At 39.8% G+C, this 288,358-nt stretch overlaps 1 protein-coding gene across 1 annotated transcript; it reads right to left on the reverse strand.

Annotated features, from left to right (window-relative positions):
- Positions 1–23,575: 23,575 nt before the first annotated feature.
- Positions 23,576–124,297, reverse strand: Ppargc1a (PPARG coactivator 1 alpha). The gene is made up of 13 exons (XM_042674731.1): positions 124,113–124,297; positions 118,071–118,250; positions 63,990–64,184; positions 61,806–61,928; positions 60,732–60,936; positions 55,999–56,044; positions 55,816–55,889; positions 41,200–42,115; positions 40,571–40,675; positions 40,294–40,414; positions 32,670–32,791; positions 32,189–32,340; positions 23,576–23,993 (listed from the first exon to the last, which is right to left on the reverse strand). Exons 1-13 carry the CDS (start codon positions 124,158–124,160, stop codon positions 23,890–23,892), a joined length of 2,391 nt encoding a protein of 796 aa, XP_042530665.1. The 5' UTR covers positions 124,161–124,297; the 3' UTR covers positions 23,576–23,889.
- Between the last annotated feature and the right edge of the window lie 164,061 nt (positions 124,298–288,358).

The following is a 288,358-nucleotide window of genomic DNA, read 5'->3' on the forward strand; positions in this document are numbered from 1 at the left end:
CATTCTCTTGCCCATGTAATTGTAACCCCTCTATATGGTATTTTCACAATACAAAAAAAGATTCAACACAACTATGTTTATTGCTGCATTATTTATCATAGCTAATATATGGAACCAACCCAGATGCCCCTCAGTAGATGAATGGATCAAGAAAATGTAGTATATATACACAGTGGAATTCTATGTCTCCATCAGAAAGAATGGCATTGCCCCATTTGTTAGGAAATGGAAAGACTTGGAAAATATTATATTAAGCAAAGTAAGCCAGGCCCAAAGAAACATAGGTCCCATGGTTTCCCTTATTTGCAATAACTAGTATATGTCTGAGACAAGCAGAAAAGGTCAGATAAGTTGATGTTAGGTGAAATGAATCCCAAGATAAGGACACAAGTGGTTTTTTTCTTCCTTGCTATTGTTTCTATTGTATTTATGATTTTTTTTGTTGCTTTGTATGTCCCTCCCCCACAGTATAACCCTTATTTTCACTGTATTTAATGTTGGTATAATTTGGGAAGGGGTGGGGAAAATAGGGATACAGGTGGACCCATCACAACAATGAGATGTACAAGACGCTATGTCGAAAAATGAACTTTTGGTGGGGGGGAGGGGGGTATGGGGAGGCGAGGGGGGAGTGTAGTCGTGGGGATGGGAGGGCAGGGATGGTAGGGGGAAAGCAACAAAGCTTAATAAGAAATGTACTCATTACCTTGTTCATGTAATTGTAACCCCTCTATACTGTATTTTCACAATAAAAAAAAACATTTAAAAAAAGATTCAATGCACAGCAACTATGTATTTCCTTTTGTACTGCCTGGTCCAGGGAAAGGAAACAAGGACTCCTGGGACAATTTGAAAAGCAATTAATTCTCTGATTCATTACCGTTAAGCTCCTCACTTACTTCCTGGTCTTCCCTCCCACTTAGACTATGATCAACAACTGGGACTCTTCTCAACAGCCACATACCTAACACACAGTAGGTGCTCAAAAATGTTCTTCATAGGCGGCCTATCATTTAAAAGATTTTGCCTTTTAAGTCAGGGATCAGGTGAAGACAACAAAGTATTTATCTCTCTTAAGCCTTTCTCAGGTAGCACCATTAGAAGCTAGCTTTATTGCCGTCATAATCTGCTACAAAAACAACTGGACTTAACTAGCTGTGGCTAAATGCACAGAGGTTTGTTATTTCTTCCCACAGCCTTGCTCTCTCAGTCCAAGTCACCTCTCAAAAGAACAGAAAAACTACAGGACCAAATTATGTCCCTACAAAGAGGTTCATAAGTGAGCTTGGGAGTTTCTTTTGCAGGGCCTGTGTGGACAAAAGTCATGGTAAAGGCCATTAGGAGACTTTATTGAATTGTAACCCAGGAGAAATGTGGCTGGACATATATAGTTCTGGTTAGGGGACCTACAAGCAAATTTTACTGACTGACCTTAAGTAAAATATTGATTTTTTGTTCTTCCTCACAGATGCAATAATAAGAATGGGATAGGGAAAAGGCTAGAGGCCCGAGAATGGAGAAAAGAGAGAGTGCTTATACTGGGACCAAGCAGAGGGACCGCTTCCCCTACTTCTTCATGAAGATCATGCTTTTTCAGATGCTAGTGGTTCGTGCGTGTAATCAGGCATGCACCCTTTCAAAGCAATGTCTGTCGCATGCACTTGTCATCCCATTTATATAAGAGCTTGAGATCAAGGTTCTAGGACAGCCAGGGCAGAAAAAAAGTTTATAAGATTAACTCAATGGAAGATGCTGGAAATGGTGTATGCCTGTCATCCCAGCTCTGGTGAGAACAGATGAACCATGGTCTAAGTGTATGCCCAGGGAATAAGAAACACCCTATTTCAAAACTAAACAGTGCTTCTACTGACAGGAAGTGTATAGCTCAAGAGTAGAGTATCTGCCTAGCAAGCGTAAGGTCCTGAGTTCAAACCCCAGAGCCACAAAGGACAAGGAGGATGAAGGACAGGAGGAGGAAGAAAAGGAGGAGGAGGAGGAGGAGGAGGAGGAGGAGGAGGAAGAAAAGGACAAGGAGGAGGAAGAAAAGGATGAGGAGGAGGAAGAAAAGGACGAGGAGGAGGAGGAGGAGGAGGAGGAGGAGGAGGAGGAGGAGGAGGAGGAGGAGGAGGAGGAGGAGGAGGAGGAGGAGGAGGAGGAGTATGCTTTGAAAGCCTGAGGTCTTCTTGCAGGCAGATTCTGCCAGGACTCTACTCAAGATAAATGTTGTGTTAACTGAGAAATTTCCAGGCCATCATAGAATTAAGGTCACAGGAGATTACCCTGCAGTTTCCTGATGTATTTGCAAGGAAATGGAAACCTCTCTCGTTCAATAGGGAATATACCTTTTTAAATAGGAATTCACTGTGGTTTGGATATAGTTTGTCTCCCCAAATCTCATGTGCTGGGGTCTGGGTCACCAAAATAATGGTCTGGAAGTGGAGGATCATTTAAATATGATTCATCCAGATACCAGTGGCTCATGCCTATAATCCTAGCTACTCAGGAGTCTGAGAAAAAGAAAGAAGGAAAGAAAGAAAGAGGGAGAGAGAGAGAGAAAGTGAGAGAAGGAAGGAAGGAAGGAAGGAAGGAAGGAAGGAAGGAAGGAAGGAAGGGAGGGAGGGAGGGAGGGAGAGGGAAGGAAGGAGGGAGGGAGGAAAGAAGGAAGGAAGAAAGGAAGGGAGAAAGGAAGGAAGGGAGGAAAGAAAGGAGGAAGGGAGGAAGGATGTAAGGAAAGAAGGAAGGAAGGGAAAAACCTTATCATGGAAATGGCACCTTCATGTAGGAATTAATGCTGGTCTTGGAATGGATAAACTTGCTTCAAGAGCAAGTGTGATTCAGTGAGCATGCCAGCATAATGCTCTGGGGCCTGTAGAAGTGTGAGCTAAGTAATGTTTATCTTTATGAAGTACCCAACCTCAGGTATGATGTTAAAACAACACAAAATGGGCTAAGACAGTACCCCACCTTTTTAGTCAATTAAATGTTGAGTCAATTAAATAATGTCATAATTCAGATCCTGAATATCTTGCAGAGGCCCTATGTTAAAGGTATAGTCACCAGATCTGTGAAGTGGTTAAAAAACAAAAACAAAACAAAACAAAAACCCCCAACAACTTCAGGACATAAGTCCTACTGGGGGAGAAAGTGTAGGACACTGGGGGCATGACCTAACATGGAATTATGGGATGCTGGTGTCTTCCTCCTTTGTTTTTGCTTCCTGGGTCATAAAGGGATCCATTTGCCGCCATGTGTACCCACCATACCACGATGTGCTGCTGCCCTACTCAGAGGCACAGTGTTGGAACCACTCCATCTTCTATTGGAACCTTCAAAGCAATGATCCGAAACCAACCTCTTTCTCTTTGTATGCTAATTACATTATGTAATTTATTGTACATATTATATAACAGGAAGTTGACTAATGTATCTTATTATCCTTCTGTCCTCAGAGGACTCAGTGGGAGTTGGAGGCAGCAGAACTAGCTGCCTGTTGGGCACAGAAGTACTTCTAAAGACTGCCATCTATTAAATAATGGACATTCCTCTCAGGGAAATGATCATCCATGTTGAACAACCATTTGTACTTTTACAGAGACAGCATGCACATATAAATATATATATATATATATATATAAAGTAACCTCTAGTAATTTTTAAGTTGCAACCATAATAGCTCACAGGGATGATGAGCATCCAGTGTGTCAATGAATCCAAGATGGCTGTGCTTTATTGGAAAGACAGTCACGTTACCTATATTGGCTACTATGGATAACCTTATTACCATGAATTCCCCATTCACCATGCAAGGAAACTGAGGGTTTGATGAGCTGCAAAGTTTAAAATTGATGCTATTATTTGGTTCCACTTGGTCCATAACAGAGTCCATTCTATCCTTGATAGATGTGAGTGTTAAGATGCAGAAGGCTTATGTGGTCACCTCCGCCTCTACTTTTACTCACAGGAAAATATCAAGAGGTATTTTCCACCTTTTTTTGAAGGTGTCTTAGGACTGTTTTGAAGGTAGATGTTCCCTGAGCCATCTCCAACAGAGCTATCCCTGACCATCAGCTCAGTACAAGGCTGTTCACACTGTCTCTGGAGAGTGCACCGTAACTTCCTGGAACTCAGTTGCCCTCTGATATCCTATTAAACTCCCAGTTTAGTGCTCATCACTGACCCAAACTTCTTAGGAAAACCCTGGGGATTTTCAGTAATGGTACCTTTTCTCTTCTGTGACAAGTTACTCTAGTGTGCATTTCATATCTCACAATTGTCATTGATTGAAATTAGTTATTCTAAATGAGTTTAAAAATAGTACCCCTCTTCAAAAAATCTATTCCTTAATCATTTTTCTCCCTAGCTATATACTGGCTCTTTTCAAAGATAACTTTCTAAGTGGTCAACAAGTATAAAATTGTCCAAGGAGAGAGGAAAATGGAGTGGAAATTTCTAGTAGTACTGGACTCCCAGGGGCTTAAGTTGTTTGCACTAAATCTCCTGTCCAGAATTGAGGCAACCATAGGGTAGATGTTGAAGACAAATATTTAAGAAATCCAAAAATGTCATTCTTAACTGGAACTTATGAAGAAAATTAGAGGCTTGGCTCTCTGCAATTGATTTTTCTGTGGGACTTTTGTGAGTAACGGCAAGGATGATTGCTACTTGGTGAGCACTGAGCACTGATGATGTTTTTATCTACTTTAAAAGTTTCTCCCAGCAACCTCCTACCATCTGAAATCCCTATATTTGATTCTGCATTTAGTAAAGAAGAGCTATCACCCCACATCAGTTTATTAATGAGTTAATTGAGAACCTTCAGCCCCAGAGAGTATAACGAAGAATGAGTGGTGAGCTTCAGGGGCCTCCCCAATTCCCTTGAAAAGTCTGCTTCCACCAAGGATCACAACCCACAGGTGGTTGGCATATAGGCCAGCATGACTGAGTACTGTTTGAATACTGGAATAGAAAAAATGCCAAAGGAAAAGCCTTCTAATTCATCCAAGTAACCAGCTCTGGCCTTAATGCAAAATGGGTGACTTACATTTTACCTGAGAAGCCATTTTTATACGTACGGGGTGAGGGGGAGGGGGGATGAGTACAGGCTCAAGCTACTTTTTAAGGGACTTACTCTGTGTTAGCCCAATTTGCTCATCAGTAAAGTGGGTGCATTTTCTTCTGCTATTCTAAGTTGTAATAGAGCATGACTGATGCAAGAAAATGCCTAACCAGGGAAGGAAAGATAAAGGAGGCTCTAAGTAAATAGTGGCTATTGACATTGACTGACATTCTTTCCAAAAAGGAAGGAAGAAAGAAAGAAAGGCCACGGAGGAGAAAACTGGCAAGAGAGAAGGAGATGCAAGGAGAGGAGCATTTGAGAAGCATTCCGTGTAGGAAGCATATTCACTCAGTTACTCCTCATAGACAGACTCTCGAAGTGTGCAAGATTCATTTAAGTGATTTGGACCTCTCTCACTTTTCTCCCCTTTTTATCACCATGATTCTCAGACTCAAATGCTTTGGCATCCTTTAGGACCCTGTACGGAATGAAGAAATGGTTTTGACTACAAAGAGACACAATAAGAGAAGAAGAAGGAAGTTATATGGAAACTGACCTGCTGAAGGGCCACACCATGCCTCCAATCCTGAGCAGCCCTTCAAGGGGAAGAGGGAGAATGCATACTGAAGTCAGGAAACCATGCCTTTGAATAAAGTCCTCCTGCCAGGTGTAGTGGCAACACCAGTAATCAAAGCTTCCCAAGAGGCTGAGGTAGGAGGATCCACTATGAAGATCAGCCTGAGCACATTTAGTAAGTCCTATTCTCAGAAACAACACCTTTCAAAAATGGCTGGAGGCATGGCCCGGAAGCTGGAGAGTGCTTGTGCACCCGGCATGTCCAAAGCCCTGGGCTCAAATCCTCAGTTCCTAAACAGAGATCTCCTATCAAATGTACTCTTGGTGTGCAGTGGTCCTAACACACACTCCAGAGGAAGTGTCTGAAAGGAAAAGGAATGGTCCCTCTCTATCCGAGATGAGAAGAATCAGGGACTCTTACTTTATAGTCTTGGGAATATTTCAGAACAGAAGCAGCTTCATCCCTCCTGCTATTGTTTGCTTCCTCTCTTCAGAAGTATTCAAATGAGTTGAGACAACGGCTTCACTTGGCATTTGGATCTGTCTCTTAGCGACTCCCGTGCTTAGTCACTTCTTAGCTCCTGCCGCTGATACTGTTCTTGCATTTGACACTGACTCCAGTAACCTTGTAGCATCTGCCCTCCCAATTCCCTTGAAAACCCCAAGCAGCTTGCTTCCATGAATGCTCATTTGAATGTCCATTCTCCTTTCCCCCTCTCCCTTTTTCCTTTTGACAAGGAAAAGAGCTATCAGATGTCTGGAACATTCTTGAATAGCTAATTCCTAGAGTCCTTGTCCTCACTCCTTCCCCACTGTGTCTCCCTGGCATTTGCTCCTCGATCTGCTTCTTTTCAAACAACAACCTGGCACTGAAATGAGGTTTCCAAATGTTAATTCCTTGGCACTGATCCTGTAGGTGCTGAAAGAACTTTTCCCTGATTTGCACACAAACCCTGGCATTTCATTGTGTACGGGGTACTGGGGTCAGCTCAGTGCTTTGTCTTACCTGCAAGTGGTATGGGGGCTATAGCCCACAAAACAGGGTAGAGAAGTCTGCTTTCTCTTTTTCCCACCAACTCTCAAGCCACACTCACCTGGGCCTTTGGAAACAGAGTACTTCCAGACTCTTCCATGGACAGAGTCCCAGGGTGGACATTTGCCCACACACCAGCTTTTCAGTCTCTTCAGGGAAGTTGCAGACTTCCGCAGTAGCTTGTCTGAGCGGTTCTCATGCTGTTCCTCAGGACAAAAGCTTGTCTACAGCTCCTTTCATGGAAGGGTCTGCTTTTCTTCATCAGGTGCCGGTTTTAGCATTATGATTTCATCAGAGCTCGGGGACTGACTGTGATGTCTACTTAGGATGAAAGAGCCCTCTTACTGGCCTCCAATTTATTGGTGTCCACATTTCTTGGTTTGATTCTTAGAAATCAGAAATCAAATGTAATGTGGTAAGAGGAAGCATGGTAGAAAGAAACACAGATGAACACTCACTCATCTATCACTCCTCCATGCACTTACTCATGGGTTCCCAAAGGGCTTTCTTGAGCATTAGGGTACAGGCTAGGCAGAGGTTTAAGGATTTATTTTTTATTTACCTGTTTTTATTTTTTATTTTGTCAATTATGGGGTTTGCACTCTGGGCCTGGGTGCTGTCCCTATGCTCTTCGGTTCAAGGCTAGTGGTCTACCTCGTGAACCACAACAGGTTTAAGGATTTAAAGAGGCAAATTAATGCAATTTACTGATTTCAGAAGCTTAGGAGTCTAAAAGAAGAGAGAGAAACAACTCCAAATGAATCCAATTAAAGCCATTGTTTAGTACATTCTTATAGAAGTACTTGACAATGCCAGGGCAAGTTTAGGGTTCAACAAAAGCTTCATAGAAGAAACCAAGTCTTTATAGTACCATCTACTCTATGACAGGTCTTCTATGCATCAGATACAGTTGTAAGTGCTAAGCAAATATGTGTGTGCAAAATAGACTGTGATATTGTAGAGTTTAACTTCCAGAGTGAGCTATGAGAGGTGTGGCCAGAAGAAAAAGTAAGCTTTGAGTTCAGTTAAAAAGGACAATTATTAGTTACCAATTATTAAGTCTCCATGTACCAAATTACACTAAATATGTCATATTTAATATTGAGAGCACCACTACGTAGTAGGTGTTGGTATTTTCATTTGAAAAATAAAGTGAAATGTGTATGATAAGCTAACTTACTATCTTCATGGGTCCTAACTCTCAGATCAGGAATTTAATCACAGCTATGTTTTACTCCAGCCCACAGACAATTAACTGTAGAAAACCCCACAGCCTCTCTTACAGAGGAGACTACGAGGCATTCCAAGGAGAAGGACTAATATTTGGTTAGTAAATGTGATAGAGTAGGATTTATTCCAGAAGCCACAAAGGATGCAGTGAGGGAAGCTGTAGTATAAGGAACAAAGAGAGTGACATAGTATACCTAAAGTCAGGCCCGGAGTGAGGTTGTGATTCTGTTTGTCATATTCTAGGGATTCAATATCGATTCCATGTGTGTGGTGGTTTGCCTTTGAAATGTTCCCCCCATGCCCATGTTTTAAAGCACAGGTCCCATGTTGGTACCCCATGGTACCTTGGGGGTGATTCTGGGTATGTTAGGAAGAGGAGCCTAGCTTGAGGAAGTAGGACAAGGAGAGTAGATCGTTGGAGGCATCTTATCCTTGGCCCTTTCCTTTTCCATTTCTGCCACTTCCTATCTGTCTGGAGGTGAAGAAACTCCTTAAAACACAATCCCAGGGCCATGATATTCTAAGTGCTTGGAACCATCCAATCATGCAACTGAATGCTCTTAAACCATGAGACAAAATAAATTCTTCCTCCCTTCAGATTTTTATTTTACATATTTTGGTCCTACTGATGCAAAGTACTAACACAACGTCTACTCTATAAGAGATCTTTTTTAGGGAGGTGGGACATCTTAATAATACCTAGTAGAGAATACATTGGTGAAAAAGTTTTGTTCTCTGTCTTGGGGGACTGAGACACATTCTAAACTGGGAAACACAGCATTTGGAAAATTAGCAATATCTTCCACAAAATGCCAGTGTAATTGAGAGTTTGTTCCGTAATTATTAAATAGAGTTTGTGCTTGCTACTTTCAGAGCAAGTCTATCATTTTGTGTGGGTTACAGCCTCCTGTGCTGGAAAGAAGTTAATGTAGTCACAATATGACATGCTATTTTTATTTCTTACCCAGATCAGACTTACTCTAACAATGCCTTTCAAAGTACTGCTGAGGGAAGCTCCACCTGAAACCTGTTCTCCCAGATAAGTATCTTCATTCCATTCATCGTTTATAAAAAAAAAAAAAAAATCTGCCTGCACGGCAGCACTTTCTTCTGCTTTGGTTTTAGCCAAAGATAAACCATGCCTGCTGCAAACTAATTAATATCAGTCACCTGGAAAGCAGAAATTGGGAGACAACAGGCTTTCTTTCTTGATAAACAGATTTCTGGGTAAGGGATGCACAGGCATGTGACAATTCATTTGGCCATAGAAATAGTAGAAATGAGAGCTTTTTAGACAGATATTTGGAAGGTGTGCACAAATACTCTGAAAGCTTCATTTATTTGAGGTCATCTAAATCTTTTGGACTAAGTTTCAAGCTTTCTCTATATCTCTAGGGTCAGCAGAAATCTATAAGTACAGTGATTGGCAACTCCTGGCAAGTTTGACTGTGCAAATTAGTCCTCATCTTCCCTCCATGTCTGACTCAAGTCTCTACAGGAGTGAAGAATCTAAAATCTCATCTTTGGTAATGACTGGTCCAAGAAATCCAATCAGAATCATGTGGATAAGAAAAAAAAAGATGTATGGAATCCAGAAGAAGAGAACTTTCTTCCCTACAGATGTTCTGGACTGGGGAGATCAGAAGGCTCTAAAGAAAGACATTCCACCTCTTTCAGAGACCAGATAGGAAAACTCACTGTGACTGGACCCCTAATTGAAGAAATCACGTTTCTTTTGTAGAGCATTCTTATGTCCTAGGTTATTCTATGAAGGATCCATCAAAAGGAAACTACCACCATAGACGCACTATTTACTCTCAATTTCTCTGAGAATCCTTGAGAGATTCTTTTTTCAAATCAAAACCATACATTTTTAGAAGAGCTAGAACAGAACATTCCAGAAGTGATTCAGAGCCAAGATATTTAGGGATTAGTTTAGCTAAACATGAACATTCTCTTCATTTGTATTCATTCTTCCATGTAGTTAGCCAGCACCCTGACAAATTCAATGGGCAAAAAGAAGGTGTTCTAATAATGTAGAATATTATATGATCAGTGCTGTTGCAGATGCGTGTGCAGAAGACACATAAGAAAAGGAGCGAATTCTAAAATCTGGGCACAGACAATGGGGAGAGATGGGTTAGGAAGGGATTTTATAAAATAACTAGTACTTGTATTTATATATATAACAATGGTGAGTTCTCATGATCAGGCAGAGAGACATCGTGTGTCATCTCACCTAGAGGACTGGTGTGAAAATACAAGGCTTTGCTACTGATGTTCACCATTGCTCACATATCTACATATCAAAGATCCTGAAGAAGGCTGTCTGCCTTCCTTCTTGAGTGGAGGATTTGCTACCATAGACTTAAGAGACATTGTTTCCTCACTCATTACATTGTGTATATTGATTGGATTTCAAATTGCTTGAAGACAGAGCAGCACAATTCCTCTCTGATGCCAAGATATAGAAGCAGTGTCTGGAATGCACTAAGTATATTATTTTTTTAATTTGCTGAGTAGCGCCCAAAGTCAATGGTCAATAAATGTTTATTGAAGAAGGAACCCACTTAACCTTGAGGGTGATTGTGAAGTTGATTATGCACCTGCTTTGCATTCTTCCTCTGAGCACCCAGTGTCACTGTCCTTTCTACCTTCATCCAGGCAGTGAAGATTTGGGTGTCATATTTTTCTCATCCCTCCCTCCCCATAGAACTATTTCTTATCTTTAAATTAATTCAACACAGGGGTGCTAGAACTGGTGCTAGCTATAGTTTATCTATTTCAGCTTAGGTTAAAAATGCATGAGTCTCCAAAGATTGAATATCCAGTCTTATCTATAAGCCATAGGGGAGGTATTTTGGAGAAAAAGATTCACTGTAAACATTTAAGCTCATTCCACAGATGCACCCACATCAGCTTCAATAAGCCTGGATCTTGCCTTCTCCTTTGGCCACAACTCACTAGTCAGCCAATAATCCCACTGTCCTTATAGAATTGGCGTGAGTTGCTGGTTCACATTCAGGGGTTACGTGGTACTACCTTGCTTGTGCTCTAATTGAGTCAACTGACAGCCTATACTGTCATTCAGACTCTCCCACTGTGTGACCCGAATCCATGATCTTACTATCTGTGACCCTGGCCATCTTCTTTTGTAGCCTCTAAGAGCCATATCCCGAGGTTGAATGGAACGCTTTGAATTTATTTCTCTTTTCAAATAGAGTAGTCAACCGATCCATATCGCTTTCATTGGTTTCATCATTTCCTTAGGTTTCCGAGCAGGAAAGCGGTCTTGGGAGCATGATCTTAAGTCATGGATCTTAGGCAACTTGTTACTCAAGGTGATCCAGTAAATCACCAACCATTTCCCCACCCACCAGGCTTCTCAAACAACCACTTCAATCAATAGCCCTTGACCTGGACTATGCTGGAGGTTGGGGATTCATAGCAATAGAAAGCCACAGAAGGGGTTTGTTGTCTGTGTAGGTCTTGGGTCATTGGGAAGATGGTAAAGAAGAAAAGTAAAAAGAAAGAAAGAAGACTGGGAGGACTGGGCAATAGTTTCCATTTCTATCCAGCTTGCCTTCTCTCAAGGCCATCCTGTACTTGAATTTAAGCATCAACTTATTTTGTTCAGTGGTGCTAGGTACTGATAACTGTGAGCTTCAAACAGCTTCATGAACCAAATTCTAAACAGATTCTCCCAGAATAAAATCCTTCTCTTCCCTTATTAAGCTCAACCTCCTTTTAACAATTCTCTTCTTACTTGATCCCTGAAATGTATCACCAAGAGATTCTTTTCTGAGTAAATTGGTAGAAAACCCTGATTCAGACAGTTCTCTTTCTGATGATAGCCTGACTTGTGCTTCTGGAATATCACTTCCAGGAATGGTTCAGGGGTTTCAAAGGAGAGTTCTGCAAGAGAAAAATGAACTAAAGAAATACACACAAAAATGTTCCACAGTACCTACTGCAGTTATCAGGTTGTAGATCTAAATGTCAGCACTGTAGACCTCATTTGCACATTCCAAACTGATTTGGGTTTTTTCTTTTCCATTTTTATCTGCATGCATGGAGTACTTTGGAATACTGACACAATTTAGTATTATACTTAGTTTGCAACAGTTCAATTAACTTAAGTGTGGAAACATGTGCTCCAGCTGGTAAGTGGTTTAATTAGTTACTCTTACCAGAAATAATTTCTTCAGCACAGGAGATCTCCAATGTCCTCTCTGCAGAGGGCATGGCTGTACACAGGTATGTGGTAACGAGAAGGGGAAGAAAATGGTAAAACTCCAATTTCTCCAATTTAAAAAAAAAGAAAGAAAGAAAGAAAAAGGAAGAAGGAAAACCAAAGAACTCGTTTTCTTGCGATACAAAATTATTAGCTACCTAGGTATGGATTTACCTCTTCTGTGATGATTTTATGATTTCTTCATCTCTTGGAACATTATTAAAACCACCCAATGAGCAAGATGAGGGTACAGGTCAAAGGTCAAAATTTTTAAAGGCTATTGCCTAAATGCACTTAACCATGAGCCAAAAAGGATAACTAGGAAACAAAGATAAATATCAGGAATGTTGTGAAGAACGATTTGCTGAGACAGAGCAGCTGCAAAGGTAACAGCCGAACACCTGAAAGAGAGTTCCTTCTGCCTTCCACCTAGGCTCAATTGTCTTAATTGTATTTGCCTTAAACGACACAATTGGCAAATTGCAGAAAGTAGAAAAAACATTATGCAAATTTTCAAAAGATACACAAGATAATTCTGCAACTGACTGGGAAATATAGGAATGTAAAGAAGTAAATGAATGGGAATCACACCTACGTGAACCCCCAGGGAGAGATCACTAGTCAGGTAGAATAGAGGTAGGTAGTGACGTGTTAATATCTCACAGATCTGAGTCACAGATACATGGAACTCAGTAATATTGTTATGTACTTGGATGTTTCGTTTAACTGCTTTCTCACAAAAAATGTAAAATATTTCTTAAAGAGTCTCTGATTACGTCTGTTTATAGTCATTGTTAAAACAGTCACTTAAAGCTGGGTGTTGTTAATCCTAGCTACTCAGGAGGCTCAGAGCTGAGGATTGAGGTTCAAAGCCAGCCCAGGCAGGAAAGTCTGTGAGACTCTTATCTCCAATAAAAACACCAGAAAACCAGTGGTAGAGCTCTAGCCTTGAGCTGAGAGAGCTCAGGGACAGTGCCTAGGCCCAGAGTTCAAGCCCCATGACTGACAAATCCAAACCAAACCAAAAAGCCCAAAAACCAGTAGCTTAAACATTCTTCACCTGCTTTGGACACCAACAAGCCCTAAATTATTTTTATTCAGGGTTATAGACTCCCAAAGATGAAAACTCATGATCACTCTCTCCTTTATTGCTTCATAATTTTAACAGACCTGACTAAGTGCAGCGTGGGGCTTGAGGGTGGTTTTCAGCTATGGCAATGTTAGAACCAAAGCCCCTTTTTCCTATGACTGGTGCCCAGTGTCACAAGTACACTGCCCCCACAAAGGCTATCCATAAACTCGGACCATGAGCACTGAGCGGCCAATGTGCACAGTAATCCTCAGGTTTAATTGTAGCGAGGTTAGTATAAATACTCAACCTGGCTGTGTATCCTGACAATGAATGACACCATGGGAATGAGGAAGCATTCAGTCAAAAATTGGCATGTCAGTGTGCCCACTGCTTATCACATATGCAAGCCTTCATCTAGATGCTTTTGGAAACTGCTTGGGAAATCATAAAAGGTGTTTCTTAATGGGATTCTTTATCAGTAAAGGTGTATCATTACAAACTTTCCAATCTGTTCTAAAGTAGGGAAGAGGCCTATCCTTTAGGCTGTGGCCATCAGTCCCTTCAAGGACAATTATATGCCATGAGTTCACTTAGCATCCCTGCTTAAAGACTCTTTGGTCTTAATCTTTATAGAGATTGTTCATACAGATGGGTCACGATTTAAGGATAGGCAAGTTAAGTTTGTTTGTTTTCTATTGCAATAGCATGAAAACAAAACACATTGACAGGAACTGTACTTTGAGTTTTGGTCTTTTCCTGGGCTAGTGACAGGAAGTACAATACTTTCTTGTGATGCTGTGCAGAAGCAGTGAACTAGGGTACCAATCAGCCATCTGAAGTTCTGATACCTGGTGTATAGTGTTCCTATGCAATGAAAATCAACAGCTTAGGTGGATTCAATATATTTTTGACTTGCAACATTTTCAACTGATGCTATTTTTCAGTCATCCTCCATTACTGTAAAATAGTATACTTTCATATAGAGACAGAGATGGGGGGAGGGGAAGTGAAGAGGGAGAAGACAGAAGCTCACAAGAAGGGTCTTATCCAGCATTCTACTATTTAAGGAAATACACATTTTAACTTTCTCTTACACTGCCAGCTAGATAGTGTCTATCTTGTCTATCTATTGCCTTTCCCCTCTAGTGCAGACTTCCTGTACTTTAAGTTCAATGAATGTAGGGTGAAAGAAGGTGAAATATAAGAGGTTTGGCTTCAACCCAAAGCAAACAACAAAACTACACCAACTTCAATAACCAAAATCCTTTCCCAACAGATTTTTGTTTTCGTTTGAACACTAATATTTCATTCCAGGAGTCATTTTACATATTGCAGAGTAGTTGTGAAAGTCAGTTTTGAGGTCAACTGATCTTTGTCCCCAAGGATAATGATGTCCTTAAACATCCATCTCCTTATCTATAAAATGAAAAGGTTGTATTTTTTCCTTCCATTCCCTGGGTTAGAAGGATGAGTTTTAAAAAAATGCTCTGTGAACAGCCAAGTACAATGACAGAAAATTCGTTAGCTGATACCCCCATCATGACTATCATTACCTTCATTTTCTTCATAACTATGAATCTAATAGATTTCCAACAAAAGGGTAGCTTTTTGTGCTTGCTTTTTGTGCTTCTACAATGGGAAGAGTCTTTTTAAATGGGAATATTCGAGGAAAAGGGTCAGATCAAGCACCACTATTATCTGAGTTAAGAGTTTCTGAGAAACAGGATGTTGAAGTATGTCTAAAGGCTGATTGTAAGAAAGAAAATCTCTAACATGTTCAGTTATAAATGAAGTTGACAAAACCAAGTTTAGAGGGGGAAAACAACACAGCTACCACTAATGGTTTTGAAACACCCTATGTCAAAAATCCACATCTCCATCACAATGACGTCTAAGGGGATATAAGTTTGACCTTCAAAATGTGAGAGTGAGATCTCTTGCCACAAGGGACTATTCTGAATTGGCAAAGCTAAACCAACTGGTAACAAAAAGAAGCCATCTTTACAACTTTGGGGTGGGGGGAGGATCGGGTGAGGGGAGGGGGGAGTATAGGAAGGGATGGGAAGGGGAAACAAAGAGGAGGTAACCATGCCTGATGAGAAATGTACTCATTATCTTGCCCATGTAATTGTAACTCCTCTGTACAATATTCTCACAATAAAAAAAATTTTTAAAAAAGCTATCCTTCAAGCATTATGGCACGCAAAGAGTCCTTTTTCTTGGACGCATGGAGAGTCATATCTTTTTATCATCCCACAAACTTAAAACTTGAAAAGTTCTACCCGAAATCTTGTCTATGGAAATCCCTGAGGCCTCCCACCGGTGTAGTAGCCAAAATGCAAACCGGATTTGAATCAGCAACTCTGAGCAAATGCAAATGGAACTAGCCTTATAAGGTCTATCCTCTTCACAGCTCTACAATTGCCTCCTTTGTTTATGTAATCCTGTGGAATGTGTCCACATAAAAGCTGAATAAGAAGCCATAGGAAATCCTTGTCCAAACCTAGCTGTGTATCTGAAGTTTGACTGTATTTGGTTAACCTTCTATTTATTCTCTTTCCTTCAGGCAACCTTTCTAGTCTTAAGTCCATTCCACAGTGTGCCATAGCAGACAGTGTTTAATGACACACTGGTACCATGTGACAAAGGAGCTCTTATGAACCTCCGATGAATGGTTTCATTCATTGGGAGCATGCTCTGGCACTCCCTTTCTGTGCCACCATACAAGTCACCCTAACACGCTGGTACATCCCTTACTAGATGCTAAAGCCAAGCAATGGGAAGGGCACTCCAACTTCTGCCTTCCCTCCAGTTTTCTCCTGTTGGATTAAGATAGTCCATTCTGAGAAAGATAGCTCCTTAAAGGGCAGTAGCTTGCTTTCCCCATGCTACTGTCCAGGTAAGTGTAGTAGAAGTGGATCATGCATCACTCTTGACCAAGGAGTTACCTGGCATGAAATTCTTAAGGCCACACAATACAGTATGTGACCCATTTACTCACTCCCCTTTGTCTAGAATATATAGGAACTGAACATCCTTCTGGGATAGTGAGCATCATATCCTTGCCAACAAATGAGGAAGCACTGAGCCAGGGCAATATCTCTAAAGCACTATGAGATTTTAGCTATGAATTTAAATAGAGGGTACATATGAAACTAAAGTTCTGCTGAGTGGTTAAACTGGGAGCAAGTATGACTTCACTTTAAGAATTAAGTAAGTCCTTCAGGGCTGGGAAGGCGGCTCAGTGGTAGAGTGCTTACCTCACATGCATGAGGCCCTAGGTTCAATTCCTCAGCACCACATAAACAGAAAAAGCCAGAAGTGGTGCTGTGGCTCAAGTAGTAGAGAGCTAGCCTTGAGCTGAAAAGCTGAGGGACAGCGCCTAGGCCCAGAGTTCAGGCCCCATGACCAACCAAAAAAAAAAAAAAAGTAAGTCCTTTAAATGTGCTGTGAAGCTAGGATCAGAACAAGCAAGGGGCCTGTTTGGAAATGAAGAGAGAAAGCAATGAAACAGATGAAACCAGAAATGGATCTTCAAATCTACCCAAGTCAGTCAACAGAAAGTACCTGTGAATTTCCTTCAATGACTTGCCAGAGGATATTGTATATGGTAACAATACTACCATAACTACTCTCCACCATACTCCACCTGCCCCCCACCAACTTGTACTGTAAAAGAGAAGCTTGACTATAGACTTCCTAACAGCAGCAAAAATAAATTCCCTCCAATTAAGTAGTCTAATAAGCTATCTAGGATTTTACCACTTAACATTCACTCCTTCCCACTTAATGTCAGCTTTCACTTCGATGTCATCTTGTTGAAAATCCATCACAGAAAACTATGTGAGTAAAAAAATAATGTTGCTAAGTGCCCCTGATAGTCAAGAAACCAACAGAAGCACAATTTCTTTTTTCTAAATCACCCCAGGATTTTTTTCCCTAAAAATTGAGATTCTTCTTACTAGAAATTAATATATGAAAATGGTCAATATGCAGATTCAAACATCATACTAGCTACTTGCTTTCAGTAAATGGCATAGGCATAAATTTCAAACAATACAATATTTCAAGGCTCTTGATTATAATAATGCCTTGGTGTGCATATGTGCATGTATAATTATGCTCATTTAATTTAATCACGAAAATATGATGGGATCATTTGGTCTTTCTCCTCTAAAAGTTCTCTCACTTTTTTTTCAACTAATTAATTCCACTTTGCCCCTTCCATAAGTCAGCTGGTGGGAACCAGCACATGTTCAGCTCAAAGGGATATGGTCACCTGAAGGTAGACTTAGGAGCAGAAAGACGGCATGTGGGAAGCTGGCAGCCTCTTGGCCCTGGATGTGGAACAATACCTGACTTCTCTGTAGAACCTGCTCCTCAAAATACCTGGATTTTATGTTCATTTCTTCTGGCAAGTTCTTAGTGTCCTCCCACACTGAGAATTTGCCCTTGGGCTGTCACCTGATTATACAGGAAGGATCTGGAAAGCAGCCCATGTGACCCACACATTCCACATGCTTGACTGGAGTGCCACTTTGGGGACTCTGAACAACTCCTGTGGTCACATGGGATACTTTGAGGGGGACAAGAAGGTGAAGGGTATTTACCTTCACCATGCACTTGAAGAACAGACAATGCTACAGTAAGCAGAATAAAACAAGCCATGGAAGAAAAGAATTATGACACAGATATTGACATTATTAAAGGTATTGGACATTTTCCTTCCCTCACCAAGGAAGCCATGTTTTTTACCATAAACAATCAAATAAACAACAAAAGGAAGCCTCTAAATTTTTTTTCCGAACATGTTCAGAGACCAGTACAAAGAAAAAAGCTACTCTGTACCCATCAATGGAGCCTATACAGCATCATTTCCTCCAAGGATTAATTCAGCTTTTGATTAAATCTTTGTTGAGATTTAAATCATGATATTACAAACCTCGAAGGAACTCTTCGATGAGTTGTGACCTTCTTTATTACTCTGTGCCATTTGATAAAATGCAAAGATTGATTTATAATAATATATTGTATGTTCAACAAGGAATACCAAGGAGAATAACAAAGTATATAAGTAAATATTGCCAAAAAAGTACACTTCGGTCAAAGTATTCTGTAATCAATACTGAGTTATAACTTTGTAGCTTGGAACACTAGTGTCAAATGAATATAATAATACTGTTAACACTGTAAATTACAACCATGATTAGCTAAATAACCTTACAAAGGAGAGAAAACAGGTAATGCTATAAACAAAATTTTAATTCCTTATCCCTGCTTAGTTAGTTCAAATAGATTTAGTTTTGAAGGTTTTTTAAAAAATGAAACAGGCTCTTTTTAAATTATCTATGTCAACTCTGTTTTTAGTTTGGGGTTCAATAACTGTTTTGGCATTAGTATCATCAAAGATAGAAGTGGTTCAATGTTTTGAGAATATTATGAAATGAATCCTTTTGTCTCTGATCAGAACCAAACTAGTGGTTATGGTTCCTTGTGAGTCTTAAAAATGCCTCATTTTCTTTCTGCCCTCAAAGAGTTTAACAGGGGGAAAAGTGACTTGTTTAAGGAAGACTTGCAATATTTTAATTTCCTGGTTGTTTCTAGCCAGATGATGAGGAATATTCTAGACAATTTAAGCCAGAAGACAAAACAGGGTCTAGCTTATTCAGCTGGAATCTAGAACTCCTGAGTATTCACAGTTGTAGATGAATGTAACAAGTTTTATTTTCTATGTTCACAAAAATGACTGACAAATTTCACTACTGGTATAAAATAATAGAAGCGTGCTGCTAATTAGAAGATTTTAAAGCACTGTTGATGGTTCTATTATATTTCCAATATTAACAAACTTTCTGGTCTTTCTAAGAGATATTGAGACAAGGACAGGAATATATATATATATGTACACACACATATTTGGATATATGTATATATATATATATATATATATATGAGTGAGAGAGAGAGAGAGAGAAAGAGGGAGGGAAAGGGAGAAAAAGAGAGTCACTGTTCCCCAATGCTATGTTCATGCTCCATCTTGCAACTTTAAGTGGTTGAGGAGAAATAACCATCTGAAATCAGAAAGGTGAAGTACTAGTATTTCAGTCTTTCATTAGGACCATCATCAAATACCAGGCAGGATGGGCATCCTGTTGGCACTGCAGGCCAGCAGGTACCAACTCATCTCATACATAGCAGCTCATCCTATTTGCCACCTGGTGACTTGACCATAATGAGGACTAGATCTTGATTCCAGTCTTTGAAAATAAAAATACCCAAATCCAAGTAGCATAGGATCACTTTCTACACTGAATATGTGGCTGCCTTCTCCTTACAGGAAATAGCTCATAATTTAAAAATACATACTTTCCAGGGTGAAATGCAAAAATGAGCTAATCCATTTGGTAAAATCTCAGGTCACTTTCTACCTCTCAAAGTACATTACAGAAATCATCACGTCTATCTACCCCTATGGTTTGAAAGAAGACAAGGTAAAACATAAGAGGTGCCTGGTTCCTCGGAGCTGAAATGCGTCCATGAATATGGAAATGAAGGGAGGAAGGGAGAAGCAGCCAGAGAGGAACGAGAATAATTATAAGCGAGTAATGTGTACTGATCTGAGAAACGTGACCAGCAGTTTGGTTCCGATAAATAAGAAAAGCAGAAGTAGGTTTGAAACATTCGTTTCCCTTTATTAGCTCAGTGAGGCTGATGTGTACTGCACATTTAAAAAAAAATCACAGGAATTTTCATACAATGAATAAAACCACAACAATACATGTAGAATTGGCAGGTGGAAAAGGAGCCCAGTCAGGGCTCAACTCATCGCTCACTTTCCCTTCAGCGTTAAGTTCAACCGACAGTGTTACACTTTCACCTACAAACCTTAAAGTAGCTCCATCAAATCAGCAGTTCACATTATTGAAAATGTCTGTCACATAGGTACAAATTTAGAATCATCACATTATATCACATGGCTATTCTAGGTCATCTATAGATCAGGTCTTAGACTACAGTGATTGAAGTTCTCGTTACAGCCATCAGAAAAAAAGGACACATAATCATTACCTACTGTAAGCTCACATCTAAAGGCATGAAAAGGCTTCTTTTTTTTTTCCAGCTGACCTAAGCATCATACCCCCAATAGTGCAAAGTTTCCTCTCTGCTGCTTGAATGTTGACAGCTCAACTGCTGTTCACAGAGTTGTTTAGCAAGAAAAGAAAAAAAAAAGGATTGTGTTGCACTGGAAGAATTATTTTCTGCTTCACCTCTTTAGTGAAAACCCCCACATTTCAAAAGCACCAGTTCAGTCACCGAAATTGTTGACGTAGTACTTAACCACACAGTACGAAGGCAATGGCCCACGGTCATCTAAAAAATCTCCTATAGATCTATGCCAAAATTTGCTTCCAATGATAATGGGGTGCATGTGCCCTATTGAAATATTCTTTTCCCCCCTCAAAAAGATTTTTTAAAAATTCAAAAGAACACAGCTTACAGTTTGATGGGTTACCCACAGTGTCTGCGTAAGATATGAGAGCTCCACTCATTTTTAGATATAATTTGAGGTCACAGAGGAAAACTCTCTTCATGGGAACAATATTCGTCAGGCCCAAAGTCGGGGGGATAAATTAATCCTCACCATGACATCTATAGTGTTACCTCTCGATAAGTAAAGAAAGAAACCAAGTAGCTCACTCATGTCAACAATTCAGGGGAAAAAAAATAAAGAGAGAATGTATTTAAAATTGGATCACATATATTGAAAGGCAAAATAGAGAACGCATCTGGTCCTTGGACACATAATAGGATTTACTAAATATCGATTTCTTAAAAATAATTTATTGCTCTTAATAGTCTTTTTATTATTATTCTACAACAGAAGATACTCAAAATTCAGAAAGAAAGACTGTAAACTTGAGTTTGGCGTTCACAAAGAGTTAAAATACCTGCATTTAACCTACAGAACAGCAAGAATTAGGCGGATTAAAGATGTGTTACTATTGTAACGCAGAACCTGTGAACAAAGTTCTTTTATTTCATAGTATTTTTTTTATTGCTTTCTATCTACTTAGAAATAAGAAGCCAAAAAACTCGAGCAAGCATCCGACAGGACAGACGGTGGATCCACTCAGAACACAATATGCTGGTGATAAATGAACGCAGCTATCAAATTAGCTGCATCGGCCTGGGGGTGAAACCCATCTCATAAGATCGTGTTGGGTGAGAGAAAGGAAAAAAAAGTACCATTAAGTAGTAGGTATCACACATCTTCCAGAAAAGTCATGTCAGCCGAACAGCAACCGAATCTCAATTTGGAAACTTGAATACACAATTCCAAACTTTAGTGAATTCCATAGCCGAGACTCCAGACTGAGACGAAATCCGGATGGTCGGAATGAAGGTTGTTTTCTGAAGGTATTTTTTTTTATTATTGAATTTAGCAGAAGCAATGTCATCAAGAAACAACATGATGGTCACGTCAGAGGCCATGCTAGTGCAATTAAGCACACTGCTTCTGCAAAAGCCGAGTTTTTTTTTTTTTCCCAAAAGAACAACTTACACTCCAACCTGACAACTGCCATGCATCCTAGGTAGAAAATTTCCACTGGCTTTATTATTTTCATCAGCTCATAATTTATAATAAATAGGCTATCTGCAACTGATAAATATGTCTCTTTAGTAAACAAAGGAATGAAATATCAGTATTTATACAGGATGCATAACTATAAAAAATACAGATAGATACCATCATCATACTCTGCCAAGGGAAAGAGATACTGGCTTCAAAGATAGTCTTCAGACACACATTAATTATTGTAAAAATCATACTGTAATTATTACTTCAGCATTTTTGTATCAAATTAAAATCACAAAAAATTAAAACAGAACAGCATTTTAAAAAGATTTTTGACCTCTAGTTTCAAAACTACTGTTGATAGAGAAAATAAAAACATTTTGTAATGGTTACCCATTGAGAGACTTTACATAAAATCATGGTATCTTCTAGAAAAATTTTAGATGAGAAAATTTCATTCCCCTAACAAATCCAGTGTATAAAACTTCAAAGAAAAACAAGCAACAAGAAAATGTGGAAAAATATCGCAGAAGTAGTTAATACCTTTAGGGAACTAGGATATTTTTTCTTTTTGACAAGATGTTTAGATCGAAGCGTACCTAGGAAGGGATGAAGTACGTAAAGCATCATTGGTTGTGGTTGCACTCAATGGACATACACACTGTCTTTTGTGTTGTTTGGTTGTTTTTGTTTTTACAATCAAATATATATATAAGCAGTAAGTTCAGCTTCTAAATAGGTTAGTGTACAATAATTGTTTCACCTCATAATTACATTTGAATATTCTTGATTAAGAAAAATTGAGCAGTTTTTGAAAAGAAGGCTGCATTTACAGTGCATAGCTGTAACAAAAGAAGAACATCGTTGTATAGTATATACATAAAATAAAAATACTCCATTTAACATCTGTAAATACTTAACTACATCAGAGAATGCAGCAGTGACACTATCGGAACACACCCAGAGAGTTCTGATCGACTCTCATCAATTTTATAACATCGTGTCCGCTCCTCAGAGGGAGCTGCTGAACACGCTGCCTGCTTGACCATTGACAAGGCTTTTAAAATCTGCAGTGGAAGAGATCAACATTTTGGACATTTTACATGGGTGTCAGGACAAGGATGAACTACAGAAACTTCAAAATGTTAGGAAAGTGTAGCATTCTGGTGCCTGCAGTTACCTCTCCCACCAAGATTCCATGGCAAAAGGAAAAAAAAGAAGAAAGGGAGGGAAAGAGGGAGAGACGGAGAGATAGAGAGGGGTGGAGTGAAGGAGGGAGAGAGAGAAGGAGGGATATAGGGAGGGAGACATGGAGGGAGAGAGACAGAGAGAGAGGATATTAGTTCGGTGGGACCTGTGGTTTCCTTCAGGATTGTCAGAGTCATTGTGTTATGAGAGAAAGCTTGCTTCAAGTTGGTTTTGCACTTTCTTAAAAAATCAGTACAGAGGCTGATGCCGGACATCAGCAGTGTCGTTTTAGGGTGGTTTGTGGTTTGATGGTTAGTTTTCTTTCCTTTTTAAGTTTATAGATATATCTATCTATCTATATCTATCTATATATAATATCTCCTTTTGTATAGAATATGAACATTTTGAAGTTCTAGGTTTTAAGTGTGTCTTCATGGAACTGCTGCCATTTGAAGTGGTTTGCCCTTGCACGTTCCACTCAGGTGTCCCCAATGCTCGCATGTACACACACACCACACACACACACATACACACACACACACACACACACACATTTTCCCAAGCCACATATGCATGTGCACGTGCATGTGTGCATGCACGCGTGCACACACACACATACATACACACACAGTCACTGAGAGACTTCAGGGAAAGCAAAGCTGACACCCATGAATACACATGTGCTTACTGGATATTTTTTTTTTCTGTCTCTTGCCTCTTCAGCAGCTGTGTTCATGTAAACCATTGTTGTTGTTGCTGTGGTTGTTCTTGTTGTATTGTTGTTGTTTTGTTTTGCTTTTGTACAGAGTGTGTAAAGTAGGAGAGATTTCTAAGTGTGACTTGCAATAGTCTGTCAGGGAAGGACGCGCTGTCCGTGAGGTATTCCCCGTCTCTCTCTCTCATCCTCAGCCAGGGGGACACGTTACCTGCGCAAGCTTCTCTGAGCTTCTTTCAATAAACTATCAAAATCCAGAGAGTCATACTTGCTCTTGGTGGAAGCAGGGTCAAAGTCATCTGAGTTTGAATCTGAAAGAGACCCAAACTAGGGGTTAGATGGACCCTTTTCTTGACCACCATCAACATGATGTTTGATTTAAGATTAAAGGAGGTCACTGCAATTTAGCTACTCAATGTACTTCATGCCCAGATTTGCATGTAGATTAACAGAGGACGCAGTGGAGAGCACTCAGAAACATGACAGAATGAGGTAAGGGGTGACGCTGATCAAGATGCAGTAGACTCACACTCTGACATGTCGAATTGAAACCACGTTACACAACTACTTAAGGGTAATAAGATAAATAAAGAACTGTTAAATGAATGAATGGAATGAATGCACCCTTGTTGACTTGTTTTAGATATGAATACTCCCAGGATATAGGCAGAGCATACTTCAATATCTCTGCTTCACAGATGGCCACCCCATCTGTATCTTCATCCTGACAGGCCAAGTTGTTCCTCAATAATGTAGACACAGAGGAACAAGTAGAAGCTGGAAATGATTTCCCTTTACAATGGGATTTGTTGTATGGAGTATAAAAGCCATGTGAATGAGAGGGAGGAGCATCATCTCATCATGTCCCTGAATTTCCAGCCTGCTAGTCCGTTTGTGATATGAAAGGCAACACAATCTGGTCAACTGGTCAACACAATCTGGTACAAACTTTCCCCCATGAAAAGCCTAGGAAAGTGCTTCCTACTCCAGGAGGGTAGATTCCACCTCTTCACTGTTAAAAGGGAGAAGGAAAGTATGCTGGTATATATAAAACCACATTCTTTGTTAGATCTCTGAACTAGTTTAAGTCAGGTTTTATGAAAATGTGCACAAGCTAGTTCAAGTACTCCTTAACCAAAAAAAGTGATTTTTTTCAGCAATGATGAAAGTTCAATGGCATTAAATATTTCTGATGTTTCTCCACTGGTATCTGAGAACGTCAGATATTTCTTGCTAGTCTTACAAGTAAGAAAGGATGGCTTGGGAGTATCCACAAGTCTTTTGAAATTATATTCCTTCTTTGTAAAACAATTATTAGAAAAGGAGGCAAAACCTTTCTGGAATATATTAACAATTATACAAAATATATGAACATTGTCTACTTTTTCCTAAGTTACAATAGAAATGCTTCAAGTGAGGGAAAAGTATAATTATAAAAAAATTGAAGCTGAATTATTGATATAAATATTTTGCACCAGGCACAATGGCTCAAGCCTGTAATTCTAGGTACTTGGGAGACAGAGATAGGGAGACAGGAGTTTAAGCAAAGTGAGGAAAACCAAATATGAGGATCGCAATCTAGGTCAGCATGGGTATAAAGCAATACCCTACCTTTAACAGAACAACCACCAGAAGATCTGGTAGAGGGGCTCAAGTGGTAGCATACCTGCCTCACAAGCATGAGGCCCTAAGTTCAAACCAGATATGCTCCCAAAAAGAAAACAGAAAATGTTTTGCAGAGACAAGGAGTTTAGCTAGGTGAAAGTACATTTGATTTTAATTCCCAGGACCATAAAAGGGAAGAAATCATAAGGCTCCAAGTGCTTTAGCTCAGCCTGATTTCTGTTCCCACCATGTTTCAGTCAATTTTCAATATTTCGACAAGGTATTCTTCCACTTAAAAAACAAACAAAAAATTCATTCTGGGAAGGTGGCTCAGTGGTAGAGTGCTTGCATTGCATGCATGAGGCCCTGGGTTCAATTCCTCAGCACCACATAAGCAGAAAAAGCCATAAGTGGTGCTGTGGCTCAAGTGGTAAAGCACTAGCCTTGAACTGCAGAGCTGAGGGACAATGTCCAGGCCCAGAGTTCAGGCTCATGACTGACTGAAAAAAGAAATCATTCTACCATCCTTGATTATTGATTTTTTCCAAGAAGTTTTTTTGGTTTCTTTTTCTTCTTCTTTTGGCCATGTAGGAACAACAACAATGACAAGCTTCCTCAGACATAAAAGCAAGGCAGGGGAAAAGGACAGTCTTCCTCAACAGCATCTTAAATCGTCAATTCTTTTTTTTTTTTTTTTTGTGGGGGGGGGGGGGGGGTCCAGTCATGGGCCTGAACTCTGGGCCTAGGCACTGTCCCTCAGCTCTTCAGCTCAAGGCTAGCGCTCTACCACTTGAGCCACAGCACCACTTCTGGCTTTTTTCCTTTTTGCTTATGTGGTGCTGGGGAATTGAACCCAGGGCCTCATGCATGCAAAGCAAGCGCTCTACCACTGAGCCACCTTCCCAGCCCAAATCATCAATTCTTTTTTTTTTTTTTTAATTTAATTTAATTTTATTTGTGAACATACTGTACAGAGGAGTTACAGTTACATGGGCAGGATAATGCGTACATTTCTTACCAAGCATTGCAGCCTCCTCCTTTGTTTACCCTTCACATCCCTTCCCAGCCTCCCCCCCCCCCCCCCCCCCCGCACCAACGTTGTAGAGCTCGTTTCCAAATCATCAATTCTTAAACCACACAAGCTTCTACCTTTTCTCCTCATGGTCACCTACTAAATGGTGTTTACTTGTATTACAGAGGTTTTCATGACCAGCTTGTTTTCAATTCAAAAATCTTTTGTGCAGAGACAAAACAAGGAAATTCTAGCTCTGTACAGGGATTGGTTTGAAGTCAGAACACCATTGTGGCTCAGGATGGAAGATTCAGGAGGGTAGTCTATGGGATAAGCGTGCATCAGGAAACCTTTCCTGGGAAGGATTTTTTAAATGATTTAATTTTTATTTACTTATTTAGTTTTAGCTGGTCCTGTGGCTTTAACTCAGAGCCTGGGTGCTGCCCCTGAGCCTCTTTGTGCTCAAGGCTAGCATATCACTTGAGCCACCACACAGCACCACTTCTGGCTATTTTTCTGGTGGTTAATTGGAGATAAGAGTCTCACAGACTTTCCTGCCCCGGCTGGCTTCAAACTGTGATCCTCAGATCTCAGCCTCCTGAGTAGCTAGGAGCCATTGGCGCACAGCTTAATTTACTTTTTAAATTATCTTTAATTAGTTGTATTAAGAAGGTGCCAGATAAAAAATCAGTTTATGGGCACAATGCATCTTGATCAGTGGTACCCCTTTCAACATTTTCATTTCACTTGGACCCACCCTTTCCCTTACTTTTTTTGTTTTTTTGTGATAGACACAATGAATATGCTCTACTGCATGCTCCTCCCCTTACTCCCTTCCTTCCTCTTCCTCTCTCCTCCTGGCTCCACTCCCTCTTAGATGTACCCATTTCCTGGTATCGATTTTGTTGGGCTTGGATGTGATCTTTCCAAAAAGGTTATACTATTGGAGCTCTTCATAGAGGTTTTCATACTTCTGTTAATTTATTTGTAATCACATGCATATCATCCGGTATATTTGCTTATAGATTTCTAGGCACATTCTATCTGCCACACATGAGAGAAACCTTTCAACCTTTGTCTCTCTGTGTCTGGCTTACTTCCCCTAATATAGTCTTTTCTGGTCTTTGCACTTCCACACAAATGGAACAATCTCAATCTTTCTAATAGATGATTATAATTCCATTGTGGAAATTTGAGAGGAAGCAGAAAAGCCTACCTCTGTATTATTCTAAGTGAAGCCTAGAGTTTTCACATTTCTGTATTTTCTTGGGCAAATATTACAACCCCTATGGAAGCGCAGCCTTGAGAGATCCTTGACTGTAAAATAGTGTACACATGTATATACCCACTTATAAGAACCTTTTGTGTTGAGATATAATGTGGTTGCGTTCAATTCCTGAGGCAACAACAGCATCCTCTCTCCCATGTTCTACTGCACTAACAGGAGGATGTCAGAACACAGTTAGATATACTAACCTGAAAGCTACTCTAATTATTTTTCCAGAGAAATTGTTATAAATAATGATCCCGTATTAATAGAAACAAATCACATCACATTTGTATTCCTAGCACCTGGAAAACCTTTAGCACAAGGTAAGGGACTCAAATTAATGTTTGTTGAAAGAATATATTAATCTCAAACACCTGCCTATTATTAAAAGACATGGCTGAAAATATTTGTATTGGGATCTGAGAATGATTTATCAATCAGTTGCAAGGTATATGTAAAATTATGTATGCATTCCAGATGCTGATTATGCAGTACATTGTTTAGAGTTAATAAATGGTCTGTGATGAATTTTTATGTTACTTTTTCTTCTATGCTTAAATGTAAGTTCTGCACTACATCTTTGTCCTGATCAAGCCTGTTGTAATATTAACCCATCTTTTTATTCCAATCCTGTCTTCTTTAATATTTTGATCAAGGTGTTTTAGAAAGATTCATTTGCTTAAGATATAAACAAACAAACAAACAAAAGAAACACAGATTAGAGATTCATATAAATCAGGTCTCACACCTTGACTTCATCATCATAGCCTTGATCAAGTCACATTAAACTTACAGTCTCAAAAGTAGAAGCTGGATCGTTATGCTTTGCTGTAATAATAATGTATGCATCCTTAACTGGTTTCAATGGCTGAGAAATAGAATGTGTGAGCTATCTTTATTTAGAGGATCAAATAAATATAGCAAAAAGATATTGCTTGAATGTGTCTAAAATGATGTCACATTACTGACTTAGTAAATTTAACATGTATCACATCCTTTTCAATATACCCCTGAGCATACATATGTTTCTAATTTCTCTGAGTAGCTATATTTTCTGTTTATCTATTTATCATCTATCTATATTTTTCTGGGTACCAGGGCTGAACTCTGCATCTGTGAGCTGTCGCTTAGTTTTTGGCCCAGGAATAGCACTCTACTACTTGAGCCAAAGCTTCATTTCTAACCTTTTGCTAGTGAATTAGAGACAAGAGTTTCATGGATTTTTCTGCCTCGGCTGGCTTTGAACCTGGACCCTCAGATTTCAGTCTCCTTAGTGGCTAGGATTACAAGTGTGAGGCACTAGAACCTGGTGTTCTTTATATGCTTATGCTCATGAAAGTTTGTGCTCACACATGTTTGAATCATTCAACTTGAGCCCTTTAGGGAATAAAGACAAGACATCAAAATGTCCCTTGATTTCATAACTACCACTATTGTTGACTCTCCCCTTTTAAAAGAATTCTAAATGTCTAACTTCTCACAACTAACATTTTAAATTATAGGCATACCCACTATTTTTTGAGCACTTATATTATGCCAGCCACTGTGTTAACATCTTCAGATGTAATTAATATTTCTCCATAACACCACTAAGATAGTTTACAAGGAAAGAAGCAGAAGCTAATGGAGTTAAAATGCTTCAAGTCAGGGATGACAGGTCTCTACAGCCAATGTTCTTTTGAATGCATGCTCAGAAAGTCTATCGCTCATGCCACTGAAGTGCTTGAGGCGATTGGAAAATCCCTTGCTACTACAATGCACATCCAATACACTTTTCAGAAAATGTGGAACAAGCTTAGAAATGGTGAAGTCTCTATGGCTGCTGGCTAGGCAGGGAGATAACGAGAAAGGAAGCATTCTTCTTCGAAATATTTCAGGGAGGTGCCAGTTCAATTTGGAAATACCATCCAATCCTCCTCGACCATGATGAATCATGATCTGAAGGCCCCTCTAGGTAGCTTATTTTAAACTCAAGATGTTTTGGGAGGCCAGAATCACCTAGCCTTCATCACTAAAAAAATAAATAAATAAAATAAGTCAAATCAACTCAAGGCTCCAATCTGTCTTGACTGTTTTTATCAGCCAACATTTGAACAAATGACTTGCCACATTTTATATTTTCATCCCTAGGCCTCTATCTCGCTAACAGTCAGCTGCCTCTCCCCTGTCTCCACTATCTATTTAGCCTGAGAAGTGAATTATAGCATATTTCCTCTGAACAATGCACAGCACCTAGATCAATTACTCTGGGAAGACATCACTTTGTTGCAAGGGAAAAAAGAAACCCCAGTACTCACTCGGTGTTCATTTCTTTATCTCCAGCCAGAACAATTGCAGGTAGATTTCTAATAATACCGAGGAATACATGTACAGGCTAATTTCCCTCATATTATAAATTAACTTCAAATAATTACGTCCCATTTGCCACTTTCCTTCCTTCATTCCCTCCTCATGAAAATTTAAAGGCTTCTAATATACACATTGGGAATGGTATTTGATAGAACAAAATTAAAGCTACAAAGGAAATTAAGATGTCAAGTGTGACATTATTTATAATATCAAAAATTACATATATCTATACATATATATCTTGGAAGGGGTGGGTAGAAGGATAGTTAGCAGATTGAAGTGATGAGACAAATCAAGATGCATTGTATAAGCCAGGAGCTGGTGGCTCTCGCCTGTAATCTTAGCTACTTAGGAGGCTAAGATCTGAGGATCACAGTTCAAAGCCAGCCCAGGCAGAAAAGTCCATGAGACTCTTATCTCCAATAAACCACCAGAAAACTGGAAGTGGTGCTTTGGTTCAAGTGGTAGAGCATTAGCCTTGAGCCCAGGCCTAGAGTTCAAGCCCCATGACCGACCAAAAAAAAAAAAAAAAAGCATTGTAAACATGAAACTGCTTTGTTAAATGGCAAAAACATTGAAAGAGGTGACATTGATCAAGATACACTATATTCATAAACTGCTTTGGTGAATGGCAACTCCTCTGTACCACTACTTAAAGATAATAAATACGTTAAAAAATTTAAAATTAGGTCTGGGAAGGTGGCTCAGTGGTAGAGCGCTTGCCTTGCATGCCTGAGGCCCTGAGTTCAATTCCTGAGCACCATATAAGCAAAAAGAAAAAAGCCGAAAGTAGTGCTGTGGCTCAAGTGGTAGAGCGCTAGCCTTGAGCTGAAGAGCTGAGGGACAGCACCCGGGCCCAGAGTTCAGGCCCCACGACTGGACCCCCAAAAAAAATTAAAATTGCATTGTACACATGTGGCTGTTATAAAATAATTGAGTCTAATGATAAAATTTGTTCAACAAAATACTAGGAGATCACTATGATGTATTAATGAAATATGACTCTGTGACTCACAGGAAGTGAACTTACAGTGTTAAGAAACAGCAGAACATATGTGTGTGTATGCATGTGTATGTGTATAAAATATATGTATAAAGTGGCCTGGAAATAAGGTAGTAGGCTTTACAAGGCAAAATAGTGTAAGCTAGCTCATTCATTTATTAGTTGTGGTTACTGCTTGAGAATGGGCTGATGGGTGATTTTACTTTTCTTCTTAACTATTTTTATCCAGCTTTCATAACAGGAAAAACAAATATTTACTTATGTCTCCCTTTCATTATTTGAAAATGGGGATGATAACAGTAATGTCCACCTCTTAGAATAATCGTGTGAAGCAAATGAGAAAATGTTTTCAGAACTCCTGGCCTTCTGTTCTAGCACAGGGAAGCACTCACCAAATAATAGGGTTTGTGTCTTCTGTTCTAAAGAAAGTGAGCACAGGATCATTTACCATATGAAATTTTACTTTCTCCTCTCATTGTAATTCATGGAAAATGACAGTTTTCCTAAGAGCTTGTGAAATAATGAGGAGAAAAGAGGCACCAGTGCCTGGCTCAGATTTTTTTTTTAACCTATGAAGTAACTTCAGAAGCAAGGGGCTTACACTGAGCATATTCTCTTCCCTAAGCCCACTGTGGCCATACTGTGGTTTGTACTAAAGAATTGAGAATAGTCATGGAAAGCAAAAGCAAATTACAAACACACACACATAAACAACACATAAAACATACAAATTTTACTACATACAAAGCACAATACCTTCTATAAATATATACACAGATGGTGCAGACAACACAAGCAGTATCTGCCCTGTGTTGCTAGGAGTAGGCCCCTTGCTTCTAAAATTAAGTCACATGTGTAAAAACAGTATTATCTGAGATAGGTGCTATTGACTCATGCCTGTAATCTTAGCTACTCGGGAGGCTGGGATAAGAAGATCATGGCACAAAGACAGTCCAGGCAAATGCCAGAGATTCTTATCTCCAAATATCCAACCAAAAGCCAGAAATGGAAGTTTGGTGCAAGTGGTAGAGCAAAAGAATCCTAATCAAGAGCACAAAGGCCCTGAGTTCAAACTCTAGTACCTTCACAACCAAAATAAATAAATGAAAAAATTTAAAAAATATTGGTATTCAAACATCTCCCCTACCACCTCCGGTAAAGTAAGAGTGACACTCACACCCAAGGGGCCCGCTCAGTGTGTGGCTTCCATTTCTGAGTGTTTTTTTCTCAAATGGGTTTTTCATTCCATGTGCAATAAAAGCCATACCTAGATCTGCATAGTTAGACTTGACAAATTGCTTGCGTCCACAAAAGTACAGCTCAAAGTCGCTTTCGTTCGACCTGCGCAGAGTGTATCCATTCTCAAGAGCGGCAAAAGCATCACAGGTGTAACGGTAGGTGATGAAGCCGTAGCTGTCTCTGGAATGGACAGAGAAGACACATTCAGTGCAGGGAAGACTGTAAGCCCTTCCGCTTTGGGAGACGTCACAGGCGCCCAAGCCTCAGCCACTGCAGCCATTTATCAGTGTGATTGTCCTGTCAAGCTGCTAAATACTTATTTCTGAGACAGGAAAAATCTCAACTAGAAAGATTAATAAATAGGGATGAAAGAAAATAAATAAGGTTCTGAACTCAACATGTCATCTGTCAAAGCACTTACATTGGCAACTCCCATCCCAGTCATCTTAGAGCCATAATTTTTAACATACGTCAGCCTCTAAACAAGAAATAATCTTGAAGATCCTCACCCATCATCCCGCAGATTTACAGTGCACTCCTCAATTTCACCAAAAACTTCAAAGCGGTCCCTCAGTTCTGTCCGTGTTGTGTCAGGTCTGATTTTGCCAACATAAATCACACGGCGTTCTTCCTATAGTGAGGAGGGGGAACGGGAGGCAGAGGAAAGGAGAGACTTTAGTGAGGTCTGGACCCCAGAAAGAAAGTAAGCCTGGAGAAGCCCGTAATTCACTAGAGCAAACCAGACTCCATTTCCATGGAAAGACTACATTGGATCCAAGTTCCACTCTCCGTTCCTTCAGTTTCAGTCTTTCCCTTCACATTTCCACATTTTTCTTAAATCCTCATTATCAATGTCATTGCGACTCTCTCGCCTGGGATTCGGAACAAAAATATTGAGTCTTGTCTTCTCTGCTCTCTTTGTCCTGTCCACCTATTCAGACACTCATTAGGTGGTGTCATGTTTTGCTTCCAAAATCCTGATCTCTGTCTCTTATTCCCTCTCCTTTAAGCCATAATCCATAAGCACATCCTTTCTTAGATCCTCAACTTTGTATTTTCTTTCTTCCCATTTCTCCTTTCACTGCAGACAGAACACTCTTTGCTAACCCAACATGAATGCAAGTCCTGTTAATAGCACCTAGAACTCTTAATAAAATATCAAAATCACTAATAAGACCTACCAGGCAGACCCTGCATTATGCATCCCCCCTTTTTTGCTTCATAATCTTTTTCCCCTTTGCTCCTTTCTTTACTTAATGGTAGCTTCCAGTCTCAGTGAGCCCCATGTCCCCCAGAGCCGAATGTGGTCCTTCATCGCACAGCTCTTCTGCTGCTACCTCGGAACATCCTTTCCATAGTTACATCTTCAGCTCAAGCATTCATTTCCCACCTGAGGTCTGAGATGAAGTCTGGCTTCCTATAAATACTGCTCATGTGGAAAATTTTATTTTCCCTTTGTATTTCTCTGGACAATTATAAATTAACTGTTAACTTAAAAAATAGGGTTGGGATGTAGTGCAATGGCAAAGCGCTTGCCCAGCAAGTGCAATGTCCAGGACTAAAAAAGAAAAGACAACAAAAGGAAAAAGAAAAAAAAAAAAAAGACAGCAGAGCTGGGAGGGGCTCAGTGGTAGAGTGCTTGCCTTGCATGCATGAGGCCCTGGCTTCGATTCCTCAGGACCACATAAGCAGAAAAGGCCAGAAGTGGCACTGTGGCTCAAATGGTAGAGTGTTAGCCTTGACCTGAATTGCTGAGGGACATTGTTGTTCAATGTTGGCCTCCTTGAGCCAAGGACAGCTTCATAAAAGTAGCAGCCATAACTCCATCTTTCTTTTCACTCCTTTATATGAAGTACAGTTGAAACATAATATAAACCCAATGGATATTTGTAGTAAAACTCATCAATCACTAATTACTTCATTTTCAAAACACTATCCTTTCAACCTTCATTGCATCAAAGATGCCTAACTCTTTGAGATGCTCCAACACAAAGGCAAATGAAAGTTTGTTTGTCCTAGGAAAGGTGAATTTGAGGCTCAAATAGAAGTATAGAGGAGTTACATGTTTGCATGCCTTCACTCATAAAAATTACCTCTGGAAATCAGAGGTGGACACCACTGGAAAAGCTGATAAAACACAAACTCCTCAGATTACAAACTGACCAGAGGAACACAGCAGACAGACCAGGTGACCAATGGGACTTGCATGTAGATTGTATGTGTCAATCAAAGTCTGTAACTGGGATGTTTCAGAACCCTGTGCGGCCTGCCAGGCAGGAGATAGAAATGGATGGGTGAGGCTCCGGCTGGAGCAGTACTGCACACGTTAGCAAGGGAATCATAACACCGCATTCCATTCTGTTTACGCACCCAGCTTTGGCCCAACTGCCAAATGTGATGGCACTGTTATCTAAACTTAAACTTCCTGGCGCCTGCTTGCACGGGTGTTCTGGCTTTATTTTTTAAATGAGCCTTTTAGGAAAGTTACTACTGTATAGAGTGAAAGGAGAGGGAATCGTAGATGAGAAGAAAAGAAATTGAGCTGTAGAAAAGAAATTGCTCAGCTGCCATTATGGGAATACACACAGCCTATGTATTCAAGGAAATTTGAAGTTAAAGCTAAAATCAACCATATGTACACCCATATGCAGACATATCGGGACAGTTTCTGAATTGCCGCTTTATACCATGTTGAGTGCAACAATAATCCCACAAAAAGGAGATAAACCACAAGACCTTTGATAATGGATACTGATATGTTCTTTACTAAAAAGAAGATGTAACCTAGAAGGAAGAAATGGGGAATCAAAAGCCTGCTCCATAATTGCTTAAATTACTTTTTATTCTACCATCTCCTTTTATGAAATACAGCAATGGGTCATGTCTTGCTCCCTTACAAAGGGCGAGGATTGAACACATGGGCAATTCTCAATGGAGAAAACCATTGAAGTGCTTTGTTTTCCAAATGCTAAAAATGAAAATAGAAAATATCTGAGGGTCTAGAAGCAAAGACAAAACTTTCCAAGATTACCCATGATGTCTGGCAAAGAAACAGTTCTTTTTAACATATTAGACAGATGAATAGATTTCATCTCTCTTAAAAAAAACCCTTAACACTTGTAGCCAATTTTTCAAGACATTAATTTCTAAACAGGAGATGAAAGGAAAAGAAATCAAAATGCTTAATAACATTTCCAACTTCTTAAAGGCTTGAAGGAACTTGAAACCTTTGGAAGAAAAGCTCCTTGAAAAATGATTTTTCAGACCAGTTTTCACTATTGAGGAGGACGGAACATTTATCAAATAACTTTTAGCTTCAATTTTCACAAAAGCTCAGTTACTGATGGGGTAGATAATAAAATTGAAGAGTTATGTCACATTAATGGCCACAGTAAATCCTCGTTATATCAAAACACAGAACATAAATAAAGGAAAATAAACCTGACTGAATTAACTGACTTTGTATTACCAAGTCTTTATCAAAAGATTATATGCTCCCAGTTAGCTGGGGAAAAGGAAACTATGGTTGGGTCTTACCAAATCATAAACTATACTCGATAAGAGAGCCTTGACTAAGAAATCACAGAAAGCTGCAGGGGAAGTAACACTGAACTCTAGGCAGGTCTACTCCTGTGTTTGATGATCTTATGGAGTATCTCACTAAAATGTCTTAGATTTGTAGATATTAAGAAGAAAGAGCCTGGTATAATGCAGATTTGGGTTTCAAGAACATTTAATCTATTATCCCAAGTCAGAGTAATATACAAGTTCTTTCTTAGTTTCTAAGAAAACAATATACCAACCTTGCCAATGATATACTTGATCTCATTTCTAGAATAGGTTCAATATGACTTTTTTCAAAATTTCCCAAGTTAAGGCTTAGGGTATAGATCAGTGGTAGAGCATATATTAGACCGTAGGTTCAATCCCCAGCAATGTTGCAGGTGTGGGTACATGCCCCGTGCCCGTACACACACACACACTTTTGAAGATACTATAAATACCAAGGATGAGTTAATGCTGTTACAAGGGTTTTTCTAAAAGTAAAAGCATATAGAGGGGCATGGAAAGATATGGATGGGCTGAAAGACCAAAATTTTCTTTGAAAGTCTTTTCCTTCTGCTCTTAATATTAAATATACTCATATCTAATTCAGCAGTCATTTACTAAGTGCCTGCTAGAGGAGGATGTTCTTTTTATTTTTGTGCCAGTCCTGGGGTTTGAACTCAGGGCTGGGGCACTGTTCCTGAGATTTTATTTTTTTTATACTCAAAGCTGGTGCTCTACCACTTGGAGCCAGAGCTCCACTTCTCGTTTTTTATTTTGGAGAGAGAAAGAGAGGGGGGGGGAATACTCAATGTGAAATCTATCATATTAACATTTATCAAGGTACACATTCCCATGTTCTCAAACATAGGAAGACTGTTGTGCAGCAGATCTCTAGAATTTGTTCATCTTGCCATGAAATTAATATTTCTAAATACTGAACTTAAAAGTCAATCACACAACCTCTCTTCAATCACCTGAAATAACTGCTTTAAAGGACTAAATACTCCAGCAGCACAAGAAAAGGCTTGAATGAGAAATGCATTTATTTTCTCAAAAAAGAAAGAAAGAGAGAGAAAGAGAGCAAGGAAGCAAGGAAGGAGGGAAGGAGAAAGAAAAGGAAGAAAGAAAGAAGGCAAGAAAGAAAGAAAAGAAAGAAGGAAAGAAAGAAAGAAAGAAAGGAAGGAAGGCAGGCAGGCAGGCAGGCAGGCAGGCAGAAAGAAAGAAAGAAAGAAAGAAAGAAAGAAAGAAAGAAAGAAAGAAAGAAAGAAAGAAAGAAAGAAAGAAAGAAAGAAAGAAAGAAAGAAAGAAAGAAAGAAAGAAAGAAAGAAAGAAAGAGAAAGAAAGAAAAAGTGAGCAACTGACAAATCAGACAACTTTTGTTTTCCTTTGGAAGAACTCTCTAGTCATGGGTGATGATTTACTGTTTCTGGCTCCTGGGCTTTGTGCTGACCAACAGGGAAGAGGAAGGAAATGATATAGTCATTGCCCAAACACATCTGGGTTTGGTTCTAAGCACTAAGCCATATCATAATGTCTACATTTGTCCTTTAAATGTACACCCCATTATCATGTGGTCTGGCAGGAAACTACAGAATGCGAATGGAGGTGGGTATCAAATTCCACCAGATATTAAAGCAGTCTGTTTAGACACCAAGTATGAAACGCTGCCTGCCAGGGTCCCAATGTACCCTGCACTATCTCAGGCTCAGGAGATAGACAAAGGCAGAAGGTGGCTTGGTTTGGGGAGAACAGTTTAGCTGGGGAGTCATGTGAAAGCAGCTACTGAAATGATGGTGAGAGTAAACCACAATCCATGATTCTGTGTTAGGAATTGCTTGTCAGTAGTACTCTTTAACTTTCTGATTCAGGACATATATTCAAATTGGACTCGACTGAGACTTTTAGAGAAGGCACAGGCTATGAGAAGTTTATACATTTCCTTAACTCTCTCCATGGAACTCAAAATCAGTGTTTTGCAGCCCACAAGACAAAGACGAAAGACAGTAATTCTGTAAAAATATCCAAAGATCATGGTTCAAAGCTAACCCTAGCAGAAAAGTTCGAGACTCTTATTTGTAATTAACCAGCAAAAGGCCAGAAGTGGAGGTATGGCTTAAATAGTAGGGTGCCAACCTTGAAAGAAAACCAGTGGAGTCATGAGACACTGAGTTCAAAACCTAACAAAAGTCTATCATATGCTTTATCATACTGCATCACCTGTTTATACACCATTACCTGCCTAGAACCTCTCTGGAGAAAGAGACAAGTCTTCCTTAAATTTACATCCTAAGCACCAGGCAAATGATTGTCAGAGTCATGAAATTTCATTTAGTTAGCATATAACTCCACAAGTGAGAAATGCTTCAACATAAAGTCCAATATCTGTATTTAGCATTTATTACCTATAGTCATTATGTAAACAATTTCTCTGTCCTAATTTGCTTTGTGAAATCTCTTTTTCAAAACGAAAGACAAAACAAACCCTCAAGCCAAACTTCACATCAGTATCTAGTTAATGTATAATGATTTCATATAAGCCAATTTGACACTGGTACTATGACAAATCCTCTTTCAAAGAGAACTGATATTGTCTTAGTTAAAGAATTAACTAAGATCTGCCAGTCCTGTCCACTGTGTTCTTGCTGTCCTGTCTTGACATCTTGTGTTGTACAGACACCATTAAGGCATTTTCATAGTAAAAAAAAAAGAATTAACTAAGAAACTAGTCAACATTTGAGTCACACAAAAGGAAGGCAGGGTAGTAGCAATTTACAAGCTGAAAATGGTATTGCAAAGAATACTTTTTACATATCTAGACCAATTAAACACTCTATTCAGAAATACCCCAAGTAGTAAAAGAGATCTCTCCCTCCCTTTCCTTTCCTGAAGTAAACACATACCATTTATCTACACATTTTAATTAAAATAATAATTTGTTTTGCTTAGAACTAGATTGTTTTTTTGCTCAAAATGAGAAAAATATATGATGAAACTATTAGTCTCTCTCTCTTTAGGCCCTATTTTTGAGAGAAACATCAAGAATTTCATATGAATTTGTGAATGCTATTTTCCTACTATATACTTGCCCAACATGGTTCTCTTATGTAATCATTAACACTAATGTGTCATGTTAAAAGGCTTTGTAAACTATATGGCATTATATAAATGTGCATTATTAGTATTATCAAGTAGCCCATTAATTAAATACAGCAAAATTAGAAAAATGGAAATTTTCATTTTCATTAGTCTTCCTAAGTATTAACTAATTATACTCTGGTAAATGTTAATATTATAGTCCATTTAAAAGTTGAATAAAATTAGGAAAAGAGTTGTTATTTGTACAAGGCCTTTGATTCAGCTGTAGGTACATTCAGAATTAAATGGGAGCAAATGCCCCAGAACTTTAACCTGACCAATTACTTCTCATTTCCTTTGCCTCAAGTGACTGTGATTAACAAACTTCTCATTTAGCATTTTCCCCCAAGTTGGTAACTGTTGGTTAATGCTTCATTTTTGACTCTAAGCTCTTTTATAATGGTTTCTTAAAAATGCATTGATAATCCTGGATTTTCTTAAAGGTACCATAGAAACCCAAACTTTATAGTTAAAACTCATTTCCCTAAGCTTTCGTTAACTTAAATGAAAGATATGTGAAATAGTGATGTTTTTGAAGCCCCCTGAGCTGATAGCACAGACAGGCAGCAGGTGCAATAAGCCAAAGCAATGTTATAGCTTATTGATTAGCCATGGCTTCCCTGGAGGACCATATTGGGTAAGACCCAAGGCTCTGTGGGAGTTCAGAGGAAGAATTCTGAGATCAATTAGGAATGTCTGTCTTGGGCATGTCCTGGATGTGGACAACTGGAGTGTTGTATTTTTACTGTCCCAGGTCTAGGTTGATAAACAGCAGCAGGGAGCTGGGGTAAAGTCTACTTATTAGCCACTGCTGAGAAAGCATATCGACATTCTGAGAACAAGCAAGTTTAAGGAAGCCCGGGTCTTCACACAGAAGACTCGGCTTTATATAAATGTCAAGTGAACATATCACCCTATTATAAGTGGTTATGTAACCACTAACGGCTTACTGAGAAGTCATTCATAAGAAAGGTATATGAATCCCCTACTCCCTTAAGTGTTGGACCACTACAAGAAAGAAATGACCACTTTCTTAACAAGTTTTCCTCCACATTCACCTTTAAATCCAACACAAATCCAGTTACTTTATGGTCAACCTGATCTTCAGATCTGCCCCCTCCAGATGAAATCTGGACTCAACCAGCCATACCTCCTCCTCACTCTCATAGAGAAAAGAAGCAACAGGCAGCACCAAGAAAAACCCATTCCTCCAACTAGTTTTCCCAAGAAAAACTTGGAAACCACAATGAACCTAAAAATAACCACTATCATGAGAAATGAATGGACTTTAGCTGTGTTAACAGGGACTAAACACCCCCTGATATGTTCACAAAACCTTAGCTTTAGCTGATTTTCTAATCTACCCCCAAAATAAATAAAAAAAAAAAAAAAGCACATTAGGGAGTGAGGTGGGTGGGGGAGGGAGAAAATTCGTTCCAAGCTGCTTACGATTGCCTTCTGCCTCTGCCTCTCTCTCTGTTTGGACCTTTCTGATTCCCGCTTCTCATGTTCTTTGCGATATTCCTCCCGCTTCAGCCGTTCATGTTGATACGCCTCGTAACTGTCATATCTGGAAAACATAACTTCATCATCAAACCAGCCACCTCCCTTGACATGACAACATGAATCATAATTTGGGGAGGGGAGAAAGGCTTTGGATAATCTCTTGTCATTGAAAGGAGGGGGAGAAGAAAAGCAGCTATAAGTAAAGGACATGCTTCATTACCTGGGTCTCCGGCTGTAGGGCGATCTTGAACGTGATCTCACATACAAGGGAGAATTTCGGTGTGTGCGGTATCTGCAGTGGCTTGACTCATAATAGTAGCAGGACCTGAGAGAGAGGAGGAAAATAAAAGGGACATTTGCAACTGTCACCCCCCAGTTTATTGGCATTAGTGAACATTCTCCAGAACACTGTCCTACATAAACTGGCTTTTCCTTCCTACCTACTAGTGAGACATTCCAATGGCAGTTTGGATCAGCTGATCAGCTCTAAAGGCCTGCAGCCATGTCTCCTTCTCTGGGCCTCTTAATGGTACTAACCCTGAGCAACCAGGCCCAGCCCGTTGTCAGCTGTATCTGGGATGGAGTTCAAGTTTCCTGGCACAGGACAGCTCTCCCAATAATGAGAAATATTTGATGAGCAAGTCTTTTACCAATTGCTGTCTCTATTCTTATGGCTCAAAGTGAGAGATGTAAGAGAAAATAGGAAGGAAGAAATGGATAAGAACATTACTAATTCTAGCAACCCTGGGAATGGTGAGGGTAAGGGGCTGAATGGGTTGTGGGGTCAGAAGGATTCTTTGACTTCCTGGGAAACACCGAAGGCGTTGGCTGGGTTTGGACAAGGTTTACCTGGAAGAGGATCTACTGCCTGGGGACCTTGATCTTGACCTGGAATACGGTGATCGTGAACACGATCTGTGTCGAGAAAAGGACCTTGAACGAGAGCGCATCCTTTGGGGTCTCTGAGAAAATAAGGATTTGGGTGGTGATACTGAATCTCTACACGGAGAGTTAAAAGAAGAGCAAGAAGGCGACACATCGAACAACGAGTAGGATCGCGTGCCATCCCACGGGTAGCTCAGTTTATCACTTTCATCTTCACTGTCATCAAACAGGCCGTCCATGGCTAGTCCTGAATTTATAAACATAGGTAGTTTGGAGAATTGTTCATTACTGAAGTCACTGTCCCTCAGTTCACTGGTCTTGTCTGCTTCGTCGTCAAAAACAGCTTGACTGGGATGGCCGAAGTGCTTGTTCAGCTCGGCCCGAATTTCCTGGTCTTGGAGCTGTTTTCTGGTACTGCAGGGTGAGACCTGCTTGCTGGCCTCCAAAGTCTCTCTCAGGTAGCACTGGTCTGAATCCGTGGAAGAACAAATGTGCCTCTGCCAGTCAGAGGAGGCATCTTTGTAGGTTAGTTGTCTGGAGTCTTGGAGCTCCTGCGATATATTGATGAGTATTTCCGTTTTGGAATTAATGGACTGACAATAGTCATGGTCACCAAACAGCCGTAGGCTGGGTCGTTTGGGCTTCCTTTCCTCGTGTCCACTGCTGAGCGCAGAGGACTTACTGAGCTGTGCGTACAGCTCAGATTGCTCCGGCCCTTTCTTGGTGGAGTGATTGCTTTGGGTAGCAGAAGACTCACTGTACCGGGGTTTCTTTGATGGTGGTGGCACTGCAGTCTTGCAAGAGGACTTCAGCTTGGGAGAAGCCCTGAAAGGGCTATCTTGGTTGGCTTTATGAGGAGGAGTGGTAGGTGGAGTTAGGCCTAAGGTTAAACACAAAACAAAACAAAAACAAAAACAGAAAAAGAAAGAAAAATAATAATAGAGAGAGATGAAGGAAAGAGATGGAGAGATAATGTTCTTAAATGATAAGACTCATTTCTTTTTAAACTTGCCAAGATTTCAGACCAGGTTTAAAACTCAGTTAAAGAAGAAGAAAGAAATTCACACGATCTGAAAAACTATGTCTTCTCCTAAGCCTCTGTCACCCAGAAAAGATGGATGGACAAGGCCAAACAGCACAGTAAGGGCTGTGATATTTTGTATCTCAAGACACCAATCAACGTTAAGACATCTGGCTTCTCAGAAAACACGGACGAACGTGCCACTGCTGCCCGGATGGTGCCAGGCATTACCCAGGCTCACATTCTCAAAGGTTCAACATAGGCTGACTAATGGAAAATCAACAAGAATCAGAAGAGAGAGAGAAGCCTTGCAGGCATTGGTCAGCAAACAACATTTCAGAGGATGTCTTGGTTCAAAGGTCTTTGCCCAATCCAGAAAAATCTATCCTTGGAGCCAAGGAATTTAGCATTAAAAAAAAAATGGAGTGGCAGTGAGCATCACTTGAGATGGGAATGACCTAGACAAGTTTGAAGTTACGTTCAGTCCAACAGACGAGACAACCACAGACGAATTCGGGGAAATGGCTTGACGGTAATGATTCTTTGCCTCCACAGTTCATTAACTTAGTAAACCATGGCTAATGTAGGTATAATACATTCTTGTAAGCATAACTAATACATGCTGTCGAAAATATGGTCCTGCGACAGAAACCAAAGTGCCCGGTGGTGTAAATACCACTATGCCGGGGACCATTTTATATAGTGCACACGTCACACAGAGTGATGAGACAGAGAGACTGAAACAAATTCAGACTTCAGCAACTAATTAAATTAGGAAGAAGTAAAAGGAGCAAAGGAGTCACTTCTCAGCGGTGGCCATTCCATTTTGTCTCAAAAGGGCAGAGCCTTCTGCCAGACACTATGGTCAAGAAGTCAGAGGCAAAGTAGTTGCCTCTAAGTTTCACCCCTGAGTAAATATGACTCATGCCTGCATGCTGAAGAAGTACTGTGAACTGGCTGGTTCCAGAGTCCAGGGAACTTTGAAGAAGAGCAGGCTGGAGTTCAAATGACTTTTTGCTTACAAGGGAACATTTTAGTTTACAACACACTTTCTATTTAGGAGGAATGGAGGATTGGCGAACGCCACTCAGCAAAAAGAACTTGAAGTCTGTTAACAAGCCTGGGGTTAGACTTAAGGCAACTGCACATTTCAAGGGAAAAAAAGTTCTACCTTGCTGTATGTATGTATATGTATATAATATATATATATATATATATATATATATATATATATATATATATATATATAAAACCAAGTAGGTCACAGTAATCCACATGAAATTTTGATATAAAGCAGAAAGATGCTGCTGCCTTACTCTCTTATTTTCCAATAAAGAAGTGGAAGAAATAAATTGTTTTCCCCCCTCAAAATAAAATATCTGACACCAATATTTGGGAACTTTTAACATTCCTAGCTAATTCTCTCTGTGTAAGGAAAGGTATAGCAATGTCAAGGGTTTGGACTTTGGAATTCCAGCCCAGAAAAGTTGATGTCACACCAGTGCGAATATGAGAGCCTCACAAGTGCTTTTGTGTCGCAGAAAGTCGTGTGTCCTTTTCCCAAATGAAAGTCTGCATCATTCCTCTTATGTTTCCCTTTTCACAGATGAATGTGTCTTCTAGTCCATATAAAACCTTCTACTGCATTCCATTTTCTCCTCTCTCTGTTTCTCTCTCTCTCTCTCTCTTTTCCCACAACATGCTCCCTCTTGTCTGGTTTATCATCTCCACGGCCCTCATTCATACCACAGGCTACATTCAATTTACCAACATAATACATTAAAAAGTATTAAAGCCCAGGAAAGAAATGGCAAGTTCTCAACCACTGTTCACAAGAACCAGAGGAGAACTAATGAGTTGGCTGAGTAAATACCAGTCAAATATACAAAAAGCTACAACCCTAAATTAGAGAACATGACATTCAACTTCCAAAAATCCAGCTTCATAATTTGTTTATGATCACTTTATTTTAGATCACTGTATTTTCTTGTTACCATCTTCAACTTCAAATTATTGTCTTGTCTCTCCAAAGACAAGCAAGTACTTTGTGAAATAATGCTTGGATTAATTAATTGCAACATTTGTGTGTGTGTGTGTGTGTGTGTGTGTGTGTGTGTGTGTGTGTGTATGCGCGCGCGCACGTGCGTGCATGTGCACGTGCACACTGGTTCTGGGAGTTATTCTTAGCACCTGGGCACTATATCTGAGTTTTTTGTGCTCAAAGCTGGTACTCTACTGCTTGAACCACACCTCTACTTCAGTTTTTGCTGATTACTTGGAGATAAGAGTTTCACAGACTTTTCTGACCAGGCTGGCATTGAACTGTGATAATCAGATCTCAGCCTCCTGATCATTGTAACATTTGAACACTTATTTTTATTTTCCTTTTAGATGACTCAGAATGAGAGTACTTCTCATTTCATATGAAATCCAGGCTTTACACATCTCCGTAACCCAGTACCTTCTACTCCCAAATGTATGTGTTTTGACAGATATTCTAGATGTATAAAAAGAAACCTAAATTTCAGAAATGCCAAATTAGGCCACTGTTAAAGAGAGACAAATTCTAAAATTAGCTCAGCTATCTAGGGATTTTAAATATAGAAATTCTTTTCCATCTAGAAAATCTGAAACCTTTGTCCTAGTACCTAAGCTCATTATTGCTTAAATAACTGGTTCTCAAGTTGCTCCTGGGAGTGATGACATACTAATTGTATTTTCTTTGAATTAAAAGAACAACAACAAATTTTCCTAACTTGTTCACGTGTGAGTCACTTCTGGCTACTGAGCAGACATTTACTGTGAACTTGCTATGTGGCATCTGCTTCTGGAACTTCAAAGACTCAGTTCCCAAGAACTTCATCCTTCATTTTAATAAAGAGGTAATTCTTTCAAATTTGAAATATTTATATTTTTTCTGACCAATGTATGCAGAAAAACTAGAAACACTGAGATGCTACCAAATGCATCCTATGGAGGAAAACCCCAGGAGAATAAAATTTTGTTGCCCTCACTTGTTCAACTAAATCAACAACACTTGATTATTGAATGAGAAATTCATACATTTAGGGGTAGCAGAAAACAATTTCAATAGTTCCCTAAACTTTTCACACTTTTTCTATCTTGGATCAGAAAAATACCTCGGCCTGAGTCGCAAGTCTCCGGGATGGTAAGATGTTGTATAATCAAGTGCCTAATTATCGATCTAGTTTCAGATATATAGATGGGACCCACGGCAAAGCAAAATAAAATACAAGTGCAAGGATCACTTTAAAAATTCCTTTGAATATAGTAGCAAACTTTGAAGAGCTGTTGATGGGACAGACCACCCCTGTAACTGGCCCTTCATCGGTTAGATTTTTTTAACCTTCCCTCCAGTAGGAAGAAGGTCACTACTCAATTCCTTATTGCTGCTACCTTTACTCATCTTCCTACTAATTGCCAGACTCTCAATTTCATGCCCCACGACTAAATCAACAGTGTCAATGTCTGCTATAACCTCTGGATTATTTCCTGTGTGTTGATTTTTCTGGGGAATGTGTACATTTTTGGTGTTGACAGTACAAGGTATATTCCATGCTCTCTCTTGAACTTAGCAGGTTTTGACAGATTTATGTGAGGACAGATGGCCATTACAGGCTGAAGGCTGACAAGAGGCAGTTCAGAGCATTGTTAACACACTTGCACCAACTCTCAGCAGTGCAGCTCTGTGCAGAATGTAATTCAGACTATAGCTTTTTTATTGCTGCCTATTTTCTTTTGTCAGAAGAGCCTGCTGTGCAGAGCAACAAATGGCTGCTATTACCCAGAATGTAATGGGTGTCAGACAAATCACGTAACACAAACAATCAAGAGTATGTAGGTCATATTTCAACAGAGCACAACCTTAGCAATATTTATGATTACTGCATTGAAATGTGCTCTATAATAAACAAGTACCTCTACATCACTCACACTTATGCACTTTGGCATGGCAAATCTCGAAAAAGTGGCACACAATCTTTTTAAGCAGTCCTTTTATTTAATATATATATATATACATATATATTAAAGTCAGACAAGTTTGGTTTGGTTTGGTTTTTCATTATGTGCTGGGGGGGAGATTTCCTTGGAGGACTTCTCTTTGGGGTTTGTTTGTTTAATTGAATGACTCTGATAAATGAGAAAGCAGGCCTCAACTCTGTTTCTTGTGCTCCAGTATCCATTCAACAACTTCAGCAGGACTTTCCTCCCTTTGTGTAGCTTAGGTTTTACTATTGTACAGAACAGACTGCTAACTCTATAACAAACTTCTGGATACATTTTACAGTAAGATTGTGCTTGGGTTGCATGCCAAGCCAGGCATTTAAAGAAAAGCATGTATGGTACTGGCACCTCATGCCTGCAATCCTAGCTAGTTAGGAGGCTGAGATCTGAGGATTGAGGTTCAAAGCTAGCCCATGCAGAAAAGCCTAGGAGGAGACCATATAGCCAATTACCCAGTCAAAAGCCAGAAGTGGAGATATAGCTCAAGTAATAGAGTATCAACCTTGAATAGAAAAGCCAGAGAGTGCTTGGGGACCTGAGTTTAAGCCCCAATGTGGCATAAAACACACACAAAAGCAGGTAAGACAACACATAATTAAAGAAAAGCAGTAAGTTTCTAATTTGCTTAAACAATTACTAAGAGAGGAAAACTGGGCAAAGGAAAGGGTGTCACTTGTTCTCACTAACTCTAGGCCTCTAGAACTTGGAGTAAGTGTGGAGAGAAAACAGGGGAGACTCATATTCTGTGGGTCCTCCCGGCTACTCCAGTGGTTTACAAGATTTGGCCAATAGAAGCTTCTCTAATGCCCCTGTTCCCACTTTCCCAGCCTTTTTCTGAGCTCCATGAAATATATTCACACAGCATAGGAGAGCTTTCGTCTCCCTACTCAGGTACTGTGTCTATGCTGATTTGGAGAGTGTGTGTGTGTGTGTGTGTGTGTACTGGGACTTGGACTCAAGGCTTCACACTCTTAACTTGGCTTTTTTTTTGCTCAAGTCTGTCTCTTACCACTTGGGCAACCTCACCAGTTCTGGCTTTTTTGCTGGTTCATTGGAGATAAGAGGTGCATAGAATACAAACTTTTCTACCCAGGCTGGCTTTGAACCATGATCCTCAAATCCTGAATAGCTAGGATTACAGACATGAGCCACCAACACCTGGCGGCATAAAGATGTTTTAAAAATAGCATCTTGCTTATTAGAGAACAAACTGGCCATACAAAAACACTTTAGAACATTCCTAAGAAAGGGGCCTAATTCCTCAATTGCTCATGGGAGACAAGGAGGAAACCAGGCTCCTACAGATATCTACCATTAAGGCCAAAGCTGGTGCAGGGGAGGAAACTTCTGTGTTACCCCTGTCTTAAAGAAAACAGGGGAATACCACTTCCAGAAAACTGAAGAAGAAAGAAATGAGCATTATAGACACTGGGTCAAGAAGAATGAGATTGACAATGAAAAAGGAAGCTCTGGTTGAAATATGGAAGACCTTCCCAACAGAGACAGTTGCCAAACCTTGTAGTAAAAAGAATTTGTTGGGTCTCCCCCCCCACCCCCCGCTTTTTTTGGATTTTTTGCTTGAGAGGAATGGATTATATAACCTGTCAAAATAACTTTCCAGTTTTCTGTCACTGTGCTTTTCCTTTTAAAAGTACTCAAGACTGCCCATATTTTGCTGTACTTTGATTTGCTTGAGATGTATTACATATAAAGAAACAGAAATAAAAAAGATTCTCCAAATACATACTACTGTCAATATTTGTTCCAGATAAAATGAACTTTCAAATGGAGAGTCTAAGCGGATATTATAATAATCCTTATTTTAAAAAGTTTGAAGCTAATTGGTAAATGAGTTCCATGATTTTTGTTGGTTTGTTTGTTTGGGACCCATGTATAGTCTGATTTCAAGAATGAAATAAATAAATGTACCACCCTAGGTGCTGGTTGCTCATGCCTTCAATCCTAGCTAATCAGGTTGAGATCTGAGTAGCTAGTTTTGTGGTTCAAAGACAGCCCAGGAAGAAAAGTCTATGAGCCTCTCACCTGCAATTAACCAGCAAAAAAAGCCAGAAGTAGAGGTGTGGCTCAAGTGGTATAGCACCACTTGTGATCAAAAAATCCAAGTGAGAGAGTCAGACTCTAAGTTCAAGCCCTAGTACCAGCCCATAAACAAAAATGAAACAAAAAACACTGACCAACAGAGAAAACAAATTGCCAAGATCCAGTAGTATTAATGTAATTAGACTGCTGATTATCTTGTCTACATTTTCTTAATTAATTGTATAATAGCATCAGTGTCTGTACAATGTTTTTAGTAATGACAAACATGAACATGAAATTTTGGTGCAAGTCATTTTGGTCCCTAACCAAATTCCTTTATATCTCCTGGTTAAAACCACCACCTTGGGCAGCTGACATTGCCTTGTCATTTCCATTTCAGAAACAAACAACACAAAAAAGATGGTAGCAGCCTGAAAATCTCCATATGCAATAGATTTAAATGCCTTCTGCCAAAAGAGCATTCTCTTTTCTCTCAGCTTGCTTTACTAACAGCTATTTTGAAATCAAATTAGTTTCTACACCTGTAAAAGAGAAGAGTTGTTGTTGTTTTTTTATCAGCCAAAATGAGCTAGTTTAGGACAATCACGAAGAAGTCAGACCAGCTGGCAATACCTAATAAAGCAAACTTCCTATCTTATCCCTCCTGCCTCCCAAAGACACTGCAGATGGGGCGCAGACATTATTCTAGAGGTCTTAGAATTTTGTTGACTCTTTACATTTTTTTTTAAATGTTTGGAAAAATTCACTAAAATTTGCGAGAGTGAAAACAAAAAGAAAGAAAAGACACCAGAAAACCTAGGTAACAGCTTGTTTACTTTCAGTGCCTCAACCAAAAACAGATGAAGCATATAGAACTAGAATGAACAAATCAACAGTATGAAATGCCATTTCCATTCTCTCTACCCACTGTGCCTCTATGGCAGACATCACTAATTGATCAGGACATTCCCACTGAGTAGAGAGTTGGCCTTAGAATCTTCTACAATACAATGCTCCTGGTAGCCAACCCGTATCAGTGATACTTGGCACAGGCAATGAAACCTATTTAACATAACACATGTCAACTACAATCTTTAAGATTCAAGATTTTGGGAAGGAGACACACTCTCTAGTGAGCTGGATCTACTTCGAATCCCAAGTCCAGCATATAACTGATGTCCACATACAACATTTTTCTCAATGATGAAATACACAGGGTATCAAAAACAGCAGAAGTGGGTGGTGGTGGTTCATGCCTGGAGTCCTAGCGAATCCATAAGCAAGATATGAAGACTGCAGTTTGAAGCCAGTTCAGTTAGGTAAGTCTGGGAGACCCTTCTCTCCAATGCACCACAACAAAGCAGAAATAGGACTATGGCTTAAGTGATAGAGCACTAGCTTTAGGTAAAAAGAAAATTAGGGAGAGTGTCCAAGCCCCAAGTTCAAATCCAGTACCAGTACACACACACACACACACACACACACACACACACACACACACACACACACATACACTCACTCACACGTGCGCCAAAAGAAGTTATACTATGTAGTGACAAATATTCCTGATTAATCATGAGAATTTCTGGTAATAGAAATAGATGTTGAGAGACTATGAAAGAGCTGTTTCGGTCTTGATGGCTAAGTCACACACACACACACACACACACACACACACACACACACACACACACACACACAGCCCTTAAGAGTAGTATCTGTTCAGTGTTTAGAGACGTAGGTGTGGATGTGCCACAAAACAGAATAAGGAAATTCACATATGATGGTTCTAAAGAAGCTAGCAGCAGGATTGAGGATGTTGGTGAGCAGAAAACATTAAAATATTAGACGAGACAGTCGTACTAGTCAAGAAGAAATAACGTCCACTGGACTCAGCAGATTAAGTGAACTGAGAATTAGTTAATGGAGAAGCAGCTAATATTTATTGGATATTTGTATAATATGCTAGGATTTGTGATTAATCTTATTTAATCCTCATAGTGACTCATGAGGCAGGTAATGTTATGGTCTTCATCTGATGGATCAGGACCCTGAATTTTATGAATATTGAGTACATTGATCCGGGTCATATTCTAGATGAGGGTAGATCCACATTTTGAACGTGGGTTTGTCTAACAGCAAAGCAAAGTTTCTTCCTAACTTCACTAAGACATATCATTTTCCCTTAAAAAAATCATTCTACCCTATGGAACATTTTCATTTAAAAACATGTTGAACTCCACGCCATTGTCATGTATGTAAGTTGAGAATGGTTGAATATTGATAATAGAGCTCAAGCTATATTTTTGTTATTTTGAAACTAATAGTATTTGAATTTAGTTGTTATGAATATGACTTTAAAATTGAAGGAACTGAGGCCAAGAAAATATCAAGGAGAGAGAAAAGGAGTCTTAGCAACCGGATATGATGTAGGAGAGAAGTGAGCGCTCCAACTAATCTTCCCTGACTATTTTCAATTCCACGTCAAGCTCATGTCATCTGAGCATCTGCCTCTTTTTCCATCCTTATGTCAATATCTCCTCTCCACTTCACGCAGTACTTTAAGCTCAGATGCAAATACGTTTCTTCCTTAAGACTCCCCAAGTCAGTTTCACCTGTTGAGAGTTCAATTTCCCTCAGACTCCTTCCATCATGCATCACTACGTCATTCACTGAGATAATGGGCCTTAACATTACTTTCTGTTCCTTCAACTGTCCTCAAGGTTCTTGTAAATCTTTCCCATAATCATGGTCTTTAACTTTGAAGCTATGTTATTATAGTATTCCCCTTGGACAGTCCCTTTTATCCCTGCCTGATTCTCTTGAGGTGTAGTCAATGTTTGTCTCCTCCAAACACAAGTAATACATTTTCCTGATGAGTTTTAAAGGAGATAGTGACCCAAAGACATCATATGCTCCGTCTCTTCCTTCTACCACCAGACTTCACCTTTCAGACCCCTACTACATCGTTTGCATTCTTCCTCATGTCTGTGTTTTCCCATAGCTCTAAATTCCTTCTCTGCCATCACCACAAACTGGCTGTACCTCAGCTTTCCAGCCTTCTATCTTCCTATTATTGCCATCATGCTCAACAAACTAAAAGTCATTCTCTGGGCCCACCTTTTTCTAGAAAGTAACAAAACATTATATATCACAAATATTCTTCCTTTCCTGCTGCTTATCTGTAGGTAGTATATTCTGGAGATTAACCCCGTGGGTGAAGCCTGAGAATATTTATTTAATGTACATTATGGCCAAGCATTATGTTTCATACTTCTCATACATGTGTCTCCAAGTCTTACATTTGCTACATACCAACCAGGACCTGAAATGTATAGAGCAAGTATTAAAAATATGTAGATAAACCAGACTCATGCCTGTAAATTTAGCCACTCAGGAGACTGAAGTCTGAGGATTGTGATTCAAACTACCCAGCGAAAACAAGTCTGTGATAAGGTGAAAAGTCTGATCTCTAATCAACCACCACAAAGGCAGAAATGTGGCACAAGTGATAGAATGCCAGACTTGATCAAAAATGTTAAGGAATAGTACTTAGGCCCTGAGTTCAAGCATCAGTATTAACACACACACATACACACACACACACACACACACACACACACACACACACAGAGTCAGAAAATTAGTTTGCATTGCTCCCAATAACTTTTCAACAGTGCCAGAATAAAGTATTAAAATAACATGATAGTGAATCATTAAGTAGACTATATAAAAATTTTTATGGATTTCTAGTATTAAAAAACTTTTTTTAATATAAATCTCTACCTGAAGCCAGGCACCGGTGGCTCACGCCTGTAATCCTAGCAACTCAGGAGGCTGAGATCTGAGGATCATGGTTCCAAGCCAGCCTGGGTAGGAAAGTCCTTGAGATTCTTATCTCCAATAAACCACACAGAAAACTGGAAGTGGCGGAGTGGCTCAAGTGGTAGAGTGCTAGCCTTGGGCTGAAGAGCTGAGGGACAGCGTTCAGGCCCAGAGTTCAAGTCCCATGTGTAACAAAAAAAAATCTCTACCTGTCATTCAATTGAGTGGGTTATAGAGTTCTCAAAGTATAAATAAACTGCTTAAAATTGCATTCCTGGGCTACTGATATAGCCCAGTGGTAGAGTGAACATCAAACATATATAAGACACTGAGCTTCATTCTTAGCACCACAAACATAAAGAAATCTATCAATAAGAATAAATATTCAAATTTCTTTGTAAATACTACTGTCTTACTCACAGTTGAGATATAAGTAAATAATATGTTTACAAATTAGAAAAATACTTTAACAATGAGAATAACCAATGTCAGTAAAGATACAGCACAGCAAGGATGTTTATTCAATACGAATAGGGCTACATGTAGAAACATCCTTTTGGAAAACAGGTGATAGTGTATACATCAGATTTTTTTCAGATATTTATGAGCTTATTTTTGGCATTAATAACTGTTAGAAACCTATTTAAGAAAAATAAGATAAAAAAAATTTATGAACAAGTTGGGTGCCAGTATTTTATGCCTGTATTCCTAGCTACTCAAGAAGGCTGAGATCTGAGGATTGCAGTTTGAAGCCAGCCCAGGCAGGAAAGCCTGTGAGACTCTCATCTCAAATTAACTGCACAAGTAGTTGGACACACAGCTGTAGCTCAAGTGGTAGAGCATTAGCCTAGAGCAAAAAGCTCAGGGACAGCACCTGGGCCTCAGGGCCCCAGACCTGGTATGCATACACTACACCACACACACACACTCACACACACACACACACACACACACACACACACACACATGCAATATATATATATATATATATATATATATATATACATGTATATACATACACTTTTTCTCTGTCATTCCCTCTCTCTATATATAATATTCCACTGCAGTGCTAGTTCAAAAAGATACATTATAAAGCAATCTAAATATATGATAATAGAAATATGCTTAAATAAATCTTGATCTGCCTAATCAAACTAATATAACCAAACAGTAAAGAGTTTAGGATGATTAAAAAAATTATTAAAATGGTCATCGAAAAATCAGTATATACATGCACTTACAGATATAAAAAATTATTACAAGCAAATGAGAAAAGCCATAAAAAACATTGCTATGGATGTTTCTATGTTTTAAGACTGTAAAGAATTTTTCAACGTTTATTTTTTTACATTTTTTCACAGTAAGCTTACATTTGTAATGATAGAATTAACAAGTGTTTCTTTAATGAAAAGTTTGGAATTAGTACACATACGGAAGCTCTTTTACCCTTCTCTAAAAGCGAGTAACTGACTAACTCCAGGAATAACAATAAAAAGATTCTTTTGAGCTGAATTATCACTCAGAGCCATAGCAGTATATTTTCCCAAATGTGTTCATGTTCATGATACCAGTGACTGGCGTTACATTAGTTGACAAAAATATTACATAAATGAAATAGGAGTTGACAAATTGTTTCTCTAAGAGGATACAGTAAAGGTAAGTTGCTAAAAGAAAAATACTATAAATTTGTTTGGAGTTGGTGTTATCATTCAGCAATGGGGGGAAATCATTAAAAAAATATAGAAAAACTTCACACTCAAATTGCTGTTATAAATGTATTCAATTCTTGCCAAAAACTGGTGGCTCATGGCTGTAATCCTAGCTACTCAGGAGACTGAGATGTGAGGATCGTGGTTTGAAGTCCATGAGACTATTTTCTCTAATAAACTACAAAGAAAACAGCTGGGAATGGTACTGTGGCCCAAGTGGTACAGCACTAGCCTAAGCAAAAGAAGCTCAGAGACAGTGCCCAGGTCCTGACTTTAGCCCTAGAACTGGTGTGCACAGGAATGTGCACATGACTTCAGCCCTAGAACTGCAGTGTGCAGGAGGGTACACGTGAGTGCAAGCACGCACACACACATGCACACACACGTGCTCCACATGTATTTAATTATTTTCCTTCAAAGAACAGAAAAAATAGGGCATACTATCTAGGACATGGCACATGGTATTCATGTGATTGAAGGCAGAAAGACAAATGGATCCCTAGTTGCTACATTTAAGTCCAAAATATCAATTTGATATTTTAATGTGTGTTTAAATGTTTCAAGCAAAAGCACACCGATATGCTAAAAGTTCAGAGTTGCTTGAATCAACTTTATAGAGGAACCTGCCAACTCCTTGTCCTCTCTGGTCATTGTATATAATACGTACTAAAAAAAGTTACTTCTAACCATATCTGTGTTATAATTTTTTAAAAAAATAATGTTATGCATATGCTTAAAGAAGTGAATTTATGTGTGCAATATAAAACAGATATAAAACTAATGCATATATATATGCCTGTATATACATATATATACATATGTATCTATACATATATATATGTATACATCTATATATATGCCTGTATATACATACTATTCATATACCATGAAATTAACTACTCTACTGCTTGACCAAATCATGCAATCATGCAGTGGACCTTTCATAAGGAGGTAATTTAGCAAATTCAAAGTGTGAAATTAAACTTAGTGACAATGACTGTGGTGCATGTAGGCACCATAGTTCTGGTTGAAAGCATCGTGTTTAACTTACTGTTTCTTTATCCTTATCAGCAATGGCCAGAGCCAAAGAACTTTTTGTTCTGACATCCTAAGATTCACTTTCTGGTAGAATTCAAGTACCTAAACCTAAAGCACTTAGCAAGCAGAGAAGCACCATTGACAACCAACTCAGAAGTTTGCCTAGGAACTCTTCAGCGAGTCCAACGGTTCAAGCTCTTTTCTCTTCACATGAAGCAAAGACTGGCTAAAGAAGTTCAGAGATCCCAAAGGTCCAAGGAAATTACTCTTGTTGGAAAACACATAAGAACATTTTGTTTTGATGAATGGATATATTTTCAGTTTTCTCTTTTGCTGGAAAGATACAAAAATAGTGACATACTTTGGATAGCATTACGCTGCTAAATATAGGAGAGTGTGAAAATATTCCAAGTGAAGTATTGATCTCAGAAAAAGAAATGGAATTCAAGGATTTGTCCTTTGTTCTTTAGCTCAACAATCCTCCGCAAGTTCCTAAATATCTCTAAATCTCATTTCCTCAAATTAGAACTAAGAAACAACAACAACAAAACCTTACCAATATCCTCCTGAGGTCACTGTGAAATTTAGTAGAACCATTTCTATACCTGCTATAGTTATTGGATAGGCAATCCAATATGTTAACTTCTCCTCCTACTCAAGTTTCTACATCTTTATCTGGAATAGGATTCTTCAGAATCCAAAACAAAAATATACAGCAGAAGGTTCTGAATACAATAAATGTCTTCTGTGTAAAACACTTTTCAACTCCACTTGTCAGCATAAGCAACTGAAGGTAATTTGTTGATGACTTTGCTAACTTTGTTGGCACTCTTTCATTAATTGCATAGAGAATATATGTTGTAGGAACTAATAACATCTTTCCCATACACACAACATTTTCAGGTGGAATAGGAGGCTTACCTGCAGTTCCAGAGAGTTCCACACTTAAGGTTCGTTCAATAGTCTTGTTCTCAAATGGGGAACTCTTGGGGTCACTGGAAGATATGGCACATTTATAAAAACAAACTGAAATGGAGTTGCTGTAGCCAAACGTATTAGAATCCCCTTCCCTTTCTGAAAATGGTTGCATTTCTTAATACTTACTTTGGTGACTCTGGGGTCAGAGGAAGAGATAAAGTTGTTGGTTTGGCTAAAGGGAGGGGGAGAGAAAGAAACTAGTTATAAAATATTGAGTGTTCTGCAGATTTATTTTCTGTCTACTGCACTCAAGTTGGAAAAAGAGCCAGGAAACTGGGAATCTAAACTAAGGAAATCCTTGAATGTTGGATCAAAGTCAGACAACAGTCCATTATGCTAAAACAAATTCCAAACAACATTTGCATCAGTAAACTACCATTTGAAAACACGTACCCAAACAGAATTTTCCCCCAAAACGTATCATCCTGTTAAGGATACAAAATTTGCAGCATACCATCAGAGAAAAATAATGTTTTCTGTTTTAATTTGGAATATAGTGCACAGTTTGTTCAGACAAGAAAACAGCAGAGTAACTACAAGGCGACAGAACGTTATGAATATTCAGTTGATTTTACTCCTAAAATGTATAATTGTATATCTAGCCTTGAGAATAGGTTATGTCTATGAGGCCAAAGCTCAAGCAATAACCATTCCATTCACTGGAAATTAATTGAGAGATGATAGCAAATGGTGGACATTGACCCAGATGGCTTGAATGGAGTTCACATTGACAAATCCAACAGACAATTGAAATAAGAGACTATGTCAATCAGTTAAGAGTTGCATAGACATGCAATAAAGAGCTTATTACTTCCTTTCAACCTTTCCTAAATCTAACTTTCTACAGGAAGCAGTTCCTAGTAATAAAGGACAGGGATGATTAAAAAAAAAATCTTTCACCAATGTTTTAGCTACATCTTCATGTGAGTATTTCATTCTGAACAGAAAGAAGGGACTAGATGATAAGAAATATACTTAAGGCAGACATCCTTATCATGTGTACATCTCCATAAGCATATATGTGTGTCTGTGGAGATGTATGTATGTAGGTGTATGTCAAATTTTTCTCATTAAATAACCACTTTAAGAAGGTCAAGAGATAGTTATTTATGTAATAAAACTGATGGAGTGGAAACCAAAAGGGTCTTTGGAATAAATTTCTTTATGGATGAAAAGATAGAGACCTAAAGGAGCCAAATGATCTTTGCAGAGCTATAAAACTGGTTATTGGGGGCTGGGAAGGTGGCTCAGTGGTAGAGCGCTTGCCTTGCATGCCTGAGGCCCTGGGTTCGATTCCCCAGCACCACATAAGCAAAAAGAAAAAAAGCCAGAAGTGGCACTGTGGCTCAAGTGGTAGAGCGCTAACCTTGAGCTGAAGAGCTGAGGGACAGCGTCCAGGCTCAGAGTTCAGGCCTCACAACTGGACCCAAAAAACAAAAACAAAAACAAAACAGAACAAAAAACTGGTTATTGACAGAATTGGCCAAAATGGTGTTTTCTTTCTCCCATTATCAAAAGGAATTTTATTCAACAGATTTTAATGTAAATTAATCAATCCTACTAATTAAGGTGTTTTAAAATATGAAAATACTATTTATGTCCAATTAGCCTGAGATTAGGTACTTTACTTGGATATATAGTGTTTATATATTTAGTTTGTAGATTTAGATTTGGTTTTTAAACAGTTGAGTGCTATATGATCTATCTAATGTGCAACCAGAAATATGAAAAACATGCTAGCTTCTACATATTAGGTACATTAATTGTTTTTCATATGTATACAGATAAATTAGCTGATTGTACATTAATTTTTGAGTTTGTCTAATTTAATGAGCCTTCCAAAAGAATGAGTTTCTCCTCAGAAACTTTAGTCACTTTTATGTTCAGTGAATAATTAGGATAATATGTACAAGTTCTATAGAAAATACAACCTGAGATGTAATTATGTTCTATATCATACAATAAATGTACATTAAAAAGCAGAATCTGAAAATCCAGGTTTTGAGATGTAGAGAAGGCATTTGAAATGGTCAAAGGAAGGCCCTTAAAATTTTGGTATCTGGATGCAAGTAAAGCCAAAGCCAATGGAGGAAGAAGAATTGGCAGCTGCCATATTTAAATGGTACCAAAGGCAAACAGGAAGTGTAACCACAGGGAGAGTGCAATACCCAAAGCAGAAAGTCACTAGAGGATGCTGACTTGGTTTAAGGAAAGGTGCATCCACCTTGTTCCGAGGACCAGCAGACCAGAGAGTATGAAGGTGGTCTCTGTGGGGCTGAAATTTCTTTGTCATGCAGACTATATTGATTTTAGTTAAATGCACTTGTGAATGAATGAATGAGTAGATGAATAAATGTGCTACCCATATACAACAAGTCTAGACCATCATCCTAAGGAAACAAAATGAGCACAAAAGCACGATACCACAGAACAACTCAGGCAAAGTTTGTTGAGAACAAAATTCCAATGCATGAAGAAAGGTGACATCACAACATCTGCTGTCATTGCCTCTAACTGTTCATGTACTTCCTCCTTTCTCATTCTGAATATGAATGTCAGTAATCTCTGAGACGGCTTTGATTATTAATAGCCAGCCATGTTTCATTTCTTTTAGGCCTTTAATAGTGACAGGATTTATTTATTTATTTTTTATTTTTCCTTAATCAGCAAGCTTTGTTCTGGGATAAGCCTTTCATGCCTTACCAGAGATATATACCTTAAAATAATGCATATGTAGCTGGTCTCATCTAGAAAATGTATCCTCCAGAGGGCTCTTTAATTTTTCACTGCCAGGATTTGTAAAAGTTTACAGCAAAAACGAAAGATAAGTGCTTAAAAACACACTCAAAATTCAAAAGGGGTGAGAGCGAGAGAGAGAGAGACAGAGAGAGACAGAGACAGAGAGACAGAGAGAGAAAGAGAGAGAGAGAGAGAGAGAGAGAGAGAGAGAGAGAGAGAGAGAGAGAGAGAGAGAGAGAGAGGATGGGGGAGAGAGTGTTGCCATGTGTACCTGGTCTGGGTTTCTGTTCACAGAGTTTCACCAAGCTCAAAACAAAACTTCAGCTCCAGGATCAATATCTATGAGCACAGTAAGGCTGAGGGGAGCACAGTGAACGTTCTCTGCCCTCACATGAGCCAGCCCAACCAGCTTCCTTGTACCAGGCCTCAGCCCAGGCACCCCCTCAGAATGGGGGTCCTTGGTTTCTTAAAATACTATGACACATGGGGCTGGGAAGGTGATCCGTGGTAGAGTGCTTGCCTTGCATACATAGGGCCCTGGGTTTGATTCCTCAGTACCACATAAGCAGAAAAAGCCAGAAGTGGTGCTGTGGCTCAAGTGATAGGGCACTCACCTTGAGCTGAAGAGCTGAGGGACAGCGCCCAACCCAAAGTTCAAGCCCCATGACTGACCCTCTCCCCCCCCCAATAAAAAACATACTATGACACATTTGGCAATAGGTAGTCAACGGGGGCAAAGGGAGCTATTGAAGGGAATTTGGGCTCATTAAATACAACTTCCCAAACTGACACAGAGAGGTGGGCAGTAAATTTGCCTCTCTAACAGGGAAACCAATTGAGAGCCAATTTGAATATTAAAGGAAGCCAGGCACCAGTGACTGATGCCTGTAATCCTAGCTGGTTAGGAGGCTGAGATTTGCAGACCAAGGATCAAGGTTCAGTCAGCTCAGGCAAGAAAGACTATGAGCCGCTTGTCTCCAATTAACCAGCAGAAAGCTGGACACTATGGAGGGCATATCCTGATTTGTCTCAGAAACATCAGCCTCCTCATGATATATAACCCTAGATGTTGTAATATAGGCAATAATTTTTGAAAAAAAATTTGAAAAATGTCTGAATCCTTACCTACAAAATAAAATCTGTGGCTGGGCACTTGAAGCTCATAGTTGTAATTCTAGCTATTCAACAGTTTGACATCTAAGGATCCTGGTTCAAAGCCAGCCAGAGCAGTGGAGTCCGTATCACTCTTATCTCCAAGTAACTACCAAAAGGCTAGAAGTAGAGGTGTGGCTCAAGTGGTAGAGCAAAAAAAAAGTAAGAACACAAGGCTCTGAGTTCAAGCCCTAGTCCCAGCACAGAAAATAAATTAATTAATCTGTGAGCATACCAGGTATCCAAGAGAAGAAGAAGGAGGAAGGGGAGGAGGGAAAAAGGGGGAAGAGGAGGAGACAGAGGGGGCATGGGGAGGAGGAGAAGAAAGAGGAAAAACAGAAAGGAAGGAAGGGAAGAAGAAAGGAAGGAAGGAAGGAAGGAAGGAAGGAAGGAAGGAAGGAAGGAAGGAAGGAAGGAAGGAAGGAAGGAAGGAGGGAAGGAGGGAAGGAGGGAGGAAGAGGGAAAGGACGGAAGGAAGGAAGCAAGCAAGTAAGCAAGCAAGGAAAAGAAGGAAGCAAAAGAAGGAGGAAGAGGAGGAGGAGGAAGAGAGTGCACCCTATAATCAGAGTGTACATAAATATTTACTACTTCTAAAGGTAAAGAGAGCAAACACACTGTCTCATTTTCTCCATTAGTTAGAAGGCCGGAGGGGTGGGAATAATGCTATGTAATAATGGCTTGACTAGTGAAGCTTGCACCTAACTCCAGTGATCTCAGCCACCCAAAATTGTATACTAATCTCACAGCTGTGTGGTGTAATCTCCTCTCCTTCTAAGCTAACATTTCAGGTGTCCGTTGGCGGTTGTGACTTATGCTGCCTCCCAGCTGTCCAGCACCCATTCAGTCTGTCTTCACTGTGATAAAGTGCTAGATTCTTTTTCCACAGAGACTTGCCATTGGAATGTAGAACGAGGTTCCTGCACTGGGACCTACGCATGCCCTGCCTTCCCCCGGAGGCCTCCTCCTACCTTGTACATGTTGCGACTGTGTCTGTGTGTGAGACTTCTTTTTGGAGGTGCATTTGTCTCTGCTGCTGTTTCTGTTTTCTGTGGGTTTGGTGTGCGGAGGGTCATCATTTGTGGTCAGATACTTGAGAAGTTCTGAGCAGGGACGTCTCTGTGGCTTTTGCTGTTGACAAATGCTCTTCGCTTTATTGCTCCATGAATTCTCGGTCTTAAACACAAGGCATAAAAGAAGCTAAAATTAGTCAACTGAACCTTATGTGAATGGATATAGGTTTTCTGAAGAGATGAGATTTGCAGTGAAGTGTTCGGTCTAAGTATACTAGATCTATGAGCTGTGAATAATTGTTTGCAGAACAAGGAAAGAAAATTGCATTGAAAATTCCTAAATGACATTTATGCAGCTTTTTTATTTCATTTCTTCACCATCTCAATGTTTCTACTCAGCAACATGTAACTAACAAGACCCTACAGCTTTTACTGTGAATCAAAAAAAAAAAAAAAGAAGAAGAAGAAGAAGAAGAAAGAAAGAAAGAAAGCTGGTTTAAACCTTAATTTGCCGCTGATTGTTGAAGCCCAGTATTCACAACTCTCTTAAGTACCCCTTAACGCTCCGTTTTTCCTCACAGTGAACGGCAAGACAAACATTGTTTAATACAGACCACTAACCGGATTATGCCATTGCCAGCATTCTTCCCAATTAATGGCAGAGACAGATCTTTTGCAGTGATTCTAGAGCCATCTTTCTCAGGCTAGGCAGCTGGCAAAAAACCCATTCTGTATCTTAAAGTCCCTGGTAGCTAACATGAGCCCATCGGTACGTGTTGTTACAGCTCAACCTGCTGCATATATTACTAAACGAAGCAATGGGATTCATACATTTGTACTTTTTTTTTCTCAATGACCCAAACACAAAACACAAATTCTTTCTGGTTCCAATAGTTCAAGTGCTTCATTGCCATGCTGAGCTAACTGTGGACCCTGAGTTGAATCCATACAAAGTTAACAGTCCGTTTTATGAATCCACGCAGAAACCCCTTTGTTACCTTCCCTCTTGTATTAAGACATTTACATGTGTACCTTAACAACAGCAGGGTTTGTCCTGATCCTGGGATTGTGATTTGCATGGTTCTGGGTGCTGAGACCACTGCATTCATTATAACTCAGCTGAGTATTGGCAGGTGCCAGTAAGAGCTTCTTAAGCTAGAAATGTATCAGGGAAGGGAAAGCAAGAAAAGTTATGCATTGTTTCAGCTTCGATTAAGTCAACTAGAATTATTAACTTAAAATCAACTAACTAGAAATACAAATAAAAGTCTATCATCCTCTAATTATTATATCATGTCTTAGCACAATAGTGCTAAGTGAAATATTTTATGATAAGAAAGAAATGATAAAAGTATATCCTTTTCCTGTATTTGAGACCTAACATTGATAACCTTCTTTTAAATTTAAAAATTATGTTTATATATAATAAAGTATTTTTTCCTAAGCCAATTTTCATATCATTACTCCATGAGGGGAAATACATTATCTTGCTTATTTAGACCTTGGGAGCAAAGAAGAGTGTATATACATTTTCTTCTGCTAAGACCCCAATACAAATAACTAGGCACTGAAGATCATGCCTGTAATCCCAGCTACTCAGAAGGCTGAGATCTGAGGGTTATAGCTCAAAGCCAACCTGGGCAGGAAAGTCCATGAGACTCTTATCTGCAATTAACCAACAAAAAGCTGGAAATAGAGCTATGGCTTAAATAGTAGACTGTTAGACTTGAGCTTTTCGAAAAAGCCAAAGGACAATGTCCCAGCCCTGATTTCATGTCCCAGTACTAGGGAAAAAAAGTGACAATAAATGAAAGATTCTTTGATGCCTTGAACTACATTCCACAACAAAGCCTACAAATAGACTGACTGAGAGAATATGTGTGGGATAAAAGAGTGGTTTCAGAATGGTAAGGAAGGAGCTGTAAGTTGAATTTTGGTCAGTAGACTAGGCAAGGTAGATTCTGATACAGGCCAGACACTTATTGTTCCTTGACCTCTGTTTCTTCACTCAACTAGATAATGCTCAAGGACCTCCCTGCCCTGATGTACAGGTGATTTTGTTCAGCAACCCCTCCTGGCTGAATAAACTGTGTACATGAATATCATCTAGAATATCATCTAGTATCACATGCTAGATCCTAAAGCTAATAACAGATGAAAAATAAATAAGAAACCAGGGATATCACACAGGGGATATTCTCCCCAAGAGTAGAAATCTCTAAACACAAAGAAATATAAGCAAGTTCTCCATCTCTTATAGGGTGTTCTTTTAACACTAAAAAATTAAGAAATGCTTTTAGAGACATAAGAAAAACAACCTCCAAACAGCATACAGGAGCACATTATTAGAGTTTGGTCGAAGGCATTCCATAATTTATACAGCATATTATACTTCAGATTTATGGTAAATGACAAATGGCTACCGTACATGGTAAGGTAAACTGTCTCAGATCTAATAAAATTCTGGTGAAGCAATGCATGGAGAAGAAAAATCCACTCTTCATTGCCATCAAATTTGCTCTTCATTGCCTAACATAAATTTCGGTAAGTTAAGTTGCAAATGTACCATTATTTTTCAACCTTCATAAGAAATATGGATCCAAACTTTGAAAATATTACATATTCATATCTACCAATTCTCTTTCTAGATTTGAATGCATGCAATAAAAATGAGAGCATGTCCATTATTCTAACATTCATAATCATGACAAATGGGAGCAAAGTCACCCCCAAACATCTAACCAGAAGGTAATACTTAATTAATCACAATAAAGTATTATGCAACAGCTAAAAATTATGATGAATACACTTGATATTTACTGCCATGTTGAACATGTTCAAGATATATTTAAAATCAGAAGGCCATTTTCATCCTTTTTTTAATATTAGAAGGCTTTTTTTTAGTCACAGACAAGTTGTCTCTTCTTCCTAGGTGTCTACTTTTCTTATGGTTTTCCTTTGAATATAAATGATGCTAAGAAATAAAAATATATTCACATACAAACCAAGAAAGAGTTTAAAAAAAACCAGAAGAACTGTGTATCCTTAACACTTTTAACAGAGAATCACAGGAATTGCAACTATGAGCTCATTTGGGGATTGTTTGGTTATTAGACTAAATTAAAAAGCCCGACCTTATTGTTACTACATCATACCCATGGAGCAGGTAGCCACGGGCAACTCCGATTGCTGTTAAACAGTAGGAAGGGTTCTTACTAGAGACGGCTCTTCTGCCTCCTGAGGCGGAGGGGTGCCGTCAGGCATGGAGGAAGGACTGGCTTCGTGGTCAGTGGTCACGTCTCCATCTGTCAGTGCATCAAATGAAGGCAATCCGTCTTCATCCACAGGGAGACTGTCCAGTGTCTCTGTGAGGACTGCAAGCAAGTTCGCCTCATTCTCTTCATCTATCTTCTGCACAAACAGAAAAAAAAAGAACCCAGAAGACACCAGTGAGTTGACACTGACAAGTGGATCACTCTGTTAATCTGTTAATCAGCATAGTCTGAAACTTGTTGAGCCGAATGAATGAACTCTTATGTGAAATCTTCCATGTTCACACCAGAATAAGATGCTCATTTCTTCCACAACCTCTTAACTTTGTATGGATGGATGGTATGTAATTGTGTTTTGGACAGTTATTTTCTTGTGTCTTCTTAACTAAAAGAGAAGACTCAGGGAAAGTCTCAGAACTTGACAAAACTGTAGCCATCATCTATTTGATCTTCCAACATACTGCTTCGTTTCCTCTACAGCATAACTTCTGCCCCTCCCCCTGAAAAAAATTAGAAAACTTTCCATTTGAATGGTACCCAAAGAATCTATACACTTTCATGGTTTCAATTATAATCTCATCACTGAACACTAGAAAATCATTTATTTTTTTCTCTCACTCTGACATCTCTCCCAACTTGAGTCATAAATCTCTCACTGGGTATTTCTTCCTTCTAACAAACAGCTCCCTCATCTCTAAAGCCCCAACTTTGAACTTGTCACAGCAAAACTGCTTTTTTTTCTTGACTTCTTCAGTTTGGAAAACAATTCTTCAGAACTTAGTCTCTGGAACTACTTGGACTCCTCTTTATCTTACCCTTAACTGTGTAATGCCTTTTAAGAGCATTCATTCCTTGTAGCCACAAGTAGAATTCTAGCACTTGTATCATGGTGGTTTGTACAAATACATCCTAACTTGTCCTACCACCTTTTAGATTCATTCTCATCAGCACATCCTTGAAAAGCTAACTTTTCCATCACACATTCCATAAGCAGGTTTGAACCCTTAAACAATTCCAATAGCATGCTATGAATTGGAGATGCAGAGAGAAAGAAAGCAAAATGCCATCTCTTCAAGAATCCCTGCTAGCAGAAAGCAAGAGTCCATTTACAATTTTTGAAAGAGAGAGTATCAGTGTTAAGCCTCTGTACAAGAACACCGAAGGGCTACCATACTAGAGCTTACAGGCTTGCTAACAAGACAATGTGTTGTAGTCTGTATACCTGGACAGTAAGTCTTAGATCTGGGCCTTCAATAGAAATGGATTGTTAATGATCACTTGCTGAATAATTCATTGATATGAATTTATTTCTGACAATATATAATGCGGAGATAACTTTCTTTTCCTTCTCGTGACACTTCATATTGTTTGTCCAATTTGACCTGCTTTCAATGTCTTTTTTTTGTCAAGTTCTCTATTCTATGACATTAACAATATGGGCTAAATTATCCCACACAGATTCTATTACAAAATGCACCTAAGCTGCTGACACCTAATGAAGCCAGCAGAGCCCACACTTCCTCTCTCTCTCTAGCACTGAACTCCAGTTAATTGACCTGACAAAATTACAAGAATCACAGAATAAGACAGCTAATCAGAAAATCAAATTGTATTACTAGAGAAATTAGGCAGAGCTTTATCACGTATACATTCTATTTTCACATAAAAATTGTTTTCCCTCATTACTGACCACTCCATCTAGGAGTAAAACTAGACTTTTTTTTTTGCATTCAAGAGGCCAAGAAGAGCCATTTCTTCTCATAGTGGGCTTTAATTGGCTTTATTTTATATTATATTCATGTGGCATCTTGCATTCACTGTCCTGTGTTGGAGATTATAAGTAAAGTAACTTGGACATAAGTGATAGATGGATAGAGTTTTAAACCCTCACAAAGAAGCTAAAACCTAACTAAAAGTGGTAAATTTTTAACTTCAAAATGGCATACTTAACTTCTTCAAAGTGACCAATTGATTAAAATCTGAAGTATACAATTCAATAACAAAACCTTATCGACCTCTCCCCAGCTCTACTTCTCTTGGGCCATGTAGATACAAATGATCTAAATAAGAAAGTAAGAATATTTCCCTTAATTTCTGCCTACGATCATAATCTGGTAGGCACAACTTCTAAATACATCCTTTTATGTTCCCCAAGAAAGCAAATTCTCAACAAATTATGTCTAAATAAAATACACAGCATATGAAATCATCTCAGAATAATGAGATTTCCATGATTGTATATCTATATTATCTAACAAGATAACCTTTGCGCATGCAGACATATACACAGACCTTTAAGAAACTGGATATTTTTCACAAGTAACCCATTCTTAAAAGTTAAAAGCTTATTTCATGGAAGTCAAAGAACAACTCAGGAAAAATAGTTAAGAATGTTTACCAATAAATGAGTAATTTTGTTTACCTTGATTTAAATTTTGTGTTTGGCTTTCCAGCTCTAAGACAAGCTGCTATTTGCTTTCAATTATATAATACAATAGCGCCTTAGCTCTATCCCTTGTGTACACAAACTTCTATAATTCCAATCAAGTCAAAATGACAAAGACACTTAAATTAACTAGTTTTTTCCAATTTCTTTAATAAGACTGAGTTGAATGTATATCAAATACAATGGCAGAAATATGGGCCCTTGATAATGTCATAATAATTTACATGATTTGACTAAACCTCCTACTATTTTAATTCTCTACTCTCCTGGAACCACATGGTGTGTGTGTGTGTGTGTGCATGTGTGTGTGTGTGTGTTCATGTTGGAAATTTACTTAGGGGGCTTATATTCAACTAGACTGAACCACTAGGGTTATTGTATTCATGATATGTTCCACCTTCATTCAGAATGACCATTAATTATTGTTATGATATTATTATTATCCTCCCTCTATGTGAGTAGCTCAAAAAGGTACTCCAAGACCATTTATTTTAGTAAATTTCTGCTTTAATTACAGAAGAATAAAATAAATGCTAGGATCTCAACTTTTCTGTGTTTTCTTTAATTACAGAAGGCTGTGGAGAAAGCTTGATATTTATTGATGATACTTTCGTGTAGAAGCTCATCGCATATTCCTCCTCCACATAACATTGAGTGGACACAGCCGGCCCCTCACTGTGGCAATTTCAATTAGTTCTGTATAAGTTTTAACAATCATATGTCCCAGAGAAGGCAACGGATGTGACAAAGAGGACTCCGTTAAACAATTAATGTCACTCTCCATTATTGCTGCGGTCCCAATTTACAGAGCAAATAAATCAACGTCATTGCAGATGAAGCACAATGGCCTACGAACACGTCTGTTCACAAGTGACAAGGTGTGGAAACACATTAGTCAGTAAAATGACATTGCAAGATAACCTTTCAAAGACGTGGCCCTGATACCACTCTCCAATTGTTTGAAATTGCTTTTTTACAAAAATATACGTCTCAGCTCCTTCTGAGTTTAAAAAAAAAATAGTGACGCGGAGGGAAAACACAAAAAAAGACAAAAACCAGATCTCCAGTTGGGCAGGCATCTACAGCTCGTTCATGGCTCTGTCAGTTGAGATAGAAGGTAAAAGACAAAACCAGGCTAACAGGCATTTCCACAGTTGAGCTCTGTAACTATCAAGAATTATTTCCTATGGGGGGTTTCAACCTTGGCTTCTCCTTATACAATGTGATTCTCTTGCTCTTCTTCTGACCTAAATAAAGGTCTGTGTGCCTGTAAAACAGCTCTCTCCAAGGAATCGCCAGGAAGTAAGAAGGCACGGCAACAAAACCTCACTCTAGGTGTAAAGAATTTCCAATGACAGATGATATAGGAAGTCACTTACTCTAACCAATCACAACTTAGAATCAAATTTTAAAGGCTCTTCTCTGCTTTCTGGGACTACTGTCATGTCCCTAGATGACCTGTCCTAATTCTGACATAATCCAAAAGGCACAGTTGAAGAGCATGCCTATTCAAGTGTTTGTGGTCACATCAAGAATGAAAGTTTGGAGTTGGTGTGTGTTCTTGGCTTTCTTCCTTTGTGATCAGAGGCAAAGGATCCTTCAGCAGGTGTTATGTAGTGGGGCAAATGGTCCACTTGGTTCAGCCAACTGTATATACTACAGAATCCTACCTCCTCACAATGTAGGAAGAGATGTGGGACTCTGGGATGGGAACGGACACCTGAAGGAAGAAAGGCAGAGGGAAAACTGCATGTGGTATCCCAAAGATCCTAAATGGAGGCTATTATGGAAGGACCATGTCCTGCTTATGGTAGTAATTTTTTCTGCATCTTGTAGAATTGCAATTACACTCTGCGTCCCCAGATTCTCACACTCACTTGATCTCTGTTTGATAAAAATAGTTTAATAGCCATTTAATCACAGCTTCATTATCTTAGCTCTCTTAATGTGAATTAGGGCCACAAGAATTCTTGCTTCCTCATTATTCAAATCATCAATAAGAAGGAAACAGGGGGGTTGTCTTATCACTCATTAATCAGTTTCTGCTTCACAGGTACTGTTTATCCAGAGATCAATCTGTGTGAGATGTCACTTAACCTCTCTGAGCCTCTCTGGTTTTCAGTACAAAATTTGAGTTTATTTTTCATAACCTCTTTCTAATTATGGAATTTTTTGCACTCATGATTAATAGGATAAAAAATAGTTAATAAAGCCCAAGAATTCATCAAGATGGTACTTATGAACATTTACCAGTGTATATGCCCATCATCTTGATTATCCATATTTGAATTTCATTCTTCACTCACAATCTACTGTGACTTTCTGCTCTGGGCCAACTTTCCCCAAATACCCAGCATGCTTTGGGCTTCGTTCTTGCCCCATCCTGCTGATTTGGAAACAGCTAATGAAGACAAAATTAACTTCTACTTTAAGTGAGGCCTAATTAGGAAGGGAAATCTGCTCGAGTAACATCTGGTAGTGTATTCCAGAGCCAAATATAAATGACATTTTTGGATTATCCACTAGTTTGGATTACTTGTTCCACTAGGCCTCACCAGGAGTTCAAATAACTAAATAGAGAAGCAACTTTTGTGGTAGATTTAGGAGTTCAAATGATCAGAGGTCCCCTGGCCCGAATCTCCAGACTTAAAATCCGACACCTTGATTTCATGTAGAAACTGACAAAAAACCTGCTTATACACTCAAATTTTGGTTCTGTTGTCCACATGTGATCCAACATTTGGAAGAAACTGAATTCAAAGTAAAGGAAATCTAAGTTTTTTATGAAATAAAATTACTAGATAACAATGTGAACAAAATCTCTGAACTACGACATGAGCTGTTTTTCAGCTTCTTTTTTCCTTGTTAAACCATTATAGTCAGGATGAACACTACTTCATGTATTGTTTATTACACCTGCCCATTCTGAATAGTCTGAACCTTTGTGGTAGAAGTTAAGTGTTTTAAATAACTACCTTTACACAACTCTCTTTCTTCTCTTTCTCTCCTCACACTCTCTGCTACCTATCATTGCTGTTGTTACTTCTTTGAGTATGGGCACTAACTACAGGCCTGCTCCTTCTCATATACCCAACAGGATGTAAGGGAAAATCACCTCTTAGCTCTTTTTTATAGGTTCCTCCCTCCCACCCCAATAGGGAGAGCCTCCAAAAAAAAAATAATCCACTGGTTCTTTTGTATAGCAGTTGGAATCTAGGACTTGGAATAAGGTATGGGCACTTGAATGCCTAAAAACGTGACTTAAGGAATCTCAAGTCTAAGTATGTAATAGAAAGTAATCAAGACAAGAAAGACCTCCTAACCTCATAACACACATGATAAAATACCTCCGTTTTTATTTTGTTCAAATGCCTTGAGGGTTTTCTTATTGCAGGTTCATTCTCAAGTCCTGCTAGCCACTAAAAATGCTGGAATTTGAGGGTCAGTTGAAAACATATACATGTTAGTTTGTTCTGGGAATTCTGACTACTGGAAATATCATGCTTGGGTATAGGTTGTTACATAGCCCCGCAGCACCCACAGTCTACAAATCAAGCACACATATTTGGCAGAATATATGCACACGTACACGTCAAACCTCCCATCTGCCCTCATGTACTCATTTGTAGCTGACTACATAGAAGGGCCTCATCAGCACGTAAACTCTTCCCTCAGCCACTCTGACCCAGACAAGCAATACAAATAACTAAGGATAGTGCCTGCACAAAGAAAATAGAAATCAAGTGGACATAAGATTTAGCCCAGTGCTGATGACCCATGCTTGTGGTTTGAGCTACTCAGGAGGCTGAGAGGTGAGAATCCTGTCTTGAAGCCATCCAGGGCAAGAAAATCCAAGAGATTCTTATCTCCAGTTAACCACCAAAAAGCCAAAAATGGAGGTGTGGTTCAACTGGTAGAGAACCTTGAATAAAATGTCAAGCAAGAGTATAAGGCCCTGCATTCCAGTACTACCCCCACCCCCCCAAAAAATTTAAAAAAATAAAATAAAACCAAGCAAGTCTAAACAATTCTCTCCACAAATATATTTAGGTCTTTGGAAATTCAATTCTCATGAATGTATGTGTATGTTCCTATTTCAGAAGGCATCAACAGATACTTAGTCTCCATTATAACTTGCTAGTTTTTATCACAACATTCATGATTAAGAAGCTTGTACTGGATAGGTAGAATTCAAAACTGGAAAAACTGCATGAGCCAAAAGTATAAATACAGAGGTTCAATGGAAAGACCTAAAGTAGTGTAGGCAAAATGAGCCCTTGGAGTGCAAAAACAGAACAAGGAACTGTTTTGTGTCTATTTGTCTATTTCTCACAATGGGAAGAGGAAGGAACTGAGTTGTGCCATTGAACAGGAGGCTTAAAAGACCTGAAAACAGCCAGCAAGGCATTCCATTCATCCTCAAGTTTAAACCAAGAGAAACAGGGCACTGCAGAAAGAACGGAAGGCGGCAACTTAGGATATTCAGTCCTAGTTCCATTTCCACTGCTAGCCAGCTGCATGTCCTCAGCCGGAACAACTCAATTCTGACTGAATTACACTACAGTGACAACCCTATATAGGCTCCCAACCTTCTCTCCTGTTTTCACCCCTGCCCCCTTGCCAGTCTGACTCCATATTTCATTCTCAGCATAGGAGACTAACGTGACTTGTCTTAGTTTTCTGTAGCTGCGATCAACCTGACAGATGCAACCTTAGGGAAGCAGGATTCATTTTGGCTCAGAGGCATTGGGAGGACATGGTAGAACAAAGCAGCTCACTGATTGACAGTCAGAGAAGAAGGAATAGGGGAATGCAGGAAGAAAGCAGGGTAAGACAGAGCCATAAGGTTCTGCCTCCAGTGACCCCTCCAAAGACCCCACCATCTACTTTCTACCCTTCCCAATAATGCTATCATTCTTTGACACCATCAAGGGATTCATCTATCCACTAGGTAGAAGCCCTCAGGATCTCATTGTCTCTGGAAACACTCAGACATCTTCAGGTATGCTTCAGTAATCCAGACAATTCCTCAATCAACTAGACAAACAAGAATAACCCTCCTAGTGATCCTGATAACCTCTTTCCTGTTGGTTCCATTCCAGGCCAACTCCAACTCATGGTTTCCAATATCTCTGAAGAAAATCCCAAACCCTGAGTGACCTAGTAGCTGAGGATGATGATATAATTTATCATCCAAACCAGGACCCTTTGAAGAATGGAACCAACCACTCAGGGGTTAACCCAGAATGACTCAGGCTAGCTGGGGGGCATGTTTGCCCAGCTGAACCTGCCACCAATACTTTCAGTTACCTCCTGAGTCCTCACCAACTCTGACCTCATACAGCAGGCGTTGCTCTGTCTCAGAGGCTCTTGCATTTGCCTAGCTGTGTTCTCTATCTAGATGGGCCTCCTGTCAGATGACCACAAAATGGTTCCCCTCCATTCCTTCCTTCATGCCAAGGTCACCTTCTCAGCAAAACCTTCATAACTTCTCCATACATTCTATCCATCTTCTCTAGTTTATTATTCTCTTTGGAACCTTATCTCTGTAGCTCAATATACACCTTAATCTCAGTCTATATCTCTTGTCCATGTAACAGGCTAAAATAGACATTCTGAGGGCTGGAAGGGATGGTGTGTGTGTGTGTGTGGTCCTAGCTGAGCTGGAGGCACAGGTAAGAGGATCCAAGTCTGAAGCCCGTCCTAGACAAACAGCAAGAGACCCATATCTGATAAAAAAATAAATCAAAATCAAAATTTTTAAAGAAGTTTGAGGTTGTGCCTCAAGCGGTAGAGCACCTGCCTAACAAGGACAAGTCCCCAACTTCAAACCACCAAAACAAATTTAAAAAATGACAGAAGCTCTCTGAAGCCTATTAGCTTGTGATCGTGATGATGGGCATAGGAGGCTAGTGTGTGGCTCAGTGATTGAGACCCTGGGATCAATCTGAAGAAGAAAGCAATACCTGGCATGTAGTAGATAGCTAATTACAATAAATAAGAATATTTTTGAACCCAGCATATTATAGGACTTTCCATTCATCTTTGGTTGTTCTTTGTTCTGTAGTTTTACTCCTCCTATCCCAAGTATATTTATCTTCTTAATAATATCTATTTTGTACTATAATTTAAAATTATCTTTCATTCATTTCACATATAGAAGATGATAGGCCAGGCAAGCAGCCAACGTATTAGTAGTAAAGAAGGAAACATGAACAGTTACAACTAGAGGGTATAATTCTGAAATTAGCCCCTCAGCTCTGATTCTGCAGAAGTAAACTTAACTAATGCCCATCTTTGACCAGGAGGAACTTTAGAGGGATCTGGCAAAGGCAGAGATTAATCTATCCCAACTCCTATTCTCTGGAAGAGTGCTGGAATGTAGCACCAAGCAGCCAATTTGCAGCCTTCTTGGAAGAATCAACATGGTCTTATGAAAAGAATATCATGTCAGATAAGTGTACTATCTGTGAATGGAAGGGTCTCTGGCTCACTCATCAAGGGAAGACAATTGGTCAGACTACCAAGACCAGAAGGATCAGTATATTTAACACTATAATTATATAATAAGCATCATATATATTATATATTAATACTATCTATTACTTGTATTATAAAAGATATATATAGATAGATACATACATATGTACATATACACATACATACATATCTTAATCAGAAGGCTTTGTTCTCTGAAACACTGGCCATTAGTACAGTGGCTGTAAGATATTGTACTATTTCATGAATTTGTATAATAATATAGATGGGTTAAAACACCAACATAACTATTAATTCTAGAAAGCCTGATGCATACTCAAATATGTTGTTTATCTGATTATAAACACAGTGGAGACCATTGCTACATCATCCAAAAATCAGAACATTTGGTGTAAGTCTCAAGATAAAGACTACCTCAAAAAAGTGAGTGTGAGCCATTTAAATCTTGATCCATTTATAAATACTCACTTGTTTGAAAAAGGGTTTTCTGAATCTTCTTTGATTAAAATAAATTGTTAACTAAGATTGATTGAGATACTCATCGTTATCACGCTTATTCTGTTGATTTTAAATTCTAAGTCATATTCCCTTAGATAAATATTATTTTAGTAAGTCTAAACAATAGTGAATAGCAGCTGATTTTTACTGAAAGTTCCCAATGTCTTTGATGCCGAATTAATTTCTACACAAGCATTACTGCATTTAAATTATCCATTTAACAGCATGAATAGTTCTAAAATCATGTGGCTAAAAAGATGCAAGTTGGACACTAAGCTCCATATATCTGCTCAAATATGATCCTTACTCTGTTCCTTGGTTGGAATTTTATGAAGAGATTATTAGAAGAAAAATGGGAGTTGAAGCTATTGTAGAATATCTTCATATTGCGATGTATGAGATGGGCCGAAAGGCATATCAATCATTTACCAACAGAAACCAAGATGCCAAGACAGATTCTAGTGACAGAGATGGCTTCTTCCTAATAGAAGGAAGAGATTGCTTTGATTACTTTTCACTCTTTGCCACCTGTTCATGCTACCGTCAGAACCTTCTTTCTTCTTTCATTTGTGTATCACGATCTCTATCCCAAGGCCTTCTTCAATGTGTGTCTTCTACATTTTTCCATAAGTCTAGTTTATACTAATGCCCTCAAGCTCTTAAATCCGAAGGAAGAGTATCCTGAGTCCTGGACATCAAACAAAGATTTCTTGACTTCATTATGGGCCTCTACATCAAAATCTCTAGGTCTGGAGTTGATAACTTCAACACTATTGAGATTTTGAGCTGGAGCATTCTTTGTTATCAGTTCTTTCCAGTTCCTTGGCAGATGCCTAAATACATCCCCAGCCTCCACCAATTAGATGGCAGAGATGGCCATCTACACTGCCTCCACAAACATTCAAAGGTCCCTAGAAGAAAGACTCCTATACTTTCAAACATCTTTCTGAGTCCATGCTTCCCATGACATTCTGATAATTCTGATAGTCACATCCAGGCCACAGGAAGGGATTATCTATTTTATGGCTGTTAAATAGAACATGCTTTTTCCCCTAAATGTATCAATTTTAACATGCAATTCTGCATACTAGTAGTCATTAAGATTTTGACTTAGTATATGTGATTTCTTATTCCCAATATCTTATAGCAATGTGCTTGCCTTCTGAAGGATTCTTTTAAAGTCCTGATTATTAAGGATTATCTTCTACATACTTCGAGTAGGGTTCAAGGGTTAGAAGCTTAGAGTCTATATGGTGATGTTAAGAAGTGGTAGAATCTCTCGGCGATGGGGCCCTAGTAGAAAGTTTTTCAATCATTGGGGCATTCTCAGATGGGGTTTATGTTAGTTGTGAAGATTGTTATAAAAGACTCAACATGACTCCGGAATCCCTCTCTGACTTCCTGTCTCACAAGGGGATCTGTCCTTTGTATAAACATTCTTATCACGATCTATCTACTATGTGTGACGGGCAATGAAGGCCTCACTGGAGCTTAAACAAGGTAGGTAGCATGCCCTGAATGTCCAAACCTGTGAGTTAAATAAATCTGTTTTCTCCATACTTTATTCAGCTTCTGGTATTTTATTACAGCAATGGAAAAAATACTTACATGCAAGATTTCTTGATGTTTTTTAAAGCTCAAAAATAGGATCAAAGCTATATAATATCTTTATATTCACTTGAAACAGGGACTCACAAGTTAGACTTCCTGATTTTGAATCTTCAGTCCATTACTCACATAAGTGTGTGACCATCAACAAGTCATTCAACATCTCTGTCTCGGATTTCGTATTTGAGGAATGTATTGTAGTAAAAACACACATACCATGAGATGATTTTTGAGAATTAACTACGATATTCCATGTAAATTATATAGCATCTCACATATAGTAAGGAATTGTTATTGTTGATATTAATATTATTATCACCTCATGCACTAGACTGAGTTCCAAATATGTGAAATAAAGTATACATTTGTTGAAAACATTTCATGATTGTAGAAATACTTCAAGGTTACAAAAATGAAAGCATAAAAGGATGATCATTAGACATAACACACCTGCATAATACAGAACAGTACATGTGATGGGAAAACCATTCGAATCAGTGGCAGTATGTGTAACTTCAATGCCCAGCAGCTAATTTTCAAGGTTGACAAACTAGAATTAACAAGCAGGATTTAACCGGATCCAGTTTACTGAATGGAGCAACCATTTGAAATCCACACCATCACTGAGCTGTGCTAGCTACACCTGACACACCCTGGACTTGTGCAGAAACAAGAGACGTATGTCAGAGACACACAGATTTACGAATACATGCATAAATAATCACACGCAGCTTTGCATGTCTACCACTTTCTGGAAACTTATTTTTTTAGTGAAGAGAGAATCAGCAATAATAAATAACAAAAATAAATAATAAATTCTCTTCTAATTATAGATAGATGATAGGTAAAGTAAGTAGAGACATATCTATAGTGAAACATGTGCTCAGTATATAGTTGCTATACTATATATATATATGCACAGAGAATACATTCAAGATGCATTAGTAACTCTATATAGATGTATAGACACACATATACATATGTATGTACATATATACATGTGTATGTATGTGTATATGTGTGTATGTATATACATATATACATAAATAGAGAGAGAGAGACCCAGAGAGATAGAGATGTCAGAATGGCTATAAAAACTGCTCCAGGCAAAGAAGAGTATCATCAAGTTTGAAGGCCATAAAATGAAACCTTACAATTAGTGAAATATTCATTTTTCTTTTTTTTATTTTACTTTTTTTTATTGTGAGAATACCATACAGAGGAGTTACAATTACATGGACAAGATAATGAGTACATTTCTTATCAAAAATATTAATTTTTCATAGCTTACTTTGAAGAGTAATTGGGAAGGGGTATAGAGTAAAGATATTTAGCCAGCATTACACATGAGCTTTCGTGACACCAAGGCATCAGCACCAGGACTACAGGAAGGAAGGAAGGAAGGAAGGAAGGAAGCCACCTTCAGCATCAATCCCTCATAGGCTTTATTGTTGCAGTTGGCACATTGTACTAACTATGGACGTAGCATTCTCTCTGACTAGATAAGCAATTTTTACAATAATTTGCTATTGTGACTAACAAACCCTCTCTCAGGTGGTTTCTGTCTAAAAGAAGTGCTTAGAAAGCACCATCATGAAGGTCATGGCTACTTGTTCATGGACTTAGCACCACGAGGCACACGTAAAATAGTGCAGCTGTGGCGCCCTGACACCCGGACCAGCACAGGGCTTTCAGGTTGGTCACACTAAGATGCAGGCAATGTCAAATGATCCGATGACTGCAGTATCCTGGCAATCATATCAGAATGAGAGAAAAGTATCTCAAGGTGGCTGGCAACTATTCAGAAGCCAGGCTGTCCTTTCCGTGGGGCCATCCAAGGCAAAGGAAATCAAAGTGTGTTTCCTGGTAATCCTCTGTGCCTTCCCTGGCCCTTCCCCAAGAGAGCAAAAATCATTTAGAGCCTGAGATTGGATCTCAGACATCTTGAACAACTTTCATATTCAACTAGAGTGTTCTGCACAGAGTAGTGGGTTGTCAGTAAATACTTGCCAAATAAATCAAATCTGAGAGGTTCATTTTCTCAATGACTTTGCATCTAAGGATTCTTCACGGGCTTAGGTTCTTCCAGGCATCTGAGTAAATTTGAAATCTCTTAGGATTTAGAAACTAAGATTCTTTTAATGCCAGGATAAGTGTGCCCTTTGTGAGAGACTTTAACTACTTTCCACCGATACAGTTCTACATGCAGACTCATTCATGATTAGTGGTGATTTGTACGCATATGTGGTAAGCGGGCAAGGTAAGGTAGCATGTGATACCCAGGTACAAAGTACTGATAACGTCAATAGGGTGCTGTTGTAAGTGGATTTGATAACGAGATTTAAAAAGTACACACTCCTGAAACAACATAGGTAAGAACAAGAAAAGAGCCAATCAGCCTGGGTAAAAATTCAAGTTAGAGAACAACAGAAAGAGAAAACAAGCAATGACATCATTTATGCTTTCCACAATGACAGGATACAGTGTTAGAACAAGAGATTCATAGAAATAACACATCCAGCAGTAATATTCAGGGCATGAGAAAGCAGATACCCAAAGGGTTAAACAGATTTTTTCAAGCTCTACCAGTAACTGGTTTAAATCTGGTTTTTTTCTAGACTAACGGATTCTTTACTTTTGTCAATATCCCATGTCACTTTATAAAAGAAAAAAAAAGTAATCGTATAATATCTTTTTTTAAAAAAAAGAATGTTATTGGCTTTTTGTTTCCAAGCTTCAGTGTGATATAAAATATTGTAAACAGGTCTAGGCTAACACATGTAATCCTACCTCCTCAGTAGACAGAGAGCTGAAGAATCTTGGTTTGAGGTAGCTTAGAGAAAAAATCTGAGTGAGATCTCAATTTAGCCAAGAAAATACTGCTATATTGGTAAATAGGTATAGCAGGATCACTGTCCAGGATAGCACAGGAGAAAAGTGAGATCCTATTTGAAAAATAATGGAAATAAGAAGGACTTGGAGGCATATGTTTAATTATATAGTTTCTATCTAGGTCGTATAAAACTCCAGTACTGATTCCTCGCAAATACTACAAATGAGAAATTCCAACATACCAAAAATCTAGAGAAAAAAAATGAACTGTAATTATTAATTTTCAGACCAGATCATATGTTTCTTGGGAATGGGAGTCGTGATATGAGCATGAAAATGAGTGTCAAAAATATTAGGTTGGGGGCTGGGAATGTGGCTCAGTGGTAGAGCGCTTGCCTCGCATGCATGAGGCCCTGGGTCTGATTCCTCAGCACCACATAAGCAGAAAAAGCCAGAAGTGGTGCTGTGGCTCAAGTGGTAGAGTGCTAGCCTTGAGCTGAAAAGCTGAGGGACAGTGCCCAGGTCCAGAGTTCAGCCCCCACGACTGACAAAAAAAAAAAAAAGTTAGGTACTATTTACTGAGTACTTACTAAGTAGCAGCATTCTTGACACTAGGGCTATAGTGATGGGAAAAATAATTAAAACTTTCTGCTTTGGACAGATGATTGACAAAAAAAATTACCAAAACACAATAAATAACTGGGATAGGCCAATGACTGGATAAAGGAATCAAAATTCTAAGTATAGTTAAGGAAAGCTAGCAATACTTTAACATCAGATTTATTTATAAAAGGCAGAGAATAAACGTGTTTCCTAGAAAATCCTTTATACTGAGACAACTTAGGAACATTTAAATTTAAAAATTGTTGGAAATATAATTTGGGGCACAAAGAAGAGTTTGGTACTATCTTTTATACCAAGTGAAAAATGTCTTGAACAAGAGTCAGTCTCAAATTTGGCAACATGATAGAATCATTTAAATAATATTTATGCGTGAGTAATTAAATAGGATCTTTGGAGGTGAGATTTAATATTTTTCAAAGTTCCCAAGGTAGGATTTCCAATAGAAGGCAAAGCAGAGATGTACTTCTGTAAAGACTGAAGGGTACAGCCTGCGGGAACAGGGGAAATGAATTCCACATTGTTTTACTCAAGTGCTGAAGCAGAGAAGGCTTGCTCATCACCAAGGACTAGCTACCCACTTTGAAATGCACAGAACTCTTCATATGGTCCATGGAATGCAGAAGACTCATTTTTTCCCTCAAGTGCACAAGTCTGGCCCTTTTGCTGAAAATCTTTCTTTCCTGACTTCCAGTATTTCCAATTATCTACCCAGATCTTATTTCAGTACCTACAATTTTATTAACTAGATCTTTTTGCTGTGTGAATTGGGCACCCACCAACTAGGAGTCTCAGCACAATGGCTATGAACATCTGTCTGGATCCCACTGAGAAAGAACCATGGAAGGTCGCTTGAGAGTTACCTCTGGCCATAGACTGGACCAGAAACTTGAGCATCAGTGTGACCATGAACAGAGATTCCATAGACAAAAGGCTTCATGTATGGCTAAATATTGACACATATGTTTTCGTTATAAAGAAGAATATTAATTCCATTTTGTTGCTTCCTTGCTGTACTGGGATAAACTCCCACTATACTTGCAATCCTTCATTAAATTATTTACAGCATTTATGTGAACAAACAGCCTGTGTCTGGCCAGTGATCTATGTACACTAGCCTACTAGGAAATATGCCATAAGAAGTGTGGCTTCAAATGACTTCAGTTTAAATCAATGGTTTTCTTTCTAAGGATCATGTATTCATAAATACATAAATGCATTGTATTAATAAAATAAAAGATACAAATAAGAATCCAAGAAGCCTATTTCTGTTTGTAGAGTGAGGAAAAAGAGGTAAAGATACAAAAGCTTTGCTATGATTATGATTCGGTCAGCATCAATTGCAGGTCTACTCAAATCTATGGCCTCAACTTCAGATTATCTTCCTCGGGTAATTTTCTTATCTGTATAAAGATAGCAGTGAACATTGTTGTTGCTTTCTTAACAAAAAGTATAATGGCAAGTTTTGAGGAAGAGTTAGGAAGCGCTATAAGAAAAATTAATACTAAAGATCTGTATATTTCAGATATACCAATTCAAAAAACACTGACCAAATTTGAAGGTGCTATGTAGTCATTTCTTCCCCACAACACTTTACAAATCCATGTGAGCTTATAAGCATCTTTGTGAAACAATGACAGGACATATCTAAGACTCTAGCCTAGCCACTGAAACAGGGAAGAAAGCACAGAGCCTTATGCTAGCCAAGTCCAGGCATCCCCACTGCCCCTGCTCTACCAATGGTGGTAGAGCAAATCCCCAGGGTTTTCAGCTGGGGTAATACACATCCGCTCTAATGTGCTCTCATCCAGCATCAAGGACTGACCTTGGAGGAGATCCCTTCACCTCTAGGAAGGGTGTGAAAACATCAGGCCTTTGCAACCGAGAGCAAAACAGATTCCACTAGAGTATCGGTGACTGCACAATTTGTTCCCGAAGGACACTCAATATTCCTGACACATTAACTCACGGCCTTTCATTTTCATGCTGTTCTTATCAATATGATGTCTGGTGGAGTAATTACAAGTAGTAGATTGAAAAATCTTAGGGAATTTTTGGCCATAGGAAAAGGGAATTCTGGTTGTAATTTTATCATAAGGAGGCCTGGGTCTTTTCGGAAACTCTATGAGTTGGCTATAACAATGGAGAAAGCTGTTTCACGACCGTGTGGTAAGGATTAAATGAGATTTGGGGTAGCCTATCAATATTTCCTACAATTTCTCTAACCCCTGTTCCCTATTTAAACCATTAGTAACATGTTGTACTGTCAAAATTTAAGAAGATACCCCAGGAAACTTAGGACACAAGAACTTAATCTATAGCCTAAATGGGCTTTATTACAGTCTTTATGAATTTAGTTAAGAAGAGTTGGTAAAGGGCTTACAGATAGTGTCTTCAATTCAAACTACCTGAACTAAGACTTTTAAAAATTATTTTAAAAAATCAAGAGCTATTGAATCATGATAAAAATACAAAGAGAATATATATGAAAAAGAAAACATTATGTCTGAAGATGATTAGCAGAAGAAATAAGCCTATTCTTATTTCAAAGTAAAACCAGGGGAAAAGGTCTTCAGTACTTAATATTTATTTTGGAAAATGTTGATCATTATATACTGTATGCATGTATCAGTTACCATAGTCTACCTATAAATATATATGAATCTTATAGCTCAATCAAATAAAAAGGAAAAGAGGCAATAATATACTTTCAAGTAGTTTGAAAGCCATTACTCTGTTTGATTTAGTTTATTTATTCATTTTCTCTCTTCCTCATTAGTAGATTTTAGAAAAAAAATTTGGATGGATGTATCTCAGGTGTGTGGTGATACATAAGTAACTTCATGATGTTTACAGAACCCTAACTTTCTCTCTCATTAGTTGAAACTGTAATATCAGTGTTAATATATTTTTAAAAGGTAGAGATAGATAATGAAATTATGGAGGAAAAGAAAAATGGAAGTCATAAAAGGGAATTAGAAGGAGAATAGAAGAACCCATAAAGTTATGCTACCTTTTAGTTGGAAATGAAATACTCTTTTCATATTGCACTGTTCTTTTGGGCTATGGATTGGGGAAAATAATTACTGTCTTTGAAATGTGAATTAAAGTTTTAACCATCACTCACAGCTTTCAACAGCTCTTTGCTCTTAAACATTGCCAAGATTTTCTTTGGGAGCTGTAGCAATAATAAAGCATTAGAGAAGAAGCGAGATCTCTCTTTGAGTTTCTGTGACAGTCATCAGAGAAATATTTCCATAAAGGCCACATGAAAATAACCACACTCTACCAAGGAGGAACTTAAAGATTAAACTGGTTTGACAGAAGCCATCCATTTCTGTAAAACACAAGCATGACATCAAGATATACCCACTGACTACTGGATAACAGAATAAGCTATAGGTCTTTTAGTGATTAAACATTTAATCTCAGAAAACAAAACTGAACTTACTCAAGATAAAAATAAAGAAAGAAAACTATCTAGTTTATCAAAGAAAAAAGCTACAGTAGCATCTATCAACTAAACTCTTGCTATATAGTATATAAATTGTTATGTATATGTTATTTTCTTTTAGCAATGTAACAATACCCTCTTGGAATATTTCCATACCATTTTACAGATGGTATGACAGAGGCTCAAGGAGATTGCCTAATTCAACAAAGGTGACATAGAAAACATACATCACAGTGGAAATTCCCAAACATTTTTTTTCCAGTGGGAGAATCTGAAACCCTTTTGACTTCACAGATAAAAACTGAAACTTAATTGTTCGTTTTATTTTTGAGATCTCTTTGGAGGAAGAAAAAAACCCCCTACAGCTCATTGAATATTCTTCTAGAAATAAAATAGTCACATGTTTCATTGCTTCTAATGAGTTGCTGCAGTTCAGAAGTTTCATTACATTCTGACAATTAAGTTGCTAATAAACTGAGGAACCACTAATTGACTTATCCATCTCCAAAAATTAACATTCAGCGAGCAATCTAGAACACAATTTCTGTCATTGGACCAAATATCACCCACATTTTTGCGATTCACTTGCTAAGATTTGATCTGGGTAAATTGCAAAGTGTTCTTATATTTGACATGAAGTTCAGACTGGAATGTACACAGGTGCACGTGCCCACACACATTGGAGTACCAACACCCAATGCCCCTGACTATATTATCAAAACCAGTGATAAGATATTGCTAGACTGGGGCCAGTGCCATGGCTGTGGAACCAGTATCAAAAATTTATGGTAATTGAAACCAAAGAATCTTAGGAAATGCAGTCAATTTCATAGAGTACCAAAAGGTCACTGTATTCAATTTATACTGGAGGCTCAACACAATATTGAAAAAAAAACACATGAAAGCCAATGATCTTATCATTTGTCCACGATTCAACAATTTGCTGACTGTAGAAGGTAATTTACTGATTACCAAACAAGTGCATTACCTGTGATGAGCCTTGTATTTGACTCTCCAAGTTCTTGTAAAGAACTTAACACTGTGGATGCATTACTAAATAAGTCAATGTTACCACATAACTGCTCTGTTTAAGCTTCTGTAAGCACAAGCCTGTGTGGCTGTCTTCTGTGTCTCACTAGCACCACTAAAGGTTTGTGAAACACAGCTCTGCTCAAAGTTTTACTCTGTATTTGTCTCGGGGGCGGGGTGGGGGGGGGGATTTACCATCAAGACCAGCAAGTATATTAAATTAACTGCTTCTCAACCAACACTGTCTTCCTACCTCAAGACCTTAAAATGGGGATTCCAACTGGGGAAGTATGGGGTTCAGGATCATTCAGAATTTCTGTTAAACTCTTAGATTGTACAAGACACCAACAAGCAAAACTGGACCATCATCACAATGGCGTATTTGCACATTGAGGTTCTAGTCCACATTCCTATCCCAAATAGCTGGAAGTACAGGTAGGTATATACTACCATACCATGCTATGTCCATCAAATTTTCTTGTGTGTTGCAGGCGGGGGCGGGGGGGGGGGGGACGCAGTTACTCATGTGCGTGTGTATTTTCATTCTTTCAAAACATTTGGATGAGCAGTAATGTTTTTCCTCACAGAAATCGTTAGTTTTAAATTTAAAACTTCTTCAGCTCTGTATCATGAAATAGTGATTAAGCATGCCAATCTATTTTAAAGTGTTTTAGTAAATCATGCCATGTCTTGTAGTAATTGTATAAAATCTGTGTGTATGTGTGTGTGTGTGTGTGTGTGTGTGTGTGTGTGTGTGTGTATGTATAGTGCTATGCCTTGAACTCAGGGCCTGGGTTCTGTCTCTGAGCGTTTTGCTCAAGTCTTGTACTTTACCATTTGAGCCACAGTTCCACTTGTAGATTTGGGGTGGCTAATTGGAGATAGGAATATCAGACACGTTTCTGTCTGGGCTGGATTTGAACCATGATCCTTAGATCTTGGGCTCCTAAGTAGCTAGGATTAATTTTTTCATGAGGATATTTGTTTGGGGGGGGTGTTGGGGAACAAACCTAGGTCTTTAAGAATGCAAAACATTTTTTAGGTACACTCAAGCACTCTGAAGCCAATTTTGTTGCCTCTATGTATACAGTGAAATAGATATGCAAACTGACAAGAACCAGATAATCACACACACACACACACACACACACACACACACACACACACACACACACAGAGAGGTATACACAAAGTATTCAAGTTTCAACTGGATTCTCACTGCTCTCAGCTTCACAGTGTCTGTAGACTAACAAAAAATGATCTGCATGAAACCATTACAATCTAAATGATTTGCTAATTTGACTGCACTTATGCGAACTCTTCTCTCACACGGGTTTTTCCTTTGGTATAAGGGATTTGTGAAGAACTTTTAACACTTACTATTTAGGATATAGGTTGTGTACATTAGAAGGACTCCATTTGATAAAGCAAAGACATAGTCAGAAGTGTTAAATACTTAAAGCTTCATAGCTTGATTAAAGGCAAATAGAGAAAGAAAGAAGCCTCTTCTGTGGCGGGCACTATCTGAAATATCTTATAGAGGAAGGAGGCTGACATGTTGGAGAGAAAAGTAGCATAGAAAAACAAGCACTGAAAAAGTATTTATGTTAGGACATTATGTTTTAGGCGCTCAACTACAATGGATCAACAAATTATAATTTATTAAACAGATGACAAGATTTCCTACATTGTAGCTGCTATACCTTCACAAAAGTGAGATGCATGTTGAGAAGGGAAAATGTATTAAATGAGTTTCAAGTTTGGGGCAAGACATGTTCCTGGTGAAAGATGAATTGTTAGCCACTGGAAATTTTTGATGACAGCAATGATAAAAGATTCTGCACATAATTTTTGTTGTGGCTAAGCATCATGGCTCAGCCCTATAATCCCAGTTACTCAGGAGACAAATAACAGGAAGATCGTGAATGAGTCCGGAGTGGACACAAACATTTGCAAGAACCCTCTCAACCAATAAAAAGCTGGGTTTAGTAGTAAGCACTCTGTCAATCCTGCTACACAGAAACAGAGGGCTTGCAAGTCTAAGCCTTCCCAGACAGAAATGCAAAACCCTATTCAACAAATAATAAAAGCAAAAAAGGACTGGGGAATGACTCAAGTGGAAGAACAGCTACCTAGCAAGTGCAAGGGACTGAGTTCAAACCCCAGTACTGCTGAGAAGATGGAGGAGAATGAGAAGGAGGAGGAGGAGGAGGAGGAGGAGGAGAAGGAGGAGGAGGAGGAAGTAGAAGAAATTCTTCTGTGTATTTAAAATAATTCCTGTTTTTATTTAGAGCATAAAGCAATAACTTCCTTATATCTCTTGCTCAGAGGACAGGCAGAAACTTAATATCATTATGAAAACACTTAAAAGGTTATTTGATACATTGATGCCTTACTGTTGTTGGAGTATCACCCATATGCAAGGCCCCACTTAGTAAAGCCCAGCTCTCTAGACAAGCCCTACCAAAGGTAGCTAAGGCAAGGAACAGGGTTCAGATTCAGACTGCTTGGGCACAAAATTCTGATTTACCACTACTGGGGGATGGGGCCCTAAGGAATTTCCTGTTGAACTTCTCTGGGATTCCCACCCACAGTAAAGACAATATCCAAATAGCTGATTCCTAGGTTGTCATAAATATTAAACGAATTAAAACATAAAAGGTACTTAGAATGCTGCCTGGTACATAGAGGCCCTCCATAAATTTCACCTACTGTCGATGTTTGTTTTATTATCCTCAAAGAGTTTATAATCAGAAGAGAGATGGGGATGGTGGGAATGGTGGAACACATAACTCCACCAGGCTACGTGAACATGATAAGTGTCAGATAAGTCATTCAGATACCAAGTGTTGGTTCTGAGAAAGGAGAATCATTTGAGTTGTAAATAACATTGCCAAGAATCCTGAAGTGGGATTTCTTATCAGGTCACAGGATTTTTAGCATAGTTATGTTATATTGGGTCCTGGAAATCATTTCAACAATGATTTCTAAACAGAACTGTTGTTGCATTGGGATGTAGGCAGGCATTTAGGATTTCTTCCTGAACTGAATTAGAGAACAAAGCCATATCATAAACATGTATGATGCCTGATGAACCAGAAATTCATACAAGTTCCCAAAATTCAACCCCTACCCCCAGCTATATCTAGCCTGCCAGAGTCCTGACCTTAAGAGAGTTCCAGAGGCTTAGAAAAGAAATATAGATGGACAGAAGGACCAACAATAACAACACAAGTTTTGGTATTAATGATAAGTATAGGACTAAAGTGTTTAACTCAAAGGCAGAGTTTATACACCTGGGAAGATATGGTGTTTATGTTTGAGTTCCAAGTATTTAATATGATTGTTGGAGCAGAAAGATACTAGTTAACTCCAGAAAAAGAAAGGAGCATCGTTTTACAATATCATATAAGTTGAAAAACTTAAACAACCTGTAGGCTTCTATCTAGAGAACTTTCAAACTCTTTGTCTTATAAGCCAAATCTTATCATTCAAGAACAACTATTTTCAATAATATATATGATTATGTTTACATATATGTATAGAGAGAGAGAGAAAGAGAGAGAGAGAGACAGAGAGAGAGAAAGAGAGAGAGAGAGAGAGAGAGAGAGAGAGAGAGAGAGAGAGTGGTTTGTTTAGCCTCAGGGCTTGGGTACTTTCCTTGAGCTTCTTTTGCTCAAAGCTAGTGCTCTACCACTTGAACCATAACTCTATTTCTGTCTTTTTAGTAGATAATTTCAGATAAGAGTTTCTTAGACTTTCCTATCTGGATTGGTTTGAAGAGTGATCCTCAGATCTCAGACTTCTGAGTAACTAAAATTACATGAGCGAGCCACCAGTACCCACTAGCAAGAGAGAGATATTTTAAATTGGTGAAAGAGAAGTACTTATTATTACTACCTCAACTTTAAACCATCATTTGCTGAAAAGACAAAAAAGTTTCAGAGCAGACATTAATTAAAAGACAGATCTCAAAAAACTTAAAAATACAAAATAAAACAATACTCAGAATTATGTAAGTGATTTTTTTCATTATCTGATTGATACTGTTCTAGATCAAATTAAAGCTTTCTCAAATCATATCCCAATACTGTGTAGTAGGATTTTTAGATATTAGAATTTGAAATAAAAGGTTAATCTTTGTAGAATTTTCATTTGCAACCAGTCATAGGTTGTGTGGTATTTTATCTACTGATGGACTCAAGGGAGGTTAATCATTTGCAACCAGTTATAGGTTGTGTTGTGTTTTATCTATTGATGGACTCAAGGGAGGTTGGGTTAGAAATTGCTTCTATGTGATTGTTTTTTAAATGCAAAAATAAGAATAAAAGAGCTTGTGCTGATGGCTCAAGCCTATAATCTTCCTACTCAGGAGGCTGAGATCTGAGGATCACAGTTCAAAGCCAGCCCGGGAAGGAAAGTCCATGAGACTCTTATCTCCAATGAACCATCTAAAAACCAGACGAGAGGCTGTGCCTCAAAGTGGTAGAGAGTTAGCCTTGAGAAAAAGGCTCAGGGATAGCACCCAGGCTTTGAGTTCAAAGCCCCAGGACATCACCAAAAGAATAAATGTGATAGAGAGGTTAACGAAAGAGTAATAATGGGATAAACTTGATATATTAATATGTATATATTAATATATATAATAAACTTGTTATATTTTAACATCTTTTACCTCCAAATATCTGGTAACCAAATAACTGGTCACATATGAGACTGGCTGAGTTAAACTGAAGACTCCTTCAGGACAATCAAGTTTTCATGCTTCTTTGGTGCTTCTTGAAATACCTAGTGCCATGCTTCGCTTTATTCTCCATAAATAATGTCGAGTGATTTAATAGTTGGTTCAGCATTTATTCAACATATACTTAATAAGTATGTACTTTCCTTCACATACTAAATTATGTTATGGAACTAGTGGAAAAAAACCCCGCAGATCAGATCCTCCAGTGGGGGGGGGGGGGGGTAAAAAAAGAAGAATAGATTAGGAATAGGCAGAAAGAGGGAGGTGGAGGGAGGGAGAGCAGAGGGCACAGAACAGCTGCTTCAGAGTGCACAGGAGCATCATGGGAATGCTCTTAGGGTGCTGGAGATGAGCGATTCAGATAAAGTGAGAAAGGAAAGGCAGTCTGGATGATGATAGGGAATTAAGTATGCAACTCAGATGCGTAAAAGGCTATGTTACAATAGCACAAAATAAAATAATGCTACTTACACCCACAGAAACCCCAAAGTGTCACCACACTTAGCATATAGTAGATATCCGTTCAACTGTCGCCAGGTCAGTGAATATTATCCTGTGTGGACCATCAGACATTTACTAATACCAGGTTCCCCGATTCTGAATCCGCCCATTGCTCCTCTCCCCCCTCAAAAAAAACATGGGATGTGGAAATGTATCACCACAATTTAATGAAAATATCAAACACCCCACCTGAAGGAGCTCACGCCGTACGTATTAGAGCTTTCTGCCTTTTCAGAAATGTGCTACCACAAGCATAGAGCAAATCAAACAGCAGTTGTTGGAAATGCCAAATGCTAAACTTCTGTAGCCAATGTTCTGAGCAAGGATTCTCTGTAGTGCAGTCCAATGCTTCCTGGTTTCTGCTTACCCGGAGTCATTAGTCACTGTAAACATCATTGACTAAATGGGGTTCACTTTCATGTACAAAATGCCTTTGCTTGTTGGTCCTCATCAGCCATTTCAGAGAGCGGCCCGGGCTGTTCTCTGAGCCGCAGGGTAGTCTAAAAAATCACACCATGGTTGCTTGTCTTCCCTCTAAACATTCTAGTGCTCCATGACAGAGATTAAACATCTTGCCCCATTCTAGAATTGCTTTTGAAATTATGCACTAGTGATACTTAACACTCAGCAAGTAATCTTCTCAAGGCGATCTCTGCCTAGCACTTCCCAATTTGGTCATTCCTCCCAATCAGTATTTGGTAGGTGCATACACTAAGGGGTAGGAACTGTGCTTGGTATGGGTGCATCCACCGCCCCCTTTCCTTTCTGGAATTCCCTCCTGGAATTACTAAGATATGGAACCAACCCAGATGCCTCTCAGTAGATGAATGGATCAGGAAAATGGAATTCTATGCCCCCATCAGAAAGAATGACATTGCCCCATTTGTTAGGAAATGAAAAGACTTGGAAAAAATTATATTAAGTGAAGTAAGCCAGGCCCAAAGAAACATAGGTCCCATGTTTCCCCTTATTTGCAATAACTAGCATATGTCTGAGACAAGCAGAAAAGGTCAGATAAGTTGATGTTAGGTGAAATGAATCTCAAGATAAGTATTCAAATGTTTTTTTTCTTTCTTGCAATTGTTTCTAACATATTTATAAGGTGATTTCTTTGTTGCTTTGTATGTCCCTCCTCCATGGTATAACCCCTGCTTTCATTTGTATTTAATGTTGGTATAACTTGTGGAGGGAAAGAGCAAATACAAACCATTTAAATAAGGATACATGTGGACCCATTGCAACAATGAGATGTAGTTATGTTGATAAACGAACTTTACAACTTTGGCTGGGGATGGGGTAGTGGGTGGGGAGGGAGATGGGAAGGGATGGGAAGGGGAAACAGAGGAGAAGGCAACAATGCTTGATAAGAAATGTACTCAGTATATTGCCCATGTAGTTGTAACCCCTCTGTACGGTATTTTCACACACACGCACACACACACACACACACACACACACACACACACACACACAATAAAGTACACTATAGATCTGCACTGGAAATCCAATAAACAGAAGCCTCTCATCAAAGGCTACCATGGGGACAGGGACAGGCTATTGGCTGCTCCTCCCCTAGACTTTGAATCTACACCAGAATTCTCATGCAGTTTTGTTCCCAAGGATGTTTTGGGTTATACAGAGCTATCCAAGAAGTCCAGGGTATTGGATGTTCTCACAAATTGCCATTTATTGACTACCAATTAAGTGCCAGCATTGACCTATGCTGGTATTATTTCTACATATATTATCTGCAAACTTTAAAGGAATGAAAAGGCTAATGTTTCTTGGCAACCACACACAAATGATTTCTCAGGGACAGCAAAATATATGCAATTATAGAAGGTAATGTAACACGTCCCTCCATATTCTCAAAGCCAGCACACCACAGGCTTTCTAGACGATAGTCCTCACCGATGCTCTTTAATGCTTCTGAAACAGTTATGAGAGTACAAAAGGCAACAGGTGCATAGTGACAAATATGCCACAGAGCTATAGAGACCGCAGGAAAGAAGGAAGGAGTGTTTATCTGCAGCATATGATGTTTTATAAAACGTTACTGAATGCCTGCATGAACAAATGCCCATATAGAAAAATACGTATTTAGATAATTATGTTTTAAAAGCAAATAAATGACTACATCAGAAACACTAATTTCAATTCATGGAATTGCAGCGGCCAGCCACTGGGTGGTGGAATTCCCACTGTTTCATTGAGAGCTAAACCCCATTTCTTTCCTTAATGTCAAGCATTTGGTGCTTATAAGATCTCCTGGACAGCTTTTGACACAATAACTACCTTGGATTATTGCTTGAATGTCCAATCCATAGCAGCTCCATCATTTCCTTCCCTAGAATTGTCCCTTCTCCACCGGATTCACACACTGAGAAGCAACAAGCAGGAGGCTCACTCTCTCCTGGCCTCGCTTGGCTGGCACACACCCAAGGCAAACCTATTGAAATGTGAATCCTGATCCGATCTTTTCATTGCAGCTCCCAGGTGCCAAGTCTAATTCAATGGCCTCTAATCAATGCTACCACCTCCAATCGCCTTCTGTCCTTCTCATTGTGAAAGCTGCAAGCCTATTTTTCTTGCTACTCTTATCATTATGTTGTTTTGATTGTCGTGGTGCCTTGCGCGGAAGGAACTGGTTCTTGGAAAAGTAAAGGCTGTGTTAATAACACGACTATAGTTACAGATGTAGTTATGATTATGAACGAAAAGGCGAATATGCTCACATCACCTCCAGCTGTTTACAGACATGGTATCTGTTTTGTCAAAAGTCCACTCTGTTCCAGGCACTGGGGAAAACACTTTCAGTGCCCTGTGTCTCCCTTCACATCCTAACAACCATTCTCTCCATGTGCTTTGTGAAGACAGAAGCTCCTATTTTTGTGTTCACTACTATGTACCTAGAGGACTTTCACGTGGAACGTATGATGGAAAAAGATCTGTTAAATAAATAAATGACCCTACGAGACAGTCACTATTTTATATTTAAAAAAAGAGGGGCTGGGAAGGTGGCTCAGTGGTAGAGAGCTTGCCTTGCGTGCATGAGGCCCTGGGTTCGATTCCTCAGCACCACATAAGCAGAAAAAAAAAAGCCGGAAGTGGCACTGTGGCTCAAGTGGTAGAGCGCTAGCCTTGAGCTGAAGAGCTGAGGGACAGCGCCCAGACCCAGAGCTCAGGCCCCATGACCGGACCCTCCCCTCCCCCAAAAAAAGAAAGAAAAAGAAAAAAATAATGTATCCAGGGCCCCATTTCATGCCAGCAACAGGGTACAGTGTACATAATAAAGTTAGCATCTGAGAGGCAAGCCTTTCTGAAAACAACGTTCAATTTCCTAACCGTCTTCCTACACTACCACCCAGTCTTTGGCATGAAAAGGAGAGGGTTGCTGACCTCCAGTAGCCTAGAAAGTGGAGTGGTGGAGATATTGCAAAGTGGAGCTATGGCCCTTATTTGGGTTCTGAAGGCTCAAGAGTGTCCCTCAGATGCATGGAAAATTCCAAGGACGTTTTAGTGTTCACAGAAGTTGAGATCAAAAAGATGAAATCAAATCTCTCATGCTAGTTCATGAACTGGCAAGGTGTTTAACTCAGATTCAGTTCCACACCCCCAAACATTCACTTTTTAATTACTTAGGAAGACGAAGCATAAAAATATAATTCTATGAGAAGCGATAAGCTTATATTTTATAGTATAAATTAAACATAAATTAAGGTGATGTATAATTATAATTTTATGAGAAATAAGTGAATAGGTTATCATGATACTGTTGAATGTCAATCCATTCCAGTGTACTGGGCAAAAAGAATCATCCAATGTACAGACTTCCCAGGAAATACAATATCATGAGACTACTTGAATATCATATGACAAGCCATTTTTCCTTGGGTGGTCCTCTGTTGATTAGGGAAGGCAGACATTTCTTTCATTGCTAATCCTCAATTGAGGTCGAGAAGGCTTCCAGCTCAGTGGAGATGTAAACAATCAAACCCAGGGACCCCCGGAAGCCATTACAGGAGTTGTCTTTGACTTGCCCACTTAAATCTAGTCTACCTGAACGCTTAACACACAGGAAGAGGTACCTTCAGGATCTCTTCACAGAGGAAAGAGAAATAGTGTGTTCCAAGAAGATGAGAAAAAACTGGCAGAACCGAATGAAGAATAGTAACAATTCACATATTTATAATCAAAATAGCAGAGGAAAAAGTATTCCTCTGCAGCTTGGTCAATGGGGATATATTCAAATACAGAAAACACAAGAAGAATGGGAAGGGAACAAAGGACTTCTGTATTAGAAAACCAAGAAATCTCTGAGTAGAATGGCTAGTTAGTTACTATGGGTGGGAGGAGGGCTGAAGAAATGGATGAAATAGGTCAAAGGCTACAAACTTGCCGTTATGTAGGGTGAATAAATCCAGACCTCTAATGTTTTGCAAGAAGAAAACATTCTAGTGCATACTGAAATTCTGTTAAGTAGATTTTAAGTACACATATTATAAAAACAGTAGCTGTGAGTTGATGGATATGTTGTTTGACTACAGTAGTCACTTCACTGTAAACATACGCATTTATAACACTGTACACCTTAAATAGATATAATAAAAATAATTTGCTTTTCCAAAAGCAATGTGATGTTCTTAAATGCAAGAGCAAGATGATTATAAGCAAGATCTTGTCAAGATCTTCAGAAAATCCATGCAGATAGGAATATTGCAGTAGAAGTTAAAATAAGGAAAGAGGGTAAGCAAGACAATACTTTAAGAAGTCCAGGAAATGTTTTATTTATTTTTTTAAAGCATATAAAGATGGATACAGGTGTAGAGAAGGACCAGAATGCAAACAATGGTAAGTGAAAGAACTGGGTACCTTGGCCTTGTCTTCTACCTATTAACAGTGTAGATAATCACCCAGTATCCATTCCTACCTACAAAGCTGCTTAGGATGGCCAGGTTCCCAGAAAAAAAAAAAACAATTATGCCAGGTAATACCAGTTACATTCTTGGATATTTATCTTCATCAAATCAGTAGTACAGCTGTTACCATAATATCCTGATCAATAATTTGCTACCTAAATCAGAACACTATGACCTCTAAGTACTAGCTATTGCAAACTAAGGGCAAAGACACACACCAGCCCTTTCTCAGTGTGCTTGTAGTGGGAGTGGATGTCAGCAGTCTTAATATTTAGACAGCAGTAAAACACTGTTTTGTAAACGGAACCAGAAATGCAAAATGGGTGCCACTTTATCTTAAACATCAAGGCACAAAAATCCTGTATTATTCAAAACAAAGGATGGCCAAGATGAAATGGAATTATTGACCAGTCTGAGATTTTGACACAGTCACTAGACCTAGCCCAGCAGTGACGCAACAGATCTTGTTACTCAAGTAATTTTCCCAGTCCCTAAATATATTCCTAGGAGATCAGATGTTAAAAGTCATTCATTCATTCACCAAGTACTAAGTACACACATCATTTTAAACTAGAAACAGGGATTGCTATGAGAACACAGGAACCAAAAACAAAAATCATCATCTCTGCTTATAATTTAGCAGAGAATACAAAGCCCTATGATGTACATTAGTTAGATTCCCATTATATGCAAGCATTGTATATAAAATGATGACTAAGGCACAATTTTGCTCACGATTTTTACTCAGAAGCAAAGGAAGCCAAAATATTAAGGAAAAAATGCACAACCATGAATGCAAAATGATTTCATGCCCACTAAGGAAAGGAGAATGATCAGAGCTAAACGCAACTTGTAAGAAATGGCTTGTTTGGGGGAAATATGTATTTTGTTAATGCTTTCAAAAGACTTATATTTCCCACTAAACATACCTTTTGGAAAACTTTTTTTTTTTGCAAGCATCTACTACAGAATCTGGCTTATAAAGAAAGATATGCCCAAGAGTCCAATAAAGGACTTTAAAGTAAAGTTTAAGAAACATCAATAGTTTATCACTGCCTTCTAGCTCAATGAAATGCAAAAAGAAAAATCTTAAGCCAATCCGTCAACAAGTGTCAGCATTCATTCATTCATAGCAGCAGATGAAGAACCAAGGGTTCTCACAATGTTAATTATGTGGGTTTAAGCCTAGCCTCCTGCACATGGAAATGTCTACAGCTCTATGAGCAGCAGGACAGGAACTCTCTACTGCTGACTGGTCCATGGCAGGATGGACACATACTGATCTCTCCACTGAACAACACCAAATCTACTCGGAGAAAGATCAGGTGGCTTTGCTAGCTGACACTCGGGAGAGGTGGAATTAATCAGGGAACATTTCCTGAATTTGAGAGGATCCTGTGATTTTAAAATTCAGGACGATTGAAAACAAGAAGACAGAAATAATTCCAGGCATGTGGAAAATTTGAAAAGGGCTGGGAGTAGGAGGGGGTGAGGTGCTCAGTGGCTGGCAATAGAGGTATTAATTAAGAAGCTGCATAGGGAGTGGTTAAGCACGTTAAGTTTTGGAGTTAGGCAATCTTGGCTCTTCTGATTACTGCTCTGTTACTTGACCCTAGACAAGTTACTTGGCCTCATTTTCCAAACTGTAAAATGAGGTAACACCTCCAACCTATTATGGTGATTATGAGAATTAGGTGAGATTAGAATTGTTTATTTTATTTAATTAAACTTTATAGAACTGAAGTTCTGCTTGTACACTTAAACCTTGTTTTTAACATGCTTAGCGCCCCCCCCTTCTGTGTTTGGCACACAGAAAATCACCCAAGCTATGATTGCTGATCTTTCTGAATTAATTATTCTATTCTTGTTCTTGTGCTTGTTATTCTTTCAGGTACTAGGGCTTGAACTCGGGGCCTCATACTTTCAGTTGGCTTTTTTTTCTGCCCTAAGCTGGCACTCTGCCAGTTAACCCACACCTCCACATCCAGCTTTTTGCTGGTGAATTGGGGATTAAATGCCTCATGTACTTTTCTGCCCTGGATGGCTTTGAATTAGGATCCTCAGATCACAACCTCCTGAGTAGCTAGACTTACAGCTATGAGTCCCTGGTGTATTATATTCAAACAAAAGTTAATTGTGGAGCTCAAAGCAAAAGTGAGACGTACTCAAGGCAAGGGACAAAAGGGATCCCGGATAATGATTTCCTTTAAGACGTCCCTCTTCCTTCCGTGACCACTCCAGGACTTAGGTATCGTTTCTGCAGACTTTTCCATGACCGTCAGCACTTGTACTTGATGCTCCACACAAGTCCTTTCTCACTGCTCTGTCCCTGAACCATCCATGTCATCCCTGCCTGTCTGACTTTTATGAATGAATCCCCAGTTCTCCAAGCCACTCAAGCTTAAAGTCAAAGCCATTCTCATCCCCTTGATTCTCACAATAAGCCAACTCTAACCCTTTCTCAACTACCGATCTCTCTCAACTCCTTCTTCCCAACCTCTTCCCACATCCACCCCTTGCTCTGTTGTTAATATCACTTATCTGATTCCAGCACCACCACCTCAGGCTTGAACACTGTAATGGCTACTACACTGCAGCCTCTGTCCAAAACCACCCTTCTCCCATGTTGCCTTCAGATGAGAGTCCCTTGGCTCTAGTAGAATAGAATAGATTCGCTTTTCCCTGCAAGTCATTTCACATACGTGGACCTCAGCTTCCCCATTAGGCACTACATGTCTGACAGGAAATCTCTCCTCATAGTACTTTTGTATAATTCTAACATTCTATTCTCTACCTTCTCTTAGTCACCTTAGTCCCCCAAACATCCCTTGGGGTTTTCCTTGCCCCATGGCTCTGTGCATTCCACTACCAGAGCCCTATGTTTGCATGCTGACATAAAATATAAATTGAAATAGAAAGGTAGTAGACAGGTATACACAGAAGGTACATGTCACAATAATGCGATGAAAGCTAAGGCTATATCTGAAACACCTACTTTCTTTTCTGCTGATGGAGCTCTCTCTCCATCTAGAAGCTCTCTCAGAGGCAACTGCCAGCAGCTTGCCTTCCTTTTCAACCCCAGTTTTCATGATTTTCTTCCCAGAATAGTTTGCCATATCTTACCAATGGCCTCAATTAGATTCTAATGGACCGGGCTAGTTCATGTTTTTTGTTTTTTTTTTTGTCAGTTGTGGGGGCTGAACTCTAGGCCTGGGCGCTGTCCCTCAACTCTTCAGCTCAAGGCTAGCACCCTACCACCTGAGCCACAGCACCACTTCTGGCTTTTTTTCTGCATATGTGGTGCTGAGAATTGAACCCAGGGCCTCATGCATGTGAGGCAAGCACTAAGCCAACTTCCCAACCCCTAGTTTATATATTCTTGTTTTTTTTTTTTTGGTTGTTCGTGGGGCTTGAACTCTGGGCTTGGGCACTGTCCCTGTGCTCTTCAGCTCTACCGCTTGAGCCACAGCCCCACTTCCAGTTTTCTAGTGGTTTATTGGAGATAAGAATCTCAAAGACTTTCCTGCCCAGGCTGGTTTTGAACCTCGATCCTCAGATCTCAGCCTCCTGAGTAGCTAGGATTACAGGCATGAGCCACCAGAGCCTGGCTTATGTACTCTTATATTCCATGTGGCACTTAGGATAAGGTTTTGTTGTGACTATCAATGTTGTCCATTGTATAATTTTATCATGAATACATGTTTTTTTTTGAACTATGTACTCCCCCAAAATATAAGGCCTAGTGTGTGTGTGTATGTGTGTGTGCACACGTGTGTGTGTGTGTGTGTGTGTGTGTGTGTGTGTGTGTGTGTGTGTGTGTCTTTTCTAGGGTTTGAAATCAGGGCCCGGCCTCTGTCTCGAGTTTTGTTGCTCAGGGATAGCACTCTACTCCTTAAGCCACAGCTCTGCTTCTGAAGTTTTGATGGTTAATTGGAGTCTCACAGACTTTCCTGCTAGGGTTGGCTTTGAACCAGAGTCCTCAGATCTCAGCCTTCTTGGTAGCTAGGGTAATAGACATGAGCCGCCTGTGCCATTCATATTTCCCTTGGAAGTGCCCTTGTTCCTGGCAAAGTTCTAGGCACAGAGCAGCAGTTGGTTTCCTGTTTGTTTGGATGTGCTATGTGTGGGGAAGAATCCCTTCAGGAGCCATGGGGAACAGAAGGAAACAGACTGGGAAAACATGATCACTTACATCTAAGTTAGTGATGATGCCAGTGTCAAGGATGGGAGAAGATGGGGAGCATTCACCAAAGACCAGGAGGGAAGTCATCATCAATAGACTCCACGTGGTAAACATAACACAGAGATTCAGTGACAGTGACCCAAGGCTTGTAGTTTGGGGTAAAAACAGCAAACTGGCTTGTGATCTCTGGGAGCACACAAACAAGAAGTTAGGCAACCTGGTGTGCCCTGTGCTGCAGCGTCAGCCTCGTGCTAAAGATTAACAGCCAGACTCAAAGGGGACTAAAGATCGGTACAGCCTGCAAGGCACCAAACACATCTTGGCAGGAGACTTTAATCGCAGGACTCAGAGTGCCCAGACCCCACCAGGTCTCTGCAGAAGTAAGCACCATTTGATCATTTAACCGTCAATAGAGCATCTCAGTAAGGCAAATATCCCCGTAGAGATAGCTGTGTGGTTGGCCGCTGTGTCTCAGGCTTCCTGATAGAGAACACCAATTTCACCTTACCGACCTGAGGTAAGGCAGTGGGAACCAGGAAATTTGAGTTCTGGTTAAATACTAACTTCTAAATTCCTCATCTGTGGGAAGACAGAAGCCATGCATAACCAAGGGTGGTGACTGGCACTCATCAGGGGCCTAATAAAATGTTTATGAGAAAGCTGGTAATTCAGGTAGAATTAGCCTCTGGAAGAGCGAAGACCTACAGCACGGTGTCTAGGACCCATCAGGAGCTCTGCGAATATCAGTCTCCTTGACTTTCCATGTGATAGGGAGGGGCACCTCCTTCCTGGGGCTCACAAGAGTGTTTCTCAAAGACTTGGGTCCAGTGTTGAACAGAACTTTACCTCCCACTTCATCTGGCCTAAAACCTTGCAAATGATAAGAGCTCAACAAACATCTGGTTGATAGTCTCCTGGGTAACATCTGTGGCAAAAAAAAAAAAAAAGACTGCATATTAAACTAGCTCATGCAGTTCTCAGAATAAAAGTAGACTTATAACTCTGGAATAATCTTTGTTTCTTGTATCAGTACTTAGGGCTTGAACTCAGGGCATGGGTACTGTCAAGAGACTTCTTGCTTAAGACTGGAGCGCTACAACTAGAGCTAGACCTCCACTTTAAGCTTTTTGCCTGGTTAATTGGATAAATGGTGTTAAGTGAAGTAACTTAGGCTTAAAGACACTAAGGAAAAACGTTTTCTCTCATATGTGAAAGTTAAAACTAAATGATAATCACGTATGTAAACTTATCTCAGGTCATATGCATACATATACAAACATGTTAACTGAAGTATGGTATATGCCGGGGAGAATTCCAATGGTGTAACTCCTTTGAACAACCAACTTACAGTTTAACAAGATGAATACCAGGAAGCTAGAACAAATATTGTTGAGGAGGTGATATCCAGGTGGGGGGAGAAAAGACAAATGGAGAGGTGAACATTGTCATAATATTCAATGTATATATGTGAAAATAGTACTAAGTAAAATGAGGGGATGGGTGGGGTTGGGAAAGATGGGGGAAAGGATGAAAGGGGTGGCATTGATGGCATTGTACTCAAAACTGACATGCTGAATTGAAACATCTTTGTACAACTACATATATATATATATATATATATATATACACATATATATATATATCTCAAGGACTTTCCTGCTTGGGCTGGCTTGGAACTATGTGTGATTTTCAGATCTCAGCCTCATGAGTAGCTCAGAATACAAGTATGAGCCACAGCATTGCTTCTGATGAACTTAGTATAACCCAATCCATTGTGTTGTAATCTGCACTTCCGATTATGCAGTATAAACGGAGACAGCCTGTACCTATGTGCATGGACACATGCATGCGTACATGTACATGAGATGAGGTGGCAGACACTAACCAGCTGATGAAGAGACAGACAGACAGACAAGGACTGGCGGAACAACAGCCTCCATTTAAACAATAGCCAAAATTTAAACAATAGCTTGTTTAAATATGTAAGAAAGGAAAATACCAGAAATAGCCAGCTTAGTGTATTCAAGCTGGATTTTTATTTACTTATTTATTTTTTTTGCCTTTAACTTGTACCCTGCAAAGTCACTGAAGGGAAAGCTCTAAGACAACTTTCATTTTCGGTGGTATAGCCCACTGGTCTTTCTTTCTAAAAAAAAATAATAAATAAATAAACAAAGAGGCCTAGAAACGTTTCTTTCTTCTCATAGACATTAATAATGATAGCTTGAACTGTAAAGATTTGGTTTTACTGAAGGTAATGGAGTAATGTTTATTTCCATTAGACTAGGCCTATAAAAATCCTCTTTTTATAACCGTGAGCCTGCCATTTCAAAACAGCAAAGCTTGACATTTTGGTCTCTGACAGGCAACACTTAATATTGGGATGTTTTAAAAATCTATATGAAAAAGCTCTTAATACAAGATAGGCTGAACGTTTTCCCGCAAATGATTTGTTTTAGCTATCTCTCTTCCTCCCGGATGGACAAGGAAAATCAGACAGCTTATTGGCTTAGTTTGTTAGGCCAGGTTAAAGGAAGGCAATGCTGCAAGGTTCTTACAGGAGCTTACCCTGGGGCTAAAAATAGCAGGCACTAGAGAATTATCTTAAATACGACCAAACTAGCTCGCTACTGTGAATGTAGATAACTGTAATATGTTTCCATTTTTGGTCATTTCAGAGCTTTATTTTTTTTTTCTTGACTTGCTGTAGCTGACTATTTAATTCATTTCTGGTTCTATTTGTCACATTTGCTTTCAGAGATATTGCCTGGGGGGTGTTTAACTAAGGAATCCTTCTTATTTAGTTGTACTGCTTTTGTTATAAATCTAATGAGCTACTAGATTGCCAAGTACAGCAACCCAACACAGACAGGGCTTGTCAGGAGATGCATTTATGATGCCATGTGATTAAGAATTACTATGGGAAAACTTTTTCTTCCTCCTAAGAGGTGAGACATGGAGCTTACTACATGTTGTGAATAAATAATTATGCTGAACTTGTCATTTGTTTGTCTTATGAGTAAACAACTTCTCAACAGTGATCAGCTTTCTTCTGGTCCCTTATCAGGAGATGTTTTGACTCCTCAGATGGTGTTTTCCAGGCACTCCATTTCTCCTTTTGCTGCAGAACTCATCCTCTGTCTTACACCTCACTGTTTAAGACTGTGTTGTCACTACACAAAGAAGAAAGAGCTTTACATATTATAGATGCAATACAGCTCGATTGGATGACTTCCTTCATTAGCGCCCAGTACATAGCTGTGGCTCTTTAAATAGGTGGTCAATGGGCCCATTTAACAATGAGTGAAATCAGGCTGCTAGTAACTCAATCCTGCAATCCTAGCTACTCAGAAGACTGAGATCTGAGAATCACAGTTCAAAGCAACCTAGGCAGCAAAGTTTCTTTTTTTTTAATTTCATTTTATTATAAAGATGCTGTACAGAGGAGGTTACAGTTACATGAGTAAGGTAATGAGTACCTTTCTTGTCAACATTGTTACCTTCTCCTTTATTTTTCTCCTACCATCCCTTCCCTCTCCCACCTCTCCCTTCTCCTCCCCTCATTTCCAACGTAGTGTCTTGTATCATTGGGTCAACATGAGTCCTTGTTTCAGCATTTCTAGCCTTGAACAAAAAATAAAACAAAACAAAAACCTCAGAGACACAGCCCAGGCCCTGAATTCAAGTTCCAGAACTCACACACACACACACACACACACACACACACACACAGAATGAGTGAAATTAGTTTCTGTTCTAGAACATCCTGCATCAGAACACACTGAATTATAACATGCAAATCATCTTAAAATACTGAACTAGGTAGATAGATTACTCCCTTCCTTCCAGAAATTCTCACCAAGTCCCTTACAAAAATAATGAAGAAGCCGTGAATGTGATTATACTAAAGAAACCAGTTAAAAGCCACGAAATGAAGGCAAAGGGAATCCTCTTCTTGCTACTTTTTTTTTTGCCCTAGTTTCTATGATTCCACATCATAAAAGTTTGTAAGACCAAAAAAGACACAATTTCCAAAAATCCTGAATGCCCTGGGAATTAACCATCCTGCCCTGCCTTACAATCTGCCCATCCCTGATCTTGGCTCTTTCACAAAAGCAGATAACCATGGTAGGAGTTTGATATCATACACTTTTTTGCAATCTTATTATCACTGTCCATCAGAAGGAAACTTTTCATTGTGACTGTTGACAAGCAAATGATTATCTGTAGCAAGGAAACAAAATACTTGCAGAATATTTTTGAACCTCTTGAGTCAAAATACATTTATAATAGATCAACATAGGTATATACTAGATATATAGATATAAAATAGATATAATCAAAATAATGGTCACAGTATTAACAATAGTATATTGCAAATCTGTGAGGCCTGTGTTTCCATGAGTCCCCAGCCAACAGCTGATTCTTTTCACCCAGGCAGAGTCAGTAAGATACTCTGGAAGCCCAGAAAGGCACCTGTTGTTCTGCTGCTCTTCACTGAGAGGGTAAAATTTCCCCTTTCTACCCAGCACAGGATTGAATGAATGCTCTGTGTGCTCACCAGTGCCTTCACACAGTGGCCTAACATAAGTACAAGTGTTCTGCCATCAAACCCTCCTGTAGGTCTCCATCTGCAGCAAGTCTGTTAGCAAGGGAGTTAGGAGGTTAGTTCAGGGGCACCCTGGCAGGCATGCAACATCCCGCTGTCAGGGCTTGGCTCTGTTTATAAACCATCTCTTGGAGAACATGTTCTCAGATCTTTGACATGTCTTATTTTTAGCCTGATTGGTCAGAATGGCTGGAAGGTCATTTTATTCACACTCGCTCTTTTTGAAATCAGTAGAACCACTGTAAAGCCATCCATTAATAAGCACTGGAGAGAGTCCAGGCATGCGTGGCATTGTGCTAGGTCCCGAGGATGGGATGAGGTAGGAACTTTCCCTCATGTAGTTTATAACTTAACTTTAGGGAGATAGTTGCAAAGCGACTAACTGTTCCCCAATTCAAACACTTTAAAGGAAAAAATACTCCTTTGAATAGGTGACAACAGCAATTTACTGTGTGCCAAAGAGGGCCACAAATACCTTCCTAAATTTAGGGACTTAATAGTTTATCCGGTGCATAGTAAAGGCTCCAGCTAAACAGAGACCAAAACAACCCGTCTTTAAAATAGCACATTGTTACAATGCCGTTTATGGAAATGGTATTTATGGAAAAAATTCCTTCGGATTCCCCCTCCTGAAGGCTTATTCCCCATGTCCCTCATATCTGATTTCCTATCTGATAGCTCTCCAATCGCACCCCTCCTTCTCTTCCTGCCTCCACACTTAATTTGCATCGATGCAGCCCTTCCTGCTGCGGTCCTCCATGGAGGGGCCCTAGGTGACAGGGCAGCCTGCCTTGAACACAATTTGGAATCAGTGTTTATGCCACTGGCCGAAAGGTCAGGTGCAAAGGTCCACTGCTAGCACAATTAATCTAGTCACTCAGGGATCATCTACTGGTTCGAGAATAGCTTGCAGGTAAGTGATGGACAGGGTCGTGGCTCCTGAACTGCACTGGGGCCATTATGACAGCTATAAAGAGGAAGGGAAAAAATTGAACAAGGGGACAAATTACTCCTGAAAGGGACATGAAGACAGGCACAAATGCCTTCGTAGAAAAGATAAGCACAAGAAAAGGCCAAGGGGGATGGACGGCTCACCATGGTTGACCAGAACAGTGCTCTCTAAAATTGCCAGAGTTTGAATATTAATGAGGGGTCATGGCCTAACCAAGGCTCAGGGTCCACATGAAACTCAAGCTGTCCGTTTTTAGGTGCAAAGTACCAAAGCCCATTCAAAGAGTTTAGATAAAGAAGATACAGCAAGAAGACCCCCATCTTGTACATGAGCTGAAATCCTTTATCTAAACCCAAGTAGCACAGTTGAATGATTGCTTTTGCCAGCCATAAGGCAGGTGACTTAATTCTAAGAGTCGCCAAACAAAAATGGAGTAAAGGGGAGGAATTACCCTTGGTACCAGAATTTTAATTTCACAGATTCCAGATGGGTACAGACAAGTGAACTGAGCATGGCTGGGATGGTGGTTTATTTGGGGCTGGGTAGGAAACCAATGGAGGAGGGGATAGATAAGCAATTTCCTTCTAACATGGGGAATTATGTACTTAATGATACCTTTGCTGAGTTGTCTTTGTCTTCACCAATGTCCCTATAGCCAAGAAGCTTTCTGACTGATGACAACAAAAAGAATCAGGAGTTTCTTCGTTAGAGGAAGTCTTGAGGGCTGTGTGGTTTACAGGGAGGAAGTATTCTAATATATTTTGAATGACATTCAGCATTTCATGGAGTATTCTCTTATTCATCACAGATGACAGCATGGGAAATAATATCGAGTCCATGAAAATACTGAAGACCTAATGAATGAGCTGTCCCTCATTCAGCTCCCACCAACAGGCATTCACCCACAGAAGTTCTTGTGGGGATGAGACCAAGAAGATGACTTGCGTAAGCACTTAACGTTTTTATTTCGGCATGTTAAGGGAAAGATTTCAAAAACCATTTACATATTTCTCCCATCTTAAAAATTATGGGAGTCGAGTTTTGTAGTGATTGTAAAATGATTGGTAGGAAGCTATTGAGAAAGAGAGGTGATTTCCCCTCACACCAATGGGGCCCACGTACTGTTAGTGTTTGCCAAATTCCTATCGTTTTGCTGTCTTGTCTCTTTGGGTCATTTATGACATCTCTCATGATCTCATCTTCAGCATCTCAAGGACTTTTGGAGTCATTTATTCTCATGTCTTAGGTGCTCTAAAAAAACAGGTAACTAGGATTCATTTAAATTTTGAGTTAAGCAAAAAAATACAAATATTTGCCTTCTCCAACTAAGGACTGGAATAAAATGCATCAAACATAACAAAATTTCTCTGAATCAAGTTTAAGGCTCTCTGAGACATTTGTACAAAATTGGGTGTTTTGCTTCAGACAATTAGTACTGATGAGTTAATAACGGGCAGAGAACTGAGGTCTTCCAGAATGAATTATAAACATCACCGCCACCGATTAACTATAACATGCATCCTAGCTAGGACACATACATCTTCTCTTTCAGCGACATCATGAAGCTGGCTATAAAAGTGGCCTGAAAACTAAAGACACAAGAGGTGAGGTGTTTCAACACTGCAAAAGCCCCAGGGAGGTCACCCAGTCCTCATGGATGTTATGGCCCCTTTTGCTGACTCAGAGACATTTGCTATTCAGAGACAAATGAAACAGGGCAGGATGTGCACTGAGTGGCTTCACAGCCTGTGTCAAGACCAGGCACCATTTAGTTACCTCCAAATACACCTAAACACAGAGAAATCGGTTGGCTCTGTATAAACGGAATACCCTTGTCAAAATGTTCAGTCCCAACAAATACTGCAAAGCGGTCCAGGCTACATTTGTCCCAGGAGAAATTGGCACAAATTCCTTTAGCACGGGGGGCAGCCACCTCAGCTACATTGCTAGGATTGCAGGTGAAAGGATTAAGGGAAGCTAGACAGTGGCATTGTGACCTAATGTAACTCTCAAATCTGCTGCACGCAGAGTCCTGGAATTGGGGACCAGCAGGGAAAAGAAGCCACTTCTCCTGAGAAGCACTGCTGCATGCCAATTCCCAGGCATTCGCCAGACTCTCCTCCAGTGGGAATAGGAGGTGAGCCTCTCACTGGGCAGCATTGCCTAAAAGCCTAAGAGTTATTTGAGCTACACAGTGCAGAGAAGAGCAGGGTGTCCCTGGTAAGCATGGACTGGCAAGACACAAGGGGACCCTGACATGAAAACATTTCTGGGGAGAATCTGAGCTGGCTGGAATCCGTGGGCACCCAGGACGACTATGTCATACAAGGCTCTAAGTTCAGATCTAAGAAAATGAAATGACCCCCATAGACGCTAATAACCTTAGACTAAGAGCCCATGGAAAAAGCAAGGGCATTCCCAAAAGAGGTCCCTTCTCCTCTAGGTAAGAGATACTCACATGGAGAAACAGATTTCTCAGAGAGGACTAAGAGAAGAGATGCAAGCTGAGCACTACTGGAATCTGCAAGTGATCCCATGGAATAAGGCTGCCAGAGGTGTGCTGTGTGGTCCCTCCAGATAGGAGAAGGATCCATGATGTTCCTCCTGCTATGCCTTTCCTAAAGGGGCAGAACAAGCTGGAGAGCACTATTCTGGAATCCAACGGGATGCCAAGGAGCTGGGAGACAGCAAAGCCACACATACAGTGTTTCTCTTACACGCCAATAGCATGGCATCCCATCCAGCTGGACTGAATATCCTTCTGAGAGAGAAAGGTCAACAAGCCCAAAATGGCACAAAATAGTTCTCATTGTGAAGGCAGGAGAGCACAGCATTCTGGTGGTGTTGGATATGCACATTGGTTAAAGAACTTTCTGCCGGCAGTCTGGCTTTCTTCCTTTACGTAGATTTTCTCTTGTTTTCTCTCAGCAATTCCAATGAGAAAACTCTTGTTTTACTCAACACATTGTATGCTGGATACCTACATTCCAGTTCTCCCATTTGTAAGGTTTCTGTGGCATTGCCTTACACCTGTTCAACTCTATCTGGACTCTGGCTTGGGAAGAGAAAGTCTCTCTAGCAAGCAGAAGCATTCTGTACAATACCACTTGTGAATATAATATGTGCAAGAACGGCTAACTGTAGCTCTTAGCGATGACCAGGATAACAGGCAGGTGGAGAAGTCCTTGCTTTGTTCCCTCTATCAAACAGCTTATCTCTCTTAATTTTACAGTCCTAGCTTCATCACTAACCCAGAAGGCTTTGTAGGGACAGGGACTTTGTTTCCACTGGTATCTGGGGATTTTGAGGACACCAGTGTACCCCTTGAAATTTTCAAGAAGCTAAGCATGCTAATGATGATGTTTGTCAATAATTTTGTTGGTGGTGTTTTTGGAGGAGAGTGGGGAAATAAATCAATGAGAGAAGAGAACTTTTCAAATCCACAGCATGAAGAAATGTGAAACTGCAGAAGATAGTGACCCAGAGCTCCAGCCCCCCTGCCAAATAAAAAATCATTCCTCCTAATAGAAAATGTGACCATCCATACCCGCAAGCAACACAGGAGAAAGAGAGCAGGGTTAGTCATAAGCCTTGGTGATATCTGCATAGTGCGTTAGAAGAGCCAAACCACTGTCCTGAGGACTTGAGTTAGCAACGTAACTGGGTAAGTCAAAATGATTGCAGGCACGGGCTGCAATGCCTTCTTGTCTTCAGGCCATTGGAGAAAGAGAGGGAGAGCTGAACACATCTAAGAATTTCTCAAAAGCATAAAAAAGACTTGCATTAGTTTCTCCTCATGCCTCTGGTACTGAAATAGCATCCACTGTGGAAACTGGTCTGAGTTTCTCCCTGGCTGTGAGTGCATTTCATTTGTCTTTTCCTCCTTTCAGTAGCTTGCAAATTTGGTTCAGTAATTTCTTTTCTGCCTCTCTCAGGAAAGTTCTGAACCCTGACTGTCACTAGTTCCTAATGCTGTGATAATGAATTAAGAGGTGACTGCAGTGTAAGGGCAAGGAGAAAAATCTCATCCGAGAATAGAGAATTTCATGACAATTAGCACTGGTTTGCACCACAAGAATAGAAAGGGGGAAAAGAGAGAGAGAGAGAGAGGCACAACTTGTTTTAATGGAGAACAAAAAGAAGAAAACAAAAAAAGTCATTCACACCTGCATAGCCCAGTCAAAGACTTCCAAGCACTGGCTGGAAATGACACCTCTGGCTGACAGAAAAATAAATAAATAATAAATAAGTAAATAAACGACATCAAATTAGCCAATTAGCATTCACCTAACAAAAGCTAGCTGCTGGAGAAGAAAGGAAGAAAAGGAATTCTCCACCAGGAAACCAACTTTACAATCGACCTCACTATTTCTCTATTCCTAAAGGAACAGGCTACCTTCCCTCATTGCTGTGACCCTCTGGACCATTACGGGGAGGGATGGTTGGGGGGAGGGGAAAATAAATTTTTTTAAAGTTAGTTCAACATTATCACACACCAGAATATGACTCTATTTATGTGACAAGTTGACAACATACAATTTCATGCTTGTTGAACTGATCGGTGTTATATATTCGCTGCGAATATGGTGAAGCCTCACCATTATAAATATGAAACAGTATGCACTTATTCAAAATAACTCCAGTGGTGGCAATTTATAGCTGGGCTGTTTGTGCTCTTAGGAAGTCCAAGTGCCACCTTAAGAAGCTGCAGCTCGCAGAAACAGATGTGCAGTGTGACTGTCACCAAAATGGTCTGACGATGACCTATGTGAAAGCAGGCTATTACGTTTTGGTCTGCATGGCAGCTGACACTGGTTTGTATTTAGATATGTGAGTGTCGGGAACAGTGTGTCCTTAAAGCTCTGTTTAAACATGGGCCAAGACATTTGTCTACTGGACTAATTATTTTACTACCCTTCTATGGCAGTGATCCTTTTTTTTATTTCATTAAAAAGAAAAAAAGAATGTGAGTATAAACACACACACACACACACACACACACACACACACACACACACACACACACAGAGGACTTATTTTCACTTGACTTCATAAAGTTACAGCAAGGACTTTAAACCTTGCTTGTGTCAGGTGAATGCTGGCCAGATTTCCAGAATGCCTGCAAAACAGGATTGGATTGTACTATTTTTCTACATTCAGTACCTGGGAACAAGGCCACAGACCATCAAATCATAGGCTGTCACAGCAACTAGTTTTGGTCAGTTTAGTGTGTTTTTTTTTATGTTTTCCTTTTCTTCTTTCTCTCCCCTGCACTCTTCCTTTTCTTTTTCTTAGCAAGCGTCAACCAATTTGCAAGTGTTTGCTCCCACAAGGACAAATTTGGAATCATGAGGGAAAAAAAAACCCCACAATTTATCCAAATGTGGAAGGCAATGAAGGAACTGGGCACCTTGCTAAAGCTAGATATCAAAAATTTGCATAAGTAGTTTCCCAACAACAGAGGTGCTATTTGGAACAAAATAAATTACTTGTGTTGTTGGCAAGGGTGCAAACCTTGATGAACTTTGGAATCGCTTTGCTGTCTGTACATCCTCTAAGTCCACTTTGATCGTGCTCTGAGGAGGCCCGGTCAGAAGCCCTCAGTGGCTAGGTCTAACCAGGTAATAGTTCACACGCTTTGGAGGCCTCCATACCCTTGTCTGAGGAGTAAGAAAAACCAATTCCAGCTTTTTGTAATATGAAGCAAGCTTCCTTTTGGTATTTCTCCTTTTGTGTTTCTTCATTTGTTTACTTAATTTTAGTTAATAGCACTCATTTTGGTATTGAGAACTAGCAAAGGATTCAGAGACTGGAATTCTAGATCTCCTTTGAACTAATTGTTTAGGAGATTCCCTTACCCCTACTTGTCCTTGTATCTTTTCCTACTTTTCCTGTGTGGCTAGGGTAGGTGCTGTCGGTCTGTCTAGAAAATCCCATGCAATCAGGTGCACGAGATAACAGAATCCCACCCATTCATTCCTCAGGGACCTTGCTACCTCCTTGCTTTTATGACCTCTTATGAGCAGCCAAGAATAGCAATTTGCTGCCTGTTTGTAAAGTCATCTTAGTCTGAAGTTAGCCTCTTTTTTATTTCATGTCACAGTGATCTTGTACAGCTAACTCCCAGTAGCCACAGCAAAATTTGCTGGGACCACCATTTCAGATTAATATGAGTACTCTCCGTATAGGGGACATGTTGTCATACGTGGAATGGAGAGCTATTATCCTTTCAGTGAACTACTTTTTAGTAGCGGATGTTTTGTGTGCCTGGCTTATGTAGATTTATTGATACACTGCCTACTGTACATTTTATCTGGAAGCTGTTGAGTTCATGTTCCTCTATTTCAGGCAAGCCAGCCCTGGGATTCACATAGTTCTGCTTCTTCTGAGGGCTTTACTCAACTTTATTTTACTATTATATTACCTAGAACATTAGACACAATGCTCAAGTCCTGTGTGTTAAATCACAATAGCTTCCTATTAAGTGTTGCCAGCTACCCATTTTTATGAACAGTTACTTTATTAAATCCTTAATAACACAGATAGAATAGTTAGTTAATTTGTGTGTTGAGCCATGGATGTTAATTTGTAAACATAATAACATACTGCAATCATTTGCATAATAGCGTTTTAATCTTTTTAGTAAAAGCTGTAATTCCCCACAAAGTACACTGCAGTAGAAACTAAGTGACTATTCGTAATAATACAAAGGGCCTTAAAATTCTGATCCTATTACGGTGTTGGAACATACCCAAACTGCTCCCATAATCTCTGAAATGTTACTGTTTTCTGATTTAGGTGTCTGTGTCAAGAATAAAAATGAAGTGTAACTGGCCGCTGTAGTGTCTTTCCTGAGTGTAATTGAGTATTCACTCAGCAACAGCACTTTGCAAACAGCTCTGAGGCTTTCCTTCAGCGTTCAGAGCTCCAGCTACGCAGACTGGCAGACTGCATGAGGAACGCCCCAGCACGGCACTGCCCACTCCAGACTCAGCTGAGCTGAGCAGGGGCGCAGGAACATCATGCAGATTGAACGCAGAGAAGGGCATCAGCCCTCAGGGAGGGAGGTGCCCACTCAGTCTCCTCCTTCCTCCTTGCCCTGTCGGCGTGCTGGTGCTTCTTCAAAACTACTGACTCTAAGAAGAATTTGCAGAGGGAATGGAAAAATGAATATTCAACACCACTTCTGGGGAAACACCGCAGAGGGGAAGAAAGGCAGAGAGAGAGAGAGAGAGAGAGGGAGAAGCAGAGAGAGGCAGAAAGAGAAAAAGCAAGAGAAAGAGAAGCAGAGAAAGATACCGAAAGCCAGTGAGAATCAGAGATAGAGAGAGGACATGTGTAAAAGTCAGGGCAAGTCATTTTCTCCAAGATCTGGTCATTCATTAATCTAGCTAGCTGCAAACTCTGAATGACTAACAGTAGTAATGGAGTTGGGTGGGCCTATAAAATATTAGTGTTAAGATGTAAAATGGCAAATTCCTCTCTGAGTCTGGAAGTGAAAAGGCATAGCAGTATCTCCAATCAGGGATAAATATCTCCGTGCATGAGAATTCAGTTATCACTAAAGAATTAAAAATGAAAACAAAAACAAAACTGTTGCCCATGCCAAGAGTAAACGTGTGTATTAAACCACAGAGGATCTCTCCACGCTTCTCCTGTACCTGTGGCAGCCCACGAGAAAATGTCCTGTCCTGCTTTGCTCTCACACTGCACCTTAGAGCGCACAACCTCAAAAGTAACCTGAGAGCTTACAAAAGAAGATAAAAATGGCACTTCTAAAATTGTTTCCCATCACGGGCAATTCATTTGATGAAGCCCACAATACACGTTTTCATGGCTAAAAGAATAGGCAGGTAATTATGGGGACAAATTAACCTTGTTAAAAAATGTGAAGTCTGGGATGGGGGTGATGGGGGAACAACTTGGCTCCCGTTTTAACAAGGTGATCTTCACTGTTCATCTTTTTATCTGCTGTGTGTGTTCATCTCATTCAGAGGTGAGCCATCTGCTGGGCCGTGCTTCCACGACAGCACATATAGATAGCGAGAGGTCCATGGACAAACAAACCCAGCAGAGGCGCAAGGTGACTGAGTGGCCCACACCGGTGTTGTACAAATAGAGCGGCCTCATGCAACACCAACACATCATCCTGAACGGTGACTATTTAACCTAATGTTTAGGAAGTGACCCTAAGAGGAAATGCACCTTTTTATCTTCTCTCCTGATTCCACTTCACCATTTTCTGTAGTAAGTTTTGCTCTTCCCTTTTCTGGGGCTCTCACAGATCCAGACACAGGTATTTTTATGGAAATGTATGGAAATGACATACTTGAGATTCTGGGAGATGAGAAAGGCCTAAGACAAGTTCATAAAAATGGCTCACCTACTTCTCCGAGTACTCAAAGTATCGGACATGAAATCATTGGTCTCTATCTCAACATAAATGACAAAATACTACTTTCTAAAATCATTGTGCCAGTGGCCACTGGGGGGGTCATGTCTATAATCCTAGCTACTCAGGAGACTGACATCTTAGAATTGCTGCTCCAAGCCCAGGCAGGAAAGTATGTGAGACTCTTATCTCCGACAAAACTACCAACCTCCCCCTCCCCCCCCAATAAAAGCCAAAATTGGAGCTATGGCTCAAGTGGTAAAGTGCTAACCTTGAGCAAAAGAAGTTCAGGGATAGCACCCAGGCCCTGAGTTCAAGCCCCAGGAGCAGCAGCTAAATAATAAATAAAGAAATCATTGGGCCTCATTAAACACACAGATTCTCACTTTGCAGACTTGGTCAAAGCTGAAAACTGGATCAGTTCCCTCCACCAGCAGCATCCTGCCTCATCTGTTGGAGCCACCACATTCACTCCTGAGAGTCACTCCCAGGGAAGTGTGTGCCAGTGATCCATGGTCATGTAAACTGCCTCCTGTGACTGGCTATTTATTAGCAGGGGTGGATGCCAAGAGACACAGCCCTGTGGGTCAGAACTCCTGAGCCATAATTTTCCAGTGGTCAGCGTAATGGCAGGGAGGAGAGAGGGTGATAAACCAGATGTTCCCAAGATAAGCCAGATGTTATCAAGTCAAGAAAGCTGAAATGGTGCTTGAAGGAGGTGTACAGATTAACACATACATGCATGCATGCACATGTGCACATGCGCACATACACATACATACACACAAACACACACAGAGTCTCCTGCAAGAAAGGCTGATTGGAAATAACCGCAGACAGACTAGCACTGTTGTCTCCTGATTTGCGAGGCTCCAAGATGAACACTGAACTGATTTATACCTAGAATTTGGAATTTTGTGGTAGACTACAAATGCAAAGATAAGTACAACATAAATTTTTAAAATACTCCATAAGTCTCCATGAGTTTCAACATTCTTCACTGTTCGTATGTTGCAACCAATTATCTCCCCACTTAAATGGCTATTATTTTCCTACTTGAAGTCTATGTTCTCCGTAAGTGTCATTACCAAGGGTGACAAAATCTGGTGGCGGGCTGTAAATTTAATTTAAATGACAAACATTTATTGATCACAAATTGGAAATTCTAGAAATCTTGAGAAAGTGATTTTGATAAATTTAGTCTCTCCACATACTAAAAGAAAAGTTATTCTCCCAACGATTAAATTAAGGTACGGCTGTTTGTACTTGCTTTTTTTTTTTTTTTTTTTTTTTTGGTCTATTTGTTCTGTTTAAAATCCCAAAAGGTTTGCCATTCATGGAAATGTCTGTCTGACCACAAGCAGTCAAAAGCAGGAATTTTTGGCATGGAAGGCTGCAGAATTCCCTCTAAGGAGACAAGGGAGGAAAAGTAGGCTCTAGGTGGATGTGTGGATTGGGTTAAATATACTCTATGCCTGAGACTGTAGGGAGATGGAGAGCCCCTTTGTAAAAGATCTCATGATGCTAAAGAAATGCTCCGCTCTTAAAGATGAGCAGGCACCCAGCCAGAAAAGATGTCCATGAAGTCCCGATTCTCTTTAGGCTGAGTATGAGTTAGCATTCCTTACCACCTTCCTCTATATACAATTCCTATTTATCAGGGCTGGCTGGTGGAATTTTCCTTCAAGGAGCTTCAAATCTTCTTTCTGAACACCATACCCCCTCTTCCCACCTTGGCCCTTCCTTGCCTTAGCATCACAAGGTGGGTTGGAATACAGTAGGGCCTGCTGTCTGGGTTTCTCTACTTCCTATGTGCTTCTACCTGTGGGAAGATGTCAGTACTCTTCCCCTTAAATACTATCTCTATTCCTCTGCTCTCCTACTGAAGTTTGCAGTGATATATTACCTCCACCTGATAAGCATGAAATAAACAGTTTCAAATGAGTTCTCATGGCCTACCATGATTGAGTATACATGCCACATCCAAACTGACTTCCTGAGTCCTCTTGAATACACACATGAATTTTACTTGGAGCAAAACAAGCTCCTTACTTCTCTTCACATTCTATGAAAACAGTTCTTATTTTTGTTTCCCTCCTTAATGAGCTATATACACATAAACACATGCACATATACAAATGCAGCCTTGCATTGTCTGCCTATTGACTATATCCTTTTAATGTACATAATATGGAGTTGTACATTGTCTTGTATTTTAATCATTTTATATTTCTTCACTTTTTTGCCTCCCAAACTAGGTTTTTATTATCTTTGCAAGTGGACCTTGTTTTGTATTTTGTACATATACATTTTCTCTTATTTTCTTTTTTCTTTATTATCCTTAGATAGTTGTACAAAGATGTTTTGATTCAACAAGTCAGTTTATACATTTGATGCATCTTAATATTACCCCTTCCATTTTCTATGTCAATGTCCAGAACAAACTTTCCTGAACAAGACAGCCAGCTTCTTAGCAATCCAATAGGTCTTGGACTCACTTACTGGATAGGTATATAATATAAACTAATCCTTGAACTTCTTGGAATATGAACAATATACAAAAGAAAGGAAAGTGTGTATATACTTGTCGATATTCTCATCAGAGGATCAAGCAATCTGGAGCGCTGCCACCATTTCCCTTCTTGGGGCACATAAAGCACACCTTACATAGACAACAATCTTCCACTCCCACTCAAGATCAGAGACTCAAACCTTGCCTCTAGTTCCAGCCATTACTCAACAGGAATACCACTGGTAGCAGAAGATCCTCTTCCATGAGCACGAGTCCTCTGTGCTCATTATAAACAATGACATTGTGACAAACACTTGCCATCCTCACTTGCTATTCTTCTAAGGAACCTCAAGTAGCTGCACTCAGAAGTACCAGGTGAATGAATGAAACCTGCCCACTCACTTACATCACAGAAACATGAACGCAACTGTTAAGATAAAACAGGAACAAAGTGGCCCACAGTGACCCAGAAAGGCCCGGGTGCTATTTCAAAGAACCCCATGGCACCCATCTTCACACACTGCTGACCTGTAAAAGCAGTCCTTTATTCACCTCCTTCAAACAATGCACAAAGAAAGCAGGAGGAAGGAAGTTATGTTGCAATATTCTGGAACATAAATCTTGCCAGCCGTCCATCCAGGGACAGCATCCTGTTTTCCTTCCACATGGGTCAGTCCCTGGAGGCTACACCTATAGGCCTGGTGTTCTGTTTTTCAAAGCAGCTTCTAAATTATACCTAGTCACCTGCATTTATACACCCAAACACAGCTTGTGCGAGCAGAGATTGCTTTTTGTGAGTCTAGTTACTCAGCCAAGCTATATAATTGCACCCTAATACACAGCTTTGTTCCTACTTGGAGTTTACTCTTTTCTCAATTCAACTTCATCTCTGGCATTATTATTATTATTAATGTGAGGCTTAGGAAGTTACATAAAATTGAAACAGATTCAAATGCATGGGAGAAGCAGAAGGAAGAGATTTCTATGTTCTGTCTCCTTTCGTGCTATACCATTACATTGCCCTAAAACTCATTCTGCTTTGATGATGATTCAGAAATTCCATGGCCAGTTTCCAGCACTGTCATCAACATGGTACTTGAGTCAGGGGAAAACATTTAACTCCTCCATGCTTTATTTTATCATTGAAGCCAAAGGTAGATAGTGCTCGTTATTGGCAGATCAGCTCAGGAAGAGCTATGACTCCTTGCTCAAGACCAAGGTATTCGCCAATGTGAGGAGGCAGGGTTTTGAGAATCAGAAGGTGAGCACAGGTGGAAAGTCCCAATGAGTGGTTGGCACTGACAAAGCACTGCTGTGAAATACTGCTTGGTGAGAGACAACAGAACGTGGTAGCATTCAAAGCCCATGTGGCATATGGACCTTATCTGCCAGGGAAGGCTTTATTTAGGAATTGCACTTAATGCTCAAAACTTCCTTTCCAACCATAAAGAAGAGATGTTTGAGTTTAACACTAGAGGGCAAAGAGTGGAGAAGTCAGCTCACTATGCAAATGTCCTGACACTGCTGCTGCTGTGTGGTAACACAGAGATCTTACCCTTGACCTAGACAAAGAAGAATGGGTCTGTGACATCATAAAAAACCCTCATGCAGACTTCTCTGAACAGTCATGCTTGCTCTCACGCATCAGTCCTGAGGCCCTGAGCAGCTCCATAATTTGATATGGCTCCTCATTCTGTTTCTTTATGAGTAGTGTATAATAGTTGTATAAAAGAATGGATTTCATTACCATATTTTCATTCTTCACATCCACTAGGTTTCATCTCAGCCATATACCTTATGAACTTCATAAAAGGGCATTCGTAGGGACTTAAACAAACACAGGGTTCTCAACTTTGCCATTATGGTCATTTGCAATCGGGTAGCTCTTTCTGTTGTGTTGAGGTACTCCTCATACCTCATGGGGAAGTTTGCTTCACCCCTACACTACCCACGAAAAGCCAGTTGCTTCATCTTATTCCCAGTTGAAACAATCACACATACCTCCAGACACTGTCAAATGCCCCCAAGGGAGAGGGGAAGCGTAAAATTGCCTTTGGTTGAGAATCATTGGTTTAAAAATGACCTAATGAGAGATTAAATTAAATGAACCTTGTGTTTTAGAGCCTTGAAAACACTCTATCAGTGGTAGAAAGTTATATTGGGAAATAGAAGGAGTGTCATTACATAGATTGAGCAGCTATATATAGATCACTAGATCACTCAGCTAGCCCCTGAGAAAGCTCTGAAAGTATCAGCGGGAAGGCCCCAAGCAAACAACACCATACGACATACATGTCCATGCAGTCAAGGAGCAACTTGTCTTGTCTGACACTGGCACACCTGGGAAGTACTGACTGCTACACTGCCTACCTCCACCTTTCAGTCATTCCCAATCCACAAAATGCACGGCATTCACCCAGTATAGACTAGGCGGAGCTGATCACTACATAAAAGGCCTGTAGAGATGGACATTTTTTAAAGTGCTGTTTATTTAATGCTACCTGACTGAGAATGGGCCTGTAACCTGACAAGTGTACTGAATGAGGAATCTTCAATGTACCAGTTCTAACTGGCCAAGTCCTCACATGAACCTTCTAAGACCCGGCTGAGAAGCCTGGGAAAGTATAACAAACCACAAACCTAATGCAAAAGTGTTTCCTGCACCTTGCCGTCGCTCCCCAGACTGCATTCCCCTCACTGCAGTGTTCTTATAGGACCCTCTTACTGCTCTGGACAGATTACAGAACCTTAACAGTACTAGCAGTAAACACACAGTCTCTGTTGTTCACCATCGGTGTGGGCCTCCATGTCACCAACATGGAGAGGAAACATTGTGTTCTATTTTTAAACATATCAAGCAAAGGAGCAGCTTGATATGCCTTTGTAAAGGATGGCTGTCACCCAAATTCGCAATCTCTCTATATTTATCAATGATATTAGACTTTGAAGCCAGATAAATTTAGAAATTCAATGCCAGGACTTTTATTTGTCAACTGTGTAATACGAGGGAAATCGCTTAGCCTCTCGGAGACTTAGTATCTTTGTAAAATCAAAATGATAATATTGAAATGGTGAGTTTTTCTGAGTGCTGAGTGACCCAACATACAGAAAGCAGGAGTGTCCCAAAATATTGGCCCTTGGAGTTTTTATCACTGTCCTAATAATCAATATTAATATAGTCATTGCTCTCTCTTTCAACCATCAGCACCTTTTATGTCATCCACTCATTCAACAATCAGCACCTTTTATGTGCTGGAAAGTGGAAAAATTCAACTAATATTATAAAATTGGCTTCCCAAAAGACTCAAGGCTTCCATCAAACCACAGTGAAGACAACCACTAAATATCTCCATAGATGGATCACAGAGCTGTGCATGTGCACCTGGTATTGCAGCTGAGAAAACATGAGATGATGATGGTTGTGGTGTGAAAGGTTTTAATGTTGAAACCTGGTTGATTTGGCAATTTTTATTCAATTCACTTGCACGAAATGTTTGTCTCTATAAGAAATGAGTAATTTTCAAGTAAATGAGTGCTGATCTTGTGAGGGGAAAAAAACCACCCTTCTTTTCTCTAAGTAACACTTTAATAGGAGTAGATTAACATTCTTTATTATAGGGTAGGTTTATAATGAGAGACTGGAGTCTGGGAGGTAATTCTCACTACTGAAAGGTAAATGAATTTTGGCTAATTTATAAGTACATGTGAGATTTGTTGAGTTTACAAGTTTCCATCATACAAAGAAATTAAGGGTATGAAGGAAAAATATGAGAGTAATACTCAAAAGTATTCACCTACTTTGTAAAATAAATAAAGGTAAACACCTAACCCTTCAGCTCCATAGAAATGATTTCTTACGTATATTCACTTATATTAGATACCATTTATTGCTAAGTCACTTTCTGTGGGAAATAGGGATAAACAGGTTTAGACTTTTGGTCTTCTTTGTCAGTTTCTTTCACAACCCCTTGTATTACAACACAGTTTAATGTACTTTGTAGTCAGTCTTTCACTCCTTAATTCCCAAAAACAATAACAACAACAACAAAATCCATCTTTTCCAAGTATTGTTTTTCCATGAAATAGAAAGTTGCTGAATATGATTTTTAAAAGATAATGTGCATGACAGCAAAGGAAAAACGCTTCATGCACTCAAAGTAATAACCATGTTCGTTTCGCCCAAGCCAAGGTCAAGGAGAAATTAGGTTTTTCCAAAAAGGTCCTTACCTCAAATATGTTTGAAGGCTCATTGTTGTACTGGTTTGATATGATTTCTGATTGGTCGCTGCACCACTTCAGTCCACCCAGAAAGCTGTCTGTATCCAAGTCATTCACATCTAGTTCAGAAAGATCAAGTTCAGGAAGATCTGGGCAAAGAGGCTGGTCTTCACCCACCAGAGCAGCACACTGCAGGAGGCAGGAAAGAAAAAGAAAAAAAGGGGGAAAAAGAGCTTTCATTAACTGCAGGAATTTATTAAATGGCAGCAGCATGTGATAGGAATTAAACCTGGTTAAGTCGAAGACACCACTAAAGCTGGGCTCTGGGGCTTTAATCACCAGGGGAAATACCCTAAATTCTTTCCTCACTTAGATCCCAAAGGATAACACTGTTGGATGTATTCCATCGCAAAAGTCTACCTCCAAATCCATGGTAAATGCCATGTTTCCAAGAAGCTGACTTCTCCCAGTTAGAAACCAGCAGGATTTGTTCAGCACTGACCAAGTTTCTGTCTCGTGTTTAAATATATACACAATGTTACTCTACCCTTAGAGGATATTTGCTTTGAGAGAAAGATACAGGCTGAAAGTGCCTTAGAATGGCCCATCACACACAATGGACACTCAATAACCAACTGCTAAATGAAAAAGAAAGCACAGGAATTATACTCAGAAAACTTTCCTTTTAAGCATTAAAATCCATCTAGTTCATTTAGCAACAAATGATGCAAAAAAAAAAGTGACTTTTCTGTTCTTCCTCTCAAGGAACTTGCCTTTGACTCATCTATAGTTTTCTTGAATTGTTATTTAAATCATTTGCTCACAGTAGACTTGTGATGAATTTCTGGACCTCATCGTCAACAAGTCAAAACAAGTTCCTTGAGAGGAAGAACAAACAATTCATATTGTTCTATGTGGCATTTAGGTCTTTCACTATGAGTAACTCGCAAGGGGTTTATGTATGTGTGTGTATATGTGTGTGGGGGCAGGTGGGGGGGTGTTTGTATCACCTACCCCTTAGAAGAGAAAATCATAATTGTGCATCATAATTATATTTTGATCATAATTTAGGTTTATATAAGCCATGGATCAAGTGGGTTTCCATGCTGTAAGCCCTTTGAACAATTAAAAGAGAATTTAACAAAAATGAATGTTAGGTAGCTGAAGCATGCCTTGTCTGCGGTGGGCAGGAGCCAAGGGGAAGGTACAGATGAGTGGAGAGAAAAATGATGGGTGAGCACGGTCACAAGATTCAAAGTATATAACTGACCACAGACCTAGGAAACTTTAAAAGACAGGATGGGAGTTGGGGGAGAATGATGGAAGAAATGACACTCGTCAAGATATACTGTACTTATAAATGGGCATGTTACATAGAACTCCCTTTGCACAATATTTGGAGATAGTAAAAAAAATATTAATGGAAAAACCCACAGTTTTTGGTGGTACTGCTGTTTGGACATAGAGCCTTACACTTGCTAGGCTAGCAGTCTGCACTTGAAAGATGCCTCTGGGCCTTTTTGCATTAGTTTAATTTTTTTAGGTAGGGTCTTACACTTTTTGTCAGAGTGGCCTAAACCATGATCCTCCCACCAATAGCCTCTTAAATAGCTTGCACCAAGAATGTGTCACTATTCTTGGCTTATTTGTTGCAATGAAGTCTCACTAACTTTTTGCCTGGACTGGCCTCAAACCATGATCCTCTGAATTTATACCTCCTAGGTAGCTGGGATTGCTGGCCTGAGCCACCATGGCAGTAAATAGGTACTTCTGTTTACAGTTATAAAACGATTTCAATAGATTGAAAGGTTTAAAATATTCTCTACAGTGGCTGGGCAGCCTACCACTGAGGCTCTTCTAGATTGTTATATTCTTTGACCTCCTTTCATCAAGTAGTGGTTTTACTTGCCACACTCTGCTATGTTCTAAGAAAAGTAGACCCTTTACCAATAAGGTGGTCTCCTAAACTTGAATTCGCCATCTAACTGTTGATTCCAGTCTGAACACAGAAAAGAACTCGGCAGACACATATGGTCCTGAGGTATGTTGATATCACAATCATTAGAACTTTATCCACCTGTGAGCTATCCAACTAAATCAAGGGTCTCATGCTCAGAAGTAGGGCCCTAATGCCTCTGCCTTCTGAGATCAGGAGAAACGCTAAATTGGTTCACATCAGCTGAAGATGACATTTAAATTTTGAAGTAAGCTTTATGTAGATCTTTCTTCTTGATCACCTTGGCAGGCCACATTACATGGGTCATAGACAGCAGTGGGGTGGTAAGCGACAGTGAGAAGTAGGTACTGGGTAATAGAGTCAACAGTTGGTAAGTGGAACCTGGGAGGAACCAGTAAATCTTCCCAAGGACCAATGAGGCCCAAGGAGATCCTAAGCAGCAGCTTCAAGGCAACAGAAAGAGGAAGGGCTCTCCAGTCTATCAAAATACCTTCCTTATCATTTTATTGAGCTTTCCTTTTTACTATCTGAGCTAGCAGAAAGTTACAGATTGGTATACTCTACTGGGTTTATGAGTATAGGAGGCAGGCCTGAAAAGTAGCTCTTGTCCCAGTGCAATGTTCTTGTTTTGTTATGGGCGTAACACCTCCCCAGCTCCATTCTTGCCTACAAGAACTTACTTATCCTCCAAACACAAACAGTCTCAACTCATTCTCAACACCCAATGCAGAGACCAACAGAGCACTAGGTTAACTGCGCAAGAATAAAGAAACAACTTAGGATTTCATTGGTGATGGTGGTGGGTTAGTCCTTTAGAAATCACAAACAACTGAAAAATACAATCCAAAAGTAAAACTAAGTTAAATAAGGTAGCTGTCTAGGTATGGTGTAAATGTCTGTCATAGGGCTCAGGAACTGTGTTGGAAGGCTATGGTGTCAATTGACTGACTTTTAGAGAGCTTCTCTCTCTCTCTCTCTCTCTCTCTCTCTCTCTCTCTCTCTCTTCTCTCTCTCTCTCTCACTCTCCCACTCTCCCCTCCCCCCCCCACTGTCCTTTCCTGGCATAACTTATATAAAACCCTTTAATCATCTAGAAAGTTGTATTTGTAAATAACTTAGACAACCTTTGGCTAGACCATCTCAATCTGTCCATTTGTTCTATTATTTTATCCTATCTCCACTCTTTCTCTGTCTCTGTCTCTCTCTCTCTCTCTCTTTCTCTCTCTCTCTCTCTCTGATTGCAAAAAGGGCCCTTTGCTTTTGCCAATGTTGACATGCGAATGAAATCAGCATGCTTCTGAATGTGACATTATACTGCTAATCTAAAACACATTAGTAGTAGCAAGTGTTCATGTTATTAATTTATATTTGGCCTTTGGATGATGCCAGGCTTAACTGTGCAAGCCCTGTAACTGTCCTCATCTGACATGCTGATATTTACGGCTTCCCCACACATCTGTAACAGGTGTGCTTTATTGCAATTACACAGACACATTCTACTGCCTCTGTGCAACACTGACAGCTATTCACTACTGTAGCCTTAATTTTATAATACGATTTAAGAGGATAAAGCAGTCACTAAACACAAAAGGCTAATTATTGTACGTTATTTCACCCCAACAGACTTTTCTCTTAGTTAAGGAGCAGACAATAAATTAGCTTAACTGCACTGATGATAATGAATCATTATAATTAAGTATAATTCTCCATTAACCTTTTGGAGATTTTGGTGCCATTGATGGTAAATTTTAAAGAGAGTAAGAGAGGAAAAAAATAAAAAGAAAGAGTGGACTCAGCCACATTAATTATATTAATGAAAGAAAAGAGAATCTTAACTTTTTAAAAAGAATTAGACAAGACAGGGGGGAGAGGGTGGAGGAGACTTTAGGAATGGCAGTCAGTCTTGGTGGGTGTACATCAGTGAACTGTCTCTATCAATCTCAGTAACCATATTGTACATCACCTTCATTAAACTGCAAAACACCGAGAACTCTCTGAGTAGCTCTAGTGATGGTCGCTTTTATTAACCAATGTGCTGTCCTGTCATTATGTGCAAAAGGGCATAATGGGTTTTAGGAGGACAGCAAACATTAATGATTCAAAAAATGAAAGCTGCCTCTGCTCCCCGCTGCTTGTAATATTTTAGCCGGGTGAGGTGATTCCCAGAGCTGTTACCATGAAGGCAGGACTTTCCAGCGCTGGCGGCTTACAGTGTTAACCCTGACTGGCCAGTCACAGCTGACCCAACACTCAATCCCTGGCTGGACAATTAGCCCTGAGACCCCTCCTCCTTAAGAAAATCATTTCAAAGGCCGCTGCTCTAAATAGCTCCCCGTGCTTATTTGCAAATAAATGTCTGCAGGCATGCCAGGGACTGAAGTAGGGCTTCCTGATTTTCCATACGATCGAGTTCCCCCATCAACCAGCAACCTCAGAAATAATACATGACATGACGGGGGTGGGTAAAAAAACTGGAAAGAACAGCAACTGAGACCACAGTGCCAGCCAGACTACCGCCGCCCGCAGCAGCAGGACACTCTGGCTACTCAAACAATCAGGACTTTGAAGCCACTTAGAACTCTGACTCTTAATAGCTGCCGGACCCATGAATTATCCATATCTATCCCTGCCTTACCAAGAAATCACAGCAAGATAAGCACCATTACAACCCACACCTAATATCCGCCGAGGCAGAAGGCAGAGCGAAGGAAGACACCATCAGCAAAACCCAGCGAAGAGTTAAAAGAATCCGGGGCACGCCTGGCTAGATAGGAAAAATGCATTGGCAGACCGGCCTTGGCCAAATGATTTTCACTTTAGATGCGTATCGTGGGACCACATGGACATCTTATTTAATCAAATCACGTGCAGTGCACGGCCCTCCCCCTTACCCTACGTGCCCCCAGCTACCCACAGGAAGCCGGCACGCCTTTGCCAGGATTCATTGTTAGCAGCTCTTGGGATCCTCGGTGCAATTCAATTCGGGTCCATCTCACCAAGAGTCCACAGGGCGGGAGGGGGCGGGCGGGGGGGGGGGGGAGAAAGTTTCTCCTGTTTCTCAACTTGCCCAAACTTTCTGAGAGCATTCCATTGTACTGAATGCAAACAGCCAGAGATCCCAGTCCCTTTGCTAGACTCCAGAGATTACGAGGAAACCGCTGGCGTCTCTTTCTTTTTTTTTTTTTCTTTTCCCTTTCCCTTCAACCCCGGTATGAATTGTAGCCAGCAGAAACTGTGGAATTGATGTATTGCCATCTATTTTTACACAAGCAGCGAGCCGCTCCACACACGGTCTTGCATAAACTCTATTCTCTCTCCCCTGCTTCAGGCAGCTCTCCGTGGTACATACAAGGGAGACTTTTAACCATTGACTTCTCTGCCAGCCTGCACAAACGCAAAACCTTGCACCGGTTTAAAAAAAAAAAAGCCTTAAAAAAATCAGCTGGCTAAATCTTTCAACCACATACAAGAGTTTCGGAGGAAGCTGCATGCTTGTTTTGTGTTCCATAGGAAAAGCTATCTAAAATAACCCAGCCGGATTATTTAAGATTTTTGTGTATGTGTGTGTGTGCGTGTTAAGTTCTCTGTCTCTGATGTACAGAGAGATTGGGAAAATCAGGACTAGAGTCCAATAAAAAAAAAAAAAAGGAGTATATTTGAACACATCCATTTTAATGTTTATCTTCGCTTCCTTATAAATAGAAATGGCTTTTCTCCAAGCAGGCCACTAAACACCATTGGAAAGACTTCTGCTTTTGATTCATATCAATATCTTAGAGCATAAATATTGCATAGGAGTAGAAACAGAGCCAAAGGCACAGGGAAAGAGTTTCTAACTGCTACAGATACTGTTGACAGCAGCTAAGCTTTGATTTGCTCAAGGCATCTCAGAGCTACCTTAAAATAGCAAACTTATTGGAGTTAAGATAAGATTGAGACTCCTTTCCAAAAGCTCCTGCTGGCTACTTTTTTACCTCTGGTCCCTCTCCCAAGCCCTTCCCCCCTCCTTCCCCCCCCCCCCCCCCCCCTTCCAAGGAATAATTGCGTCTGAGGAAAGTCTCCGTCCTGCATTGCCGAGCCCGGTCCCGGCTCACCTCGATATCACTCCATACAGAGTCCTGGCTACACATGTCCCACGCCATCCAGCTCCCAGCTCCTGAATGACGCCAGGCAAGCCTTTTCAGCTCGAATCCACAGAGCACACACTCATGCAGGCGACCAGCCCCTTACTGAGAGTGAACTGAAGGCACCTGTCTTACTACAGTCCCAGTCACATGACAAAGCCATTAAAAAGTAGGCTGGGCTGTCTGTCACTCACCCAACCTCCCTTCTCCCGGTGCAGCCTGCTGCTCAAACTCCTGACGTCACGCAAAGGCAGCCTTCTGCCTCAGTGAAGTAACGCTGGGGGGGGGGGGGGGGGAGGAAAAAAAGAAAATACTTGGAGTTTAGGAGGTTTCAAGAATCATGCTGTGATTAAAGCCAGCTTTGAATTCCACTAGCTCCCAACGCAGCCCTGGTCAAGTAATAACCAAAATCCCCTGCAATCTTTTTTTAATTTATTTTTTTTCCCCCTTCCCAAACAAGCAAGTGGCAAAACTCCCCGGTACATGGCAGAGAAACTATACTCTTGGCTAAAAAATGTACATTCTCTAAGGACTCTACAAACTCCAGGTGGACCCAGAATGAGTTTGGTACCAAGGCAAGAGTTTATCACAGGAGACATTTCCTAATTATTTTTTTTTTGGGGGGGGGGTGTTTGAAAAGCAGCAAATGAGGCTTTTATGTTTATTTTATTTTATTTTTTGGCTTATTTAATCAACAACATAGCCTGTGTTTGTGAAGGTACAAACAAACTCCTGCACCCAGAAATCGTCTGTCCTGGCAGTGGGAAATACCAGCTCCTGGATTGTTACTGCAGATTGCTTTGATCCTTATAAGGAAAGCAAGTCACAAAACCCTATTCTTCCAGGTTGTTCCTAATTATGTCTATTTCTCTCCTAGGCTCCCAGCAAACAAATGTTAGTAAATACAGTTACTGCCTTGCCCAGAACAGCCAGTGTAGATTCTCAGCTCCTTTTATTTTTATTTTTTCATACATGGAGCATTTTCTCTCTAAGTGCCTTAGGGTGCCTTTTTGAATAAACATTGAATTCCAACCCTAGTGCCTTAGGTTGTACAATTTGCTTTTGGAATCAGGAATGTCCACGGAGTAAAGGAAAAATACTGAAAAGTATTGCTTTTTATTATTTTTCAGCTCGTACCTTTGAGACAATGAAGGCTAATGCAGGTGCATCTATTTTATGATGACATTACATATTGAATACATAACAAACTCACACCACTAGACACGGCAGAAAAACACTTCCCGTAACATTCCAGCAGTCAAATTTAACCCTGTCATGTCCCAATATCTTTGTGCATATCTTGGTGAATTAGATATGTTTCCATAAAAATAAAATCAAATCTCATCAACTTCTTAAGCCAGCTCAAGTCTTTCACTTGACAATAATGTATCTGAAAAAATTAAAAAAAACACCTTCCCAAGTATCTAAAACTAGTTTCTAAAGCATTATTAGTTAAGATCTTATTCTACTGAGGTTAACTTAATGAATGTTCTTATTGTCCAACTCTTTAGAAAGAAAACCGTGGTGACTGTTTTTCCTCTTACACAGTTGTAAATATTCAGTTGCTCAAATAGCAAAGTGAAAGAAAGTCAAAACCAAACCAAACAACAAGAAACAATTTGCCAGCTTGCAGCTTCCTTCACATTTGTCTACCCTGATATCTGCAACAAGTTGCTGGTATATTTCTAAATAATGTAATGAAACGACAGTTTTTTCTGACTGAATGTAAAAAGATAGATGTCCAACAGCTTTGCCATTTCACGTTAGCCAAATACTTTTCACTGGTACATTCTCCCCCCACCCCATTACAGATGGCAGAAAGTTGCTGCAGATTTAATTTTCTATATAAAAAATAAAATAAAAAGGACCAGGAATGCATTCATACATGCAATTAGTGCCATTCCTCAGCACCCACCACAAAGAAACACTCATTTTCTTCTCAATTAGATTCTGACTTAATGTAAAACTTCAGTAAATTATTAAAATTCAGGGCAAAGGTCATTGGTTCTACCCTCAAAACAGTCAACTGTGAAACAATATTGGTCACAGGGCTAAGAAGCATCAATGTTTATTAATTATTATCAAGTGATTTCTGCATCATGACAGTCACTGATACTTCTGTTTAGCTTATTGCTAGGCATCTATCAGATTTTCTAAAAATCTTTTTTTACACCTTTTAGAGATGTCCTTTACCCTACACCAGGCTGTGCTGTTGTTGAGCATTTTAGCTGTTCTTATTAAGTTGTTGGGGTTTTCCTGCTTGGTTTTGGCCAGCTACTTCTACACTTAAAAAAATAAATCAGAATAGAAGTCATTTCTAATATGTGGTTTCCCCTTCATGTCACAGAGTCTGAAGTTAAAACATTCAAAGGACCCATAAACCATAGCAGATTACATTTCCCCCTTCTGAAACCTCTACTACCATATAAGTAAAAATTTTATACAGATTTGTAGAAAAATCAGAATACCTTCTGCTATTTCTTTTTTTAATTCTCAAAATTACGACTCCAATGAGAGGTATATTTTAGAAGTCTTATAATTTGGTTAATTAACTCTTCAGATGAAACTTTCTCTTCTGTCCAGTTATATTTTTCCCCCTCAGGAGAACTTAAATTGTTAGTTGCTCACCAGCCTTGGTCTCTCCTGGCTCCCCGGGTGGTTTCTATATTTAATTCTTGCTCTGCTTCTCCTCCTCTCTCTCCACAGCCTTCATTTTACCTCTTCACATCTCTGCCTTCAAGATCTCATAATGGTTGGTTTCAATCAACAAGGATCTACTGAAACTTTTCTGTGTCCACAACAATGTGTTGTAAGGACATCCAAGAAGGTATATGGCAAGGACACAGAGAACTTGTATAGTTATAGGAATGACATCCCATAAAAATGCAACAAATTTGCTATGACAAAGCAATAAGATCATTTTTGCTTGGTATCTAGATTCGTCTTCTACTTTTTATAACACATCCTGTCTAGGTACAAGGTCCTTTCATTGACCATTGCAATTCACAACCAAATCAGCTAGCTGCATTTTCTCAAAACAATGGGAATAGGTATTTATTAACATCTGTTGAGTATGCATAATGTTGTACATCTACACAGAGCTGAGATTTCACCCCCTGGAATTCCTCTATTCACTAGTTCTCCTAAGGTTTGCTTTCCAGGGTCTCAACATGGGTAGAGGAAGGAAAATGTATCTTGTGAGTTACAAGAGAGAGAGAAAAACAGAGGGAGAAATAGAGGGAGAGAAATAGAGAAAGAGGAGAGAGGAAGTGGGAGGGGAAGAAAGGAAGGAAAGCAAGAAAGAAGAAAACAAGAGAAAGACAAAGAGACAGAGACAACAGAGAACGATTCATTCTGTTTTACAACAAAAGTATCTGATGAAATGTTTAGTTTCCCTTCACTACGTCTGCCCCAAAGTGTAAGCTTCTTGCACCATCTCTATTTCAGACAATTGTTAATATCTAAGAAATAAACAGCATCAAAGCCAAACACCCAAACTCAAATACCATAGACAATAGCAACAGCAATTGGCTTTGATGTCAAGACTGCACAGATTTGTACAAAAGGAAAATCAGGAGAAAGGACTATGAGAATAAATATCCTTGCTTATTTACTCCTACAATGAACTATGTAAGAATAAAGTAAAGGCTGTACTTTTCAGGGAAGAGTAGTAGAGAGGACATTACATATAATCAGGCTTGTAGGCTACAGACATTAGGATCAGGACTTTACATACCAGTTCTCAATCTTTGCAGTCCTCCAAACATCCCAATAAAGACAAACAGCTTGCCCATTTCAAACTTCGAGAAATAGGTAAGTAAAGGTTTGAACACCATCCTAAAAGAACAGGAAGAGCCCCAAAGCCCTTTCTAGGAAGAACTGAACTTCTAAACATTAGAATCATCCTCTTCCCAAGTCAAAGGCATAGCAAATGGCCCCTGAGGCCATTTTGAATGGAGACAGAGTCCACATAACTGGAAACTAATATTCTAGGGAATGCTGCCTGCCTGGAGCATTCTTCCAGAAAGAAAATGGCCTGCTCAGAAATGCTAAGATTTATAAAGTTAATTATTGTTAAAAGGCATTCCGTGGCTTGCTTTTAATTCCTTAAGGGGGCTCATTGATCCTGATGCTCACATTGCTTGCTAAGCTCTTGTTTTGCACTTTGGTTTGAAGGTGAGGCAAAGTTGCAAAGTGTGTATGGGGAGCGGGGTGGGGAGGAGAGAATACACAGAGACCTCTATTCTATAAATATTCTTAAATTGAATCTTATTTTTACACAGAGTTCTCTGGTGATGACATTGAAAACAAAGACCTCTGGGGAAACAAATTGAGAAAGTTAGTGGACAACTTTAATCCCTCCTAGCATTGATGTTTTTCTTTTTTAATAAACAACATATCATAGACAACCCCAGCAACACAGCTATCATCTCCAATAAAATCTCCAGCAGACTATTCTGATAGCACTGAGCCAGCCTTGATTTTAACTTAGATCTCCAAAAGTGCTTGGGGCAATTTTCATATTACAATACAACAAAAAATGAAAATTAATCTGAGTTGTATCACATAGACTAATATACACAAAAAGCAGAAAGTATGTTTATCAGGAACACAGATGACAAGAGATAATGAAAGGATGGCTAAAATCTGATTTGTGAATCTTCAGATGTTTTCATTTGCCTTTATCACTTCACATTGATTCCTCTATAATGCAGAGAATTGTTATTTAAATAAGACATGAGCAATTAGGTTATTTACCAATTTTTTGTCTTACTCAAACTAAAAATCAGACATATCAGATTTTATCAAAGTTGCATCATTTAAAGAAAATTAAGGTGCTAGTGGGCCTAAAGAAAACATTTCATTTAGTAAAAAAAATGTTTTATCTTACTGGGTACATTTAGCCAGAACTCGGAAAAGAGGGTATGAAAATTGTTTAAATAAAAAAGAAGGTTGGCAGCTAAACTGTTCCCTGGACCTTATTTCTGTCATTTGGGTCTTAATTAGCTTAACTTGACTTTAAAGGAGAAAACTGTATTTTCTAAATAGTCTCAGAAAGGAAGAATGAATGTGTTTCTTTTCCTTCTTTATTTTGACTGCATCAGACAAAGTCCTGGGGGGATAGAGGGGTATTTTGCTTTTGCTTCTGTTATTGAAAATTTTTTAGTGCTTTGATATTTCTATATTACTCTGGTGAGCTAAAATACATATACTCCCCAAATGTGGGAGAGGTACAGGGCAATAACTCCTCATCACAAGAAATAACCGGCTCTAAAGTCTAAGCTAAATTTTGTGGCAATATATACATCGTACTGGATATTTATTAACTCATTTAGACTACAGGACTTTTGAAGAAACATCTTCAAGCTAGTAGAACAGTCTTAGGATAGATAGACCTTTGCTTTCAACTCTTCACTCAAACACTGCATTTAATATACTAGAGGGAAGATTATTAATAGGTGCAGTTTTTCTTGAGGACAAATAGGTAATATGTATTATATTTTTTAAATGGATAGTTTCAAAGATCCAGTCATTCTCCTTGTACAAATTCAACCTAAAGAAATAATAGGGGAAGGTGTACAAAGATTTTTGGTGTGAGAATAGCCAATGCATTATCATTTACATTGTTGAGAACTTGAATGAAATGAAAATGCCTAATGTTAATAGGCCTACTTAATATATTATGAGGCATAGATAGCTATGATAGATAGATGATAAATGGTAGATGATAGACCAAAGCATGCATATATATATATATATTCAATGCTATCATTAAAATCTTATAAATTATACTTAGGAGCATAAGGATACAATGTTAAGATGAAATAACTATAATAATAAAAATTTTACCTAGAAGAAATACAACATATTTATTTGGTTGTGTGTGTGTGTGTGTGTGTGTGTGTGTGTGTGTGTGTGTGTGTGGAGAGAGAGGAAAGAAACGAGAGGAGAAAGTAAACAGGAAAGAAGTTGCTCAGAGGAGTTGATGACAGTATGAATAGTTGTTATTTTGCTTTAAGTGTGTGTATGTGTGTGTCTTTCCGTAATTTTCAAACTTTCTGTGATAAACATGCATGACATATATTCAGTAGACTAATAACTATTCAGTTTTTGTGAGGAATAGTCAGATTCAGAATTAGACCTATGCCTTCATAACACAAAGGAAATGGAAAAAACAAACAACTGGACACCCCATCCCAGCCTCAAACTTTCATCTTATATTTAAGATGAGCCATTTCAGTCTGTCACCCTAAATCTAGCAGCTCTTCCATCGAGCTCTTGAAGATCAGGCTCAACCCAGAAAGAAATCACTTCCTGGTATCTTTAGAAACCCACTCAGACCTGAGTTACAAATGAAAGATGCTGTCGATTGGGGCACAAACAGCTGGCTCCCAGAAAAATCACTCCAATCTTCATTTAAAATTGTATCAAAGTAAACTTTCCCTTTTAAACTCAATTATCTGCAAAAGGGTTAAAGTCCCAGCCATTTATATCAAAAGATCTATTTATTAGACATAGTTTTTCTTCCCTTCTAGTATGTAGTTTAGAAGCCTGGACCAAAAATTAAAGATTATTGAGCACCCCAAGAATCATATAACTGAACTTTTAAGAACATGTCTCAGGAAGAGACTACCAGCTGGGGAGGAAGGAATTAGTCAGGGGCAACTTGGGAGAAGAGCTGCTATAGAGGTGGATTCCACTGGAGACAGCTGAAATTGACTTGATGAGGAAAACAGTCGACATTTCCAACAGTGACTTGCAAATGAACTTCTTTGGGAAATCACCTGCCCCTAAGCATGCAGCTGTCGGTACAGAGGCTGTCATGGTGTAGCCCTGTTCTTGGGTAGGTAGCTCAGTCAGTATTGTAAGTAAGCACTGACTAGCTAAACTCCCCCAAAGGGATGTAGATAATCACAGGAATGGACAATTCAAGTTAGCATCCTTGCAACTTCCTTCATCTGACTGATCATTAGTTTGACCAGAAAATACTTTTAAAACTAGAGGAATAATGAGTTGAAATCAAGGCCATGAGGTTTCAGGTGATTTCAGGAAGCTGAAGTCAATCTGACCAGCAGAGAGACTTTGTGACTCTTGAATTCAGCCCAAAATGGAAGGAAAAGAAAGAATGAACATGTGGAATGTGGGTCCTCACTCAACTGGGTCATGAACCAACAAGCTGACTGTGGGCTGTTCACTCAATGGTGTTCAGCCTCAGTTTCTGAATCTGTCAAAGGAGACAGCCAGATTCAATTACCTCTAAGATCCTTGCCATTCTCAAGTTCATGGACAAGATACAGCCAGCACAGTGCAAACTCATGGCACAGGTGCTGGAACCAGAGATAATATGAGAGAAAAGGATCTGGTGTCTAACTGTCCAGCAGGAGCACAGCTCCATTCCTTTTCTTGCATTATGAACATTTATTTAGACAAAGAACACATTAGAACTTGTTACAGCATAGCTGAAGACTTTGGAAAACCTGTGTTTCTTACAAAGCCCAGGTAATTGGCCAGAGAAGAGGACCTTCATCTTCTTTGTTATTAATTCTGCTACGTGGCCTAAGTCACACTGCAAACTGAGCCATTGTTTGTGAAAAACCACACAACTGACGTATATTACCAATTACTTATTTCTGCAAATGGATACAATAAGATATACTCACATGTAATTAATTTAGTTTTGCAACGAATATATTTCTTATTTGCCAGAGAAGAGTTAGAAATGAAGGCAAATCCCACAAATCCCACATTTAGGATTTTGTACATGGGAATGAATTATGTAGTGTCTAGGAAAAGAAGATCTTTGTTTTGTTTGGGTTGATTTGGTGCTAGTACTAAAGCTTGCACTCAGGTCTTCGCACGCTTATTCAGCTGTTTTGTTCAAGGGCACTGCTTTACCACACATTCCCTTCTGGGTTTTTGCTAGTTAATTGAAAATAAGAATCTCAGGAACTTTTCTGTTTGAGCTGGCTTCAAACCATGATACTCATATCTCAGTCTCCTGGGCAGCTAAGATTACAGGCATGAGCCATCTGAACCCATGGGAAAAAAGACTCATAAGTTACCATTTTTTGCTTTTTAATATCAGAGCACTGAAAATGTATATTATTATGTTTAATAAAAGAGAAGCTTACCTATTTTTAATTTGGGAGCCCAGAGAAGATATTACTGTAAAGTGCAGAAAGAAAAAAGATCATATGCCTAAAATGTTTTAGCGCAGCATTATTAGAACCAAATCAGAGCCTGGGTCCTGGTTGTATCTCCGAAGTTGCAAGTTTCCCCAGGGAACTATTTGATTTGGAGGAACTATTTCCTCTTTAGCAGGAAGAAGAGAATCTGTGCTTCAGTGTCTTCCAATGCCACCCAGTTTGGAAGCTTTCTTTTAGGGCTGGATGAGTAGTCATTGACACACTAAATTCTACACCAGAAAATCTGGAGAGGGAGTAATGATGACTTGAAATTGGGCAAAGGAAGACAGAATAAATGACAAATCTCAGTCAGGATAAAGCTTTGGTAAACCACTAGCTACTCTCAAACCTGACAATACTGCATAGTTAAGAGTGCCATTCACTAGCAGGGCATACCTCACTTCTCATTTTTCTGCATCCACAGAAAAGAAACACAAATGAAAGTAAGGTATAAAAGCTCAAGCTTAGGGCCTGTGAAATGCCTGAAAAAGGAGGTGGAGAAGAATTTCCTTTTGAAACAAAACATATGCCCTCTCGTTCTCGAGTCCAATTTGCATTTTACCCAAGTAGGTAATCAAAATAAATTCTTTTCTTGATTCTTTTCAGATCAAAAATCTTTTTCATTCCTGAGATGGAAACTTTCTACCCTCCATCTTGGTAGATGCAGAGACATCTAAAAATAGGCCACACCTAACCTTTTACACAGCTATACAAAGCCACTACGTGGAAATTCCAGCCTGGTGCTCGCTTGTGGGTATTTTAAGTCTGTGTTCTCTTTGCTTTCTCTATCACAAAGTCCAATGTCACAGAGTAGGTACAAACTTCAGACAAAAGTGGTTTGTTGGGGTGTCATATCTTACATTCTCTGAGGTACCATTTTTCAGCTGTGTTATTTTGCTTTTCAGATAGAATCCAACAAAAATATGGTTCCTCATTTTTTCACATAATTAAAGCAAAATAAAGCTATTCTTCATGTTTACAGTATTATGATTATTGGGGCTCTAATACTTCAATGGAATGAGATCAAATGAACTTCTAATTTATCCCCAAATGTGTATATCCTACAAATAGATAGTGATGCCAAATAAGCCGTACAAACACACACAATTGGACATGCTTTATGATTTCATTTCTACAAAACACCAAGGTGAAAATATCTAATGTATGTGGCTGAAAGTCATGAGAGAGGTTGCCTTTGATGGCATTTTGGGGATGGTAGGCACTAGAGCAAGAGGAAGCTAGAGACCAAGTTATGATCTCTTTCTTGGTGTCAGTACTGGTTATGTGGTTATGTTCAGTTACAAAAAATACATTGATATGATCCCTGCTGATAAATGCACTTTTCAGTATCCATATTATAATTCTATAAAGAGTTTGAAATATATTGAGCAGGAGAAAAGAATGTTTCTATATCACAAGCTTTCAAAATTTTCTTCTCTGCTGTTGCCAAAAACTAAATCTAAATATTAAGGGGCTCTTCTTAGAAGCCATTAAACCTCTTACACCAATGACAGTGAATAAGGAGTTAAGGATCCCTATGTCTGGGTTGATGTGTTTGTTTTATCTTGGAGGAGTAATCTAGCTTTCTAGATTTTTCTTTTCTCCAACATAAGGTAAGATTGTCATCTGCATCAATTGAGATGCTGTGACCTGATTTGTTGAACGGAACTCCTTTGGGCAACTACTTGAAGATAATAAATATATAATTTTAAAAGATTGTATTCCTTAAATAAATTAACTGATGGGGGCTGGTTTCCAAATTGAAATATTCGGTATTTTTTTTATCTTTGATTCAAAAGTCATTGTTGAAAAGCATCGTTGACTTGTTTTGGCATAGAAGTCTTCCCTGAGAGTGCGGATCTAGGAGTCAACACTAACCTGCCATTTGGGACCCATGTATGAAAATCTCAAGCTAAGCTATCTGAACAAGAACCACCTCATCTATAAAACACCAGTATCAATAGCTGTTTTATATGATGGCCATGAAGGTTACAAACATGTAAGAGTCTACTGAAAAACAGTAGACTCAATAGATTACTAGAAAAATATGGTCACTAGAAAAATTTAAATTTTAACTTATATGTTTGCTATTTGTCTGGCAAAGAAAGAAAAGAAAAGGAAAGAAAGAAAGAAAGAAAGAAAGAAAGAAAGAAAGAAAGAAAGAAAGAAAGAAAGAAAGAAAGAAAGAAAGAAAGAAAGAAAGAAAGAAAGAAAGAAAAAGAAAGAAAGAAGGAAAAGAAAGAAAGAAAGAAAGAAAGAAAGAAAGAAAGAAAGAAAGAAAGAAAGAAAGAAAGAAAGAAAGAAAGAAAGAAAGAAAAGAAGGAAGGAAGGAAGGGAGGGAGGGAGGGAGGAAGGAAGGAAGGGAGGAAGGAAGGAAGGACAGAAAGAAAGAAAGAAAAGGAAGGGAAGGGGAATTAGAAGAGGTCAAACCAAGCAGACTTGCTCTTTGTTTGATATTAAGCTGACTTGGTACATGTGACAGAACCATCACATGTGTGAGGATGCCAAGGGCCTGTTGTTCTTTTGCATACCTGATGAAAAGCAAAAACAGCCTCATTCTAGTCCTGATCTGGCTCTGACTCTAAAGACAGCAGAAGCTCCAAGTGTAGTAAACAGTTTTGTTTCTACTAGGCTGGCCACAAACTTATTTGAGTTAAAAGTCTTTCCTGAATTTCTCTGTGAAGAAACAAGACAACCATAGGGCACATGAAAACCAACAGAATACTATGAGTCTGCAAATGTGGAGGAACCTCAGAGCATCAAATCAGGTTTGAAATGATGAGACTGAAAATACACCCAGAAGAAGGGATGGGAAACAAAGCCACAGGAGCAAAACAACTCAATACAAAGTCCATTTTGCCCCCAGTGGCCTATCAACCAAATTGTCTCAGTAGTCCCACTTCTCCATTGCCTGTGATCAATCATACAATTGCTTTTTAAATAGATAAAAATGGCATAAAAGGATACTTTATATTTTCCCTTCCATGTTTAAATGTTTTCCAAAAATTGAGATGTCCTATGAATGTGCCTGAAATTTCAAAATCTTTGTAAGAAAAGGAGAAAGCAAAATATCGTCTTAATAATTCATAGATACTATGTTGATAAAGTATTTTGGATAGATTGTGCCATATAGAAGATATTATTGAATTTATCATTTTAAAGTGTGGTTACTAGAACATTTTAAATTACGTATGTGATGTGCGTGATATTCATTTTAACAGTATATAACTTTTTAAAAGTTTTTCATTTACCCTTCAAGTTCTATCAAAGATACAAAACAAATTTATGAATTATAGGATAGAAGAATTTCAGAATTAAAAGAAATAGCCGAGCAAATGCAAACATGCACAACTCCAGGGGACGCCACTCCTATCACAGTGTGGAACTTTTTGGAACTTTTCAGTTTACATGGTGTTGTGTTAAATAAATCCATGATCCTTATGAAATCATTAAAAAAAAAATCCCTTCTAGCACATCCCTGGGGCAACCTCATGAATCTATTCAGCACTTTTTACACCTTTTCAAAACATATACATCCTAACGAAATGTAAATGCAGAAAGTGAAATTTGCCCAATATTCCAGCCTTGGAAGGGTGGAAAACAGAGCCAATCACTATCACCGTATACTAACAGGACTCAGAAGATGGCCAAATCCACTAGAACATAAAGGCTGGGATGTGTGCGAGGATGTGAGGCTCATCTGGGACACGGGAGACATTTTTCGGAGATTTGCATCCACTTTAATTACAAAATGCACCCACCTATCCCTTCCAAAGGAGAAAAGCCTGTTGTTGCATCTATAATGTAGCCTTAGTTTTTGATGCCAGAAATGATTCCGTAAACACAGTAATGGTATGGTATACTGTATCTTATTCCATATTCAAATTATTCTCAAGACAGTTCTGGCATTAATTCAGTTTGATGTCTGTACTTAGGATTTCACATAGGTACCTTCATCTAATTCTTCTTCTCAACTAATAAAAAATCTTAATTCATGGTAATATATTTATTTCCAGTTCAGTTCATGTTAAGGAGTGCAGTCCTTTACAGAAAACTAATTAATATCAATCATATATTATAACACTTTTAATGGTTCAGAGGAAAGTTCTGCACTAGGGAAAAGATTAGATGAACCAAGGGGTCTTTAACCCATCCTATTTACTCTATTTTTAGGATTTGAAAAAAAGTTTTATCAAACACCATTTCAGATATAAATTTAACTGGAAGAATACATCATAGGCAGGCTAGGAATTAAGGACCCTGCTACTGATCTTTAATAAGACATTGATTTGATGTGGCCCAAGAATGTAATTTATATCCTCACACTCCATTTTCCCACAATTTTGTCTAATAACTATATAATTTGCAAGTTGGTAAAGATATTCAAAATCAGATGCATGGCACTATTAAAATAATGAACAACTTTACTAATAGCAAGCCTTCTGCAATTGTTGGAAACAACTCTGTTTTTATGTAATGTTTGAGTAATGTTGATGGCATCGTATTTCCTGAGATTGTGCATATAGTCAGCGGGAGAGTTTAACTGTGACTCTTTGACTATGACATAAATGGTACCCCCTGGAGACATGCAATATAGTGGCCCACTATGTAGCTCCCTGAAGGAGCTACATTTAAAAGGCTTAATTCTGTCCCAGACACAAAGAACATAAGCTATGAGTTATTTGCGTAACTAAAAAGTCTTTAAAATTGAAAAACAAACAAACAGAAATAAACCCCTGTAATAGATAGCTTGAGACACACGGACATAGTATCAGGTCTTGCCAAATTAACCATTTCATTCACTCCACAACAATTTCTTCACATTGATAAACTATACTTTACAATGTAGAACCATATGCTATGCCAATGTCTTTTTATGACTTCTTAATAATAAACACACATGACCTCCAAACCCGATATAAAAATGCTTAAAAATTCTCATGATTACAAATAAACACAAATCCCGACAATCCTACCAATACAGCAGAATCACAGAGAAAATACCTCTTGATACTCACTTGCATACCCGGATCCATTAGTGAGAACCCCAAGAGGTGTGCCATTCATTTTTTCGCAGAACAAGTACTTGTACAGCAAGTGGAGAGACTACTGACAAAGGGGGCTTGTACACACCCCTTTTTAATTCACAAGGGCAGAGTGACGTAAGAAGGTACTTGGGAGTCACTGCTCAATGAACTCCACAACAGGGCACAGTTCTGAAACCCAATCGTAGCCCGATATGGACGTAAGAGCAAATATGTACAGTATCATGTGCTTTCCAACAGCTCTGAGTCTCGAGGGAGCTCTCTGACATCAGCAGCTGAGACAGGTGGTTCCCTTTCCAACTGTGGAAAATAAAACCCCAGTGCAGAGCCACTAAGTAAATATAGCAGTACTGTAATTTTTCCTGGGTGCACTCTCCCTGTGATTTCTCTCCCTGTGATGATACTTAGTCAATGAACCTCTTCAGAACATCTATCCAGACCAATAACTGACAACATTTGTGGACAGGTTAATATTGGTGTTAAGAGGCTGGTGGAAGGCTCTGTTTTGCAGTCCCAGAAGGCAGAATTTGGGGCTATCCTCCTCTTGTTTATTCAGAATCTGCTGTCACATGCCCGCACCTCTGCTCTACTATGTCATCCATTGTTCATACTACCCAATGGAATGGCAGGGGAAAAAAAAAAAAGATCAACTTAAAATCACATGCATAGGGCAGGTCAATACTAATCATATCCAGTTTGAGTCTGCAAGCTAAGATCAGGTGATATGTCCTAAGCCCTTTGTGGCCACAACTATTTGCTTTTGAATTTAAGAATTACTAGCAGAAGGGCACCCTGTAATGTGTGTATAAAATTACTTAATTCAGCTTCTATTTCCCTTTCGGAACATAGATACTTTTACACTCTGACAGCAACTGGCTCTTAAAGCATTCTCCTTTTTGTTGTATCTCCTTAGAAACACAAATCTTGTTCCCTGGCAGCAGTGGCACTAAGTGTTGTACCACATGCTCAAACGAGTTCACCCTCGCAGCTTTAATTCTCAGTAAGTGGCATGAAAGGAGGTCAGCCCTTCTCAGAAAACACTCCGAGTTCTTCTCGGCGACAGAATCGATTTCAGAAAGCCATACTCCCTAGCATGGCAGAACTGGCTTCTACTTAGAAATTCTGGCCATAACTATTGACCACTTTATGAAATGATCCACAAAGGGATAAACACAAGGAAAAGAATCTCCACTTGAACTCTGGAAAAGAAATCTCTATGACTTGGGTTCATTCCATAGGACAAGGAAGTTGGTGGCTGCCATCCATTCTTCATCCTTTTGTTTCCAGATAACTCTGTGATCTGGAAAGTGGGTGGCATGCCTCTACAGTATGGCTTTTCTTTCCAGAGGTGTTCATGGAATGCCTAACTTAATAAAGTCACCTTAATCCTGAATGTTGCCATGGAAACCTACAATTGTAATGAGTCTAAGGAAGAGGAAATGAAACAAGTTCTTCCTGCTTTTCTCCACACTATTCAACTTTCAAAGAAGCAGGTCTTCCGAAGTTTAAGGTTTCTACATTTTGAGCTATAGTGAAGATATTAGCAATAAAGCAATGGCTCTGAGAACTGGAGAGTAAGGACTGTGGATTATATCATTTAGTCTTTGGACTAACCGTAGGCAGAAGTACTGTTATTATGCTGATTCTAGGGGTAAACTCATTGAAGTTTAGGGAGTCTGAGCAATCTTTCTAAAAGCAAATAGCTGTATATGGGAGAGCTGGAGTTTAAAGTCAATCCTGTCTGACTTCAAACATTTTTCTCCTAATGATCAAGTTATTAAAAAAAAAATAGCAGGCTGTGTGTGTGTGTGTGTGTGTGTGTGTGTGTGCAACAATCATGTAACTTAGACATCTAGGACTTTTTCCCCAATCAGAAGGGAACCACAGCTTCATACTCAGAAGAAAAGTAAAAACACCACATGCATCTAGCTAAAACCACCAGGGAAATTAGGAAAAAGCAGGGCTCAAACAAGAACAGGGCCTACACACGGCACCCCGCTTGGATCAAAAGAATCCTTACTGCCAGTGCCTATGAATCTGATCTGACACATTATTGAAAAGAATGCACCTTTTTTTGCACATCAACCTCTGAAGTGAATTTGGGGTGTTTTGATTCAGTTCACTGAACAGCACCTTTGAGACGAAGAAGCCTTATTATAATGTCACCCTTCTCCTTCAATGAAATGAAGATACCTTTTGAAGATGGCGATTTCCCATGCCCGGGCACTCCATTGTCATGCCCAACCCCAGCCCACCTCATCTTGGATGCCTAGAGTTAGGTTCTATCTTGCTGAGGGTGGGGGTGGTGTAGAGTTATTGTTTGACACTTATCATACTCTTAGAACCTACCTATAGGTATTATTATTCCAAGTCGGAGAGCCCAGGACACTGCTGCTGTGTCTGGGTTGTAGGAGATGGTCACAGATGCAGTCCCAGAAAGGGAGAGGGCCTGAGAAGTTTAAGCATGAAAGAGTGCAGGCTCTGAAGGGTGTGGTTATCCGTGGCTCAGCCTTCAGTGAGGTTGTCTGAGCCGTATCACCTGAGGAATGACTAAGAGCCCCATGCCTGAGCCCAAGGCCAGGGGCTCGCTTGGCCTCTGTAACGTGTGGTTTGCTTCTAATGGAATTGAGCACTTCTAGCCTAGATGAAAATGTTCATGAGACCTCATATCAACAAGAAAATATGGGTATGGGTCCTCCAGGTGGAGTCAGGAAGAATAACTAAAAGGGGATCACAGACCATGTAAAAAGTGAGACCATATCAGAGCAAGAGTCTGTAGCATGGCTCCAGTGAGAGTGACTTTCAAGCAATCACAAAGCCCTGAGTTCAAACCCCAGTATGAGGGGGAGAGAGAGAGAGAGAAAGAGAGCTGGATCTTGTGAAGACCTTGACTTAAACCAAAAAGACATTTCCATCTTATCAAAGATACACAAATATTAACATAGAAACAGAAAAATATGAAAAGCAAGGTAACATAACTCCTTCAAAAGTTCGTAACTCTTCAGTAACTGAATTAAAAGATAGCAAAATACTGGAAAAGACTTCAAAAGCCTAGTTTTAAAAGTGCTACTTATCCCAAAAAGAATTCAAATAAACAGATGAATAAATTGAAAAAAGTCAGTTTTAGCTGGTTAAGGAACCAAGAAATTAGATGAGAAATTTTGCAGAGAAATAGGGATTCATAAGAAAACAAAAGCAACAAAAAAAACCTATGGGAAATTAAAAACTGAGGAATTACTATACTGAGATAACAATTTAAACAACAACAACCAAGTAATCTTGACCACAGCATTTAAGACCTCTGGTCACAATTAAGAAATAAACCTCTGAGTCTCTGGCATAGAAAAGAAAACTTAGATACAGACTAAAAGCATATAAAACCTACTTAATGAAATTCCAGAAGAAGATTTCCCAAGTCTAAAGAAAGAACTAGATAGCCACATACAGAGACATATAGAACCCCAAATAGACATGACCAGAAAAAAAAAAACCTATCTACAGCATATTACAGTTAAAATGCCAATAGTACAGAACAAAGAAAAGATACTGAAAGCTGCAAGACAGAAGTCCCAAGTTACTTACAAAGGAAAACCTATCAGAATAACAGTGGACTTCTCAGCAGAAATGTTAAAGGGCAGGAGGGTGAATTGATGTATTTAAAGCCCTGAAACAAAATGACTGACAACCAAGATTACTATATCCAGTAATGGTATCCGTCCTTTCAAAGTAAAAGAAGAAACAGACTTTCACTGTGAGTATGACTAAAGCAATTAATGAACACTAAACTCGAAGCATTGCCTAGGATATTTAAAGTAATATGATCTCACATATAAAAGTTATGCTCAAATGCAAGAGAAAAATAAATGAATAAAATCTTTCTAGGAGGATGAAAAAGCCAATGAGAAATAAGAAAAATGTTAAACAGTACAGGCTCAGTAAACCAACAAAGACCTAAGAAGAAAAGGAATGGGGAAGTTAATATATAACTTTCAATGAACCTTAATTGTAAATGGTCTTCATTCTCCATTTAAAAGATGCAGAAGCTGGGATCATACCTATAATCCTAGCTACTGAAGAGACTTGAGGATTGTGGTTCAAAGCTAGCTCAGGCAGTTAACCACCAAAAACCCAAAAGAGGAGCAAGGCCTGAAGTAGTAGGGTACTATCCTTGAGTTAAAAAGCTAAGGGACAGTATCCTGGCCCCAAATTCAACCCCAATCTGGAACAAAAATAAACTAAAAAGATGAATAAATAAATAAGTTTATAAATAAATAAATATAAAGATGTTCATTGGCTAATTGCTTAGATGCCCTAATGGATCAAGGTTATGTGAATATAATATATATGTGTATATATATATATATGCATATATACATATACACATACATATATATACACACAAATATATATATAACTACAGATAATTTTTGATATATGCATATCCAAAATCTTCAATAAGATATCTCAAAATGAATTAACAACACATGTCAGAGATCATACATCATGATCAAATTGGTTTCATTCCAAGGATATAAACACACTTTGACATATGTAAATCATTATGCATAATGTAACACATGAATAGAATCAAGGACAAAAACCACATGATCATTTCAATTGATGCAAAAATAAATCCTTTGCAAATGTTCTACATTCATTCATTATAAGATCTGTGAAGAAACTAGGAATTGAAAAATCATAGAACAAACTGATAGCCAAGATACCATATTGGGGAGAATGGAACACATTTCCTATAAAATCAGGAGTGAAACAAGGGTGTTTATTCCTTCTGCTTTTCTTAGCCAGAACCATATACAAATTGGATGCAGATAATATGATTCTGAAGACTACATCACCATGATGATATGACCCTAACAACTACACCAGAAAAATCTTAGGTCTCACAAACACTTTTAGCTATATAGCAAGATGCGAAATTAACTTAGAAAAATCAGTGGCTTTTCTTATACCAACAGCATACAAGCTGTGAAAAAGAAATCAGGAAAATAATTCTATTCATAATATAGCCTATTGTGAATCCTATTCACACAAAAAAACTGTGAACAACTAACTAAGGAGGTGAAATATACACACAGTGGAAAACTATGAAACAGTGAAGAAGATATTGAAAACCTACCATGTTTATGCATTAGAAAAGTTTATACGAAAATAGCCACACTGCTGAAAGCAGTTTTCAGATTCAATGCCAGCCCGAATTCAAATGATATCCTTCATGAAAAATGGAGAAAAAAAATCCTAAAACTCATGTAGCTACAAAAGTCCCTGGATAGCCAAAGAAATCCTGAAAAGAATTAATAAAGACAAAGCTGAGATACTACAATTTCTGATTTCATCATACTATAGTGCTACAGTAACAAAAGCAGCATGGTAATAGCATAAAAACAGACATGTAGATCAGTGATATACAAAAAAAGCATAGAAGTAAACCTATGGGGCTCAGCTATCTGATTCTCAATTGAAGTGTGAAAAACATATGTTGACAAAATGACATCTTCTTCAACAAATAATCCTAGGAAAATTGTATATCCACAGGTAGAAAACTGTAACTCTCTCACACTGAACAAGAAAAATCAACTCAAAATGGATCAAATATATCTATGTAAGACTTGAAACTTTGAAACTACCAGAGGAAAAACAAAGGGAAAAAACACTTCAAGATACAGGTATTTGAAAGGACTTTCTGAATAGCACTCTAATGGTTTAAAAATAATACCAAAAATTTACAAATAGGATTGCATCAAATTTAAAAGCTTCCATACAGCAAAGTAAACAATTAACAGAGTGAATAGATAGCCTACAGAAAGGGACAAATAATCCAATTAATAAATGGCAAATGAATTAAATAGACTGTTCTCAAAAGAATCAATTCAAATAAATACACAAAAAGCCCTCAACATCTTTTTTAAAAGATGAAATGTATATTTTGACATTATTTGTCACAAAATAGATAAAAAGCATAAATTCATACCTAGAAAAATCCATATATGACACAATTACACCAATGTATTATTATAGTATTATTATATTTTACAACTTAGAAGGGAAGATTTCCTAGACAAAGGAAGCTATAACATACTGAGAGGGACAGAGAAAATCTGAACAGTCTAATAACTTTTAAAGAATGACACACCTGAGAAATATGACTATAATCCTAGCATTGGGAAGTTGAAGAAGTAGAACTGGTAGCTCAAGACTATCCTGAGTTACATAGCAGAGACTCTGAATCTCAAAAAAGAAAAGAGGTGACTTTGATGAATTAAATAAACCAATTTGTTGAAATACTAACTCCTTTGTACAATTGCGTAAAGATAATAAAAATACGACGAAAACAAAGTTCAACTAATCAAAACAATCTCAGCAACAGAAAGGTACATTAGATTTTATCTTATCTCAGAATAGTTATCATCATGAAAACAAATACAGGTAAGGATACAGGGGAAACCCCCTTATGTACTTAAAGTATCTGACAGACACCTGCACATACTACAGCAATGTTCACAAGATCCCTGTGATGGAATCAGCCTAGCTATCCAACAACAGTTGAATAGATAGAGAATATGTGGTGTAGGTACACACACACACACACACACACACACAGAAGTTTTATTTGGCCATAAAGATATAAAGATGGAAGAAATAATGTCACATGTAGGAAAATGGTTGCTTATCTCCTGCTACTCCTTGCAGTCCTGGAGCATGAACTCAGAACATCACACTTGGTAGTTGGCAGTCACACCTCTAGCCCTTCATTTTCAGGAAAATAGGGGAAAACTGAAGATCATCATAGTAAGGAAACTAAGATGGACTCCAAATCACAAGTATTACATGTGTTCTCATTGGTGTCCATATTTTTTTTAAAAGACATGAATATAGAACAAGGATTTTTTGGAAAGAGGAAGTACTTTGAAAAAGATCGGGGACCAGATGGATAATGAGAGATGATTGACTATATGATGAAGGTACTTTCTATATGTGTATGGACATGTCACAATGAAACTCATTAATTTGTACTTAAAATATACTACAAAAATAAATAAGAAATAAACAAGCTAGTGGAAGTGTCTACATTTCCAATCTCAAGCCTTTTATATATTTACAAAAATATCTTTGAAAGTTAAATATTTTAAAAAATCAAACTTTTGAAGATTCCAAAACTAAAGTGAATTTCCCACCCAGAAAACAAAAGAAAATCCAAACTTTTGACTTGGAACATATGCTGATGCTTATTTTTTAATATCTTGTATCATAAAACTACAAATACAGAGTAAGAGAAGTTGGTGACATCGGAATGGAGAAATGGATTAATACAATGCATACATTATTTTCTCAATATTAGCAATAACCAACTCTTTTTGAAAGGGGAGCAGAGGAATGGGAAAGAAAACACCAGGCTGCTTGGAAAAATCAACCACGAGGAATTTGTCTCTTCAATTCATGTCTACAGCAGTTATTTATAGTCTCAGACAGTAATTTTAGATGTGTCAAAGAAGGCAGAATGGACTTCCTTCTCTTCTCCCTTACATGAACTCTGCCTGGTACAGGTTGAATATCTCTTATTAGAAATGCTTGGGACCAGCATAGACAGACAGAAAGACAGACAGACAGACAGACAGACAGACAGACAGACAGACAGACAGACAGACAGACAGACAGACAGACAGACAGACAGACAGATAGATAGATAGATAGATAGATAGATAGATAGATAGATAGATAGATAGATAGATAGATAGATAGGGCCGTAGTGTAAACTCTGAATCATACATAGCTTGAAGGTAATTTTATATAATACCTTTTGTGCACCTGTGTTTTGACTGCTCATCTCAGATGTGACATTTTCTGCTTGTAGTATCAAGTGGATACTCAAAAACTTTGGACTTCAGATTTGGGGATTAAGGATACTTACCATGTACCCTGAATCCAAACATTGTTCATTATCTTCCTACCATAAAAAGGTAGATAAAATTCACTCTGCGAACTTAAAATTAAACTAAAATTATTGTTAAGACATTCCACTGGTGTCAAATGATTTCTTTACCTCTACAATGCCATGTTACAGATGTACATACGTGATAGATTTTCATATATTGCCCACATATGGAACTAAATGTCTCCAAATGTGAGGAAGATAAGATAAATGAGGACTTGCTTGCTATGACCCAAAGAATATGGTCCATCTACATGCCTGGTGCTAAGCTTGCGTAAGGTTCTAGGTCTAAAACCCTTATAGTCTTAGTCAGACACACACACACAGTCAATCAAAATGCTCACACATGAATACAACAATGGGAAGCCTGTTGAGAGAGAAAGGGTGGGGATTAGTTAAGGCTGTGAAAAGAGATCGAATTAATCTTGTAAAATAGAGCCAGGCCCTAAAATTACTTTTATAATAAGACATCTGTCCTATATCTACTTCAAACTATAAACCAGACTCAACACTAAATTATGTACATCTGGATATGCCCAATAATTTTCTAATGTTTGTCATAATGGTTGTTCCAGTAAGTCTTTAAAAGGTCATGTATAATAACGTCTTTCAAATGAAGAGATTTGGTGCCCTCCAATGATGCTCTGCTTTTCTGAATACCTCAATCACTACTTTTCCTGAAGCAATGAGTAATCCTGTATGGATATCACCAATATCCAAATATCTGCTTAGACTTTGTCTAGATATTCACCGCTCCTCTCTTACATAGCCTTAGTTCATCCAGAATGAAGGGTGAACCAAAGGTGTACTTGGCTGGACACAGCATGGACATAGGGTAGCTACATAGGGTGGCCTCCGGGAGTAGAGAATGCTGGAACACTAGGAAGGTCCGCAGGAGGAAGGATAATTATGTTGAGACAGCTTCCCTTGGCGTTAGGCAGAATTAGGCATTTATACTTCCTAACTCTGAAAGGCACACAATATTTCATATTCCTGGGCCTTTGATACATCTATTTTCCTGAGTCCACAAGGTTCAGATACTTGGGATGACACCTGGGGAAACACTCAGAAAATGTTAGTTCTCCAGAACTAACACTAGAAAAGGCCCAGTGAAAAGCAATGGAGCATATAAAGGCAAGTGTTCTCATTTAAGAAAAATACAAAGAAGAATGAGAGGTAGTGAGACTGAGATTTGACTTCAACCAGGTGATAAATGGTGCTAGGAACTAGATCTCACTGTGAAAAGTTATCTTTAATCTCCTCGTCTCCTCCTACTCCAAAATCAGAGATTCACTAGAACACTAGATAACTAAAACAGAATAAAGTAGAAATAAGTGTCCGTTTATAATATGTCATAATGTGCCAGGCGCCAATGGTTCATGCGTGTAATCCTAAAATCGTGGTTCAAAGCCAGCCCGGGCAGCAGTCTGTGAGACTTTTTTTTTGCTACTTTTTTATTGTCAAGGTGATGTATAGAGAGGATCCAGTTATTATAAGTAAAGTAATAAGTACATTTCTTGTCAAACCTGTTAACCCTCCCCTTATTTTTCTCCTACTTTCCTTCCAATTAACCACCAGAAAACCAGAAGCGGCACTGTGGCTCAAAGTGGTAGAGTACTAGCTTGTGCTGAAGAGCTCAGGGACAGCGAGCACGCAGGCCCAGAGTTCAAGCCCCATGACCAACAAAAACAAAACGACAACAAAAAAACTGTTATAATGTCCACTATGACTCCACTACTATTCTACTTTGCAGGGATTATCCTGTGAGAACTCTTTGTATCCCTTGTCTGTCTGGTGGAAAACAGAGAGGCAGAAAATTGAGTACCGAGCCCTAAAATGCACCCACCTTCCAACCACCAACCACTTCCCTTCATCACCTTCCAAAATTTTAGATCTCTGTTTGAAATTGTAAGAAACATTAGCTAGTTAGTCCAACAAGACCCCATTTCCAATTTCATGAGGCCCGCAAACAGAACAGAATCTGTGTATCTGAAATGCAGAGGAATGTATAGGATACAGTGAGTGAAATGCAGATGGAGGAGAAGCCAAGCTGGCTTGGAGGACAGCAAGGAAGGAGAAGCAGGCATTAGCAACGTCATCCTCTCCCCTCGGTCTACTTAGAAATTGTACTTTGTGTTGCATATGCTCAATAAAAGTAATTGACCTTGTCATCTGGGTTCAGGTGATGATGATACTGGCTGAATTTACAAGTATAAGTAGAAAGGAATATCCTTAGAAGGTGTTTTTGATCTTGTGGGTCAGAGACATGGACACAAATAATCCTAATCCAAGTTCTCATGCCCTGTCATTCTGCTGTTATAACCGGAGAGAGCAATATGACCAATACAACATAAAATTACAGTCGTGACATAGTTGTGCTGCCAACTTGTGATGGTTACCTGGTGATCTTCCTCAAGAGGTCACCCCTCTGAAAATATCTGCTAGTTATTGATGAACTAAAACAAGCCATCACCACAAAACTCATATCAAACTATAATTCCAATTGGATAGCAATTGACAGTGTTTATAAAGACTAGAGAAATTGTGGTAAGTGTATGTGTATTTCATCAAGAAATACATCCTCATAAGATGTTCATATTTTTAAATTTGTTGTGGTAAGAACACTTAGCATGAGATCACTCTTTAAAATGTGTGTGTGTGTGTGTGTGTGTGTGCGCGCGCGCGCACATGCACTGGTCCTAGGGCTTGAACCTAGGGCCTGGGCACTGTCCCTGAGCTTCTTTTCCTCAGAGTTAGTGCTCTACCACTTGAGCCACAGCTCTACTTCTGGCTTTTTGGTAGTTTATTAGAGGTAAGAGTCCAATGGACTTTCCTCTTCAGACTGGCTTCAAACTTCAGATATCAACCTCCTACATAGCTAGGATTACAGGCATGAGCCACTGGCACCAGGCTTACTGTTTTAAATTTTTATGTGCATATTACAGTATTGGTAACTAAATACAATGTCATGCTACTCATCTATAGAATTTAAATCATTTCTATATGATTGCAGAAAAAACTCTCACTTTTGGAGTATTCACAGGCTAGTGAGTATGCAGATAGATAAGCAATTATAACTATGTGCATCAGTATTTATTGGGGTAAAGTTCCAGAAAGGCCCAGAGGATGGACAATTAGCCTTCTCTAGTGGGAAATCTTTCCTTCATCTTCCTTTTTTCCTTCCTTCCTTCCTTCTCATTCCTCTTTCTTCCCCTTTATCTTTTCTTCTTCTTACTTCTTTCCTTCTCTTCCTCTATCTCTCTCTTCCCCTCCCTCTTTCCCTTTCTCTCTTTTGTTCTCTCCCTCTATCTCTCTGCCTCTCTCTCTCTTTTCTATATTGATGATTGAACTCAGATATTCCTACTTGGGTAGGTGCTCTACCACTTGAGCCATGCCCCAATCCTCATTAATTTCTTACATGTGTCTTTATTAAGCTCAACTCTGTGACAAGCGTTATGTCATGCTCTAGATATATTCAGAAACAACATTTATCATGTTAATAATATAGAACTTTTATTGAGTGTTTATTACTCCATTCCAGATAGTGTTCAAAGCTCTCCATGTTGATTTGCTGGTTCTCTTCATACATTGGGGACTGTGGTATGCATTTTTCATACTGTTTCCTATAGAAATCATACAGGCATAGAAACTAACATTTACTCTTCAAACCCTTACTGAGCACCTACTCTCTGAAAGCTGCTCTGTTAGATATCAACTTAAATAACTCATACTATCTCAATTCTAGTGGAGACAGAGGGACCCACAACCACAGTTTCAGACTGTCTTATTCCCTCAACCTTACAAAAGCCTTATCAAAATTATATTTCATTTCCAAAGCTACCCCAAATTGAGAATAAACTTTTGTGACACAAACCACTGGAGTGCATTGAGAATGTTTAACCCCACCTTGATATAAGGGAAATCACCACAGAGCCATTTACTACATTTGAGGCAGATAGTTAAAACTAGCCCCTCAGTATGACTAGCCATGTTCATTGAGTTACTTTCCAGCCACTGAGAGCAGCAGAAAGCACCGATTCTCAAGTTGTCAGTGCTGAACGAATGAACACAACAACCAAAGACAAGGGAATAAATATTCTGCATTATTGATAGATAGCATGCATTTGTCACCAATTAACAACTAGATATTGCAGCAATTTCTAAATGAAGCCTGATGAATAACTCTAGCTTTAATTACCCCAGAAAAAAAAGACAACATCTATCAATCCTTATGACTTGGGCTAAATACCTAGAAAGTTCCACAATTCTTCAAAAAGGTCATGATAACTAAAGAGAAAATATTGCACTATCTTAAAAGGGGAGGGGCGGGAAAACATCTTTATCCTAAAACACAACTCTAGACCTTCTTCGAATGAAAAGTAAGAAAGATCACATGGTGGTATGTGGCAGATCATCCTTTGTGAGGGAAAGGAGTCAACTGAGTGCCTAGCCCACAGCCAGTCAGGGGAAGGGAAGAGGAGGAGAAAAGATGGGGCTATCTACTTTCTTGGTATTGACTCTGATTGTTGCTAATGTTTAAAATTTGTCATCTATCTATGTGTAAAAATATGGCATTTGGGATTATATACAAAGTTAGATTCGGGAAACAAGACAATAAAAATGAAAACCAGATAATTCAGCGTAAGTGAAGCAAGGAAATAAATATTGGCTTCTACCTGGAACACACTATAGTTTTTATAACCTAGTTGTGCAGTGAGTTTGGAGTTCCCTGGGAATTCAGACAAACACTGAAATGTGTTGGGTTAAGTAAATATTCATCACCCACCAACAGGAAATAGGACTTCTCTAGCTGTCATAATTCAGTCTTAATTTCTCCCCAACATTAGTAGCCTTGGCTCTTCTGTATTTTAATCTGTAGCATTAGTCAAAATTCTGAATTCTGTATTTGCTAATTTTCTCTTCATTTTGATAGAATATAAAGTTCATGAGGACAGCAATCTTTATTTTTGCTTACTGTTTTATCTCAAGTTCCTAGAATAGTGCCTGGCACATTGTAGACATGAGCAGGGGTGAGGAAGAAGGCAGAGAGGGGAGAGAGGAGATAGAGAAGGAGAGAGAGAAAGACAGAGCCAGAGACAGAGAGACACATAGTCAGAGATAGAGACAGAGACAGAAAGAGATCTTATTCCCAATTCTGAATTCCAGGAGAAATTTATCATAATGTTCCAGACATAAATGCACCAATCTATAAGGCTATGTTGACAATCTCTGATCAGTTTAAAATAAAAAGCATATGCAAATATATAGTGAAAAAGGAATAGAGTTTGGAGCCAGGAAAAAAAATCTAACTTCAGCTACCAAGGTGACCATATTCTCCTGATGCATTTTGTAGGATGACAAGGGTATAACTGAAGTATGCACACTCTAGAGTCAAGTGAGCTGGTTTTAAATTCTGGCTCTGAGAACTAAAGAAACATAGGTAGGTCCCATGGTTTCCCTTATTTGCAGTAACTAGTATATGTAGACATATACTAGTCAAAGGCTATGTACATATGATCATACAAGATGGTGCTAAGCAAAATGAACCCAAAGATAAGGACACTAGAGTTTTTATCTTTGATATTGTTGCTTTTAATGTACTTATAATGTACTGTGTGATTTTTTCTGTTTCTTTTGTATGTTCTTCCCCCATGGAATGACCCCTGTTTTCAGTGTATTTGATTCCAGTGTCCTGCATCTTGTACATATATTTTTCTAATTTGGGAAGGGGAAGGAAATAACAAAATAACAAAAAGTATGACCCATTGTAACAATGAGATGTACAAGGCATTATGATAAAAACAAACTTTACAACTTGTGGGGGTGGAAGGGAGGAGTTGGGGAAGTGGGGAGGGAAGGGATGGTAGGGGAAAATCAAAGAAGGGGGTAACAATGCTTGATAGAAAATGGACTAATTACCTTACTCATGGAACTATAACCCCTCTGTACACTATCTTTACAATAAAAATATATATTAAATTTTTTAAAAAATCTGCCTGTGCCACTTAGAAGCTGGGTAACTCTTGACAATTAACTTAGACTCTGTGTTCTGTTGATTATAACACCAAAATCAAAGAATTGTTGTGAAAGCTACTCTGGATAGGAAAGTCTGTGAGGCTTGTATCTCAAATTCATCACAAAAATAAATCAATACATAATAAACTGCTGAAATTAGAGTTGTTTCTCAAGTGTTAGAGCAGTAGCCTTGAGCAAAAATAAATCTGAGGGACAGCGTCTAAGCCCTGAGTTCAAGCCTCAGGACTAACACACACACACACACACACACAAAATAAATTTAAAAGTATAATCATCTAACTGGGTTTTTAAAAAAAATATGTTTTTATTATCTTTAAGTAGTTGTACAAAGGAGTTGGAGTTCATGAATTAAGTAGTTGTACAAAGGAGTTGCAGTTCATGAACACAGTGCATCTTGATCAGTATCATCACTTCACCCCCTGCAACTCACCCCTTCCTTTCTATTTCTCAATTCTGTGATTCTTGCAGGCATTATTCCCCTTTCCCCCCTTTATTCTTCCACCCCTCTCCCCTTGACCCTCTTGCAAGTACTCATTTCCTGACACTTATTTTGACTCATTTTGTTGGGCTTTACCTTAGTTTTGGTTTTTCTTATTGTTGTTTTAAGATTTAAACTATTTGCACTTTCCACAGTCTATTGCACTTCAGTTAAATTATTTGAGACCCCCTTGCTCACCACCTAGTGTGTTTACTTGTAGATTTCTAGGCACCTTCTAGCTACCACAAGTGAGGGAAACCACACAGCCTGTGTGTCTCTGGATCTGGATTACTTTGCTTAATGTAATCATCTAACATATATATATATATATATATATATATATATATATTACATATAAATATATACTATATAACATATTATATAACATATAATATATTATAAATTATATTATATATCATATATAATATATTATGTATATTATGTATAAAGCACGTAATGTGGCCATGCACCAGTGGCTCATGCCTATAATCCTGGCTACTCAGGAGGCTGAGATCTGAGGATTGCAGTTCAAAGTCAGCCTAGGAAGGAAAGTCCATGAGATTCTTATCTCCAGTTAACCACCATAAAACCAGAAGCGGTGCTGTGGCTCAAGTGGTACAGCACTCACCTTGAGCTGAAGAGCACAGAGGCAGTGTCCAGGCCCAGAGTTCAAGCCCCATGACCGACAAAAAACAAGCAAACATATAATATATAACATATAATTACTATGTTGTCTGACATATAGCAAAAGCTATGTATTAGCAGTATATTTGAACTCCTACCCTTCATTTGTAAAAGATAAAGAACAATGATGTGATTGGGTAAGATCTAGTCAGCTGACCACATGCTCTCACTGGATGACTGTGGGGCTTCTTGTGTTGTTTTCATGGAAGTAAAACATGTTTATCATAAGACATGTTTCTCATACCAAGTAAAACAGTTTATCCTAAGGTTGTTAGGAAGTGCCATACACAGAAAATATAAGAAGGAGAAAGTAAAAATCTGAACACCAGCATGTTGAAACCACTATTAGTGCATTGCCAGGTAAATAAACACCTAGATCTCTTTCTTTGCCACAAGCACATATATGTCCATCTTCATAAAACGCTAATCCCTGACATCTGTGTAGATAGTTCTGTTTAAGCTTCTTTTCAGAAAACTTATCATGAATGTTATATAAGCAGAGATCTAGATGATTCTATGTAATAGCTACCTTGCATCTCATTATATGCAAGTACTTGATTTATTTAGTCAGTACTCCATCCACACACAGTTATATTCTTTCCAATTTGTGGGAGTGCTTTGTAACTATAAAATAACATACAATGTTACTTATCATCACCATTTCAAAAATAGGCATCTAGGCATTATTATTAACGTCTTACAAGTCTTCCTTCACTATTTCTTTAACCCTTGCTGAAGAAATGTTCTAGTTCTACTCACACCACCATTTAAAACATGTGACATAGGGATTCTCCATCTGATGAACACAGTGAGAATTAGGGGAAGGTGTGAAGGGCATTCCCAGAAGCCCCTGCTCAGTACAAACGCTACTCTCCCTGGCACGGGTTGCCTCATTCCCGTTACTCATAGGCTGACCTCACTAGTTGGTTGCTGCCCTTTCTCCTAGTGTCTGTGCGTGGACTTGGCAATCATTTTTTGACAATAGACTCCAAGTAGTCATTATGAAATAACTGGAATAGGCAGGAGAGAAGCAATGGAGGCAACGTACTTGCTCCCCACGTGGTGTGTAGAAGCATTTCACTAAATCCCACAGAAGATGCACATGTGGGAAGTGGTGGACTTTGCAGGCAGGCTGATTTACGCTCTTGCCTCTCCTGTGTTTTGAACTCCTTGAGATCCGGAGCCACTCCTTCTTTTACTGCATTCCTATGATTCTCTATGGAAAGGCCACATAAGAAGAAATGTTCGCTCATACAGGAGTGGTCAAAATAAGGACTGATCCTCAATCTTATTACAATCGTATGAATAACTGAAATAAAAATGGAAGAGTCATTGGGCACCCATGGCTCATACCTGTAATCCTAGCTACTTGGGAGACTGAGATCTGAGAATCACAGTTCAAAACCAGCCCGGGCAGGAAAGTTCACAACACTTTTATCTCCAGTTAAGTACCACAAAAGCCCAAAGCTGAGGTGAGGCTAGAATGCTAGCTTTGAGTACAAAAGCTCAGGGACCATGCCCAGGCTCTGAGTTCAAGCCTCAGGACTGGCAACACACAAACACACAAACAACAACAACAACAAGGGTTTATCTACTCTCTGAAAAATAAAACCTGCCACTGTATTTGTGGTAGGAAATAGTTGGTAGGATAGCCAAATGTATAAAAACAAAAAAATTAGAGTTGCTACTTCTTTATAACAATAAATTTTCTCTATTAATTAATGTTGCAATTTAGAGCAAGTGAGCATGGTGGGAAATAGAAGGCCCTGCTGATCCCAACTTCACAGAAGAAGGTAGTTTATACATTGAGATACAGTGCAGATGTATTACTGCCTGGCTCAGGTCCCAGCATGAGCTGGATGGATTCAACTTATAAAACTCTGGCCTTTCACCTCCTCAAGACAACAATTAACTCCTCCACGAGTTTCATTCATTCAACAAATATTTACTGCAGGCCCAATATGTACCAGGCTCTGCAGTCAGTGCTAATTTTGGGGAGGTCCAACATGAGAAAGAAAAACTTAAATAGAAAACAGATTATGCATAAACATCTCAAGAATGCTTAACGATGCCTCATCACAACAAATATTATTTATGACTACCAAAGGGAGGGCTTATCATTTTTATCTCCTATGATTTAAAATATGACTCCATCATGATAGCCAGGAAGATCTTCTTCCCCCCCAGATGGAAATTAGGAAGTAAATTTCATTTCCTGCATGTTGTAATTATTTTATACTAGCTACAAGAAATCGTTTAAGATAGAGGAAGAAATTCAACCTTTAAGAAAACGTACTATATTCAATGAGTAAACCTTGCTATGAATAAAGACTACCATGAGCCTGGTGGTGGTGGTGGCTCATGCCTATAATTCTACTTACTTGGGAGGCTGAGAATAGATGATATTGGTTTGAAACCAGCCCAGGCAGAGAAATCCAGGAGACTCCGTCCCCAATTAACCAGTAAAAAGTCAGGCATGGTGCAAATAGTAGAGTGTTGGTCATACCAGTTGAGTGAATGTGAGATCTTGAATCCCTGCCACTAGTAGTAGCACTTCCCCCTCCCCCAATCACAATCTTTTTTTGGGGGGAGGGTGGGCCGGTCATGGGGCCTGAACTTGGCCTGGGCGCTGTCCCTCAGCTCTTCAGCTCAAGGCTAGCTCTCTACCACTTGAGCCATAGCACCACTTCCGATATTTTTTCTTTTTGCTTATGTGGTGCTGAGGGATCGAACCCAGGGCCTCAGGCATGCAAGGCAAATGCTCTACCACTGAGCCACCTTCCCAGCCCCCCAATCACAATCTTTTTGACATTTCAGCTGTGTATAAATAAAGCAAGCACAAGGCACTGAATTCAAGCTCTAGTGCTGGCACCCCCCCAAACAACAACAACAACAAAAGTAAACACATACACACACATGCACGCACAGTAAAACAAGTGGCCTATGTGTCAAGTATTTGCCATCCCTGTCCCATATATTTGATGTGGGTCCTGCATCTCTCTCTTCTTCTGGTCATGCTACATAACTCTATGTTAGTGGCTGCGTGTGACTTATTTTAGGGGCTATTTTATAACTCACAACCCATGGTTAACATTGACTGCTCAGCCTGTACACACCACACCGCTGACTACTTGATTACATATTGAGACTCATCCTCCTCTAATGTCTTCATTTGGGTCTGTCTTATTTTTCACAAGCAGAATATAATGTCCCTTGAGGGCAGCAGCCTTAAATCCTCATTCTCCCTAGTATATACACATTCAGCGCAGCACAAGTGATATCAAAAGTACACAACCACCACAATTTGTGTGATGGCATGGGGCAGATTCCAGTCTAGAACCCCTGAAAACCAGTCAACAATTCACCACATGGACAAAATCATGCATATAGTTTGTATGCCAATCTCCCCACCTCTAAAGTAGAAACGTGGTGACACAAAAATCAAGCTCCCAAATCAACCTTCCGTGCAATGATTCTCCATACTGGGCTTCTGGCAGACTTTCGTAGTTGGCAATCTCTCTTTTCGTCTAATAAAAATGAAGGTTATTTTTTTTTGTTCCTTTTTAAGAAAAAAAGTGAATTGTAAATCCCTTTGAGAGGCAGCTCAGCTTTTACTCACTCTCTATTCTAAGTTCCCAATAAATGAATGGTGATTCTCTCCTCTTGCTCCAGCCCTTTGAAAAAGTCTACCTTCTTACTAATAGAAAATAGGATTTGAGTGATGGCCCTTACACTAATTGGTCAGGAGCCCCAGATAAAATATTGTTATTGACAGAATGTTCTCCTTTTCTCACGCACTGATAAAGTAGCTTAGCAGAGCACACAGAGAGCAAATAGAGGACACAGAGAAAAGCACCTGAAACTTGGATTTCGATGGGAAGAATCAAGTCCACACTATAAAGGTTCTTGCTAATAAAAGGCCCTGCTAAGAGGGTACAAGCAAAGCCAGCATATTCAGGAAGACAATGGGAAGAAGGAAAGCCGGCCTCACCAGTGCTGGGGGAGAGGTTAAAGAAAGAGCACATTTTCAAAAGGCTCAGTGTGCTCGGCTTGACCCGTTGAGGTCCACCTAGAATCAAACAGAAAGGCTCTCACTTTAGAGACGATAATTTTTAACTCAGCAAGAGGAGTGCTATGCATAAAGAAATCCCATCAGAATCTGTCAAAAACTATCTGTTGATATGAAAAGATAAAATACAAACTGTTCAAAGGAGCATCATACATATAACGGAATGGGTTAAGATCAGGTGCACAGAAGTTTCTACCAGTGGGACTGGATTCTGCTTTGCAGGTGAAGAACTGAGTCTGAGCTACCAGGTTTTCCCTGGAAAGGGCCTGCTAAGGAGGCCTTTCCTTCCCTGGAAAGGAGTTTCTGGCGACTATAGCCTGATTTGAAATGTAGAAGGACTAGAACAGAGCCCAGGTTAATGCTTATATTCGTCCCCAGCATGGTTGTTAGTTCGTAATCTAGTCAAGATTTCAATTTGCTATTCGTTATCACTAAAGGACTCCATTGCTAAGAACAGAATGTGGCCTACAACTTGGAAATGCATCGCCATCACCCTCTAGAATGGAACCCAGGAAGGGCCCAGGACCCGCTCTTGCCCCTGGGTGATTTGAGTCAGGCCAAAGCCCTGAGAACCTAAACATGTCTATGCAGCCCAATGAAAGTATTCATCTTGTCTTTTCCTTTTCCCACTGCCACTTTCTTCTGCTCATCTCCCTAATGGAGCCTTTCTCTCCTCAACCTCAGTCAAGAGAAAATTAGAAAGTTTTGCCAGGTTTCTTTAATATGGTTTCCTGTCTCCTACAGGGTGATCGAGGCCACCTTCCTGCTTGTCTTGCTACTACACGGCTCAAGCGCCTATCTGGAAACAGAGGTTCCTCCCTTTCTTCAAACTTGTTCTAGCCAGGGGTAACCTGTCCCAACTGGAATTCCTTCTCCATGACGTGCCAGCCATGGTCCACACTGTGCCTGCACATAGTAATTAGCAAAGAGCCAGGAGGAAGAATCCAGAAGACAAGGATTTATTCTCTTAAAAAAGAAAGTATAATAGAGCCCAGCTCCACCACCCACCCACCCCCTCCTACCACCTTTCTCAAAGGGAAAAGAGTAAGTTCTGCCAGCTACTTAGGGCCTTCGCACAGAGACCAATTCCTTTCTCCCACACTCCCTCATTCTTCTGAGGAATGAGGCTGACTTTGATTCTTCAGATTACATCCACAATTAAACTCTTCAAGACTTTGTACCCTGGGAAAATAGTAAACAACCCAACTCTTGTCCTCAGATAACCAAGTGTGTGTGTGTGTGTGTGTGTGTGTGAGAGAGAGAGAGAGAGACAGAGAGACAGAGAGACAGAGAGAGAGACAGAGACAGAGAGAGACAGAGACAGAGAGACAGAGACAGAGACAGAAAGAGAGAGAGACGAGAGACAAAGAAAGAAACAGTGAACATCATATACAGAACCAAGCTGAATGAAAAGGATTCTTTGCTTTCCCAGAAAGTCATCACAAAGAGAAATATGTGTGGGTGAAACACCTTGTAATTTAGAACTAGGCTTTCTTCCTGATCTCCAGTTCTCAGCCGGAGCCAGCCGTGGGATTTGATTTGGCTGCCTTTACAAGACACCAGGATGCCAGGCAGCCCTCCGCGTAAAGCCCCCGGGCACACTGCACACTATGCACTGTCTGACATTCCACTGGCAACAACAGAACCTTCTGAAAATGCTCCTGTCCCACAAGCACAAGCAGGTGGAAGGGGAGGGGTTAATGAGATAAGTACACTGTGTGTGTGTGTGTGTGTGTGTGTGTGTGTGTGTGTGTCTTTTGGAATTTATTGGGAAAGGCTCCCAGGAGCCTACTCAAAACAAATGTGGTTTCACATTTTTGGAGATTTAGTTGGTGGGGGAGGAGCAATTATTCAGATTTAGCTTTCAAGAGGAAGTACAATCCCCAAAGGAAAAAAAAATAACCATAATATTTCTGTGGTCTAAAAGAAAATATGGCATCCAGCCAAATAGAATGTCACTGCTGGCCCCCAAACTATAGTGAGGTACTAAAACACTTACAGAGCCAGAAGATAGGGTGTCATTCATTCATTCATTCATGCCACAAATATTTTTATCAGGCGTGCACTACACTTACGAAATGTTTCTCCTGTGGCAGAGAAGAGAGGGAGAGAGATTCCAGATAATGAGATGAATTTTGACCTTATGGAATTTACAGGCTGCTAGGGGACACAGTACACAAGTGCTAAAGATCTGTTAGGTGTGCTTTATCAGGTCTGAGTGTGTGGTGTTCAGATGGAAATTGATCTCAGCTGGAGAAAAGTCTATTGCTGAGCTTCAGCGTCCATCAGAAAAGATAGGAAGCCCTCAACATTGCATCACATCACGAATGAAGCATCTCTTAGACAACTTGACTCCTTTGCCAAACTATGCAGGTCCACATGCATGTGTGGCCTGAATTTCTATCACTCAGAAGCCGTTTCTCCTACTTGCCTTCCCCGGGGAATAGCCGTGGAGTCCATAGATGTGTTCATACAGTAACTAACTTTCTCTCTGTTTCTTTCTATCTCTGACATGTTTTAAGAGGATTCCTTTGCTTCGTTCATTTGCTTTGCTTTGATTTTTTTTATATGATGAAAAAGTTGATTTCTGTGATTCATAGTAAGTCTCTCTCTCTCTTTCCTCTCTCTCTCTCCCTCTCTCTCTCTCTCTTTCTCCCTTTCTCGGTTTGAGATGAAGATTTCTGCCAGCATTTTAGCTTTCAGGGTGTTTGTTTCATTTACTCCTGACAGAGACAATGGAATGCTTCAATGAAAAACGCCCAACTCATTTTCCCTCTATGAATGAACAGACGGCGTCCCATGGCGGAGGAGGGCAAGTATTCCACCCGCTGGACTCCGCTGGCCGCTCAGGCTGCTCTGGCTGCCCGGGCGGAGCCATTATTGGACCCTCTCAGACTTCCACATACAATTTACTAAAGTTTGTGCTGTTTCATGGCAGGGTGATTTATCACTGACACCTCTTTGCCACTTCAACTGGGGACCACTGCAATGGGGCAAGGTTCAAGTAAGTTGGCCGAAACTGAAGCAGACATTTTATCAGCTAACGATTGCATTTTCTGGTTCTTGACTTTTCCCCAGGAGCTTTGGTTTTTCATTTTGTGGGCTCCCTTTAACTCCTCTGGCGCTGTAAAAGGCCTGGGTTTGTTGGATGCTGGTTTTGTTTGGTTGTTTGTTTTGTTTTGTTTTTTTCTGAAGATAACAGAGCCTCCAGTGCCCTAGAATTTGATTGCTTGCTTGCTTGGTTTGGGGATTTTGTTGTCGCTGTGTGACAGGAGGATATCAAGACTTCTTTCTGCTACCAGGGAGTCCTACTGTCGTTTTGAAGGGGGCAGAGCTACTTTTGGAGATGCTGGCTAGGCAAATAGATGAACATGTGGGAGGTGCCGAGAGCTTTCCAGGTACCCAGGTCAACACAGGGAGCCAAGACATATCACTGCATGCTGGACCCACCCGCATGAACTCCATTCTGTGAAATGACCTCTTCCATTTGCAACTTCTCACTTTGCTTAGTTGCTCATTTTTTCATTCACTTGTTCAACAACATGACAAATGAGAAGCAAATGTGAGTAGCAGAGCCGAGCAATGACTGGACAGTGGAAACACATGGGGGCCGCTCTCAAGGAACTTATGATACTCAACTGATAAACAATTCTGATACAAAAGAAAAAGAATACAGTGATTGCTAGAAAAGAGGTGCCATCAAAGAGCTGTCAGAATAAGGAGGGGGGAAGGAGAAGGAAGGAAAGGAAGAGATAAAAGGAGGGAGGGAGGAAGGGAGGGAGGAAGGAAGAAAGGAAGGGAGGAAGGAAGGAAGGAAGGAAGGAAGGAAAGAAGGGCAGAAGGAAGGAAGGAAGGAAGAAAGGAAGGAAGGAAGGAAGGGAGGGAGGGAGGAAAGGAACGATAAGTATACTGATAAGCATATATCTAGAAATAGGTTCTCAAAATACTTCTATCATATTAAAGCAAAATTTTAACTTGAGAGGACAAAGGAAGAACCATTAGGTTTTTTCCCCTGAAATACTTCCCAAAAAGGTCATTTTCAAAATAATCTGCCAGCTTCCTTTCCTCTAAACCTACCCCAACCATCAACACTTACTTAGGATTTTCCTGCTTTTTATTCTTGCTGAAGCAGCTTTGTTTTACTTGACATGACCACACTGAAAAGTGCAAGGTGAAATCTTATACATTCTCCCCAAGGCTGGCTATCCTCCTGTGTTTTGTTGTTGTTTTGTTTTGTTTTTTACTAAGAAGAGACCTTTTCTGTAAACAGTGAGCCACAGTGGCTCAGCCCAGGCCCTTCATGGGCACAGGTTAAGACCAGAGAATGTGGGATGGCTCACGTGGCTTTATCAGGAAGATAACCAGTCAAAGGAGGCCGACGGGGCTATCAAATTCAGCACACTATAAGGTGGGGCCAACCTCCATTCTTGTCCATCCAATTCCATGCTGACAAACACTTTAGCTTTCCTTTTTTTTTTTTTTTCTTTTTTGCCAGTCCTGGGGCTTGAACTCAGGGCCTAGGCACTGTCCCCGAGCTTCTTTTTGCTCAAGGCTAGCACTCTACCACTTGAGAAACAGCACCACTTCCTGCTTTTTCTGTTTATGTGGTGCTGAGAATCGAACCCAGGGCCTCATGCATGCTAGGCAAGCGCTCTACCACTGAGCCATGTTGCTAGCCCCTACTCCACCCTTCTGTGAGATGCTTTAAGTCATTTTCAGGGACCATCGGCCCTTCTCACTGCTGAATCAATGTCCACAATGCAAGTCTACCTATCGAAGCAAGATATAAAGGAAGGGTTGGATTTTCACTTCTTAGAAAAGCTTTCAAGTCAGAGGAGGCAGGACAGTTTACCCTTTCCATACAGACTTCCTTCCAGGCAAAACCAACTTGCTCATGGAAGTTCCCACTGAATTCTTCCTCTCAGGCATACCACCAACATGTGTAAGAAATGAAGCTGCTACTTGTGGGACAGTGGTCCTATGGGGCTTTCATTTAAGACTCCTGCTCTAAGGAGCACAGGTAGCTCATGCCTCAGGATGAGGACTGTGGTTCAAAGCCAGCCTGGGCAGGAAAAATCCACTTAACTAACCAAAACTAGAAGTGAAGGAGCACCAACCTTGAGGGAAAAAGCAAAGGGACAATGCTCTGAGTTCAAGCTCAAGTACAGATACACACACAAATACACACACACACACACACACACACACACACACACACACACACGCACGACTCCTGATGTCTTCCTTCATATACCAAACTAGAGGACAAAGACTTTCTTCATCTCCTGTCTCTTATAGGAGCATGGCGTGTTCTTGGTACATAAAATCAGAACATGACAAGTTCAAGGAAAGCATATTATGTTTTGAATAGCCTGAGCAACTTGAAAAATTGAAGAGTCTGAAAGACAACCTTTCAGTGTTCTAGAAGAAAGGTATAAGCGTCATCTTCTTCTAAAACACAGACCTTGAGAACTAAAGAAGAGCCTGCAAACATTTTGATTTTAATTAACTTTTCTCAAAATCCTCTCAATATAAGTGATCTGTTCACTGACCCTTTGTCAACTGAAGGAAACAATTATTTTGGTCATCGAAAGAGTCATTGTTACCAACAAACTGTCATTATCAATCAATCTAGGGTCCCCTGCTCTAAATACAAAAATGAACAGGAGAGTAAATCTGTAAGAGAATAAATTGTCTGCACACAAATCCCCGCAGGCCATGTGTTTACAAGTCAACAGCTTAAAATGAAAACATCTGATGAAGGTAATACACCTGTTAAAGGAGCATAAAATCCCAAACCCAATGGTAAAATATAAAGATTATAAAGCCTCTTAAAGGAGCCATCAAAGAAAACTATTAAATGAATACATCTGCTTTGTGCTCGACTCTAGTTTATAAGTGCCACTCAAAATAAAAGAGATTTAGGACAAACATTTCATAAAAGCAGTGAAAAGAACATATTTGGAGGATGATGAGAGAAAATGAAATGGACTCAGTTAAGAAGAAGAATTGACCTAAACTCAGTCCAGGACTTGAACGAAAGGTTTTATGGGTTCAGTTTGCTCTGGAAGGGGTGAGATCTGAAGAGACATAGCAGGATCATTTTTCATGGCCCACTTTATACTTTGGTTTTGGTCTACAGGCAAAAAAAAAAAAAAAAGGGAAAAATCAGTTTAGTGCTAGATAGTTACCTGGAGTGAATCCTAAGACTTAAAAGAAAGAAAGAAAAATAGCTTCAAAGAAAAAAGGAAAAGAAACCTTCCGTCAAGGCGGTCCACATGAAACTTCACACCCATAAAGTTACCAAGGAAGCCTGGTGTCCCAGTGGCATTAACTGGGCATGGCTATAACCTGGCCATCTGACCCTCCTCAGTTTTCATCATGGGTTTCATCGTGCTGTATTGTTCTGGTTTCCTGCCTGTCTTGTCAGCGTCCCTTCCCTTAACTCTAAGCGTCCCTGTAATTCTGTTCTCTGCCCTCTGTGCTTGCTTTATCCTGGTCTTCTTTGGTAAATCTCATTATTACCTTTCAAAATCTTAGCTGTCTTCTCTGTTTATACAATATGTACACGGCGAGCATGGTATCATTCTTTTTTTTGGGGGGGGGGAGTCCGGTCATGGGCCTGAACTGTGGGCCTGGGCGCTGTCCCTCAGCTCTTCAGCTCAAGGCTAGCACTGTACCACTTGAGCCACAGCGCCACTTCTGGCTTTTTTTTTCTGCTTATGTGGTGCTGAGGAATCAAACCCAGGGCCTCATGCATGCAAGGCAAGCGCTCTACCACTGAGCCACCTTCCCAGCCCATCATTCTTAAGTCTCTCTCTCTCTCTCTCTCTCTCTCTCTCTCTCTCTCCTTCCATGATAAATGCCTGAGGTCAAGCCCCTCATCAACTTACCCCAGACTGGAACCCTGGCCACATTCCACCTTGCCAAACATCAATTCCATGCCTCCACATTGACCTAGAGAGAGTTCTTGAATGTGCCAGAGAGGGCTCTGTGTTGGCCCTGCTTTGGCAACCTGACTTCATATCACGTTGGCTCCAATTTCCATGGTGTGCCCTTCTTCTAGCTCCTTTACCGTGTGTTTTGTTTTCTTTATTTTTTCCCTACTCAAACTCTACCCAATATTCTCTCGGGGCTCCATTGCCTTATCTAACACTGCTTCCATTAGGAGTCATGCCAGATGCTAGTTCTTCCTGGAAGTCTTAACCCCTAGAAGCCAGGTCAGCTCCTTCTGCTCAGAGCTCCTTGAATGCTCAATGTTTCCATTTACTCCTGAACCCAGCATGGTCCTGAAAGTGCTTTATACATCTCTTTTCCCCTAGACAATGTGTTCATTGACAGTAGGAGCTCTCTGTCATTCATCTCTGCATCTGAATATATATGCATATAAACATATATATCTATATACACACATATGTGTGTACATTATGTATGTAAGAATATATATCTTTATATATATATGTATATATAAATTATCTTATCCAATATATAATTTCACAAACACATATACATACATACATTCATACATACATACATACATACATCATCTTCCTCATGGGTATTTTAAAGTTCTAAGCTATCATGCCAGTAAATGAAGAACCCTACATCCAACATGGAAACCTCATATGTCAAAGTAATTGACATCCAACAAGAAAGGTTCATACCTCCTTTCTTGCTTTTGTTTTGTTTTATAGCAGAGAAAGAGTATGATTAGATCTGTTTCACCATTTCTTGAAACCAATTTCATATGAGCATGAGTTCAACCAAACTTTGTAAATAGATAGATAGATAGATATAGATAGATAATATGAGCTTGAGTTCAACCAAACTTTGTAATATATATATATGTCTGTAATGTTAGAATGCTGTCTTCATTGCTTTTCATGTCTGGAATAATTTGTCCTTAAGTGAGGTAGGCTGTAGTAGCTTGGGGTCCAGGTATTTGCTATTCCCCACATCTACACAAACTAAAATATTGAGAACAAACTCATCCAATGTTAGACAGATGAGAAGTAACTGACTCTTAATTCAGTCCAGCCTCTTCTACTACACTGATTTCAACTGGAGTTCAGTTTACAAAAATAAACTTAAAAACATTCATCAACATAATGATTGGTATACTAGAAACGGACAGTATGTGTTCCAAAGATGCCACAATAACAGGAATTGATCCTTTGGTTCAGGGATATTGAGGCAGCCAAAGGGCTCCCAGAGCAGGAGACACAGTAACACTGGGGTGGGCACTCACACAACCTGTGAGCAACTATTTACCAGCTACCATCACAATGTGTTGACTGATACTGCCACAATGGCCCATCCCAATTGAATCTTATCTCCAATCTGACCCGTAGCATACAGCTTAAGCTTGCCACTGGTGGCTCACATATGTAATCTTAGCAACTCAGGAGGCTGAGATCTGAGAACTGTCATTTAAAACCAGCCCAGGCAGTAAAGTCTATGAGACTCTTATCTCCAATTGACCAGAAAACAACAACAACAACAAAAAAAAAAACACAAATGGATGTGTGGCTCAAGTGGTAGGATATCAGCCTTGAACGAAAAGCTAAGAGACAACACCCAGGTCTGAGTTCCAGCACAAGTACCAAACATCAACAACAACAAAATCATTGTTTATTTTTGCAGTTGGTTAGATTTTTAATTTCTTGAGGAACATATCTGTTGGTTTCTAGTGGGAGAACAAAGACAGTGAATTTCTTCTTGGTTTCTGGGTCCTTTTTTTTTTGTTTTTTGCTCTGTCCCCAAGCCCTCAAAGGGTAACTGGAATAGAGAGCCATTCAACAAGTACTCTTAAATAAATGAAGGAGCAGCTCACCCAGCTGGATTCAACTCCCAATCAGGGTGTTGCATGGAGTACCCCATCTGCAAAGGATACTAAAGGCATGGTGCACACAGAATAACACAGGGTGCTACAAGTGGCAGGAAGAAAACATGGACACGTTGTTTCAGATGGAAGGATCAAGCCCACAGGGTGAGCTCACATCCAAGCGCATGTTCTTGAAAGCCAATGTGGCTGGAGACTGAGCTAACTGCAGGTCATTGCATGCAGGAGCAGTGCATGCATGTTTGGGGCTGGTGCTGTACTGTCTGGAAAGGCAGAGACCTTCTGCGAAGGCTGAAGTGACCTCCCAGTATCCTCCCGCTCACTTACTTGCTCCCAGTGGCATGTGTCATCGGCAGTGGCAAAGGGCGAACGTGGCCAAATGTCAATTGCGGATGCCGTTGCGGATACTGTGGCCCACATTCTCCTGAGCAGAAGGATGGCAGCCATTGTGTGGGGGTGGGGCAGGCTGAGAATGACTTCACCCTCAGTGGGAAAGGGTCAAGGAGACCCCATGGTTGAATTATCCTGGAAATGTCAACATTTCAATCATGCAAATTGTGTTACCTTCTGGGGTGGCACATTTGCATAAAGATAATAACAACAGGTCTAATAATTAGGATAATACCTGCTACCTTTTATTAAGCACTCATCTGCCCTAGACTGAGCCTTTACAAGACTCTCCTACTTAAATCTTTTTAATTGCCCTAGGAGGAATGTGTTAGTATTATTCCATTTTATAGCTGAGTCTTAAAGAGGCCCTAAACTTACCAAAGATGTCTTCAAAACATGGCCAGTCTCCAACATCTCCTATAAGTTGCTGATTCCATTATTTACCATTCTAGGATACCACAATGAAGATAATTGTATTTTAGCACCATGGACTTTTCTTTTTTTCAAAAATATCATGAGAATTTTCATCCAAGCATACTGTTTTATTTATTTGTAAATCTCTCTTCCTTTTTTTATTTCCTTTTTCTTTTCTTTTTGTTTCAGTGCTTTGGAGACAGAGGCTTGCTATATAGTTCAGGCTGATCTTACAGCTGCATTTTGCCTACTCCAGCCTCCCAAGTACTGGTATTACAGACATCCATCACCACTTCCAGCTCCAATCCCTTTTTACTCAAAGATAAAGACTACATTGCTGCCTGTGACTTCCCTCAAGACAGAGATCCCCTCCACACTGCATGGATTTGATTTTTGGTGTCTCCGCCTAGTGCAGTCTACCACGGTGCAATCAGTGTAGTGTGTGCTTGGGACCGCATATAAATAATAAATAAAAGTATTTTTTATGTTTGCTTCGCACCATCCAAGACGCCAATCATACCATGTGGAGTAACACCCTCTCCCCGTTGACATTTAGGTATACAGCTAAAGGCCTATTTTCTAGCTAGGACTTCAATACAGTTCTCTAATATCTTTAAAGATCAGCCTTCACAACAACAACGACAAAGGCACAGAATTTTATCAGTACAAGGTGTAAGAAAGGAAAGGTTTTGAAATATGAACAACCCTTACCATTGATTTTTTTTTTAAGGCAAAGAGCATATAACCACACTAGCCATGGAGATAAAAATAAACCTTGTCTTGGAAGCCATTCAAATAGGAAGCAGTAGGAGTCTTTGGGATTTAGGCCTGTTTGGGATTTGATAGACTTTCATGCTTCTTTTTCCTGCTTTTTTTTCTACCCAGAATCTCAAGGGGATCAGCTCTTCTGGGAACGTGATCCCGGAAGGAATGGGTTAACCTAAGCCACATAGTCACTCGGTGATGCCTTAAATAATTGTCACATGGCCCCTATAATCTGTCCCATGCTGTCAGCACTGGGTTAGTCATAACAATATCAGATAAGAGCTGTTCAAAGTGACACACTAACCAACATGAGAGCCGCATGACTTTCTGGCTCAGCTACTGCCCTTCAGCTGAACTTTGGCTTAGAACTCAAGGCTCCCAGAGGCAGCAGGCACATGCAGCCTCGTGGAGTGTCCGGTGGCATTTTTCCGTTGCTAGGGCGTCTGTCCCAGCACAGTCCCAGGGAGAGGCAGCTGGGGCTCAGTGACAGGGAGCTGCCCCACCTCTGGGGTGGGCTGCCTTTACAGCCTGTGCTGGGACACCCTGTCCCTTCCACACTTGATTAGTTTTGCAAATGTGTGTGTGGCACGTTATGCCAAGTGACACAGCAGGGGGGGGCACTCGGACCCCCAAAGGGAATTTGAGCTGGAAGGGGTAAAGCAGCAATGTGACTCCCAGCCAAGGGAGCACACAGGCAAGGGCAGGGCAGGGGAGAGAATGAGGAAAGGAGTGGCTATGTGCACAGGAAGGTTATTGTAGACTGCTGCTGTTTTACCTGTACTTTCTGCACTCTAGACACACGCGGCATTTTTTTTTCACCTCTAGCACATTTTAGGTGTTTTTTTTTTTTCATGTAAAAAGTAGGATTTTTTTTTTCAGAAAAAGGGGAGTAGAAGAAAGCAAACAACAGTGGGATAAAGGAAGAAAGGAAGGTGACCCACTGAATCACTGGTTCATTCACAAAGCAGAGAGCAGAAAGGAAGCAAGAAGAGAGGTCATCTGACATTGGACTTCAGAACATTTATTGGCTGTGTGCCTTTGGTGTACTTATCTAACATCTCTCTCTAAATATTATCCTCAGCAGTAAAATGGGGGAAAATAATAGCTAATTTATAAGACTTCAGTGATCTTGGCTAAGTAGCTAACAAGTGGTCGGTAGTCAGTAATGGTAGCTCTTGTGGAGTCCATGTAGCTGGGGATTTCTGCAGTCAGAAGTACTCAGGCCCACATCCTGGCAAGTTACTGACTTTGCTGAGCTTCAGTGTCACAGCATAGATTGGTGAAAACAACACACAACTGGCAGGGGTATTAAAAGGAATTGCTAAGCTCCAGGTTGATACCTCGCCCAAAGTCAGGCACAGTAGAGGTAGGGAGAAAATAGGAGCTGGGTTTGGTGTTGTGTTGGCAGTGTTAAGGGCAAAGAAAGAAAGAAGCTGGGCATAGGTGGCTCATGCCTCGAACCCTAACTACTCAGGAGGCTGAGATCTGAAAACCAACATCCAAATCCAGGCCACATAGATGACAGACAACTCAGGTAATTCTTAGAAACTTTTATATCCAACTAGCCAGTAAAAAGCCACAACTAGAGGCATGGCTCATGTGGTAATGCACCAGCTCTGAGGGGTACAATGCCAAAAGAGAACATTTAGCTTTGAGTTCAAGTCACATGCACATAAACATGTGTGTGCGCGCACACACACACACATGCACACACACAGAAAGATGGTATCTTTCTTCTATATAAGAAATAATTATACAAAGTTATGGAAAATGGAAAACTAAAGGCAATCAATAATAAGGATCCAAAATTTTCTTGAGGGAATCTAAATAGCTTAGATGACAGATAACCAGATACCCCAGTGAGACCACAGAGCCTCCTCTCTTTGGGGATGACTCTCCTGTCCCCTCCTTCCTGCAGGGAGGTAATGAGATTCTTCCCATTTTAAGGACTGAAGACTAAAGAGACAAATTCAGTTCTTTTAAGGTCGCAAACAACTAACAGAAGGCACATTGAACCCAGAGATTCTCCTCCTAATCTTTTAGTAAGCAAAAGCATAACAAACAAACAATTATGTCTAGGGAGAGAAACATTAAGACCTATACCACGCACAAAAAGCAATGAATGGCAGCAGAGAATTCTTATTTACAAATGGAGGAACTGGGGATAGAAACGCTACAGGCTTTTTTTTTTTTTTTTAGTAATAGAAAATGAATTCAGGGCTTTAAGGTAAAAAGTATGCCACCACTCCAACCACACATCAGCTCTTTTCTGCCATCTCCACCTCTGGAGTAGCTAGGATTATCAGCATACACACTAAACAACATCGCTGACAATTACGTTAGTCTGGTAAAATGAAAACAAGGTAAGAGGGGAAATGCAAATTGCATTGATAGAAAAACATCTTTCTGGAGATCAATCCAGAAAACCAGAATGTCATGGAAAGCCTAAGAAGCAACTGCAGTAAGGAAGAGCTAAACTCAAGCTTTTCTTGCTGAAGTGCTCAAGTCTCAAGTATCAGAGCACTGCATGGTCTTAAAAAGGCCAGAGCAAGTTGTTTCAAAGAGAGGAAAGATGTCAACATGAGGGCTAGGATATGTAGCCTTACTCACTGTAGGGACTTCCAGAGGGAAGACACTTGTAGAGGCCAGGTGAACAAAACAGACTGCGACTCAAAATGAGATAAAAATGGAGAAACAGCTGGGAAGGTGGCTCAGTGGTAGAGTGCTTGCCTTGTATGCATGAGGCCCTGGGTTTGATTCCTCAGCACCACATAAGCAGAAAAAGCCAAAAGTGGCACTGTGGCTCAAGTGGTAGAGCACTAGCTTGAGCTGAAGAGCTGAGGAACAGTGCCCAGGTACCGTAACTGACAAAAAAAAAAAAAAGTGTGGGGGGGGGGAAACTCCAGAGAAACTAAAGCTCAGCAAGAAGAGATCAGAGCTACTGCCTAGGCTCTCTTTCCAATGCCAAAATGTCTGAATACTCTGTGCAATTTCTTTTGTCAAGTGGGGGCCATTCCCTTTTCAGAAGCCAGGAGGAGTCCTAGAACAGAAAACGATTGAGCAGGAGGAGGTCTACCTCTTTCTTTTGCAACTCAGGAACTCAAAGGTTCCCATTTCTATCTCTTCTCATCATATGTCCCAAGGAAGTCCTGAGTTGGACTTGAGGAATAGAGAAGGCAGACAGGGTGAATGTGTCTGACACTGTCAATTGTGAACGTGATTCCTCTCACATGGTTTCCAAGAATATGTGTCTGTGGCTTCCTCCTCTCTATCTCACACATGGATGGTTTGTTGCATCATCATCTGCTCATTGCATTAAGGCTAAAAACTTATGAAGCTGAAGTGAGAGAAACGAATGTGAAAATGGATGAGAGCATGCAAGAATGAAAGGAAACATGATTTAATATTAAGGAAATAGCCTCCTGGCCCCATATACTCTGAGATGCTAGAAAGCATTTTATTTCCGACAGCTTTCTGGCTATCACCTGAAGTTTATGAGAGCTAGCCTTGCCTGTGCCACATGTATAAATCATCCCTGCCCATCTAATAATAATCATAATGGCTTACTTTATAGAGAGTCCTTTAGTTTAGAAGGCATTTTCACATACATCACTTAATCATTCATGCAGCCTGGGGTAGCAGCACTGCCAGCCATGCATCCACCAATGTGGGCATTGCAAGTCTTTCCTTATTACATTACTATGAAGTCCACAGTTGCAAAATCCCTTCAGAAAAGACCTTATATGCCCTGTATAGCCTTAAAAAGGGTGTCTGCCTATCAAGGGCTTTTGCTATGCAGAACTGGCCCTAGGAGAGAGGTTGAATCAAGGAGGGTTAAGGAGACTTGTGGAAAGAAAAGTTGAAAAGTTCCATTTGATGTCCAGTGCAATTGAAACTTTCCTGATAGAATGGAGCAGTGTCCACTAAGGAGATTCCAGAGGAGGAGGGGTTCCCCGCACTGGGTGACACAAGGATGGATTTAGCTGAGTCTAGAAACTCATTACCTGGTATGTTGTTTTGATATAATGAGGTAAGAAACATAAAGCCCAACAAAAGGGACATCGCCATATCTCTGTAGCAAACTACAGGACCAAAGTCCCTTACAGAGCAATGAAACAGATTCACCGTACCATGCAGGACCAGTGTTCAACAGCGACACAATGTGTTACTAGCTAAAATAGCACTCTTAGTTGACGTGTGACTCCTTCAGCCTGGTGTTGAAAACAAAACAAAATATAAAAAGCACAAAAACAGAAACAAAAAAGTCCTGAGCACTCTGGGACAAAAATCTACCCTTAGTTATGTGGAACAATTGAGATGATAGAAAGCTTCTGTGAGAGAGATTTCAACTTCCTGCCAACAGTAGGTCAACTTCCTGCTACCATTAGAATCCAAGATTCTGTTGAGTAATGCAATAATAAGAGACAGAATTCATTGCGAGTCTCTTGCAGATGAAGTCAGTCATACTGATTACAGAGGGAATTGAGCCACAACTCTGGGCCAGATACTATGACATAGTTAGTGTGGTTATTCTTAACCTCAAATTATAAGTGAAGAAATGGAGGCACATCTGGGGTGAAATGGGCAGCCTGAGACTCCAGAAGCAGGGAGTCGAAGGAGCAGGTTCCCCTTTTCACAGAGGTAACTCTAGGTCAACAGGAAACAATCACCAGTGCATTTTCTCCTTTGGACCAAGGTGGAGGATCCCACCAGAGCTGGTGGAATCCACTCTGCATGTGAGCGGCAGCTCTTCACAAAGGCTCCCTGTCTTTTCCACTCCCTGCATGTACTTGGGCAGCAACCAAGCTCGAGGCTCTGCTCACATGCTTGTGGTTTGGCTCCCAGCTGGGGATCACATTCTCTGCTCCATGGGCAAAGCCAAGGATCCTTCTTGCAAAATACTACTGGTGTCCTGGTGCCACCTCCGGAAAAAGCTGCCTACAATGCCCTCGTGCCTGGGAGGTGGGGCGGACTGGATCAAACACTGGCAGCCAGGATCTCCAACAAGAAAAGATCATGTCTGCTCTTTCCCCTATTACATTTCTCCTCTGACTCACAGACTGGATTGTTGAAAAATACAATCTGCCTTCAGAAAAACCATGCAGACATTCATTAATTGGTGTGGTTAAGGGAGCTAACATATAGTAGTACCTAATGTACCAATTTTGTCTATTTTGTTTCTGCTTACATACCCAGCCAAGGAAGGACAAATTGCTGAGTATTTCTGACTCACAGGTCCTTTTCCTGGTTGTATCTTCATAATAATGGTATCTTCACAAATATCATTTTTTTTGTATCAGGACCACCTATTGCACAAGTCTAAGGAATTCTCTTTTCTGGGAATACATTGTGAAGAGTACAATTGGCTTTTCAAAATAAAATAGTTTCTTACTATAGGCAGCAAAATTATTTGCATTCAGTATCTCATTCTATCCCAACAGTAAACCATGAGGTAGGGCATTGTAATCTCTGCTTTACAGAAGAGAAACCCAGTAGACATTGAGAGTTACACAACTAGTAAATTGTAAAATCAGGATTCAAACTCACAGCTGGCTGAGTCCAAAGGTCATGCTCTGAACAATTTCACTTCCTTAACTCAGACCCTGGGCTAACAGACACAAGCCTTCCAAAAAGTATTGCAAAATGGGTTTATATCTAAACACAACCCTATACCCAGTCCTTCAATCCTAGTTTGCAAAAGGACAATAAAGCACATGGATCACATGTTCTTTTAAACATTTAAGACTGTCTAATAGATCTGTTTAACTTTGCCAATAGTAAGCATTGGCTTTCATGTATCTTAATTCATGCATGCATCTAGAAAAAAAAAAACATTTAATAGGTTTTGCTTAATTTTAAGTAAGCCTCTAACATTACAAAACTTTCACATACATCTGGCTCACTAAAATGATTCTAAGAGATAAAAACAATAGCTATCATGAATTAGGTATCTAGAATGTAGTATACACTATCCGAAGACATGTTCCTATATTTGACACACTCATATACATTGGATCACTTCATCAAGAGACCCTCAGGAGATGTCTGAAAGCATAGATAGCATTGAACTCTATATACAAACACTATGGTACAGTAGATCTGATCACTGAGATGGCAAGTATTATATCAAGTTTGGACACACTGCACATAAAGATGATGCATGTCCAAGTAGATGGGATGCAACTGCACAAGTTTTCGTCATCAAACTCAGAAATGATATGGGATTTAAAGCTTACAGCATGTTTATTTCTAGCACTTTCTATTTCAATTTGGTGGTTGACTATGTCTAACTGAAGCCATAGGAAGCAAAACTAGATAAGAGGAACAATACAGTAGATTCACTTACTAGTACTGTGCTGTACATAGATCACAAAGCTGCAAAGTGACAGGGCCAGAATGGGAGCCACACGATCTGGTTCTACTCTACTACTCTAAAGAAAATAGAAATCAACCAGACACAAAAAGCAACAGAGGGAGGCAGAGGCTAAGTGTATAAAAATAAACAAGAAGCAGATTTCCAGATCAGGGCAAATCACCAGGCCCCTTATGCATCACAAGGAACGGACCCCTTCTAGGCAGTGCCCGAGAATGAGAGTAAGTGTCTGTACAGAGTTGCTTCAAAGAGAACAGGAAGGTTCCACTGTGAAGCAGTGGCTACAGCAGCTAACCACAAACTTCAGGGACCACAGAACAATGCAACTTTTCCTACCACACAGAGAGACAGCAGGAGAAGATAAGGGACATTATAAGGTGAAAATGTCCCCTAGATCCCTATTTCATTTCTTTACATTTATATTACCTTTGCCTTCTCTATGGTAGTGTTACAAGTAAAAAACAAATACCTTTCATTTACTTCATGCCTTTTCCCCCACACACATTTGATGCCGGTTAATCTTAAAATACTCCCATGCAATACATGCAGCTTCTTTCAGAAGTTGCTGCTGAGCCCATTCTGTACTGGAAAATTGGGGCAGAAAGTTCTGCCACTTCTGCCCAAAGTAAAACATGGCACAAAGCCAGACGTAGAACCATGGATCACACCCAAGACTCTTTATTCCCAGTCCACAAATTCCCTCTTCTCTTTACTAGAAAAAAAATCATTTCAAGACATAAACTATTGACTCCCTGTACTATTTTATCCTATTTAAATAAGCAACATTTCTTTGCACTGGTGTGTTTCTTGGAGAGAGGGGGGAAAGTAGCCTTGACAATGTCTTGTCAAGCATTGAACATAAATGATTAGTTGAAGTTATTATTCCCGCCCCCCCCCACCATTCTAAAAGGATGAATGACTGTTTTCCAGGGTCAGAAACCACCTCTCTGCAGAGCTGTTGAGTGGTGACACTTTCTGCCTCATCCTCACAGTCTGTTCCATTATACAACTTCTCATTATTTAGGGCCAGGCCTTTTTCACTATCCCAAAGGGAAGTGTGTTGACAAATACCCCATTCATCTCCAGAGAACTCTGCGGAGTCAGGAGAATATGCAGAAACACAATTGAGCTTGGAGGTAAGTCCAAAAGCAACTATCCGTTGCTGTGGTGTCACATGGCCTAACATGGGTCCTAAGAGATCCAGAATCAAGGCTCCAGAGATTTTTTTTTAAAGTATCTCAAGGAAGTGGAAGAATTGCAGAGAGACAGAAAAACCAGCAAAAATGAGATTTCTGATAAGAATAGCTTTTGGTTCTTACCTTGGGTTTAATTTCTATCCTGACAAAGAATTGTTCCTGGGACCATCTGAGCAACTCTGAAAAGACGCTCGTAGAGCATAGAGGCACCACAGAGCACTTCTTCATTTAACAGGAAAGAAACATCTCTTTTGCTGGTCCAATGAGCCTCTAGCTCATTCATCTATCCATCCCTTTATTAAATACTGAATTCAGTTAACACACACACACACACACACACACACACACACACACATACACAATAAGTTAAGCCATCAAGGAGGGCTTATGGAGATCTATGATGCTAAGGAAATGGAGAGAGAAGAGTGACTTATCCTACAAGGAAACACTCCTTGAAGATGATCAAGCACCAGGTACAGTAAATGGGAGTACAAGAGAGGAGGAAGGAAGAGAGGTACTACAATAACCTTTGTGATTAGGTAGGGCTCAGATAGAGCAGAGATGATGGCTTGCGTAGGATGCTTAGAAAAGGGAAGGGAAGTGGAGACCACCAATGACGGGGAAGTAAACCTTTCTTTTCTTCTCATAAGATGTTACTTTCACATCAAGGGAGAAAGCTGCCAGAAGACAGTGTATCTGCTGCCCAGCAAATCCTGGCTGTATTTGGTGGCTGTAAGACATCCTGGGGCTGCCTGTGGGGTGCCCCTTGGTGGCAGGCAAAGCCTCCACAGCTGCACTTGCTCAGATGTTTAACAGGGCTATTTTGGGCTGGATGAGGTCCAGACTGTACAGCTTACCCATTGTTGATTTTTAGTATTCTGTTTTCCTTGTCATTTAGTTTTCTACCATAGAATTACTCCAATAAGAGAAGGAAGGAAGGAAGGAAGGAAGGAAGGAAGGAAGGAAGGAAGGAAGGAAGGAAGGAAGGAAGGAAGGAAGGAAGGGAGGGAGGGAGGGAGGGAGGGAGGGAGGGAAGAAGGAAGGAAGGAAGGAAGGAAGGAAGGAAGGAAGGAAGGAAGGAAGGAAGGAAGGAAGGAGGGAAAGAGGGAGGGAGGGAGGGGAGGAGGGAGGGAGGGAAGGAAGGAAGGAAGGAAGAAAAGAAAGAAAGAAGGAAAAGGAAGAGCACGACTACATCTTATTTTTAGTACTCAAATCAATGGTGGCAACTTCTGCATTTCAATAGGAACTTTGCATATCAAAATCTCCCCAAATAAAGCATAGTAAACATATTAAAAATCCATAATGACATTTTTCTGTGCCGCTTCAAAATGTTTGTTTGTTTTGAAATACCAAAATGGTTCAGCCCAAATGAAAGTCTAATTCATTGACAGATGGGCAAAAATAATGTTTAAAAGTAAAAAGCATTCTCAGAAATGCGCATTTCACCTTTGTGCCCTCTAGGTCAGCAAACACTGAAAAAAATAATGACAAGTCTATTTTATTTCTATGTATTCTTCTGTTGTAGTAGTTGTTCCAGTACTGGGGCTTGAGCTCAAGGCCTGAGTCCTGTCCCTTGAACTTTTTCTTCTCAAGGATGGAGCTCTACTAACTGAGCCACACTTCCATTTCCAGCTTTTTGCTGGTTCATTGGAGGTAAGAGTCTCACAGACATTTCTGCCTGGGCTGGCTTTGAACTGCAATCCTCAGGTCTCAGCATCATGAGTAGTTAGGATGATAGGGGTGAGCCACTGGCACCTAGCTTATATACTTTCTATAAAATCCAAAGTGCACTGCAACACTTGGCATGGCCTCAAGATTCTACGGTGCTAATGGATCTCAGAGGCATTTCTGCTTTCCCTCTTTGTCTGAACTTTTTCTAGGCAAGAAATTTCTATCTCACTTAAAAACTAGAGCTATAGAAAAAGTTAGGGGAAGCTCAGTAATATATGTCACAACCTCAGGAGTTCAGTCCCCAATTAAGCACTAACAATGGCTATTAATTAACTACCCAAATGCACAGAGTAGTGTGCTGGAACTTTACATATAATATCACCATTTATCTCTAACCAACACTCTTAAAGAAAGAGCATTACTCGATTTTTATCCAGAAGAAAACTGATGTTCAATGACACGTAAGTATGCGAATCTTCAAAGTCTGATCTTCCTTTCAAAAATAGCCTACTAGCTGTTAAAAAACAAGGAAGGAAAAAGCACTATTACTGGTTTGAGCCATTTCTTTCATCTTCCTTCACTGGGAAGTGTTCTGAATCTGCATATAATAACTGAGTAGATATGAAAATATATTTGATGTCTTTTTGCTTCCCTAAAATGTTTCCTAGAACTCCAAATTCTCAAGTTCCCCCTTCCTGATCTAAATTTCTAAAATATAACTGGTAGTTTAATGGAACATGTGCAGATAACCTAGGCCTTTCATTAATTAGTAATTAGTTAATCAAATGCATAGTATTTTCTTTTGCTATATGCCCTCATGTATTTATCTAGAGAGGTGAAAAATTACCCTATCTATCAGGTGAACAGAGATAATTAACTAAGGACCTGAAGCATGGAGCATGATCACAGACCCTATCTCATAGTAGAAAACTAAGATGGTGCCCTACCAAACAAGGAACAAAAGGTACCAATTCTGTCAAGAGGCCATAGTACAAGGACAGACTGAAGTGAATTCTAGACTACTAGTTGAGGGGATGCTATATTTTGAGGTCTTCTTTTTTTAAATAAGAAAATGGGCTGAACCATTTTGGTATTTCAAAACAAACATTTTCTTATTTAGAAAAAGAAACGTATCATCTTTACCCATACACTGACTTTACACAATTGAAACAATATCAAATGAAAAGCACTGCATGGTCATTAGTAGCAGCATGATTTTTTTTAAAAAAGGTAACATCAACAAAGAAACTAGCACAAATTTCAGATCACCCACGAAATGAGTATAAATGAGTTAACCAGTTCATAGAACTCTTAAATCTCTGTGCTGCTTTAAAATGTATAACCAGGGAATGTAACAGGAAAGTTTATAGGACTCAGTTTTAGGTTTCCTGCGTTTTCCTGGTTGCTTAATTATTTAAAAATCCTAGCCTATGATAACTCCTCCCAGACTCCACAATCTAAGTTAGCTTAGCATGGAAAAAATGATTTCTAAATCTCAGATGTAAGACATGTTCACAAACCCACAGACTCAAACATGGTTTCCTGAAATGTCTTATGACACTAATGTTTGTTAAAAACAGACCTTAGTAACAACAGAAGCCTGAACCACTGAAAACATTTTTTCAGTGCCTTATGTTTAAAATAGATGAGCAATCCACACTGTTTTGTATGAAGGAGAGTAAGATTAAATGTTTAGAGGTACCCCTCAGACAGGTCTCTGATATAAAGAAAGAATTTTAGGATCACCTTTTAAATAGAAATAATAACCCACCTTTAACCTTAGCCCTGAAGGGACTTAAAACTCCACAGATAGGAGACATATTCCATTTCACATATATTCCTATTAGAAAGGAGAATGGCTCTAGTGAAAGATTTCTATGTCAGAGGGCAGGTAGTATTGTTTGGGGGGGGCGTAGGGATTCTGGTGCAAGAGCATTCCTGCTTTATGGGGGCCATGAGCAGTCCTAGGGCACAATGTCACCACTAAGTGGTCTACATAGCCATTGATCCTTCCAGGTATTATTTCCCTTGATACTCGTTGGCCACTGTCCCTAACAAAACCCGCTGCATAAATCCAAAGCATGATGTTCATCACTACAATTACAGTATGAAGAATGAGCATGAGCATTTACCTTTTCCTGTTTATCTGCACTACAAAGAAAGATTTTATTGGATTTGGACTCACAAGCTATCATCATTTCAGAGACTAGCCAAGGCTCTTTGTCCTTCTTACTTTAAGCTGCAAAAACCATACAGTTCTCAGAATCCACAACATACTGTATGAGTAGAACACACAATATGAGCAGATATAGCTTTCCCATGACCAGAGACAGTAAATTTCCCCAAAGCAAAGGGTGAATAAGGAGGAGGGGAAGGAGAAAAGAAAGAGGAGGAGTAGGAAGAAGAGAAGGAAGAGCAGTAGAAGAGGAGGAAGAAGAGCAGGAGGGGGAGAGTTAGCTGTTCATGAATATTTGACTTTAGTGGATTAATTTTCCTTCTTACCTTCCTAACCCAACTATGTTTTCAAATACTGCCATCAACAGCTCTCTGCCTCATTCAGGGGATATTCAAGGAGCCAGTGAGAAAGGAAAGAAACAAAGCATGGAATTCGTTGGATAGCAGCTGAAAATGTTCGGGCACTCAATATTTAGATGTTGATGGCGTATAAATGATTCCTAGTTTCTTATCAGTTGTTCATAGTCAGGTCCCATACACTCAGCCTAGTTTTGTTTTGCTCTGGTTTACTTTCTGCCATAGTACACTAAGTCAATCCCAGAAAGAATGGGGTTAAGTACAAATCTCAACCTTTTGAAATGCCAATGTAACTATTATTTATTTAAATTCGTTTCTACCTTTACTGAATCTGCACCTCTCTGTTTTCACCATATTCCATTTAGGTCTCATACATTTAGTAAATTGGTCCCTTTGGGAATCTAAACTTGGGCACACGTTAACACTACATCTTGGAATTCATAATTCTTTCATAATCACCTCCCTTTTGGCACCTGTGAACTCACAAAGGCAGGTTTTCTCAGTGAAGATCTGTTCGTAGTCTGGTATTTACATAAACAATTTCTGTTTGGAGTGTTGGTTCCTTCATGCACCAATAACCTCTCCATCTATGTAGGTCTCTAAATTTCATGTTAAATAAATTTTAGCACTACAAAAATACTTCAAGCAATCTTCACCATTTTTCAGCATGGAAACTCATGTAGGCAGAGTCTAAGGAGGTGCTTTGTAAATTTTTAATGGAATAAATATAAGCACAATTTGAATTGTAAGCACTGTGTGAATTCCAGGAATAACTGGAAATGCTTTTATATGTATTTTTTTAAATTTCTTCACCCCTAGACTAAAACATTCCTGGGTGTAAGACCTATTCAATTTAGCACATGGACAAGCAAACACCAAGAAATTAACATTTTAGTCAACTTAAGCCAATCTCATTGTAAAACAAGGAAATGTCATCTTGAATTTTCAGCCAAAATAGGACTTGGACTTATAAGAACATCCACAACATACTCAAATCATCTGCATAGCAAAAAAGTGATAAAAAGAATAATGCACATCATCTCTGGAGGTTTGCTGAAACTGGAATTCACAAGCAGAAATAGATGTGATCTTTCCAGAAAGCAACTGATCAATATAAATTTAAAGATGTTTGGGACGATGCTAATTGGTCTCCCAAATTTATATAGATGGGTTTATTCCAAAGACAAAAATTGAGGGTTCGAGGGTCTTAGTAAAGGCTGTTCACATTGGCATGGCTTGGTAGGCCTCAAAGACTCTCCATAGGGGATTTATTGTGTTAGTTGTGGGATTTCCTTGCGGGAATGTAGACTTCTTCCTTGGAAGAAGTGAAAATAATCCCCTGCTCTGTAAGTATGTGCCATATACTGTACTGCATCTTCTAAAAAAGCATATCAGGAAACAGGGAATAACTTCATAATGGAGAAATGTGACCCCTATGACCACAGCCAGATATATAAACAAAACTGTGGGGAAATCCAGCTGACAGCATGGAGTTTAGTTAACATCCACAGTATCAAGATTGGTTTATTAGAAGTGACAAACCTGTCATAGAAACGTATGGCTACGAATTAGGTGAATCTGTAGAAGGTATAAGGGGATTCTCTGTACTTAAACCTTTGACAATAAATCTAAAATAATTCTGAAATGAAAATTTTATTTGACAAACATAGTCATGAGCAAGAATAGAGAGGCATGAGCCACTCCGAGTTAGGTTGGGTGCTTCTATTTATCCCCACGGAGTTTTGAGCTCCTACCACAGAGGACAAATTACACGTACTTGCTTTTTAAATGACCTACCTCCTATTTCATGGAAGCAAATTTTAATACTATTCTGTGCAAAACTCCAAACACCAGACACTATACATATCAGCTACTTAATAAATATATGCTAAACTAGTACATTATTACCCTGTTAAATGAAAAATAATCAGATTACAAAACACTGTGCCTATCATGTGCTATCACGTGCTAATTAAATGATCCTAGATAAATCAGTTGATAGCTCCCAGACTCAGTTTCCTCGTCTATAAAATAAATTATTAAATGATCGTTGCACATATCTTATGGCAGTTAATAAGAAAAAAGCTTATAGGATAGAGCCATCCTATCTCTATTCATAATTTTAGGTACTGCAAATAGATTACTTTAGAACAAAGTCCTGTGTGTGTAGGTTACCTATACATATATGTGTGTTTCTTTCCTGTTGTACATAATCCACAGATGCAGAATATTATTCTGTCCTCCAAAGATTTTACAACATAATTGTTGAAGAGTTGAGACAATACAGAGTTAAAGGGTTGAAGAGCGTCGTTCTTAGGAAAGTGAAATGGCAGGTGTCTTTACAGTGTCTGATGAATTTAGAGAGAGACCAGGAAAAAACAACTCTAAGGAACAAAGAGGCAGACAGGGAAGGGTAAGACCTTCCAACCTGTAAGGAAGGCTTGTAAGGAAGGCTCTGGACACATGAGTGTGACAGACACAAAGCTTGCCTTCTCCATCTTTACAACAACCTTGGTCTCTTCATTGCCTCCACAGCTCTCCACGTTTGTTTCTGTAAACACTCCTGATTAAACAATCATAAAACCTTCACTAGACCTTCCTAATCAGCTCCCATTGCAAAGAAAGAAGAACAAAGGAGGGAAAGAAGCCTAACCTGATTTCTGAGTTTGTATTTCCAATGCCAGTGACGCACGTGTCATGATGGTGAGCCCCATGTGACCTGCAGATGTGAGTCACAAAGGCCTGGAGATTCTGAACCAGCACAACCCAGAACAGCTGGAGGTGGACACGGAGTGACAGGCCAGACCCTCCCCCCGCCCCTGGAAGAACCAGCTTCCTCCAGAGCAAACTTTTTAGGATGGCACGCTCCCCCAGAGTGGAGGAAGCTTAGGGAGAGAATTTTGTTTCCGTCCTTTGACAGCTCATCACGGGGTATGTATTCGCTCCCTTTTCCCCAAGAAAGAGCACCCAGCTTGTCTCCCAGGAGAACGTATGGACTTTTAAAAATAGATTTTGCCCAACATTCATGGAGGCAAATGCTGACTTGCAGCCTGGGAAAGAGATCTGTTCTTCGACAGGCCCAGCAAGGTGAAAGGGGGTCCTCTGCTCATGGACACAGAACCTGGAAGGGAGGCACAAAGGAGAAACTCACTACCGACCATGAGCCAAAGCCTGGCTGGATCTAACAACTGCCAAGATACAGAGAGGCTTCAGCATGAAGAATGGCCTTGCCATTGCTAGAAACCCAGGACAGGAGGATTTTCCCAGCACCCAGCTCAAGCTCAAAGCAGAGGAAAATTCTTTTACACTCTGGAGTGCCAGGCACTTGACAGCAGAATAATATTAGGAGGATGGATAGAGAAAGCAGAGCACAACCCAAACACACAAGAAAGAGAGGAGGACATCCGCTCTGCCCTCCCTGGATAGGGCTTGCTTCTTTCGTTTGAACTTATCCTAGCTCCCCCCGCTGCCCCGACCCACCACCTCCTTCATACACACCCAGAGTGAAATATGGCCTTCAAGCTTGAAGCCTGAGAGTTATTTACAGGTGCGGTTTACAATTGTTTCTTTCATGGTACGAAAAAAAAAAGTTAATGCACATGCATACATGTAATTACTTATATATATTTTTTGTCACCAAAACACAGGGATGTATTTTGAAAAATACACAATAAGCAATGTCATCATTGTGTCCAATATAAATTACTGTGCCTATTATACATTGAGCTTCGTGGCATGTCTACACATATATATCTACACATGTATATCTATACACACAGTATATAGTTCTCCTGGCACCATGATAAAACTACATGAGATTAAATCAAGTGCAAGGAAGATATAGGAGGTAAACATAAGATATAGGAGGCCACTGATGGCACAACACAGTACAGTGTTTTGCAGTAAACCAGTTTATTATAAGGAATGCCCTCCACAACAATGATTCACACTATAGTGAGTGAATACATGAACCAGCAACAAAATCATTTATGCTCAAGTATTCTGTATTGCCACAATGGTGGATGTTACACTTTTGTATGACTGGCAGACCACCACCAGATAAAATGTGTGACTAATAACACCTTGCACTGTGATGTTAGAATAGCTAAGAGGTCACTAGGTGATAGGAATTTCTCAATTCCTTCAGAAATTATATCTACCATATAATTTTTAATATTGATATAATTATATGTATACATTATATATGATATAATATAATATATAATTAATATGTTATATAATTACACAATATAATCAATATATTAATATTGATGTAATTATATTAACGTATTATATATTATATGTGGTCTGTTGTTGACCAGAACATCTTTGTGTAGAGTGTGACTGAATATCTATCTGTCTGTCTATCTGTCTATCTGCATATCTATCTATACTCTATATCTATCACCTATCTCTATATATCTATCTCTCATCTATCTATCTAATATAATCACTGCTATTCTTTGCAACAAAGCTGATAGTGTTGAATACCCTCATGCTAGTGTAAATATCTCCTCACAGCAAGCAAACTGAACCCACAGAACGATTCAGAACCCAGTTGTCTACTTCCTGCCTCAGGTGGATGAGTGAGAAATTCGATTTATACTCATCAGCTCCTGGCTACTGAAGCATGTAATATACTTAATGTAACAATTCCCTGTCTTAAAATATCTTATCCCCACCCCACTTCTAAGTTTCCCTGGTGCCAGCAAACTGGGAGCAATCATCACAATGAGAAAATTTGGTATAAAAAAGATCAGATAGAGAACTTGCCATTCCAGAACTTGAAGATGGTACTGATAATCCTTCTATTTCATCCCAGTATAGAAAATAGCTACTCATAGATGTTTGCGTATCATGTGCCAAACATTGCACTAAGTCCTTGATGCTGATGATCAATTGTGCCAGGTGGATATACCTCTCTCTCCGTGCCCCCCCTCCCCCCTCTCTCTTTTCTTTTCTTTTTAAACTTTGGTCCAAGACTGGGACTTGAACTCAATTCTTTATGCTTTTGCTCATTGATTTAGTGGTCTACCAACTGAGTCATACCTCTCACCCCTCTATTATCATTTTCTCAGGTGGAAAAGAGAGACTTAAGGAATTTGATCGATCTGCCCAAGGTGGTATTGCCAGTCAGACCCTAGGCAGTATAACCCCAAAGCCTGTGCTCAGTCCATAATCACAGCCTCCTACCAAATTATCTGTCCATCTCCAGCTCCATAAAGCTTGGTCATGACCTATCAAAACAGCCAGGAAACTAATGTCCACTAAATCAAGACACCGCCCATCCAATATCACAACCACGGCCATTGCAAGTGAAGCCACACTCCTCCAGGACTAGTGTGAGAGCTCGCAGTCCCAGGTCCTGATCTGCCCATTATACACTGGGCATGTGGCAGCCTGTTGACACAGGAAAGGAAAATGGCTGTGTAATTGTCAGTGTGAAAGGCAGAGAGTGGGCACAAGGGAAATTACATGTGTTTTTCCTTCCCTGCTGTGCTGGGCTCCATATTTGCTTCTGGGCAGCCAAATGGGGATGGTTAAGTCTTCCTGTGTTTATGACAGTCCTTCTTGGGGAGACTTCTTGTTTTGCTACTGGACATAAGTTTCCATTTAGATAAGAGTATTCGGAGTTTTCAGGCTTCCCAAAATATTATCAGCAAGGACTTCAGCCCTACTGTCCTTCATCTGCAATACTCTGATTTCATTCATCTATTCAATAAATGTTATAAATGTTCCTGAGTGAGTAGGGACTCTGTTTCAGGCACCGTGGTGTCAAGACAAAGGATAAATAAGACACCAGTATTAGCTTGAAAGGACTCAGTCATGAGTAGGATATGTACAACTATTGTCTTTTCCTTTAAAGTATGAATTTTCTCCTGTACAGAACTATCTTCAGGAGAAAGAAGGAGGAGGAAGGAGGGAAAAGGAAGGACAAGATGTTGACTAAAAATTCATTCCCATGTGCCAATTCCTGTTTGTTTTAGATGCTTTACACACATTTAGTGCTTTCTGCAGTTCTGATGGGCAAATATGATAACCCCCATTTTCTAGCTAACATCGGTACAGAGAGGTCCAACAGCACAATTTCCCAAGACAATGAAAGCTTCAAGGTTTCTCATTAGGAGGTCCTTGGGAGCATGAAGTCTAGTTGGAATAAAAACCACTAAGGTCGTGTCTTAAGTTGCATTTACAAAGTGCATTGTCATTTCTTCTCAGTACCACATACCCACGTATGCACAGAGGAGCTTAGCTGCATGCATGTGGTCCCTCAGGAATTGTTTTAAATTCTTCTTTTCATTCCCAGATCTCTTATTTTGATGACAAAGTATATGGATGACATTCTTACTTCAACATTACTTTCATTAGAGGTGGCTTGGGAAACACTGGGAGATATTGTTTAAGCTTAGGTCAGTTTCCCAAGCCAGCCCTCTGAGGGACCTGTGGCCAGAAGGCTGGTAGTGAATACAAGTGAGATTCTCCTTCAAATTCGTAGACTCCAAATCCAGTGCTCTTTGTCCCTAGCACATCTGCTTGCTACGGCAATTGGCTGGAGATGGGTTGAACACCTGTATTTACCTTAACTAGTTTTCTCTTACTTGTCAAGGCAAAGAGGTAGTTCAATGGCATAGTACTGGTTCAATGACCCTCACTTATGAGTTAACTGGCCATTGTTAGGAAATCAGAAACGCAAGGAGTCCACATACTCACATGGGCCAAGTACAGCTTCAATTTCCAGTAAAAGGCCAATGCAATTTCTAATGTTTCAACCACATTTGGAGTAATGTGCACAAGAGAAACAAAGAAAACATCATGAGGTTTACAACCATTGCTTTTCTCTGTGCTGGACTGTTCCATTATGGAGGTCCCCAAACACCAGGCAAAGCACTAAATTATGTGCAGGTAGTGGCTGGATATGAGCTGCCAGCCGGCTTTCAGCAACATCCCCCATATGGCTAGGAACACTTGTGCCAGTTAATTAGCACTGGCATTAATTGAGAGAAGGAACATTGACCAGGACATGGAGGTTATCCTTAGACTATTTAAATATGTCATGTGATCACGCATTCCATCTGTTATCAACATACTTCACACTTAATCCAGTAAATAAACTCCCTACCATTTTAAGCAAATGGATTCCATTTTGTCAGCTCCTTTAGACTTTGCAAATCTCAAGATGTTTTCTCTCCATAGAATCTCTATTGTCAAGTGTCAAAAGGTTCAATAACATAGCCTGATGTGAATTCAAGGGCAAGAGCCCCCCTCACCCCAATCTATGAGACCCTGGGGATCTATCCACATGAGGTCGGAACTAAACACAACCAAACACATGACATCATTCACTCAAATGTGTATTTTTCACTTTGCAGCAACCCTACAAATCTGCCTTGTTTTCTTTCCTTGCTGTCTATTCTGATGAGAGCCCAAAGAAAATAAAGCCTATTATTCAAATGAATTTCACTGTGCATTAAAAATGTGACTGAGTTGGGATGGAGACCCATTTTATAGTGCTCTCCACTGAAATGGATGGTGGCTGACAAAATATAAAGCACTGGGTTACTTAGAAAGGCAGGCAGGAAATAGTCCAATCCCCAAACATTCCATTGGCAAATCGAGTCATCATAGGTACAACCCCAAAGAAGATTTCAAACCACTCTCCAGAAGGGCATATATTCCACACAGCTTTAACAACACTGATGTAAATCTTCCCTAGAGAACTTATTTCAATAGTCTGTTTTCTTGCCCTAAGTAAAGTCATTTACCACTCTCTCATCAATCTCTAGCATTTCTTCGACAAACTCTCTTCCTCTCCAAAGTCAACTCTCCATAAGCGAATGAAGACATAGAGTATTTGTGTCATTCACAAAAGGGTCTTGAAAGGAAGACCCCAGCTTCATCAAAGCTAACCAGCAAGCACTTGTAGATGAGAGGCTTGTGAGAAAGCCTCTTTCAGTGCCAAATGACATCATGGGCTAGTGGAGAGACAGAATCAATTCTCACTCAAGAAAACTGTGGTTCAGATTCGATTCCATAATGGTGATAATTAGCACATTTCTTTGATTTTCCTCTGGCTAAATGTTGACAATGAAGATCCCCTTATTGGGTCCACATCAAGTGAGTCTGAGGATCCAATGTCCATCACATACTTCCATCACCGACTCCTCTGCTGTAGATTTGGCATGATGGTGATAATCACAGTTAGTTTTCTTCCCCACTACTTTATGTAAAAGCTATTACCTGATCTGCTATTTAAGTCTTAAAAAAATGCAACTTACTCTTTCAGGTAGCTTAGTGTGATGAAGCAGACTCTTACTGGTCTAATTTTACCCAAAGCACAGGGAGAAATCCAAAAGTCATCTCAGGAGCCAATTAATCAGTGAAAGATAATTAAATTTTACACATTGGACTAAGTTTTAACTAGGACACTAGGGCTACCTTGAGGATTACACAGTCCTTTCTGCATTAGGGAAAATGAAAATTTTGCAATTATACAATTGTTCAGTTCAACAAATACTTATTGATGACTACATGCCAGAGCCTGTACAAATCAGAATATTCAAGAAAATTACACTTTTTCCTTGACCTAAGATGCCCTCTGGCCCAGTAGTTAGAGTCAGACACATAGATTTTATTGTGCTACATGACATAGAAATGATGCAGAGATACATAGTGAATTGGAGGACAGTTCTTATAGGGGAAGCCGGGAATGAGTCAAGCTAGTTAGGAGTGGATGAGTGACTGAAAGTGGGATGGGTATCCCGTGAACAGCACATGCATCGTTCTAAGAAGCTCCATGACGGTCGTGTTCAATAGAAAGTAGACAAAGAAGCTGGAAGCTGATGGCTCATGCCCACTGTAATCCTAGCAAGCCAGGAGGCTGAGATCTGAGGATTGCAGTTTAAAGCCAGCCTGGACAGGAAAGTCCATGAGACTCATCTCCAATTAACCAGCAGAAAACCAGAAATGGTGCTGTGGCTCAAAGTAGTAAAGAGCTGGCTTTGAGCAAAAGAGCTCAGGGACAGCATCCAGGCCCTCAGTTCAAACCCCATGACTGACAAGAAAAAAAAAAGAAAGTAGACATAAAAATGAAAGGTCTGAAGTAGGAGGCTGAAGAGCACAAGGAGCAGGTCACTATGAACGGAAGACACATTAGCATATGTGATCCATGGATTCCTTTCAAGGAATATGTTACACAGTGTTTCCCTAAGATCAAAACACACAATGTAGTAAAACTCAGGCTTATAATAGACCCCAAACAAAATGGCTTTTACTCAAGTAAGGAACAACAGGATCCAATGGTGATGGTAGCCTTGAAAAAGATGGAAAACTCCTGACTAAAATTCACATAAAGCCTGTCTAACTCTCCTACCACCCTCAATTTATTGATGGCTAAATTACAGTCTCAATCTAGAGCCCATTGATGAAAAATGAGTTCTCTCCCCTCTACTCTACCACAAAAAGCCATTAGACTTGTTTCCCAGAGAATTATCCAAAAGCCCAGGATTCACTAGTGATGTGCAAATATTTGAACAGTTATTGAGGGAGGCTCTGGTTGAAAGGCAGTTGTTTGTCTTCTAAGTGTCTATAGATGGAATGATTATGGTTGTAATTCATGGTCATTTCCTTCATCCCATCATTACAATTTACTGAATGGGACACTACGCATGGCAGCAATATGTGTTCTGTTCTGTCTAAAGCTGTTACACAGACCATCTAGAGTATGTACAGATTTAAACACGATATTTTATTTTACTCTTCTACTAGAAGAACTTCCCAGGTTCCTAGGCTCATGATAATCTCTTTTTAAAAATCCCCATGGTATAACCCCTGTTTTCATTGTATTTGATGTTGGTATAATTTGTGGAGGGGAAGGGAAAAAACAAATTGTTTAAATAGGGATGCAGGTGGACCCATTGCAACAATGATATGACTTTATAACTTTGGTGTGGGTGGGCGGGGGGGAGGGGGGGGGGCAGGGAGGGAGGGAGGGATGGATGAGAAGAGATGGTAAGAGGAAAAACAAAGGAGAAGGCAACAATGCTTGATAAGAAATGTACTCATTCCTTGCCCTTGTAATTGTAACCCCCTCTGTACAGTATTTTCACAATTAAAAAAAGAAGAAAGAAGAAAAAAAAAAAGCCAGATGGTGAAACTGTGCATTTTAACCTTGGGAATGAGAACACAGGTTATCATGTTGATACCCCCCACCCCTCCCCGTTTTGCTATTTGAATGGCTATTCTCCTCCCTCCCTTCCCCCTAGGAGTCTTCTAATCCATCTTCTGTCTTTATCTGCTCTACTCTGTGTCTTGAGATGCACACGAACAACCCCACCCCAGGCTCCCTTGTGTGCTAGCTTCCTGTTGGACTCAGCCAATGGAAAGCATCCTCAGGAAACCCACAGATGAGGTCAAAAAGGGCTGAGAATATTCTTTTCCACTTCTTCTTGTTTGTGGGTTGATACCTTCCCAGTTTCTCATGTATACAATTTTACTTCCTCCTGCTTGCCCCCCCCCCCAGCTCTGTGATAACTGCAGGTCTCACAGGACCCAGGTCATGCTATGTCCTTCTGCTTGTAATATAGCTCTCCCTGGGAGAGCTAATGTCCAAAGACCCATCCAGTTTTTATGGGGCCCAAAGGCATGATGCTAGCACTCCTCTAAATGCTTCCTTCATTTAATCTGTCATATTTGTGTCCTACAGGGTCCTTCTGAGAAGCCATTATTATTAGCATCCTATGTGCAGGTATGACAGACAACATTCCTTCCCTCCTTGCTTCCTCCCTACCTGGAAAACATTAATGTCTGCTCTAACTTACTTAAGTTTAACATCTGAATTTTAACTTTCCTTTCAAAAGGAGTAGATAAATAAACCTAGGCAAAACTGGAAGGAGATATTTCCTTCTGGTATGAGCTTTTACCAAACAAGCCACAAGCTAAATGTGTTGGGTATATGCCTATTAAATGCATAAAAGAAATATGATAGGATCTTTTCAAAGACATGTTTGGTCAACTATGATTTTCAGAGCGCTATAATTGTAATGCAGTTAAACTGGCATTTCTAAATCACTTCCTGCTGCTCCTTTTGAAGAAACCTCTTAGTAGCCACCTGGTACATGGTATTATTAAGTTACAGAAACAGAGAACCATCACTATGGAATGAAATACTGACTACGTAGTCTGCAAGTATCTGACCCATATATTTGAATGATCAGTGCTCTGCCTTTACTGTAATGTCCTGGCTATAAAGCAGAGACTAGAAATCATTAGACTATAGGCTGGTATTGGCTGTGGTATAGACAGGGCCTTATTGCTCAGAGCATCCAAAGCCTGCTGAAACTCAGTTTGCAACATCTGAGCTGTGGATTCTTTCCCATTTCCAGAATCATGTAACTACCGATGCTTGCTGACAGAATACTTGAGACAAATGAAAAGGCCCAATGGCTCCAAAACTATTTTATAATTGACTCAAGCTGACAAAAACCTTCATCTGCCCACGTTAGAAATTCAAGATGCTATGTTCCAAGAAGATACTACACGGCTAAATGTCACATATAGAAACATACAATGATAGCCAAAGCATCAGATATGATAAAAAAAAAGTCCCATGTTAAAAATATTGCATTGCTACTAAGATCTCATACCAGAGGAAACTATAACATAAGAAATCTTTAGTCAGGATGGGATTATAGCTCAGTGGTAGAGCACTGTTCCTAACAGGTACAATGTCCTGGATTTGATCCTCTTTTTCAAATCAATTTCACTTGAATGATAGTTTTTCTTTTCCCTATGACATCACTTACTCCCTTTCTTCTAGTCCGTGACTTGTAGAAAATTTCATAACAGAAAGTTTAGGTTTTAATGGATATTACCTTTCTCAATGAAGCTAAAATTTATATTCTTAAAATTTTTAATATGTCAGTACTTCTAGGATCAAGAGAAAAATTACAGGAGTGTGACAACTACATGGCAAGTCTACCCAAGTAAATGTGATACAGAAAATAAGCCTGCTGTTTTCCCATTCTGCCAGTCTAGTAATGCCAACTGTGTTAATATACTTTCCATATATTTTATAGCTATGGATAAGTTGGTTGCAGGCTTGTCTTAGTAATCAAATAAATATCTGTTTTATGCGGTTTTCATTTAATTTTATAGGCTCTTTGGACAATTTTGTAATATTTAGAATTTAAATGTAATAGATACTCTTTTATATTAAAAAGACCTGGAGAGACTTCTTACCCACTGTGGTACTACTTAAGGTGTTCCAGAAAGTACTCACATTTGAAAGTTTAATTTGAAAAAGTTTTAGTGAATATCTGAAATATTCCCAGTATTATCATTTTTGCATCATTCTAATGGATGCCCATGTGAAATAGAATGTTTGACTTATTTATTTTAAAAAGAAAGTAAAGTCGAGTGCCAGTGGCTCGTACATGTAATCCTAGCTACTTGAGAGGCTCAGATCAGAGGATTATAGTTCAAAGCCAGCTAGCTCAGAACAAGAAAGTCTTATGTCTAATAAATTACCAAAAAGTCAGAAGTAGAGCTGTGGCTCAAGTGGTAAAGCACTAACCTTGAGCAAAAGACATTCAAGGACAGTGCCTAGGCCCTGAGTTCAAACCCCAGGACTAGCACCAAATTAAAAAAAAAGTGAAGAGAAAGAAAACCATATACCTACTTGTCTTTACAAAGCTATAAAGAAACTGATCACTTCATATAAAGAGGTGATATTGCACTGCTTTTATTTTTACTCATGGCAGTTCTCAAGAAATCTGAGTCCATTTCTCAATTTCCTAACTCTTAAAGAGTACATGCACTGAGAAGATATTTACAGTAACTGAAGATCTAAGGAAATTACCTGATACTTAACACCACAGCCCAAACAAATATTAAACTTGCAATGAGGAAATAGCAGAACATAAATCCTCAGTTTTATTGATGTCTTTCCCCTTTCCAGGTACCTCTGTCTATCAGTATTTGATAGAGTAGACACCACAGTGTGGCTAAGAAGAAAAGATAGTGGTAAAAAGGTAACAACATTCAATTAAAAAACACACACACACAAAACAGTATCTTTCTTTGAGGAGAAGTTATACTTCAGTTGAAGAGATATTTATCTACATTCAATTTAAGTTCAAATCAAGGTCCAAATATTAAACAGCAGCATAGTTATTCGCACAGAATAGGAAATTATCCATGACTGTGATTGCTTTATTGCTGCTTTTAAAAAATGTGTTCCAAACACCCAATGCTTATGTTACTATTTATAAACGTTAATTCTTTACCTTAGGAAACCTCTGGAAATATAAAAAGCATCTTCCCAGAATATAAAATAGCATTGATTTATGCTTTGAAAGTAGAGTTACAATGAATAACAAATTCATTATTATGGCATAAAAATATCAAAATAAATTACTCCCTAGTATCTATACCACATTGTGGGTTATTAGTTATTAATATCATTACTCATGACAGGCCTAACTACTGATGTAAAAGAGCAATTTGCTTTATTACTATGCATTTCTTTAAACTTGGCTAATCAGACAAGGGCAAGAGTAAAAGTAACTTGGAGAGAAGGCTCAGAAAGTCACCAGTGTAGGTCATGAAGGAACCGAAATTTACACTCATGGAAAAGACAACATTAAGTCCAAGATACTTGGTGCATAGGTCAGTCCCTTACACTTTCATTGAGAATACAGTGTGTGTGTGTGTGTGTGTGTGTGTGTGTGTGTGTGCAGGTGTACATGTAATAGGCTTAGATGCCTCTTCTTATTTATTCTTATAATCCCTTGAGGCTGAAAGGATAACTTAATTATCCAACTAGGAAGAATCAAGTCACAAAGAGTTAAATTCAGTAGTTATTCTGTACATACTACAAAGCAGAGTTAATCAAATAATTACTAAATACTGAGTAGTTATTTATAGGCTGGTAAGTAAAAGTTTTAGAACTACAATCTAGGGCTTCCTAATACTTAGATAATATATTTGGTTAGTTAAGCAATACATTTTCAAATCTGCCATTATATGAAAATAAATGTACATTGTAAGTATACATTGAGAAAGTGAATGTGCCATGGCTGTGGTCCAGTAAAATTTTATTTTTGGAAAAAGAAACTCTTCTGTTTTTTTGTGGTTGCTGTATATTTTTTACAAAGAGGCAAGAGACATGCCTTGGGTCCTTTCCCTTTGCTCTTTATTTTGTTGTTGGTTTGTTTTATATTTTTATCTTTATATGCTCAAACTAGAAATGGTACTTTGGACATACTGTGCCAGAATTTATATCTCTACTTTTTTTAAAACTTTTACTTATATTTTTAAATTATGAGATAAAGCCTCATTAAGTAGACTAGATTGGCCTTGACATTGTGCTCCTCCTGCTTCAGCCTCTGAGTAGTTCATTCAGACCCAATGCTTTTCTAGATTTAAACTTTTGCTCACAAGGGCATCGCCTGGGATCTTGTTATAATGCACATTTTGACAAGGCTGTGCAAATAGATAGAAGATATGTGATATATATTAATGTATAGTATATATTGTATATAATGCATGTGTGTGTATATATATACATATACACATATGGTTACTTAGGTCTCTCAAGAAATCTAGACACCTCTTATAACAATGCATCTATTGAAGAATTCAACACATTAAACCAATAGAATCTTTGAAGTCTGGGTATTGTCAACCACAACCTTATGAACAACTCAATATGTTCTCTATCTTTTACATTTCTTGCACATTAGCAGCTAGATCCAGAGACTGGATCAGATTCAGTTTCATTGTTATGCCAGAAAAGATTTAAGAGGTTCTATTCTTTCACTGGGATACATGAATGTTTGGTCTCTTTTTTTTATGATGTTAACAATCAGAATGATCCAATGCCTTTATGTGGTAATTCACTATGAATGAAAAAAACATAAAGTCATTTTAATACCAAGAAAGGAGGGATTGAACCAGATTCCAAATTGTTCTTATCAACATCTATTATCTACTTATTCATTTGCCTATATAATATTCATTAAGTGTCTACAGTACACCCTGTACCACTACAGGTCCCAAGCTTACATTACCATAGAAAATAATGCCTCTGCTCTGGTGCCAATATGGTCAGCTAGTGAAAGAGTGATAACAATGTGTTGAAGTAGTCAATGCCAAAATAAAGAAAATAAGCCATCAAAAAACTATCACACACATATAACCTATAGCTAACGGATATTAAACACGATTAAAAATATAAGCTTCTAACTCCTATATGTTTACATTCAAGAAACATACTTTCTGGGCTTTAATTATTTACCAATATGGTGAGTTCTTGAAATGTTAGCCAAAGGGAAAAGAAAAATCTGAGTTTGGACAGACCACCAGGGACCTAGGGAAAAAATGCCACCATTTTCCAACTGATATAGTTAATTCTTAGAGTCCACTTCTTGTGCATGCATTTAAATAAAGATATCTCAAATAAAAGGAGTTGAAAAATACAAAACCAGAACTCACAGTTTAAGAAAAAGTAACATTCACAAAAAAGAGAGTTATCTTATCCAGTTTTACACACACACACACACACACACACACACACACACACACACAAACTCAATTTGATTGAAGTTTGAATTAGGTTCCAACTACTTGGACTATTTAACAATAATCAAAATCTTACTTTTAATTTCACTTACTGGTCATTTTTACTACATCGAGAATTAAAATCTACATAAAAGCATATGTATGGGAAGAAAAATCTGAAATCCTTACGAAGTGTTCAGAAAAAAAAAATCCAAGGAAGACATACTTATGTTATGTATATTGAGATTACAAATGGCCAGACTGAGCACGAATTTCTAGCAAAAGTACATTGGCGTTCTTTACTCCCATATACTATGTGGGGGATCAGAACACATCCCCCCTCTTTTCCATTTCTCCTTGTTTTATCCTAATATACTAAACTATATCTTTGATTTGTGTGGGATAAGAGGCCTAAAGTTTGTAATTTGTAACTCAGAATTGTCTTTATATTATTTAAAACTGCTCTACTTTTAGAAAATGTGTCTGTATTAGCTTTAATCTATCCTAGAATGCATTTAATTCTAATGGTCAATTTATCTCCATGCAAGGCAGTTTGAAACAGTCTTATGTGGATATCATTGTAAATCTGTATTTGTGAACATACGCCATTGCACCGAAAAAAAAACCAGCAAATACAAAATGAAGTATGAATGCTTGTAGTAAAATTACTTGTAGAAGTGCTTAAACTTATATACTAATCCAGACTCAGATGTAGCATAAAAATAGATTGATATGCCCTATTTATTACAGAAGCTAGAAAATATTATTTAGTGATACACTCAGATAAATAATGGTCATCATAATTCCTTAAAGGAGTGCACCTCTACGTTTCATTTGTCCCCAAAAGCAATGGACAGGAGTGGACTTTGGAACATAGAACTTCAGGATGCAAAGAAATGACCCACGCTACATCTTTTTATAAAATAAATAAGTAGGTGTATACATAAATAACACACAATAGTATGAATTCTCCATCACATGGGACAAAAATGAATTCCACATGGCATTCTGCTCCGAGTACTGACAGGTTCCTGGGCAGGAGCAGAGTCTCCCCTGTCTGGCCTCTTCAGAGGCTGATGCAAATGTGACTGTGCAGATTAAAGAAGGGCCATTGCCCACCATATGGCCCTCCTCTGAGCAGTCCACACAAGAAGGAGCTCTTTGCTGACAGAGAGCTACGCAGGGAACAAAGTGAACACCTGGTCCGATAAAAATCCATCAGGACAAATGAATTGGTTGCCCAGTCTCCAAATTATTTGCAGGCAGCAAATCCAAAATGAAATGTGCCCCTCTTGAATATTTCAGTAATTATGATGGCATTAGGATGTGTATGACATACCCCCTAAACAGGAAAATCTCCTCAATTGACTCCTGTGGGTTTTTTTCTGTTTTAACACCACAGAAGATGATAATAAGAAATAGTCGATGAGAGTAAGAGAGGGTAGAAGTTGAAAGTCTCTACTGCTTCTTCCACAGTGTGGCCTAGGGAAAGTACTCCCTACCACATCCATCTTGGCCATTTAGAAAGATGCCATCATGAGCATACTAACTTTTGCTGTCCTTTTGAACCTTTAAGAAGCTATGAGTTAGGTGCCGGGTACCAGTGGCTCATATGTGCAATCCTAGCTATTCAGGAAGATCTGAGGATCATGGTTCAAAACCAGTGCTGGTGGGAAAATTCATAAAACTCTTATCTTCAATTAATCAGAAAAAAACACATAAGTTATAGAGAGCCAGTCTTGAGGAAAGAAGCCAAGAGAGGAGCACAAGGCCCTGAGTTCAATCCCAGTACACACACACACACACACACACACACACACACACACACAAGAAAGAAAGGAGAGAAGGATGGGAGGAAGGAAGGAAGAAAAGAGAAAAGAGGAAAGGCAAGAAAGGAGAAGAGAGCAGAGCAGAGCTAAGTCAGTGGGTCAAACTCCAGAGAAGGTGCCAGGAGGAAGGAATCTATGACGAGTGAGTCTGCCTTTGCCTTAGCTGTCCCCACAGTCCCCTTTTGTTTCTAGAGCAGAACTTCCATATCAGCTGGGAAGGTGATAGCAGGCAGAGATTTCTAATAGTTGAATGCACAAGTAGAGGCTGCTTATCAGTAAGTCCACAGCCCATGTCTAGCTCAGGAGGCTCTTACAATGAGTGTCTGGGAGGGGAAACCTTGAGTCTTTAAAAAAAAAGCAACTTTGCCTATAAACTTAGTCAGCCTGGGCAAATGCTCAACATGGCAATTTCAAGGCCAAACTAATGAGCTAATAAATTATAGTCACTTCACACACAAATGGTATGATTTTTCCTGCTGAGTTGAATCAGGTAATAATCCAGGCTAACCTTTAAAAACTGATTTGAAATCTCCCAACAAGGGGCCTGAAAGACTCAGCTTCCATGTGAGATATGGAGGCTCAACTTCTCATCTTTGTATCACAAATATCTCTAGAGCAGTAGCAGTTCTGTGACGCTCAACCTCCTCAGGACACTTGGTCCTGTTGGCTGTGACAACTGGTAGAGCAGAAAGGAGGGGAGGGAAAATATTACAAGGATCTAGTAGTGTGGAGGCAGACATCTGAAACATCCCATAATAAACAGGAAGCCATCCATAAAGAAATTTCTGGCCTAAAATCTCCATAGTACTGCAGTATGGTGAAGAAACCCTTGCCTCGGTGGCCGATGTCTAACTTGAACAATCACAATGAACCAGCAATCTGTCTCCTAATTGGAGAGGAAGGAATGGATGAAAGCCACATGTCTGTCTACAAGTTCCACTTGACACACTTGGGCCAAGTAAATCCTCCATTCCATTCTCCTGGGAACAGCCCGTTTACTCTGTGAAAACGAGGAAGAGGAAAAAGATGTAAAATTATCCCTATTTCTAGCAGATCCCCATCATCTTGAATTGTGTGATATGTCTTGCAGATAGGAGAAGATTGACTGAGCATGCTCAATTTAGCTCTATTACCTCTATCTACCAGAGTTAAAGCCATCACATTGCTAACATTGCCTGAGGCCTCAGATTCCCCTTAATCTGCCCAAATTCATAACAAAATTAGGCATCACTAAAGTAAGTCATTCCAATTTCTCTGCAAACCTGATAGTCTCATTGGGCTGGTAAAGCATTATGGCAAAAGCTATATGGTGGTTGGATCAACCTCTTTGATCAGTAAACGCTCCCAGAGTTACCAAGGAAATAATATGTGAGGAGTTGCACTAATTATGTTTCTTGTCTTAACTTAGCTAAATCTAAATATTGCATTTTTAAAAAGATGGCTAAAAGGATATGTGCCCATGTACATGCACACCTGCATACCTGTGCTTTTACTGGGTGCTTAAAAAAATCACATTCCTGTAGTTACCAATAATTCCAGGGAAGGGGTAGAACCAGAGTTTCCACAGGATAGATAGATAGACAGACAGACAGACAGACAGATAGATAGATACACACATATACATATACACACTGTATATGTCACTGTCAAAGTAATATATTACATGTCAGATAAAGTCTACGGTGTCACCCCTACCCTCACTTTCTCCCAGCTTTTCCCTCCCATCCCCATCATAAGTTGTACAGTTCACTTTCAACGTAATGCCCAGTGAGTGTCACTGCTGCATTTGTTCACCCTTTGGTCCCACCATTTCTGTGGTTCCCCCCTTACACGCCACAAAATGATAGACTTACAAATAAGACAAAGGGCAAAGAAGAGAAAAACAGAAGCAAAGAAAAACAAACTCTTGTTTCCATTTCTTGGACATCATTTCAATACATATTATTTTATATGATCATATGCGCATAGCTATTGAGCCTTTGTGATCCTCTCCTAAGGATTTTTATCTCATCCCAATAGTATCTTCCTATAAAAGGACTTGCCACTGTAGCCAAAGTCCTGATGAAAGTGTAGCAAGCAATTAGGTTCAATTTCTTTCTGCTGAGTATTCCAGCAGAGAGAAGGTAGTCAGTACCTTGTAAGTTGAGCACTAGGATATGGTAGATCTACTTGTGGAAACATCCAGGGATTCAGCTAAAGTCTATAATGTGATTTATCCTTGACTTCCATAGGAACCACTGGGAGGCTCCAGTGTCTTTAGAATGGGAGGTTCCTGTGTTTTTAGAAGTTAATTGGGACAGTGCCCACCTCTACTCTGACCCACACACCTTCCTATCATATAACTGGTTTGGGCATGTGTGGATAATTTCAGTATGAATCCAATTGCAGCACAATTTATGGCAATCAGGGTGAATGACAACATCTTCCCCCCACCCTCCCACATCCCCTGTGACTTCGTTGTGGCAATTAGGACAGGTATGAAATGACCATACTCTCTGTCCATCACAGCCTCCCCTGCATGCTAGGCGGTGATGAGATGCTAGGCAGAGACAACTCTTCTGAAATCGTCCTTTCCCCATAGAGTGACAGTAACATGCACGGTGACACCAGTCCTAAAAGTGTCCAAGTGTGTACTTTAACTAATAAGCTGTTTTGAAGGCTTTGGACAAAGAAATGGGTTCGTAGATCATGACCAATAAAGATAATGAGCATTTGTGCTGTTAGATGCCATTTTCAACTAAGTCAAACTCTATGGCCAGTAAGAAAAGGGCTGAGGAAAAAAGTATGAAATGGCAAATCTGCTGAGAAGGCCAAATAGGCTCATCTTCCACAACTCCTCCTCTCACAATTTTAAGAACACAAAAAAAGGCATTTAGGCAGAAGTACATTATATACATACATATGTATGTATGTATATGTGTGCGCAGATGTGTGCGTGTGTGCATGTGTGTGTGTGTGTGTGTGTGTGTAGGAAAATGGCATAACAAAACCCACCCCAAATTACTAAATCAGAGGCAGGAGGAGAGAGGGGTTAAAAAGAATAATATGGATGGGGTACACCTGATCAAAGTCCATTATATGCAAGTTGTAAATATCACAACGGAAGTCCTTTGTACAATTAATTTATGCTAATACAATCTTTTGAAAAGAAGGCAGACAGGGCAGGGAGACATTTTCTTCTAGATAAAATGTAGTGAGATGGGAAAGTCTGAATAGGCACTTGACTGAGGCCCAAGCAGAGTAGGTGCTAAACACAACCACTATTAGGCTATGCTTTTTTTGGCTTGGACTTTGTCCATTGTTTCTAGCTCTTCGTTGGGCCCACAGGAGGGCTTCCCCAGCAAGCATCCCTGAAAGAAGGGAGACCTCTTAAGCTCCAAGGACTTGAGATCCTAACTGGAAATTTCCTTTCATTCAAAAAGTAAAAAAAAACAAAACACACACACACACACACGAACTCCCACTCTCTACTTTTTTTCCCTGGCACAACACTTTGCATGCCCATGACTATCGAAAAGTGGTTCTCACCAGGAATAAGCTGTGAGCTATATTTGAAAATTGCGATTCTTGAATTGCAATTGGCATCTTTCGGTGCCGTTCAGATAGGGGCCATTTCACTGTAAAATGACATCTTGTGATCCTGACATGACGGAACGAGACCCTCTGGAAAACCACCATGAATCACTTGTGACAACACAGGCTCAATAAATAAAGGCCTCGGGTTAAACCTCGTTGATCCCTTATGATTTTTTTTTTGACAAAGAAAATCATCAGGGAGATGCATGCTTCAGATTATTCTCCCTCCCTAGTTTCTCTTCTTGCTATTACCATGGGCGAGATCATTCCTTTCCACTGCAGGAAACCTTTGTGAGCAAAATACCATTGAAAATCTTTACTTTCAATTCCATTCACTTCTGGCAAGAAACAAAGCCAGAGGAACTTTTAGTGTGCCCAGCTGAGTAAATGAGTGGCCTCTGATTGATCTAATTTACTTGTCTCTTTTTATCCGCATATGATTTATATGGCATGGGTACTAAGTCATGCCTTTGTCTGCCAGCACCTGGAAGTCCTTCTTAATCATCAGTTAGGACTTGCAGTCCATTTGAAACAAAGGGAGGAGGTGTCATCCTATGGGAAGGTAGAGAAACTCTGGAAACATTGCAGGTCCACATGAAGGCAGAGACTTAACTTGAGCCCCAGATGGGAGTCAATGCAATTTCCAGCACGGTGAGGTAAGCTTAACAGTCCATACATGTGTGGTTATAATACGGAGTCCCTGATAACTGCGTGATTGCTTTTATCAACCCCTCTCTTGGAAATCCTACATTTGCCTCTGGTCTTCCTGGAAAACTGGCCTAGGTGATGGAAATGGGTGGACAAGAGAAGAGTGAAGGTTGAGGAAAGGTTGATAGACCAGGAAGACACAGATTTTTCTGATGTCTTAATCTTTTTAGGATAGTTCTCTTGATAACTGAGGCCCTCATATGGAAGAAATGGTAGAGAAAGGCTAGGAGGTCAGTTTCCAGATCCTTCCAAGAGAAATCTAGGAAGAAGAGTGGGAAGGGCCTGGGGATCTGACCCTCAATCCTATGTGTGCTACAATATCAGTTTTGTTCTTCTCTAGATGTGTGGGTATGTTATTTCTCTTCTTGGAGGGTCAGATTTCTCATCTGTAAGATGGGCCTATAGAAATCCTCATAGTGTAGCAGAGACTGTAAAAGGAAGCATTCAGCCTGGCATCCTGTACTGCAGATGTTTTATAGTAATTGCAGACATTTAAATGGTGTTCCCCTCTGCTAGGATTCATTTCTGATGTAGATATTACATGTTGCCTTTATTTTGCAGATGAGGAAACCAATGTTCAAGGAGGATTAGTGCCTGAGGCTAGAAAGCCAAGTTGTCTCTAGATTCTCCTCTTTACTGTTCTTCCAATAATAACCATTAGAATTTCTTACAAAGGCTACAGATTAGAAATGGAGATCACATTCAGACATGCTAAGTATTGAATGACTGGTATGATATAAAAATGGTTGCTGGAGTTTTCCTTTCATGGTGGTCCATGGTATCTCTTATTGTAGTAGGGAACACAGAGGGGAAAAAGGCAAGGTTGGGGCCCGTGGAACAAGTCTGTTAAAAATGGTTTGTGAGCCAGGAGCTGGTGGCTCATGCATGTAATCCTAACTACTCAGGAAGTTGAGATCCGAGGATCATGGTTCGAAACCATCCTAGGTAGGGAAGTCCATGGGACACTAAACTCCAATAAATTACTCAGAAAAGGCGAGAAGCGATGCTGTGGTTCAAGGAGTAGAGCACTAGCATTGAGCAAAAGAAGCTCAGGGACTGAGCTCAGCTCAGACCCTTGAGTTTAAGCCCTAGGACTGGCAAACACACACACACACACACACACACACACACACACACACACACACACACACAGGTCAGTAAGCAGGTAGCTACATGAATCTCAAAAGGGAAGGTTGCCACTGCTATTTCAGATCAGGGGGTCATTTGAAAATCTATATAAAATGCCTGGAGGGTACCACACAGGGAAGAGGAGACAGGAAAAAGACTGAAGAGAATGTCTTTGGAGGCAGGGCTTAGTGATGATATCTCTTTTTTTGTTGTCGGTCATGGGGCTTGAACTCTGGGCCTGGGCACTGTCCCTGAGGTCTTCACCTCAAGGTGAGCACTCTACTACTTGAGCCACAGCACCACTTCTGGTTTTCCGGTGGTTAATTGGAGATAAGAGTCTCACAAATTTTCTTGCCTAGGCTGGCTTTGAACTACAATCCTCAGATCTGAGCCTCCTGAGTAGCTAGGATTATAGGTGTGAGCCACAGTCCCCTCTGGCTCTTTTTCTTATTAAGTTTTTTTGTAAACATACTGTACAGAGAAGTTACAGTTATATGAGTAAGGTAATGAGTGCATTGCCTATCGAGCATTGTTACCCCCTCCTTTGTTTCCCCCCTACCATCCCTTCCCTGCCACCTCCTCAACTTCTTCCTCCCCCACCAAGTTGTAAAGTTTGTTTTCAACATAGTGTTTTCTATGTCTTCTTGTTACAATGGGTCAACCTGTATCCTGTGTCAGCATTTTGTTATTTCCCTTCCCCTCCCCAAATTAGAAAAATATATATACAAGATGCAGGGCACCAGAATCAAATAGAGTAACAACAGGAGTTATACCATGGAGAAGAACATACAAAAGAAACAAAAAATTATATAATACATTAAAAACAACATCAACAAAGATAAAAACCTCTTGTGTCCCTATCTTGGGGTTCATTTTGCTTAGCATCATCTATGGTCATATGTACATAGTTTTTTACCTTTTCTGCTTGTCTAGTACCGGCTTTTTTTTAAAGACAGTCTTACTAGATAGTTTAGGTTGACTTGGAACTTTCTTGACTCTCCTGCCTCAGCCTCCTTATTGCTGGGATTATGGGCACATTCCACCATGTCTGGCTGAAAGCATCAATAGCTAAGTACTAAACAAAGAATTCTTAATGGAAAACAAAAGGAGGAACTGGTAAAATTGAGAGTGCTTATTAGAAGCTAAGTTTAAAGTTGAACTCATAGAAGTAGGAAGTAGAATAGTGGGTGTTAAAGGGTAGGAAGAGATTGCTTAATAAGTAGAGAATTTCAGATAGATAAGAGGAGTAAGTTTGGTAGGGTGACTGACTTAACAAGTCAGTCATTATATATTTAACTATATAATGAACATACAAAAATTCATTTTATGTTTCAGTCTTCCTTATGTATCTGCATGTAGATAGAGGAAATGATAAATGTTTGAGGTGTTAGGTATGCTGATTACTCTGATTTGATCTTTACACATGATATACACATATCAGTATATCACATTGTAACTCATATAAGTATGAACAATTACTATATGTCAGTCAAAACTGAAATGCAAAAATATAAGTATATCTTTTTGTTGAAGGACATACTTCACCTTCCTCTCCTTACTTTCTTGAGATATAACCTGCCAGCCAAACACAGGGAAAAAAAAAAAAAAAAACATTTCATTCCTGGGGTTTGTACTCAGGGCCTGGTCGATGTCCCTGAGCTCTTTTGCTCAAAGCTAGTGCTCTACCACTTTGAGCCACTGCACCACTTCCAGTTTTCTGGTGGTTAATTGGAGATAAGAATTCCATGGACTTTCCTGCTCAGGCTGGCTTTGAACTGAGATCCTTAGATCTCAGCCTCCTGAGTAGTCAGGATTACAGGTATGAGCCACTGGTGCCCCGCTCACAAGGAATGTTTTAAATAGTGTAGGTGGTGGATACATGCCATCCAGGCTCACTTCCTGGGAAGGTAAGCATGCTCACATCATGAACCCAGAGAAGTCATGACACCATCCACCTGCCCATCCCTGATGATTAAGGACCCATTCAGGTATCTCAAAGACTCTCTCTTCCATGTTCTCCAATTGGAATTTAAGAAGAGTTTCCCTGTGGTCCCAGAAAACTCCACATGTCACTTCCTTTCAGTGTGCACCTCAGCTGTTCCTAGGTAAGTTCCATCCCTTGTAAGAGCAAAGCTCCCCTATCCTCTAATTGCTGGATTGATCACTAGTGTCCGGTGCCACGTGTGGACATAGTAGGTACTGAATGAATGCTACAGGCCAGGAAGAAGTCTAACTCCTAGCGACAGCACAGTGTATTCAAATCAGCCACCACCTTTCTTCTGCCTTTGCCCTTTAGTCCCTATACCTCTTCTGTTACAGAGGTTTCCACTGTAAAATGCTTGAGATAACCAAAGCCGGTGGGAAATGAATGAAATTACACATAGTGTTTAACGCATAGCTAGCAAGCACCAGGACTTGTTAGCTGTTGTCTGTCAGTTCGTCAGCTTGAGAATGGTAAAGCTCCACTGCGGAGGGTTGACAGAGTCCCAGGCCTTCTTGGGCCTTCTGAGGGGGTCCCACCCAGACCCAGGGGGGGTCCCATCCCCAATGCATTTCAGGAACTCCTGTCCCATGGGGATTTACAGCCTGACTGTGACAACTAATTTTGAAACTGTAATGCCTCCTGTCATCTTCCATAAATTTGACATAAATAAATCACAAAATACCCTTTTTATATCGCTTTTTTATCTTGCCACGCTTCTTGTTTCTTTTGGAAACAGTTTTTATGGGCAAATGCAGAGTGTAAATCCAACCCAACAATAAAGCATGCCAAACAAGCGTGTCGAACAGGCACCTGGGAGGAAATTACCCCCCATTCACAGAGCTCTACGCAATTATCAGCAGGATGTTCTGGAGTGGGCCCGTTAAATGCACCACACTGAATTTCCTCACATGTCATTTGCATAGCCCCAATGTAAACAACATTTCAGAACAAAGGAAAGTGGGCGCACACTGGTGTATGTCTCCCCAGTGGCCTCCTCTCGTGATGACATGAAGCAGAGGCTGTGGGCCACTTGTTCTGTCTGTGTGCTCTCGAAATGTGTGTGATAGCTTCTGTGACATCACAGTAATGAGGATGCTCCATATTTGTGCTATTCCATGTAGAAGTCACTAGTCCCATGTAGCTATTGGACATTTGGTACGCGGGTGGCTAGACAGAGGAGCTAGATTTTTAATTCAAGTTTACTACATTTAAATGTAAATAGCCACATAGAGTCAGTGGCTACCAAATGGAGAGCACAATACGGATCATTGAATATACCCTCGGTTTCCAGTACCTTGTCTACATAGCTTCAGTGACAAATACCAGGAATTCTATTAAACATCCCCTGTGCACCTGCCCACCCATCTCTCTGCTTTCATCGTAACAGTTACCCCATTGGGAGGATTATTATTTTCATCACTCACTCAAGTGAGGCCTTTGAAGCTCAGATGGTTTAAGTAACAGGCCTCCAAGTTAATCTGTGGTAGAACAGAAATTCGAACCCAGATCTGTCTGCCAAGGTCTTGTTGCTCCTGGAATCGTTCTTAGTCTGGGCATTTTGGCTTGAGGTTCTTACACCTGGATCATTGGAACAACCTGTATATGAGTTTGTTCGCATGTGGGTAGACTCCCCATGAAGAGGAAAGCACACCCATCAGGAATGAAGAGCGCCAACTTCCTAACATGCCATACTGCTTAGAGACTGTAGGTGTGAGACCAGGCATTTCCCAATATTTCATGTGTAAGTGCATGAAGAAATGTCTGCTCCTGCCTACCTCGAAGGCTTGTTGACAGCAAATGTGAGAGTCATTTGAGATGAGCAGAGGCTCAAAAGCGCTGTGTAGATGGTAAGGCCTTATTATTAAAGCCAATTCCAACAGATCCTATCCTACAGCACCCTATTTATTTCCTGCCTAAGTTGCCGCAAAAATCATTCCCCACATCGATACTTACACCCCTAAAAGCTTACATTCCGTGCAGCAAAATTAAAAGAATGCATCCTGTGGTCTCTTTTTATAATACCAAATTAAAGCAATGACAATCCACAGCAGAAAACCCACCCCACCGTGCACCGATTATTAACATGTTAATTTCTGTGTCCTGGCTTTTGAAAATGATTCTGGGAACTACTTATTGAATTTTTAATTTGCAGATTATCGACCAAATTGGCTGCAATGGCTCTAAGCAACGGGGCCCGCGTGTCAGCCGAGTAGGTGAGGCAGAGGAAGCAAACAACAGCCGTTATGTTCTGATGAGACTGGCCAGCCTGCTCAGGAGGAGTAAAGCATAGGCATATGGGGTGGAAATACAAGAATTCTGACCTAAAGCGGCTCTTAAAAGTTCATTCTTAGGAGCTTTGATTGTTCAGGTGCTCACTTCTTTCCTTCTTTATGTCTTCCTTTTCGCCTGTCATCCCCTCTTCCATGAATATCATCATGAATGAGGTTTGACCCCACGTCTGCTCTCACTCAGTACCTAAGAGTCCAGGCTGGAGGCTTTGCACACAGAAATTTCAGGGATGCAATGGCCTTGAAAGGGTCATGTTGAAGAAAAGCACACCCAGGGTCACACAGCCCAGAGATAGGAGAGAAGACCAAAGAAGACTCCCAAAATAATGCAGATGGAATGAGGCGCATTCCCGTGGGCGAAGGGAATGAATGTTGCAGGCCTGTTCTCTGGCCCCTACGCTGTGTTCACCAAGGAAAGTAGCGTCCTCCTGGCTGTAATTCTAGACTCTGATGCAGGTTAATCACATCCAAACCCACAGAGACTCAGGGAAGTGCCTCACAGTCCTTTGCTGAGCTTCAGCTTCTACCTTTCAAAAAATTAGAATCCTGAGAGCATTTTTTTAATTTTTTTGAGAATTCAAGAGCATGTGAATAGTGCAAATAGGACGGCATTTTTAACGGCTTCATAAATACAAAGAGACTGGGACCTCTTTGTTAAAATATAATTGCATCTATTCTCACAAACTTTAGTCTTGGTTTTCTATGCCTTTGGAGAGACGGGTCACCAGTGTGCCGGCTCAGGTTTCTCTGAACCCCTCCCTCCACTAGCCCATCTTTAACATGCTTTTTCCTTTCCCTTCATTCTCAGCTCCTAGTATCATATTACAGCAGTCATCTCTTTTTTTTTTCTCCTCAATCCCTTATTTCTACAACTGGATGCTCATCCTTACTAACAAATGCTGCCAGATAACATGTGCTAGCCCTTGCCCTTGTGGAGAACTGGATAGTTTTCGAAGTGCTTTCTCCATCTCACATCCACAGCGCTGCCCTCTTGCTCCACTGAACAACTAAAGATTCTCATTTTCCATGAGGAAGAACTGTGTTTTGGAGAAGCGCTGAAGTGAAGGAACGTGCCTAAAGACAAACGGTTGGTTGTTGGTGGAGATGAGTGAGGTTCAGGCTCCGGCCTTTGAGCCACACTACCCAAGTCGGGGCCTTGATCAATATCTTGTAAGTCTTGACAAAATGGCTAACATATATTGAGGACTTATTGTGTATGCCCTTGTGTGTGAGTGTGTATTTGTGTGTGTTTGTGTGTATGTGTGCATGTATGAGAGAGAGAAAGAGAGAGAGCGCGCTAGTACTGGGACTTGGACTCTCATTTGGCTTTTTCCTCTAAGGTTGGAACCATTCCCCCACTTCTGGCTTTTTGCTGGTAAATTGGAGATAAGAGTCTCATGCAATTTTTCTGCCTATGCTAGTTACAGATCATGATCTTCATAACTCACCCTTCTGAGTATTTAGATTCCAAGTGTGAGTCACCAGCATCTGGGTAATATAACAATGTGTGTATGTGTGTGTGTGTGTGTGTGTGTGTGTGTAAAGCAGAATCTCACAGGAACCCCATGAGGCAGGATCTACTCCCATGTGCTTGATGATAGTTAGAGAAACTGAGTCACAGAGCTGAGTGAAGTAGTTTTCCAGAGTCACTAACTAGCACAGTAAATGATGCAGCTAGCAGCCACACATCGGCCGACTTCACAGAATATATTCATAACCATTATGCATATGGCCTCTTTTGGGACTCTTTCTTGGGACACTTTCAGCACCAGGAAGTACACAATGAATGCAGAGGTGCTCAATGAATATTTACTTATTAATATGTATGACAGTTTAACTCTGTCCCAAGAAGTATTAGATACTTTGGAAAGTTCAAAGGCTTTGATGATTGATTTTTTTTTTTCAAACTAGCCATGATAATCTCAGCTGTCTGTGAATCAGAGCCCTGGGCTTCTGGACATTTTTATAGTTGACTTCTTTCTGCCACTAGGTTGCCCATTGGATTCCCCCCTACAATGAGATACCCAGACACATGCCTGCCTCAAAGGCAGCAGCTGAACATCACTTACAGATACATACTCCCAGCAGGAGACAACTTCAATACTACCAGCTCAAAATGTCCCATTATGTCCCTTCTTAATCCCTTCCCCTGGGCTGAGTGAGGCCTTTTTACTGTACTCTTTGTTTCATCCCCCACAGAGATGAGGACACAATTCTCCTCAACCTTCCAAAAGCAAACATGACACAGCAAGACAGTGACACAGATACAGAAATGCTAGTTGCCCTAGAGTCCAGGGGGATGGTTTGGAGAATCACTTACCCCATGCTTCACTTCCTAAAAGCAATATAAACTCACTAGCATTGAGACAGACTTCTTTTGTTCAATAACTCTCCTTTACATCCGGGTCTAAAGCTTGATGCATCAATCTGTAGAGTACAACCATTTCAGCACATCAAATTCCCACTCACCATCTCAGCAACCATTGGATAAGACGGGAAAGCCAATGCCACCAGCAACTCTTTTCCTGCTGCTCTAAGAGCTACGCACTTCTGTGGGACCTCCTGAGGCTTTAACACTGGAACTTAAACCGAAGGAGTTAATGGTAGGCTCTGAAATCAGATGAACCTTGCAACTGTGAGCACAGCCCTGCTATTTTGCAACGTCGCAGAAAACAAGCTGTTAGCCACATGTCCTAGTCTAGTCCCTCCAATTTCCCAAATCATAATTTATACGCTTGGCTGTTTATGTCTGGTGGAGGTACTGTCTCGTGTCGTTTTAGAGAGGGTAGGTAACCATACGGAAGCTTAGGGTGATAAAGCTAGAATTTGACCCTGAAAATGCAGCAGATTTAATTCACAGAGTCCTGTGCTCTGTTTTGGCCTTGATTGACCTATTGTGTGAGTGTCAATCCCTACAAAACGAGTTCCCTGCAACCAAGTGGCATCAGGCTACCACCACATGACATTTCTTCTTACCTCCATGGGAACAACTCCAAGATAATATCCAGTCTGCCTGGTGTCAAAGATGATGATTTTGAGTAAAGGTCAAAAAGTATGCTTTAGATTTTTATGTCACTTGGTGACTTTTCTTAAGTGAGAAAAAAACAGGACCTTTTTTTTTTCTATTTCCTAGTATCTTTCTGGCCTGAAAGTCATGCCTGCAGAACTGAACCAGTTGTTAAACATACCAACACACACCCAAACTGACTACTTGACTCATCTAGTGTCCACCCATCATCGTCAGCCTTCCCAGAAGCCATCAGTGGAAAGAGGAACTCTAAGCCTCAGCTCCCAAGCTGGACTGAGGTCCATTCTGGCTGGACATTGCCTGAGTGATTATATCTGTAATATATAGATAGATAGACCTATATATGTGTATCTATATACACATAGAGATAGATCTAGACACATAAATATGTATAAGTATATACATATGTATATCTATATTTGTATAAAAGCATGTATAAATATCACATAAGTACACACATATGTATTTATTAATACATATATACACAGATATGCATATGTATATATGTACATGTATCTGAATGTTTCCTCTAAATAAGTGGAATATTAAATGTAAAAACACAAATTCTTAGAAGTGAGGCTATATGCCCAGATGCAAATTGAATAGTGAAACCCATTAAAAATTATAAAGATAAAGGGAGAGGAGGGAATTAGAAAGAGTTAACAGAAGGGGTGAACTCAATCAAAATACTTCATTTGCCATATGGAAACATCATAGTGAAAGTGTCAGCCCTTTGTACAATGTAGCCAAGAAAGAAAAATAGAAAGAATAGAATAATCATAGCAAAAAGAAGCAATGCCCCAGATGTATTTAAGTTTAAGGCAGTGTATAGTAAGGACTCCTGTAATCTGTGCAGTTGGCAGTTGGAGCACAGGGCATTTAGAATCCTTTAGTATGGTACCCACTAAAGGCCAATCCTGTCTGCAGGAACGTGCCCACAGCAAAGCACTCCCTCTCTCCAAAATGCAAAGGTAGCCATGACTCTACTTGTCCGGTTTCTGGTTTCATTCGTTGAGTCTCTCTGGTTCATAGCTGTACCAGAAAGCAGCCTTTTTTTAAGCAAATACAAACAAAAATGATCATCTGGACCAGCACCCGCACTGTGAACAGCTCACCATGGCTGCACATCTCCCGGCTCCCGTCACACGGGTTCATGGGGCCAGAAAAGGGGAAATTCTTCCTCCTTGAGTGACACGGGACTAGAGACGCAGACATTTAAAGAAACCGAGTAACACTTGAAATGTAAAACCTCAGAGGTGATGCTCAGGAGTAATGAAATTGTGAGAAGTTAAACACAATCAGGTTTAAAGAGATAATGATAAAAATGAAAATCGGAAATCTCTCGCCGGTAGAATAAACCTCGGCTGGGAAGATGAATTCACTATTTCCTGCAAATAAACAGCAGTGTCTAAAAATAGAAGGCACAGATGTGCAAGGCAGAAAGTTTCGGAGGATCATGGGTTGACATGGCCCAAGTTGGACTTTTGTTACATGCTGCAGTTTCAGATGCATCACCACAACCCTTCAGGTAGGTCACATTTTATTCACCAGATGGACCATAATTTAATACATTCCTGTAACTTCACAAACACACTTTGTGTAAAAGTACTTTGTGTAACGCAATACTAGTATAGCTGCAAGCATGCCCCTCCCCCCCCAAAAAAAACCCTCCAAGACCTCTGAGATATATATTGTTAAACCAAACTACTATTTCACGCTGTTTCTCTTTTAGCCATTCAGAACACTCATGAATTTACAAAAGGCTCTGAAAAGTCCTGAAGTAAGATGCCTTTTTTTTTTTGTCTCTCTTTAATCAATAGTACTCAAACTTATCTAAACACACATACTATTTTTCCATGCCATGATTTGGTAAATGCTATCTTAGGGAGAAAAAAATGTGCAGTATGTTGCTTAGTACCTTGGAAGATTTTTGAAAGGCAATTTTTCTGAGCCTCTTTTCAGCTATCCAAGGGTCTTCAAAGGGACCTTTCTATAGTCTTTGACTAGGATTTCCTATCTGTGCCAAAAATGTCAGCTTGGGGGTGCTCTAGCTGCTAGTTAAGGGAAGATGACTTGTATTTGCTATCCAGCTGAGAAGAAGTAAGTTCTTCCACTGTGGGTTTTTTTTCTTTTTTTTTTCTGGCTCAGGATGGGCCTTACAAACTTCCCTATTGCCTCCTTCCCTCACTTCCTACCTTGAATTTTTATCACTGGCAAGTGCTTGCAGGAAAGCAATACTTAGGGTGAAGAAGGAAAGAAAATTTAGAGCAAGTGCCTTCTTTTAAGGAGAGCAGCCTTAGCAAAAATGTCACAAATTAGCAACAATATCAGCTTCTCATTCTTTCCTGATTTCCTCAGGTGCCTGCCCTTGGCTCTCCAAAGGCTTTCAAACTTTATTTTCCCTTCTTTGATTGTGCTAGTAGAAAGATTGAATTCTAAAGGAAATGCATCATAAAATTTATATTTGGGCAGTCTTATCAGCATTGGACATGCATAATCTTTCCTTGCAAAGTTTTTGCTCTGAAATTGCACACAAATTTGGTTCTTAAAAAAAAGAGAGAGGAAACCCTCTATGTTTCTATGGTGTTTGATGTCTATTTATATGTTTCTTAAAGATAAAGCATTTATTCTATGCATGATTTGAATTTTATGCATCTCTTCTCTTTGCCTTAACGGAAGTGAATTCTTATTGCATAGCCAAATTTCACACTCAATTTATTCTGCAGAGTAACTCCCTTCCTCCAGATGGGACTATAAACCAGTAGAAAAAGTTCTTTTTTTTTAAGTGTCCCTAATTGAATATATGGGATGTACTTCTGAAATGAAATCAAAAGCTCAGGGGAAAACACGGAACATCATTCGTAAAGGACACTAATATTCACAAAACAAAACAAATTTGTTGGCTGTCAGGATGGGCTGGTAACCTTGGAAGGGCTATATCACCACGTTGAACAAAGGACCCGCCTATAGTGGGATGTGGAGGGGGAAAGAATAGCTCGTGAAGTAACAGAGTTTAGTTTCTTTGAATGCTGCTGGAGGATTGGGGTGCGGGTACAGGCTGTGGTGTAGGGAAGGCCAGAAGAAAGGGGAGAGCCAGTTTATAATGCAGAGAGGCTGGGTCAGTCACAAACTGTGTAATTGTTTGAAACCCTTTGCTGACTTCAGTTTCTTTATCTGTCTAGTGGATGCACTGAAGCCCGTTTGACTCTTTATTAACTGAAGTAACAATAATAATCCCAGTTGCCTAGCATGTTTCAGATGGCATTCCATTGACTGTCCACATGAGAGTAAAATACACTCAGAACCTTGATTTTGTCATTTAGGTTAAGTAAGGGGTAGGAAACCTTTTCCTGCCAAGGGCCATTTGACAAGTAACGTTGGCTGGTATTGATGTCAAGACAAAAGTTCTCAGATTTGTTGAATTTTGAGTCCCACATATGATGGCCTCCACACGCCCAAATCAAAGAAGTGTGTGGGTCTTATAAGATCCACAGGCCAGAAGTCCCCACCCCCTGGTTAATACCGAATTGAACTATGGCAATTTCCAAGTCTTTTCAAGATCTAAGTTATGCTATATGCTTCTAAGAGTGTAGCCATTAATAGTGCAATTGCTAGAAATAGGCTTCTTAAGTTGAATTTATGCCCAGTTATCGATAAATTCCACAATCTTGAGCAATTGCTTAAGTTCTAAAGGAAATTGAGTTCTAATTTCCCATCTGCAAGTAAGCCAAAGGTCTGGTTCCACACCTGTAATATAAGACCCACAGTAGTAACTGCGAGATATAGCTGGGATGGTCAAATAAGTTAAAGCAATGGATCAACAGTAAATCTTAGCACTGATGATGAAGGTAATGATGACAAGAATGACATCTCTCGTAGCTGGAAATACAGAACATTCAGTCTCTCCAGTGCCCTAAGTGAACTATTATCCCCACTGTCTTCAAAGTATCTGTTGTAGACTGAATTGAGCCCCTGTTACTATGCTTGGGTGTTCAAGCCCTAACCTAATACAATCTGACTGCATTAAGAGACAGAGCCTTTAAGAAATAAAACAATATAATAAAGGTGGGTAACTTTCCAATAGTCATGACGTCTCTGTAAGAGGCAAACAAAGAAAAGGCCATCTGAGGGCACAGAGAGAAGGTGGCATCCTGCAAACAAATCTGCTGACCACCTTGAGTTTGGCCTTCCAGAACTGCCTCTAAGATTTGTGCTGTTCAGGCCACCAAACATGTGATGGTACACCATGGTAGCTGAACGGACTAATATGGTAATTATAATAACGTGTAGGATTTCCCTGACTCACTGTTGAGAGAGGAAAAAAGAGAGGGGTGGGAGTAGGGGGAAGGAACAGAAAAAAGAAAAAGAAAAAAAAGAAAGGAGTGGATAAGGAGAAGGAAAAAGATGATGACTCTCATTATCTACCTTGGGCCACAATAATACTATCAATAATTATCATAGTAGAAGCAGCTTTCCACAGCCTTCCCTGACAATGGAGAGGTTGCCTGTTCATAGTGTTTTTCAGACCAGAGGTGAATGGCCATATAGATGCTGCTTCTTCTGCTCTTCTGCTGAAATGGCTAGGATTTCACCCTTTGTCATTGCTCTCCTTGCCCTTTTATTTATTCTTTCTGTATTTAATTTCTTATTCTGGTGCCCAGTGCAAACCATTACTTTTTGATTTTACTTTGTTTTACTGTCAAGCTGATATGCAGAGGGGTTACAGTTACTTTAGCATGGTAGTGAGTACCTTTCTTGTCCAAACATTGTTCCCCTACCCTCTCTCTCTCCCACTTTCCATTACCTTAAATTTTAGCCCTTTATGCTGAAGAATAGAATGGCAGATTAGCTAAGCTCTCTGTAAAACTTCCCAAAATAAAACAAACAAGAAATGCTGAATGAAATAAAGATGCTGCCCCTCTGATATAGACCGCAATGGGAGACTGAAGGCTCTATGATTGAGTAGCATTAGACACAATTCAAACATATAAAAAAGTAGACAGGTTTTTTTTCACTTTCCTTCAATTTCTGTGGAAGACTAACATGGCTCCTGCTTGTGCATAACATAAAGGTAAAATGTAAATGTACTTGGAGAAACCTGGGTTCTAATAGCTACCTGATACATTTGCATCACAATGTATATGAATTTGCCCTCAGCTGTCACATACTGTGGGTGCCACACTAATATTTAAAACCTGCTAGCTCCTCTTACAACAGGACAATCACATCGAAATGACAACAGTTTCAGTTGGCATTTAGAGGACTCCATTCAGATGTGAGTTAACACGCTGCCCCCAGCTTCTAAGTACCCAATTTGCATCCAGCTAAAGAAAAGACTCCAGCATTACATTGAACTCACTCCAATGTGACAAGGGAAGACCATTTGAAAGAAAATAATGTATTCACTAGTAAGATTTTTGCCTGTTGAGGTCACCTAACCATCTTCTCTATTCTGTTTGAGTTTACTGGCTGGAGACTACTTTAATTCACTTTATAGCAGAACCAATAGATTATGCTCCATTTATTATAAACATTCAGTTTGCATAGAAGAGTTGCTATGTTTTATTAATCTATCACATCATCTTTCTAAAAATATGATGAATTCGGTAGCACAAAATGTCATTCTTTATACACTTTAGGTGGTGGGGCAATTAGTGTGCCCAGTCTCCGCTGCTCCTCTGAATCAAAAACTGTTTGCTGATATACACTCATCATCGAGGGAATTACAAAACACATGACAAACCTAGGCATTTGACAGTGCTATTTCTATCAAGTTGTAACCCTATGTGATAAACTCAAATCAGTAGTAAAACGATACCAGATTAATGAAAGTCATCAGAAAATGTACCATGCCATTTCATTTCTGGGGAATTATCGCTAAGAGCCATTCTAAAGCATTCAGAACAAATGGAGCAAGCTTTTTGAAGTATATTTTATTTAAAGTGACTAAGAAAACAAAAATTAAGACCAAAAGGGAAAAAAAAACCACCCACAGGGTTGTATTTCCACATCATTTCCAGGAAGCTGAAGCAGGGGCAGAATAAAATGCAATATGTTCTTCACAGATGAACAAAATCTTCTTCAATCATAAAAAAGACTAAACTGATCATAGACTCCCAAAGACATGATAGGGAAGTCATGGCTTACCCCTTACTGAATATACAGAGCGAAACAAGTGATCCTCTATTGTATACTGAAACAGAGGAAGAGAGAAAGAAAAGACAGGGAGGAAGAAACAAACTATCCATGATACTACAGTTAGCTCATATTACATCCAAAACATAATTTCACATCTAAAAAATGGTTTACCACAGTCAAGTGGCAAAAATTTGGGCTTGTATGTAATTATTGAAGAACGCTAGCACCATCTCTCTTTTTAAGAAGATAAAATTGTCATGCCCAGAAGCTGACCTTTTCCTATACAATACGGAGCCATTAATAAAAATTTATTTTAACACCAACAAGCCCAAAATGCTTTGAAATATCAATTTTAAAGGATACTTTCTCCTGTATACTTTATTATAAATGTTACACAGACAAAGGCAGAAACCAAAAATCAATTTTTAATATATTTCCTCCTACCACAGGGCATGAGAAACATTAATGGTCTCTCGATCTACATGGTTACAATGATTAGCTTTGCCTTTCTAAGGCAGCACTTCTAATGTAGGCTTGGCTTAGGATTTGGGGGTGGGGTTGGGGGTGCTAGTCTTGAGATCCTTCTGGATGTCACTTAATAGGCAATAATCCAGATCTTGAGAGCAAGCACTTGCTTCTCTCCTCCAGCATCTGATATTTACATGATCACTTACCCAGAGAAGGCAGAGCAACTTAAAACTTAATGATCCCAATTCACAACCCTGCAGGGGGGACAAGAAGCTGCTGCAAACCCACTGAGGGGTGTTGCCTAGGTCCTTTGCTAGCTATCCAGGGAGGAAAAAGAACTACTTACATGTTTTGGTTTCACCTCTATTCAGATGCTCTCCACTGTGCACTTGGTCCTGCTTACCACCAGTGTATAACCTCCTCAGGACCACTGCTGAGGATGAGTGGTCTCCTTATTCACCCATTCATACCAATGAAACATAGCTAGGCAAGTGGATTCTCCTCTTACAACTTACATAGAGTGACATACCAACTGTCCAAGAAGAGGGCAACGGAAAGTACAAGGAAACCAGTGCTGTAGAAATCCTCCTGTGGGTCTCCTAACACTGCTGGAGCCAACCAGGCTCTAGAGAGAATGTAGGTATGGGAAGAAGAGGAACAGTTCTAGAAAGTGAGATGGGCATCAACTATCACAGACAGATCAAAAGGAGGGAGGGAGTTTTACAACACACCGAATCAAAGAGTACTAAGAACCAAGGACTAGGATTCCTTCATACAGGTATGTCAGAATGTCGCTGTGAAGTCCAATTTCTCCAGTGAATATTATCATCTCCCACTTATTTTCAAATTTATTTTACCTTCTTTGGGTTTGATAACACCACAGACCAGCAGTAGAATGAGGAATGGAGAAACTAAGAAAATGTTGTACTTAGTAGAAGAACGCTCAGGGGTTGGACAAGAATAAATTAAAGAGGAAAAGAGAAGATGTTGCCAAAAATATAAAGCACAAAAGGAAAGAATGAAAAAATGTAAGGTCAAAATAAAAAATCGGAGTTGAGCAGAAAGAAAGCAAGAAGGTTTTTTTTGTTTTTCTTTTAATTGTAAAAATAGTGTACAGAGGGTTTCCAGTTACATGAGTAAGGTAATGAGTACATTTCCTATCAAACACTGTTACCTCCTCTTTTGTTTTCTCCCTACCATCCCTGCCTTCCTAACCTCCACAACTCCCCCATCGCCCCCAAGTTGTAAAGTTGGTTTTCTATATAGTGCCTTGTACATCTCAATGTTACAATGGGTCAACCTGTATCCTTGTTTCAGCATTTTGTTATTTCCCTTCCCCAAATTAGAAAAATGTATATACAAGATTCAGGGCACCAACATCAAATACTATGAAAACAGGGGTTATACCTGGAAAAAAGAACATACAAGAGAAACAAAAAAATCATATAGTACATTTTAGATACATTAAAAACAATAACAAGAAAGAAAACACAAGTTGTGTCTCAGACACAAAACAAAAATGGTACTTTTTCTTCTCATGTCTCCCCAAATACTCCAATTACATACCCTCCTCTCCATAAGGAAAGGTATTTCCAAGACTCTTCCCACAATATTCCTTTTCTATCCTGGAAATGGACAACTTATATTGGTCAGTAGCTAGGTTCCGATGCTATAACAAAGATGCTCCAAATAACAGTGGCTGAAATGAGAAAAATTTGTTGGCTGGAATGCCAAGTTCTTTCATTTAGAGGCTAAATCCATCATTTAGGTATAGCCGAAATGATTCCAGATCTTAAGTCATCTTCAATATACTGCTTCCAATTGATGGGCTGAAGAGCTGATCCAGAGCGGGCCACCAGGACAGCATTCCAGCCAGTAGAAAGAAAAGTAAGACGAGACACTCATATTCTTTGTTTTAGGGCCAGTGCCCATAAGCTGAAAGCACTGTGCTTATTAACAGCTACTCGACTAGAACCTCCACAGGGCCACTCACCACTGTAAGGAATGTTAGGAAATGTATTTAATAACCAGAAGTTAGCAGTTCAGCTTATATAAGATGCTATAAGAAGGAAAGAAGACCTACTGGATATTGAGAGACAAACAAAACCATTTACCCATAGTCTAAAAGATACAAGAGGACCAGGACAAAATCCTGGCTCTGTCACAGACCAAAGTCTTAATGTTAAAAAAATAATTATTTATTCTGTCTGTCATTTTTCTTATCTGCAAAAAGAGAACTGAAAACACTCCCTATAGAGAAAAGTTGTAGAAAGATCAGTCAAGGAAAAATGTATGGAACACGGCACGTAGAAAGGTAGTTGATCAATGGAAGTAATTAATACTGTGTTGTTGTCATTATTTTCATTAACAATGACTGGAAAATTATAACCCTCAGGCCCTATTTTGCCCATTACATGGTTTTATAAATAAAATTTTATTAAAACACAGCCATATCCTCCAGGTGCTGGTGGTTCAAGCCTGTAATCCTAGCTACACAGGAGGCTCAGATCTAAGGATCGCGGTTCAAAGCCAGCCCAGGCAGGAAACTCTGTGAGACTCATCTCCAATAAACCACTAGAAAACCAGAAATGGAAACCCGGAAGGAAGGAAGCAAGGAATCATGTAGAGCATCTAGTGTCAAATGCACAGGAAATTCTCTGCAATGGTGCCTTTCCTTGATAGACCATCATCATTGCTCTTACCAGCACACTACTGGGTGCACACCAGGATTCACAAGGTGAAAAGAAAGTCTCATCTTTCTGTGTGCACATATCAAACTCAGGTGCAAGGCCTTTAGGTCACTGGCCAAACCACCAGGAAGAGACATGTTATGTGCATCAGGCCAAGGAATTCTGTATGCACCCTTGATGATAATCTGAAATGCAGGTAGGAAAATTAGGGTCAACCTAAACATAACGGAGATATATGTACACAAAGTAAATATGGTTTTGGATGAAAAGATGCAAAATTCTAAGCAAAGAAGGTTGATAAATGCAATAGATAGAAACAATGGAATAATGGAATAATTGAAATATTTGTTAGGTGGAGAAAAGAAAGGGACTCCTCCACGCTGCCTATCCTGTCTGTAGCCCTTCATGAACCAGCAACCTCTCCTCTTCACCACAACTCCACCACTGATCTTGATCTTGATCTTTGTAAGGCTGCCCACTGGTAAGACTCCTTCATTTATAACCATTTTCTGCCTGCACCTAATTGAAACGACCTTTTTTTGATCGTACATTTGTTTAAAAATATTTTCGTACCCACTTGCAATTTATGAATATTCAGTCACCTACAATTTTATATATCTATGTTCTTCTCTAAAAAAAATACCTACAACAGAAATTTAGAAGCTAGATAAAAGTTATCATAAAGCTTAATTTAAAATATTTTCTGGTACCTTTAGACACTGGTCATGCATACCTGAATTTTTCTCTCTGTACTCCACCCTCTCTCATTTTACTTCGAGTTTGTTCTTTAAGGTCATTTCCTTCAGGAAATCCTTCCTACATCTGCCCTTCTATGTTCTACTAGCTCCTTTCATTTCTCCTTCATAATACCACAATTTGAAACATAAATTTATTTATTCAATTAATATCACTCTTTCTCTCTCTACTTACCCTAGCCCTTCACTAATTCTCACATTCATTCAAATGTCTACTCAACCTCTAGTGAGGGTCAATATCACAAATGTTTTCCTTACTAGGGTGTCTCATCTTTTGTGCTTTGGCACATTGTAGATCATACTAAATTTTGATTAATTATATGGATAGATAGACTAGTCTATTAAGAATGAATAGTTTCTTAAAAGCCTTAGAGGATTAATATAAAAATAAGAAATTTCTTATCAAGGCGGTAGCTGATAAGATAAAGCTAGATGAAAAATCACATATCACTTTCCTCAGACATTTTCATTTCTCAAAAAAGCCTTTCCTATCTGTCACCTCTAAGATCCTCCCAAGAACTCTGCAAGCAGATGAGGTTAGGGTTTTTTTTGTGGGGGGGGGGGACATCCTATCCCCATTTTACAGGTAAATTGAAACTCATCCAGTTAGAAGAATTTTCCTAATACTAAACAACGAGTTGGCAACAGAGCAAGCACAGAAACCCATGTCTCCCAACTCCCACTGCGCAACAGCCAAATCAGGTAGGAACGGGGATGTAAGGATCAGGCTCAGGGACTGAGAAATTCTTGATACCTTCAGGAAGACATGAATTAGAGCTGTCAGAAGAACCTTCTAGATGCAATGCCATGTAACACTGACAAATATTTCAAAGTGGCCAGAAGACAGAAATGGAAATAATTAAAGCCCTGGGAATTAGAGCTGGGAGAGATTACAGGGCTGTGGGGGAAGTTTGGAGGACAGACGCAGAGAGATGAGTTACTAACAGCCTTCAAGTGGATCCGCGTTTAATATATGGCGGGCGGGGAGCCAGCTGCTCCTCACCTCCGAAGACTTCCAAACAAATGGCAAATGGGTTTAAATTATACAAGGACGCACTCCATTCACAACACAGAGATTGGGTAAGCAAAAAGGGTGTGGGACAGCGGAGTTCACTTCCAGAATCCTGTCCTCTGCACACGAGGGTGTGGGTCCTAATGGCAAGTCGGTGGGAGAGCAAGGATTGGCAGTTGGTTGGGGATGGCGGTTACATATGAGACAGGAAAGGCCAGGGCCAATTAGATACATTCTTGCAACTTTCTTCCTGCTAAACGCATCTAAAGTATAAGCATTGGTTCTAACTTTCAGGAAGAAATGTTTTGGCGAAATACAGATAAATGTACATCTAGTAAACAGGGCAATGTTGATCAATAACTTACATGGATGGGAAACATTTCCAAATGTGAGGTTGGATAGGGGAATGCTTATAAAGTCAAACACCAACTATAATATTTAACTGAACATGGAGACAATAGCAAAAATCAACCTGTCTATCTTCAGATTAGTAAACTAATTAGAAGATAACACACACACAAACTATTATGATGCAGTTTGAATCTGAAATGTCTCTGAAAAATGCTTTTGTTAAGAGCTTTGTTGCCAGCCTGTGGTACTATTGGAAAGTGCTGGAACCTTTAAGAGTTGGGGCCTAATGGGAGGAATTTAAGTCATTGGGAGTGTGCTCTTACAGGAGATGCTGGTTCTCTACCTCTGTGACTATCTCTTCATTTCCTTAACTACCTGAAGTGAGCAGAGTCTACCATATGTACTGCCATGATACACTGTTCACTAGAAACCCCAAAACCGTGGATCCAACGAGCTTTTTCTTCTTGTAAGTTGATTATTTCATGTATATAATAATGGAAGACTGTCACAACATAAAAATGGTTGTGTTCATGCAGCCCCAAGAAGAGCCATTGTATTTGGGAGGATCAATCATGCAGAAAGCATGTCTTAAGCATGCCATGTGTCAAATCACATGCAATTTCTTAAGTGAAGAAATGATGGTACAAAATGGTGCACTAATTTGAAAGGCACTGGTCAAGAAAAATCATAAGACCAGCTATGTCAGCCCCAATTCGGAGACTTCACCCAAAGCAAACCTCAGTGGTGAGCCACCATGTCACCTTACACTAAACTCTTCATCTCTTCAGGTCTCATATAGAAGAGAATACCTGTTTTAAATACCCTAAAGGCTTTTCTGGCTCTGCTTGGTTCCTAAGGAATTCTTAAAGGTACTGAAGGCCTCCTTAGTGTCTAGTAAACATTTGGAAAGGGAAGTGTTTACTGGGATACTCAGTATTAACTGAAATGCTTTAAGGCTGTATTAAAAAGTCCAAAATATTTATGTTCCCTTAATAGAGAAAATAAGATTTCAGCTACTTAGGATCATGGCATTCTTCATCAATCAAACTTCAATGTACTGACACGATGACTAAGGTTCTCCAATGAAAATGACTGTGTATGACTCAGGTAGCACTCAGTGAAAACGAACCATTCTTGATGCTCTACTTGGAAAGGTACAACACGGAGCTTAGCGGATGAGCAGAGCCAGCTCCCTGAGGCCTTCCCAAAGCCTTCCCCTTCCAGGAGGGAGCCATAAACCTTACACAAGAGCCCCCAGAGACTCCCACTGCATTTGGCACTTTATAAACAGGATCTCCTTTCATTGTTTCTATCTCACTATCACAGTTGGCAGTATCCTCTGTAATTTACACATGATGAAATTGAGACTGAAAACAAAGCCCCTAAAATTTGCTACGGGTCATAGAACCCAGGACCCAGCAAAATTCAAACAAAACCATGTGGGTTCCCTCCATTATACCATTGTGAGTTTCTATAATAGTTATTCAACATGAAGCTATCATTGAGCCCTCATGTTTAAAAAATAATATATTCAAGGAGACAAATACAAAAAGACCCATAAAGTACATATTAAATACCATCAAGAACGTCAATTCTCTGTCTTTCCTATCTTCAAGCACAACGAAATAACAGGTTGCCTAATGGTATTTCATTATTCATCTTCCTGCCAAGACAATGAACACAGAACTTGTTACAAGAGAACCCCAAGGTATCAGGCTTACTTTCAGCTACAAAGTCCCAGAACACTTCTTAGGGTATGTTATGAATACTTGATGGATACAAAATAGAAGCATCCTTAATATCGTCTGTGTGGCAGAAATACTAAACCAAAAGCAGAAAACCACAAAATCACTGGGTGAAAACAAAGCTGAGATTACTTGAGTGTGTCCAGGTCTCTCCCTCCCTTTCAGGCGGGTCTGTGCCTCAGCCACAGGTAACACACAATTTCCCTCCAAATCTGTGTTGCAGAGAGGAATCCCACCAGCGAGAAATTCCTTCCGCTATAAACTCCAACCTTTTCCAGCTTCTTACCACTCATGCCCCAACAAGGCCCCCTCCTATGGCATCACAGTCAAAGTCTATAGTGCTTTCTTTGTCTCTGAGTCCAAGCAGACTGTTCACTCAGCCCAGGCAACCTTGAGGCATCTCTGTCAACATCCCCCTAGCTCCTATCTCCCCTGCTTTAGATGTCCAGGTGTCATTGGCCTAGATACCATGCCCAGGGATAGCATCTCTTCTGTAATTTCTCCCAACAACTCATCATTCCTGAGTTCTAGCACATAACTTGTAAGTAATAACCACCTGTTACATGTCTGATCTCCCCACTCAACTACACGTCTCAGGAGAGCAGAGCTGCAGTCGGCCCCCTGCTCACTAGAGGACTAATGCAAGATATCTAGAAACACTTGTTAAATGAATGCGAATGGAGAGTTCAGTTCTGGTGTGCTGTACTGTTGCAAGTATTCAGACACCAAAGCTAACCACAGAAAGAAATCTTTGAAAGAAAAATTGGTTAGGAATTCAATGTAATGAAGATTGATAACTTTCCTTTCTCTCTTAAGTACTTACACTATACTCACATTTTGTGTGGTCTAAATCATCCCAAGAACATGTGTGTGTGTGTGTGTGTGTGTGTGTGTGTGTGTGTAGATATATAGGTTGACTGTTTTTATAAGTAAAATCATAGAGTATATGTAAATAAATATTATATGTTCACATAGTCCATAAATATTTATATAGCATATATTATATATGAGAATTTTGACTATAAAACAATTAGCCCTACAACTTTTGTGTTTATATATAAATACATACACATATATACTCTTAAAAGTCAACAAGATGTTTTATATCTTCACAAATATTACATAAAGTATAAAATACACTAGCATAATGCACTCTCTGCTGCTATTCCAAACCCGAATTTCTCTATTCTGAGCCCATGTAAGAAATAGGACTTTCCTATTTCTCCATTCTGATCCCAGGTAAGAAATAGAACTTTCCTATTTCCTATAGATTACAGAGAGAATGGGAGTAAACCAAGGCAGAACCATAGAAGCATCAATGCCAGCTCCACAATAAAGGCCTACCCCCTTGGCTTATGGGCCAATAGCCTGTAGCATCATTTTATGTTTGTTTGTTTTGTTTATAATTTATTTTATGTTCTTGCAGTTGGAAGCATGCTAGAACACTGGCCAGTGAGCAAAAGTAGCAGGTACCGAGGTTGAGTACAGGTCTCACAACAACAACAAATAAAATAAAATAAATTAATTTTATTTTCTAATTAATTTACCTTAATGGTACAGGGAGGTTCACTATGAAAATTACTTTGTTGTAAAAGAACACTTTGAACAAGTTCATTCCCTTTATTTTATTCCCATGTCACCCTCCCTCCGGTCCCTTTTTTTTCAAGCAGTATTTGGATGGGTTTCATTACACTGCCTTTATATAAGTATAATACACTATATATATTTATATTATATATTCTAAAATATATAGTTACATGTTTTTATATGTGAATTATAACTATAATCACCATAATAATTTTTATGTGTAAAAATTTTGTATAAAATACACATGTTCTCTCTTCTCTACCCCAAGTGTTTCAGCAAGGATATTAAATTAGCATGTCACAATGGTCATAAACCATCATATAAAGAAGAGTGAAAAATATAGAAAGAAATCAGAGCTTGGGGATGTTATAATACTGAAGCACCAAATGATTGACAATGAGTTTCCTAGCATCTAACCAGTTTCCACTGTCTCATTGTAGGCCAGATCTCAATTCAACAGACTAACACCTTTACAGACACAGCAGCTGGGAAGGAATTTACCTTAAGATTCTTTTTGTAAAGCATATTAAACTTCGTAACAACCCTGCCATCTACTTGCTCTCTGTATTTTTTCCTTCTTTTACCTGGTCAGGTCTTTGGAAAGGCATTCCAATCATACTTTTCTTGTGTCTCTCTCATGGAAATGAGAACTCTCATTATGTCATTATGTTTATGACATCAGAGCAGTACATAAAAACAGGAATCTTGGCACTAGTGGCTCATATCTATAATCCTAGCTACTAAGGAGGCTGAAATTCGAAGGATCATTGTGCAAGCCTAGCACACACAGAGAAGTCTGCTACATTCTATCTCCAAAATAACTATTACAAAACAGGTCTGGAATCGTAGCCCTCCAAGGAACCAAGGAAGAAAGAAGAAAAGAAAGAGAAAGAAGGATTGAAGGAAGGAAGGAAGGGAAGAAAGAAAGAAAGATGAAAGAAAGGCAGGAAGGAAGGATGGAAGGAAGGAATGAAGGAAACAGAAATAGCTGATTGCATCATTAGTATTATGTATCACTATTACTTGCAATATCATTACTCCTATTATATTTTGTGACAAGTGTTCTAAGTGCTGCAGATACCATCTCATTAGCAAAACTCTGTAAAATGGGTATGACATTTCTCCTGCTTAGACAAGGACACTGACAACTTGAGGGATTACATAACTCTCTCACCAAGTTTGCCTCTGGAGCACCACAGAGTCAGGATGTGACTTCAAGTGGATTTGACATCAAGGCCTGTTTTTTAACCACAGCTAAATGGAGAATGCCTGGCTTTGTGAGTGTTAATCGCACCCCTTGACAAGCTGCATGTTCCATTTTAAAAGAGTGATTGAAAGGCTCGATATAGCCCATTAATTTTATACCCACTTGTATCAAAATCTCTTCAATTCCCTTTGCAGCTTTTCTGCTTTCATTCTCAACTCGTCTTCCCTCTGTGGCGCTTGCCCTCTGTGTGCGTGCATGGAAATGAAGTCTACAGGCTCATTTCTAGACAAACCCTTCAACCCAGACACCACCACGGAGCCATCCTTAATTTACACAATCTTTCCCTTCTGAAACACTCAGAGCCTAAGGTACTTCTAATCAGATCTTCTTTGCAACTGAATTGTTGCGTCTGTTTATTCGTTAGATGACAAATTAATTTCACTCTGCTAATCCAAGAGTCTGAAGAAAAATGGTCCTAATTTGTCTTCCCTTAAAAACCAAAGGCCACTGAAACCAACAAAGCAAAATAAAACAAAAGAGCAAAGTAGGTGTACAATTAAAAAAATTAAACGCAGGCAAAGCAATGTTCTATGTACTGCAGTATAGAAGCTAATAATAATAGGATTTAATAATTGCCGAGTGAGTTGGACACATCAAGTGTCTTCACACCAATTATTTCTTCCCTCAACATTGAATAATAACATTAGACATCGACTCACTGAAGGCAGAGGGAATTTAACCCTTGCAAGATATAGATAAAATGACAAATGAGGATAGAAGCTAAAGAAGGAACACTGGATTGACAACAGTAGTAATATGCCACTCTCATCCAATGATCCTCTGACAGAAAATATTTGCCAAGTCCATACATAAGACAGAATTCACGGGCAAAAAGAAGCTCACATTTACAATAGCACATTTAGAAATTAGTCACCTTCTCTTTGTTTTAGCTCCTCAATATTTTCTGCCCTTAGTTTAATAGAAAAAGGGAGGTAACTTACCCGAAGTTAGACCTCTCCATGGAGCTAGAAGACAGCATTTGAACCAAGCCCAAATAGTGACTTATTTTAAATGTACTCAAGATTTCTCACCACTGTCCTATGTAGATATGACTCCTGGAAAGTCAGGAAGAATTTAAAGGACAGAAGAAATAAAGCACATGTTTTCCCTCTAAACAGTTCAGAAAAAGTAAATATATGTGGATTGACTAAAATGCCCCTCGGAATCCTTAAAAGCAATTTCTCAGTGGTATCTTCCAATGGCTTAAAACGATCCTCTAGACCCCTTTTCTTTCCTAAAGGGACTCCACTATAAAAAGTCTTGTCATTTGTGCTTGACAATTTCTCCTGAGTTAAAATAAAGAGTAGATGTTGCCAGAAAATGTGAATTGAAGATAAAATGTCCCAGCTTGGTCAGCTGCTCAGGCTATGAGTTAGAATTAAGGTGAGGATTAGAATCCCACATCCCTCATTTCTAGGCAAACACTCTCTGGGCTCACATTTTGGCCATTTTCCCTCTGTCTTGGTTTAACAAGTCAATCCTGTTCCTGTCTGTGTAATCCCCATGTTGTAGGCAGTAACCATTTAAAGGCTCCTGAGCAGATTTAAAATGTTCTGAAGCTCCAGGAGCCCAGAGTTCTTTTGATCCTGCCTGGAAGACTCAGCAGAGAGACTTTCAAGTATACCACTGAGAAAGAACAAGAGAAAGGGGCTGTTTTGTTCCCTGGAGTGAAAGTCTTCCAGGGTGGTTGAGGGAAGAAGTGGTCTATGGGGAAGTTGATCTTCTCACTAATAAAATGTGCTTTGCTGATGCAAATAAGCATCCACCAATGCTGGGCAAAGAAGGAGAAGAAGAAAAACATTTCTGCCAATGGATGCATGGTGGACAGCCATCATTGTCTAGGTATGTAAATTGCAGAAGACACAACCTTAGGTACATGGGGCATGTCTAACTTAAAAGACTGTCCAGCAGAGGAAATGTCAGTAGTTTAATCATTTACAGGCAGGGAAAGAAAAAAAGGAGAAAGCGGGGGAAAAGAGAAGCAAACCTTCCCCCTCCTCCAGGATCACACAGATAAGAAGTGGTACTTCCGCCTTCTACCTCACTCCCATACAGATTTTGAAGTCCACATTCCTTATAATATGACTCGTTGGCTCACAAGCCAAAGATGTTGCAGCAATCCCAAAGGAAGTTTGCAGAAGCAGGGACACACAGGAGAAACAGGGCATAAAATATCAGAAGAGAAAAGAAGTCAACAGGACCAGAGAGGAAGTTAGTTAAGCTTTGCCAGAATTGTCCCAGAGTCCTATCAGAAATGACAATGACCAGAAATCACCCAGGGAGTAGATTTTGTCCATGAAGTATACACAGATGACAACAGAGGCAAAGAAGACAGAAGCAGACATCAACAGAGTCCACAGGAGATTATTGTAGACTTAGAATGTTTACCAACTCTATTCAGCAAGGATTGCGGTCACAAAGAAACACAAGTACCAGAGCGAACTTGCAATTGATTATCACTCTATTTCAGTTAGCAATTTAAGATAATTTAGTGTGAGTCAAAATCGTTCTGATATAATCAATCTTTCATGGTAAATTCCAGTTAAATCTATTGATTTTCTCATAATACAGGTCTAAGAGGACATACAGCATAGTGGTATGCCCAAACAAGACTTGTGGTTCTTAAGGGTCTTAGCAATGATCTGGTCCAGCTACACTACAAGTGGTTGTTTCTTTCTTGCTGTTGTTTCTTACGTATTTATAAGGTACCATATGATTTTTTTTGTTTCTTTGTATGTTCCTCCCCCACAGTATAACCCCTGTTTTCACTGTATTTGATGTTGGTGCCCTGCATCTTGTATTCACACTTCTCTAATTTGGGGAGAGGAAGGGAAAAAACAATATGCTTAAATAGGAATACAGGTTGACCCATTGCAACAATGAGATGTACAAGACACTATGTTGAAAAACGAACTTTACAATTTAGGTGCGGGGGGGGGGGGGGCGGGGGGGGAGTGTAGTAGTGGACGTGGGAGGGAAAAGAGATGGTAGGGGAAAAACAAAGGAGGTAACAATGCTTGATAGGAAATGTACTCATTACCTTGCCATGTAACTGTAACCCCGCTGTATTTTTACAGTAAAAAGATATTAAAATAAAAAAGAATAGGATGAGATAAAGTTTAAAAAATAATGACAAAAAAACAGAAAAAAGAAAACAGTAGCTCATTCCTGTAATCCTAGCTAAAACAGGAAGTTGAGATCTGAGCATCATAATTCAAATCTAGCCTGAGCAGAAAAATCCATGAGACTCCTATTTTCAACCACCAAAAAGCTATAAGTTAATCAATAACACAAGTGATAGAGCACCAGCCTTAACTGCCCAGGCTGCTTTTGAGACCCAGACCAACACACACACACACACACACAAACTATATATATATATGTATATATGTATATACATACATATATATGTATGTACTGTATGTATGTATATACATGTATATACATATATGTATATATGTATATACATATATACACATACATATATGTATATATATTCCTTTGTTCAAATGTCTCCATTTCTCCATGAGTTTATTTCCCATTTCAATTCACTCTTCTTTGGTCTCCAACCTCCTTCATCATCTAGACTCCTTCACCATCTGATGGTGTAACTGTTCTGGTTACTATCCCTCAGTAGTACTGCATAGCTCAACTTCAAATTCCCTTTGTTTTGCACAGAAGCCCCCTCATGCTGCTCTTCATGTTCATGCCTACCACTTTCCGTTAGTACATACTGTGTGTTTCCTTCTTGTGTAGCTTTGCTTACTTTATCTCCTCACTGTTCACAGGCCCTGAAGCCTCTCCTCACCCCTGTACTACAGTACAAAATTCTTCACATTGCCAGGATTCTGTGAGAACCCTCTTCTGAGCAGAAGTGTGTGCTAATCTGAACATCCATGAAGGAGGCTGGCTTTTTCATTTGCCTAACCATAGACCTACTCCTTTCTTCCTCCTCCTAATTGTCATCTACCTGCTCCTTCTTCATTCCGCTGAATGAAACAATGAAGAATTCCTTTGAACCACAGACTGCGTTAGGAGAGGAGGTAAATTCTAATCAGGCTCCCACAATATACCTAACATTGAGCCAAACTCAGAAAACCAAGAAAGGCTGGAAAGCAAGAAAGCAAAATAATCTTGAAAGCAAGAAAGAATGAGGCCAGCAATTCTGAAGAATGCTGCAGGGAAAACACTCTCATCTTCAGAGGATACAAGAGGGAAGAAGATTCCCCAGTGCCTGAATGTGGTAGTTCATAAATGCTTCCACATCTGCAATGACATTTTTCATGAGGAACGATTATCATTCTCATTTAAAACACTAAGTCTGAGGTCACACAGGAAGGAAATAGTGGCCATGTCCCCCAACTCAGACATGGTGATAGCAAAACCTAAGATCTACACACTGCAGAGCAGCTTCCACCAGTGAGGAAAATCTCTCCACTGCACTCAGTTGAGAAGGATTCCACAGGTAGAGCTGCAGAGAAGGCTTTCCCACAAAAGAAGATCATGGCCGCTCAGCCCTAGTGACAGTGACAGGCTGAGCTAACCAAAGCCTGTGAGATTGGCCCCAGGATCAGGTTGGCAAGAGCCACTGGACACTGAGAATGCTTCCTAACTGCCCATTTCTGGGGGGAAGAAAACGACAAGCCTGGAGATGAAACCTACAAAGATCAAAGCCAGGGGTCCACAAAATGATTCTTTCAAGGGATAAAGAATAAGTGTTTTGGAGCAGACATAATGGCTAAACTCTGCTGATGAAACAAGGCAGCCTTGGGCAATTTGTAAATGAATGAGCACTACTATATTCCAATAAAACTTTATTTCCAAAAACTAGTGAGCCAGGAACTGGTGGCTCGTGTCTGTAATCCTGGCTACTCAGGAGACTGAGATCTGAGGATCATGGTCAAAGCCAGGCTGGGCAGGAAAGTCCATGAGACTCTTATCTCCAATAAACCACTAGAAAACCAAAGGTGGCGCTGTGGCTCCAGTGGTAGAGCACTAGCCTTGAGCTGAAGAGTGCAGGGACAGCACCCAAGCCCAGAGTTCAAGCCCCACAAACAACAAAAAAACAAAAACAAAAATCGAGTGAATTAGCAGCTTTGGCCAAGGCCTTATAGTTTATCAACTCCTGGTCTAGGCCTAGGACTGTAGATAAATTTCATTGTACATGCCAGCTTTGATCAGTGAGTAGCTGGCTACTTGGAGTTTCGAGTTCTGAAGATGTCATCTATTGACAAAAGAGATAAAGATGCTCTGATTGGCTAGTGATGTCTGCTGCATGTGTCACAAGGATCATGTGCCATACATGTCATCTTTGCTTAAGCTTTGAGTGTGTACAAGAGTTTCTAAAGAAAGAAATCCAGAAGCAATCAAGTTTTAAGGAACCTGAGACCTATGAAAACTGAACAGTGACTGTCACTGCCTCTTTCCCTGGGAAATTTCCCATCTCTTCTTTTTCAAGGATCACAAATCAGAAACCCATGAGTTTAGGAGGGAAAAAGAAAGTCTAAATGTCTACTGGTAGATGAAATCTCAAAGTACATCACACTTTGAGTTGGTTGGGTTAGGTAAAAGCCCTTTCCTTATTTATCGTTTGTATGTTAGATTACCTGGGATTAAGAAAGTATCTGGTTCTCTCTGTAGCAGTAGCAACTATAGCAGGTAGGAATTATTCTTTCTTTTTTTCTTTTTGAAACAGACTCACCACTAATAATTTGGTAGAAAAAAAGCTCTTCCTCCAAGCAATATGGTAGTTGACAATAGAGAAGTTCAAGTCATGTACTTTGAGTTAATATTGAACTTGCAAGTAAATACGTGAAGCCTCAGTTCCATAAAGCTAATTTAAAAGGGACATTTCTCTTTATAGTTCCCTGGAGTATTACAGACTCTCTGATATTCTTCTGCCATAATATAGGATTCATTGAAGAACTGAAGCCATAATTGTCTACATCAGTACATATGGAATGACTGGATAAATTGTCCAAATGAATTGGTTAATGCCATTTCAAGTTCTTGATATGAAGCTTTCCTCCTGACCCCTGGCAGGTGTAGAAGAAATCCCATGCTGAATTTTCATCATGAAAATAGGAAAGGAAGAGATTCAAAGGTAATTTCCCAAGCACAATAATTTCAATCCACACAAGACAATTTCTGCTTCCAAATTTTATCTCTAAAGAATGAGAAATGAAGCCAGGTGCCAATGGCTCACACCTGTAATCCTAGCTTCCCAGGAGGCTGAGATCTGAGAATCACTGCTCAAAGCCAGCCTGGGCAGGAAAGTCTGTGAGACTCTCATCTCCAATACCACTAGAAAACCGGAAGTGGCGCTGTGACTCAAGTGGTAGAGCGCTAGCCTTGAGCTGAAGAACTGAGGGATAGTGCCCAAGCCCAGAGTTCAAGCCCCACAACCAACAACAACAACAAAAAGAATGAGAAGTGATAGACAAATCATAAGTGCATAAAACACATGAATGTATATTCTCAACATGTAATGATTACATGTTAAGACTCAATGCACAAATTATATATTATTTGTGCGTACTGTTTATGCTGAGCAATATTCTCTTTCTCATTATGTCCATAACAGGAAGTTGTAATTTCACTGGGCAATATGTATCATTTGAGAGCAAATATAAGACAATTTTTTAAGCTGGTCAGGTTCCCAAAAAACTCTTTTCTGCATAATGGAAGGGTAAGGATGCAAAGTAATGAAGAGAATAAAGTAACAACTATACCAAATGGAATCTTCTTAATCAATGGAGGGTCATGTGACCACAGGAAACTTAAAATAACACAACTTTTACACTAAACTCAGTACCGATTTTTCCGACAACAACTTTGGACAAGCACGAAAATGCAGAGTCCATGGGCCAGATATAGATATAATCCTGTCTGTTTAAGATTTCTGTGCATTATCATTCATAAAATATGTATGGCTTTATTGACTTCCTAGTGAGAACAAGAGGTTGCTTCCCTTTAGAACAGAAAAAGGCAGGGAAAAGGGGAAGAGTCAATAACACTCACACTAAATGCTGCTGTGGCTTGATGAGTGGCCTATATTTGAATGTTTTGATCTCCCTTTGTTGTTGTCAAAACTGAGGACTATCTCAATGATTAAAATTCCAAATGGGAGAACGAGACTAAAATCAGAAATGACAACAACGCTTGATTTATTATGTATCAAATATGTTGCGATCAACCTACAAATACATATTTATTTATTACAATAAGAAGAGGCATGTCTGATAACAGGGCACCCTAGAGATTGCCCATGCTTTATTTGGCTAGTTACAGACAACAATGAAAGCAGCATGTGTAGTAATTCTAGGATGTTCATATCTGTAAGACCACCCAGGAAGACTTCCTGAGCATCTTTCTAAACTACAATATTCCCTACCCTCGGCTGTGGAACTTACCTCTGTATTAGATGTTGTTGAACATATTTGATATGAAAGCATTGTCTGTTTGCTACCAGTATCTAAAGAGTCTCTCCCCTAGAGTTGCCAGCAAGGTGCTGATTAATTAACTGAAGTAGTGAAGCTGAATCATACAACAGCTGTTTAGAGAATTGTCATTAACTTGGTCTCCTTTCCTGTCTATTAGCTTTCTTGCAGTGATCTCACTAACATGCAAATCTGGGAGGCTCAGCATTTGAATCGTCTTAGCCTCTGTGCATTCTTGGATGTAAAAACAAATAGTTTAAAAGAGTGTGAAAGGTCAAGGCTGAGTTTTCATTTTTTAAGGCAAGCCCCCGAGAGGAAGCAGGTGTGGACAAAAAGAGGAAAATGACAAGGAGGTAAGAGAGGGACTTGGGAAACTTCCTAGAAATCAGTTTGTCTTTGGTCTTTGGCAGCTGACATCGGGGCACATTTCCTGCATTGTGTCAGATGGGAATTGCAGATCTTGAGCAATTTGGCCACCGGACACCCCCTTCCTATCCGGACCTCCCACAGGAGGAAGCCAAAGGCACTCTGCAGTGGGGAGGGACTGATGGCAGAAGGGAGCAGCAGGGACAGGCAGATGTAGCTGCTCCTCTGGAATGCTGACAGTTGGCAGAGGATTCCAACCTGTGGCCTTCAGCTGCCCCAGGAACAGGACGATTATTCTGAGGAACAGAGTCTATATTAAGTGACAGCTTGGAGGGAGGGCCAAGCTGATGAGACACGTCATTAAATGTTCTGTGGGGAGGCTGATGACTCAGATCCAATGGTAGGATCTCCCTCCCTCCCTCCTTCCTTCCCTCCTCCCTCCTTCCCTCCCTCCCTCCGCCTTTCCCTCCCTCCCTTCCTTCCTTCCCTCCTTCCTTCCTTCCTCCTTCTCTCCTTCCCCTCCCCATCTTTCCTTTCTTCCTTTCTTCCTCCTCTTCCTTCCTCCTCTCCCTGTTTTCTTCCTCCATTTTCCTCCTTCCTCTATCCTAGAATTCTACTTCTTTCTTTGCTCCCTCATTTTCCCCTTTCCTCCTTTCCTACCTTTATTGTTTCCGCTCCTCCCTCTCTCTGCTTCCTTCCTTCTCCCCCTCCTTTCCCTCCCACTCTAGTTTCCTTGCTTCCTTTCTCCTGTTTTGCTTTTTCCTTCCATTTTCCTTCTCAGTTCTTACACACACACACACACACACACACACACACACACACACATATTTCTTAGTCTACCCAGCAGATTGTGAGCCAACAAAATGAATTCATAACATAGTCTGTCACCAGTTCATCCTAGGTATCCCCTGAAAAGCCCATTAAGCTCTGCTCATTCCGCCCCACATGAATTGCAGAGACTTGGTACAGAGAACTCCATACTGACACTGCCTGCTTCTTTGATGGTGGTTCCTTGCCATTGCATTTGCCAAAAATGAGTCCCTATCATGTTGGTCTCACTTTACCAAAAGAGCTGAGGAATTTTTTCAACTCCTAAGAAAGTCGGAATTAAAGGTGTGCTTAAATAGCGCATAATCAGGTCATTGGGGCGTAGAATAAAGGATCCAAATACATCCCACCCCCTCCCCAAATGCAGCAGGTGCTTTTTCTGTTAATGAAGCAGATAAATGCAGAAATGGTGCACTGATACAGACAGAGCATCTGCCTTGTGATAAAATTAAGTCTTGTGACAGAAATAAATCACTGTGAGGGAGAACGCAACCCATTATCCAATAGGACTTTTTCTTTCTTTCTTATGTGACAGGACTTATTGGATTCTCCGATGCTCGGCAGCTAAGTGCATCCACAATTTGATGATAAATCAGAAAGACTGCAGGATTTGAAATTTAACAACTCCTTATTTTTCTGTGATGTAGAGATAAGGGGGAAATTTTTGTGAGTAACTGTTAAATTGGGATTCTCCTCCCCACCCCTCCCATCCCCGGATAATCCGATCTTCTGAGTGCATGTCACATAGTCACGCAATGCCAACAACCAGCAGTGAGAAAAATAGATTTCGGACTAAGATAAATAAGGCAGCTACTTATCTTCCTCTTTCTTTCCTAGTATTCAGTTTTATCTGGAGAGTACCATAGAAAGGTTACTTTTAATATAAAAATATACTGTTCTTATTACACTTTCCTTTTTCTCCCCTCAATAATTTTTAAAATGGCAACAAAAAAAGCATTTTTTTCTACTTTAGAACATTTTCATGTTAAAACAATAGAAAAGGAAAATCCATATATCATGGTAAAAATACTCAGGAACTAATAGAGCTCAGGGTTACTTTACCTTGCTTGATAAATGTGACTTGCAAAAACATACTTTCACATTTTAATGGCTTCCTTTGTTGTAATATGCTATTAATTAGCGGGAATGGGGCCAAATGATTCATCTCTCCAAGACGTACCTTTATTTTCCCACGCACATTGAGCCTTTCTGGCACCTCGAGCTCTGTGCTAACCTTCACAACAATCATAAGCTCTCTTTCTGAATGATATAGATCGCCCTTGCAAGGAACGGAAAGAGAAAAGCAACTGATTATTCTCCCCCTTCCAGGCAATTCTTTCTTAAAAGTAAGAACATGGTATTGTACATCTACAAAAGGAACCCTATCCATTGGCCAAAAGCATAGTAATGATCTAGCAACTGACATCCCAGAGAAGACTCACAAACTGTATTTGTAAGCCTAGTTCTACTTCCAAACCCAGATTTCAGTTTGTTTTCTTGTAAATGAAATCAAGCTCATGATGAAGCTGCTACCACTAATTCCCACCACCCCACTACCACTGCGCATACATCTTGTCTTGTAAAGAGGTGAAGGAGTTGGCTAGAGAGACATTAAACCCTGATCACTGGTAATTACGGTAATCTCCTGCAGAAGCTTTAACTGCCACAAACCCAGACTGTCTTCAGAGAGAGCTAACGCCATGTGACAGCACCAGAAAGGCCGTTAAAGAACTGTAAACTCGTACAGTTGGAGATCAGCCTTTAATTAGAGTATGGTACCGAAGTGAATATGTCAATATCCAGAGAGATTTAATGAAGCTATTAGTACAAGAAGAAAAGGAGATAATCAGCCAAATCATACATGGAGCTCAAAACCTACCAATATTCAGGAGAGAAGGGGGAGAATAGTGAAAGGGGTGGTGTCGATGAAGAGGCATTGTACTTGTGAACTGATTTTTTGAATGGTCACCCCTTTGATTCCCAGGTATTTACCCAAATGAAAAAGTCTTATATTGGCACAAATTAAAAATAAAGAAGGAAAGAAAAACCTACCAAGATACAGAGAAAAGAGACACACCAGCAGCAATTATCACACGCATAAGGAACAGCCACCCCAAGTGGTTTGTTTTGTTCCATACACATTATGTGATGGCAATAATAAAGGAGATACTTGAAGGCAAACATTTCTAGGGGTGTCTGGAGCTCTAGAACACACCTCTATTTTAGAAACTCCATTGGACCTAACTTTTCATTTCCAGAGAACATAAATCATTGATAAGCTTGCAGTTTGCTACTGAGACAGTAGAAAGTGTGTTTGAGAGGCAGCAAGTACAAGATCCTGGCATAATGTCAGGGTTAATGATGGGTCTCAAAAGTGAATAGCTGTTTTTATCTGTTCAATACTCATAACAATATTTTTGTAGGTTTTTTCCCTACCAAAAGAAAGATACAAACAAGAGGATTTGAGATGCAATATTTAATTGGCAAGTTCTGCATATGAACCTTGAGATAAAGGACCTAGAAAAGGCATCTTGTATGGTCCTTTATTATGTTGCTGCTTCACAATTTAGATTGAGTTACTTGGTATGCTATGAATGCCACATTTTCTTTTTGTGTGATTTCTTCCTATCAGACATGCTATAGACAATTTGGAGGCAGGGGAAGGAATGTACCCACATTCTATGGGACAGAGTATCTTCACATCTTTTCCATGGCATAGAAAAACGTCAGATGATATTGGAGGCATGGATCAAGTGACAGATCTTACAAGTGCAAGGTCCTTAAGTTCAATTCCCAGTACTGTCAAAAAGAGGGGGGAAAAAGAATACAAATTTTAAATCAAAAGCTGGTTTCATTTCAATAGTGTTAGATTTATTTAGTCTCTTTCTTCTCTTAATTAGCACAAAGAAATCCACTTTTATAATCATATAAGAAATCATTGTCATGTTTGAAAACTCTGACCATGCCATAAAGGAAGAGAGGAAGTCTAAAGTCTCTCCTTTTCCAGTAATAGAAACTATAGGACCCAGAGAGGAAGATGTGTCCCTGGTATATATAGCTACTAGAGGGCCAAGCTACAGCACATAGTCTCTTACCCAAACCTTATATTCTTCTCACTAAATATGTAGTCACATCTCATACTTTCTTACCCTCCAAATGAGCAGCACCAGTGGGTAAAACCTAAGGAAACCAATGGTATGCTTCTTTATCTCTAGAAATTTAGTTGAGTATATTTTCAATAGTAAATAGGGCAAGGCATAGATGAAAGACCAGAGCTAGCATGGAAAAATGTACAGCTACATTTTTACTCCAGGAAGGGTTCAAGGTTGAGGTCTGAAGTCAGTCAGTATGGTCATTTGGGCCATTTGGGCAGCTGTCCAGAGAACTTTCTAGGTGCATGGCAAAGGAACTTCAGAGGTGTTAGGGCAGAAGTGAATTCCCAGAATAGGAAGAGCATAGTGACTACATGGAGCAGAGAGAAGATGGAGCACAGAGGTAGAGAGGGGTCAATTCCTGTCAGCACTTTTGAACCATGGAATTGAATTTGGAATGTTTCACTGGCCACAGAATATGAATAGAGTGTTTCAAGCATGGCTATATAATAAGATCAGAGTTTTAAAAAAAAATCACTTGAACCATAGGACAAAAAATGCATGGAAGGGTTTACATAACATACATGAAAGTCTTTTTAAAAACAATGTTAAGGCAAAAATCTAAGTGGAAACTGTGGTTGTTATATAAACAGCAGCACCGCTTTCAAAAGCCATAATGCAGAGAGTTTTTTTTTTCTTTTAATGCCTTAAACTTTGGCACTGATCGAAGGCATATGGTCTGTCCGTGTTCTGACACAGTCAGTGATGGATCTTTGAAACAGAGGCAAGTTGAAACTGATGTTGGGCATCACTGTAATTCAACCATCTGTGTTGCTATAGCAGATTGAGAAAAACCAAACTCTAACACAGGCGAGTCTCTGGTGCTCAGAGCTGTGACCATTTTAGAATTCTGCTATCTAAGCTTTCCAAGCTGAATAGAGGCGAAACAGTACTTTTGACAAAGGGTGAAGATGCATTGCTTTTCAAAAGAAGTAGTCTGAGTGATCTCAGGAACAGAAATCAGCCCCTAAGCCGAGAGGAACAACATTCCATGTGGCCTAGTGTTCAAATTCCATGTCAGATGATTAAAACATCACCTTACCGGCAATGTCCTGCAGTGAAGGGGCAAAGTCCTGCTCCAGAGAGAAATTAAAACCAGTTGACTTCATTCTACTGATCTCCATTCACTACGACTTGGTACTATGAACCTAAGGCAGATTTTTCTTCCAAAACAACCATTCATGACTGATAAATTCCCACAGAGGTACACATAAGATAGAAAATGAAAGGGGGAAAGTTTATACTCCTATTTAAGAAAATCACTACTTGTGTTATTGGTCTCCGTAAAAGATAAGTAATTCAATAGCTGAAGGGGTACACCAGACACACATTTTGAAAAATTGAAGTTCTTGGATTTGAATAGGCAAACAGAGCACGAGGCTTTAGAAAATAAATAAATTTTGATTTGAGTATTTGCCCCACCCTTTGCTACTTGGATGACTTGTGGATCCTATAAAATGAAAGTCATATTGAATAGTATGGCAGACTGTTGGAAAGGTTAAAATTAGATATTTGTGAGGCCTATTGTAAGTACCCAAGGAAAAGTAAACTCCATGTCGACTTGCCCACAATCTCTACTTGACTGTTTTTTTTCCCATACAGTGAGAATCCTTAAGGCAGGATCCTAAGGAAATGCCCTAAGTCTTTACATTATTTCCAAGAATTTCTTAAAAGCAACAAGAAAGAGTCATGAAGCTGGTAGTTTAAAGAAAATTATAAGCACAAAACTTGTAAGAGAATTTACATTTATGTTTTTAATGTGAAATGAAATGACCTTTGGAGGTGGGGATGGGAAAAGATATGTCTGTTTCAAAAAACTGGGGTTTTCAAAACTCAGGATGCAAAGTAAACAGAAGGTTAAATTAGATAAATAGGTATTTATTGCCTGGTTAAGAATGCAGTTAGTTTGGTGAACTACCATGAGCGAGGAGTAGCTGCCTGGAGGGTCATAGCCTCTTCTGCCACTACAGACAGGTCACCTGTGGTAGTCCATCCTCATCCCTTCCCCCTTGAAAGTCTACTCAACTGTGGACTAGGCTAATTACCAAGACGCCCCTACCGATCCCATCAGATTCTGCGTTGTTGCTCTCCCATGGATGCAAAATTACCCGGATAAGATGGATTCAAATGTTCAGTTCTAGATAAAAGTGTAACTTCCTGGGATCTAAGGCAACACCAAAGTTGGTAGGAAGGGCAGAGGATTAGACTTATAAAAAGAACAAATGTGAATAGTAAGAAAGGAAATTAGACTAAGAAGAAGTCACTTTAATTCAGTAATTGTCTCAGAAATCTCTTTTTTTTTTCAATAAAAAAAGAGGGAGCATACTCAAGGGAGGTCTATGAAAATATAAGGTGTGTGCTTTTCTCCAAACCCATAAATCTTATGATCCCAGGATCATGTAAGTTGATTTAGTCAAATCAATAGTCAATAGTCAATAGTCAAATCAATATAAACCACTGAGGTTTACAGTGGTAACAGCTTTCCTGGGTCATTTAACTAGTTCTAGACCCAAAACTAGACACAAGACCCTGGATTTCTGCACGGTCAGTCTGCCTATCAGGAGAGTGAGCTGCCAGGAATGGTACACCTGGGGTACTAGATTTACAATTTATGGGTTTGCCCTTGGGCATTGGCTCAAGCCTTGTTAATCCAAAGCCCCTCAGAGTTACAGGCTGCAGAAATAGGAGAGAGAGAAAAATAAACATACTCTAGAAGTTTGTGGTAGGAGCTCTTTGCTCTAAATTCTGTAAAGATTGAGGCTTGCTGGTCCATTGGTCATGAAATAATATTGGCAGCCTTGATGTCATCTTCTTACCATGTTGCAGATTGCTCCTCATAATCCAAACCTCCTGAATCTCAAGTTCTGTTTTGCACCAGAATGCCTACACACCATGTGGCCATTCAAGTGTACCCACTCCACGTCATATACTCAGGATACACTAGTATCAACTCTCTAACTCACCCTGCATCTCTTGACTGCTAATCTAACTCATTCTTCCCGACATTTAGTTAGCTTAATTCTAATGTGCGTCAGTGTGAAGAATGCACACAGTCGCGCATTTTGTCATCTGATATTTTGCTGTCTGGAATTGGGAGGCATCCTACAATCAATAGTATGTCATAGCTTAATTAGCAATAGTATCTTTCTCTTTCTTTGTGACAGAGCAATCATGTATCATGTAATTATGAGGGATGTTTTGCAGTCAATGAAACACAGAATTTCATGAAGAAATGGAGAGCCATTATTACCTTCCATTCTATAGGCTACTAGGGAGTAAACTATCTCTCTCTCTACTTTCTTACCTCTTTTTCTCTTTCTCTCTCTCTCTCTACACACACACACACACACACATACACAGAATATCACCATTACTTTCTCATTCTCTCATCCTTTCCTTAATTTAACTAAGATTTATTGAACGTCCTATCCATGACAGAACTAAGCACTGGAGATGACATGATGAGCCCAAACACTGGTGATTTCTGCCCTCATCAAGCTTGTTTATCATCTACTAGGAAGAGACAGACATTGATCAAATAGCACGGGAACAAAGTACAATGCAGTACAGTGCTGCCTAGGAGAGGGACCTTGTGCTGAGAGGGAGAACAGAGCAGGGCAATAACTGAGTCTGACAGACATCCCTAAGGAAGTAAAGAGTGAGCTGAGATGTCAGAATGGGAAGGCTGAATGAAGGCAGCGCATCTTGTGCAGAGGGGACATTTGAGACAAAGGCCCTTTAATTGAAGACCAAGTTGCAAGAGCCCAGAGAACAAGAGGCTTACAGATGTAGGGTGAAATGAGCAGAGAGTTAGATGATGGCAGAGCCAGTTGAAGAGATCAAGGGGGAAGTGGGGGTGGGGTGGGGGTGGGGGAAGAGATGAGATGGGCAGATCAAAAGCAGCCTGCTAGATGTCTTGTATGGCTCTTAAAGGGCTGCTGGCTAGGGAACTGGTGTCGTGGTCCACACAAGAACCAAGGGGGAAAATGTAAACTCAGGCTGCCCCGTGCACCAGCTCAGCCACATCGCAGCTGCCCTGCAGTGCAGCCCTTCCTGTGATCAACCACTTCTCTCCACAGACATCCTGGGAGCAATACCCAGAGAATGAGGTCAGAATATTCCAGAGTTTCCTGCTACAGATGGGAGAAAAGCCTGAACAAAGCTTGACAGAGAAGAGGTTTAGGAACACACTAGAGAGACAGGAAGCGTGGCCCACACGCCCTGCCAGCTCATGCCCACCTGGGAAGTGATGTGCAGACCGGGACTCCCAGCTGCTCTGAACTCTGTGCTGAGTCAATCTATTGTACCTCAGGGTTGGTCCCCCGTTAGAGACACTGAAGACCTCACATCCAACTTGGGGAAGATAAAAGTTTATTTGAAGCCTGGAGAAAAAGAGCTCTTTATTTAAAGGGAGCACAATGGATCCTTAGCAACTCCCCCTTTCCCCACACTCAGCAGATATTGACTTAAAACTGGTTTTATTCCACTGGCTGGAATCTATCTATTTCTAATGTTTGTACATCTACCCTATGAATGGCGATTTGAAGAAGCCATACTTACAACTAATAACATCACAGTGTAAAAATGCTATATGTTCTTGGGAAGGGAAACCATAAAACGTCTATCCATGGTTTATTAAAATCCCTAGGTAAGCACAGTTTACAAAGCTGAATGCCAATACCTATATTTCACCCCCATGCTCGCCATAGAGTACCTGCAATTTCTGACGGCATTCCAGCTTGGTTGTCCTTCAGAAGTACTGAAGCTCTAACTCCTAATGGCTTTTTGTATAAAAACAGCCTTTGATTGACAGCTTCTAATCATTAGAAGGGCAGCAAACAAAAGCTGGGAAGGCATAGCTCCCTGTTAAATTTCTTTCTTCTTTCCTGTAACAACTACAGTCTTTGACCAGGCAGTTATACAATTATTTGCTAACTGAGAGTGTTATTATTCTGTTACTGTCTTAGAAAAATAGTAACCTTTCTCGGCAAAGATAAAAATATGTGGGTTCTTTTCCCGCAGTTTATATATCTTAAATCTTAGGTCATTTTTACAGTGGCTTTCTTTTTAATTCTCCCACCATTTATCTTTCCGTTCTCAGCAAGGGCCAGTTTGCTTAATACAGAAAGACCTTCGCATAACTTTCTGGTATTAATTATTGTGGTAGCACAAACTCCCATGTGAAATATCTTCTCTGTGTGTCCTTACAGCCTATTTAAAAGAAATACCGTGAACATTCTAAAGAAAGGAAAGAAAAGAAAATGCAAATACTCCTGATGATGATTTTTCTATTTTTATATAATTAACTGAGAATTTAATTGTAATGCTCAGGACCCCTTCCATACAGTTTGTATGACTGAGCAAATATAAACAGGTTGATGCTACATTTACAAATAAAGGAAGCAAGGAAGGAAGATGTTCAAGTTCCTTCCAGAAGTTTCTTCCTGAGAAGAGGGTCTGGTTCTTCTCTTTCTGGAGGTGCACTTTGGTGATGACATAGAGCAGTATGAGTGACACTGAAATAAAACTCTCCAGCAGGGATGGTGGCTTACACCTATAATCCTAGCTACTTAAGAGGCTGATATTTGAGGATCATGGTTTGAAACCAATCTGGACAGAAAAGTCTGTGAGACTTTTATCTCCAATGAACCACCACCACTTGAGCTGTACCTCAAGTGGAAGAGCACCAGCCTTGAGCAAAAAAAAAAAAAAAAATCCTAAGGCACAATACCCCTGGTCCTGAATTCAAGCCCCAAGCCTGGCACAATGTAATAATTGTAATCAATAGTATTATTAGTAGTAATAATAAACCCATAAATGAAAACTAATGCACAGTTCTGCAGTCACTCAGCCCATTAGGATGACAATGCTGTGTTGGGTGACAGCAATATGCTTGCTGTCTTATAACTACCTACAAAGACCTGTGCACCTCCATTTTGAGAAGTGAAATGGGTAAAACACAGGTTAAGTCAAGATTCAGAATGGAAGCTATGGGTGTAGCTGGGCTTGAGAGAAACTGACAAGGTCATGTTCTGGAGTCAGCTGCAATGTTCTATAACCAGCCAGAGCAAGTAACAGAGAGAGGTAGGGACAGCTTTACGATTTGCCATCCTTTCTGTTGGACATACTCCAAAAGGAAAGTATCTGAAATGTGTCGGATCCTTCTCCCCCTCAGCCCTTTGGTTCTTGTCCTAAACAGCCCCCTACAATCACATGTGCAGAGAAGGCATGGACCATTTCCCAAGGTATCCAACATACTACCTTGGATGTAGAAAGTCCCCCTGAAAGAGCTACTAACCTCAAAGGCTACTAGATCATTTGGTTGAATAAATGAATCAGAAAAGGACATTTAGAGACCTTGGGAAGCTCTTTTGGTTCAAGGAATACCTCTAGAGGGTACCAGCCCTGAATCATTTCCTGGCCGCCTCTCTTATTAACACTGTGGCATTCTTAAGTCTTTAATCATTGTAACCTTTACTTTCCTCATTTACAAAATGGTTATAATCACAGTACATAACTCATAGGAGCGTAAGTGAAATGACTTGTTTCTATGTTCAACAGACTACTATCTCCATACATGGCGCACCATAGACCACTCAAAAATATATGACTTTTTACAGTGGTTTTATGCAGGTTAGAGGATTCAAAGGTGCAAATAATTTAGAAACTTCCAAAACAGTGAAGTTTCCCATTATTGACATTTGTTCATCCAGTCCTTAGGAGTGGTCCAGTCAACAAATACTTACTTAATACCTACCATATGCCTGTTCTGATAGCCACAGCAATGGATAAAAGCATGCCTGCCCTCATAGAACATATATTCTGATAAAGAAGACAGACCACTTAAACAAAATCACAAGAAATGTGTAGCAAATCAGGAAGCAGTGATACATACAAATTGTTAATTCATATCATGTGCATTTATGGATGGCCACTTTCTATAAAACACTGACCATTTAGTTTCTTCTGGGAAGGCTGCATCCCCACAAAACTTGATCAAGAAGCACAGCAAGGCTGATAATGGTATTACTGACAACATTCTAGGTTGGGACACTGAGATCTTGGTTTTAGACTAGGAGTCCCTGTGTGTATTAATTTTCACTTGGCTTCTTACAGAAATCCAGGGAACTGCTCCCAACCATCTGTTCAACTATGATAATGAAGGTAGTAGGTGTCTCTGGAGAATATGCCCAGATGAATAAAGAACTGGTAGTAGACACAGGACCTTTGCCATTTCAAGAACAAATGGAAGTGACCACCAACTTCTTGTATGCTCCCTGTAAGTCTGTAGACTGACATCCCTACTTGATTATAAACTGAAAAAAATAAATCATCTGAAAAGCATCAGGCTTAAAAGTCAGGTCATCTATTTTTGAGTGGGTTAAAACTTTCTACCTAATCTTTCCAGAGTTCTTGGGCAAGGGTACCTGTGGAAAGCATTACCATGAGCCATTTGGACGTTTGCTCTCCACTGTGAGGAAACAAGACATCAGTAATCACACATCCATGGGCTCACACACATGTACCCACATACAAACACACTCACAGTCATATCAGAAAACACATATGGAGACTTGATCAAGGCAATTACGGAGCATTTCACTCCTGTGCTTGAATGGTAACTAAGATAATTTGAGCCCCAGAGGAATCATGTGATAGTTGATTGGCTTTCAAACTACAGCCTTTGGAAACAGTACTACTCTGAGCTGTCTGAAGGTTGCTCAATACTGTTTGCTCATCTTTATAATATCCTAAATGTTCCTACGCTGGCCTACAGTTGCTATAACCAAAGACTTCCTGCTCTGTCACACTCAAGATCCAAATATAGTTAGATCAGAATCTACATGGAAATGACAGGAAGAGGATAAACTTCTCCAACAAGCTTGTTAGAGCCCTTACCTGTTAAATCAGTGGCCACCTTATACCTTCTCTGAATAGCATTGCCTCTTTGAGGACGATTAGGTGTTAGGAGCAATGTATAATTACTTCTGGAGGTTACTGGTTTATGAAGGTATGGGAAACCTGCCAGCTTCTCTGAACTACGGTTATGAGCAATAACAAGGGTTATAATTTACATTTGAATTCTGTTTTTAAGTTAATGAGGTAGCCAACGTGCAACATAGCACAAGGCCTTTTGTGCACATAACCTTTTGCTACCTCAAATGGAAATCTGGTTATATATTATACTTTTCATACTCTGATCTCCTCCTAGGCTCACCCAGAATCGTCTAATTTAGAACAACACCAAATAGAGCTGCCATCATGTGCCCAACAGGGCCTTAGAAACCAAGTGTTTGTTGTGTTTTGGTGGTTGTTGTTGAAACTGTCCAGAGTAGTTTAAGCTAAAATTGCTTGTACACAAAGAGATGGGCCTTTGGGAAGAAAAATCTATATTGTGGGACATGAGACCTCTTTAAACCACCACAGAGTTGTTCATTTCAAGGTGAGGATGGTCATATGAAGAAAATCTATTTTTCAACAGGCATCAGTTGTCTCTCAGCGGCTGGCCTGAATGTATTATGCTGCTAATCCATTAGTCAGCCAGGACATATGATTTCTGCTGTTCCCTCTTAGCTCCCCTCTATAGATAGCCTCCAGCCTGGACTTCTGCCTTTGGCACAGTTGATGCCCATTGCTTGTCCACATTGGACTCTCTCCATGCCAGGTCTATGATAGCCTGCCAAGTGTGAGGCCATGTTTTTGCTCTGGAGCCCTGCTTCAGAAGTCTTTTTTTTTTTCAGAAATCACTTGTGCTTCACTCAGGTCTGGCTTCCTTCTTGGCTTTCCAACCTTTCATTGTCCCCACACCTGGTAAAACATCAAAAAGAAGAGTCTTCTAAAACCTAACTTCCAAATCCTTTCTCGTTCAGAAAGTAAAATGGGAAGCAAGAATTATAACTAATACAGAAGTCATCTATTTGGAAAAAAACACACTTTTTTTGTACATTCAAAACAAACACTAAATCCAGCTGGGCTATCCCTGGGTTCTGTCTCCATTCCTTTTGGAGTATTGCTTTAATAAACAGGAAATGATGTTTTGTGACTAAAGGATCATTTCCATGTCAAAGCGTTTTCCTTCCACTTTCAAAAAGAAAATTTATACAATCTCAGGTATGGTTAGAAGACCTCACCACAGATGACTCTGTGGTGACATACATTCATGTATGTAGTTCCCAACATGTTTATTACCCCCTATGGGCAAAGAACTCTGTTAAGCATTTTAGCCACTGTAGTGAACAAAAATACACCTCTTACATGTCTTAATATCTAGCTTCGAACATGAGTTGATTTTTTTATTGTTCTATGTATTTGGGCCATACCACATGTTTCTTGAAATGATACCAATTCAGTTTCAAGTCCAATTTCAACACATGTGCTGAAGAGTGAATGAGTCCATCACCGGTTCAGACCTTCCTGCTTCTCCCAGAATTTCCTGTATCCTTGCCACTGCATCCCAGTTCTCAGATGCTGTTTCTACTGTTGTGGGCACAGTTTATTTCCCTGCCTTCTTCTCTTTGTCCTCATGGTCTCATAGTTTACCAAGAGTTCATGATTGTCAACCTTGCCTGCCTACTCCCCCGGTACACTGTTACGTATGGCTTGGCTTCCTGGCCTTGAGAAACTAGGATCTGTTCCTCCAGGGTTCATTCCTGCACCGTGTGAATCTCCCATTCCTTTTATCCTGTCCACAGTTGTTGTTGCCGTTCCCATCAGAGCAAGTTTCAATACATGATGATTCAATTTTTTGGCAAAAGGAAAGGCGGCCATGGCACATGTGCCATGCCTGGACATGGAGTTAGTCAATTCCTACAAAGGAAGTCGCATGTGTGAGGCACTGCTACGATGCCAAGAATAAATTGCCCCCAAATAAGTTCTTGGGGAGAGACCAAGTTTTCCTCATCAACATTCAAGGCAAATGCCACCACACAAAGGGAGAAGGGAAGGAAAAGCCCAGAAGCCTGAACAGGAAAGAACATTAAAATAAAAAGAGAGTAGGGACATAAAAGAAGAATACTGTGGCAGCCACACACCCTGCTCTCCCTCACCGAGTCCCATAAGATGGCATGTCTACGGGGAAGGTCTGTTTGGTTCCAAGACATCCACAAGTGACTGACATTTCCAAACCAAGAACAAGCTATCGATGCTTGTCCTGAAAAGAGATTGCTTCCTCTAGTAGTAACAGAATACAGCAAATAGGAACAGTGCTGAGTTCACAGATGAAGAGTACCAGCTGGAACCAGAATAAACACGAGGCTTTCTACCCTTAAGACTCTTCAGGTCCCTTCTTCTGTTTTGCTTATGGAGGTGGATGATGAAGATGCTGAGGAGGCAGGTGGCAGTAGGCATAGGTTCATCTCATCAGATATGCTGGGTGAACATAGGTCTAGTGAGGTGTATTCTTTTCTTTTCTCTCCTTTTGTTGTTTGTACTAGGGATTGAATTCAGAACCTTGTGCTCACTAAGCAGACATTCTGCCACATGAGCCACACCTCAAGCCCTTTTTGTTTCAGTTATTTTTGTGACAGCATCTGTACTATTTTGTCTGGGCTGGTGCCAGACTTCAATCCTCCTTCCTACAACTCCACTATAGTTGGTCTGACAGATACACACCACTATACCCAATGTGGTTGTTTGTTGAGATGGTACCTTGTTAATATTTTGCGTGGGCTGACTTCAAAACCACAATCCTCATTTCTCTCCATGCTGGGTAGGTGTTCACCACTATGCCTGGCCTTACTTTTAATTTCTATTATTATTTCATCACTCTTTGAAACTTCAAACAATATGGCTTTAAACAACACATGTACGTTACCCATGCTTAAAGAGTATAAGGTTTTCAGCAAGCTCTGTTCTCATTTGGAGCTCAAGGTCCTCTCTCAAACTCCATGAAGTCATTGCTACTCAGTACCTCACTCTTAGAGGCTGCCCGTGACTGCAGTCCCTCGCAATGCAGGACTTGCAAGGAGTAGGAAAATATGAACCTCAAATGTCAGCATTTCACCCATCACTTCAGGAAGGAAACAGCTTATAAAATATTCTGAAAACTGAAAAACATTTCCATGCAATTATAGTAGAAGGACAAAATAGAATCAGGATTGTCATTCTATATAACCCTTGGTAACTGAGCAGAACATCTACTAAGAAGTTGAGTCATAGTGTCATGAGAATGGGGATTAGGAAGACTGCACTTATTATAGGAGGCAAACAAATATTTGAGCATACTGGCCAAATCCAACCTGATTTCTAATTGACTTCATGGATGATCAAAAGCAAGTTTTTTTCCCATCCTCTGTCTCATGAAATATGAAAAGTGAGTGCATATGAAAATGTTCATCTAACAAACATCTACTAAATGCCAAGCATAGGTCAGGCAGTGACAGGCTCTTGGCACATTCCAAAGCTTTCCACAGCCATGAGTAACAAAAACAGAAAAAAATTAAGCTAGGTGATCCATGCAAAGCTTTCTCCAAACCCCAGAATTAACGAAAACACCAATAACACTGGAAGCTAGAACTGCACCCAAAGGATTTCTAAGGTTTTTTTTCTGCTTTGTTTTTGTTACTATTCAAATAGTGATAAGATACATTTAGGTTTACTTTATGACCTCTTAGCTTTAAAACTGGATAAAACACCAGAAGTACCAACGATGAATGATACCAGTAGATCTAAACAAGGTAGTCGGCTGAGATATCAATGATTCTGAATAATATCCATGCTCATGTTGACATTCTCAGACTTCGATCCAGCCATAGTAACTGCAATTCCTGTTGTTCTCAGGTTTTCTAGTGGAGGTAAGCAGGGGGTTTCTAGCAGAGAAACTGCAAGCACAGAAAAGTAGAGAATGGGGGCACAAAGTGAAATACATACTGGCATCATAGCTGAAAACCACTAGGAATGAAGGCAGAGCTGAAACTTCCTGGAAAGGATGGGCAGCTACTCCCTAATTCAGCTCAGGATTGCGTTAAATGCACCCAATATGGTTCAAACTTCTGATGTTTTTTGTTTGTTTGTTTTTAAGAAAGGAAGTTCAGATTTTTTGTGTAAAATTTTTAAATCACAGTAGTTAAAAAAATGCCAATCAGTATTGTATTTATAAATTCCTTTGTCAAATGGTGCCTCCTTTATAAACTACTTAAAGATAACAAAAAGTTAAATGAAACATCAGTTATATCAAAGAAAATAATCAGGTAGCCAATTGTGATCCCTATCATAAAATATAATACACTAGACATTTTAGCCAAGTGCCAGTGCCTCACGCCTGTAGCCCTAGCTACTACGGAGAACAAGAACTGAGGATCATAGTTCAAAGTCAGTCTGGGCAGAAAAGTCCATGAGACTCTTATCTCCAATTAACCATCAAAAAGCCACAATTGGAGTGTGCCTAAAGTGGTAGAAAGCCAGCCTTAAGGGAGAAAAATTGAAGAGACAGTGCCCAGGCCCAGAGTTCAAGCCCCTTCACTGGCATCAAACACACACACACACACACACACACACACACACACACACACACACACACACCACAACTAATTTAATTCTGAAATTAAGTACTTAAGACAAAGTGTATGTAGACATGTTGGAGAGAGTGTTAGAGGTTTGGAACACAATTATTTTTTTCCCATGCAAACATTTAGAGTTACAAAGATAAAATATTTACAGATGAACTTTAACTCTTGGAAGAAAATAGGCTCATTCACAAGCATGCAGGTACAGTTATATGTATGGGCCCAGAATACATACTCATCTGGAAGCCCTGAAAATTCTAGAACAGAGCCAAGTTGCAACATCATAAAAATGACAAATGTCTGTTCATGAAAATAATTTTCCATTTATGAAGAAAGTTAAGGGACCTGGACCACTCCTGAGTTATGAATATAAATAGGTATTTATAGCAATCATGGGCTCCTTCCAAATATTATTTCAAATTTTACAAAATCCAATGAGATTTAGACCCAACTATTCCAATAAAGATTTGATATCAAACTATTCTCAATTCTTCTCAGTTCCCCCACCCCCAACTCTCTGAACAGGTACAATTTTTCTTCTTTGAGATTTAAAAAAAATAGATTCAGTAAAAGTGTTTAAAATGTCACAAGTTACTTTCTTAAAAAAATTTCCATCCAGATACATCATATTTTGAAAATGACAACTAGTCTTTCTGGACATGGCTATTTTAGAAAGTCGTATAGCTTATAGAATTCAACTTGCAGGGTGCTGGGTGGGGGGTGGTTTGCTGTGGGGGTTGGGGGCGGGAGAAGGTAGAAGGTGGCAAATAAAGGCTCCTACTGCCCATAAATGCCAATCAGCCTCAAGTTTTGTGGCACAGGTCTCCATTTTTCAAATGTCAGTAAGCCTTCCAATAAAAAAAAACATTATGAGGCCACTCGATTGTATAGATGCTTTTCCTTATGCCCTCATTCCCAAATGTACCTGATCTTTCAGCCCTGGATTTCATTTCCTGATGGAGAACTGAGCTCCAGCTCGTACACATGCATATCCCCAAAGCATGGATACAGTTTCTCTAATATTTTGAACTTTTGGAAAGGAAGTTCATCTATTTTTTATTTTTTTACAATTTTTATTATTTTAAGTAGTTTTCCAAAGGGTTTTGTTCAGCATGTCAATTTCTGACTACAATGCATCTTGAACAGTATCATCTCTTCCTTCATTGGAGATGAGCTCACCCATCTTGGAGTCTCACCCTAGTTGAAAGCTTTCTTCCTTCCCGATTTCAATCAAGGAAACTTGCTGGTGAGCATTCTTCTTCCATCACCCAAGGGTGCACGCACCCTCCTATACCTGAGTGTATGAGAGTAGGAATCTGTTTGTGATATTTGAGCAAACAGTGAATTACTGTGAGTTCTTTTCTGTTAATACAGGTTCTCTTATAGCCAAATAATAGAGTAACCATTACCTATATATGGTACAGTAGATCCTATATATGGTACAGTAGATCCTATCTATCCATTTTTCCCTATTATAAAGAATGTTATGAGGGATAACTTTCTAACCATCTTTGTGCCATCCCTCCATGTTGTCCCAAGCTAGAGTCCTAACGATAGCACAGCAATAATGATAGACATAGTATTGACTGGGGACTGACTTCATTCAATGCTTCCAGGCTCTCAATTACTACTTTCCATGTCCTGGCTCATTTCATCTTTGTACCAACCTCACTTTCAGAGGTTAGGAAACCAGGATGTGATGAAGTTAAATACTGTGTCTGGGAAAGTAGTATTTGTAGATTTTCAAAATTAGGTTGTATCCCAAATCATTGCTGTTAACCACCCACACTATTCAATTAGCCTAAGAGGGCGAAGTTTATAGCTCCAACTGTATTCATATTTCATAGTATTTCAATGACCCTGTTGCAGTCATACCACTGCCCACTGTCACTATATTCTGAACAGTTGGGTTTTCTCAGATCTTTCAGCAGTCTCTAAAAACATCTTCCCCATACCATTTACACACCGCCTTGCAGTTAGCTTTAACACCTCAGAAAAGCAGCGCTATAAAAATAAGCAAAAGACCTGGGACTCAAATTGAACATAAAAGTTGTTGCAGATATTGTTTCTTGACAAATAGCCTCTCCAAACCACACAAATCGTCCAAAACCTCTTACACCTTTGCTCTACATCACCCACACGGGACTGCAAAGGGAATACCACAAAGGAACTACAGGCTAATTGAAAAATCATTCGCTTGAGATGCGGGGAAGATTGTTCCACTTCTATACACAAACACACACACACATAATATATATATTCATATATATGTATATATATATATATATATATATATATATATATGTAAACACGTGGCTCTTTCCTGAATGAAGCAATTGGCTTATCAGCACACTCACAGGGAATTTGGCTGGGTTTATGTTTAATAATTCATAAGACATGCAAAGGAAGGAAAAGAAAAATTCCTCTACAGGAGAGATTGGGTACCCAAATACCTTCTACTCCACCATCCTGGCTGCTCCCAATTCAAAGAAAAACTGCAGTATTGACTGGAAAGCCAGTCTACCACCTAAGAGCTGATGCTTCTAAAACCTATTGTTCAAAGATCATTATCATGCTTTTCCATTAGCTAGAGTAAGTAAACTCTTTCTTAAATAATCCTGTCAATGGTTTTAAAATACATACATATATTTTTTTTTTTGAAGAAAGGCTCAATATGGTACTGGCAGAGGGATTACATTGATCCTCATTGGGGAGGATTTTTCCTCCTGCCTTTTTTTTGGAGGGACAATTAATATTGACTGTGCCAATCATTAATTTTCCACAGTCAGCAGGGGCTTTTATAAGTATAATATCAATACGGACTGTCTTAGGAGCTCTTATTTATTTTATGTCTTCCTCTCGTGTTCAATGTTCTCTAACTCCAAAAGACAATGCTTCACAGTTTTAAAGCAATCAGCTACTAGAGAAAGTCACTTTGATGTTTGGTAAGGAGATAGGCTGTCCTAAGGGAATTAGAATACTTCATTCTCCAGTCCTAAGGTTGGGGCACTCTGAGGGCAGAGATGGGAAGGGGAAGGGGGAAGTGCTGTGTATCTGCCCCTTAGTGTATCCAGCACTCAAGTTCTCCTATCCCTTGGCCCTCTGGGACTTCCATGGAAAACATGGACATCCACGCATGCATTTTCTTTTCTCCCCTTTGTGAAAAACAGTATTTTGGGTGTAGCTTTACTCTGTGAGTCTTCTCTTCTGGCACTGTCCAGAATCTTTAGAACACAACCAAAGATGCTGACCATGTGATAACATTGTCTCTCTGATTCTGTGTAGGCCAATGAGGCCTGGGGTGGTTGTTGCTGACTTCAGCAATTGGCCCACCAGTTCTGAGGCTGTGGGAGCACACAGGACTCCACCCAATTCCCTGGGCTTCTCCCAAGACCAGTCTGGTTCTCTGAATATTGAGCCCCTTGTGAGCTTTGAAATGCCACTGGATAGCATTGACCTGCAATCAGGACCCCAGGAAGATGGCTGGATTTCTCTCAACTTCCCTTCTTCCCCTTTCACATGAATAAGATAACAGCTGAGACTTTGCTGGTCAGACAAATGCCCCCAGGGAGAATGGACCATTGTCCAGGGCATCTTCATCCCTGAGCATCCTTCCTGCAGATTCGTACAAGAGTTCAGGGAGGTTTGTACTAGACAGTGGTTACTGAGTTCTTAGCCTTGCTAAGGAGCTAACAGGTCACTGGCTGCCTCTTGCGTGGTATGATGTTCCCATAGTTCTGACAGTGATGTATTCTTTCCTTCCTCAGTGATGTAGTTGGAGCTGACTCCCCACCAGGTACTAACCTAGGCATCAAAGCCGTTTGTCCAATCCTCGAATAACTCACAGGATGTGGTATCTGGGGCGACGGGCAGGGAGGATGGGGACAGAAGAGGAGATATGGAAATATCACAAAAATTGTGATAAATTTAGTGTTAGGAATGAGCACAACCTGTCCACATTTGGTTTGGATGGAAGAGTAGGCCGCTCTAGTATGTACAGCTAAGGTATCTTAGGCAAGATTCTAAATTCTCCATGCTATGGCTCCATCAGCATGGAAATGAAGAAAAGGACACATGTGAAGTCATCCGGAGGATGAAATCAAGGGAAGGCTGGAGAAGTTCTCAGCCCTACGTCCACCCCTGGTAAGCAAGGCCCTAGAGTTGAGATGAAGGGTAATGGCAGCTCAGTCTCCCAGAAAGGCCATTCTGTGGATGTGATATGGCCCATACAGGGGTGACCATAAGAATTGAGGCTGCAGAGAGAGGGGGCGGCTCTGACCCTGAGGGACCAGAAGATGGTCATCAGGGAAGGGGCGATCAAAGGATGACTGTAGAAAAGAGACCACGGCTGTGGTGTGAGACGGCTGGTATCGGCATGAACGCAAAGGCTGAGCTGAGCAGAAGGTAGAACGTTGAGAGACAAGAAGGTAGTCATTGCTCTTTGCTATGGCTGGCTCTCTCCTTGCTTTCTGTCTGTCCTGTCATCTGGATGTTTCTTTACTGTCCCTCAAAAGCTCTCTCTTCTTTTCTCATCTCTACTTGGTTGGTTGTTCCCGGACATGAGTCTCTCTGCTCTCCTCTCCGGCTCCAGCTCTCCCTCCCCAGGTCTGGCAGTTGCCACTCTATCCTGCCTCTTTATCCCTTAGCCCTGACTTGCTCCCAACTCACAGATCACTGCCTCCCCTGTGTTTGTAGTTCTTGTTGAGCCCTTTCCCCGCCCACTCTGGCCCAAGAGCCTCAGGGCTGAGATTTTCTGCCTGTCTGCTCCCTGACAGATTCCTAGCACCCAAGAAAGCAGTTGGCACAGGATCACTCCCTGGGGAATCAGACACTTGCTGTGATAGTGGAAAGGCAAGTGAGTAGCCAGGGAGGTGATGGAGTGATAAGAGAACCAAGAGAATCAGAACACCTGATTTGAAGGTACCTGCGGTTGCCTGTGATGGAAGAACAGCCCGAGCCTCTGGGGCACTGGAGGTGACAGCTGGGTCACAAGTCACTTGACCCCAGAGTTCTGCTGCCGGCCAAGTAGAAGGTCCTTTCAACCTTGCCTAGACACAAAGCCTATGGAGGCGTCATAACCCTTTGCTGGCTTAAAGCGTTGGGATGTCAGGAGCTGTCTGGCACCTGTAACAATTCTAATCCATCCAGGCTTACATAACATTAAAAATAATCGCAGCAACTCTACCTGAAATTGGGATGAACAAAATGTACACCTACATCTCTTGTTTTGAGAAAGAAGGGAAGGAGGTAAATACAAGGCAAGGCTTAAAATATTATTTAAATCTTTAAAATCTTCTTGCCATTTACTACTTTAAACTGTAATACAATTATTTTATATAATACTATTCTATAATTCTTATAATACTATAAATACAATATGTATTTATAATACTATATTATATATACATAATTTTATGATGCATATGTATATACCTAAGTATATTTTCCATGATTTGTTTTGACGTGTATGCCAGAATTGAGGCTTGAATTCAGGGCCTGGGTACTGTCCTGTAGTGTTTTTGCTCAAAGCTTGTGATCTACCAATTGAGCTACATCTCCACTTTTGGCTTTTTGAGATAAGGGTCTCATGAGACTTTTCTCCTTGGGTTGACCTCAAATTGTAATATTCAGATCTCAGTTTCCTAGGTGGGTAAGATTACAGGCACCAGCCACTGGTGATCAACTATGATGTTTATACAGTTAACATACTACTAGATATACTTTAGTGGATTTTGCTTTCTTATTCATTATTAACAAATACCATTAATTTGCATTGATTATTGATATTATAATAGAAAGGCATGATCAGATTTATTTTGTTGTTTTCTTTTTAGGCACTTTGGGCAGCAAGTTACAGGAAACATTCAACTTTAACTGGCTCAAATTTTAACAACGTTCAATCGTTTACACATACAGAAATGAAAGCCTAAGTTAACAGAGGCTGGAGTCTAGAAAAGACCAGCCTTGAATCATCTTAAGTTATCACCATTGAGGAGAAAAAAACTAAGCCCCAATTACATTGTGTAGTTTCCTGCTACACAGTCCAAGGTGGTTTTGACTTTTTAGCTGTGATGGACACTGACATCACAGGCTGTATAAACCCTAGGGACCAGACACTTAAATTTTATTTCCTTCAGGGACATAAAATAGAGATAATATTATCATTGGCCAAGAGAAAATAAAGTCAATAAAACTCTCCCTTACTTTAAAGCCAAGGCATGTATTCATCCAACAAACTCTGGCTCTTAGTAGAACCAAGGATTGTACTGGATGGTCTGGTTGTATCAGAGCTATGTTATAGAGAATGTGGTCCAGAGAGGACTGGAAACCGTCAAAACACAAGGTGAAAATATTTAGTGGCAGAGAAAAGCCAAAGAAAAAGCAGGTAGCGTGTCAGATCTCGTTGATAGCTGAGATCATCTTGTTAGAAATCCAACTTCACTTAGGAGAGCATCCTGTTTCAGGACTGGTCTATAACTAAGCTGCTCATCTACAATGTTTGTGTTGGACACAAGTCATGATTCACTAGATTCTGGACTTACTCTGGAAGAATTAATCACTGGGGGCCAAGGCAACCCACACAAGTCAAATACACTAGCCAAAGGAATGGCACGCACAGCCCTGTCTGATCAGTATTAAGTCATAGCTCACTCCTGGACCCCTCATCAAGATCAGGGTCAAGCTTTTGGTACAGTTAGAACCAATATATATACAGTACACTTTTGTGTGGCCAGCCCTGGCCCAGATACCTTGTTTGGCCTACTCAAAACGTTCACTTTACAGACAAGGAAACTGAGGCTGGGAGGCTCCATCACATGGCAGGTGAGCAAGGGCAGTAGATTCTGATCGTCTAGCACCTGACCACAGGTTAGCTCCTCCATCAGCAGCCAACTGTCTGGGGTGTGATGGCCATGAGGCAGCTTCTGCTTTTGTCACCAATGTCTGATACTGTCCTCCTACCACACTCAGTTTCTGGTTTTGTCTTTGCTCAACAGTCTTCTCTGTTGCTCCCCTAATCCCATCCCTAAGTTCTGACACACAGTGATGTTCAGCTCCTTTAACCTATCCAAGCCCTTGGCTGTGGTGAACTTCCAAGATTTTCTGGAAAGAAACACTCCAAATACACCATGGCCTAGCTTCCCTTTCAAGAGGCCAGCCCACTGGTCAGCTCTCCCATTCCCTAAGTTGATCAAGTTCGCCCACCTAAGAGAGAACTAGATGACATGAGGCACCGGGCCAGATGACTGCTGTGCTCCACGGCCTTGTAACATTTATCTACTATCGAATATAATATTGAGTGACAATTGAAGCAGGCTACTTTCACCTCATCTGCATGTGCTCTATGCAAAACAGCTATGACCTGGGCTTGATTCCTTAAAGCCTGTAGGATTTAATTATTTCCCACTGCTATAGATGTAATGACATTTTACTTAGTACTTTTAATACTGATAAATAACGTCCTTCTGACAAGTGCATTGAAAACATATCACCTTATAAAGTTACTGTATAAAATGTCCCTACTCTGAAACTTGGAATTTCCTTTCCTAAGTTGGAAAATGTTCCCTCCTTGCTTGGATGAGGGGACAGAAGACACGATATGACAGGAAATGTATTCATTACCTGACTCATGTCATTGTAATCTCTCTGTACATCACCTCTATAACAACAATAAAGTGAAAGTAAAAAAAAACCTGATTGTCTAGGGCTGAGCACCTATGTCTCATGTCTGTAATCCTAGCTACACAGGAGGCTGAGATCTAAGGATCCAGGTTCAAAGCCATCCAGGGCTAGAAAGTCCATGCAACTCTTAGGCCAGTGAACCACTGAAAAGCTAGAGTTGAAGCTGTGGCTCAAGTAGTAGAGTGCCAACCTTAAATGAAATAGCTCAGGGACAGCACGTAGGGCCTGAGATTGAGCCCCAGTAGGGGCACACACACACACACACACACACACACACACAAACCCGAAAAACAAAAGCTGATTATCCTGGAATTTCTTAAATATTATCCGGCTGGGAGATCATTTTTCTGAAGAGGGGGGAAATCTTTAGTGCTAAATGGGACAATTAACAAAGTAAGAGCAGAAGTATGAGTAAAGAGCGAAGGAGGAATACAGCTATGTTTTATTAACACAGAACTTCAAATAAACATCTGTGGAAGTCTCGGTACACTTGACTGCACATCATCATCTATATGTCACCGCAGAGGCCCTGGATCTGGAGAGCACAACGGAGATTTATCTGAGTGATAAAAATCTCCAGTTTCTCTCAATTCATGCTTAGTCCCAGTTCCACCATCTTCCTTGCGGGAGTGCTGCCTCCTAGTCCCCAAGAATCACAGATCTGTTCCCACTCTCCCACACCACCCTCCTGGAATCTCTCGTATTTAGCTGGGATTAACCTGCCTCTAATACCACCTCACATCGGAGAATATATGCTGCTACACAATGTCACTTTGCAATCGGAGGAAGGAACGGAGAAGCCAGGAAGACCTCAAGTGTCACTGCGGTGAGAGACACTGTCATCAGCATACACACTATCCAGTGAGTCCTGAATCTGGGGCTGGTATGGCCTAAATTGGCACATTGCTATGTTGCCTGAATCTGGATCTTTTCTTAGACTCTTGTGAGAGTTTTAAATTTGTCTCTGCAAATGGATGGTCTATGATTTGTACCCAATCCAAAGTCAGGCAGTGGGGCAGCCTGCACTAGCCCTTAATCAAACATCTTGGTATGCATTGCTGACAATAAAATGGAAATACTGTATACAAAAATCCAGGAAACCTGTTTGTCCCGAAAGCTCAAAAGCCTGGCAGTCCCAGGATAGCCGTCCCCTGAAGCCGGCACTGCCAGCAGTGGCTGGGCAGGCACTAAGCAGCAACTCTTCCTTACCATGAGATATGTGCTATCCGCTTGGCGACACTTGCTGTGTCACTGATTTGCAGAACCTGTGGGCCCACAACTGATCCCCACCACAGACCCTCTCTCCAGAGAATGTTTGTACCTAAAATTCCAAGGAAAGGCTCAGAGTCGATGGAACCCTTGGTGTGGATGATCCATTAGTTAGGCTTTCCTAGGGCTGGGCAATTCACTTTTCTGGACTTCAGTTTCCTTGATAGATATCCAGTAACCTTCAGGGAATGGAAACACCTCGCAGTCCTGTTCCCTGAAGGTCAGTAGAATAGAGAGCATAACCTGACCATCTTTTAATCAAGGTTGGTGTGGAAGGATATGAGGGTGATCTCACTGTGACATTTCTCACCCCTTTGTTTCCCAGGGTTGAGTCAGCTGATGAGGCTGGCCAGGCAGGTGTCCCCTTCCTCCCACGCCACTCTACGTGCATCTCCCACCCCCACCCCCAGTTGTATTCTTAGAAAGAGAGGGGGAGCTTCTCTGAAGAACCCGTCTTTAGACAAGGCTATATGAGTAACTGCTCTCCCCGCTTGAACCTCCAAACAAGCTGTCAGGATAAGTGTGGAAAGCTGAGAATTTCAAAACATTTTTTTTTTAATTCTGCAAACCAACAAATGAGCCAGTACCAACAGCACAGATGCTCAAAGACTCCATAGGGGAAAATTGGCAGGTCTTTAGCCACACACTTTCCCCACATAATCGTCCATCCAGCACTCTGAGCCACAGTGTCCACTTTGCACCACAGGCGATCATCTGTAGTTTCTATCAGAAGCGGGGTGCCCAGAAAGCCATGGGATCAACACAGTGAGAAATCACATGGCCGCTACCGAGTTGCATGTGTTTAGGAAGTGCACCCGTGCTCCAGAACTAAACCCCAGAGTGAGAAGCCGGTAATGTGCCTTAAGTGGCACTGTTGGGTCTCCCATCTTGCCTTCTTTTCCCCAAATTTTATAAATAGGGCCTAAGTATAAATTAGGCCATTCATATGATGACTGTTGTCTAATGGGTCGATAATGTGGAGAAGACTTAGAGGGAAAGCTGCATGCTCCATTCCTACTTCCACAGACATGGGCTTCAGGTAGCACAAAGAAGTTTCCAGAGAACCAAACATCTCATTAGTTTACAGGGAAGGGCACCAAGAGTCAGAGCAGAGGAAACAGTTGACTTAAGAAGGAGGACAATACAACGTGTACCCTGTTGCAACAATGAGAAGTACAAAATGTCATGTCAAAACCAGCTTTACAATGTCGGTGTGGGGGGGGGTATGATTGGGTGGGGGGGAGGGGGGAGGCTGGGAAGGGAGGTGAAGGGTAAACAAAGAAAAAAAAAAAAAAGAAGGAGGACAATACAACGTGTACCTGTCTCCAGACTGAATGTACATCTGTGTGCTTGTATGTACGCATTTATTTGTTCATCCCTTGCCTGTTACAGCAGAACAAGATACATGGAAGCAGCCTGTCTGCATTTAATCTGAGTCCATTACTTAGCTTTCACGTTTCCTTAACTCCATTTCGTCATCTATAAACATGGAGACTGAGGTCATGTATACCTCATAGGATTGTTTGAGGGTAAAATGTGGTTATTTATGTAAGGTACTTGGCAAAAAACTAAATGCACAGTGACAACTAAGTAATAGTAACTCACTGTATATTGCCAGTTTTGATTTCTAATAGAATCAACTGAAAAATAGTGCATGTTTCAACCAGGTTTATCCTTGGGTTCAGCTTCTGCACCCAAAGAGAAGGGGAAGGTCGCTGAGCAAGTGTTATCACCATCCTGAAGATTAATTACTGGTCAGAAAATACTGAGAAGACTCAAGGAGCAATGTCTGTAGAAATGAATAGTATCAAGTCTACCATAGTGCAGTTGCTCAAGAAAATGTTATAATTAATAGTTAACTCTGAATATTCTCACTCATTTCCACAAATTGTTTTTTGCTTATAGATCATGTGTTTTCTCAGATAGTGACTGGGCAATAGCTTATTATTCCGCCCCCCCCCAACTGCAAGATGATAATCAATGCCAACAATAGGAGCAAAATTTGTTAAGTGCTTATTATCAGTCAACCACTAGGATGGGTATATTTCATGCACTGATCTACTGAATTCACCCAACCACACCCTGGAAAACCCTCACATTGTTAACATTCCCATTTTATAGATAAGGAAACTGAGACTTCAAGAAACCAAGTCAACAGCACATAGCCATTCATTAGTAAAGCTCCACTTGACAACTAAGCCATGGATTTAAAGGCTCTACACACACAAACACACACACACACACACAAACACAAACACACACATACATACACACACAAAAACCAGTATCTGAAGACTCCCCACAAAATGGTGTGGCTCCTCAGCCCTGAGGAGCTCTGGAGCTGCGCGTGTCTGCCCCAGGGTTGAGAAACACATGCACAGATGTTTTAAATGATGAAACAAACTTAATTTCTTTCATAGAATAAAAACTTGACCAAGTGTTTTCTGACAACCATGACAGTTGAGACACATTGGCATGTGAAATAGTAACTTCATCAAGTCAAATCACCCATTCTCAATCATTATCCAAGTGCCACTTGGAATCTTGCCCTTGTCAAAATGAATGGCTTCTATTTGCTGAGTACCTACACCAGGCCAGGGGCCATCTATGAGCCTTTGAGATATCACTTAATCCTAATGTCATACAAGTGCTAAATGGCCGAGTCAGGCCTCACTCCACATCCATCCCATTCTAAATTCAAGCTGAACTATGAGTTAAGACAGGATTCAGAGTGGTCAAAAGGAAAGGTTCAGGAACCAGCCGCCTGTCTTCCACTGTCAGCGCCTCCTCTCACTAGCCCTACAGCTATAGAAAATTACTTCTCATCCCTCTATCTCCTCTTCTTCAACATGGGGAAATAAGCCTCCCACAAATGACTGTAGGTCAGTTCAGAATAAGATTACTGTAAATGTAATCTGTCAACTATGCCAGCCTCAATTCTACATGTCCATGGCCAGAGAGCTACTCAAATTGACATTTTCAAGAGAAAAATCTCATGTCTGATGGCTATAAAAATAATAAAGCAAGGAGTCCGTGTTTCTCTACCATTCCTCATTTTATTTTTGTATTAATTAGTTTACTCATACTTTAATAGGTCGAGAGTCTATGACAGATTAGAACTTTTAGATTTGATGCTTACTGGTAATGCAGAACATTCTAAATGCTTGTAAGCTATTCATATAATTATTTGCAACCCTGCCCCTCTACTTCCTAGGAAAGAGTCCAAAGATATTCATGACTCCTGTAATATCAGATGATAAATTCAGGGACATGGGATGCTGACAACATTATCAAACCAGACCTCGGCTATCTCTAAGCTCAGCTTCACCATCTACAGGGAGAAAACACAAGAAAGATCTTGAAGGCTTTGCTGGACCAAACCAATGGGCTTCTATGGAGCCCATTATCAGAGAGGGTTCAAAACAATCCCGTGGCCTCACATTTCTCCTCCTTCCATGTCTAACTGGGATCTATTTTCCCAGTTACACATTTACTCTTGTCTTGCCTTTACTTTCCTCTGGCCTTCCCTTCCCCTCTACAGATGGTATTCAAGGAGATTTACCAAAAAGTTTACACAAAGACAAACCTAAACTGGAAATCTTAGTTATCTACTTATCTGTGATTTTGCAAGCACATAAATCCTCTCAGAAACTTGATTTCCCCTCCTGAATAATGGGGATGTTCATGATGACCCACACAAGGCAGTGACAGACAGCACACCTTACAGCAGCCAGTGTCGTCACTGGTAGAGGTGGGTGAGGATAGGGAACTGATGCTCCATCTGATAATGGGATCATTTCACTGGTGCTATTTATTTAATGTGAGGACTCTAAGAGATTCTGAAAAATATGAAAGACAATACTTCAGTACCACTGGTAAGAAAACACTTGTCAGTGTCCCTCTGCTGAATCTCCAGAAAAACATTCTGGGCTGTATGATTTCTGGGGACCACACATGCTGCCTCAAAATAAAAGCCTCAGTACAAAGACAGTGTGTCAGCCTGTAAAGGGGCTTTGTAAGGGGGAACTCAGATGGGAAGAGCCTCCCTATTCAACTACCAGCCCCTCCCCCCCCCACAACCCTCATAGGTAAGGTGGCAGAGAGGGACCATACTGTAAATTAACACTAATCTCCTATTGAACAACAAACCATTGACCTGGCTCAGTGCTTCTGAAAGAACTGAATTAACAGCTCTATGATTGTGTTTAACAAACAGTCAGTGTGATGGGTGGTGAATGTCTTGGCATTGGATCTAAACTGTGGATTTTAATGAGGATTTCAGGTGACAGAAGATAAAAAGGCACCTACACAGTTATTGGATGCATCTAAGAGCTATCTCCCCACCCTACATATAAAAATACAGTTGCTTCCAGAAAATACCATTCTCCTTGGGAGCATCATTAATAATTGCTGATTCCACTAGTCCTAGAAAGGTTTACATTCGGTGTAAATAAGTTAGATTTGAGAAGTTAATGAGTTCCACTACCCAAGCTGCTCCTTATTAATTCACACAACTCGAAGTCACCTACTAAAAAATAAGACCTTTTGAGCCATATACCATCTTTATGGAGATCATTAATACTTCCCCATAATAGAGCAGTTACCAGTCCCATTATTTCCCTTGATCACCTTCACGCTCCTGACCCAAAACACCAACTCATCCACATTTCTTCCTTCTGTTAAAGCATCCTCAAATCCCGTTATCCCCTCTTTCTTTAAATGACTGACCCATGAGATCTCAGCCAGGAAATGACCTCCTCCTCTTTCTCCTCTCTCTTTCCAATGTGGGAGACATTGAGTAGACCAGGATGGATGCTGAAAGGAAGGCTGTACGTCCATCATTCTTTTATTCATGTGCTCACTCATCCTTCTAACAATTTTGGAGTCTTCCCCAAACATGAACTAAGTATGCAGGAAGACAGAAGACCTGATCTCTGCCGGGCAGAAGCAGACAGATAAGCACTTGATTGGGAAAAAAGCAAGTACTTATACAGGCCATGTCTCAAGATAGATTCCAGAGGGATGAGCAGGAGTTGCCTGGGAGATGGGAAAGAAATAGATGTATGATACCTCATGATTCAGAAGCAAACCTTGGTCCATTTCTCCATTTGTTATTTCCCCAGCAGAGGCTCAGAGCCTGGACCACCAGAGCTATTCCACAAACAGTGAGATCCAATGCCTTCTTCACTGTTAGTCCATTAGCAAATTAGTGACCCACTCCCATTTCTGTTCTGGCCTTTCCTGTGCAAGATACACATGCTCTCTATTCTAAGGCATCAGATCCCATTTCTGCTGTCACATGATACTTCACCTTTCTTCCCAACTCCCTGTCGCCTAGAGACAGAAGCAATGGGAAGCATTCAAAAGAGCAAATCTGAATGTGGCCCCTTCAAATGGTAAGGCAGCCTCACAAAACAGCTGGATGGAATGGCCAGGCCAGGGCGGGCATGGCTCAGCTCCTGTTGTTCTAGAAACATGAGGTAACGAGCAATGAACAAGGATTCCTCAGCACTAGTAACATTTTTGGCCCAGATCTTCTTTATTATAGAGGTCTGTCCTGTGTATTGTAAGATGCTACGAAACATCCCTGGCTTCTACCCACTGAATTCTGTAGTATTCACTCCCTTCTGCTTTGACAATCAACCAAATGTGTCCAGATAGTGCCAAATGTTCTTGGGTAGGGAGCAGGCAAAAGCATCCCCAACCGAGAAGCACTGCATTAAGCTTTAATTAGCAGGAGATGATGGATTCCCTTGGCCATCCACCCCTTAGGGAGTTCTCCCACTGATAGATGTACAATCCCAAACCACTATCACAGATTCTCAGTCTTTTCTCAGTCTTTTTCGAGATCACCTTTGGAGGATGTTCTTTGTTGGAGTTTGCCTTTGAGAAATGGAAGCCCAAAGAAGGGAATTAGCCATCCAATGACCACCTGCCAGTGGGAGCAGAATAAGCCCACAGACTTCTGGACTCTGGCAACAGGAGGACAGCTTCATGCCACTGTCCTATATGGCACTGGACTGAGACCTCTGAAAATAAAGGAAGCTAACGTTGATTCAGCAGCAATGTAGTGGCTTCCTTACAACCACAAAGCTAGAATCATAGTAATGATAAATAACAACTAACTATATTTTAAAAACACTAACTAGTTTCAATGTACCAGACATTGTCTTAACAACCTATTTTCTTATCACCTTTGGATGTCATCAAGAAATCACACTGCTCCTGCTAGGTACTACCTTCTATTTTAATAAACCATGAAAAGGCATTCACCAGGGCTAGGAATATGGTCCATGATCTCTGAGGCAGCCAGCCACAGAGATTGGGCCTCAAGCACGAGTCATCTTGTGTTACCACTGTCACGGTGCACCCCATCCGTGTTCCTACTGCTCCTGGGCCAGCTCCCACCACCCCGTACTGCATAGTTCTTTCCTGACTTGTATTCACTTACAGTTCCTGTCGAGTTAGCTCTGCTCTGCCTTCTACCACTTCAGGCACATTTTTATCTGACTTTTGCTCTTAGGCCATATGGGTCATAGTCTTCAGCAGCTGACATTTTCCATCTAACCCAGTGAGTGTCCCCTGTGGAAACACTGCTCTGCATTGGAAGCCACCAGCACTTGTCAACATCTGTCACTGTTGATTTTACCCATCTTCCCACTAGACAGGAAGCTCCAAGAGGGTCTGGGGCATATCTCTCATTCTGGTCATTCTCTAACATCCCAAGTCTTAGAGAAACCCCATACTCAACAAATGCTTGTTAAACCATGCTAGATTTGTGGAACATTTACTCTGGGTCAGATACTCTTGGATATCCAATATTAGCTGATCTCATAGCAACTTTCCGTGAGCATTTTCTGAGCAGGAAGTCTAAGTACAGAGGTTTTGTAAACTATTTGCTCCAAGTTGCAGCACTGGTATATAGAATTGACCCAAAGAAGTTTAGAAACAGAGGAGAGGAGCCCTGTTGCAGGTACTATTAACATGTTAGTGAAAAATAAAATCTCAAAGACGAAAAATGTACATATGGTCAAAATGAGTGTGTGTGTGTATGTGTGTGTGTGTGTGTATGTGTGTGTATTGATGATGATTTGATGATTCACATATCACATCCTATAAAGAGTGAACAGAATACCAATTAAAAGTGGTCTAAAACCCTGACTCTGGCCAGATATTTGGTTTGAATCCCTAGTCCATCACTGCTTAACTCTGTCTCTCTACCTCAGCTTTTTCCTCTGTAGTTTGGAGATCTTTAGAGTGCTGACCTCATAGATACTGCATGGCATACTATTTTTATAATAGAGAAAAGAAGGAGCCGGACGCTGGTGGCTCACGCCTATAATCCTAGCTACTAAGGAGGCTGAGATCTGAGGATCACAATTCAAAGCCAGCCTGGGCAGGAAAGCTTGTGAGACTCTTAATTCCAATAAACCACTAGAGAACCAGAAGTGGCGCTGTGGCTCAAGTGGTAGAGTGCTAGCCTTGAGCTGAAGAGCTGAGGGACAGCGCCCAGGCCCAAAGTTCAAGCCCCACTACCAACAATAACAAAAAAAAAGAAGGAACAGACATATAGGTGTAGTTACACACACACACACACACACACACACACACACACACACACACACACACCAATTAAAGAACAGAGATCAGCACAGGGAAGAATCGAGAACTGCACAGAGAAAAACATGTCATCAAAGAAAAATAATCTTTCCCTGCCCTATAAGAAATAACACCTTGCATTCACATTTTTGCTATTCCACTTAGAGTTGAAAGAACACATCCTCGTCTCTGACATAAGCTACCTTTTACTAGCATTGAATTCAATTTAGCTTTATATGCTGTTCGAAAAAAGAAAAAAAAGAAAGAAAGAAAAGCACGAAGCACACAATTCGACAATGCCTTGGAGTGGCTGATGGTAGGAACAGGCCTGCACACAGGCATACAAAGGCCGTTACTCCTGTCACATGCTGCTACCCTGTGGGGAACGGCCTGGATGGAGTTCTGCAGAAATGGCTTCAAATGGCTGCAAGAAATGGGGATTGTGCGGAGCTAGGTGATGGGACACTTCGCTGAGAAGCATAGTCATTTACTGCTACATTTGAGCTGCTTTCAAGCCAGTATTCCCTCACAAATACCATTCATATCCCCACGGCAAAGCTCTGGATCTGAATGCATTTCCCCTTCATCGCCCTAAGCTTGTAGGAGAACCGTGTTTGATAGGTCAATGGGGCTGGCACACCATAAATACATAATCATGCAGACATCCCAGACACGCAGAAATATGCTTCCAAATAAACAAGTGACATGATTTATCCTAAAGAGCAGCTCCGATGTCAATCCTGGGTCTTTTTCTTTCTTCTTTTTAATTGTTTTTTATTGTGAAAATACTGTACAAAGGGGTACAGTTACATGAGCAAGGTAATGAGTACATTTCTTATCCAGCATGGTTGCCTCCTCCTTTGTTTTTCCACTACCATCCCTTCCCTCCCACCGCCTCAGCTACATCCCCCACCACCCCACCCCCGCCTAAATTGTAAAGTTTGTTTTTCGACATAGCATCTTGTACATCTCATTGTTGCAATGGGCCAATCTGTATCCCTGTTTAAACAATTTGTTTTTTCCCTTCCCCTTCCCAAATTATACCAACATCAAATACAATGAAAATAGGGGTTATACCATGGGGAAGGGACATACAAAGCAACAAAAAAATCACATGGTACCTCATAAATACATTAGAAACAATAGCAAGGAAGACAAAAACACTTGTATCCCTTTCTTAGGGTTCATTTCACTTAACATCATCTTATCTGACCTTTTCTGCTTGTCCCAGACATATACTAGTTATTGCAAATAAGGGAAACCATGGGACCTATGTTTCTTTGGGCCTGGCTTACTTCACTTAATATGATTTTCTTCAAGTCTTTTCATTTCCTAACAAATGGGGCAATGTCATTCTTTCTGATGGAGGCATAGAATTCCATTGTGTATATATACCACATTTTCTTGGTCCATTCATCTATTGGGGGGCATCTGGGTTGGTTCTATATCTTAGCTATGGTAAATAATGCTGCAATAAATATAGTCGTGCTGGTAGCTTTAGTATGGTCTTGTTTATGATCATTTGGGTAAATGCCCAAAAGTGGGATTGCTGGGTCATAGGGAAGCTCTATGTGGAGTTCTTTGAGGAACTTCCATACCACTTTCCAAGGTGGTTGAACAAGTTTACACTCCCACCAACAATGCAGTAAGGTTCCCTTCTGGCCACATCCCCTCCAGCATCTGTTGTTATTAGAGTTCTTAATTATAGCCATTCTGGGTCTTGTTCTTACAAGATACTTAAGATGGAGAGAAAAAATTTTCAATATCCATGCTTGATTTTACTCCTGTAAATTCATTTGAAAGCAATTGTTCTCCAACAAATAAGTTGCAAAGTAAAACAAAGCACATGGGGGCATACGTCAGCTTTGTACAACACATGAGCTTTATTTAGATGGGTATTAAACACCCTGTTAGAACATAGGACATTTATGAAACTGGAAAAGTTAACACCTATTGGATATGTGATGGTAATGAGAATTATTATTCAATATGTTGATGGAATAAAAATATTAAAATTGCTCTATTAAAATGTATTATGAAATATTTACAGGAGAAATGAGATCTTGGGTTTGCTTTAAAGTAATATAAAGGAGGAAGTAGACTGTGGTATTAATTGTTCGTTGTTGGGAAGATGATACTAACACATTATATTAGGTCTATTTCTTATAGATGATGAAAGTAGCTTAGAGAAATTTTGAAAAGAGCAAGATGAAAAAGGATTTAATGAAAGTGGTTGAGAATAGATACAGAATGGTTTTTGTTCTGTCTGATCAAAAGTGGTACACACGACCTGGGAGCTAGTGGCTCACACCTGTAATCCTAGCTACTCAAGAGGCTGAGATCTGAAGATTACAGTTCAAAGCTAGCCTGGGCAATAAAGTCTGTGAGGCCCTTATCTCCAATTAACCAACCAGAAAACTGGAAGTGGTGCTGTGGCTCCAAGTGGTAGAGCACTATCCCTGAGAGAAAGTGCCAAGGCCCTGAGTTCCATCTCCACAACTGACAAAGAAAACGTGGTGCATATGGATAGTAGGATACTGGAAAGCAACTGGACAAGATGGCAAAGCTTCCTTAAATGGGAGTTTGCACATGCCCATAATCCTAGCACTCAGGAGGCTGATGTAGGAAGATTGTTAGTCTGAGGCCAGTGTGGGCAGCATAGCAGGAGCCAGTCACAAAACTCACAAAAAAGAAAACAATGACCCCTCTAAACAGCACTAGAGCACAGGGCAGATCGGACCCTCTAGTATAGCAGCTTCAGGCCATAGCTATTACCACCCCTCAACCACCAGACTGCGATCTCCATGATACAGACCAGCACTGTGACTGTGGCTTGCTTGGTCAGTGTTCTGTACCTGCCAAGCCTGGCAAAGACCAGGAACACAGTAAAATGTGTGAGATTCACTTGAAGTGGATGAGGCAATGTATGTCTCTCGAGGGTTAATGAATTGAATTGAGCGTTAACTTTTCATCTTTGTGTAGGATGACATATTTTTAAGTGGTCATACAGATAATCTTTTCAGGTATGCATTCACGTAGTTTAAATCAATGTTTCCCAAGTTTTAAGTATCACCATGCTATGTATATAGCTCACAAATGGCTTATCTCTGAGAGTTACATACTGATTTGTAATGTTCACTAAGACAAAAGTAATTAGCATTTGTAGAAATACAATAGGTTGAAGAGAGCCACAATGCTGTATATTTTCAGTGATTACGCACACATGTGTGTTGTTGGAGGTAGGTAACTATGACAAAAATCCTGGAAGTAACTCTCCACAATGTGAAGAAGTATGTGCTATCCCCGAAAACAAACGCTTGTTACTTCCATGCTACTTCTGCTGTGCGGTTTGGAATGTGAACTCAGCAACCAGACTATCTGCTTCTGGATTCTCTCTTTTCTGTGGGCTGACTGGCTCTTTGTATAGTTCTGGGGAAAAAAAAAACTATTTAGCACCTGTACTTCAGTTTCCTCATCTGTCAAGTGGGGATAATAAAATAGTGCCTACCCGTGGAGTAATCATGAGGATTAAATGTAAGCTATTTGAATGAAGAGCACAAAGACACAACTGTGATCTAGAGAGAGGGTGGCTCAATTAAAAATAACTGGTAGTATCAAGTGTTGACACAAACATGGAGCAAGTAGAACTTTCCTATGCTTTGGTAGATGAGAACGTAACTGATTCAACAAGTGTGCAAAAAAAACTACATGGCAGTATCTACCAAAGCTAAATATTGTCTTATGCCAGTGAAATCCTACTCCTAGTTGTTGTTTTGCGGGTTTTTTTTTTTTTTTTTGGCCTGTTGTGAGGCATGAACTCTGGGCCTGGGAGCTCCCTCAGCTCTTCAGCTCGAGGCCAGTGCTCTACCACTTGAGCCACAGCACCAATTCCAGTTTCTTCTGCTTATTGAGGAATCAAATCCAGGGCCTCAAGAATGCAAGGCAAGCACTCTACCACTGAGCCACCTTCCCAGTCCCCCAGTCCTAGTTTTATATCCAGGAAACTGAGTTAATATGTCCACCAAAGCTCAGTATTTCTAATGGCTTTAATTATGTTACTCCCATTTGAGGAACAACCCAAAGTGTCCATTCACAGAAGGAAATGAATGTCGTAAAGTAACACAATGACATGTCACAGAGTGACAAGTAAATAATTACTGATGCGTGTAAGAACATGGGAAAACCTCGGAGATATTTTGCTGAACCAAAGGAAAGAGACACAAAAGAATAAACTACTACATGGCTCCGTTTATATGTTGTCTGTACAGGACAGACAACACTAATTAGTCATGAAAGATGCAACCTCAGGGAATGATTGATTACCTCTTGGTTAGAGTATGAACTTTAAGAAAAGGTACCAGTGAGAAATCCTCTGGAGTGCGGAAAAGACTACACACCCACCTACATATGCGTTGAGGTGCAAAGTGAAGATTCATGTACTTTACGTACTTTGCTGTACTTTAATACATGAATGAAAAGTAAATCTTATTGTGAAGTGCTTACAACAATGTCGCTTTGAAGCATGTGGATAAGTAGTTATCTACAATCCTGAATGTGAATCCCAAATGTCTCTACTATGATGATATAGACATGTTCAGATACACTCTCCATCCTAAAGCCATGCTGAGGAGATCCAGTTGCTAAGTCCCTGTTGCTACTCCGCAAAGCATCATGGCTGAACAATTACATGAAGAAGTCTGAAATGAGAAAAATTCACCTTGAATTCTTGGTCCTGCCATTTGCCAACCTTGACAATGTTACTGCAAGGTCTCAGTTTCTTTATCTTTAATGTATAGCTGATAACAAAGACTGTTTCATAAGGACCTTTCAAGATGCTTATTAAAAAGTTAGCTACTATTACTATTATTAGATTGATTTAATCTTTGCTTTTCATTAAAAAAAGGATCAAAGCTAATGCTGGGAGTTTTAGTCATTAATTGAGCAGCTTACATTCCTAGGTTCACCTTCATTTGCCTCTTTTTAGAATGTTTATGTCGACATCACCAGAGAGAGACAATGTGATTTTTAAGAAGTTTTTTTATTGTGAAAATACTGTACAGAGGGGTTACAGTTACATGAGCAAGGTAATGAGTACATTTCTTATCAAGCATTGTTGCCGCCTCCTTTGTTTTTCCCCTACCATCCCTTCCCTCCCACCTCCTCAACTACATCTTTTCATATCACATAGGAGTATCAGCTCCGATTTATTTACAGACATCCTTGTGAGAACTGGTAAGTCTACTCGTCAATTATAGTTTTATTTTTTAAGTATTATCTCTATTACAGCAGAGGAAGCAGGCCTCTCTGACTGTATGTTTGCACTCGTCTATGGATAACTGACAGATTTTCCAATAACATTAAAGAGAAGAGATATCAGAGTAGGCGTCTGCATGTGTACATAGCTCCCTTGCACAAAGTTGCCAGCGTGCCTCCTCTTTGCTCTTTGTATGCATGACATGCTGTGTATGTGTGTGTGTGTGTGTACGTGTGCATGTGTATTTCATCTCTGCACTGTATCCTACCACAGCTCTTCTATCCATTTACTTTGCTGTTAACCCCACTAGAGTCTAAAACTAGTAAAAAGTAGAAAGCCACAGCCCGTTCGTTCCATACCCACCAGAACTTAGCATTAGTGCCTGGTACAAAGTAGACACTCAACCATTTTGTGTTGACCTCAATGTCTAGAATGATATAGGCTGCTGCCAGCCTAAATGGAAAGCCTTTTGAACAAAAATCAAAGGAAATGCCCCCATTATCCAGTGCGAGCATGTCCTCACAAGGACAAGCTAAGGATGGACTTGCTCAGAAGCAAGCTAAGCCTGGACTGGATTTTGGTATCTTACTTGCCTTTGCAAATAAAGTCTCCTTGTGCAGTAAGCAACCCGCCTAAATATAAGCGGTTGATAATATAATGTGAGGCTCTGTACAGCAACAAATATAAAATGCCCATGGCTTCACTTGGCACAGCCCTCTCACACACAGGATTGCCCATACCTCCTACTGTAAATCTACATTCAGATATCTTTGTCACATCTAAATGAGACTGCTGTAATTCAGAGGGTCCCCAGAGAGCAGTGGGATTGACTTGGGTTTAGCACCGGTTCCCCAAACCTTCCTTTAATAGACAGAATTGCAAGCATCCACCCCCTACAAGCCTGAGCCAATGTAATTAGCTCAAGGTTGGACCCCCAAGTCTGTAAGTGATATTTACAATCAGGGCCTACGAGCTGGAGTAATTGCTTCTCCTGATTCTGACCCTCCAAGGTTATTTGGACTCAGTTTGCAATTCTGTTCTAGCAAGTACATTCCAAGTCCAGGCCCTGATACCATTCCTCGGACATTCCCTGAGACTCGTATTTCCTCTAGGATCTTCTAGATGCAGAAGAGTTCTTCCTTATCCAGGTTGCTAACTTGGAATATTTTTCACTTAATTCCTTTTCCCTTTTTTTCCCAGGAGTTGTGTTTCTGCAAACAACTGGCTACATTCAGCAATGGACCCAATTCCACTCTAATTTCCACCTAAACTTTGCGAGTACACCCCAGACACTACAGGACTGCGGGCATTCAGAATCTACATAGAGTAAGTGATCTATGGCAGAAGCTCACAAATCCTCCCCTTCCGCTCCTCAGTCTTGTATTTCCCCACAGAGCACTAGCAGCCTCCTCTCACGTCGCCACAGAGATTTAATAGCGAAGAGCCACAGCGAGGTCTTGTCTTACACAATTTAATTACACTCATGGAACAGACAACAGTGCATTTACTGGTCCACCATTAAGTATTATCGTAAGTAATTTAAACTCAACATCACTTGTCCAAATATATGGACAAAATACATTCTGCCATCCCAGAGCTTTAATGTTCCCTCCATAACTGTGAATCATTGACAAATCCACAGTAATTTATTCTGCTTTTCAATTGGAAGCATATCTTAAAGGGAGAAAAGTCAGAATGTGCAACACTTCTGATAGTAAACTTGTCCACCTGCTAGCTGACATAAATTAAGGAGCCATACTTTAGTGATTCAATTATACCACTGAGTAATTGAAAATACTCAATTACAAGGAGTTGAGGTTCTTAGGAGAAATATAATGTCTGCATTCCAGATTCCTCAGAAATTGATTTATAATTGGAATATTGGCATAATATTCTGCATTTGAGAGGAATTGCTCCCTTCTGGATGATACTAAAAAATCTGAATATTAAAGACTACAAAGACCCTTAGAGCTCATCTTGCTTAATCTTTTGTTTTATGTATGAAGAAAAATAGCCCAAAGATCAGTCATCTTATAGACTAGAAAGGGAGATTGAAAAATAGAATCAATCAATCAATCAATCAATGATGCTGACTTCCAAGTTAGAAATTGTAGGGTCCTGGTAAAATTCACAACTTCTGGAGCTGGACAAAACTCAGCCTCTGTGATACACAAGCTATTTAGTCCTTCAAGTTTTTTGTTTCTTCCTCTATTAAAGAGAAATGGTAACAACTAGAGACTGTTATCTAGTTAAATAGAGCTGCCTTTGATTCTTCACTTGTTAAACTGGAAATGATAACTTCTACAGCTCCCAGCAACAAATAGAGATCAAATCCCAGAGTTGTTTTCAGAAGTTCCTTCTCTAAGACACTTAGCACAGTGTTAGACACATAGTCAGTTCTCAATAAAGAGCTGGCCCCTAGCACTACCATCAATACCACCACCATTATCCTAATTGTGCCTCATGATTTTTCACTATATCATTTAATAGTCTTTATTTAAATCTTGCTGGCACTATTGATGTCTAGCCAGCAATTTGGCCAGAGATATAGTCCTACAATAGCTAGAATATCTTTATACTCTGTCTTAAGAGACTGCATCTTATAGTACACTTTTTCAGCTGAATTTTTTTTTCCATTTGATAGGACATATGCTAACTAACTAGCAACATCCAATAGTTGTTTCATTTGCTGAGCTACCCATTGACTACATTTGTTGTAAGGGCAATCTTTTATCAGATCAGTTTTCCTGTGTTAGCTGTCCCAATCCTACCACACATGAAGATCTGCCACCACAGACTCTCATTGGTAGACTCTACATCTTAATATGCAAATCGTTTTTAAATCGCAGGTGATTATCCCCATCATTGACCTGCATTCTGTCTTTTGACAAAAGAATTCAGAGCCTGTTTAAAAACCAAAATAAGCACATGTGATCAAATGCTAATTTAGCAATAAACAGAAAATTGACTTCAAATCATCTCTCTGTCACTCTAATTGATTAACAGTCACATGAAAATTGATAACATGATTTTCAGCGAGAGAGCGGGTGGCACAGGCTCCTCCGTTCTATTGGCTTCAGATATTGACTTCCTTCCAAATAAAGCTTTTTAAGAGTACATTAGTGAGTCTGCTAATAAACTTAAAAAGCAGTCTAATTACAATAATGAACTCCATACAATGAGTTAATGCAATACTGAGGCTCACAGATCTGAGTCTCTCAGTAGAATAAAAGCAGAGTACAAGTCATATGGAATATCATGAAACTAGCAGAGTTTCCACCAAGGGTAAGCGTATTACTATTTTTCCTCTTTGGTTCTTTCTGGCTAAAGAGGCTCCGATAGCAGTCAGTCACCTGAAATTTTCTCCCAGCATCCAAAATAATTATCCCAATGTGAATTAATATTAAGTAGGAAAAGAGACATTGAAATTAAAATAGAACATGCTAGCTTAAGTGTCCCTGCACCAAGCATCTTCTATTTGCTCCTTGGATCCATGTTTCACCCTTCTCTACTACCTGTTTTCCCAGAGGATGACCTTTGAAGTTTGTGTCTATGGCCTTCCTTGCCTTCTGCTTCTGATTAGGCTGAGAGATTGGAAAGCACTAACAATAGATACAAGGCCAAGAAGAAAATGAAGTGGAATGTACACCCCCTCCCCATTCCTTCCCTGCTGAGCGTGGCTATAAGGGATTGCATTTTCTCTCCAGAACCCATCCTCCCAAAATACATCCTCTGTAACAGTTATAGGTAAGGTCTCTGGCTTCCACAGCTAATTCCCTCCCCTGGCATCTTCTGCTCTTCCAACCCCTAGCCCTAGGGCACTCATCACTTGTTGATTTCCTTTAACCCTTCCCACACTCCTGAGATGGTCTCCCCATTAAACAGTAACCCCATTTGAGTGTGCCATCTGTTACCTGCCAGACTCTTGACTGATAAGTCCTTCCACCATTAACCCAGTGGTTCTTTGCCTTTTGAAGGTTTTTGAGAGATTGGATGGATAGATAGATAGATAGATAGATAGATAGATAGATAGATAGATAGATAGATAGATAGATAGATAGATAGATGGATGGATGGATGATAAATAGATATAGAGACCTCTCTTTAAAGAAATGTGCACAGATAGCCAGGCATATTGGCTTATACCTATGATCTAATCTACTCAAGAAGCTGAGATTCAAGAATCTTGGTTCCGATCCAGCCTGGTCAAACCCCAAAGAATTTTATCTCCAATTGATAAGCAAAAACCACACCTTGAAATGTGCCTCAAGAGGTAGAGGCCTAGCCATGAGCAGCAGAAAATGTACAGTCAGAGCACAAGGCCCCACGTTCAGCCCTCAGTACTGGCTCAAAATAAAAATGTGCAAAATCACATGCGTGTGGATTTTCTGATATGCTTTTAAACAGCTACCTCAAAGCACACATGTGCATCTCCAAGTATGAAACCCTATTATAGTAAGCTAATGTAAAAAATTTGTTCTATTATTATAGTTAAGTAGTTGGACAAAGGAATTGCTATTTAAAAGTAGCTTATGAATACAATGCATATTGATCAATGTCACCCCTTTCAACATGCTCACCCATCACTTCCTTCCCCCTTACTCTTCTTAATCTTGTAGGATAAATATTGGATTCTTGTCTGCCTTTCCCTTTTCCCTTTTTACTCTTCACCTCTTCATTTGACCACCCCTTTCCCCCATTCCATTGCTTTCAAGTAACCTGCTTCCTGATGTTTTATTTTGCTGAACTTTGATTTTGGCTTTCTAAGTAATTTGAGATCTCCCTTGAAGGTGATTTTTAAGAAAACAGTTTTTATTGTCAAAAGTAAATGAATATAGGTACTATACAAGTCTTTAAAGAATCTTACTCTGGGATATCAGGTTGTGAAATACAAAGTTACAAGAAGACACCCCATCAGCAACCAAAATTCTCAGGATAAAGAATCAGTATAGAAGTTATTACTCTATATTGTAACTGTATTTTTCCTTCTTTCCTTGCTATTCACATCATGTAAGTATATTATTACATACAAATCAAGAATCATTTTCCATCAGCGATGGTTTTACCTACTTGTAAAATTTATTGTTCATCATTTCCAGTGTCATCTGCACTACTGATAAGTAAAAGTCTTTTTTAAAAAATCTCTGAAGGAGATTTCTTAAAATGTTACCATTCACCAGACCCACTCAGCATCAACCAGGCTCATCTCCAAGGAATGTATGCATCCATTCAGCAGATTTCTTTTTACGAACACTGCTGGCTTCATGATATTAAAAAATGTATACCCCAAGTTACCCCCATAGAAAACATCCAGACGTTAGGATAAAAATAAATTGTAGTCCAAATAGTCACCCATGCTGCCTCAGTCCCCGCTCCCATGGTCTAGCAGAAGCATTTTTCTATAGAAAAGAAAAATGAAACTCAATTCCAGCACTCCATCATGCTTCAATCTCTTGAGGTCTCTATCACTAGCTATTAAAATTTAAAGTGGACTGCATAATCCTTGGCTCCAGAAAACACATCTACTTTTATTCCTGAAGCTACTGGCACACAGAAGCTACTCTGTGTGGTTCAGAAGGGAACAAAAACACCCAAGCACAGACACCTGACCACATAAATGCCAGCAAAAATCAGGTGAAAAGGAAATCTTAGTTGTGGTGTCTTTTTTCTAATATGAGTCCTCTTAATAACTTTATATTTAAGGGCCATCCTCTCAAATAACTAACATTGTTTAAATATAATGTATATATATATATGATATATACAGAAGAGGATTCTAATGGTGTGACTCCTTCGAACAACTAATTAATAGTTTAAAAGATGAACAGCAGAAAGCTGGAACATGTGTTGTCAGGGGGAGGTAAGTTCAAGTTCAAGTAGAGTCATAATATTCATTATGCACAGGTGAAAATGGAACCAGGTAACTCTGGATGGGTGGGTCCCGGCCAGATTGAAGGGTCTGATAGAAATGACATTGATCAAAATGCACCTCACTCATAAACTGACATGTCAAATTGGAACCCCATGGTACAACTACTAGAAGACAATAAAAAAAGAAGGAAAGAAAGAAAACAAATATCATGACAGTGTGCATATAAATTCACGCATGCTCTACAGGCACATAAATTAGCCTTTCTATTTTTGAGTCCCCCCCAAAAAAAAAATAAGATTAGTCTAAAAGGTATCAGTGGTGTCATAATTCTAATGAATATCCTGATGTACTAACTCCATGGTTTATTAGTAATTGAGTGCTTTTCTCTATTATCCTACAGTATCATTAATTCCTTTGTTACCCAATATGTCCTTAGTTATTTTAGTGACTTTCCTTAATATTAACTATCAGCAGTTGCTGAGAGTTAAAAAGTGTTCCGCCCCCAGATTTTATTTTAGTCCTTCATGATGTTTCTCATCAGCTACCAGTTTTGTAGTGGTGGTGCTTTCCCCTCAGCTTTTCTCCACCTAGATCCTCTCTTCTCAATCAGGAAAATACCTTTTCCTTTCAATCTTAAAAAGACTGAATGTGCAAGTAAAGTCAGAGCCCGAAGACGAGCTCTCCCCCTGCTGACTCCTGGTCACCTGTGTCTTCAGCCCTTGATGCCGTCCAACCCACTGCTGCCAAATTAATCTTCCTAAAAGCACAGCTCTGGGTGCCCCCTGCACCCCTCCTCCCAGCCTCTCTGGCTCAAACCTTTAAAGTGCTCTTCATGCCCAACAGAAATGAGAAATCACTGGAATTCCATAGGCCAGAATTCAAAGCCTTTCATAAGCTGACACTGACCATCCTCTAACTTTCATGTCTTTCCACTCCACATTGCTATGAGATCCCAGTGAGCGGCTTCATTTCTTACTAGAAGGACTTTGTAAATCTGTTTTTGTAGCCCTCTTCCTTCCATCGATACAGATGGCCTTTTTCAAGACTGTTCCAACAATCCTTCATCTATGGTGTGTTAAGATTTCTTTTCAATACTTTTCTTCCCAATGGAGGTATTTATCTGGTACTGGTTTGTGTAAGCTATAAACTATTAGGCTCTGGTTGCCTATTTGGAATGTGGAATTAGAAATGAGAACTATGAAGATGAACTGTGCAAAAAAATAAATAGAACACTGAAATCACATTTAGAGTCCTTATCTTAAATAAGTTAATATGTAGCAAGGAAAGTGGAGTTGTAGCTTGAGTGGTAGAGCATTAGCCTGAGGGTCCTCAGGTAAGGGATAGTGCCTGGGCCCTGAGTTCAAGGTCTCCAGAACTGGCACTAAATCAATAAATAGTTCCTATTGTAATACATAGCCAGGAAGTTGCAAATGGAATAGAATTTTATGTGTCTTCTACTGCCTAATTAAGGAGAAACAGAGGAAAGACATAGGGAAAGAAACTACATGTCCTCAATTCTGAGGCAGTTCCCCTTCCTGAGTTAATAGTTTCAAATTCGGGTATATCATCTATGAGATCAAAGTGGTCTGGAAGTGCGTGCGTGCGTGCGTGCGTGCGTGCGTGCGTGTGTGTGTGTGTGTGTGTGTGTGTGTGTGTGTGTGTGTGCGCGCGCATGCGCGCGCGCATGTGTGTATGAGCGTTCGTGCATGCACGGCTTTGCACTTGGCAGAGTGTTAATTTAGGTCACTACACACCTACTAATTGCATTCTAAGAGATGTCACCATACCATCTGGGTACCAACCAAACAGCAGCAGCTCTTTGCAGGAAGATGGCAGCTGAGGGCAGCGAGGACCCCTCCCACCTGTAACCAGAAGGAGGCCTACTGCCTCCTGCTCAGCTGCTCTGAGCACTCACTCACGTAGAAAGCAAACCAGAAGCCACTCTGTCATCTAAGTCCCCTGTTTCTCCCAACGCCTTCCTCTTTTGAAAGACCTGGAGGCCCCGATTCTAATCTGAGTTGTACTGTGATGAGTTTCTCTTAAAAGATGCCTGCAGGCCTAGCAGGAAGTATTAGGAAATAAAGCAACATTAATCCGAATCCTGGGGGCCTCTCAGCACTTAGTGGACTCAGACCAGCCATGTGGACTTCATTTGTCAGGAAGGATACACTGTGCTTAACTACCCGCCAAAAAATCACAGGTTTTGTTCCTTCAGAAGACGAAGCCTTCCATCCTGAGCTTGGCATGAAAGGGGCAAACAAACAAAACAATTCTAAGAGAAAGCATAGTGAACGACTTGTGAACTATTTTAGGCATTGTACACATTCAGCTTCCAGGACCTGTGAGTCATAAGAGCACCTGGGCATGTCTCAAAATGACTTGGAGGGGCACAGGGCCACCCAGTTAATTGGCAAGGCTGGTCACTGGAAAGCACACTCCGCTCTCTAGCAGCTGGGAGACCACTCGTGAAACACCCAGAAAAACATTTCAAGTGGACAAGAGTCCTTAACCACCCATGCACAACACACATGACAACCGAGGACCACTCCTGTTTGCACTTGTCTCTTGCACTTTCCAGGCGATGCTCAGAGAGGGAGAAAGGTAAGCTTTTCCAAGCAGGCAAGTATTTTAAGCCCTACTGAGCAGGGAAGCTCTCAGGAGAACTTCCTGGAGCCTGCAGGGTCACTGCTTCCTAATTTCCCTGGGTAGCACCTGATGACTCAGCAAGAACCTACAGCAGGATTTTTTTTTTTGGCATGGAAGGAAGGAATCACCCCAGTTCCAAGAATGAGTATTAGAGCCCAAGGACCTCAATTGTACTCAGTTAGCTTTGTGAACTGGGGCAAGTTCCTTGGCTTACTTACACTTTGATTTTTTCGCTTCTCTAAAATGGAAATAATGCCACACAAGAATGAGAGGTGTGAAGATAGTCTGAGCATTTTGTAACAGCATATGTCAAAGGAATGAATACTCTAGATGCTAAGTAGAGATGTACTGTCTGGTAAAACGTCTCCTAGGTTATCCTGTTGCTAGTAACAACATTCTACTAGTTCAGTGGGGTTGCGATAACAAAGTGCTACCAACTGAGTATCTTGAAGAAATAGAAAGCTGGTGGCTCATACCTGAAATCCTAGCTACTCAGAAAGCCAGCTCAGCTGGACAAATCTGTGGGACTTTTACCTCCAATTAACCAGCAAAAAACCAGAAGTGGTGGTATGGCTCAAATGGTAGAACACCAAGTGAGAACCCTAGGCCTTGAATTCAGTCCCTACTATTAGAACTATAGATAGATAGATAGATAGATAGATAGATAGATAGATAGATAGATGTGAATATGTGTGTGTGTGTGTGTGTATATATATATATATATTTCACATTTATGGAGCCTACATCCCTAACTCAAGAGACAGCAGCGTCATGTGCTCTCTTTAAACTTTTCAATAAAAACAATCCCACATGTCTGGAAGTTTACACAATATTTACTTTGCTTACAGATGCATCATTCCAATTTCTGCCTATTTTCACCCCCATGTGTCAGTCCGAATTTCCCTCACCTTATAAAGATGTCAATAATTATCTCAGGGGCCACAGTCACTAACTCAGTGTGACCTTAGTTTAACTTGATTAACTATGTCAAGGACCTATTGCCAAATATGGTCACATTCACAGGATACAGAGATTAAGATGGCCTCCTATCTTTTTGAGGGAATGACTCAACTTATCTCTCTCTCTCTCTCTCTCTCTCTCTCTCTCTCTCTCTCTCTCTCTCTCTCTCACACACACACACACACACACACACACACACACACATTAAGCATCGCTGCCATAATAATCTAAAGCCAGTCTAGGCTCTAACAAAGGACGGCATCCCTACTCCAAATGACCCTGTTCTTTAGCATCAATCACCAAGTCATGCTATTACATATCTGGTAATAGGGCTGTGCTGTTACCCACATGTTAAGTACAGTTTCTGGTACCTATTAAGACAATAAATGCCAAACAGATAAATACTGAGAATGAATGAACGTGAACCATACAGAATCGTAGACAAAAGACTGACTACATCCAAGATATTCCAAGACAGTCCTGATTATGAATAAGCCTGCCCCACCATTTCCCTTGTGGACATCAGGGCACAAGTTTCAGTAGTTGTTGGGAAACAAAGCTTACTAAAAGACCAAAGTCAAAGGTGAAAGGGAATGAGGGTGTTTTGCTCCTGTTTCATCATTTCTGCAGTAATTTCTTACTCTCCTGTTTCTTCTCTCTCTGACAGTTGGGGGTTCTTGATCCATCTCATCAAAGCTTGCTCTCTCCACTCTCCATCCACTTAATTTCAGCCCTGTCCAAACTTCCAAAACCAGCAGCCTCTTCCATATGAGGTATGGAAGTATGAAGTATTTCGTTGAGGCTCTATTTGTACCTTAGATTATTTACTTGGTCAGTTTGGATTTTTTGGTATCTCCAATCCTTTTACTAGACTCATTGCTAAAGGTAAAACTTGATCGCTCACTAGCCTAAATTATGTCCATGACAGGATCACATCCACTGGTGCCCAGCATGTTGCAGGTTGAAGATACTGCATGGTGTGTGTCCATCAAACCCATTTCCTCACCCTTTGGGTCCATGGCTGGAGCTTGATGCCTGACCTTTATTGCCATTCAATGTGACTATGTGATGAAGTTTCTAGGCTGTAGAATGCGAGTAATGGAAACTATGTCTAACCTGGTTCATAAAAACCCGCCATGACCTCTCCTATGCTGTGTAGCTCACTCCCATCCTGCGAGTACACACTGAAGGTCTACAGGGCTTCAAGTCCCTAAGAAATGATTGAGCCACACGGGCTCCTCAGTTAACACTGAGAACCAGTGCTTCGTAAGTGAGGAATCCATTCCTGTTGTGTTAAGGAACTGAGTTCTAGTGAATGTTTAGTACAGGAGCAAGCCCATGCTGACTAGTAAACCAGTCAAGGTTCTTGGTCTTCATCATTTATTCATAACCCTTTTCTTTCTCATGATATCTTCTTGCCTCATTGAGCTACTATAAGTTTCCCAAACTCAGTATCTCCCTTTTGACTTTGGAGCCTTGGACACAGTGCTTTCTCTACTTTCTCTCCTCTATCTCTTTGCCTGGTTTGTTTTTGTCATACTTCTCACTAAGTGATCCATGATGTATTCGTTTATTTTATTATTCCCACTAGAATGTAAACCCTTTGACTAAGACCTTTGGTCTCTCCACTCCTGTAGTCTTAGCACTTTGAGTTTCCTAGTTTAAAGTACACCCTCAAGCATTTCTTGAACAAATCTTCAAGTACAATATGCTCAGCACTGCATTGTCTTCTACATGTTATCTCTTTTTATCCTCATAAGAACCTTATAATGTAGCAGCTTACTCTGTGCTCACTTTACATACAAAGAAACAAAGACTTAGAAACACTAAGATTTCTTGTTATATTGTATCGTTAGTATCAAATTAGGTCAGGATTGGAACACAGACAAATGAATAGTGAACTCCCGTACTTAATCACTCATTCATCAATCAGAACAGGCTTTGAAATGAGTCCTTTCCAGCCAATAGCAAAAGGTCTAATGATAACCAAGCAAGTGAAACAGGCCTATCCTAAGGTACTTAGAAAGGTGAGACATTATCCAGAAATTCCATTCACAAACATACACAGAGAAGCTACACAGCCCCCATGCTTAATGTCACTCTTAATCTTACTGAGCAGTAAGTTAATAATCATTCCTTGAAGGTAACATAAACATTTCAAATGTTTTCTCCCCAACTCTTCAGACTTTACACTTTACTTCTTGCCTTTTCTGATTTCAACACCATTGACCTTAGTGGTAAATGGGCAAACATATATCTTTGGACCATACAAAGCATGTCTTTTGATGTGCTCACGTCCCAAAATAAATATCATTCGTGTTACAACCTCTCAGGTGCTTAGAAGTATTAGCAATTTCCCTTTCCTTTGCTATTTTTTTTCTCTAGGCTATCTATGCTATATTACTTCAATCTCTCATCGTACAGTAAGTCATGCCCTCTAATCCATTTCTCATTGTAGACACCCTTGCTTGCAGTCTTTCCTTTTCATCTTTTTTGTAGAAGCAAGATGGTGCCCTAACCACACACACACACACACACACACACACACACACACACACACACACGTACACACACCACAATCTCAAACACCCCCCCCCTACAGTGGCAATTTTGAGTCTGTCTTCTCAGCTCTATTCTTTAGACATTTTACTTCTTTTTCTCATTTTTATTTCCATTGGTCACTGCTAGTTCTCTGATCTATCATATACATGAGGTGTTTTTTTTTTCCTCAGTAAGCACAGTTTATGATTCAATCTCTCAACACTCAACACCAATCATAGTCAGGAAAACTGAGAGGAGCCAAACAAAGGTAGAAAATCTATTCTTCAAACAAAGGTAGAAAAAAATTAGGTTCAAGAACATGGCGGAAGTAGAAGTCCATAGATACCACCAGTGGGTCTGCAGAAATCTCTTGCAGAAACCACACTTGTGAAGTGGTGATGACGGCGAGTTCGCAGGGCATGATGGTGAATATCCGAAAGGTCAGAAGGGACAGAGGAAAGGAGTTGGAGTGATATGTATGTACTATATCTGGTGTTCTTTCTGGAGAGTGAAGAATGGGGAAAAAAAACTAATGGCAATGACTATTTTCCTTTACCTTTACAAAGACTTGTATGTGGAGTTTCAGCATTACAATGGCTATTTTCCATTATTCTCTTAAATTTTTTTTGTCAAAGTGATACACAGAGGGGATACAGTTACATAAGTAAGGCAGTGATTACCTTTCTTGTCTAAGTTGTTACCCTTTCCCCCATTTTTCTCCCATTCTCTCCCCCTCAGTCCCCCCACCCAGTCGTACGGGTTATTTTCAACATATTGTCTTGTGAGTATCGCTGTTACATAGGTTCCCCCTTTGTCCTCACCATTTTATTGTTCCCTTTCCCTAGTTCAGAAATATATATATATATAATACCCAGGGTGGAAGTGGCACTGTGGCTCAAGTGGTAGAGTACTCACCTTGAGCTGAAGAGCTAAGGGACAGTGCCCAAGCCCAGAGTTCAAGCCTAGGACCGACAAAAAAAAAAAAAATACCCAGGGTACCAAAATCAAATACAGTGACAACAGGGGAGATAAACCATAGGGGGGAAAAACACAAAAGAAAAAAGAAATCACATAGTACATTAAGAACAATAACAACAAAGCAAAACCTCTTGTGTTCATGTCTTGGAGTTCATTTTGCATAGCATCATCTTATATATACATAGCTATTGAGCTATTCTGCTCATTTGCTAAGATTATCCTAGATGTATACTAATTATTACAAATGTTTCCATTATTCTAGACGTCGATTCCATTCTCCCAAAAACAAAACAGCCCACTGCAACTTCCCCCAAACTGTAATCAAGGTCATTTAGGAACTCCAGTACAACATCAGCAAACATAGTTTAAAAGTTCATTCTCTTGCTAGAAGGGGGATAGCAAAGAAGCACATGAAAGCAAAGCAATCGTATGAAGATGATCCAAAATTTGATTTATCTGTGCTTAATCAAGGACTGACGACTGTGTAAACAATTACATATTTCCATGGTTTCTAATGTTCATTCTGTGATTTTCTGAAGATTTTTGTCATGAATTATTTCCCTTGTTAGCTCTTTAAGAACTCTTAGAATAAATAATACGATTCTTGCTAATTTGTATGACATAGTTCAGTGGCAGAGAGTATTCTTTTAGTTAGCCTCTTATGTTGCTGTGCTACCCAAAGCCTCCTCAACCCATGCTTCTGTGGGCTTTATTTCTGTAATTCAGTTAAAGGGGAAGCCCAAACTTGCTAATTATTTCCCTCAAATCAGAGTTCTCTAGTAGTCTGGTTTCCCTCTTCACATGAAGTGGCCCGTCTGCCCCTTCACTTGTACACTTTCTAATTCCATTGCTGTAAGAAAATATTTTGATTGTGGTTCTTTGGCATCATGGACCCCATTTCTACAAAATGCAGTTCATCTGAGGCAAGTCTGCTCCTTAAATACACAGTGACAGTTAACTGAAAAGCAACTTTATCAGCCTTATGACCAAATCCAATTGACATTTGATTTGGGCCCAAGTCCATTCACAGACCTCTATCCATTCATTCAATATTTTATTGAATGCCATGTTCTGTACACAGAACATAATGAAAGATGCAGCTTCTGCCTTATAGGGGGAAAAGCAGATTTCGTAAGAACCGTCTTTGCACTTGAGTGAAATGGAACACTGTTTTTAAAAGCTGGATTCCATCCTGAGCGATGAGCACAGCTGACTGTACATGGCTTTCTGTGTGTGAAGAGCTCTGTGTTCATCCTTTCTGAAACACTCCTAACAGTCCTATGAGTTAAGTGCTATTTATTCCCATTTTGCAGATGAAAGAATGAGAGTTTAGGAAATTAAAGTACTAGCCCCATAGCATTCACCTCACAAGTAGTATAGCTAGCATTCCCCTCTGTGTTGCCCTTCCATGTGAATACAGAGGAGGCTGGCAGGTTGTACCACTGTCTGGTTAACTATTGGTAGAAAGAGAGGCTGGGAAGGAAGGAATCAGCCTCACCATTGTGAATAAAGGACTAAAGGAAGCTAAGGATGGACAGTCCAGCTCACTGTTGGGAGGCTGCTAATGGAGCAAGCACTGATTCCTTGGAGGAGGGACACAGGCACTGAGCAGGGAAAGCACTTGGTGAATGTACCAATTTAGGGCAGATCCTCTCAGCAGTGATGCCTGGAAAAACATCTCTCAACCTAGTCCAGTCAAGAATGGAGACATCATCACAGACGTCAAAGTCTATGCTTTGAAAGTCTGGACTTGAACTTCAGCAACTTTTGCCATCCACTCATTAATACTGTGTGAGATGAGTTAGTCCTCTGTACCTCAGTTTCCCCATTTGTAACATGAACGTAGAACCTCAAGATACTTGCAAAGATTAAAAACAATAATGTCCCTAAATTCTTAGTATATGGAGACAGCATGGCAAGTTTGTCAATCAATAAGTACTAAGTACTTTGCATAAGTACTTAGCTAAATACTGAGCATAAAGAAGTACTATGCTACACACAAGCACTGAGTTAAATCAGCAGAAAGTTAAAGACTTGCTCCTTCATCTCTCTGAGAACCAAACCTTTGAACAGAACATTGCTTTAATCATTGCAACACCATGAAGCTTCGAAGAGCAAAAAGAAATTGAGTAAATTAGGAAAATATACACTTGTTATTGATCTAACATTATGGCTTCTTGGGATTAAGGAGATGTAGGTCATCAGCTAACCAGCATGGCTCAAAGTAGTATTGAAATCTAGCAGGAAAGGGATTTAGAGGTCAAATTTGACTATTTGTAGCATTGGAATTATACAAATCTGAATGTGAGTTTACAAAGAGATATTCTAAGGGGAAAAGGAAGGTTCATTTTTATGTGAACATTAGTATTTGGTACTAAGGAGAGGTGGCTCCTAGGAGGAGTGAAAAACCATTCTCTTGTAATATCCTTCTCATTTAAAAAATACACCCACCTGGACACGTGTATGTGTTTGTTATAGGAAGTCCATGTACTGACAACTTGATAAAAATGAGAGAGAGACAGAGAGAAAGGATTTTGAAAACGTTTATTCCAGTTAAAATGTTCAGTTTTATACTTTTGCATATTTAGAGGTTTTAAATCCTACCTTTTGCTCCCTGTCACCAATCTTGCTCATACTTGGAAATAAGCTGTACTCTAGTGTGAAAGGTATTTAAAGACATATCTTTTCAACTAAGCAAAAATATCATATAATTTACATTTTACATACATATTTAATTCTCATAGTAAAAACATAATCTCACTCAACTAGCAAATGAATTAGTAGTAACATAGTTTATTAATAATATAATGAAACCCTATTTAAGAAAAGAAATAAACTCCCTGCAGAACAAGAATTCAGTATATAATGTCTACAGCTGTGCTCTAATGAATATTTTCAAGGATATAGCTTAATCTATTAGTCCAGAGTAATACATTTTGTGTGTATGTGTTGGTACTGAGTCTTAAACTCTGGGTTTTGCTCTTGCTTAGCTGTTTACTTTTGTTTTTTAAATCAGAGTGGGTACTCTACCACTTGAACCACACCTCCACTGTCAAATTTTTACTGGCTTTGAACTAGGATCCTGAGATTACAGCCTCTTGATTAGCTAGGATTTCAGGCATGAATCCCAGTTCATTGACTTCATCATAGTAATAGTAGGAACCATAGAAACAATAAAATGGCACCCATTGTGGTAGCAGATGTCATAATCGTGATATTATGCAAATACTCAGGCATTGCTCTAAATGATTTTTCTATTTCAATTCATCTTCACAATCCCATTAATGAAGTGTTATTCCTACTCCTTTCCATCTACAAAGAAGTTGAGGCACAACAAGGAGTCTAAATGTTGCTGTCGATCCTGCAGCTAAGTGGTAGAGGTGAAGTTTATTTTCATGCACTCTCTGGCCGTGACACTATAGATGTGTTTCAAAGGCTCCTGCATCCTTTGGGAAATATTGACATAGGGGATCTATCCCATCAATTCGGGATACATGGCCAGACATCTTCATTCAGTAAGTAGCTACAAATTAGGTCAGGGTAGTTAGTAGTATAAAATAAATGAGCCCACGGCAGGAAATGGTCTGTAACCTTAGCTGAGAACCTTGCTCTTTTTCAAAGTGGGAGGGATGGAAGAAAGGAGGGAGAAGAGAAAGGGAAGAAAAGTACTAGATAAGTGTGTGAATGTGTATAAGAACTCAGTTCATCAGAACACAGAGTTCAGAAAAAGAGTCACAATAGTGGTCAAAGACAGAATTGTATTATCTTTACAGGACGATTAAGAAAACGGGGCTGACCTATTGGAAGAGGAAGTTGGTCATTTTACAGAAAGGGATATGAACTTTAGGTGGAAGAGCTCCAGTGACCTGTCCCAAGTCACATGTCAAGACTGGACCAGTCCCTTGGATTTCCCTCTGTTCCCACCTCCATATTTGTATTCCATTCCAGAGAGGGTGTACTTGCTCTGCCCTCCTGCTCCCCTCTGTAAACTGGAACCAGCTTATGTCTCAACTGAAGTACCATGTCTCCCATGTTTAGTGATGGAATCCTGACTGAAACCTCTGTCTGGTTTACTAATGTACGTAAGGTTTGTTTTTTCTTCTTTGAGAAGCCATGATCTAGATACGGGCTACCTATCTCATTTTCATTTTATAGATAAGAAAACTGAGGCTCAAAAAGAATATATTAGCTAAACTAGTAAGTGACTAGGACTCAGATATAAGATTGCTAAATAAAAGTTTCATAGATGTCCATAAAAGGCATGCATGTCTATATGAGCCCTTGCCCTTGATCTAAGCTGAACTCCTCTAGGCTGTCAATTCTTTAAGAAAGAATTCTCTACTTAAGATGACAGAAAATAATCACTTTCTTCCAACCATTTGGAGAGT

Source organism: Dipodomys spectabilis, unplaced genomic scaffold (genome assembly GCF_019054845.1).
Source record: "Dipodomys spectabilis isolate Male_0828 unplaced genomic scaffold, ASM1905484v1 ptg000021l, whole genome shotgun sequence".
In the NCBI taxonomy this organism is placed as follows: Eukaryota; Metazoa; Chordata; class Mammalia; order Rodentia; family Heteromyidae; genus Dipodomys; species Dipodomys spectabilis.

Coding starts and splice junctions, on each gene's coding strand:
- Ppargc1a (XM_042674731.1), bottom strand. CDS start 124,160: ATGGCGTGGGACATGTGTAGCCAGGACTCTGTATGGAGTGATATCGAG. Junction 55,890..55,998: donor CTGACCCCAGAGTCACCAAA/GTAAGTATTAAG, acceptor CATATCTTCCAG/TGACCCCAAGAGTTCCCCAT. Junction 40,415..40,570: donor CCCTACAGCCGGAGACCCAG/GTAATGAAGCAT, acceptor TATGTTTTCCAG/ATATGACAGTTACGAGGCGT.